This window comes from Taudactylus pleione, unplaced genomic scaffold (assembly GCF_031769625.1).
Source record: "Taudactylus pleione unplaced genomic scaffold, aTauple2 ptg000522l, whole genome shotgun sequence".
Lineage (NCBI taxonomy): Eukaryota > Metazoa > Chordata > Amphibia > Anura > Myobatrachidae > Taudactylus > Taudactylus pleione.
The window spans coordinates 762835-1051192 of record NW_028284924.1 but is presented as its reverse complement, the minus strand read 5'-3'; the positions used below and the strand labels follow the sequence as shown (position 1 = coordinate 1051192).

The following is a 288358-nucleotide window of genomic DNA, read 5'->3' as shown; positions in this document are numbered from 1 at the left end:
CCCCAGCGCTGCAAAACTTTTTTTTTTTCCTCTCGGCAAGGGGGCGTGGCCACGCCTACAGCTATTAGGCCACGCCCCCTATTACCGGGACCCATCATGGCTCTTGGCAGGCCTGGATGGAAGGGCCGGTTTCGTGCCCCTTGGGAGCCGTTGAGCCCTAGGCGGGTGCCTAAGTTGCCTTGTGGAAAATCCGGCCCTGCATGGAAGTGCCTCATCCCCATGACCCCAGAAGATCATAACTGAGGGACACAGACATAGGAATTCACCATTTACCTCATTGAAAGTCAAATAACAACATAGGAGATGGTAAAATGCTTCTTTTATTCTGAATTCAGATACTGTACAACTGATGAACATCAGCAATATAAATAAACGTCCAAGGCAATACATGGTGTAAAAACACTGAATATATTTACTCCTTTTAATGCATATACATACTGTGGACTCTCTTAATCATCATGGGCCATATAGCCCCCGATGATGAAGTATCCAACTCGCCGCAGGGGATACTTATCACTGGAGCAATTCACACATGCTCTATGCTGCTGGGTACACAGTGAGGAGGCGGGGCAACCCCGGACTGAGATGGCGTTTGTTCTCGTTAGCAAACTCCAAAAACATAAAGTGTTCGGAGTTTGCTGAATATTAGGGGGTCCTATCGGACCCCTAATAATGAATGAGCTGTTACATAAAAGATGAGAAAACAAGCGTTTCCGCATGTGTAATGGACCATTTAAGTGACGATAAATAGGCCCCTATGTCTGCCATCTTGTAATCTTTTCCTGAGAAATCTTTCATCCTATGAAGATCCAGTATCCTGGTCCCCTCATCTTTCCACCAGCTGAACCAATTTCCCCAAGCATGTCAAGAGGTCCGTTGAGGGGAGATATGTGGGAGTTCATAGCAGTTCCTATTTTTCAGCCTTGAAGGAGGCGGTCATTATTTTCCACAGAGTTTTGCCTTTAGAAAGTATGGGAGGCAATGAAGTAGCATCTGGAGAGGTTTAAATGGCATTTGGAGAAATGTCAAAATGTCATGTTGGGAAATGTGGGGGGTCTAAGGGGCATGTGAGGAGGTCTTAGTGATATGTGGGGAGGTCTGAGAGGCATTGGGGGAGTCTGAGTGGCATGGGGGAAGGTCTGAGTGGCATGGGGGAAGGTCTGAGTGGCATGTCAGGAGGTCTGAGTGGCATGAGGGAAGGTCTGAGTGGCATGGGGTAGGTCTGAGTGGCATGTGAGCAGACCTACCACAATGGGGGGAGGCATGAGTTGCAAGTGAGGAGTTCTGAGTGGCATGGGGGAGGACTGAGGGGTATGGGAGGAAAGATCTGAGGAACATCTAGGAATATTTGGCTTGCATGTGAGACCTGTGGGCTTTTGTCTGAAGGAACATTTAGGGGCTGTTATCCATCCTTATATTAAGGGTATTGTGTGGCACTTTTGAGGGTTGGAGGGACACATGTGCAACCTTTAAATGTTCAGTCTTCTAGGCAGGTAGAATGATCCATGGGTTTTAGTAGCAAAACGAGGATGAACCTTTGTGTATGGAATAAGGTGCCAGCCAGAGGTCCTGCTGTACCGCCACAGTCACTGGAGCCAATGTGGCCTCTGTACCATCAAAGGCACCAAGGCCAATGTGGTCTCTGTACCGTCACAGTCACCAGGGCCAATATGAACTCTGTACCGTCACAGTCACCGGGGCCAATGTGGTCTCTGTACCGTCACAGTCACCACGGGCCAATATGGCCTCTGTACCATCACAGTCACCAGGGCCAATATGAACTCTGTACCGCCACAGTCACCGGGGCCAATGTGGCCTCTGTACCGTCACAGTCACCGGGGCCAATGTGGCCTCTGTACCGTCACAGACACCGGGGCCAATGTGGCCTCTGTACCGTCACAGTCACCGGGACCAGTGTGGCCTCTGTACTGTCACTGTCACCAGGGCCAATGTGGCCTCAGTACCGTCACAGTCACCGGGGCCAATATGGCCTCTGTACTGTCACAGTCACCGGGGCCAATATGGCCTCTGTACCGTCACAGTCACCTGGGCCAATGTGGGTATTCGCCCGTATATAGAGCTCCAGGCATCTATGAGTCCCAGAACACCTCTATACAGAAACTTGGTTACATAGTCATGATTATTAGTGCACACTTGCTCCAGACCTTTCCCTTATGTAAGAGATCCGCCCGAATACAGGAATATTTTTCCGTATGCACAACTCCGTATTTCCAGCAATTCCTGATGCGTCGGATATGGAAATCTCCATTAATCCTATACTAGTCAGGTTCACAAAATACTCCAAGTGTGAAAGAAAGCTATTTACTAAATCATATCCAATTTTCATGGCATATGCATAAATAATAAGTCATTCTCATACAGAAATGCTCTTTTAAAAGGATATTTATCTTGCAGCATGAGAACAGCTCATGACAATCCAGTACTGACCCCTCAAATATATTGATTCACTGATTTTATTAATTTACAATCACTAGGCAGATTATCTGTACCAGCGAATTACATCACACAATATAAAGATACACATTTCGGATACGAGACAAGGGAATATGGCAGAAGCTCCTTAAAATGGAGTATGCATGTCTGTGGCCTTCTGACTCGGGCAGTACATGTTATCTTATCTATGCCCAGTACATCTTGGATAAAGCCATAACATAAGTACATACTTACCTACTCTCCTGATTCGGCTGGGAGCCTCCCAAAAATCGTAGTAGTAGGCAAGCCTCCCGGCTGGCTGCCCTACCCCCGCCAGCGATTTCCAGACAAACCCCCTCAGCAGATGACGCAATTTGTGCTAAGGGGTCTATTTACTAAGCAGTGTTAGGAGACAGAGTGAAAAGTGATAAGAAAGTGATAAGGTGCCAGCCAATCAGCTTCCAACTGTCATTTTTCAAACACAGCCTGTGAGATGGCAGTTGGGAGCTGATTGGCTGGCACCTTATCACTTTTCACTCTGTCTCCTAACACTGCTAATGCTGGGCATACACGGCCAGATAAAATGTCTGTCAGACCGACAGACATTTTATCTGGCAGCCTGCCAGCCGCAGATGTCGCCGGCATACACATCTCTCACAGTGTATCAGCCCGACATCCGCCCCCGGGGGAGGAGACATTTCCCTGTTCCTTCCGTCGGAAGGAACACAGGAAATGTCTCTGTCGGCCGCGGCTGGGCATACACTGCCCGATGCGGCCGACAGTTTACCGGTAAATATCGCATCGGAAGGGCATGCTCGACAATCCGGCATGCCCGACCGAGCAATATTTAACCCTCGGTTGCCCCCCCCCCACACGCTACAATTATTGGGGCGATCCGCCGATATCAGGCACATCGCCCCGATAATTGTAGCGTGTATGGCCAGCTTTAGTAAATAGACCCCTAAATCACATAATCATGAACCCGCCCCCTGCTTCACAATGCTGATAGCGTCAGCATTGTGTTGCAAGGGCGGGGCCAAAATGATGTAATACTGTGGCCACGCCCCTGCTCTGCCCCCATTATCGGGTAATATGCCCGGCTACGCCCCCCATACAGCGCGACACCCCCCTGCTTGGCCGATTCTGACTGAACTGAAGCCATTTTGTCATAGCTAGAACTAAACTTTACTTTCATTTGAACACCGCTTTACCACCTAGTTACTCCCCTTCAGCCGCAAGTGGAGATGCGTCCGAGTTGCATACGACCAGTGCCGCCCAGCCACGCCCCCTCCCCATAACAAATTGCTCCTGCAAAATACCGCAGTCAGCAGTGCAGCAGAGAGAGCTGGTGTGTGACACATCAGACAGGGCAGGGACAGAGCAGAGCCTACTACCTACCTCTGCTCAGTGCCAGCAGCCTCAATCGGACCCAGCCCAGCCGCTGAGCAGCAGTCTCTGCTCTCCCTGCCCTGATGTGTTGCGCAGCCACCGCGCTCTTTTGTGCTACTAAAGCAGACACAGCGGTAGTGGGCATAAGGGAAGTGCTACAAGGGGATTGACCTGGTTGACACCCCCCTTGACCCGCCACTGAGTATGACATGCTGGTGGCCATGGAGTTGCTGCTATTTCCTAGTTGGAGAAAGAACCTCTGTGATGTAGACACCACGTGACCGCTGAAGGAGGCTGGACCGCTCCTGCGTTACCATCCACTAGGGCATAGAGGGGGAATAAATATTTGTGGCGAGCGCAGCGAGCCACCGTGCCCGAAGCGTGGCGAGCGCAGCGAGCCCGCGAGGGGCCACTTTTGGTCCCCCGTTAGCATCCCTGCCCCTCCCCCTTTCAGGCCGGGTCACGTGGGTGTGACGTCACAGGTCCATCTGCGCTGTATAGTCTAGTCCTAACGATGGAGCAAAACCATTACAAATCAACCCGTAAAACTGACTAATGCATCAGTCCCATTGTATTTATTTGTAGCATGCATTACATAGGTAACCGCTTACATGACCTGCCCTCCGCATGGGGTCACACTTGCTTTAATGATACAACTCTTTCTGAAGACATCCTCCAAGAGTGATTTGCATTAATGGGTTCTTTAATGTGATTTAAAATTTTGAGGGTTTCTAGACGTTGTGAATAATATTGGAAACAATTAGGCTAGTTTGGATGACGCAGACCAGGCCATGCAGTAATATGCTCACGCCTAAGCCGCGTGTCCATTTGCCGATTAAACAGAGAGATTGAACGATTACAACATCGTAATCGCTCATTAATTGTGCAAGACAATGTCAAAAAGGACCAGCGATGCGCGCTCCCGCTAGTCATTTTTTACATCAATCATCGCCTGAACATGCCGGTGAATCTGCAGATAACGACAGATTGGGCGTGTTCGGGGATGAGGGAGGGTACCTACGCTGAATGACATATCGTTCAGTGTGGGCACCTACAGGATAAGGAACGACTGAATGTTTACGATGTCGTAATCGTACTGTTATTACCCCATCGCCTATTATTAACTGTTATTACCCCATTAGCGACCAAAATGTTGCAATGACAAAAATATTTCTTCTCCTGCGAATGAAGAGAAGCCACTTGGACAGCAATGATCTGAGCTGATAAACACTGAAAATACGGTTTCTATAAAATACTTTAAAAGTATTGTGTCATTTATTAAATCACTAATTTATTGTGGTCTCAAAGTCCTTTTTCTTCTTTTCTTTCAATGGTCCTCTGCTCCTCGGATAGCTTATTCTCCCACATATTATTTTCCTGGACGTCACATCGCTGGATTTTTGAATGGACGCTTGTAAGTCGCCATTTTGGTGACGTCACATCCATCAGTAGACATTCTTAAAAATGTATATGAATTTAATAAACCACCAACAAAACATCAAAAATGTTTAAATATGCAAAACATTTTACCCACCTTTCGGGCCCTATAGTAACAGAACATACAGTACATAGGGCTCTATTTACTACTATCCGCATATTGAATGCGGATTGTAGTGTGATATTACAGAGTGAATTCGCATTGCGAATTCAGGCAATATCACAGGGATTTACTATAAATCCCTTGCAGGGACAGAGCTTGCGATAAAGCTCTGTCCCTGCGGATCCCATCCGCACTCTAGTTGCGGTATTTTCGGAAAAAATACCGCGACTAAGAGCCCGCGCATGCGCCGACCGACCACCGCTACTACCCCCCCACCGACGCTAAGCCCCGCCCCCGGCGCTAAGCCCCGCCCCCGCGATCGCGGACCCCCCCTCGACCCCCCCCTCCCTTCATTACACTTACCTGCATCCTCCTGGCCTCCGGTGATCTTCTCCGGGCTTCCCGATCAGGTGATCTCCCATACTGCACTGGGACCCGATCACCTGATGACCGGGCCCCAGTGCACTGTGGGAGACCAGCTGACCAGAGAGGAGCCATCACCGGAGGCCCGATCACCGGTCCCTGGATTCAGGTAAGGAAAAAAAAAAATGTTTAATTTTTTTTCTTTTTTTTACAGTAATCAGCTTGCGGTCTGCTTAGACCACATAGCTGATTACTGGTACCAGCTCCCGCCTCTGCTCTCCCCGTTAGAGCAGAGTGGGAGCCCGGTAACCGGGGGAGACCCTGGATAACGCCACCTCCAGGTGGCGTTATTATCACAGGGCTTCCCCCGGTATTTTTTTACAATTTATTTTTAGTAACTTGCACACAGATCACATTTCCCATTACAATTATGGGAAATGCGATCTGCTATACTAAAAATAAGTGATACTGGGGGTTGGAGTAGAATTTTACTAATTCTACTCCAATTGCCCTGTAATAACTACAGGTGAAACTAAAATAATGTGAAAAGGGTGTGAAAACACCCTTTTTCACTTTATTTTAGTAAAAATAATGTTAATAAATAGAGCCCATAAACCTGGTATCCCTACATTTATATTACCTGGAGAAAATGTATTCATTTGCACTAATTTTAAATGGGCTGTACTAATTCATGTCAAAATAAAACTGTATCATAAAAAAAAAATAACATGAGTAAATTCTCAGGTAGAGTGAAATAAAGGGTCTATGTACTAAGCCTTGCAGAGAGATAAAGTGGACGGAGATAAAGTACCAACCAATCAGCTCGTAACTGTAATTTTTCAAACACACAGCCTGTAAAGTGACAGTTAGGAGCTGATTGGTTGGTACTTTATCTCTCTACCAATGCTTAGTACATAGATCTCTTACTAGGGGACACCACTGTAGAAGAAAAGGTCTTTTGAGACAGATTTGTTACTTTCTGCTGTGCCGAGATACCAAAACAGATTTTCTGAGTCAAATAATCATAAGAGCAGGTCATCGGAGATAAGCACCAAAGGCAAAGGGGGGCCTGTAGCCTGTAGGCTGGGAGGGGGGGGGGGCTTTCACCAGACTTTGCTCTCCTGAACTTTGGGCCTGATTCGGTAAGGATCACTATTATGATCGCAATAGCGATATGAACGCAGTCTCATTGCGAAGATATGCTAATGATTGCAATCGCAGTACCCGCTGTAGCCTAACATAAGGACGCCCCCTTTACCTTACACACATCCATAATACTAAGCAAGACTGCAAAACCATCGGTAACATCGAGTACCATCGCAGCCTCACGCACACTTGCACAAGGTCAGACCTTACTCAGAAACTGCTAACCTCATCGCACGCAGTGCAAGCCCAAGCTGCGTACGGCATCGCAGTGGGTAATTTATGCACGCCCCTGTAATGGCGTTCAAACGCACTGGTACGCCTGCGTTTCACCGACCTCCCCCCAGTCACCACCCCCAAACGGTACTTCCTGTCAATCACTCTGTGATGGGTCTGCGTAGTCACTGCGCTGTGGAGTGTTCACACACTGCGATGCATACGCAGAGTGCAACAATCAGCCAATCGACCAAATGCGTGCGTGATCGCAATAGCAATCAGGCCCTTTGTGTTTTGATTTAGTAGAGTGCAAGTAACATGAGAGAAAGAGCTTCAAAAACTGCAGTGACGCACAGGGCATTTACTTTCTGCATTTACACATATATATATATATATATATATATATATATTATATATATAATATATATACATATATACACACACACACACACACACACACACACACACAGTGCCTTGTAAAAGTATTCACCCCCTTGGTTTTTACCTTTTTTGTTACATAACAACCTGCAATTTTTTTTATTTTTTTAATCTGAATTTTATATGATGGATCTGCACAAAATAGTCTCATTTGGTGAAGTGAAATGAGAAAAATATATATAAAAAATAATCTTTATAAATAAAATTCTGAAAATTGGCATGTGCATATATAATCACCCCCTTTGCTATGAAGACCCTCAAAAGTTCTGGTGCAACCAATTACCTTCAGAAGTCACATAATTAGTGAAATGAAGCCCACCTGTGTGAAATCTAAGTGTCACATGATCTGTCAGTATAAACACAGCTTTTCTGAAAGGTCCCAGAGGCTGCAACACCACTAAGCAAGAGACATCACACCATGAAGACCAAGGAGCTCTCCAAACAAGTCAGGGACAAAGTTGTTGAGAAGTACAATTCTGGGTTATAAAAAAAATATCTAAATCTTTGATGATCCCCTGGAGCACCATCAAATCCATCATCATCAAATGGTAAGAACATGGTACCACACCAATCCTGCCAAGAGAGGGCCACCCACCAAAACTCACAGACCGGGCAAGGAGGTATATATATATATAATATATATGTACTTCACTTTTTTATTTTCATTCTTTATATGCAGCTGCTCCTATCTCTTTACACTGCACTTTTCTTACTATGGTGGTGCCCTGGGGCGGCTTAGCTGGGCCGGTTTTGGGGGGGTCCTGCTCTCTGGATTTGAACCTTAGTATGTTAGGGACCTACCCGAAAGAGGTTACCTAGATATGGTGGGTAGGCCCATAACCTTGGCCATGATTATGCTAAAATCCTCTATTGATTTCAAAATTTTATTGCATTTATATATATATATTAATAATTTGGAGTTGTGCACCTGAGATTTTGTCTGTTTCTGTGCCTGCAATTAGTCTCATCAGGTAGCACCTCCCATTATATATATATATAGTCAGGTTGTGCAGTCCAGAAATCTTTTCCATATACTCCATTTAATGTGCTTTTATTGTACATCTGAGGGAAAGGAGACGCCCTCAGTCTGGACTAGCGCCCTTCCTTATTGGTTTAAAAGCATGGAGTATGGTAATGTATATGCACACTGTATAAAGGCAGAATTCTAGGTAAGTCCTACAAGTTATATACTGTAGTGCAATTTTGGTTCATTTTTGGGGCGTGGGTCCCCCTGGATTGCGTTGGTTGGTCTGTCTCAGGGCACCGCATTATAACACATTTTAACGCTTCACTGTGTGTCTAATATATATGTACTTCACTTTTTTATTTTCATTCTTTATATGCAGCTGCTCCTAACTATCTCTTTACACTGCACTTTTCTTACTATGGTGGTGCCCTGGGGCGGCTTAGCTGGGCTGGTTTTGGGGGGGTCCTGCGCTCTGGATTTGAACCTTAGTATGTTAGGGACCTACCCGAAAGAGGTTACCTAGATATGGTGGGTAGGCCCTTAACCTTGGCCATGATTATGTTAAAATCCTCTATTGATTTCAAAATTTTATTGCATTTATATATATTATTAATAATTTGGAGTTGTGCACCTGAGATTTTGTCTGTTTCTGTGCCCAAAACCTGTTTCAGTCTGCCTGTGATTTGAGACTGGGACGGAGGTCCACCTTCCAGCAGGACAATGACCCGAAGCATACTGCTAAAGCAACACTCGAGTGGTTTAAGTGGAAATATTTAAATGTGTTGGAATGGCCTAGTCAAAGCCCAGATCTCAATCCGATTGAGACTCTGTGGCCAGACTTGAAGATTGCTGTTCACAAGCGGAAACCATCCAACATGAAGGAGCTGGAGCAGTTTTGCCTTGAGGAATGGACAAGATGTGGCAAGCTCATAGAGACTTATCCAAAGTGACTTGCAGCTGTAATTGCCGCAAAAGGTGGCTCGACAAAGTACTGACTTTAGGGGGGTGAATAGTTATGCACGCTGAAGTTTTCCGTTATGTTGATCTAAATGTTGATTCACAATATAAAAAAAAACACAACATCACAGTTGTAGACATGTTCTGTGAATGAAATGATGCACACCTACAAACAATCCATTTTAATTCCAGGTTGTAAGGCAACAAAGCATGAAAAACGCAAAGGGGGGTGAATACTTTTGCAAGGCACTGTGTGTGTGTGTATGTATATGTATATATGTGTATATGTGTGTGTGTATATGTGTGTGTGTATATATATATATATATATATATATATATATATATATAATTTTTATAGGATATGAAAGTGCGGCACTCAGGAACTGAAACGTTGATACAGACGCTACTTATCGTCTCTTCATTGTATTTATGCCCTATCATTCTATATTTGATGCTGGATAGAGGATGGTGAAATTCAACAAAATGGCGAGCCACTGGCTGATCGATAGTGCCACTCAATAGGGCACTGCGAATGGCCGAGCGATGTGCCGCCAATCGTTCCTTGAACTTTCTCTCGGTTTTACCGATATAAGAAAGTCCGTTTGCATTGTAATCCCTATGGATGTATTATTCATGTGCCGTTTGTTTTTATTTATATGGTGACGGTGACACGATTGAAAGGCGCTGAGTATATGCGCTCAGCGTCATGACGTCATCTTTGTGCCGCCAGGCGGGTTGAGCGGCCCCGGTTTCCGGCTTCACGTGTGGTGCTTCATGTGTATAAAGGTATGTAAGTTATTTGTACTTTTTGATCTTGATAAAAGTTCTGTAAGGAACTGAAATGTTGATACAAACGCTACTTGTCGTCTCTTCATTGTATGCATGCCCTGAGTGCCGCACCTTCATATCCTGTATCTTTGTGAGGGCACCGGCAGCAGATATCTATAGTGTGTTATTGGGAGTGCCAAGCCTTTTGAGATAGATATAGATAGATATAGATATATATATATATATTAGGGATGAGCGGGTTCGGTTCCCTGAGAACCGAACCCACCCGAACTTCGGGGATCCGGGGCGATCCGAGCCCAAGCTCGGATCTCCCTGTCTGCCCCGGATCCCTCTCCCGAGGCAAAACCTCGAGATCTGCTGTCGGATCTCGAGGTTTTGCCTCGAGCGGCCATTTAAAAAAAAATGCCTTTGCCTTTAATGGGCAAAGTGCTGATTGGCTGACAGAGCCGTCTGTCACGGCTCTCAGCCAATCAGCATTATGGTGCTCATTTGCATGTAGCACGGACTCGTGAGATCCGTGCTACATGCATCTGTGTGATTGACAGTGACACAGAGCACAGATGGGTCAGTGAGACCCGTCTGTGCTGCTGTGTATTTCAATGACACAGATGCACGCACGGACCAGGAGATCCGTGCTACTTGCATCTGTGTCATTGACACAGAGCACTAACGGGTCCGTGAGACCCGTCTGTGCTGCTGTGGTAAATAAAAAAAAAAAACCTGTGTAAAAAGAGAAAAAAATGGCGTCCTCCCCCCCAAAAAAAGAGCAACCAGCCCCGGGCATTAGTGACCCAGTGCTGGGTGTGCTTAAATACAGGGGACAAATGACATAGGGGTCCCCTGTACTTAAACACAACCAGCACCGGGCTAGTCAGAACCAGAGCTGGTTGCCAAAATACGGGGGACAAACGACGTAGGGGTCCCCCGTATTCTGCGCAACCAGCTCTGGGCTCTGATCCGGTCCTGGTTCTGGAAATACAGGGGAAAAAAATGAGTAGGGTTCCCCTGTATGTTCCAGAACCAGCACTGGACTTTTTCTAGCGGGGGGCTGATGCCACAGCCAGGGGAGCCCTTTCACCGGGCCCCCCAGCCGCAGCATCAGCCCTGACCGCTAGTCAGCCCAGGCCGGGGATCCCTGGAGAGCTGGGGACCCCCCCAATAAAGGGGTCACCCTCTCCAGGGCACCCCAGGCCCAGGCTGATAGCCCGGGGCTATCCCCGCCACCCCTGGTGGCGGTGGGTGGCGGGTTGATTGTGTGGTGTGGTGTAAATAAAGAATATCAAACATTGTCTTTACAAGTAGAACTGCAAGTCCCAGCAAGCTTGCCCCGCATGCTGGTACTTGGAGAACCACAAGTACCAGCATGCAGGGCATTAAGGGCCCACTAGTACCTGTAGTTCACCTGTAAAAAAATGTTTAAAAAAAACACAGGACACACACACCGTGACAGTATAAGTTTATTAAACATACATACACACACACACACATGTACACATACTCACCTATGTAACCCTGTAGCATCGGTCCACTTGTCCGGTAAAGTATCCCTAGGGGACCTGTGAAAAAAAACATACTCACCATCTCCTATGCGAGGTTCTGTCCTCTTCGTTCCAAAGTAGGCATCCCCGGACTTGGCAAAAAAAAAAAACGAAAACGCGATCCACGAACTTAGTACCGTTCTATAGAACGGTACTTCCCGAATGAGAGCTTAGCGGCGGGGTATCACCATGGAAACCCCGCTGCTAAGCGTTCATTGGCTGAGAGAGGCCATCTCCCGTCTCTCTCAGCCAATGAACGGCTCCCTCCATTGTAGTCAATGCTGGGAGCCGCAAGGTTATTAAAGTTTACCCTGCGGTTCCCACCATTGACTACAATGGAGGGAGCCGTTCATTGGCTGAGAGACGGGAGATGACCTCTCTCAGCCAATGAACGCTTAGCAGCGGGGTTTCCATGGTGATACCCCGCCGCTAAGCTCTCATTCGGGAAGTACCGTTCTATAGAACGGTACTAAGTTCGTGGATCGCGTTTTCGTTTTTTTTTTTTTGCCAAGTCCGGGGATGCCTACTTTGGAACGAAGAGGACAGAACCTCGCATAGGAGATGGTGAGTATGTTTTTTTTCACAGGTCCCCTAGGGATACTTTACCGGACAAGTGGACCGATGCTACAGGTTACATAGGTGAGTATGTGTACATGTGTGTGTGTGTATGTATGTTTAATAAACTTATACTGTCACGGTGTGTGTGTCCTGTGTTTTTTTAAACATTTTTTTTACAGGTGAACTACAGGTACTAGTGGGCCCTTAATGCCCTGCATGCTGGTACTTGTGGTTCTCCAAGTACCAGCATGCGGGGCAGGCTAGCTGGGACTTGCAGTTCTACTTGTAAAGACAATGTTTGATATTCTTTATTTACACCACACCACACAATCAACCCGCCACCAGGGGTGGCGGGGATAGCCCCGGGCTATCAGCCTGGGGTGCCCTGGAGAGGGTGACCCCTTTATTGGGGGGGTCCCCAGCTCTCCAGGGATCCCCGGCCTGGGCTGACTAGCGGTCAGGGTTGATGCTGCGGCTGGGGGGCCCGGTGAAAGGGCTCCCCTGGCTGTGGCATCAGCCCCCCGCTAGAAAAAGTCCAGTGCTGGTTCTGGAACATACAGGGGAACCCTACTCATTTTTTGTCCCCTATATTTCCAGAACCAGGACCGGATCAGAGCCCAGAGCTGGTTGCGCAGAATACAGGGGACCCCTACGTCGTTTGTCCCCCGTATTTTGGCAACCAGCGCTGGTTCTGACTAGCCCGGTGCTGGTTGTGCTTAAGTACAGGGGACCCCTACGTCGTTTGTCCCCTGTATTTAAGCACACCCAGCACTGGGTTACTAATGCCCGGGGCTGGTTGCTCTTTTTTGGGGGGGTGCACGCCATTTTTTTCTTTTTTTACACAGGTTTTTTTTTTTTTTTTTACCACAGCAGCACAGACGGGTCTCACGGACCTGTCATTGCTCTGTGCCAATCACACAGATGCATGTAGCACGGATCTCCCGGGTTCGTGCTACATGCAAATGGGCACCATAACGCTGATTGGCTTCCTGTCTGCCACTGCAGTGCCACTCCTAGATGGGCCACGTGTTTGTGCCGCCCCCTTGTGTCGCTTAGCATAGTCATCCAGCTTCCTCGGTACAACCTTTTGGCCTAAAAACAATATTGTGAGGTGTGAGGTGTTCAGAATAGAGTGGAAATGAGTGGAAATTAATGTTATTGGGGTTATTAATAGCGTAGGAACAAAAAAAGGCCCATTTATGTGATTTTAGCGGGTTTTTTTTATTTTTTAAGAAAAAATCCAGATCCAAAACACAAAACCCAGAACCCAAAACACGGAAGGGTGGTTTTGGCAAAACCAATCCAGATCCAAAACACGAAGAAAGATCCAGATCCAAAACCAAAACACAAAACACGAAAAGTGTCCGGTGCACACCCCTAATATATATATATACACACACCACTAGAGCCAAAACATTAAATTAAAAGATAAGCAGACACACAAACCATACATAAAGTGTAGATAATATGTTACAGTTTATTTAAATCAGGCTTTAATTAGGAGGTTCCTAGAAGCCAGTGGATCATGTATTTACACCAATGAAGGGTTAATCTGGGCAAATGGAGTGACCCCACCCAACCCAAGTCTGCACCTGCCAGGGGCACAGATTATCATCACAACAAATTATCATTTTGAATTATAGATATTTTTTTATTAATAAATTAGCTTCAAAGGTTTAATTTCCAAATGTCAGCACTAACAAAAAATAATTTTTTTTTTTTTTTTTTCAAGTAAAATATATTTTACCATTTTTTTATTTTGTGCAGCCAAATAGTCTAAAAATAAACAAAAAATAGCAAGGTGTGCACTTACACTATTTCCACTAGGTGGTGCTGTTGATCTACTTGTTGCAGTTACTTAGTGGGAGATTTATCAAACCTTGGAGATGAAGGGACTGATTTACTATGGATCACTATTCTGCTTATACGCACGCATTGCAGTTGCGAATATCAGCAGGGATATGTAAATGATTGTGATCGCAGCCTAACATTACTTCCCCTTACTCACATCCGTATACTTTGTCAACATAGCGAAACAATCGGCAACATCGGACCCATACGCACAGGTAAGGCAGATCAGACATCACTCAAGAATTGCTAGTTTCAGCGCACGCTATGAGGCCTCAGGCTACGTATGGTATTGCAATGGCTAACTTATGCACACCCCTGCAACCCCATTGAAATGCACTGGCATGCTTGTGTTTGCCTGACCACCCCCCAAACAACATTTCCGGTCAATCTCTGTGCCATCGGTCTGCGTATCCTCTGAGTTCCATTTCCTGTTCACAGCGGCTAGTTCGTGCACTGCGATGCACAGAGGCGGATTGGGTTGAAAAACCAGCCTGGGAAATTTACGGAAGCAGCCCTAATAGGGGCATGGCCTGTTGAGGGGTTGGGGTCTATCGAGGGGGGCGGGATCCCTCCTCATTGGACCTGATTCTGAGTTGGACAAAAAAAAAGTGTTTTTAAGACGCTTTTCACTTTACTTTTAACATAGAACCCAGTGTGGATCTTGTGTGTGTGCATTAAAATTTAGTGTGGATTCGGCTATTACTCTCTTCCCAAAATGCACATTATAACAAAGAAACATCCACACAAAAATTTACATTTAAAAACATAATCATATATACACACACACACACTCTAAAGGTAATGGTCAGCGTTGCCTGGCTTTCTTTTTATTTTTTAAGCTATTGCTGTCCACGATGCTGCCTGAATATATTTATTTTTGCTACTCTCTATTTTTCTCTTTCCCTGCCCCCTGCTTCTCCTCCCCTTTTCCCCCTTTTCATTCCATTTCTCACTTCCGGCTCCATCTTTTCTTCATCTCTTTTCCCCCTCCACACTCTCTCTCGCTCTGATATTCTCCTTCCCATTTTTCTCATCCCACTACTTTTCTCTCTCTTCCCTCCTGTCTTCAGCTTTTCCCCCTCTCGCTCTCCTGCCCTCTATGTCTGTTTCCTTCTGATATTCTTTCCTGCTCATTTTTTGTAATGGAGAACATTGATGGTGTTTGTGTGTTATTAAGTTTGAGTGCCAGGGTGAGTGTGGGATGGTAACATTGTGGGTGTTTGTGTGGTATGTAGCTTGAGTGATTGTGTGACTGGCAGGACTACTGTAATGATGAGTGTAGGGACATTGAGGGTCAGTGTGAGTGATACAAAGGTGAATGTGACAGTGAGTATGAGTGGCAGGAATATTGAGATTGAGTGACAGGCACACAGTGTGAGTTACAGGGAGGGTGAGGCAAGGGACACTGAGGTGGAGTTACAGGGAGGGTGAGGGTAGGGACATCGAGGGGGCTCCTGTATTTAGATATAGAGCATCTAGGTGGGCAGGTACCATTATTGTGGAGTGCAGTACTGGCTAGATATGTGTGTATTATATATATATATATATATATATATATATAATTATTATTATACAGCAGGGTCTGGCACTCCCAGAAACAATAAACAGCTTGACCGGGTGCCCACAAGTAAATGGGAACAATCTTACATGAAAGCAGCACTCCTGGTACTGTTCTGATGAAAAAGCTGGAAGAAAGAGCTTTGAAATGTTGATTTTTCCATACCGCCGTCTCAAGCCTTGTCTGTGCCAGGAGTAGATAGATACACACACACACTATATAACAATTCCACAGCAGACTACATACAAATTCATTAAAAATGAGTTTTCATGAAATTCATAAGCAAAAAATAGCATATATAACAATTGTCATTTCAGAGCCTCTCTAGCTGGTATGGCACTACAAGTCCCAGCACATTCAGTTGACAAAGGGTGCTGGGACTTGTAGTCTCATCACAGCTGGACAGGCAGTCAGTGAATCTAGTTGCACATACAGTAGGACACCTGGACCTCTTACCTAGAGCTCCAGGTCATGCTGTGATAGTAGTGCGGCGGCTGCAGGGTCAAAGATCGCTGTATGATGACTGTCAGACTGCGCTGGAGTACCGCTGAGGAGGAGGATTAGGAACCGCCCCGTCCCCTGCTAAATCTGGCATCATGACCAGCTTCTGAGTCCTGACCGGTGTTTCCCACTGCCCGCACAGCTGAAGGGTGGCCTTGTGCAAAAATAGACCACACCCTCTAACTCTGCCATACTCTGCCCCGGCCCCCCGCAGTGTCCTGGCTGGAGCACAAGCGCTCCGGACGCTGACTCTGCTGCACTGCTTCTGGCTAACGGCACTATGAAGTGCCTGCTAGCCAGAGCAGATGACAGCTTCCTGTTGGCGTTCCATAGCGGAACACTATTATAGGAAGCGCCGCGGCTGGCAGCCCAGCACATAGAAATTGGTATGGCCCGCCAGCCGATGACAGCCGGCCCGGCAGGAACTGTCCCGGCGGCCCAATCCGCCCCTGGCTATGCATGTGCATTACGCAACAAGCGGCCAATTGTGTGCATATAAGCAACTGCGTTCCTTGCTGAATCAGGCCCAAAGTACCAATCAACACCTTAATTTTTCAAACTCTTCCTAATGACATGACAGAGGATCCGATTGGGTGATACAAAGGAGAGAGAGAAAGTATCTTTCTCCAAGTTTGATACATCTTCTCATTAATGACCAAAGTGGAAATAATTTCTAATGCAATCTTTTAAGTATATGTACACATACTTACCTACTTTATTTTTTTCTGTCTCCGCCAAGAGTGTATCTAGAGCAGCACTATAATGGGGGATGGGAGAGGTCGAATCACAAATTAATGCCCCACTCCCCCCACGCAATATCGCAACTACCGGAACGGGCGTGCAATTCACCGGCAATCGTGTTATCACACCCCCTACACTATAATTTTACACGGCAGCAGGATGAGGGAGGATGACCCATTTTCCCGGGACTCTGGAGGGTATGCAGTCGGGAAGCCGGACCTAATCCCGACAGCTGGCTTCGCGACTGCTTAATCCTGGCAAGGGTTAAATGACAGGCGTCTAAATCTAGACACCTGTCATTTTACCGAAGCCCTGGAGACCGGTGCCCGGCGTCCCGATCGAAGGGACATCGGGCGCCGATAGCTGGGGGAGGGGGGTGTGTGGGTAGGTTTAGAGTTCCCGGGGGGGACTTAAGGTTAGACACCACCCTGGGAGGTTACGTTCAGACTAGGGGAAGGGGGTCTTAGCATTAGGCACCCCCAGGGGGGACTGAGGTTTAGGCGGCAGGGAAGGGGGGGGATTAGGGTTAAGCACTGGGGGGGAAGGTTAGGGTGTAAAATTAGGTTAGAGAATAACTTACCTTTGACGATCAGGATTTCCTCCTCTGCCGGGATGCCGCTGTTGGGATTCCCACCGCCAGGCATGGGTCCAGCGGTAAATCATACCGATTCCCTCTGGAGGACTCCCCTGAATTCAGGAGTCTCCCGGGATGTAGGCAAGTGTGCATGGAGAGGACATCATCTCCAAGCGCCAGGAAATCCGGATCTCCCCATGCTGTAAACGGGGCTTGGGTCATCCAACCCGAGTTACCCGTTAACACTGCCCCTTAAACCTTGTCCAACCCTGGTCGCTACCTGGATTGGATTCCTGGGTCACTGGACCTGCGTAGACCCGCCAATAACCCGGGTTATTGCAGTAGTGGAAAAGGGGTATAAATAGAAGACATAATGGACCTGCCATCTCTGCCATTGCGTTGACCTGGATACAGACCTGTGTGTTCTTTCTATCAGTTATGTCCGTTTACTGTGCAAACCTGCAAAAATAAGAGTTCTGGTAGACTTACCTTTCTAACCTCAGTTTGTAAACAAGCCCATTGGCAGGAGAAGGAAGTACACATTACACTAGAAACACTCATACAAAAAAAGAGGGAATCAGTGACAAGAAAGAGCAAATCCCACTGAAGCCAGCTGCATTAGGGAGGGTGCCCTGTGGACCCTATGGACCTTGAAGAAAAAGTGTTATCAAAGGTAAGTCTACCATAATTTTTATTTTCTTCTTCAGGATCCATAGGGTCCACAGGAACTACCTTGGGGATGTCCTAAAGCAGTTCCCTTAAGGATGGGCGGACGCTCCTGAGCTTAAAGGAGGATCCGCCACCCAAAGGAAGTATCCTGGTAGGCTAAAGTATCAAATGTATAGAATTTGATAAAAGGTATGTACGGAAGACCAAGTGGCTGCCTTGCACAGCTGTTCGCCGAGGCGCCATGTCATTAGCTGGCCAACCACATTTGAGAAAGCCATACAAAAGAAAAATTGCATCTGATTTCCTGATGGAGTTGGTATGAGCCAGGTCGATCCGAAGGGCTCGAACCACATCCAATGAAGCTTCACCAGCAGAAAGGCCTGAAGACTTGAAAGTCGGTGCAACAATTTCTTCATTTATATGAAAATGAGATTCCATTTTTGGAAGGTAGCCTGCCCGTGTACGAAGGACAGCTCTATCCTGGTGGAAGATCAAATATGGGGGGGGGGGGGGGGGGCGACACGAAAGTGCTGCTAAATCAGAGACACTGCAAGCTGAGATAGCGAGGAGAAAAAGTGTCTTCGCTGTCAACCACTTGAGGTCCACTGTATTCAAAGGGGGGAGCTTGTTGCACTCCGAGAGGCAAAGACAAATACTATGGTGCCACCGGAGGAATAAAAGCTGGTTGCAGATGAAGAACACCTTGCAAAAATGTTCTAACATACAGCAAGGGAGCGATTCTACACTGTCTAAACCGACAGTGCAGAAACCTGTACTCTCAATGTGGCCAGGCGGAGACCAAGGTCTAATCCAGCCTGGAGAAAACCAGAACTCGAGAGACCCTAAAAACCTTACAATCAACTTTTTTATGGGAACGCCATAGAAAAAAGGAATTACAAATTCTGTAATAGATGCAGGCAGAGGAAGGCTTTCTTGCCGCAAGTATCGTATGGATCACAGAGTTGGTAAACCCTTTGGCACTGAAGATGGAAGACTCAAGAGCCAAGCCGTCGAAGACAGACAAGGTACGTCCAGATGTAGGCAGGAACCCTGCACTAGTACATCCGGCCGTAGAGGAAGTGTGAGCGGAGTATCTATGGAGAGACACATCAGGTTGGTGAACCAATGGCGTCTGGGCCTAGCCAGACCTATTAGAATCACCCTGCCGTCCTCTTGCTTGAATTTTTTGAGAATTCTTGGTAGAAGAGAGAATGGAAGAAAAAGGTAAGCCAACTGGAAATCCCACCCCAATGCCAGCGCATCCACGAAGGCGACTGAGGGGTCTCTTGTCCTGGACTCGTACCTGGAGACCTTGTGGATCTCATGGCCTCATGACACAATTACATCTATTAGTCCCCACTTGTCCACTAGGAGCTGGAAGACCTCCGGGTGGAGAGCCCATTCTTTGGCATGCATGTCCTGACGACTCAGGAACTCTGCTTCCCCAGTTGTGAACACCTGGGATGAACATTGCTGAATGATGTCATTCTGCCCAAGTCAGAATGTTTGCCACTTCCTGCATGGCTGCCCGACTTTGCGTGCCTCCCTGATGGTTGAGGTAGGCTACTGCGGTTGCTCGGACTGGATCTGGACAGGCCTGCCCTGAAGGAGGCCTCGTGCTAGAACCAGCGCCCTGTATACTGCCCGGAAGTAAAATATATTTATGGGCAGCTGACTTTCCGGAGATGCCTGTGCGATAACTTGTCACCACGGCCAAACCTTGAAGACTGGCATCCATGGTGAGGAGTACCCACAAAGGGTGACCTTTGTTTAGATGAGCCGTCTGAAGCCACCAGGCCAAGGAGAGCCGGATCATCTGAGACTTTATCCACAGATAATGACCACTCCAACACGACAGAATGAATAGCTGCAAGGGCCTGGAGTGGAACTGGGCATATGCCACCATGTTGAAGGTGGAAACCATGGACCCCAGGACCTGCATTGCTGAGTGGACTGATACTCTTTGATTGTGGAGCAATTTGCGCACCCGCAAATGTGGAGCTGCATTCTTTTCTACTGGTAAAAAGATCTTCTGTGTCTGAGAATCCAGAAGCGCTCCCAGATTTATCATCCGCTGAGTTCGAAAAAGTGACGACTTTTTCCAAATGACAATCCAACCATGCTCCTTTAGGCAGGCCACTGTCAGCTGGAGATGATGATGTAAAATATCCTGAGATTGTGCCAATATTAGGAGGCAATATTCTGACCCCTTGTCGTCTGAGATGAGCAGTCATGACTGCCATTACCTTGGTAAACACCTGAGGAGCTGTGAATAGACCAAAGGGTAAAGCCTGAAATTGGTAATGTTGCTGACAAACAGCAAATCGTAGAAACCTTTGATGGGGTAGTGCTATAGGCACATGCAGGTATGCGTCATGTATGTCTAGAGAAACCATAAAATCCCCAGGTTCCATTGCCAGCACAATTGACTCTAGGGTTTCCATACACAATTTGGGTACATGAATAAATTTGTTGAGATGATTTAGATTCAGGATAGGGCGATGAGACCCATTCGGTTTCTGGATCAAGAACAGATTTGCATAATATCCACTTCCCTGTTGAGCCAAGGGAACCGGAATGATAATCCCCGAATCCAGCAGAAGTCTGAATGGCTTCCTGGAGGGGGAGGGCCTTGACATAGTTTGATGGGGGATTTGTGCAAAAAAAATTCTGGGGAAGATGTCGCCGGAAGGTGATTGCATATCCCTGAGTGACCCATTCTCTGACCCAGGTATCTGTTGTTGTCTGATGCCAGGTGTCGCAAAACTGAAGAAGTCTGTCCCCCCAGGGGGAGGCCAAACCCTATGGGGCTGAAGGTTTGTCATCCGGCTTGGCAGCTGGATGTCTGACTGACCATGACTTCTTCCCTTGTTGTGGCTTGGTATTCCTACTGGAATTTGAATGCCTGGAATAGGACTGTCCCTTTGTCCTTCCCTGAGGGCGAAAGGACCGAAAGGAAAACTGCCTCTTGTAAGTGATTGTTGATGGCAACCCAGCAGATTTTGAAGCTGTCACCGTAGCCACTTCTTATACAATTCTGGACCAAACAATCTTTTACCCGAAAAAGGCAGGGATTCCAGAGCTTTCTTGGAATCCACATCCGCCGTCCAGGATCTTAACCAGAGGACTCTGCATGCCACAATCGAGGCTGCTGATGCCCTAGAAGCCATAATTCCTGCGTCCATTGCCGCATCCCCTATGTAAGACGCTGCCTCCCACATAAGAGAGAAATAAAATAGTTGTTCTCTTGTAGCATCTGGCATAGTCTCTTCTAATGCCACTATCCACTCTTCCAAAGCCTTGGCAACCCAGGCTGTCACCGTGATTGCACCAGATATAAAGAAAACGGATTTCATACAGGTTTCCAATCATTTGTCAGTAGCATCCTTAAGAAAAGATGCGAACAGAATGGGCAACGTGGAACACTTAACTAAATGAGTCACGTGAGCATCCACTGTAGGAGATACCAGAAATGAATATAACGAGGATAACTTCTTTGTAGAATAAAAGTGTCTATCCAGAGTACTCCATGCCTCAGCCATGAATTCCGAGAGCTGTTCAGACTGAGGGAACTCATCCTCAATCACCTTCTGTCATCTAAAGAGCATAGCTTTAGACCGAGGAAACAACAACAGAGATAGAAATAGCTGACAGTAGAACACAGCAGCACTAGCACAAAGTCACATACAATGCAGATACAACCTTCAGTTGCAATGGGCTCTGAATAAACTACTCAAATCCCTAATAGAGTTGATTGATTGGATATAGAGCGTTATATACCTGGCCCCTGGGGGAGAGGTATACAGGGAGATCCCAACACCTCCTGAGACCAAACCGCTTTCACAGAGCACAGTAACGTGGTCAGCGAGCGTCTCATATAGAGCCCGATGTCTGCATTAGGGGAGGGGCTGCCGGGGTGAGAGCTTACCTTCCCCTATGCTGCACAACCAATCGGGAACGCTGGCCTCCCAGCAACAGAATGCGTTTGAAGCGCGTCCCCAGCACCAGGCGATATGGCCCCGGTGGTCTAGTTTAGGAGCGGACAGAACAGTTTCCTCCCAGCAGCAGCTACCAATGTATTTCCCACACTGGAAGCAAGGACTGCCTCGCTCTGACCTGAGTTCCCCGTGTCCTCCGGTTGCAGTCCAGCTCGCGGCATCACAGCTAGCAAGGTCCGCCGCGGACCCTGCCGAAATCACCACCCCACACAGGTCCAGCTTTGCGGCGCCGACAGGGGGCAGATGGGGTTGCAGCTGCTAAACTCATGGAGAAAAGAAAAAAGAAATTGGGACTGCTTCAGTCGCATCTGTTATAATGGTGCGTCTCCTGCCGCACCAAACGAAAAAACCGAGGACCTGTGGCTGGAGGCGGGGTGTATATATGGGGGGAGGACACAGTGCTTCCTGGGACTGGAAAACGTTGACTGTTTGGTGCCTGGTTTCCTTCAAACCACATATTCCCCAAGGTAGTTCCTGTGGAGCCTATGGATCCTGAAGAAGAAAATAACAATTTAAGAGTCCAGATTTTGGGTGGAGTTCCCAGGTACTGTGGAGCCACCAAGGGACCCTTCCCCTTCTCAATAGCATGAATTGTACAAAACGGCAACTTGGCCAGATCTAAGTCCTGGCTAAAAGCTCTGATATAAACCATATGCTAGCGAGATCTCAGCAGTCTGCAGAAAGTTACCAGCGTGTACAGAAGAGATTGTTCCTGTACACTGGGATATTTTACATGTGGCAGAGTGCCTGGATGAGAGTGTAAGCAGTGGGGTGATTGGATAGAGGGTCGGTTATTGGGGAGGGGTGGGGGTAGAATGTGCTGCAGATGGAGTTTTCGATGTTTGTTGAGATGAGGTGTGAACTTCCTATCCTGAGTCCTCTGCATTTCTGTCAGTGTACGGACATGCTGTGGAACTACTACACCCAGCAACTCAATGAATGTGCAATTCATTAACTGTTTGATCTCTATGCTTAAGACTGTACTGAAGGCATAATGTATTTTGTATTGGTGGAGTATGGAGTCTGGAATATAATGCAATTCACCATCTACTGAAAGTAATGTGCTGGAAGACATTGGCAACGCTGTACATCTAAGCAATATGCTTATTGTACTGGAGTATAGTAACTAAAGTTTGTTACGGTTTTCAATGGGATGGCCACACTTTATTTTATTTGCACTCCACAGGTAACACGTGCTAAGCATCCAAGTATTTCAGGGCCTTACTGACGCCATAACAGGGGCTGTGGAGAGTCATCACAAGGGGTGTGAGCCACATCCTGGTACCTCAAGTAAGTGTCTCACAGCAAGAAAGGAGTCATAATTTGGTCAAGATGGGGATGGTTAACAACCATCGATGGTCAATGGTTCCGGTTATTTTTCAGTCATCGATGGCAGACTGGGAGCCAATGTCCACCCCCTCCATTGGTGCCGGGGTCACTGAGCTTAGCCCCGCTTTCTGGCACCCCATACCTTCCAGTAGGGGTGACCATCGATGGATGCAAACCATGGATGGTTTAATGCTATTAGTGATTATATCTGATGGCACCATCGATAGTTAACCCACAGATGGCCATCACTAGATCAAGACTGGCAGTTGTTAGACTGGCGTATGCAGGGTCAACTAGGGAAACTATTGGCAGGAGAACATAATAGCATGCATGACATAGCACGGAAGATGGCATGGTCAGCCTGTGGTGGGGACAGGGCCAGATTAGCACTAAACAACGGTGCTTAGGTTTTTGTCCCTACATTAGAAAACTGATTGTAAATGAATGTTAGTGATATAAATACTATGGACCACCTTACAACTGACTGGCTAAAGTCTGCAGAGAGCTTGCTTGCTAAAATATTGACAGAGACAGCAGCACAAACACATGGCAGTTTAATACAAGATAGGACACCTATGGAACATACAGGTAGCGAGCTGGCTGATACTGGTCATTAGTCGTTCCCATCCAGAGAGGCGAGGATGAAAATAGAAGTTATCGAGCAGTTTGCATTAGGCACATTTACATATCCGGATGTCAGACTTGTCAGTGACATTGTATAAATAATGTTGTTACACCCGTAAATGGCGAAATGTGTGGTGTTGCTGTCAGAACATAAGCTAGTAGACTGTACAGTTTTTCCTATACACCTCAGAGACAAACCAGCCCAGCTAGAGGTATTTTCATACGCACAGAACTTCAGTGAGGATGCTGGTAATGACTGTGAGGATCAGTAACGCATAAGATTTCCTCTATATCTGTGAGACCTATTCAGTAAGAGTGAAGTACCTGCATGTGGTAATGAAAACACATCATTGGCTCTTAGGGCCGTATTCAATTAGGCTGTGAAAAGCAGTTCGCGGCTAAACTTTTTCTCTGATTTCATTTTCGCCGATTCCACTTCTCTCCGTATTCAATTTGTCCGACTTTTCCCCAGTCGCAAAGTCAATGCATCAGACACAGCGAAAAAGGTGGCAAGAAAAAATGCAGAATTGGCGTTTTGCGGTACAAACTTCTAAAAACCACCAGCGCCCCTTTTTTTTTTTTTAAAGTACCTTAGGACAACCCAAAAAAGTACTTTCGTTTTGGGGGCAAAAAACAAACAAACAAAAAACAAAGTTGGGGGACAAACTTCTAAACTAGCGAGATTAACTGGGGGGGGGGGGGGGGTCCCCAAGCATGCACCAGGTGTGTTTTGGATTGCAGGTGGATTTTTCACATTTTTTAAAATTCAAAACTAGCAACTTTAAACTATGCTTGCTCCCATTTTCAAGTACCCCAAATTTGATGGGACTACTTATTTTGCAAAAAAAACCCTTCTAAATGCTATTCTGCACCACCTTCTTAAAAACGCAAAACAGCAGCTATTGAGATCATTCAAAGACCCCAAATAGCTTTTGCAGGGCTGTTCGGGGGTACCCATAGTGAACCACATGTCAGAGCATCTTTTGGGGGTGTCAGGCTGATTTCCCCAAAAATTACAGCACTTTTTGCCGATTTTGTTTTCGCCCGGTCCAGTTTTCGCCGATTTGGAATTGAATATGGGGATAAGTGGGGGACACGCGCGATAACTTTTCGATGGCAAAACCTACGATGACGGCGAAAAGTCCGGTCACGGACTTTTCGCTCCTAATTGAATACGGGCCTTAGGGGTAAATTTACTAAAGTGAGAGTTTTCAGAAGTGGAGATGTTGCCCATAGCAATCAGATTCTAGCTATTATCTTCTAGAAGGTGCTAGTTAAATGTTCAGTAGAATCTGATTAGTTGCTATGAGCAACATCTCCACTTCTGAAAACCCCGCACTTTAGTAAATTAACCCCTTAGCATTAATGGCTTACTGTTATGGCAATAAGCTGGATCAGTCAGATTTCCAAATAATTTTATTTTCCTGAGAGATAAAATCCAAATTATGATACATGATGAAGAATGGGGTCAAGGGAATGGAAAAAAACAAAACAAATAAAAACAAAAAAAATGCAGAACACGAGCATCTACATGCCAGAAACAGCAGCACTTTTATTTGCCAAGAGCACCCTCTGGTGGGATTTGGGAGAATGACAGACATGTGAAGACTGATAGAACAGCATAAAGCACAAGAGATGGAAGAGTCGTTAATTTACAGATGAAGGTCATTATTGCAGTATGGTGGGGTCAATGAAACAACATTCACATCCCCTTCCACAGCATCTGCCAGTCCTAGAGGTACCATGTACTCCTATTATGCCTAAAAAGGACATGACTGAAGAAAGGACCATGCTCATTAATTCATATGGACACCTGCGCAACAGAGGAAATAAATGGTGCCTTCCTGTAGGAGTGAGGAGGAGCCATGGGAATTTGGCAGTCAAGGAGAAGGATCTAGTGCTCAGTGTAGAGTATTCATTTTGGTAACTGTAAATAAAGTGCTATTGACCCTAAAAGACCAAGTCGCCCGCCGCATTCTCCATGGCAAGTCGCCCGCCGCATTCTCCATGGCAAGTCGCCCGCCGCATTCTCCATGGCAAGTCGCCCGCAGCATGACCAATTTAGTTACAACTATACAGATGTCTGAACAGGGAACAAAAAATACTGGGGCCATGGAAATTTACACATCCGAGAGGCTGGATTGGTACATCTGCTTCTCTAGTGATTCTAGATTTTTTTTTTTGTTTAAATTAAAACCCAAAATCTGCCAATCTGGGAAATCGGAATAAAACGGCATGCGAAAGGTCTGAACTGGTACAGCAACTGTAGTGTTACTCTGGCGCATCGGCATGCACCTGTAGTGTTACCCTGGCACATGGGCATGCACCTGTACTGTTACTCTGGTGCACGGGTATGCGCCTGTAGTGTTAGCCTGGCACATGGTCATTACTGTGGCACATGGGCATGCACCTGTACTGTTACTCTGGTGCACGGGCATGCATTTGTACTGGTACTCTGGTGCACGGGCATGCGCCTATAGTGTTAGCCTGGCACATGGTCATTACTGTGGCACATGGGCATGTGCCTCTAGATTACTCTGGCACATGGGCATCGACTAGTAGAGACACTCTGGCACACGGGCATGATCTTGTAATGCTAATCTAGCACACAGGGCTGTGTAAGAATCCAAGCCCCCCCTGATCACAATGGACACACAGGGCATTAATGCATACAGTATAAAACACTACAGAGGCCGGGACCTCCATCCATTATGTTGCGAGATTATAATCCAATATTTTTTCATTCTAGTGATAGGATTTTTATTCTTACTCTAAAAAGTAGTTTAAAGATAAAATATGTAACTTCAGTAGGAGTTCAGGTCAGCGCCACCCTTGAATTGCTAGGATTAGGATGTGATCAGTTAGGAGAGAAGGTGATTCTCTAGGCAAAGCATTTGTAGCATCTCCCATTAGCCAGACAGGACTCATTAGCTATGAGATGACAGATCGATATTACTGGCACTCAAACCTCGAGATTCAGACAGAAGATTTTGAGAGACCTGAAAAGAGCAGAACATTTTATGTCATATAACAAAATCATGCAAGATTATAAAATAAAGGGCTCTGGCACAAAGGGGGGAGAGAGCATGAAAGGTTCCATCACAGAAGGGAAGAAAGTAGGATAGAAAAGCTCCATCACAGGCGGGGAGAAAGTAGGATAGAAAAGCTCCATCACAGGCGGGGAGAAAGTAGTATAGAAAGGCTCTTTGATAAAGGGGAAGAAAAAAGGAGAGATTATTTTGAGGAAGAATAAGTGGGAGATAAAAAGCTCTATGACAGAGAGGGGGGGAGAGAAAAAGCTCCAGGAGGGAGGGGAAAGGCCATTTCAGAGGGAAAGAAAGCAGGAGAGAGAGGCTTTATTGACAGACGAAGAGAGAAGCAGGAAAAAGGCTTTATGCTAGGAGGAAGAAAAAACAGGAGAAAAAGGCTCCATTGACAGAGGAAAGGAAATCAGGAGAAAAAGGCTCTATTGACAGAGGAAGAAAAAACAGGAGATGTTTTGCCAGAGGAAGAGAAAACAGGATAGTGTCTCTCTCTCCTGGTTTACTCTTCCTCTGTCATTACATCCTCTCTCCTGCTTTTTCTTCCTCTGGCACAAAAGCCTTCCCTGCTTTCTCTTCCTCGGTCAATAGAGCCTGAGGAAATAAAAGCAGGAGAAATGTCTCTAATAATAGAGGAAGAGAAAGTAGGAGAGAAAGCCTTTTGTGCAAGAGGAAGAGAAAGCAGGAGAGAAAGGCTCTATTAACAAAGGAAGAGAAAGCAGGAGAGAAAAGCTCTATTAAAAAAGGAAGAGAAAGCAGGAGAAAGAGGCTCTATTGACAGAAGAGGAAGCATGAGAGAAAGGCTCTATTAACAAAGGAAGAGAAAACAGGAGAGAAAGGCTCTAATTAACAAAGGAAGAGACAGCAGGAGAGAAAGGCTCTATTAACAAAGGAAGAGACAGCAGGAGAGAAAGGCTTTATGCCAGAGGAAGAGACAGCAGGAGAAAAAGGCTCTATGCCAGAGGAAGAAAGCATTTGTTTATGACAATAGGGGTAAAAGCAGGCGACAGATGGGGAGGGGGAGCAGGGCTCTGTGTGGGGGTTAGGGGAGGAGAAAGGTGTCTGAGACAGCACGTGGTGAAAAAAAAAATGTCCAGGAGCTTCTTCCCCTTTGTCCCAAAGATCAGAGCAGTCCTTACCTTGAAAGTTTCATCACTGGACTTGTTGAGATAGTTTAGAGATGCCGCTCGCTTCATACTGCAAGAGAGAGAGTGTGACCGGTTATGTGTGTGCAACAAAGTCTATACTGTGTACATGTTATTGAGCAAGTGCTACACAGGGACGTATGTGTACATATACTGTGTGTGTTTCTTAGGGCACGCTGTGTGTGTACTAATATATTCTGTAAGTGCTGCTCGGGCTAAACTCAATGTGCATCCGAAGAAGACTTGGTTTTGCCCTGCAGAGTATATATGGTCTGCTCAGTGCACGCTAACAAGCCGCCTATTCCCTGCAATCCGAAGACACCTGCGGAGGCTAAAAGTGTGTGAATAGGTGGCAAAGCCTGAAGAAGCAACTGCCCAAGTGTAAATGTGATGTGAGAGTTCTGCCATTGTATATTCATTGCATTTAATACATCATCAACTTTAAAAAAAAAATGTCACCTAAAACAATGCTTGGTTTGTCCTCATTTATACTTGAGCATCACTGCAGTAACGCACCCAGAAGGTGCAAAATGTGGCTTGTCAAAAGTAAACAATGAGGCGCAACCTTCGCCATAGGACTGATCTGTGGCAAAATGCAAGGAACACCCCTAAAATACCCTCTCAACAGGTTCAATACTTGTGAAATCTAATTTTTGCACTGCTCCACCTGCTCTGCATACCTCCTCCGGCCAGCCTGTACTAGCTGCTTCGCCTCTACAGCTCTTGCGCCAGCATTTCCTCGGTGGAAAACTAGGCGCACAGCAGACCCAAAGCTGGACTGCGCAATCCAAATTTTGCACCACATCACACTACATGTGGCAGATGGCACGTACCGTACAACAAGGACAGCAGTGGGCACAGTGTCACATGGGGATGGTTGCAGCACCTGCCGTGATGTCATGCTATTGTCAGTTTTGGAATTAATGTGTAGCTGTATCAGTCTGTTACGTCATGTGTCACAGTTTTGTTTTAGATTGTTACTTTGTGTTTCGTGGCTCTGGCGGTGTCGTCCCCTGCAGCTTCTTCACTAACATCTCGCTGCTTCTTCGTAGAACATCTCGGATCTTGCCCAGAGACCCTGAGCGCCTGAGTGTACCACTGCCATCCTGTAACACAACAATAAAACTCACACACCAAGTGCACCACTGCCACAAAACATACAACTCACACACTAAGTGCACCACTGCCACCCTGCAATACAACATATAACTCACATACTGAGCGCACCACTGTTGTCCTGCAACACAACAATAAAATTCACACACCAAGTGCACCACTGCCACCCTGCAACAAACAAGTGACAACTCACACACCAAGTGCACCACTACCACCCTGCAATACAACATATAAATCACATACCAAGTGCACCACTGCCACCCTGCAATACAACATATAAATCACATACCAAGTACACCACTGCACATCCTGTACACAGAAACAAAACACCATGTGCACAATACTACACAAATAATGAAAATACTTAAGACATGTGGCACAGCTATGGTGACTGGGTTTACACCAGCCTATGCTTATAAATTGGCTTGTTGGATCATCACCCTATCTACCAACGCATTTCAACTTTCCTTGATAAAGACTTCTTAGAAAGTTGAAACACGTTGGTTTATGGGACTTCAAGCTGCCGGAACTGAAGATTGGAATATTAGCTGAATACCCCTAGGCTGACAAGGGACTCCAGATTCCTGATCCCAGAGAGTGTATGTTCTATGCTGTTTTAGGTATAAACTGCTTACACCCGCACCTTCTGGTATGTTTGTTTTCCACTTATTGGTGGTTATATTTTTTCTGGAAATTAACATGTATTGGATTTTATGTTGCTTTAGGTTATACACCTTGATTAAAATTTACTGGATTACGCTATGTTGGCCCTCTCTCTGTTTACATTATATAGGGATAATTGATTTGAGAGAAGACCGAAGAGGTATCCGATTTTGCCCGACTAGAAGGATTCGTGGAGTGTTATGAAGTGATCCATTCAGAAACGGATATTTACCTTTTCTGGGATTTTTCATTAATCATTTCAGAGACTTTTATACTGCATATATTGGAACACTATTGACTCTTTATAGAATTGCCATTTTTATTGTATGTGGACTGACCATCTTACCTGCTTTGTTTTGCGCTCACTGTGTTTTTTGCCCTTTTGATATTAAGTGTGTCAGCAATGCAGTGCGGTAGGCTGCAGATATATCATGCGCATTCTTTCGGTGTGTACATGTGATCCACCGACCTGATTCAAAGATGGATGCTAACGCAAATCGCAACTGAGATCTCTAACGGATCGCAATTGCGAAAATATGCTAATGACCCACTCACCGTCCAGTGCTTAGAGACGGCCACTGACACCACCTCACATCCACTACTCACACACACACAACCTGTAACATCGAACGCACAGCAGGCGGCCCTCAGCCTTCTGAGTAAGTCTAAGGTGCCGCAGACACAGCGGGTCTCCAGCAATGAGGGGGATCTCCTGCTGCCCGCCAGGACACAGTGGCTAATTTATGGATGCCCTGAAAACAGTGTTTAAATGGTCAGACATGCCTGCGTTTTTCTAGCTGCCCCCCCCACCTGCTACCTACCCCAGACGCTGACGACCTGTCACTCACTTTGTGAGCAAATCCTTTTGTGCGTGCAAAAATCGCAATTCAATTGCCGTGCACCCGCAGTGCCGCTCACATGCATGCGCAATGGCTAACAATCGCTCAATCGGTGTAAATATCGGCACTACGTCCATCTCTGGATTAGGCCCCAAGACGGTATTTTCTAGTGTTCCCGCTAGGCTGTTTTAGCGGGGCACCATGCCCTGCCTGATTTTAAAAGGGCAAACTGCTTCCTGCCCATTAAACGGCACCCCGCTAAAGCAGCCTGCCCTGTACCTTCCCCACCTGCGGGTCCCAGTGTCCCCTGGGTGGGAAAAGTTGCGACGACCTATCTCCACGAGTAGCGCACGGCATCTTTTCACCATGAGGGGAGAGCTTGGAGGAAACAAAGCACCTCCATAAGCGCTGGGCACGCCAATAAGTGTGATGAATTAGGGCGTGGCATTAAAGACACGCCCCTCCCCGGCTACCTCCCCTTTTCGGGAATGCGCATACGCCTTCGCCACGCACAGAGGCTCCCTGCCCGCGCTCCAGTGGGAACACTTCTCTTGCTGAATTACAGGTATGAACAGAATATCAAGAGCCCTGTGAGCCCCATAACAAACAAGAACAACCTGTAGCACAACTATACAACTCACAGTGTGTGATTTGTGGTGTTATGTTACAGGACAGCAGCAATATACAGTGTATATTGCTGCCGTCCTGTACACAAATACCAAATGTACTACCGCTGTCTTGTGTAAACACTAATAACCTGTAATAGAACAACACAACGCACACACTAGTTTGACCAATAACGGTCTTTTAGACAGACAAAGAAACACACACTAGTTGCACTCTATGTGCAGAGCCGCTTACTATAACAAACCATTTACACTTTTTCTTTGAGCTTTTCGAAAACCAACATTCTCTAAATGTACCCAAACTACTCTGGGGTTACAGCGGACAAGTCTCTAACGCATGGTGGACAATAAAAACTGCTGTCTCAAGCCACGTATCCACTAGGCGATATAATGAACGACAACAATATCGTGATCGTTCATTATATCGTCCAGTGGATATGCGCGCTCCTGCTGGTCGCTGACGTAGCTCATCGCCCGAACCTGTTGTCCAACCTGCCGATATCGTCAGGTTGTGCAGATTCAGGGATGAGGGAGGGTGCCGACACTGAACGATATCGTTTAGTGTGTGCGCTCAGTGTCGTTAAGGACATCTATTATCTTCCAGAAGGGGTTAGTTAAATGTTAAGTAGAATCTGATTGGTTACTATGGGCTCCCCACTTCTAAAAAGAAAACTCTCTTTAGTAAATATACCCCCTTGAGTAATGAAGTAAACGTAGATTTCGGGAGAAAAAAAAATGCACACACATATTGGGCTCTCAAAGATGGATTAAAACGGATATCGGAAACAATATCTAAACACTACAAGAACAACAGGTAGCACACAAAGTAGTATAAAAGAGCAACCTATGAATCAAAGGATGGATATAATTGAGATTTTCAATGGATACTTTGATTTGTATCAAAATCAGATTGTTTAATTATAGAAATATATAAATGACAAGTGATCATTTACAATACAGGTTGAGTCTCCCATATCCAAAATACTTGGGACCAGGGGTATTTTGGATAACGGAATATTCCGTATTTTGGAATAATTGCATATCATAATGAAATATCTTGGGAATGGGACCCCAATATACACACAGAATGCATATATGTGTTATATGCACCTTATACACACAGCCTGCAGGTCATTTTATACAATATTTTCAATAATTTTGTGGCTCAAGCAAAGTTTGTGTACATACATGAAATAAATTTATGTTTCATTTACACCCTATACACACAGCCTGAAGGTAATTTTATACCATATTTTTAATAATTTGTGCCTTAGACAAAGTTTGTGTACATTGAACCATCAAAAATCAAAGGTTTTATTATCTCAGTCATGCCAAAATTATTCCGTAATTCGGAATATTCCGTATTTCGGAATATTTGGATATGGGAGACTCAACCTGTATATAAAAAAACATTATATATATATATATATATATATATATACACATACACACATACATACACACAGTGTATATATAACACATTTAATCATACTCCTCTCTCTAAATTGTTAAAGACCGGCACTATTTGTTTCCAATAGACAGCATTACTTGTTTCAGATTTATATGTGGTCTTAGGAAGTTCTGTAAAGGTAGATGTATACTTGCTACCAAACTGTGTAGACCTTTATGTCATTCATTTCTTTGGTGCTGAGGGTCTTCAAGGTTTATATTGTTAGACCTGTGGAGCCAACAATTTGCATATAGAGCCAGATGTACGGAGGTCACGATGCAATAGCTCTACCCACTTAACAGGGAGCTTGGATCTCCAGTCAACCACCACAGTAGTGGCAAAGTGACGGCTCTACCCATAGTGCAGGGAGCATCAATCTTCCCATTGCCTGACAGTCAGTGCCCGCTTCGTCAGGAGCTGTATCCAGATGGTATAGAGGAAAGTCTCTCTTGGTATAGACTGCGTGCTAGTGCAGCAAGTGGCATCCAGGCAGTGCAAGAAGTGTCCGGTCAGTGAGGAGTATTGGGAGGAGATTCACCTACGCGTTTCGACGCTTCCCAGCATCTTTGTCAGGGTGACACAAAGTAGTGTTCAGCCCTGTAACCTCTGGACCGTCTTATTTCATCCCAACCACAGTGCATACAAATATTAGAGTGAAAGTCAGATGGACATTGAAGCTGGACAATAGGACAAGTTGTGCCCATGTTCCACCTAGTGCTGGCGAGGGCTACCGAGACATATGGCGGGCCCGGGAGCTAGAGGGGAACGTGGCTAAGTCTGCACGTAAGATTAGTTACTAAAAGACTCTGCACTCTCTGGGGGCCCCTCCAGACAAGCCAAATAAATCAGTCCCCTCCCACCTTCTTAGCACTCCTGGCGCTCGCTCTAAATTATCTTCTGCACTTTTACCAGTAACTTTATAGGGTTTCTAGGTTTTAAACTGGGCTTCACTGACAGAGTATAGAGACAGACGATATCTACAACTAGCAGTGGGAATGTTCCAGTGTGTATAAGCCAGCACTGCTGTAGGCCATAGACAGGCACTTATACGCACTGCCTTTGTAGAGATCACACTTTAATTGTACTTGGGGTCCTTCAAAAACCTCGAGAGCAGACACTGGGATTATAAACCGCGTTTGATGTGCAGCACGTCCTTGATGACCTGGTCTTTCCTTATACCATCCCTTATGCATCCACCAATTTCATCCCTTTGCCAAAATTCAGTCGGTGTCAAAAAAATTAGCACATTTGCACTTTTTCCCCCCCAAAAAAACAATTTATATATTGGTAAAAGATGCTGGAATTCTCCGTTTCACATATCAGCACCTGTTTTGTTATTGTGAAGCCACATCCCTGAAGAAACGTGCTATATGGCTATACGTGGCTGAACTACAACAGGCGACGGGGACTTGCAGACACCATGTGTTGCTGTTGGCGTACAGTTACATGGCTGTAACAAGTAGATTTAATTTGAAAGTGCTTGAGCTGTTTTTAATGAATGCATTAAAATGGAATTAGACTACGCAATGCATGGCCAGGAGCCTCATTTCTTGGGTGCCTTTGGTGTGAGGGTATTCCTACAGGATTGATCACCAGATTGTGAGATCACTAGTAGTGGAAGCGTTGGGGTGCTCATCTTGATGTTTGTCAACTCCCTCATAAGGGCTTGGACGGAATGAACACAATGCGAACATTACCCAAATAAGCATCATAAGTTATTATAATGTACGCTTAATTTATGCAAATTTGATCTAGATAAGAATTACTAGACTATAAGCACACTCTTAGGTGTATATTTACTAAAGTGCAGGTTTTAAGAAGTGGAGCTGTTGCAACCAATGAGATTCTACTTATCTAGCCAGCACCTTCCAGAAGATAATAGAAGGAGATTGGTTGCTATGGGCAACATTCTCCACTTCTAAAAGCTGCACTTTAGTAAATATACCCCTTAGTGTCTGTATGGTTTGTTATACATGTTTTAACCTTATTCTCTTTCACTGGAAATGTTGTGATATGATGGTAGCTTGTTGTCCACTGCTCAGGTCACTTGATTATACAAATTTGACTATGCCTCCAATTAGTGCAAACCTTTATCTTTAACAGGGGTGGACAATAAGCGTCCCTCCAGCAGCTGTTGAACTAGAAATGCCAGCATGCCTTGCACCAGTTTTATCATGGCTCAGTAGCAAAACTGTGGCAGGGCATGCTGGGTTGTGTAGTTCTACAACAGCTGGAGGGCTGCTCACCTGTGTCGCACTGAAAACAGCCTTTAGCTTGTATGGGATTTACTATCATTAGTAGGGTGATTAGTGATGGTATCTGGCATTCCCAATATCACATTGTAACGTCAGTGGGAAATAAGTAATAAATCAAGTTCAAAACAACTAGACACATCAGGAGGAGACATTTTTAAATTATTCCCCTCTTTGAATCCAGGCTCCTGTGGTCCAATCCACCTGCCGACACAAAAAATTGTAAAAAATAATGGTGACTGGGATGATCAGCTCCACTACCCGGGTCACTGTTCCTTGAGGCTGGATGAGCTTCCTCCACTACCTGGGTCACTGTTCCTTGAGGCTGGATGAGCTTCCTCCACTACCCGGGTCACTGTTCCTTGAGGCTGGATGAGCTTCCTCCACTACCCGGGTCACTGTTCCTTGAGGCTGGATGAGCTTCCTCCACTACCTGGGTCACTGCTCCTTGAGGCTGGATGAGCTTCCTCCACTACCTGGGTCACTGCTCCTTGAGGCTGGATGAGCTTCCTCCACTACCTGGGTCACTGTTCCTTGAGGCTGGATGGGCTTCCTCCACTACCTGGGTCACTGTTCCTTGAGGCTGGATGGGCTTCCTCCACTACCTGGGTCACTGTTCCTTGAGGCTGGATTAGCTTCCCCACTACCTGGGTCACTGCTCCGTGAGGCTGGATTGGCTTCCTCCACTATCTGGGTCACTGTTCCTTGAGGTTGGATGGGCTTCCTCCACTACCTGGGTCACTGCTCTTTGTGACAGGGTGGGCTTACTCCATCACCTGGGTCACTGTTCCTGGCTACTGGTTGGCTTAATCCATTACCTGGGTCTCTGCGCCTTGCAGCCAGGTAGGGTTTATTTCACCATCTGGGTCACTGTTCCTTGCGTCTGGGCTTACTCCATCACCTGGGTCACTGTTCCTGGCTACTGGCTGGCTTACTCCTTTCCGTGTCACTTCTCCTTGCGGCCAGGTAGGCTTTATTTCACCACATGGGTCACTGTTACTTGCGTCTGGGTGGGCTTATTTCGCCACATAAGTCACTGTAGCTTGCGACTGAGCAGGCTTACTCAACCACAGGTAACTATTCCTTGTGACTCCTTAATTTTTTTTTCACCACCTGAGACACTGTTCCTTGCAACTGGGCAAGCTTACTCCACCACCTGGGGCACTGTTCCTTGTGACTGGGCTTACTCCACCACCTGGGAGCACTGTTCCTTGTGACTGGGCTTACTCCACCACTAGGGGCACTGTTCCTTGCGACTGGGTGGGCTAACTCCACCACCTGAGGCTCTGTTCCTTGCGACAGAGTGGGCTTACTCCACCACCTGAGGCTCTGTTCCTTGCGTCAGGGCGAGCTAACTCCACTACCTGAAGCTCTGTTCCTTGTGACTGCGCTTACTCCACCACCTGGAGCACTGCACCTTGTGACTGGGTGGGCTTAATCCACCACCTGGGGCACTGTTCCCTGCAACAGGGTGGGCTTACTCCTCCACCCTAAGACACTGTTCCTTGCGTCAGGGCGGGCTAACTTCACCATTTTGGGCACAGTTCCTTGCGACTGCGGGGCTTACTCCACCACGTTAGGCACTGTTCCTTGTGACAGGGTAGGCTTAATTCATCCCCAAGTGCCTATACCTTGTGACTGGATTGGCTTACTCTGCAACATGGGTCGTATTCCGGAGCAAATGGATGGGCTTACTTCGCCAGGTCATCTGCCGTGGGGTATAGGTGCTACTTCTTACAGGTCAGTAACCACCTGTTACTGACTCTTTCCAAAGGATGAGAGACCTACTGCAGTATATGGTTTTACACCACAAAATACGGCGCAGTAGGAAGTCACTGGACACCATATCACCTCACTGCTTTCAGCAGCAAAATCACCAGAATGCTGGGGAAATTAGACCCTTTCAGATATGCCTCTCATAAATAAGGGTAGACCACAGATGGGCACCACTGACGGCTATGTAGACCTAGGACACATTCCACGTACAGAGAGTAATGCATAAATCACCGGAAGACTTGAATAAATTCGCCCAGACACAAATAAGCTGTCTTACTTTAATTATGCAAATACATTCATAACATTATCAGAAAATTGAAAAACAAACTGTGTATAACTTAAAAATACTTATATTCTAATATAAATATTCGAAATACTTGTGATAGTGGAAGTACGCGCCAGGAGATTAGAACCATAAAAGGCTGTAGAAACCATCAAGGAAAGAGGCACTCAATGTACAAGATAAAAGGAGAAAGGAGGACACACACAGGGGAACAACCTGCTTAAAATGGAAGAGAGACAGACTGTTGACTGATTGTGGATGAGAGGAGCAAGACATTTAAGAGTGAAAGTGAGGCACCAGACACTGGATAGATTACTGAGGCACTGAGTTGATGGAACACGGAGGCAGTACATGTGTAAGAATGAATAGAGGTGGCTGATAGACAGTGACAGTATGACGGCTACAAGGATTAAGAAGTTCGGTGACAGAAGTTTCGGCAAGTCTGTTAGTTTTGGCAATGAGGACAGACAATTAGGCAGGAAAGGGAAGGCACCAAATCAAAGAGGAAGGAAGACGATCAAGTAATTCAAGATATAATAATGGATAATGGTTTTATTCACCTCCAAATAGTATGATTCCATTGTGGGATATGTTCAAATGACGCCCAGCTCTCACAAACTGCCATGTAATACATTCACATAACAGAGCGTGTGTGTAGTTTTGTGGACTAGTCATGCACAAGTATTATTTCTTTCAGCTATGTGACCCCCTTGCAGTGTCCTTCATTAGCTTTACATCCCTGTAGAAAGTTATAGGATAGGAGTACTTGTTATATATTAATGGGACCCTGTACAAAGCAAAACGTTTTAAGAGGCGAGCTAGAGAAATTGGCGTGAGCCTGAAAGCAAGCAGATTGTGACAACCAACTAAGACGGGCACATCCCGACCATCTGGTATACATTACATTACAATGGGAAAGACATCGATAGTATAGATAGTTGTGCAGAAAGCAGAGGAAGAAGAGGCAGTGAATGTAGCAGAGAACATGAAGGGAGTATAGATAGTTGTGCAGAAAGCAGAGGAAGAAGAAGCAGTGAATGTAGCAGAGAACATGAAGGGAGTATAGATAGTTGTGCAGAGGAAGAAGAAGCAGTGTATGTAGCAGAGAAAGTGAAGGGAGTATAGATAGTTGTGCAGAAAGCAGAGGAAGAAGAGGCAGTGAATGTAGCAGAGGACATGAAGGGAGTATAGATAGTTGTGCAGAAAGCAGAGGAAGAAGAAGCAGTGAATGTAGCAAAGGACATGAAGGGAGTATAGATAGTTGTGCAGAAAGCAGAGGAAGAAGCAGTGTATGTAGCAGAGAACATGAAGGGAGTATAGATAGTTGTGCAGAAAGCAGAGGAAGAAGAGGCAGTGAATGTAGCAGAGGACATGAAGGGAGTATAGATAGTTGTGCAGAAAGCAGAGGAAGAAGAAGCAGTGAATGTAGCAGAGAACATGAAGGGAGTATAGATAGTTGTGCAGAGGAAGAAGAAGCAGTGTATGTAGCAGAGAAAGTGAAGGGAGTATAGATAGTTGTGCAGAAAGCAGAGGAAGAAGAGGCAGTGAATGTAGCAGAGGACATGAAGGGAGTATAGATAGTTGTGCAGAAAGCAGAGGAAGAAGAAGCAGTGAATGTAGCAAAGGACATGAAGGGAGTATAGATAGTTGTGCAGAAAGCAGAGGAAGAAGAAGCAGTGAATGTAGCAAAGGACATGAAGGGAGTATAGATAGTTGTGCAGAAAGCAGAGGAAGAAGCAGTGTATGTAGCAGAGAACATGAAGGGAGTATAGATAGTTGTGCAGAAAGCAGAGGAAGAAGAGGCAGTGAATGTAGCAGAGGACATGAAGGGAGTATAGATAGTTGTGCAGAAAGCAGAGGAAGAAGAAGCAGTGAATGTAGCAGAGAACATGAAGGGAGTATAGATAGTTGTGCAGAAAGCAGAGGAAGAAGAGGCAGTGAATGTAGCAGAGAACATGAAGGGAGTATAGATAGTTGTGCAGAAAGCAGAGGAAGAAGAAGCAGTGAATGTAGCAAAGGACATGAAGGGAGTATAGATAGTTGTGCAGAAAGCAGAGGAAGAAGAGGCAGTGAATGTAGCAGAGAACATGAAGGGAGTATAGATAGTTGTGCAGAAAGCAGAGGAAGAAGAGGCAGTGAATGTAGCAGAGGACATGAAGGGAGTATAGATAGTTGTGCAGAAAGCAGAGGAAGAAGAAGCAGTGAATGTAGCAGAGAACATGAAGGGAGTATAGATAGTTGTGCAGAAAGCAGAGGAAGAAGAAGAGGCAGTGAATGTAGCAGAGAACATGAAGGGAGTATAGATAGTTGTGCAGAAAGCAGAGGAAGAAGAGGCAGTGAATGTAGCAAAGGACATGAAGGGAGTATAGATAGTTGTGCAGAAAGCAGAGGAAGAAGAAGCAGTGCATGTAGCAGAGAACATGAAGGGAGTATAGATAGTTGTGCAGAGGAAGAAGCAGTGTATGTAGCAGAGAACGTGAAGGGAGTATAGATAGTTGTGCAGAGGAAGAAGCAGCAGTGTATGTAGCAGAGAACATGGAGACAGTATAGAAGGTTCTACATAAAGTGGAGGTAGAAGAGGCGGTGAATGTAGCAAAGGACATGTATATAGTATAGATCAGGGGTTCCCAACCACAGTCCTAAAGGCACACCAACAGTCCAGGTTTTAAAAATAGCCACACTTGGGCACAGGTGACTTAATTAGTACCTCAGTTAATTTGATTTTACCACCTGTGCTCAAGCATGAATATCGCTAAAACCAGGACGGTTAGTGTGCCTTAAGGACTGAGGTTGGGAATCACTGGTATAGATGGTTCTACATAAAGCGGAGGACGAAGAGGCAGTGAATGTAGCAGAGGACAAAGAGACCGTTTAGAAGGTTCTACATAAAGTGGAGGAAGAAGAGATGGTGAATGTAGCAGAGGACATATAGACAGTCTAGATAGTTCTTCAGAAAGTGGAGGAAAAAGAGGTGATGAATGTAGCAAAGAACATGGAGGGAGTATAGCGAGAGGAAACAGAAATTAATAAAAGTTTTTCAGAAGGTAGAGAGAGAGGAGGAGATGAAAATAACAGGACATGGAAACAGTATAGAAGGTCCTGCAGAAAGCAGATAGTGGCAAGTAACTGAATGTCAGAGAGGACATGGAAACAGTACAGAAGGTTCTGCAGCAAGGGTAGACAAAAGAGAAGTTGACCGCCAGGGAGGACATGAAAACAGAAGAGTAGGCATTCCAGACTGGGGCAAATGAACATGTCAAGAGAGGGAGGCTGGTAGGGAACATCCTTAGGGGCCAAGGACAGGTTTGTCCAAGTCATCTTATAGCAGGATCATGATGATAACAGGACATTAATAATGGCTTGCAGCTGTAGTCATGGACATTACGTAAGAGAAAATTCATGTGTGGAATTGTATCTTGCAGTGACTCGGGAGGTGTTGGCGGGACAGGGCCCTGTTCTGTCCTTCCAGCCTGTGACTCCAGTCCCTCTCATGGGGATAGGACAAGGGTAGGTAAGTTCCAAAGCTGGAATAATTAAGCCTGAAAAGTGCAGAAATAAGAAAACAAAAAACATCTTACAATAGCTTTGCTGGAGGGCAGCTACATCTAACAAGCACAGGAGAGTAGGGAAACCGATGGACGTAATCTGGTGCTTGGGAGAAGGAAGAAGAGCCAGGAATGTTAAGGGCTCCCCAAAGTCATATTAGATTTATAATAAACTCCTGATACTGGAGTAGCCTCCATTAAATAGCCAACATCAGCCACATGGGCTACGTTCTAGAAGAAAGTGACCCTCAGCTCATACTACAGGGAGGATCAGAAGTATACAGTCCCCTGTAAGTTATCATATACAAGTCCCATCTCTATTCACATTTCTAAGCACTATATTAGGAATCCCAAGTTGGTTTCAATGAGGAGATTAAGTGATGGAGACAATTAATAGATGGAGAACTGATAATGGCTTAATTAGAAATGGAATAGTCTTCTGGTCAGAGGGTCTTATATTCACATTTGGGATGTTGAGACTTTACATCTTGGATGCTTGTCCTAATATAAGGTAATGTGAACTATATGATTCATCTGCTTAATACTACAGTCAGGTGCATAAATATTGGGACATTGACAGAATTTTCATATTTTGGCCTCTATTCACCACCACAATGGCTTCACTGATGAGGTGGTATGTTTTAGATCATGAGCACTTCCTTTCCTTCTCCATACTCTTCTCTTCCCATCACTCTGGTACAAGTTGATCTTTGTCTCATCTGTCCATAGGATGTTGTTCCAGAACTGTAATTACTTTTTTAACTGTTTGGCAAACTCTAATCTGGTCTTCCTGTTTTTGAGGCTCACCAATGGCTTACATCTTGTGGTGAACCCTCTATATTCACTCTTGTGAAGTCTTCTCTTGATTGTTGACTTTGACACATATACACCTACCTCCTGGAGAGTGTTCTTGATTTGGCCAACTGCTGTGAAGGGGTTTTTCTTCACCAGGGAAATAATTCTTCTGTCATCCACCACAGTTGTTTTCCGTGGTCTTCCAGGTCTTTTGGTATTGCTGAGCTCTACGGTGCCTTCTTTCTTTTTAAGAATGTTCCAAACAGTTGATTTGGCAACACCTAATGTTTTTGCTATCTCTCTGATGGATTTGTTTTGATTTTTCAGCCTAATGATGGCTTGACAGCTCTTTGGATCTCATATTGAGAGTCGACAGCAACTGATTCAAAATGCAAATGTCACACCTAGAATCAACTCCAGACCTTTTACCTGCTTAATTGATAAACTGAAATAACGAGGGAATAGCCCACACCTGTCCATGAAATAGCTTTTGAGTTGATAGTCCCATTACTTTTGGCCCCTTAAAAAGTGGGAGGCACATATAGAAACCGTTGTAATTCCTACACCGTTCACCTGATTTGGATGTAATTACCCTCAAATTAAATCTGAAAGTCTGCAGTTAAAGCACATCTTGTTTGTTTCATTTCAAAGCCATTGTGGTGGTGAATAGAGGCCAAAATATGAAAATTCTGTCAATGTCCCAATATTTATGCACCTGACTGTATATACTTTTAGTGCGGTTTAATGAGAGGTTTACCCAAAGGACAGACAGAAGGATAGAGGCAGGAAACGACAGACACCCAAACACATGGAGAGATTTGGAGCACAGTCCACCATCAAGATGCCAGGAGCGAGCTGGAGCGTTTCCGTCTATTTATGACCAGAGCCAGAGAGACAGAGGGAGAGAGAACCGATGAATCCCATAGGACAAGGATGACATGATTCCATGACAATGGCAGATAATGGTCAACGGGACACGTATAGTAGCAGGTGAAAGGGGTTGAAAAAGGGGAAACACAAACTTGTTATTCGGGATCCAGCAAGAAGGTGTTAAGAGAGTACAGGCGAAATGCAAGGTCACAAGAGGCCGACGAGAATACATGACAAGAGGCTGGAGACCTAGAATTGACACATTCAGGCATAGGAAGTGCAGTTACTAAGTTGGGGATGCAGGTATATGAGTGGGGGACATAACACAAAGCTGGAAGTTATAACGGGGAAAACTAATTGGGACAAGGTTATGCAGGATGGAAAAGGGAATTATACAGAACATATAAAGGGGAGTAAGCAATGTTAATTATTTCCAAACTTAAGATATGTAGATAAAACATCCATTTACCAACTACACAGAAACATCACCGACATCAACACATCCATTCAACCATGACCTGGCACAGGTAACTCATAGCCTTAGCCCATTTCAGTTCCTCCAGCTCACCCGGCCACTGCAACTAATGATCTCCACAAATGGGTTCTCACCACACCCCCATAACTAATGATCTCTTCCCGTGGGTGGTCACCACAACCAATGGTCTCCACTAATGGATGCTCCCCGTAACCCCACAACCAATGATCTCCACTAATGGGTGCCCTCCACAACCAATGATCTCCACTAATGGGTGCTCACCACAACCCCACCACTAATGATCTCCATCCGTGGGTGCTCACCTCACCCTCACAACCAATGATCTCCACTAATGGGTGCACACCACACCCACACAAGTAATGATCTCCACCCGTGGGTGCTTACCTCACCCCACCCACAACTAATGTTCTCCACTTATGAGTGCTCATCACAAATTAATAAATCAATCTGTGGATGCTTACATATCACTTACTGCGCCTCTGCTTCATCCCATCACCCTATGCTCTACACCTCTGTCTGTCCATGTCCTCCATCTGTGTGCTACAATAAACCTTAGCATGCCTAAAGCTCGCCATACAGGTAGAAAATAAAGAATCAGCTCTGATGTCATTAAGCATGATGTAACTCTTCAAGACATACATAAAACACAATGTAACAGATACCGATGTGTCCAGAAACATGTATTGTGATCCCTTCTTCCTGTCATGTGAATGATAATTCATCTCCAGATTCAGGATTTACCATAAACACTAACCCACATGATCGTTTCAGATGCATCACTAGAGGTTCATGGCTCTAATTAGGGGATACACATTTTAGCTTCTTAACACATCAGAATATGAGGGGAGAAGACTAAAGAGGTTACACTTGCTCAACAGCAAATTAACTTATGGCTGCCTATACAAGCTGGTGCCATCCAATCACAGACTAACCTGCTACAAAGACTGTGACTGCACTTTGCTCATTCTGTGATAGAACCATCCAATCACAGACTAAGCTGCTACATAGATCGTGTGACTGCCCTGCCCTCAACTCTGTGACAATCACCCAATGTGACAGCGCTTGCACTGCACAGGCCGTGTGTAGGCTGTTACAGGGGGAATGCAGAGATTCATATTGCTGTTATGTTGCTTAGCGTCATTCAACTTTCAAAGCATTTTATTAATATTGGCCTATGTACCAGTAAATGCTCGCCGCGCCACCAACACCCATGTATGTAAATATTGTCTAACGTTGCTCCACCTGATCTTAGTCCATTATAATAAGAATACTAGTCACACGAATACCAGTCAATGTTCTAAGTCTGCAGTCCACCTCTCTGCACACACCAACCGATCACCGGTCAATGTCCCAACCACATCTTATCTGCACTGATCAAGATTGCCATGGCGCCCTCCACAATACTGCCAATGTTACACTGTACTGCACAACGTGTAAGGGGCACTCTCTGCTCAGTCCTGCCAGGGGAGACCCATATCCACAGCACTGACCCACGGGACGGCAAAGCTGCAACTGACGGGCAGACTGCAACTAATGCACGGTAGCAATGTGGGATGAACTGGCACCTCCTACTTTGCATGAAGTTTTAGTTGTAGTCCTACATGATAAAAGTTAAAGCAAAGTAATTGCAGCTGCACCTCCCTCCTTGCAGCACAGCAATGGTGCTCAATGGGATAATAGCCGGCGCACGGTAGGCTGGATGAGGGCGGGGCACGTAGATGGGGATGGCATTGGCTGAAGAAATGACGGAAGCCCTGCACAAACAGGACAATTATGGGGGAAGTGTAGATATAATAATGTCAGCAACACAGAGATATGGGACAAAGATCAATGAAACAATAGTATCTGCTTATACTATAACACGTCACTTCACAGTAGATCTAGAACGTATGTCAGTTCATATGATCATACAGGAGATTCTTCTGTATCTAGGGTCTTACTCTCTACACTCATTCATTTTGCAAAATCTGGTTCATTGGAACATAAAAGCTGTAACTTCACAATAGGTCTCCAGCTCGGTCACTCACAAGCTCCAGCTAGGACCCTCCTTAGTGGCCCGTCTTTAAGCGTACAGACAGATGATCCTTCCTACCCGCTGGACCACCCAGTGTCTGAGCAACGCATCGATATGTTGCGAATGCAGATAAGTAATATATAAGCCTGCTAAAAATCTGCCAAGGTTTCTAGACACTTTATTGTCAGCCAAAATAATACAGGATTAACTTTGCTCAGGAATTTATTCGGGCTGCCTGCGTAATGCGAGTCTGATTGGCAAGCTATTGTTCTATGCCAATGGCATTCACACAGGACAGACCCCTGCCCTCATGCCTAAACTCCAACAGACACAGAGCGGCTTATTCAATTCTGCGTGATGCGCCCCGCCTGTGCTCTCATATCTGCCTATTACAGTAGGTGCTACATCGCAGGTTTTACTGCGCACGTTAATGGGATGGGCCCCATATGTTTAAAGTCCACGGCAGACCTGCAGAATTGAATAGGCCCCAGAGTAGAAGATGTCGCCACCACGTCACCGTCTCAGAGAGATATCCATCGCCAACTATTATCCTTCATTGTTATAAAAACAATTCATGAGTCAATCAACTCCTGACTAATTAGAACATACACACTTGTCTCTGAATTCCGGATTACACTTACACACACACACACACACACACACACACACACACGTCAGGTTCCAGTGTCTGCACTCCACAAACACCCTCGCTCCACACGCACATTACACAGGCGGGCACGCAGAGCGCAGACTGGAGGCAGCTGTGTTATGACAGGTAGGATCACATGCAGGAAAGTTATGGAGTTTGGGTTGGGCTCACGGGGAGTTAAGACACATGCAGTCATAAGGATGACCACCAGCTGCCATGACGCACTGAGAGAAGAAGGTAATCTGTACGATAAGTAGAGACAATACTGCCTCTGACTATAAGGCTCCCCCCCCCCCCCACCAAACAATACATAGGAAAACCCAACACAACGCTAGGAAGTGGGGACATTAATAAGCTGGACTCTGCGACCCCCGGCACATCTCTAATGTAGAGATAAAACTGCAACAGAGGGCTAAGAGATGGAGAGACACTTTCGTTGCTGCCCGGTGATCAGAATAAACAGCATAGCCCCTCCCATGGAGATAATAAAAATGTATGCAGAAAGTGTAAATACATATATCCGTGTGTATTAAACAGAAAAACCCAGCAAACACACCACATCATAGCAAATAGTGGGGCATCTAAAATCCAGCCAGTGTTAACAGTGCTCGGTCTACAGAGTTGTATGCAAATACTGGGATTCCCACTGGGGCCAGCTTATGGAGAAGGTTTCTCTGTCCCTCTTTTCGCTGCGCTCCTGGAGGTCATGATGTAGGATCTGTACTTACCCCGCTCCACTCCACGCCGCCCATACTCACTTCTTCTGCACCGTCAGTGCCACCTTCGTATTTCACGCTGCTTCGGGTGCTCTCGCGCCCTTTCTTCCGCTGCTCAGGGGTCTCTCCCTCCTTTAGAAGTTGAGCAACTTTTGTCTGGTTGACGGGATCCAGCCCCTGCAGTAGCAGAAAAATAAAACTTGTCTGGTCTCACTAGGATGATAGACATGATCTCCAATTTATCATTTCCAGCTCCCATATTAACCTCACCAACAACTTTGCAGGAAACAGTGAATGAAATGTAAATATTGTGTAATGGGGAAGGGTCGGTCGCTCAGTGTAGCAGCGCCATTCTCTGAGTTCTTATTAAATGATCTCAAACCAATGACCTTTTGGATTAGAAAACGGATGTAGCTCACTCGCTCACTCATGACAAAGAATATATGTGCATGTGTACCCATAGGTGGCGGTAAACTGTACCCTGACTGCAGAGAAGATTCCCCGTTTCCATCATGGAGCTGCAGCCCCCATACACGCCCCTGCTAAATAGCCACACGTGAGAGAGCAGAAATGAACGGACTTACGGAGGAGCTCTGTTCTTCTAAGTAGCAGGGAGAAGAGAGATACAGGCAGATTGCTATATACTGTACATCCCAGTACCAAAAGCCTCACTACACTTGTAGGGCAGATCAACAGTTTCCAAAACAGAATGATACCCCAGCCACCAACAGGAACCTCCTTATTCTAAGAGAACTAGTGAGGCTCCCTAGAACAGTGTTGGCTAACCTTGACATTTCAGCTGTTGTGGAACTATATATCCCAGCATGCCCTGCCACAGTTTTAGCATGCCCTAATAGCAAAACTGTAGCAGTGCATGCTGGGTCATGTAGTTCCATAACAGCTGGAGTGTCAAGGTTAACCAACACTGCCCTAGAACCTTTGCATCAAAAAACAACAGCCCTCATATAGAGTTACCACACCAGTGGCAGAACATTCCACCAGTCTGTGCCATACAGTCAGGCTTCTCCAAACTCCATTACTAGAACCAGCACCAATTCCCAATTACTACCCCAATGTCTTTCACAAAGTACACCTCCTCATTTTCCTTACAAGCAACACACATACCTATTAGGCCCCTTCCCAAACATACAAGACACCTCTCCATTACTCTCCCTTTCCCTTACATAAAAGGACCCCTCTTCCCCATTACTCCCTCTTCCTGTTACATACAGGACACCTCCCTATTACTTGCCCTTCCTCCCGATACATAAAGGACACCCCTCCCTTATGCTCTCGATTTGCAGGGAGTATAAGAAAAAAAAGATCACTCACCTGTCTGCGTGACCTTACAGCACACTCCTCCAACGTCTCAGCTGCCTCTAGCTTCCCCTGACGCCGATACAAAGCACCCAGGTTTCGAAGAGTGGTGTTCACTGTGGGACTATACAAAGTTCCGATAGAACATATAAATACTCAGGTAATATTTGTAGGAAGAGAAGGTGTTTGTTAAGCAGGTTGGAGAGTCATTTTGATCAAACAATAAGATAATGCAGGGAGCAGAGGAGGTCAGGGGCTTTCTACGGGTAAATATAAGGTGTGAATGGTCAAGAACTGAAAGCAAGTGATAATGGCAAGAAACAAACTGTATAAAGCTAAAATGAGTGAAGATATAATATTCACAATACTCAACAGGACAACAGTAGAACAGAGGCTATTCAGACTTGTAGTCCCCCAAAATATCCACAAGATGGCAATGTGGAGGAGACAACATCACATTCCCAGATGTCTTTTCCTTTTTGCAAATAAGAGCACTAAGGGCCGTATTCAATTAGGTGCAAAAAGCTGTTCTCGGGTAAAAAGTTTTGCCGGTGATGTCATTTCGCCCGGCGAAAACTTATCCCCGTATTCAATTCCAAAGACTTTTCGCCGATGCGGAAAGTCAATGCATTGGAATAGGCGAAAAAGATTCGCTTATGAAAGCTGTCGAAAAAAAAGTGTAGAACTGGGATTTTGGGGTGCAAACTTGCGGGAACCACCCTGCACCCTTGGGATAGGTCCCCAAAGGTAAACTGTATTAAAAATAAAAAAAAGTTTAAAATAAACTTAACACCCCAAAAAAGTACTTTGATTCCGGGGCCAAAAATAAAACAAAGTTGGGGGACAAACTTAAAAACTAGCGAAATAGACTCCAGGGGGGTCCCCAAGTATGCCCCAGGTGTTTTTAAAATTGCAGGTGCATTTTTAACGTTTTTTTTTTTTTAAACTTCACATTGGCAACTTCCAAATATGCTAGCACCCATTTTCAAGTTCCCCAAATTTGCTGGGGATAGTTATTTTGATGAAAAAAATATTGCTTAATGCCATTGTTCACCACTTATGCAAAGACGCTGATAACATGCTTTTTGAGGGGAAAAAAAACCCAGATTAGCTTTATTAGGGGTACTAGAACACCCCTATAGTGATCCCTTATGTTAGTGCAGCTTTTCGGGGGGTACAGTTTTCCCCATTCTTGACAGGACTTTTCGCTGGTTCCGAATTCGCCGGGTTCCGTTGTCGCTGTTTTCTAATTGAATAAGGGGATAAGCAGGGAGGCGCGCGATACTTTTTCGCATGGAAAACCAGCGATGACGGCGAAAAGTTTGGCATGCGAAACGTCCAGGACTTTTCGCAGCTAATTGAATACGGGCCTAAATGGTAACACAGCCGCATAGAGCAGGAGTACCATCATTAGTCGAGAGACTCCTTCTGCAAAATTTACTAAGCGGCAGGTTCTAAACCCCAGCGGTTTAGTCGCAGTTTGATGGTGAGTTCTAAACCCCGGGGGTTTGGCTGCAGTTTCTAAATGACAGCCCTGTTCTATTCTAAAATTTGTTTTGACAGCGATTTTGGCCTTAGCAAATGTGCAGATAGCAAAACCGCTGCCAAACCACCAGCAAACTACCGGGGTTTAGAACCCGTCGCTTAGTAAAGTTTGCCCCTTGTATTAGAGGACAGTCTTCCCTTTTAAGTTGACTGACAAAAATGTCTTCAATCCAATAACATAACTGTCCTAGTAGAGCAGACGCAAGACTCCCCGACACATCATTTATATCAATGGCTCCAATAACTTAAAATGGCTCTAACCAGGAGTACACAGACGATCAACCTGGAGTTCTCATACAGATTCACAGAGAACAGGCACCTTCTATGCCTGTGGGGGACATTTATCAAATATTGGAGAGCGATAAAGTACCAACCAATCAGCTTCTGTCATTTTACAGGTTGTGCTAGGAAAAAGTGACAGGAGCTGATTGGTTGGTACTTTATCGCTCTCCAAATCTTGATACATTTCCCCTCAAGTTCATATGGGCTGCAGCTCCCCAAGGGTAGCCGTAGTCTCCTTGTTCCACCACATCTACATTCGGTCTGCATGTGGCCATGGGTGGAATGGCCCAAAAGGAGGTCTGGATGCTGCTCCCATTGACTTGTAAGGTGTGGGACTGCACTTGAGGAGGAACACAAGGGCAGAATAGTGTGGGGAAGTGCTGGCGATGTGACGGGAGAACAGATAACCCTCTATGGGTGTCCGTCAGGAAGATACTTTATCACAAGGTTATAAGAAAAGATGGAACGTGGTCAGGTAACACTAACCTGTTTACCCTGCAGGCCTTGTACCAACCTCCGTACTCAGAGTATGGCGTACTGTCATTATTAGGGGTCTGAGAATGAAAGGTAAAAACAAAGTCATACAAGGTCACAGAATTAGCTAGATCACCCCCATTTATATCTCAACAGACCTCCCCATTACTACCCCCCTTACTAAAGGGTGAAATGTCAAGGCACCCCACCTCCCCTGCCATACATCCTCTGCACAGGGCTGTATCTACCCATTGGCCAGGATGGCACTTGCCAGGGGCGCCGACCAAAGGGGGGGGGCGCCGTCCGGCAGTGCCACCAGCAGCCACGGGGTGGACTACCTTCACTAGTCTCCCGGCCCCACAAGTGTAGGGCAGACCGCAGTGAGAGCAGTCTGCCCTACAGCGGTGGCTGTGTGTTTGTTATAGCAGCCAGCCAATGAGAGGCAGACAGACTCATTGGCTGCTGCATTGTCCACGGAGGGAGCCGGCTGGAGCTCACTCATGAGCTCCATCTTCCGGCTCCCCCCGCAGCGTGTGATGGGAGAGACGTCATGACGTCTCTCCCATAATGCAATAGAAGAGCCAGGATTCGGAGCGGACAGCGGCGGTCGCGTCAGGAACGGGGATCAGGTAAGTTGTATTTTTGTTTCTTCTGTGTGTGTGTGTGTGTAAGCCTGGCACAGCAGGGGGGCTCTGTATAGGTGGTGGCTGCTACTGGGGGCACTTTAGGGGGGTGGCTACTACGGGGGGCACTGTATAGGGGGACTAATACTGGGGGCAATGCAGGATAGGGGGGGCTAATACTGGGGGCACTGTACAGGGGGGACTACTACTGGGAGCAATGCAGCATAGGGGGGATTACTACTGAGGTCACTGCATAGGGGGGTGGGGACGCGCCAGTCCATTACATTGCCAGGGGCGCTTGAATCCCTAGATACACCCCTGCCTCTGCACTGCAGACCTTTTACAACCCATGCAAAAAAAACAGGGTGAGGCTAGGTGTGTGAGCTTGGGGTTGGTGCTCCTGGCTAACTAATTCAATTAGAGGGCTCTGTATTAGACCAACAGGAAATACATGGCAGTACAATCCAGCCCCTGATGCTCCGACTGGTTGGAGAGAAGGAGAGTACAGGGAGCAGCCCTACACTAGCACCTTGTGCTGGGTGTTAGATCAGCTGTAAAGTGGCTGTGATCGGCTGTAAAGTGGCTGTGATCGGCTTATCCAGGTATGAAAACAGTTGTTGACTGTAAACACCTGGCCCATAACAGAACACATCAACATGCAGGGTTCTGACCTTGCTCATCTCCTCTCTCTCCTCGGCGTGCATCCAGATAGGCTTGTGGTCATCTGTGGGACACAAGACAAGAGAGTTACATGGGGGAATGTAAGAAGTGCTAGCTCTTGTGACTCAAGTCAAGGACTTACCATCCACAGAGCCAAATTCTTTCACATGAGCTTGTGTGAGGATATCCTTATACAGCTGCTCAGCTGCCCTATATTTCCCTTGTTTCAGGTAACAAGAAGCCTGAGGAAGACACGCATCCTGGTTAGTTATTCCTGTCACCTGATAACCTGGTGTCTTCTGCCCTTATACTACAGTATAAGCCCTACACTGTCTGTGACCATCATCCACATACAGTCTATAGTACAGGGGACACAGGTCCTAATTCAGACCGTGTCGCAAGCGCTGAGCGCTTGCATACCGAGTTGATGTTTGTCCACTGGGCATGCGCACGACGGAGTCGGCTCTGTCGTGCGCATGCGCGAGACCCGGCTAGCGACGGGTGCTCCGTCGCTCCGGGTCTTGCACCAAAGGGGGCGAGCTGTCGATGGTGATTGACAGCTCGCCCCGTTTGGTAGGCGTGGCCGGGGGGTGGCTTCACAAACGGAGGTGTTCCCAAGCGAACGCCTGCCGTTTGTGGGCGGCCCCACTGACATCACCAGTGATGTCAGTGGGAGAGCTTCCGGCTGTTAGAGCTAGAAGCTTTCTGGGGCTTGCGGCCACGAGACCCTACCACAAGGGTCTCGTCACAAGCCCGATGGTCTTGACCATCGCGACCATCATCCTGGCTGCTCGCTATAGCTGCCAGGCCGCTCCAAAAAAAAACAAAACACCCTGATTCAGAGCGAGCGCTCTTTCAGAGCGTCCGGCTCTGAATCACAGTCTTTACCACTTCTGCAGCTCCTAACAACTTCTGTGCGCTACCCAACTGAAATCCCCTCTATATGGCAGACCCCCTTCACCATGTTGCAGATCTCTACTATACAATCAAATAGAGAATGCATATGACATACTGTTATACTGTTATAGATAGATAACTTATACTATTGTACACAAACAATCTATTTTGAATACTGCATCCACTTTAAAATAAATAAGTACACACACTATCCACTATGCAGCTTCCTCTTACCAGGTTGTTCTTGGTCTTGGCGACATTCGCATCATCAGGCCCTAGCCTGGCCTGGTAGATCTCCAGCGCGCGGCAGTAATAGTATTCAACTTCATCGTACTTCCCCTGGTTCTGACACAGCAGCGCCAGGTTGTTCAGTTGCTTTGCTACATCAGGATGATCTTTTCCTAGAACCTGCATAAAAATGACGAGCGGTCACATGGAGAGCAACCACATGACAAAGAGGAAGGAAGGAAGGAGGAGGAGAAGGATGGCACAATGGATAGATCAGAGGCGCAGATAGGAGGGGAGACCGGAAGAGTGGACGGCAGCGGGAAGAGGAGACTGGCGTATCGGACAGACTATGGACACAAGTACAAGAAAAGAGCAAAGGACTGGCACAGCAGATGGATCAGAGAGACAGGCAGGAGGAGAGTGAGGCACAGCAGATGGATCAGAGGGACTGGCACAGCAGACGGATCGGAGAGACAGGCAGGAGGCGAGAGAGGCACAGCAGACGGATCGGAGAGACAGGCAGGAGGAGAGCGAGGCACAGCAGATGGATCAGAGGGACTGGCACAGCAGACGGATCAGAGAGACAGGCAGGAGGAGAGCGAGGCACAGCAGATGGATCAGAGGGACTGGCACAGCAGACGGATCGGAGAGACAGGCAGGAGGAGAGAGAGGCACAGCAGACGGATCAGAGAGACAGGCAGGAAGTCATATGTAAGACATGAGTCTGCCTGTACTGAGCAAGAGAGATGATCAAGCAGACAAGTGCGAGTCTTATAGGACAGAAGTGCTGTTACCTTCTCCCGTATTTCCAGGGCCCTCTTGCACAGAGGTTCGGCCTCTCTGTATTTTCCTCTTTTCCCATACAGAACTGCCAAGTTATTGAGGGTGGCCGCCACCTGCAAACAATAGGAGACCCAGATCAGCTCTGGTCTCATTACCAGGATGGCATGCACCGCTGGTCACTCCGTGCAATGCCCCGGCAGCCGTCACATACTTACTGCTGGATGGTCCTTGCCCAAGGTCTTCTCTCTGATCGACAGTGCATCATTCAGCAGGTGTGCGGCTTCCTTGTATTTGTTCTGGTCTCTGTACACCAAGGCCAAGATGTTTAACATGGTTGCCACATCAGGGTGGTCATGGCCCGACGTTTTCTCAAGGTCTTCCAATGCTTGCTTGCAGAGCGGCACGGCCACCTCGTAGCGGCCCTGAGATGCATACTGGATGACCAGGTTGTGCAACGTGCGGAGTCGTGCTGGGATCTCATACCCCCCCTGCTGGGCAGCTGCAGCCGCTGAACTACCATGCTGATGAGACACTGAGGGGGGAGGAAGAGAATACTGAGATCATGATTTTGCTGCAGAGATCGGCAATATATACTTATGGGGAGGTTAATTAAACCTTCTAAAGGAGGTGTCGCCCATAGCAATCATTCAGCATCTAGCTATCATTTATCTAGTACAGGGATAGGCACCATGTGGCTCTCCTGCATGACCTAACAGCAAAACTGTGGGAGGGCATGCTGGGAAGTGTAGTTACACAAGTTTGTCTTCACCTGATTTAGTATACTTTATAAATAAATAGCTAGAATCCCATTGGCTGCTATGGGTGACAGCTCCGGTTGTCCTCTTTAGAAAGGGTAATAAATCTTCTGTTTAATGTATAACAAACACGCAGCTCAACCAACTCAACGTAACGATCTAAAGACATTTGTTAAGGAAAACTGTCTTCTTTTGTTAAGGTATCTGTCTTCTCTCAACTTATCTTACTTTATCATCCGCACTGCCCTGAACCCGTACCCCCTATACCCTGGCACCTGTCCTCCGCCCCGAGGATAGGCGGTGACAAGTACAAGCCTCCTGCATCCTACATGAAACCATGCAGAGGAGGGCTGTACTCATACTCACTGCCTGATGTGGAGTCTTCCTCCTCGTTGGGGAACAGCTCGTCCAGATTCTCTTTAGATGGATCCACCTCCTTTTCCTCCTGCGAATGACCCATGAGACAGATGAGGAACATTATACGGTATGGTCACCGAGCGGTCCTTTCTATGGGTTGGGTACTCAATCCTGGCGCTGTTAATGCCGGCGGTCAGAATACCAGCAGCATAGTCCCGAAGGTTGGAAATCCAGACACGTGCTGGTAAGTATTGCAACCTTCTCCTAACCCTACCTCACCTCTCCCGCAGCCTAACCCTCCCCCCTCCCTGCAGCCTAACCCTAACCCTCCCCCCCTGCAGCCTAACCCTAACCCTCCCGGCAACCTAACCCTCCCCTCAGCCTAACCCTAACCTACCCTCTTGCAGCCTAACCCTCCTCGCCCACCCCTGCAGCCTAACCCTCCCCTCCCTGCAGCCTAACCCTAACCCTCCCTGCAGCCCAACCCTAACCCTCCCTGCAGCCCAACCCTAACCCTCCCCTCCCTGCAGCCCAACCCTAACCCTCCCCTCCCTGCAGCCCAACCCTAACCCTCCCCTCCCTGCAGCCCAACCCTAACCCTCCCCTCCCTGCAGCCCAACCCTAACCCTCCCCTCCCTGCAGCCCAACCCTAACCCTCCCCTCCCTGCAGCCCAACCCTAACCCTCCACTCCCTGCAGCCTAACCCTAACTGCAGCTTAACCCACCCCTCCCTGCAGCCGAACCCTAAGCCTCCCCTCCCTGCAGCCTAACCCACCCCTCCCTACTGCCTAATCCTACCTTTCCCCCCCTGCAGCCTAACCCTGACCCTCCCCCTAATGCCTAACCCTAATACTCACCGTCGGGATCACAGCCGTCCAGATTCCTGAGCTGGGATCCTAACCGCCGGCATTGTGCGCATCGGGATGCCGACTACATCCCCTTTCTATAAAGTACATTCACAGCAGCAGCACAGAATGAGCTTTTTCCCCACGCTCAAGCAAATTTTAAGGCTTCTTCTTTTTTTTTTTTTTTAAATAGGGCGATCCGCAAATATATTTTTGAAATCGAAAGTACAATACAGAGAAGAAAAAAAAAAAAAAAAAGGGAAAACCTTAAAGAATTAATCACGATTCTTCCCATAGCTATAACCATAAACTACATCCATGCTATATAAAGCTTATTTATTCTGGGACTTTGAATGTTTTCAGGGGCATAATTAGAGATAACAAACATATGAAGTATGCATCAGTATATAGATTTACTTTACTACTATTTTCCTTAAGCACTTAGCTGGCATTGCCGCCTGAGATTCTACAGGGATCTACTAGATACCCCCTAGGTATATTTTACTAAAATAGTGTTTAAGAAGTTTCAAATATATATTAACTAAAAAATATTGTCATTTTCTAATAAAGTTTTGTAAAGAAAATAAAAAAAACTCCTCAGTTAAGTTGCCTCATGCTGGGTACACACTGGGCGACATATCGTATGTGCATTGGCCAGAGAGTACCAGTGATATGTTCGAGAACGACATCGTTCACAGACATCGCTTCGGCGGTGCTGCACAGCCAATGCCCAATATATCTGCAGATATATTGGGGCATCGCGCTGTGTGTACCAGCAATCAGGCGACCGCCCGTACACTTAATTCACGGGCCAGCGGTGATTGACAGCTCAACATATGTCCTGCACAGACTGCAGCTACATCTGCAGATCAGTTGATCTGCATATACTGTATATCGGTGAGGTGTGCACCCACCATTAGACACGATAGAGCATGTACATATGAATTACCACTAGGGGCACTGAGGGCCCACTCACTAGATGCGTACGCTCGCACCCAACGTATGCAAATTCGGCTAAGTGACGGCAAGGCAGGCAATCGCACGGCAAGGCATAAGCACGCCCGCTATGTCTTGGCGTGCGATCGCTTTGTGTATGTAGACGCCCACCAGCCTGTCTTAAGACACCCACTTGTGCACGTCATCTCCAGGAAGTGTATGCAACCACCGATACATCGGGTAGCATCAGAAGCGACCGCATCGCTTAAGATTGACTATGCCCTGCCGCAAGCACTTCAGTGTGAAATACAACCAGGTGACGTGTACTATGACGCTGCCTGTTAGTATTGCACGCCTCTGAAACGGCGTTGAGACACTCAGGCACTCCTGTCACTCACTATGCTGGGCAGTCTATGCGCAGCGAGCGAACGCTTCCCGATCTTTCGCACTGGTTCGCGCACTGCGATGCATATACGCAGAATGCAAACATCGGCTAGCTACGAGCGAACGCTTCTTAGTGTCCGGGTCTGAATCAGATCCAGAGTTCTACTAGGCCCAGAGGGTGTCTAGCACACCCCTATAGCATCTCGTGTGACCACGCCAGTTAATTGGTTATGGAAAATAGTAATAAAATAAATCTACAAATGAATTAGGTTTGGAGCAGGGAACATACCAGGACACTTGTTACATTCAGGAGAGAGAACTTGTTATCACCAGTCTATTATCTTCTAACCCAATATGTATGGGAAGGAGATAAACAAATAGTTCCTATATATATTATATCATCAGTCTCTTATAACACGGTATTTATCAGGGTCTCCTTGCTGATCAGGCTTATGTGGCGAAACTAAGATAACAGACATTACTGTGGCGCTCCGTAATATTCAGGATTACGACCCCGATCTGAGCGCGTTGCGGACTGAGCGTTTGGGCATGTACGATTATGAAGTAATTAGGGTACAGGGCATTTTGCGCCAAGGCTGTAAAATGAGGATGGTCCTTACAGTGGGCGACACGTCCTCGTCATATTTCTTCAGCTGGTTCATGAACTCCAGGTGTTTCTTCTCCTCCTCCAGCTGGGCCACGTTCTGCTCGCTGTGCTGTAGCTTCTGCTGGGTATTTGCCAGCTCATCTCGCAGCCACTGGTTCTCCTGGCACAGGCGCCTCACCTGCGCCCGCAATTTCTGCTTCTCCGACTCCACTGCCGTCAGGTGATTGGATAGCGACATCATCAGCTGTAGATACAATAGGTAAGGAGAGAGAGGGCCTGACGTCACCTTACTTTGCCCAGTCATACGTCGGTGCCAAGCCGCACATTTCCATCTTAAGTCGCCCAACTCATTGGTATAGAAAAAGGTATGGCTCCTTTACATGGAACTAGACCCAAGAAAATAAAAGGCTTATACTGTACATCTATAGAGAGTTAGGGGTCTATTTACTAAGCCTTGGATGGAAATAAAGTACCAGGCAACCAGCTCCTAACTGCCATGTCACAGGCTGTGTTTGAAAAATGACAGTTGGGAGCTGATTGATTGGTACTTTACCTCTATCCACTTTATAACTGTCATTTTTCAAACACAGCCTGTGACATGGCAGTTAGGAGCTGGTTGGCTGGTACTTTTACATAGACCCATGAGTTTACTAACTGGAAGCCGCCACATTGAGGCACAGAGTGTAAAGGCACACATCCACTAGACGACAGGCAGAAGACTGCACGATTACAACATTGTAATCTTGCAGTCGTATGTCTGCCTATGATGTGCCTACACTGAACGAGCAGTCGTTCAGTGTAGGTACATCAATCATCTGCAAACATGTTGAATCTATTTGTACGATGATAGATGCCTAAACGACCATCGATTTTCAAACAATTATTGAACGATAATGATATCGTCATCGTTCAATTTAATCGTCTAGTGGATGTGTGCCTTAAGTGTAATGGAAATGCTCAGTCCTGGCTGTCTTTATTTTATCTGCCGTATGATATAGTAGGAAATGGGATATGGAATATCGGATCTCCATCTCCCAAACCGGTCCATCTGCACAGCCAAATGGTCCCTCGTTTCTGCAGGTTTCAGGTTACCGTATATACTCGAGTATAAGCCGACTTTTTCGTGCTGAAAAAGTACCCCCTCAGCTTATACTCGAGTGAAGTGTAGCGCTGACCGGACGGAGTTCGGTCAGCGCTACACACTTCTAAACACACAGCCGCCAGAGCCGGCAGCTGCGTGTTTGGTGTAATCAGCAGCCGCTGAGAGTCTGTCAGACTCTCAGCGGCTGCTACTGCTCCCACTGCGGAAGCCATCTTCCGGCTCCCGCAGTGGGTAATGGGAGACACGTCGTCATGACGACGTCTCTCCCATAATGCAAAGCGGCCGGAGGAGCGGACAGTGCGGGACCAGGAGCGGGAGTTTCAGGTAAGTGATTTTTTTTTTTTAACTTCTTATCACGTCTCTTTCTACTGGGGGTGGGGACTACAGGGGGACCACCAGGGGGCGATTACTACAGGGGGCGATTACCACTGGGGGCACTACCAGGGGGGGATTACTACAGGGGGCACTAAAAGGGGGGGGATTACCACTGGGGGCACTACCAGGGGGGGGATTACTACAGGGGGCACTACCAGGGGGGGATTACCACTGGAGGCACTGAAAAGGGAGATTACTACTGGGTGCACTACCAGGAGGGATTACTACTGGGGGCACTGAAAGGGGGGATTACCACTGGGTGCACTACCAGGAGGGATTACTACTGGGGGCACTGAAAGGGGGGATTACCACTGGGTGCACTACCAGGAGGGATTACTACTGGGGGCACAACCAGGGGGAATTACAACTGGGGGCACTACCAGCTGCTGCCATTTCCCACACTAGGCTTATACTCGAGTCAATAAGTTTTCCCAGTTTTTTGGTGTAAAAGTAGGCACCTCGGCTTATATTCGGGTCGGCTTATACTCGAGTATATACGGTAGTTCAGAATCAGGAATCATTTCGTAATAAAGAGTAACAGAATGAGAATATAAATTACACCTCCAAACAGCTAATACCCCAGAAGCTGCAACTTTTGGGAAACATTAAATTTATATAGCCATTCATTTATTCTCTTTACATGGCGGATCATCCATAATAGGACCTGGAGCTACATAAAGATAGGAGGTATAAATAGCATACTTTTTCCAGCTTTGTTTAGTTTCCACTGTATAAATGTTCATTATCTGAGCATGTTCTACTGTTACTTAGGGGTCTATTTACTAAGCAGTGTTAGGAGACAAAGTGAAATGAGATAAGGTACCAGCCAATCAGCTCCCAACTGTCATTTTTCAGACACAGCATGTGACATGGCAGTTAGGAGCCGATTGGCTGGTACGATGTCATGGCCAGGTATCAGAACTATTTATTTCATATAGAAAATTACGGGAAAACAAATTTGTAAAGGACATTTAAAGACTAAGCTACCATACTACGCCTCTCACATATACAACCACACCTGAAGAAGTGCTGTATACCAAACGCTTATCTGTTATTATATAATGTTTGGTTTTCCACTACGATATTGATCCGACATATTGGTTTCACACCACCAGTCAGATTACATTAATACTGATTGAGGGAGAAGGAATAAAAGAGTAGGCGCTAATACAATGTGACAGAATATCAAACATAACATGCTTAACAACACAAAAAAAAGTATATTATTTTCAACAAGCCAACTATTATAAAAAGGTGTCAGCTTTCACTGCTAACATCGGGAAAATAAGTATTAAAAGTAGCAACCAATGGTGACGTAAGCCTTGAATTCAGAAGTGCAACAAATATTATATAATACTATAGAGGAGCGGGACTGCCTGATAGTATAGTAAGTAATGGCTCTCAGAATCTAATTGCCAGAACCGTGTTTAAAATGTGCTTAGCTGTTAAAATACACACAGGTACTCAATCCAGGGTATTATTTTGGTTTATGGATCCTAAAGGTTCCCTGCGGCACCGGAATTCAGAGTGTGCAGAGTTACAGGTTCACAAATATTGTTACTGGGCAGAAGGATTGTAACAAAAAAAGGGAAAAAACTTGTAAACAGCGTGATACTGTGCGAGCACTGACACAAGGAATGGGATCCCATCTATGGACCAGAATCCGTTTCAGTTGTTGCTTATCTGTGTATTACTATAGATTCGGCCACGATTTCGCAAGTGGGAATGGTTTTCTTTCAGACTCATGGGAAAACACAGGAAAATCCACATAGTGCAGTATGTTTACACAAGTACAGATTTTTATTACTTAAAACAAGACTTTGGGCCGTATTCAATTAGTTTCGCACCCGCGATAAAGTTCCGCCTGCCAGACTTTTCGCCTACATCGCGTTTTTTGGCTGCGGAAACTTATTGTGTGTGTCCCTGCTAGTCGCGTATTCAATTCTAAAAGACGCGAAAACATCGACACGGGATGTCAGAACAGGCAGAAAGTGGTGTCTGAATTGGGGAAATCAGTCTGAACCCCCCAAAATGATGCAGAAACATTGGGGATCAATGTAGTAGTGCCCGATTAGTCCTTATTAAACTGTTTGGGGTACTGAAGTTGGTACAATTGCCTCTAATTAGCGTCTTTGCACAAGTGGTGAAGAATGGCATAAAGCCGTATTTTTGGGAGAAAATACGTAGTCCTGTCAAATTTGGGGTACTTGAAAATGGGTGCTAGCATATTTTAAAGTCGCTAAAGTGAAGTTTAAAAAAAAAAAAAAACACCTGCAATCAAAAAAGTACCTTACCCATACTTCCAGACCCCAAAAAGTCTATTTCGCTACTTTTTATGCTTGTAACCCCACTTTGTACTTTTTTGCCCACAAATTCAAACTACTTTTTAGGGGCGCTCCTCACTCTTTTTTAGGGTTTTTTTTTACGCAGTTGTCCTTTGGGGGACTGTCCCAAAGGTTCTGAGTGGTTTCCCCTCCTTTGCACCCCAAAATAATAAAAATGCACTTCTTTTGTCCTGATATTCAGAGGCGAATCTTTATTGGTTATTACATTGCATTGACTTTCCGCATACGCGAAAAGTATTTGGAATTGATTACGGAGAGAAGTTCCCGACTGGCGAAAAGTCGTAATAGTCAATACTTTTTCGCGGATTTCGGCTTTTCGCTTCTAATTCAACACAGCCCTTTGTGGGTGAAACATATAGGAACTTTACGCTGTACTGGTGACATCCTACTCCCGAGTACTGATGGCTGCATTTACATTCTCTGAGCTGTGGACTCTTCATTAAAGGAATAAGAAAGAAAAAAAAGAGGATTTATGTACTTATGTTAAATAATTTTCTTCAAGTCCAATAGATAGAGATATATATATATATGAATAATAAAAAAAAGTATTTAACATAACTAGAGAAATTTTTTTTTTTTAGTCCTTCAATTGGGGGACACTGGGTCATTTCTGGGAACATCCCAAAGCTGCCAATAATGGTGGTATAACGTGCCTTGGGATTTTCAGGAACCAGCTGCCAAGCCAAACTGTAATCCTTAATAAGGGCCATATTCAATTTGAGGTGAAAAGAGGTCGGACTTTTTGCCATCATCGCCATTTGTGGAGGGGATAAAGTATCGGGCGCGTGCCCACTTATTCCCGTATTCAATTAGGAATCAGCGAAGTTGGGACTTCGCGGAAAAGTAAGTATCGAAAAGTCCTGTTACTTTTGGGGAAATCAGGCTGTCACCCCCTAGAAGATGGTCTGACATGGGGGATCACTACGGGTACCCCCGATTTGGCCTGCTGAAGGAAATTGGGGTTTCTAAACAACCGCGGCAGGTGCATAAATGTGGCTTTGAAGAAGTGGTGAAGAATAGCACTTAGCTTATTTTTTTGGGAAAAATAACTAGTCCCATCAAATTTGGGGTACATGAAAATGGGTGCAAGCATATTTTTAAGTCCCTAAAGTGATTTTTAAAAATTCTTCAAAAATCTACCTGCCGCAACCACCCGCATTCTAGAAAACACCTGCCGCATATTTAGGGACCCTCTCTGAGTCGATTTCACTAGTTTTTAAGATTGTCCCCCATTAATTTTTTTTTGCCCTGAAAAATGAAACCACTTTTTTGGGGATGATCTGTTTTTTTTTAACACAGATTTCTATAAGGGGACATTCGAAATGCTGCAGGCTATTTTTTTTTTTTCATTCTACACCCCAAAACCCCCAATTCTGCATTTTTTTTCGCCACCTATGCAGTGGTGAAAACTTATCCCCATTTTCGCACCTGTGAAAAATCTTTGTAATTGTAAAGTGAAACTGGTGAAAATTGCGTCATTGGCGATAAACTATTGCCGATAACGGTTTTCGCTCCAAATTGAATATGGTCCTAAGGGCGAAAATAAACCAACTCAGCTTTGGACTGCTTGGAATCCGGTCACCCCTTTTCTCAGCATCATAGAAGACCAAATGATCATCCATCTTGAAAATATCACTTGTTGACCGAACATAAAATGTCAAAGCCCCAACTAAATCCAAGGAACAAACTTATATCTCTCTTCTTCTGTCCAAAGATGGGATCTCAATAGGATGCAAAGAGGGAAGTCTTTCATACAAGAAGAGACACCATGACTCGCAATGAGGGCTCTCACAAATGTCGAATATATATATATGATTATTATAGTGTGATTTCAACGCTTATGTCACCAATGGGTGGTTTTTTTATTCCCTAGACAGGACTCTGGAGACAGATAGGCAGTGAATGCTCAGACATGTATCTATATTTCTACCCTTGCGTAGACCTCACCTGAGCCTCGCCAAGTCCCAGCTCAATCATTTCCACTGACTTGCGTAGCAGGCCGGACTTCTCGTGGACCAGATTGGCTTCCTCATCTTTCTTGAGGCATTTTATGGTCTCCAGGAGGCTGTGTAAGATGGAGTTGTGTTCGTTGCGCAGCGCCTCCAGGCCCTGCATTACAAGCTTGGTGTTGGTGATGATTTCCTCCTGGGACAACTTGTCCAGTTTCTCCTCCCGGGGATACATCATCACTGACATGCTCCTGCAATGACAGGAAGATTTCAGGGACAACACAGTCATGGAGCTCCGCATATACCCAGATATCAGCACAGTACGTCATGGAGCTCCGCATATACCCAGATATCAGCACAGTACATCATGGAGCTCCGCTTATACCCAGATATCAGCACAGTACATCATGGAGCTCCGCATATACCCAGATATCAACACAGTACATCATGGAGCTCCGCATATACCCAGATATCAGCACAGTACGTCATGGAGCTCCGCATATACGCAGATATCAGCACAGTACATCATGGAGCTCCGCATATACGCAGATATCAGCACAGTACATCATGGAGCTCCGCATATACGCAGATATCAGCACAGTACATCATGGAGCTCCGCATATACCCAGATATCAACACAGTACATCATGGAGCTCCGCTTATACCCAGATATCAGCACAGTACGTCATGGAGCTCCGCATATACCCAGATATCAGCACAGTACGTCATGGAGCTCCGCATATACCCAGATATCAACACAGTACACCATGGAGCTCCGCATATACCCAGATATCAGCACAGTACATCATGGAGCTCCGCATATACGCAGATATCAGCACAGTACATCATGGAGCTCCGCATATACGCAGATATCAGCACAGTACGTCATGGAGCTCCGCATATACCCAGATATCAGCACAGTACGTCATGGAGCTCCGCATATACCCAGATATCAACACAGTACGTCATGGAGCTCCGCATATACCCAGATATCAACACAGTACGTCATGGAGCTCCGCATATACCCAGATATCAACACAGTACGTCATGGAGCTCCGCATATACCCAGATATCAGCACAGTACATCATGGAGCTCCGCATATACCCAGATATCAGCACAGTACATCATGGAGCTCCGCATATACCCAGATATCAGCACAGTACATCATGGAGCTCCGCTTATACCCAGATATCAGCACAGTACATCATGGAGCTCCGCATATACCCAGATATCAGCACAGTACATCATGGAGCTCCGCATATACCCAGATATCAGCACAGTACATCATGGAGCTCCGCATATACCCAGATATCAGCACAGTACATCATGGAGCTCCGCTTATACCCAGATATCAGCACAGTACATCATGGAGCTCCGCATATACCCAGATATCAGCACAGTACATCATGGAGCTCCGCATATACCCAGATATCAACACAGTACATCATGGAGCTCCACATATACCCAGATATCAGCACAGTACATCATGGAGCTCCGCATATACCCAGATATCAGCACAGTACATCATGGAGCTCCGCATATACCCAGATATCAGCACAGTACATCATGGAGCTCCACATATACCCAGATATCAGCACAGTACATCATGGAGCTCCGCATATACCCAGATATCAACACAGTACGTCATGGAGCTCCGCATATACCCAGATATCAGCACAGTACGTCATGGAGCTCCGCTTATACCCAGATATCAGCACAGTACATCATGGAGCTCCGCATATACCCAGATATCAACACGGTACATCATGGAGCTCCGCATATACCCAGATATCAGCACAGTACATCATGGAGCTCCGCATATACCCAGATATCAACACAGTACGTCATGGAGCTCCACATATACCCAGATATCAGCACAGTACGTCATGGAGCTCCGCTTATACCCAGATATCAGCACAGTACATCATGGAGCTCCGCATATACCCAGATATCAGCACAGTACATCATGGAGCTCCGCATATACCCAGATATCAGCACAGTACATCATGGAGCTCCACATATACCCAGATATCAGCACAGTACATCATGGAGCTCCGCATATACCCAGATATCAACACAGTACGTCATGGAGCTCCGCATATACCCAGATATCAGCACAGTACGTCATGGAGCTCCGCTTATACCCAGATATCAGCACAGTACATCATGGAGCTCCGCATATACCCAGATATCAACACGGTACATCATGGAGCTCCGCATATACCCAGATATCAGCACAGTACATCATGGAGCTCCGCATATACCCAGATATCAACACAGTACGTCATGGAGCTCCACATATACCCAGATATCAGCACAGTACGTCATGGAGCTCCGCATATACCCAGATATCAGCGCAGTACATCATGGAGCTCCGCATAGAGAGACAACAGGGTCATTCCGTGTCAAATAAACACACTAATTTTACCTTACCAGCTCAGATTTTGTTAAAATTTGGTATATGGAGAGTATATATGTAGTCTAAGAAAAAATATTAAATATATCATGCCGTTTCCAAAATATGTAACGTTTTCAAAAATCTGTCAAAACCGCACAAGCAGCATATTTTCAAAATCGCCATAGCAGCTCTCCTCATTATGCTAGAGAGGTGTGAGTGGTGTCATTTTTCTGTGTTTTTTATGCCCTTTCCTATGATATACAACACGATAGGCTTTGTGAGGAAACACTTTTTCCAAATTCAAACTTAAATTTGAAGTGCATCGAATAAAAAAGTTCAAAACATATCTGGAAACAGTTTATACTAATGTTTGACAACATTTAAAAGTGGGAGGACAATGGGTTCATAGTTAAAAATAATTTTAAAGCAAGGTAGTTTATTCAAAAAAGCTGGGTGTATGAGAAGTAGTAATAGGTAATTATAGATTTGATGGCTTCATTAGTTTAATTATATAAATCAAGTTGAATAGACATACATGACATTGTATTAGTCAGTCAGTCAGCAATGTTAGCTGAAGATAGTGTGACAATGCCTCAGTGGTATTTAAAGTGTCATCAGGAGACATGACATAAACTCTTCCAGTCGGAGTTATAGGTTTGACTTTGCATAAGACATCTAGAAACATAGAATTTGACGGCAGATAAGAATCACTTGGCCCTTCTAGTCTGCCCCATCTTTAAACATATTGTTACCTCAGCCCTTACTGATCTTTACTTCTTCTGAAGGATATCCTTATATCTATCCCATGCATGTTTGAATTGCTCCAGACCCCCCAACTGTCCCGCATCCAACGGGACAGTCCCGTTTTCCCGCGGTGGGGGGGGGGGGAGTTGGAGAACAGATGGTGTGCCATGCGCACGGCATCGGTTCTCTCATGTATGGACTGCTTTTAGGCTGCGGGCACGCCCCCAAAGTGACGAAAAACGGGGGAGCCACGAGGCTCCTCCCCCATTTTCCTTGGACTCCTCCCCTTTCCCCACAAGCCACGCCCCCTTTCCAGCCGCACGTGCGACCTGTCCATCTTTGCTTTATTAATATGTTGGGAGGTAAGTTGCTATACTGTCCTAGGGGTCTATTTACTAAGCAGTGTTAGGAAAAACTGGAGGGTGGTAGGTTCAGTGGAAATTTGAGGAAAAATTACTTCACAGAAATGGTAGTGGACAAGTGGAATAGCCTCCCATCAGAGGTCTTAGAGGCCAAGGGGTCTATTTACTAAGCAGTGTTAGAAGACAAAGTGAAAAGTGATAAGAAAGTGATAAGGTGCCAGCCAATCAGCTCCCAACTGTCATATCACAGGCTGTGTTTGAAAATTGACAGGTGGGAGCTGATTGGCTGGCACCTTATCACTTTTCACTCTATCTCCTAACACTGCTTAGTAAATAGACCCCTTAGCCTCTACCACCTCTGATGGGAGGCTATTCCACTTGTCCACTACCCTTTCTGTGCAGTCATTTTTCCTAAAATTTTCCCTGAACCTAGCACCCTCCAGTTTCAGAACATGTCCTCTTGTTCTAATACTTCTCTTTCTTTGAAGAATGTCTCCTTCCTTTACCTTGTTAAAACCCTTTATATATTTGAACGTTTCTATCATGTACCCCCTTTCCCTTCTGTGCTCCAAACTATACATATTAAGATCTTTTAGTCTTTCCTGGTATGTTTTGTGGTGTAGACCTTGCACAGTCTCTAATGTATTAATATCCTTCTGGAGATATGGCCTCCAGAACTGAACACAGTATTTGAGATGAGGACGTACCAATAACCTATACAGTGGTATTATCACTTCTTTCTTTCTATTAATGATTCCTCTCCCTATGCAACCAAGCATCTGACTTGCCTTCCTCATTGCTTTGTTACAATGTTTGCTTGCCTTTAAGTCACCTGAAATAGTGACTCCTAGATCCCTTTCCTCTTCAGTAGTTTCCAGTATAGTGCCATTAATACTATATATAGTCTTTGGATTTTTGAGACCCAAGTGCATGATCTTGCATTTTTTGGCATTAAACTGTAGTTGCCACATTCTTGACCATTCCTCTAGTGTACATAGATCATCAATCATTTGTTTTACCCCTCCTGGTGTGTCTACCCTGTTGCATACCTTTGTGTCATCTGCAAAAAGGCATAGTTTCCCTTTAATACCATTTGCAATGTCACAAATAAAGATATTAAAAAGCACTGGCCCAAGTACAGATCCCTGAGGCACTCCACTGGTAACATTTCCCTCTTGAGACTGCAGTCCGTTTACTACAACTCTCTGTTTCCTATCCTGCAGCCATGATCTTATCCATTCAACTATCTTTGTATCTAATCCCATGCTTTCCAGTTTATTTAAAAGTCTGCGATGTGGAACAGTGTCAAATGCCTTACTAAAGTCTAGATAAGCTATATCTATGGCCCCCTACTATGGATACCTCTATTAAAGGTAACCATAGTACACCAGGCTACCTTGGATAGAAGAATGATGGTGAAGGTCCAGCTGGATGATGGAAGGTCACTTTAAATTCGTCTTCATTCTTGTTCATCACATAAGCAAGCCACCATTTCTTGTTATACGCGCTTTTTTAGATAATCGTGGTCAAAAAGGTCAGTTTGAATTAGGAAAAAGTGTTTCCTCACAAAGCCTATTGTGTTGTATATCATAGGAAAGGGCATAAAAAACACTGTACAATGACACCACTCACACCTCTCCAGCTTAATGAGGAGAGCTGCTATGGTGATTTGAAAATATGCTGGTTGTGCGTTTTTGACAGATTTTTGAAAACTTTGCATCAGCACAGTACGTCATTGCACCCCACACACACAGGGATAGCACTATGGCACAACATGGGTCCCTGCATATAATGTCATGGGGTTCCACAAACAAAGAGCCGTCAGCACAATATGTTGTGGGGCCCTGCACACGGATAACATGGTATAACATAGGGTTCCGCACACGGCTCTCAATGTGGTACGTCATGGGGGCTCCACAAACAGAGTTTTCAGGACAATAGATCAGGGAGCCCTGCACACAGATATCAGCACGGAACGTCATGGGGTTCCGCACACAGAGCGATCAGTACAGCACCCCATGAGGCCTCACACACACATATCAACACAGCACATCATGGCGATCTGCATACACTGGGAAATCAGAACCGTACGCCATCTATCGGCACCATACTTCAAAGGGTCCTGCACAAAGATATCAGTATGGTACGTCATGGGCCCCCACACACACAGAACTATTAGCACAGTATGACTTCAGGCACCACATACATAAAGATATCACCACGGTATGTCACTGCATACAGAGAGCTATAACAATAATACATCATGGAGATCAGCTACCAGCATGGGGCACACAGAGCTTTCAAAGAGGCGCATCAAGCAGCTCTGTATACACAGATATTTCAGCAGGTCATGGGACCCCCCCCCTCCCCAGACACGGCTCTCACCTCGGTGCATCATGGGACTCTCACACAGAGCTTTCAGCATCATACATCATGCCTATCCTTATACATAGAGCCATCAGCCATGGAGCCCTGCACACATCAGCATGGTACGTCATGGGGCCCTGCTCACAGAGCTTTCAGCATGCTTCGTCATGGGGCCCTACACACAGAGCTATCAAAAGGAGTACATCACGGGGCACCACGCGCAGAGCTATCGGAAGAGTACATCACGGGGCACCGCGCGCAGAGCTATCGGAAGAGTACGTCACGGGGCACCGCGCGCAGAGCTATCAGAATAGTACATCAAAGAAAACGCACACAAATATATCAGAACTGTTTGCTATGGGGCCCCCCATACAATCAGCACGATAGGTCACGTGGCGCTGCACACATAGATATCAGTAGTCACGGGGCCTGCACGGATCATGCATGTACAACTTTAGCCTACGTGCTGAGCACATGGAGGTAACATGAAGAAATAACAGGTAAAGTGATCTTTTTTCAGTAACACCAGCGCCCTCTACTGCCAAGAGCCGGGGCTGGCAGCTAGAGACACATCTGGTTGTGACACACTCCTGGCAATGCTCAGAATAAAAGGTGTGCTGGAGGGTGGGGCAGTGCTGCAGTACGTTTTATTGTCACTCAGGAAAACAGAGACCTATAATCTGTACCAAGCCAACATGATGCTTATTTCACCACCTATCCCTAAAATACTGCCCAGACAGAAATAGTGACACTTACCAGTAAACGGTTATACAATGTTGAGAAATGTGCCAAAATTAGTTCTACACGTGTCCCCAACATTGCAGTTAGCCCCCCTCGTCTTAGTGCTCCCAACTGTGCCACCACCCTCAGGGCCAGGTGTCCCTCTGCCATATACACCCCTTCAGCGCCAGGGGTACCTAACTGTGCCATCTCTACATCTCAGCTCTACGTATAACTAATCCCATTCTTAAATGCCAGGTGTCACAAAACACAGAAACATAGCACCAGGTGCCCCGAAGCGTGCCTTCTACCTACCTATTAGCACTGGGAGCCAAGTAACATTGCTATCTACCATCTGCCAGTTGTCCTTAAACAAGCCATTGACTAGATCCACTGTGTCAGGTATCCATAGCCTTGTAGTCAACCATCACCCTTAACCATGCCATCCATCACCCACACCCATCCCAGATGTATTAACTGCTGCCATCAGCCAGTGACAAACTGCTCAATAGACCACCTACCTTCTCAGCACAAAGCATCTCTTGTGCCATTCCCACGCCTACTCAATGCCATGTTACCCTAACACTGTCAGCTATCAGACACACACAGCACCTAACCATGCCATTGCCCACCTTCCCGTCCCAGAGCCAGTTGTCCATAACTGTGCCATCAGCCACCATGCCTCCTCAGTACCAGGTGTCTATAACCATTCCCAACCAGCCAGCTCCAAATTCCATTCATTGTCTCAACAGCAACACAGCAAAAGATTTCCCAAACCATGGCATCAACACCCTACTTCGTAATGCCAGGTGTCTCTGCAATGCCATGAACACCTCTTCTCAGCACCAGCTCTCATCACAGTGTCTGCAACTCAGCACCAGGAATCCACAGCACCCCTGGAAACTCACCCTCAGCCCTTACATTGAAAGCAAAATACTATTAGAATAAGTGTTTAAATGAATATGCATTGAATGTACGGATCTGTCACATTCCACAACCTGCAGAACCATTTCTGTAGCTCACTTATTATTTACCGCTGTAGAGCCCCAGGCCCTAACTTCAGCCATTAACCCCTGCAGAGCACTAGCCACAAACTTCAGCCATTAACCCCTGCTGAGCCCCAGGCCCTAACTCCAGCCATTAACCCCTGCAGAGCCCCAGGCCCCAACTCCAGCCATTTACCCCTGCAGAGCACTAGCTACAAACTTCAGCCATTAACCCCCCGAAGAACCCTAGCCACTAACTTCAGCCATTATTAACCACTGCACAGCCCCAGGCTAAGTTCAGCCATTAACCCCTACAAAACCCAGTCCAAACACAGCCATTAACCAGTGTGGCTTCCCAGGTCCTAATTGCTACCATTAACCATAATGCCACACGCACAAACTACAGGAATTAAAACCTGCAGTGTTGGTACTTGTCTGCCACAATAATAACCTATGCATTGTCATCTCTATCCTATTCTTTTCTGATGTAGCGCTTACATAGATAATACTACATGGCCTCTCCAAACACAAATAACCTAAATTGTACTGCTCCCACAGTATTACCCTATGCAGCAGCCCAGGTCCTACACCCTCAACATAATTATACCAGTGCACTAAGGTGACTAAATATAACCGTTTATCAGTTATACAGCATGCTAAGCAATGTGATAGAGCAGGTATTATCTACCCCAGGGAAAATCATAAAAGCAGGGTTAAAAAAAATTCAATGACTAAGTGATGCCATATTTTAGTAACCTATCCCCTGCAGTGCTTTGTTGGCCGTGTAGACCCCTCCCAGTGGGTATGACATGTCACTGACTCACCTTGGCTTGTACCGACAGCCGGGGTGAGGTGTAAGCTCTGCGGCACACTGCTGCTCCCTCTGGGGGCTCCCCCTATATGATCAGCAGCAGGGGAGTGCGGGCCTATGGGAAGGAGCAGCGGCCGGTCCCGGTGTCAGGGCTGTATCCCCTCTTCCTGTGCTGTGCAGTCAGACTGCCCCACCTCCTCCGCCAGCCTCCCTGCACCGAGCTCACTCCCAATGCAGCTACGGCCGGGCCCCTCCCTGCACTCACTGCGGGCTCATCCTCCTGCGCTCCCAGCGCGTCTCTCCCGGCTCAGTGTGCTCTCAGATCACACATCTCTCTCTGGAATCTGCCTACATGTGTGTGTGTCTCGCCTCGTTCTCTCTGGTGTCTCCCTTTCTCTTTGGTATCTGTTTGTGTGTCTCGCCCTCGATCTCTATCTCTCTGCCCCGAGTCCCTGGAGCCTGTGGGGTAAATTTATTAAGGTGAAGAGTTTTTAGAAGTGGAGATGTTGCCCATAGCAACCAATCAGATTCTAGCTATAATCTTCTAGAAAGTGCTAGTTAAATATCAAGTACATTCTGATTGGTTGCCATGGGCAACGTCTCCACTTCTAAAACCACTCACTTTAGTAAATTTACGCCAGTGGCCCGCTCTCGCGCCCTCCCTGGCGCCAGTGGCCCGCTCTCGCGCCCTCCCTGGCGCCAGTGGCCCGCTCTCGCGCCCTCCCTGGCGCCAGTGGCCCGCTCTCGCGCCCTCCCTGGCGCCAGTGGCCCGCTCTCGCGCCCTCCCTGGCGCCAGTGGCCCGCTCTCGCGCCCTCCCTGGCGCCAGTGGCCCGCTCTCGCGCCCTCCCTGGCGCTAGTTATAATGCCATTCAAAAGGAGTGAGTGATGACTGGAGTGAAGGGCTAGGCGGCTTTTAACTCTGCCATCAATGAAGAGAATGTGATTACCACTTGTAAATTCATTAAGTATCTATTTTTTAAACAACAAAGATACTTTTGCATCTCTCCTGTTATTTGTCTAATGCTGGGTACACACTAGCCGATCAATTGACTGTCCAATATATCTTGTGCCCATCGACCAGTGTGTACCAGCGACATATCTGCGAACGACGTCGTTCACAGACATATCGCGTCGGCTCTGCTGCACACTCGATGCCCAATGTATCTGCAGATATTTCGGGCCATTGTGCAGTGAGTACGGGCGGCCAGACGACCACCAGTACACAGGCAGAAGTGGCCGCGGGGGGGGGGGGGGGGCGTGACGTCTCGTGGCCAGAAGATGGTTGTTCAGTGTGTATGAACAACCATCATCTGCAGATCACTCGATATGCCCGAAGTGACAAGTATACGGCAGTGGTGCAGCACTCAGAGCTATAAATAATGCTAAATAGCCAACTAAGTTATCAACGTTTCAATCTTATTCAAAGATTGTCACAGGGCTGCTGTGATGTAAGAGGGGGGGGGGGGAGCGGTGCCGGGCCCCTCTAGCAGGCCCGGGTAATTAGTACCCGCTCCCCCCCCTCTCAGCACCCCTACCGTGATGCAGTGGTTAGTGTCACCAAAAGTGGTCCAAGGAAGGACAGCCAGTGAACCGGCGACAGGGTAATGGGCTCCCAAGGCTCACTGATGCGCCAGCCCGCCTGGTCCTATACCACAGAAGAGCTACTGTAACATAAAATTGCTGAAAAAGTTAATGCTGACTATGATAGAAAGGTGTGAGAACACACAGTGCATGGGGCTGCGAAGCTGCAGACCGGTCAGAGTGCCCATGCTAACCTCGGTCACAGCTGAAAGCGCCTACAATGGGCACCCGGGCGTTAGAACTGGACCATGGCGCAATGGAACTGGCCACGCTTTCTTTTACATCATGTGGGTGCATTGTTTATGTGGGGGAGAGCCGCAGGATGCACTATGGGGGGGCATGCATACCTGCGGAGGCAGTGTGATTCTCTGGGCAATGTTCTGCTGGGAAACCTTGGGTCCTGGCATTCATGTGGATGTTACTTTGACATGTACCAACTAGCTAAGGGTTAGGTACAGGTTGCCAGCGCTCAGGAACCCGGCGCTGAATATCCCGACTACGTGTGAATGCAGACACCGGGACACCCCTAAACCTAACCCCCACCCCCTAATACTTACCGTCGGGATGTCAGTGGTCAGGAAGCTGACTGGTGTCGGGATTCCGGCGCGGGCATCCCAACTACATCCCCTACCTAAACATTTTTGCAGACCAAGTACACCCCTTCATGTAGTGTTCATTCCAGCACCCTGCACGTAATCAGTGAGGAGGGCATATTTTAATTTTGACGGGCAACACTATAGCTACGGTAGCCATACATCACGTATTAAATATTGCCCTTCAAAATTAAAATAGCCCTCCGTACGGGATGCAGTCAGGAAGCCGACAGTCTAAATGCCGACCACCGGCTTCCCGACTGTCAAATCCCGGCAATGTACTAAAGATAGGCGTCAAAAACTCGACACCTGTAATTAGACCTACGCTGGAAGACCGACGCACGAAGGTAAGCCGGGCGCGGACAGCCGTGGGGGGGAGGGTTAGGTTTTAGGGCCCCCGGGGGGGAATTAGGGTTAGGCACCCCCCCACGGGATGGTTAGGTTTAGGCTAGGGGAAGGGGGGGTTAGGGTTAGGCACCCCCCCGGAGACTTAGGTTTAGGCTGCGGGGAAGGGGGGGTTAGGTTTAGGTTCTTAGAGGGGGGTTAGGGTAGGGAGTAGGGTTAGCAGTACTTACCTTATTTAGCGTTTGGGATCTTCACCTCTGCCGGGCTTCCGCTGTCGGGATTTGAACCGCCGGCCATGTAATACCTACTACACCCCTCCTTACTGATTATGTGCAAGGTGCTAGAATGAACACTATTCATGGCAAGGGCATTCCCTGATGGCAGTGGCCTCTTTCAGCAGGATAATGCGCCCTGCCACACTGCAAAAATTGTTTGGTTGACTTGGCCTCCAAATTCCCCAGATCTCAATCCGATCGAGCATCTATGGGATGTGCTGGAAAAACAAGTCTGAGCCATGGAGGCCCCACCTTTACAGGGCATAAAGGATCTGCTGCTAGCGCCTTGGTGCCAGATACCATAGAACACATCCGAGGCCTTGTGGAGTTCATGCCTCGATGGGTGAGAGCTGTTATGGTGGCACGAGAGGGACCTACACAATATTAGGCAGGTGGTATCAATGTTATGGCTGATGTTATATACAGTTTATAACTGAAAGTATCCTCTCTTGTCCCTCAAGTCCGCTGCCTGGGTGTCATCCTGAACTCCTCCCCCCTCCATATTAAAGCTGTCGCTCAATCCTGCCACAATCACCTCTGCAACATCTCCAAGATCAGATGCTGGAGGCTCACAAATATCTTATACATGCCCTAGTCATCTTCCGCCTGGGCCACTGCAACCACCTGCTCTCTGGTCTTCCTTTTTCCCCAGACTCTTCTCTCTTAAATCTATCCACAATGCTGCTGCTCTTCCTCTTCTAAAATCTCAGAGCTCAGCTCAGTCACCCTCCACCTACTGTACCTCCGAGTGCCGCCTTGTCTCCACAATGATTACCTCCTTCCACTTAGAACTGGGCCTTATCAGAATGTATGTCTACCAGTCTACAATGTAAAACTGCCCTGAAAATGCAGCTGTTCATTACAGCCCACCAGCCATTGTCACACTATTAACTCACACCGCCTGTCCTCCATCCTCATGTTTTCACAGTTCACCTCCCAGTTATGCCACCTACTCCCCTAGTCTGTAAACTCTAAGGGTGCCCACACACATACCGATATACTTACGATCCGACGATGTGTCCGATTTCCCTTGAAGTTCTCCCCGTAGGCTCAGCACACGATATGTTGTCCAATCTTCATCCGATCTCCAGCAGCCAGACTTTTTTATAGTGCATGGTGTCCTAGATTATCAGATCTGCCGTACTGCACGGCAGATCTGAAGATGTAATGTGCGCATCATGATCGTGAGTGGGGACTCACAATTTGGGCATTTTCTACACGATCTGTCGTTCCAATGTGTAGGAATCGGCCAGATCGGGGGGAAAAAAAAAAAAATCGCTATGTGTGTGGGCACCCTTACAAACAGGGTCCTCCACTATCCTTATCTCCAGTGCGCTCCCACTCACAGGCAGTGACTCAGCATACAGCTTACGTGTGTGTGTATAATATATATCACACACACGGCTCCATTAGGTGCATATATACAGTATACAGTGTGTATACGGACAGCATATGGCTCCCCCGGGTATATACAGTACCCCTGGGTGTATATATACAGTGTGTATACAGACAGTATATGGCTCCCCTGGGTATATACAGTCAACATACAGCACCCCTGGGTGTATATATACACAGCATACAGCTCCCCTGGCTATATATAAATAGTGTACAGCTCCCCTTGGTACAATAAAAAAACAGAATACCATCTCCCTGGGTGTATATATACAGTATACAGGCAGCATAGAGCTCCCCTGGCTGAATATATACAGCATGCAGACAACATGCAGCTCCCCTGGGTGTATATATACACAGCATACAGCTCCCCTGGGTGTATATATACACAGCATCCTGAGGCAGATATATACATTATACAGTCAGCATTCATCATATACAGTATACAGGCAGCATAGAGCTCCCCTGGCTGAATATATACAGCATGCAGACAACATACAGCTCCCCTGGCTGTATATGAACAGTATACAGCTCCCCTGGGTACAAAAAATACAGTATACCACTTCCCTTGGTGTGGAGATATATATATAAATATACACACATACACACACAAACAGCACAGTTCCCCTGGGGGTATATATACAAAGTATACAGACAGCATAGAGCTCCCCTGGCTAAATATATACAACACGCAGACAACATACGTCTCCCTGGCTGTATATATATACAGCTCCCCTGGGTGTATATATACAGCTCCCCTGGGTGTATATATACAGTGTACAGCTCCCATAGGTGTATACATACAGCGTACAGACAAGGTACAGCTTCCCTGGGTGTATATATACAGCACACGGCTGTCCTGGGTGTATAGGTACAGCACAGATAGTGTACAGCTTCCCAGGGGGGGGGGGGGTATGTATATATATATATATATATATATATAAATATATTATACAGACAGCATACGGCTTTCCTGGGTGTATGGGCACAACATACAGACAGCATAGAGCTCCCCTGGGTGTATAGAGATACAGCTCTCCTAGCTGTATATATACACAGTAAGCAGACATCGTATACAGCTCCCCTGTGTGCATATATACAGTGAATGTGTATATATATTTATATAAAGTATACAGACAGCGCACTAGGTCTATATACACAGCACATACACTATAATGCTCTCCTATGCGCATATTAGGAGTATATAGACAATATACAGACACCATATACCTCTCCTGCAGCTATAGGCGACGGAAGCGTCCTCTATACAGCAATTACTTCTTCCCACAATCCTCCCCTCTCTCCCCTTAGTGTTGTGATCCAGCACGGCCAGCGTCACGTGCTCGGAGGGGCGTGGTCTCACCACCGGCTCCTCCATGCTGGCGGAGCCCAGTGTCCCGCAATGCTCAGCCGGTGTATGACCAGGGCGGCTGTGTACACCGGAGAGCGGACTTTGTTTCCGGAGACACAATAAATAGCCACGAGTGGCTCTAATAGTCTCCTATAGAAAGCACTGCTAAGCGCCTCACAGCCGCCGTCTGCTAGTGACAGGTAAGTCTCACAGAGTAATGGCCTCATTACAGGATCCATTTTGTTGGAGTCTCATCTTCTATACTGACCAACAAGTCACAGACAGACACTAGAGGATTCCTAGGGTAGAAACATTTTTACCTCTAGAGTTCACATCACAGAACTGGCAACGGGTGGTGGCGTCAATGCCGTGCGACGTGACCTGCTGCTGACTGGTGAGGCTGTCTGTCAGTGGGCCCCCCTATACTCTAATAATATACTATAATAGCTACTGACTGGTGAGGATGTCTGTCCCCTTATACTCTAATAATATACTATAATATCTAGCTACTGACTGGTGAGGATGTCTGTAGGTCCCTCTATACTCTAATAATATACTATAATATCTAGCTACTGACTGGTGAGGATGTCTGTAGGACCCCCTATACTCTAATAATATACTATAATATCTAGCTACTGACTGGTGAGGATGTCTGTAGGACCCCCTATACTCTAATAATATACTATAATATCTAGCTACTGACTGGTGAGGATGTCTGTAGGACCCCCTATACTCTAATAATATACTATAATATCTAGCTACTGACTGGTGAGGATGTCTGTAGGTCCCTCTATAATCTAATAATATACTATAATATCTAGCTACTGACTAGTGAGGATGTATGTGGGTCCCTCTATACTCTAATAATAAACTCTAATATATAGCTACTTTCTTTGGGACCCCCTATACTTTAATATACTATAATATATAGCTGCTGACTGGTGAGGATGTCTGTAGGTCCCTCTATACTATATAGCAGGGGTGGGGAACCTTTTTTCTGTCGAGATCCATTTTGATATATATATAACATCATTTGCGGGCCCGGTGCAGGCCGCGGTCGCTCAGTGTGACGTCACACGGGGCAGGGCCACTATCGCCATTGATTATTTACAACAATACCCAGAGCATCCTGAGGATGCTCCGGGGAGGTGTAAGGGCAGCAGTGTACCGTCAAAAGGGTTCTAAGGACGCTCTTGGCGGCACTGCTGCATAGATTCTGGCTGCAGGGTGTCATTCTAGGCACCCTGCTAGCCAGATGAGGATAGCAGAAAACAGCTCTGAGGGCCAGACCAAATGATTCCCCGGGCCTTATACAGCCCCATGGCCTGAGTTTCCCCATCCCTGCTATACAGTAATATAATATACAGCTGCTGATTTGTGATCTATGTCCCCCTATACTATAATTTTATATACTGCAATATATTCAACAAAGCTGCTGACAGATGATGTCCTGCCCCCCCATCCCATACTATAAAATAATCAAATATATTGTAATATATCTCCCTATACTACACTGTTATTATATAATCTAATATACTTTAATATAATCTACCAGTGCTGAGTGGTGACAGTTGTGTCCCCCGCTGTAATACACAATATAGTTTACAGCTTCTGAGTGACTAGGATGTTTGTTTCCCTATAATATAATATATAACAATATAATTACAGCTTCTGAGTGCTGAGGATTTGTACCCCCCTTTAATATAATAATATACATCTGCTGAGTGGCAAAATTGTTTATGCCACTCTAATACAATTAAATGTTCTATAATCTATCACTACTGAATGGTAAATATCTGTTACCCCCTTTAATGTAATATACTTTACTAAAATCAACTAAAATTTACATCTGCTTATTGGAGAGAATCTCTAACCATCAGTATCTATAATACAGTACAGTCTACGGCTGCCCAGTAGTGATTTCTTTTTTCTATCCTTCCATAATATCTATTTACATCATTTTACCCACTACTGCTGAGTCTCCATTGTGTTGGTAATGTCATCCGATATTATATCCCTTTCACTTTTACTAGCAGTGAAATTCTGAGGAATGGGTTCTAGTGGGTCAGAAAGGAGCTAATGTGGGACATGAATGCTAGTGGGATATTGTGCATCTAATACCAGTGAATGGCTGGCAGTGGGATAATAGGGATCTTATTCCAGGGAATATGTGGAAGAGGAATAATGGTGTTCTAAGGTGAGGGAAACTGTGGCAGTGGGATGATAGGAGCCTACAGAAGGATAATATGGATCTAATCCTAGGGAATAGATGGCATTGAATTACAGGGTTCTGGTTAGGGATGGCCATTGGTGTGGTGTCCATCAATGATTACCATCGATGGCACAAAACCCATCGATGGTGAACAATCAATGGCTTGTACTCCTCCATGGCCACCTCTTCTGGGGACATGGCAGGCCACGGATTAATAAAAAATGGGACGGGGCTTAGTGGCCGCAGAGGGCGAGGCTAAGTTACCTCCCGTGGAAACGGAAAAAATTCAGTTTCTATTTGTTCATTGATGGCAGAGAGCCATTGTCTCTCTGCCATCAATGGCAAAACCATCGATAGTTAGCCATCGATGATTGCTAACTATCAGTGGTCGATGGCCATCCCTAGTTCTGGAGAGTATGTAGTATAGCAGTGGTTCTCAAACTCGGTCCTCAGGACCCCACACAGGTCACTTTTTCCAGGTCACCCAGCACGTGCACAGGTGTACTCATTACTCACTAACACATTTTGAAAGATCCACAGGTGAAGCTAATTAATACACTTGTGATTGTGTGGAGACCTGCAAAACATGCACTGTGTGTGTGTGTGTGGGGGGGGGGGGGGGGTCCTGAGGACCGGGTTTGAGAACCTGTGTAGTAGAGGAATCAATACAGTTGTGGGGTGGGGGGTTGCCATAATTATTATTTTGCATTGTGCACACGTCTCTTATTCCACTTCTGCCTCATTAGATGAAGGATAGACATTTTATGTGGTTGTTCTTAGAAGCGCTAATAGATATCCTGTAATCCATTGTAAACATGGTCATAAAAGCTGCCTATTGATGGGACTATCCAAACATATGTCCTAAGATCCTAGTAGTCAGTTCCCACCAGACAGTTCAGCGTTTTAGCAGTAGCCATCACTCAGGCCCTGTGTTATCACAGTGTGGGTCCAGGGGCTACTGTAGTTCTCAGATTACCCTGTAATTTTTAATTCTCTCTCTTTCAGACTGGTATTCACATACAAGTAATGGCAATCTGCAGTCTGTCCCGAGCATTCCAATGTTTAACTGTGGCCTGTGCAAGACCAGCTTCAACTTTCCTCCATCAGGTCAGAGACCCCACTGCTAACGTTCTATATAAAGATAATTACATGATTATATTGCTCTATACATATAATTCTGTCACATCATTACTATACTCCTGCCCTGTAGAAGATAATTCTGTCACATCATTACTATACTCCTGTCCTGTACAGATAATTCTGTCACATCATTACTATACTCCCGCCCTGTACAGATAATTCTGTCACATCATTACTATACTCCTGCCCTGTACAGATAATTCTGTCACATCATTACTATACTCCTACCCTGTAGAAGATAATTCTGTCACATCATTACTATACTCCCGCCCTGTACAGATATTTCTGTCACATCATTACTATACTCCCGCCCTGTACAGATAATTCTGTCACATCATTACTGTACTCCTGCCCTGTACAGATAATTCTGTCACATCATTACTATACTCCTGCCCTGTACAGATAATTCTGTCACATCATTACTATACTCCCGTCCTGTACATATAATTCTGTCACATCATTACTGTACTCCTGCCCTGTACAGATAATTCTGTCACATCATTACTGTACTCCTGCCCTGTACAGATAATTCTGTCACATCGTTACTATACTCCTGCCCTGTACATATAATTCTGTCACATCATTACTGTACTCCTGCCCTGTACAGATAATTCTGTCACATCATTACTATACTCCTACCCTGTACAGATAATTCTGTCACATCATTACTATACTCCTGTCCTGTACAGATAATTCTGTCACATCATTACTATACTCCTGTCCTGTACAGATAATTCTGTCACATCATTACTATGCTCCTGTCCTGTACAGATAATTCTGTCACATCATTACTGTACTCCTGTACTGTACAGATACTTCTGTCACATCATTACTGTACTCCTGTACTGTACAGATAATTATGTCACATCATTACTGTACTCCTGTACTGTACAGATAATTATGTCACATCATTACTGTACTCCTGCCCTGTACAGATAATTCTGTCACATCATTACTATGCTCCTGCCCTGTACGGATAATTCTGTCACATCATTACTATACTCCTGCCCTGTACAGATAATTCTGTCACATCATTACTATGCTCCTGCCCTGTACAGATAACTCTGTCACATCATTACTATGCTCCTGTCCTGTACAGATAATTCTGTCACATCATTATTATACTCCTACCCTGTACAGATAATTCTGTCACATCATTACTATACTCCTACCCTGTACAGATAATTCTGTCACATCATTACTATACTCCTACCCTGTACAGATAATTCTGTCACATCATTACTATGCTCCTACCCTGTACAGATAATTCTGTCACATCATTACTATACTCCTACCCTGTACAGATAATTCTGTCACATCATTACTATACTCCTACCCTGTACAGATAATTCTGTCACATCATTACTATACTCCTGCCCTGTACAGATAATTCTGTCACATCATTACTATACTCTACATAAATGTCATCCATGTGATTACTAGGTGTAATTCCGATAGATATGTAATTTTACTTCTGCAGAAGAAATATTACTGCAGATATGAAAATAAATGTGTCTTTGTGCTACACACACTGTCACTGACAGAACAGCTACATGGGTTCGTGTATTACATGATATGCCAACTACAGACATTTTTGTTGCTCTCCTGCAGGCAGGACCTCTCTCGCGGCTGCCCTCTAGAGGTTTCCTCACTACTACCTATCTCAGGGATGTTCAGATATCGAAACGACCCACCAAGTACACAATAAATCCCATTGGGAAGCGGAAGACTGGGGGGCGAGATCACACAGGTAAGATGTGACCTTTCTCTTTTCTATGGGGGCGATTGAATTCTTTTTTGGGCGCCCGGTGAAGCAATTCGATTGTTGCTCCGTTTGGACGTCCGTGCGCCTGCCCAAAAGCACTGGGTTTCTCCGCGTATAGCAGCTTACCCCATCTAAAGTCCTGCTTTGGGCGCCCAAACAGCCGACTTATCGCGCATTTCTACTTTCCAGCTCAGGAGGCTGCAAGGAGGAATGTCTAACCGCGGCACGGGCGTCCAAATGGAACAACAATTGAATTGCTCTGTCAGGCGCCCTATAGAACAGTTGAAATGCTCCATCAGGCGCCCTTTAAGCCGCGTATACACTTACAGACATACAAACGAGAGCACGATTCCGACATTGCAATTGTGCTGTCGTTTGTATGTCTAGTGATGTGCCTACATTGAACATTCAGTCCAGGCACATCCATCATCTCCGTACATGCTGAAACTGACGGGATCATCATTTTGACCACCATGTACGGGCGATGAGAAGATGGCAAAAACGACCAGCAGTCGTTTTTGTCATTTACATTCCCGATTTGCGTGCGATTGCATGATAACGTCGTTATCGTGCAATCGTCTGTCAAAATCTCCTAGTGGATACCCGCCTTTAGTTTAGGCGCCCTATAAAACAATTGAATTGCTCCATCAGGCGCCCTTTAGTTAAGCCACCCTATAAAACAATTGAAACGTCGCCTGTAAACAATAGGAGAACCTTCGCCCACATTATGGTATTATCACCCCTTACGTTTGTTGGCTATGTTGGCTTGGGGCCAATGTCGTTCAGGCTTCAAAATTTATCAAGGTGAGGCGAGGAGACCTTCTGCAGCATTTATCGGATCACAATGGAGTAAGATGGCGGCCTGATTCTCAGTTGTGACTACGGCAAAACAAATCATGTAATGAGCATGTACTTTGGTAAAACCATGCTGCACTGCAGGTGGGGCAGATGTAACCTGTACAGAGAGATTGGTTTGGGAGGGGGCGCGTCCAAAGTGACATCTAATTGCAGTATAAAAATAAAGCTGTCCAGTATCTGTGGGCTACATGCAAAATCAGCCAGTATTTACCCTACATGCACTAACAACAGTGCAAAATGGTTTGTCCAGGTGCAAAGTTACTTGCTCTTTTTTGCTTTACTCCCAACTTTGCTAGGTACACCTTGCTAATACTGGGTAGGGCCCCCCTTTGCCCCCAGAATAGCCTGAATTCTCTGTAGCATGGATTCCGCAGGGTGCTGGAACATCTGTTACATGATGGCCTCATGCAGTTGTTGCAGGTTTGTCTCCCGTTCAACCACATACCAAAGGTGCGCTGTTGTACTGAAGTCAGGTGACTCTGGGGGGCTATTTGAGTACATTTAAACTCATTGTCATGTCTGTGGAACCAGACTGAGATGACGTGTGCTATGTGTGACATGGCGTGTTTTCCTGCTGGAAGAACCCATTAGATGATGGCTAGTCTGTATCCATAAAGGGGATGCACATGGTCAGCAGTAATGTTCAGGTAGGCTGTGGTATCTAAACAAAGCTGAGTTGGGGCCTTAAGTGTTTCCAAGAAAACGTTCCTCACAACGTTACATAACCACGAGGTCCTAACCGCTAACACAAGCCAGGAATGGACTGTGGGTCTGTGTTGTTCACACCAAAGGCTGACCCTACCGTCTTCATGTTGCAGTTACCTGGCATGAGTTGGATAGGCAGGGAAGCTATAATAAGGGTTTGGTCACAAAACAGGAAAGGAGTAGAGTATTGCGCTCTACCACAAGTCATTAATGAATATATAGATGACAAATGAGAAGTGTGGCCACATTATATAAACACTATTCTTGTTACTCTGCTTTAAAAAGTTGGATTGTTAGTTCCACCTATTTGACTGGCTGTCCCATCACTTCCTGACCCATCTGATTGGCTGAGTCGGAGAGATAAATAACTTCCTTTTCTACGTCTTGTCAGTCATAAGGTATGAGTGTAGTCCTTAATTGGCTGACGGGAAAAAAATCGACACCCGTGGATGGTATATAATGTGACCCCTTATCCCCTTTTGTAGCCCCTGCGCTGGTACCGCTGCTCTCTGGGTTCAAAATGAACTTCAGCCCATGGTGCAGAGAGCCGAATACGGCAAAATCCACAGGGCTATTGGGGGCAGAACCCAGCTCGGGCAGGCCGGTCTAGGAGCAGGAGATTGTGGTGTGCCAGAAGGGAACTGGAGACCAGACAGAGGGACAGTTAGTGTGCGGAGCGGATCCTTGTGAGGAGAAAGAGAGATCGGGCAGATATCAGTGGCAGCACAGTGAGAGATGGAAACTAGCAGAAAGTAAGGAGAGCAGGGTGGAGGGAATACATTATCAGGAGAGAAACAGCTGGAAATGAAAAGAGCAGCAGATAGGGACAGGGTATAACATAGATGGGTTCCGTGAGCAGAACAGCCAAATATCCAGAGACTGTGCGGAAAACTGAGAAACAACCGGGCAGGAGAGACATCCAGGGATAAATCTAATTGCCTGTGACTTGCAGCCATCTGCGAGATCTCGGCGTGTCTGCCTGATGTCTTAAAGGGGCAATCATTTGAAAGTCAAAACGAGGTTGATTTTGTCTCTTAAATGACTGCCCCTTTAAAACATCAGGCAGACGCATTGGGATCTCTCCGATGCCTGCAAGTCACAGACGATCACATTTACCTCCCAGACGGCAATTTTAGTTTATCTCTACAGAATAAAGTGATTTAGGAAGACTGATCAAGTTGTAGACTTGCTCCATGAAAATATACTCGTGCGAGATGGATGATGACTGTCATGCAGGTTTATTAGGGGGACATGCGCCACGTGATGACGAATGTAATGATGTAACGGGCTGTGGCGACCCCCGGGCCATTCAAAGCTCGGCTTTCAGCTGGCGATTCATGCAAAGCAGCAGGGTGCTCGTCCCTTCATACCTGTACCAGACATTGTCACATGGATGTGACGTCTTCTGCCGATTCAAACTGTTATTCAATAAAAATTATTTCATTGCCGTTTGTTTTTTTTACATTTGCTGTTGATTGTACTTAACTAACCCTTTTTTTTTTTTTTTTTGACAAATTATTCCCATTATGTTAATGTCCTTGGCATACATCATGGCAGCCGGCCATTCCCGACCATGTTGCCTGTTTTATCATTTGTAGGACAGCTTGGGAAGGGTCTCTGAGACACCAGAGGGAAGGAGGAGTCACATGATCTACTGTCCCCGAGTGTTTCTTTCTCTACTCGGATGACTATGACGTTAACCCATGCATTATGGTTGCCATGGAGTATTTCAAGGAAGCGAGATTAACGGTAATGATTCTTCTATCCTCTGTGTGATGTGCAGGTCGCATCCGTGTGCGAGGGATTGGGGGTGGGCACAAACAGCTGCATCGGATGATTGACTACCAGAGACTGAACTATGAACCCGGCCGGGAAAACTTGCCGTTCCAGGAGTTGGTGGATCTGGTGCGCTATGACCCCTGCAGGTAATACTCCAGGCATTTACTATAAGTAAGTTCTTAAAATATAAGTGCACTCTCATTGGTCCTGCCATCTAATACCATCTTTATATAATGGTATTTATTTTTTAGTGTTTTTAGTGTTTCCACCTAGGTCTGTCTGTGTGTGTGTTTGTGATATTGGCTATAATGTGATAACAAGATTTTTATACTTAAGCGAAATCCTTTTCTCTGAATCCATTGGGGGATGCTGGATCCTTGGAGATATAGCGCCTCCTTCAGGACATCTTGACATTTTTGAAAAGTGTTAACTCCTCCCTTTTCCATACAACCGTCCTGCTGGACACTTGGCACCAGGTAATAAATGAAAAGAGAGAAAACCATCGCCATGAAATTAAATAACATTGGTAAACTAAAAACAGTAGAGCATAAAAAAAGGTGGATTCATAGAAAAGGATTTAAATGTTAACGTTTAAAAATCCTCCTTTCTATATTGATTTATGGGGGCAGAGGATTCCCACAACTGCTCCAATGGGAGTGTGCACAGTTGGGGGTAAATTTACTAAAGTGCAGGTTTTTAGAAGTGGAGATGTTGCCCATAGCAACCAATCAGATTCTAGCTATTATCTTCTTGAAGGTGCTAGATAAATAAGTAGAATCTGATTGGTTGCTGTGGGCAACATCTCCACTTCTGTAAACTTGCGCTTTAGTAAATATACCCCTTGACGTCATTAGCCGCAGAATGAAGACCTCGTGGCTGCCCGACACCATTGCTCAGTATAAGCACCGCGGACAGAAGAGCACATGGGAGGTGCTCACCGACCTGGTAGAAAGAGATTGAACATTTTTAAGGAACAGGCTACTTAGCGAAATATAAGCATATAAGCATGACTAATCCCAGCCATGATCCATCTAGGAGTTATCTGTGTGGATGAGGTTCCTCTTCCTCCGTAGGCAGATCCTGGTGTAGTGCTGGTATAACAAAATCTTCATTAAGATGGAATCTGGAAACCAATTTAGGGTGGAAAGAGGGTTTCATGTGTACAAATACTTTATCTTCATAAAAAGAAGCAAATAATGACGATTGCTGTGATGCCTTTAGCACTAAAAACTAGGGGTGAGCGGATTCGGTTCTACTCGGTTCCGTTCGGATTTAAAAAACGAATCTTATTGGCTATCCAAAACTCGTGACAGCTGATACCCAATAAGATTCGGCTTTTAAATCCGAACGGAACCGAGTAGAACCGAATCCGCTCACCCCTACTAAAAACCCGTCCCATGGTAGTAGGGTTGGGTATGGGATGCCGACAGTCAGAATCCTGACAGGGCTAGCATACCGACACTTGTTGTTCGGTATGATAACCATCCCTCCACGGTGCCTAACCCTACACCCCCCCCCCCCCCCCCACAGTGCCTGAACCTAACCTCTCCCTCCGCGCACCCTAAACTTATCCCTCCGCGCACCACCACCCCCACAGCTACCCTGGCAGTCAGGATGCCGGTGCCGGTATTGTGAGAGGCGGCGGTATTGAAGCGCCGGCAGTATCAGAACCAGCATTGCAGCCACTGGGATACTGACTGTGGGCCTGATTCAGAGCCGGACGCTCTGACAGAGTGCTCACTCTGAATCATGGCTGCCTTCTGTTTTTTTAGAGCGGCCTAGCGGCATAGCTGTGGGTGACCACCCACAGCTATAGCGAGCGGCCAGGAAGATGGTCGCGATGGTCAAGACCATTGGGTTTGCAACGAGACCCTTGTGGTAGGGTCTCGTTGCCGCAAGCCGCAGAGAACGCCTCCATCTGGGCAGCCACGCCCCCGGCCCGCCCACCAAAGGGGGCGTGCTGTCACTCGACAGCACGCCCCCTTTGGTACGAGACCCAGAACGACTGTTTGCCCGTCTCTATCCGGATTTCGCGCATGCGTACGACGGAGCCGACTCCGTCATGCGTACTGGGCTACCATCGACCCGCTTGCAAGCGCATAGCGCTCGCGAGCGGGTCTGAATCAGGCCCTGTATCCCCTAGTGGAGGACTGAAAGGCGGCCACAGTCTGACACGTTGCAGAATATCCTGAACCACTGAAATAAGTTGCTACCCTCTGATGGAAGAATGCAGGGCAGAAAGCTGATCCCTTTTAGAGCGCTCCATTTTAACCTCTGATCCTAAACCTATCCAGCACAAACAGGAGCAACCAAGTTCAGTAGTAGATGGAAACCTCTTCTCTCTCACCAACATAAGTCTTCTGGACCGTGTGATTAATTTCGCACAGAAACAAGTTTGCTTGTGAGAATTATTTCCACCTCACTGTCAGCGATCCCCTTTCATTGCAGTAACAGCCATACTGTAACAGGCCAGTGCACTTAGGAGCCGATTCAGAGCCGCTCGCACGATGTGTATGCAAATTGCGTAGGCAGTGCAATCGCACAGCAATGCATTAGCACGCCCAGTATTTCTTAGACAACGATCACATAGTGTATGCAGACACCCACCAGCCTGTTTTAAGATGCCCACTTGCGCACGTCATGTCCAGGAAGTGTATGCAACCATCGGTACACATCGGATGCGATCGCATCGTTTGAGGTTGACCATACCCTGCCGCAAGCACGGCGGGCACTTCAGTGTAAAAACAAGCTAGGTGACGTGTACTATGACGCTGTCTTTTAATTATGCACACCTCTAAAACGCCGCTGAGATGCTCAGGCACGCCTGCGTTTGCACCTCCACTCCCCTGTTTTTAATGGCCAGCCCGTTACCACCTACAGACGTCTTCCCCTATCACTCACTCTGCTGGGCTGTCTATGCGCAGCGAGCGAAAGCATTGAGAACTTTCGCTAAGGTATGCGCACTGCGATGCATGCGCACAATGCATACCATCGGCAGCAGCGAGCGTTTGCATCTTAGCGAGCAGGTCTGAATGAGCTCCTTAGTAATGGATATGACAATAACTGTCTTTTAGCAGGTCTAGATTGATCCTGCTGAGAGCCCCGCACCCCAGAATCAGACAAACCTGGGTCAGCCTGATTCAGGACCTGTTGCGGGGGGCACTGCATTACTATCGGTCCCGGAACTCCCAGGATAGGAGGCGGGACTACCGCCTGCTGTGCGAACCCCAATTGTGGAAACATAGGAGGGGCTGCAAGCCTATTTACAAGAACAGTCAGGGCTTGTGCAAAACAAGCCCAAGGTGGTTCCTGAGAGGTGCTGGGTACAGCAGAGGTACTAGGGATGGCCAAACATGTAGCACATAACCCATCCTGGAGTACCGCCCCCTCCCCCACACCTGCTTTACATCTGGAGCAGGAAATTAGGAGAGGTGCTCCTCTAACAGAGTCCTCACTGGACATAGTGGTATGTGACACTCCTCTCACAGAAATAAATCATAAACTGTGAGGTAAATTCCCACCCTGACAGTACTGGCACTGAGAGGGCTGGTCAGGAGAAAGAAATAGGGATAGCTAAAATGGCTGACAGGAGAAAGATCAGGCACACAGCGCTAGCATAAAGTCACATACAATGCAGAAATCCTGCACTAAGTGCACTATCACATACACAGACCTACAGCCTGGCAGTGATAGCGCTACATACGCTGACCTTTACTGGAGGAGAGGTATGTAAGGGGCACCCAGGCTCCGCACCCTGCACCACAGCGTCTGCACATAAGATGGCCGCCGGAGAATGAAGAGAGGCGGGCCTGGGGAGGATCACTGCCTCAGCCCGCCATAACCTTACTGTAAGGCGCCGACAGCAGTGATGGGGGAGGAGCCTCCTGTGCGCTACAGGGAAGGCGTCCTCCCCTGGCAGGCCATTAACCCCCCGGGATGCTGGAGCGTGTTCCGCAACGCTCCAGCCCCGTATCCCTGGTGGTCTAGTGGAGAGCGCAGGCATCCGCCTGGTTCCACTATACTGCCGTCCCCAGGGAGCCCCCAGCCCTGGAGACGCCGGACTGTGATTCAGCGGGCGCCTACCGCAGACGCCCGCTGCTTACCTTAAGTGGCCCCCCGTACATCTGGCCACAGTCCAAGGCCCCCGGGGGTTCCGCTAGCTGGAACCCCCAAGAGCCCGCCGAGCTCCCCGGATCGCTTCCGGTGGTCGGCGCCGGCGGGGGTGACGGAGCGGTAGCATGGACGTCCACTGGACAGTACTATGCTACCGCTCTTGAAGATCTTCAGGGGCTGTAACACAGCCCCCCTCTGCGATGACCCAGCTTCCCGGCCGGGCACCTACTGAAACTGAGGTGCCTTGGCCTGGGGGCGGGGTATAGGAGGGGGCCCGGTGCATCCTGGGAGAAATCTTTTAACTCTGTGGTGCCCATGGCTGGAGCCAAGCCCTATACCCAAGGTATCCCTGTGGATCCCTAAGGACCCTGAGGTAGAAATCTGTTTTAGCTTTGCAGCGCTTGCTATGTGATTTTAATAGATGACGGGCATTGGCGAAGCTACCTCTATAGCAGGTTTGCGGCAGCTACGGGCCTCCGATTGCGTCCAGATACCCATAGCTGCTGCGCCTCATGCAACGGACGTAGATTCGCCATCAGGTATTTTTTTTGAATACTTCTCTCTTGTGTTGTCTTCTTTCTTCAACAGTGCAGTGGGGACAGGGGGCCTGATTCAGACCTGCTCGCAAGCGCATAGCGCTCGCAACTGGTTCGATTGTGGCCCAGTGCGCACGCGCGAGTCCCGGAGCGAGCGCAAAAAGCACTCGCTCCGTGGCTCACTACAAAAGGGGCTTCTGTCGATGTTGATCGACAGCTCGCCCCGTTTTGTTGGCGTGGCCGTGGGGGTGGCTTCGCAAATGAAGGCGTTCCCAAGCCAACGCCTGCCGCTTGTGGGTGGCCCCACTGACATCACCAGTGATGTCAGTGGGAGAGCTTTCCGGCTCTATTAGAGCCAGAAACTCTCTGGGGCTTGTGGCCACGAGACCCTACCACATGGGTCTCGTCGCAAGCCCGATGGTTGCGATGGTCTTGACCATCGCGACCATCATCCTGGCCGCTCGCAATATCTGTGGGTGGTCACCCACAGCTATGCGAGCGGCCAGGAGGCCGCAACTAAAAAAACCTGATTCAGAGCGAGCGCCTCTGAATCAGGCCCAGGGTCCGGGCTCCTTGTGGCAGGATCCTGCATATGGGAGCCTGCTAGGGACAAAAATAGTTATTGTTGTGGCCTATTCTGCACCACATTATTCACTATAACAGCATTGGTCCTCTAAGTTTGATATAGGACTAATATTGCTGTGTTGAATGACACAGCCGCATAGGCCACGGACATTACTACCCACCTAAATGGTGAATGACGCACAGGCCAGCCGGCCATCCTGATGCCAGCACAAACTTTTCAAAAGGGGTTCTGCTAGGGGAGTACAACCCCCCCCCTCCCCCCAGCCCATCTTCCCTTGTCTAGATTTTTCTTATTATTTATTAGTTGTTCTTTTATAAAAAATATTGTTATATAAGCGAATTTGTTTTAAAACTTTTCGAGATTTGTTTGTTCATATTATTTGTTGTTCTATCTCTATTATGTGCATCCTTTATTCATACCTTTATCTCTGAGTTGTTTGATTTTGTTTTACTTTTTGATCTTTATACTGTGTAAAGATTCATGGGGAGATGTACTAAGCCGTGGAGAGGGATAAAGTACCAACCAATCGGCTCCTAACTGCCATTTTTCAAAGGCAGACATGTTTTTAAGCAGGGATCTACCATTTGACTGCACCAGGCAGCATACCTAATCTAAAGTAAGTCCAATTTATATTGTTAGTGTCAGTTTATTTGGGGTGAGCGTTTGGGCGTGGGGCCCCCCGAGGTGTTCTGGCTGGACCTCTTCAGGGCATCATCACTTAATACACATAGACACTTTGTATATCACCTTTATGTTGGTTTATTATTCATGAATTTCTACTTCAGGGTCCATAGGGTATCCACAGGATACCTTGGGGTATAGGTGTGACGTCAGTCGCCGGGCACCATAGAGTTAAGCTTTTCAGCCTCCCAGGATGCACTAGGGTCCCCCTCCTATACCCCGCCCCCGAGCCAAGGCACCTTAGTTTAGTTTGGTGCCCGGCCGGAGTCGGGTGCACCTGTCGGAGTGGGGGCTAGAAGAGCCCCTGAAGCTTTCTCCTATGCAGCTGTGGCTGCACATCTGGATGTACAGCATGGACAGTCAGTCCTGACGTCCATGCTGTCTTCCCTACACCCCCGCTGGTACCAGAACGCCGGTACCGATCCGGGGATGCTGGTGAGCATCTGGGGTCACAGCTAGCGGTGACCCCAGATGTTCCGGACCATGGCCGGATTTAAGGGGGACAAAGGTAAGCAGCAGGGACCCGCGGTGGGTCCCCGCTGATCACATGGTCCTGAGTCCCCAGGCAGAGGGCTCCCTGGGGACTGGCTGCAGCGTAGAGCCAGGCGACCAACCTGCGCTTCCACTACCCCCTGGGACAGCGGACCGCAGCAGAGCGGTAGCGCTGCGGCGTCCCAGGGGTTAAATGCATGCCAGGGGAGCGCGCCTTCCCTGTCCCACAGCCGGCGCCTCCCCCGCTGCACACAGCCCTCTCTGCACGCTGCCGACTGGTCCTGTGGCAGCGCTCCTCCCCCAGGCCAGCCTCCTCTCTGCTCCTCGGCGGCCATCTTCTTCTGGACGCATGGTGAACGCTGCTGGAAGCGCTGGACGGAAGCATCGTGGTCTGGGTCCCCCCGCATACCTCTCCTCCGCTGTGGTCAGGTCTGTGTATGCAGCGCTGTGTCCTACCAGGCCCTGTGTCTGTGTAGTTGAGTGATCAGCGCGGTTAGTGCAGGAATTGATTTTCTTTGCATTGTATGTGACTGTGCTAGCGCTGCTGCCTGTAACTTTTCTTCTAAACTGTGAGCTTTATTCTGTCCCTGTTCTTTCTGCTAAGCCCTTGCGGTGCGGTGCTGCAGGGTGGTCTCTCGCCTTTTAACTATTTAATTGGTGAGAGGGGTCACATACCTGGTGCCATCATGTCTGAAAGTGATTTTCCTCTCCGGCTACAGTGTACTACATGTAAAGTACCGTTAGCGGAGGGGGAGGGTAGCGCGGAGGGCCTTTGCCGGCAGTGTTTGTCCATGGCGCGACCGCTTACGGTTACAGCACCAGTACAGGAGCCGCCCTGGGCTTGTTTCGCTCAGGCGCTTACAGCCTTAGTGGGCCAGTTAGCTCCGCACCCCACGTTTACACCGAAGGGTTTGTCCCAGCAGTCAGTGGTGTCGTCACCCATGCAGGGTTTCCCACGACAATTGGTGGTACCCCACAGTCTCCCTATTTCCCCGTTCCCGGTTTCTCAGGAGCCAGCGTGGGTTAACTCCCTGACGAGTTCTGTACAGCACTTGCCGGATGTGATGCAAGGGGAGTCTGTGATGCGGCCGCATAAACGGCCGGTGGCGTCTCTGTCGGCTCCTTATGAGGATGACGAGGGGACGTCTGATGATGGGGAGATTCTGGATCCTTACGATCAGGAACCTCTCCACAGTAAGGACGCTGATGCAAAGTCCAAGGTATATATTCCTGGACTTATTCGGGCGGTCCGCACAGCCTTGGTGATTGAGGACGAAGTTCCCCCAGCGGCTAAATCTAAGTATGCCTTTTTCAAAGATGTGAAGGGCGATGCCACAGTCTTTCCTCTTTCGGGTCAGTTAGTGGACCATTTAGAGGAGGCGTGGAAACAGCCTGGCAAAAGATACCAGCCGCAGAGACGCCTGGCGGTGGCTTATCCGTTCGCGGATAATTATTTTGCAAAGTGGGAATCCCCTCCACAGGTCGATTCTCACGTAACCCGTCTTGTCCGTAGTGCCACATTGCCGATGCCATCCATGTCCTCCCTTAAGGATGCTACGGACCACAAGGTGGAGATCTGCCTGAAGTCCGCTTATTCCCTTGCGGGGGGGGCAGCACGGCCGGCTATGGCCATTTGCTGGGTTGCCAGAGCGATGGAGCGCTGGGCGGATTCATTAGAAGCTTCTTTTGATTCCGACTGTCCGGCCGAACAGGCGGAGTTGATTGGCAATCTCCGTGATTCGGCCACTTATATCAACGAGGCGGCCCTAGACATTAGTACTCTGGTGTCTAGAATTTCTTCAGCAGCGGTGGCTGCTCGTCGCACCTTGTGGCTGCGATCCTGGAAGGCAGACGCAGATTCCAAAAACGGTCTGGAGGCGTTGCCGTTTACCGGAGAAGTTCTCTTCGGTCCGGATCTGGATAAGATTGTGGCCACGCTGGCGGCAGCCAAATCGGCTTGTGTCCCGTCGGCCGCTGCTCCTTCTGGTTCTGGACCATCATCCTTTCGGTCATCTAGAGCCCAGGGCAGGCCCAAACCACAGTCGTTTCCTCGACAGGCTGGCCCTAAGAAATCGGCCAAGCCCCGGAAGCAGGCATGGAGTACCAGACGTCCGGCCCCCAAGCCAGATGACAAGCCTGCGGCCTGACGGTCCGGGCCTCCCTTTGGGGGATCCCAGGGTGGGAGGCCGCCTGCTGCAGTTCGCCCAGTGTTGGTCGGCCACTACGACAGACACTTGGGTTCTCGAGGTGGTCTCTCACGGGTACGTCCTCTCCTTCCGGCACAGACCCCGGCGCGATTCTTCACCACGGGTCTACCATCAGACCGGAACAAGGCTATGGAGCTGCGGAAGGTATTGCACACTATGCTCCAGGCTGGAGTTATAGTGCCTGTTCCATTCTCCCAGAGGGGCCAGGGTTTCTATTCAAATCTTTTTTTGGTACAGAAACCCAATGGGTCGTATCGTCCGATTCTCAACCTCAAAGCACTCAACAAGTCTTTGCGGGTTCCGAGGTTTCGGATGGAGACCCTACGGTCCATCATTCTGGCGCTGGAACCTGGGGACTACATGGTGTCATTGGACATACAGGACGCTTACCTGCATGTCCCTATTCTTTTGCGCCATCAACAGTTCCTCAGGTTTGCAATCCGCAGCGACCACTTCCAGTTTCGGGCGTTACCTTTTGGCCTGGCGACAGCACCACTGGTTTTCACCAAGGTGATGGCGGTCATGGCGGCTTCTCTGCGGCAGCAGGGAGTCCGCATGTTGCCGTACTTGGATGACCTGTTATTGGTGGCAGGATCTCCGGAGCTCCTGTTACGCCACTTGGACCTGACCATTGCACTGCTGCAACGGCACGGCTGGCTAATCAACTGGCAGATGTCCACTCTAATCCCGTCTCTGAGGATTCTGCATCTGGGAGCCTTATTGGACTCGGGACAGCAGAGGATCTTCGTGACGGAGGACAAGATCTCTGCTTTACAGTCAAGGGTGCGCAGTTGTCTGCACAGCCGCCGGGTGTCCCTACACTCTGCGATGAGGTTACTGGGCTCCATGGTGTCGGTGTTCGACATGGTGGAATTCGCCCAGTTTCACTCCAGACCTCTGCAGCACCTGATCCTGTCCAAGTGGAACGGGCTGCCTCAGTCTCTGAAGTCCCAGACGATTGTGCTCACCCCGGAGGTTCGCCTGTCCCTTGCTTGGTGGTTACAGACGACTCACCTCAACAAGGGACATCCGTTCTGGGTTCCAAATTGGGTCCTGTTGACAACGGACGCCAGTCTTCGGGGCTGGGGAGCAGTTTCGGGTCCACACTTGTTCCAGGGCAGGTGGACGCCGACAGAAGCGGAGCTTCCAATCAATATCTTGGAACTCCGTGCGGTCTTCAATGCTCTCCAGCAGGCACATCGGGTTCTCCAGGGTCGTCCGGTACAGGTCCAGTCGGACAACGCTACCACCGTGGCCTACATAAACATGCAAGGAGGAACCCGAAGTCGGGCGGCTCTCGTAGAGGTCTCTCGGATCCTGGTTTGGGCAGAGCGCAATCTTCCGGCCATTTCAGCGGTCTTTATCCCGGGAGTGCTAAATTGGGAGGCGGACTTTCTAAGTCGCCAGGACGTTCATCCGTCGGAATGGTCCCTGCACCCGGACGTGTTTCAACTGCTGGTGGACAGGTGGGGTCTTCCAGAGATCGACCTCATGGCGTCCCGGCACAACAACAAGTTGCCTGTGTACGGGTCTCGCACAAGAGACGAAGGGGCGTCTCTGGTGGATGCTCTGTCCGTCCGGTGGACGTTCCGGTTCCCATACATGTTCCCTCCGGTCTCCCTTCTTCCACGGGTAATCCGGAAATTCAAACAGGAAGGAGGGACGCTCCTGTTGATAGCTCCCGCGTGGCCCAGACGGTACTGGTTCTCAGACCTTCAGGGTCTGTCCGTGGACAGTCCTCCTGCGGTTGCCACTACGACCGGACCTTCTGTCTCAGGGTCCTTGTCTTCACCCGGACCTGACTCTGCTGTCTTTGACGGCGTGGCTGTTGAGACGGCCATGCTGAGGTCCCGGGGGTTTTCCAGCTCTGTGGTGCGTACCATGTTGCGAGCTCGGAAACCGTCTTCCGCGAGGATATACCATCGCGTGTGGCATATGTTCTTCCAGTGGTGTCGGCCGAGAGGTTATGCACCGCGGGAGTTTCGTCTGTCTCGGATTCTCGCCTTCATGCAAGTGGGACTAGATCATGGGCTTCGCCTTGCTTCTTTTGAAGGTACAGGTTTCGGCCCTATCTGTCTGGTTTCACCGTAGGATTGCTACAATCCCGGATGTGCGTACCTTTATGCAGGGTGTTCTCCGCATTCAGCCGCCCTTTGTTCCACCTGTGGCGCCTTGGGATTTGGCTGTGGTCCTGAGGGCTCTCCAAGGACCGCCGTTTGAACCACTGAGCTCAGTGGATCTTAAATGGCTAACCGCTAAGACTGTTTTCCTTCTGGCTATTGCTTCGGCCAGACGTGTTTCTGATTTAGGGGCTCTTTCTTGTAGGGGCTCTTTCTTGGTTTTTCATGGGAACAGGGCAGTGCTCCGCACTCGGCCCGAGTTTCTTCCCAAAGTTGTTTCCCAGTTTCATGTTAACGAGGAAATCGTTGTTCCGGCCTTTAACTCACCGGGTCTTTCCGTGGGTGAGGCCTCTTTGGATGTTGTGCGGGCCTTAAGGACTTATGTTGACCGCACTTCTTCGTTTAGGAAGTCGGACGCTTTGTTTGTCCTCTATGGCTTCCGTAAAAAGGGTTGGCCGGCTTCAAAGCAAACTTTGGCAGCCTGGATCCGTATGGCTATTTCTGAAGCTTATCTTCATGAAGGCCTGCCGGTTCCTCCTTCTGTGAAGGCTCATTCCACTAGGTCTGTTGGTCCTTCGTGGGCAGCTCGACGTGGTGCCTCTGCAGTCCAGATCTGCAAGGCTGCTACGTGGTCTTCTGTCCATACCTTCGTGAGGTATTACAGGTTTGACACCTTCGTCTCTCAGGATGCTTCCTTCGGGCGGCGGATTCTCCTTTCTGCACAGGAGCGTCCCCACCCTTAAAGGATACTGCTTTGGGACATCCCCAAGGTATCCTGTGGATACCCTATGGACCCTGAAGTAGAAAATATGAGATATGGTAAGAACTTACCCTTGTTATCTCTATTTCTACGAAGTCCATAGGGTTCCACAGGACTCCCGCCCTGTCGCACCTGTGCTGCAGATGGGCTTTGCTCTGGTCACCGGTTTTCCGTCTCCCTCTGGTGAGAATGTGATTCTTGTATGTGTCCAGATCTTTTTTCTCTCTCTTCCTTCTCCTCCTCCGGCCTATGGCTTGATAACTAACTGAGGTGCCTTGGCTCGGGGGCGGGGTATAGGAGGGGGACCCTAGTGCATCCTGGGAGGCTGAAAAGCTTAACTCTATGTTGCCCGGCGACTGACGTCACACCTATACCCCAAGGTATCCTGTGGAACCCTATGGACTTCGTAGAAATAGAGATAACAAGGGTAAGTTCTTACCATATCTCATATTTTTTTCACACATATATTTTACCTTTATTATTATTTTAACACTTATTAGCTACTTTTACACACCTGATACTTTAACACTTCACTATCACCCGTTTTTTCGTGTGATTCCCTGGGGAGGTCTTTGGCTGAGCTGTCTTTTGGGGTGCCCTGCGTCCCAGATGTGAACCCCAGAGTGTTAGGGACCTGCTCAATGAGGTGACCTTGACGCTGGTGGGCAGGCCCGTATCATTGGCCATTGATATGCTAACTACCTCTGAAATTATATTTAATAAATTTAAATGTGAACAATAATGATCGCATAGTGCGTTTGTTTTTTGTGTATGTTACTTTAAAATCTCAGCATGATAGCACCTTTCATTACTATTAGGGTGTGCAGTCTGTAACATGACAGTTAGGAGCTGATTGGTTGGTACTTTATCGCTCTCCAATTTATCACTCTCCAAGACTCGGTACATCTCCCCCTCAATCTTGTTTTCCTTTAGTTACTGGTATATTAGTGTATGAAGCATTTTCCTAGATATGTTTCCCAATCGGCCCAGCTTGTTTATCAGTGCATCGAGGTATTCTGCTCTAACTATAAGGGCTAGCCGCATAAATGGATTTTAACGTCTATTCTAACCACAGGTATATCCCCCACGTAATCTGAAAACACACATCTGTATAACTGAGTTAAACATTCATTTCTATTCATTTTTTTTTTTTTAAACAAGTTTCCACCTCTCTGCAACAACCTCTCTCCCCAATTTCTACACGATCATCTCCTTTATCTGGCAGCATTTTATCCAAACCGTAGATACAGCTGTCAGTCCTGTAGCTCCAGCTGCCCTTTACTGTCAGCGTCCGGCACCATCTCAGCAGTCACACACTGAAGACCTAGCTATAAAGAAGTATCAACATCTTCACTTATTTATGATGCTCCATACATTCCACAACACTGTCCAGTATGCAAAATACAGAAGAGGGCGATTTAGCATGAAGCATAGGAGTTACAACATACAGATACATATAGGAAGAAGAGAACAGACTATTGAATCAGTAAAAACCCAATATTAATAAATCCATTACATACATTGGTGTGCAGCCATGCCAACTGCTGGCGCTCGCAGTGCGTGTCCGTTATACCTGCCACATTCATAAGGTTCGACGTTCTATGAAGTTGGCTGTTGTATAAACACGGTGGAACTGACACAGGATTTATTTATATTTATTATTCTCTCTTCAGGTCGGCAGACATCGCGCTGGTAGCCGGCGGGAAGCGGAAACGCTGGATCATCGCCACTGAGAACATGAAGGCTGGTGATTTGATCACGTCGTCTGGGCACATCGGCCGCATGGCTGGTATGATGGGGGATAACGTTGGGTGTGCTGCTGCTGTCGCCATGTTGCTCAATTTTAAGGTTGTGCTTGCTGTTACTTTAGTGTATGCTCAGGAAGGAGACGCCCACCCTCTCGGAGCTCTGCCGGTGGGCACCCTCATCAATTGCCTGGAAGTGATTCCTGGGAAGGGAGCGCGGTACATCAGAGCTGCTGGTGAGTTAGAGGGACTCTGCGTGGGGCCACACCGGTGGGTGCGGACGCACACGCACCTGCGGCAATGTCGGGTGAGCTTATTGTGTTCTCTGTTCTCACAGGTACCTGTGGGGTGTTACTGAGGAAGGTGAATGGGACGGCAATTGTGCAGCTTCCATCCAAGAGACAAGTTCAGGTGACCGTAATGTAATCTGGGGGGAGATGTATCAAATCGACTAAAAGAGTGGACAAGTGGAGAAATTGTGTATAGCAACCAATCAGCTTCTATGTATCATTTTGTAGCATGCACTTGATAAATGCTAGCTAGAAGCTGATTGGTTGCTATGGGAAACTCCTCCGCTGGTCCACTTCTCCACTCTTTAAAAGGTTTGATACATCTCCCCCATAATTTATTCTAGATACTTTGTCACTCCCCTGTGGCACTAAGCACAGGTTTTGCCTATCTTATTTCTACAGGTGTTAGAAACCTGTGTGGCCACCGTGGGGCGCGTGTCCAATGTAGACCACAACAAGCGAGTGATTGGAAAAGCCGGGCGCAACCGCTGGCTGGGAATCCGTCCATGCAGTGGATTATGGAAGAGGAAGGGCGGCTGGGCTGGACGCAAGATCAAACCCTTGCCTGCCTTAAAGAGTTTTGTAACGTTACCGAGCGCCCGCCCGGCGCCGCGAGCTTAAACCGCTTCCTTCGCTGACATCTTCCGGGGTCTGGACTAAATGCAGAATTAACCAAACTCCTCTCCATGCTCAACACTGAGAGGTCCCAAGATGATGGGTCCTTCTATAGCACAGGATCGGTCATTAAATTGACCAGCAAGATCTGCATCTCTTATCGAGGATCAAAACAATAGAAATCTTTTATTTTGTATAATGAATGGATCCCAGAACCAACCAAATGGAAAAACACTGGGCTGCTGGGACACTCGTGGCGGAGAGACATACTACCTTGAAAAGTGATAAAGTGCATGGAGATAAAGTACCAACCGATCAGCTCCTAATAGTTACTTTACAGGCTGTGTTTGAAAAGTCAGTTAGGAGCTGATAGGTTGGTAGTTTATCACTTTACAACGCATAGTACATCTTCCCTGGTTGTATCTGGCTACATCCCTTCAGCAATGCAATAAAGAAAAATATTTATATGCTAATTGGAATATTGTTCATCTCTGTGCACGAACAGGAAATCACTATATGCCCTTATTAAAATGAATATATATACATATATATACATACATACATACACTGCACTATATAGTGGGGGTATACCTTTCTGTGATTGGATCATGTGGTCTGACATGGGATCTGTTGGGGTTTTATTTAAACTTATTATGAATTTTCAATATGAAACCAGCCCTGTATCACCACATATCCAGAACATAGAGCATCCATGGCACATTACAGGGGAGGTCACACTCTATCTGAAGCTGTAGATCTTGGGTTATCCATCTACATGAAACAAATGTTGGGAGGTGGGGGGGGGGGGGAGCGGTGGCAGCCCGGAGACCAACAGGGACATTGAAGTAACAGGATGCTACGAGAACAGCGGAAGTCCCTGGTGGTCAGGTGGGGAGGAACCTCTTCCTGTTCTCTCCTCCCCTGCTCTTTGTCGCATCCCCTTATAGCGGCAGGGAAAGGTTCCATCACTCTCTCCTCACAGACACCGGACGGCCATCTTCAACAAGACTCGGCAGCTTGTGAGAGTGCAGCTCCTCTATACCTCGCAGCCTCCTTTGGGATATTTCATGGGATTTTGTGGTCTAGGCCCACTGGTTTCTTCCAGTATGCATATTTGTGTGTGTGTGTGTGTGCTGGGGAGGAGAAGCCAGTGCTGTACAGCTCTATTCAGTGCCCAGACTCCTCCAGTACCACCAGTGTCCCTCATGAAGTTCAGAGAAAAGTATTTATCGGGTAAACAAAGTTACATTTTGTCAAACAGTCTATAAAAATGATAGAATCAATTTGGTTGCTATGGGAAACTTCTCCACTTTATCTCCCTCTTGAAGGTTTGATACATCTCCCCCTCAATGACTGCTTACCCCTTACTCCTCTTCCAGTTGTTGGGACAGCTGGCTGTATGATAAAATGAGCTTCAAAACCTAATGCTATGCGCTGTTCACCCCATGGTTTCCCAAACTCAGTCCTCAAGGTACCCCAACAGGCCAGGTTTTTAGGATATCCATGCTTGTGCACAGATGGTAAAATCAACTGAGATACTGTCACCTGTGCTTAAGCATGGGTATCCTTAAAACCTGGACTGTTAAGGTGCCTTTTGGAACAGGTTTGGTCCACACCACAGAGCCATGTATCGCTCTAAAGTGTTTATCTCACAAAGGAGATGTTTAATGTGTGCTAGAGCATTTCAGTGTACGTGTTGTTTGTTACCTGGCCTTAATAATTGCTAACATAGACAATGTCACGTCAACTCTGGGCCTAGTCCCATGAAACGCAAGGGGAGAAAGTACCTTAATAGACTCTGCCAAATGGCAGCCTCAACCACAGAGGCGTGATTGTCGAATCGGAGAGAGCCACCACCTGGTATGAACTATATATATGCTATAAGGTAATAATCTGATTGATGATGTAGCGTTTTAATAATTGTATTACATAGGGTGATCTATGGCGCTGACTTATCAAGGTTTTACCATACATGCATAACTTAAATGAGGATATAACATACACAGGGCAAGCCCCGGAGCGAGAGAGAAATTATCTCGCTCCGGGACTCACTATAAAAGGGGCGGCTGTCGATGTTGATCGACAGCTCGCCCAGTTTTGTAGGCGAGGGGTGGCTTCACGAACGGAGGCATTCCCGAAGGAACACCTGCCATTTGTGGGAGGCACCACTGACATCACCAGTGATGTCACTGGAGAGCTTCCTGCTCTGTTAGAGCAGGAAGCTCTCTGGGGCTTGCGACGGACGAGACCCTACCACAAGGGTCTCGTCATAAGCCGTGATGGTCGCGACCATCACCTGGCCGCCCACAAAAGCTGTGGGTGATCACCCACAGCTTAGCGAGCGGCCAGGAGGCCACAAAAAAAAAAAAAAAAATGCCCTGATTCAGAGCGAGCGCTCTTAAAGAGCATCCGGCTCTGAATCAGGCCAACAGGTCATTTAGAACTTTCTTATTTAGTAAACAATCTCCTTCTTGACGCCTTTAACATGAGCTGTGCACACAAGAAAAGGAGGATGTTGCTCACGACGACTATAGAAAATAAACACTTTATCGGTGGGTGTAGCAGTCACCAAACTAACAGAGTTCACCTCGTTCTTAGATCACCCAGCTTGTCCAGCATCACTTGCTCCCCCCACAGGAACCAGCACCTTAAGGTCCTTACATATATGGATATTATATATGCTGTCACAATTTATTTTATTTTCTATGCCCTTGTTTGTATATGATTGTTTATGGGGTAATTTTATTTAATATACTCCTTTTGCTTTGTTTCGGTATAACATTTCCATTTTGTGGAGACGTGGATTCCGGTCAGTCAGCGTCATAACAGTGCCCCATTTTTTCTCCCCCTTTTGGCGTCTTTGCTATAAAGGACAAAATATACTAAACCTTGGAGAGTGGAACGTGGACAATGATAAAGACCAGCCAATCAGCTCCTGTCATTTTTCAAACACCGCTTGTAAAGTGACAGGAGCTGTTTGGTTGGTAGTTTATTTATCTCCACTTTATCACTCTCCAAGGCTTAGTACAGTGTTGGCTAACCTTGACACTCCAACTGTTATGGAACTACATAACCCAGCATGCACTGCTACAGTTTTGCTATTAGGGCATGCTAAAACTGTGGCAGGGCATGCTGGGATATATAGTTCCACAACAGCTGGAGTGTCAAGGTTAGCCAACACTGGCTTAGTACAACTACCACAAAGTCTGATAAAAGTAGATATCATGTTTATATCCCTGTTGAAAGCTTATGTAAAACTGAAATATTGTATCAATACATTGTTTCTTTGTTTAAAGACCCAGGAAGTGGTGCATTCGACCATTGTCCCTGATGAAAGCACAAACAGTACTTAAACACTATTTCATTTTAAGTTGTGATTTATACTATAGATCAGGGGTGGGGAACCGAGAGCCCTCCGTGTGATATCACACGGGGCGGGGCCACAATCGCCAGTGATAACAGCAATTCCCGGAGCATCCTGAAGAACCTCAGGATGCTCCGGGGAACTGTAAGGGCAGCGATGTGACTGTCTGAAGTGTCCTAAGTACACTCCAGGTGGCACTGCTGCATAGATTCGGGCTGCAGGATGCCATTCTAGGCACCATGCTAACCAGATGAGGCTAGCAGAAAAATGCTCCGAGGGCCAGACCAAATCGTTCTACAGCCTTATACGGCCCCCTGGACCTTAGGTTCCTCATCCCTGCTATAGATGGTGTTAAGACTACTAAGAATATTGCCAATGAATGACTACACATAGGATTCTGAATTCATTTTTATTTGAAATAAACAAAACACATAAACAGAAAATAAATACTTTACAGTAATCATTTCACAGGTTCTCAATATGCAGCGGTTACAGCAGTACTGAAGCCTAAGGTCAGTTACCACTTGCCACAGCCTGGCAGTGCTGAGAGAGAGCAGGTATTTGGATACCTCATAGGGTTAATATGATAGTTCCCCGATACTGTAGCTTGTTGGCTAATTGCCGTAGTAAACCAGCATCTCAGTGCTTAGTGAATTTTGCAGGGTGGTCTTCCTAGGTATCGTATGTGTACTGTATGTTGTCTGCTTTCAATAACACGCGTGCCTAAACTTCCTAAGTAGATATGGTGACACCTTCTGGAGGCAACAGAGTGACCCGTAGTCTAAGTACAGTCTGATATATTAAGATTAGTGTCTCAGCTAGCCGACCTCTCATCGGGCCTCTGACACATCATTGGTGGAACAGTAGCACAGTGGTTAGTATGATTGTCTCACAGGGTGAGGCCACGTCAACTGTGTGTGTTCTATTGGTGTTCACGTGGGTTTCCTCAGTACAGAGACACACTGGTAGGCTATTGTTAGTGTTTACATATGGGGAGAGGCATAGACAGTTTATACTGTGAACATCACAGGGACTGATGTGACTGACTGAACACTATACATTAAGCGCTGAGTGAAATGTTGGCTCTATGTAAATAAAGTTTAATAATAAGAAGTGAGTCTTAGGGTCTCTTAGCTAATAATAATACTCAATAGTCTCACAGCGGCTTCAACACAAATAACCACCTCAGAAGTGCTGGCTCCAAACAAGAAGTAATATATATAAATGTGAGATTCGTGGGAGGAGCGGGTCACCGGGGTGTAGTGAGATTCTGTTTTTGGTGTCTTTACCCAACAAAGTGACCTCAGTAAACTCGGATATTAGTACGGCTATGGGTGAATATCAATCTATTGCCATCAACTCTTGTTTCTGATCAATCTACTGTATACATAATATAAAATAAAGTCGCTGGTAGGCGTCTGTCTGTTTGTTCGGGATAATCTCGAGAACCACTGGACGGATTAGGTTGCAGTTGTCACTATTCTTTAGAGCATTTGTGGAGGAAGGTTTAGGTGTATGACACAGTAATGTATGACAATAGGGAGCAGAGCAGTGATGATATTAGTGATGTAGCTGTCACTAGTGTATAGACCATATGTAGAGGAAGGTTTAGGTGTATGACACATTAATGTATGACAGAAGGGAGCTGAGCAGTGATGATATTAGTGATACAGCTGTCACTAGTGTATAGACCATATGTAGAGGAAGGTTTAGGTGTATGACACATTAATGTATGACAGAAGGGAGCTGAGCAGTGATGATATTAGTGATACAGCTGTCACTATTATATAGACCATATGTAGAGGAAGGTTTAGGTGTATGACACATTAATGTATGACAGAAGGGAGCTGAGCAGTGATGATATTAGTGATACAGCTGTCACTATTATATAGACCATATGTAGGGGAAGGTTTAGGTGTATGACACATTACCGTATGACAGAAGGGAGCTAAGCAGTGATGATATTAGTGATACAGCTGTCACTATTATATAGACCATATGTAGGGGAAGGATTAGGTGTATGACACATTAATGTATGACAGAAGGGAGCTGAGCAGTGATGATATTAGTGATACAGCTGTCACTATTATATAGACCATATGTAGGGGAAGGTTTAGGTGTATGACACAGTAATGTATGACAGAAGGGAGCTGAGCAGTGATGATATTAGTGATACAGCTGTCACTATTATATAGACCATATGTAGGGGAAGGTTTAGGTGTATGACACAGTAATGTATGACAGAAGGGAGCTGAGCAGTGATGATATTAGTGATACAGGTGTCACTATTATATAGACCATATGTAGGGGAAGGTTTAGGTGTATGACACAGTAATGTATGACAGAAGGGAGCTGAGCAGTGATGATATTAGTGATACAGCTGTCACTATTATATAGACCATATGTAGAGGAAGGTTTAGGTGTATGACACATTAATGTATGACAGAAGGGAGCTGAGCAGTGATGATATTAGTGATACAGGTGTCACTAGTGTATAGACCATATGTAGAGGAAGGTTTAAGTGTATGACACAGTAATGTATGACAGAAGGGAGCTGAGCAGTGATGATATTAGTGATACAGGTGTCACTATTATATAGACCATATGTAGGGGAAGGATTAGGTGTATGACACATTAATGTATGACAGAAGGGAGCTGAGCAGTGATGATATTAGTGATACAGGTGTCACTATTATATAGACCATATGTAGGGGAAGGTTTAGGTGTATGACACATTAATGTATGACAGAAGGGAGCTGAGCAGTGATGATATTAGTGATGTAGGTGTCACTATTATATAGACCATATGTAGAGGAAGGTTTAGGTGTATGACACAGTAATGTATGACAGAAGGGAGCTGAGCAGTGATGATATTAGTGATACAGGTGTCACTATTATATAGACCATATGTAGGGGAAGGATTAGGTGTATGACACAGTAATGTATGACAGAAGGGAGCTGAGCAGTGATGATATTAGTGATACAGCTGTCACTATTATATAGACCATATGTAGGGGAAGGTTTAGGTGTATGACACAGTAATGTATGACAGAAGGGAGCTGAGCAGTGATGATATTAGTGATACAGGTGTCACTATTATATAGACCATATGTAGAGGAAGGTTTAGGTGTATGACACATTACCGTATGACAGAAGGGAGCTGAGCAGTGATGATATTAGTGATGTAGGTGTCACTATTATATAGACCATATGTAGGGGAAGGTTTAGGTGTATGACACAGTAATGTATGACAGAAGGGAGCTGAGCAGTGATGATATTAGTGATACAGCTGTCACTATTATATAGACCATATGTAGAGGAAGGTTTAGGTTTATGACACATTAATGTATGACAGAAGGGAACTGAGCAGTGATGATATTAGTGATACAGCTGTCACTATTATATAGACCATATGTAGGGGATGGTTTAGGTGTATGACACAGTAATGTATGACAGAAGGGAGCTGAGCAGTGATGATATTAGTGATACAGGTGTCACTATTATATGGACCATATGTAGGGGAAGGTTTAGGTGTATGACACATTAATGTATGACAGAAGGGAGCTGAGCAGTGATGATATTAGTGATACAGCTGTCACTAGTGTATAGACCATATGTAGGGGAAGGTTTAGGTGTATGACACATTAATGTATGACAGAAGGGAGCTGAGCAGTGATGATATTAGTGATACAGCTGTCACTATTATATAGACCATATGTAGGGGAAGGTTTAGGTGTATGACACAGTAATGTATGACAGAAGGGAGCTGAGCAGTGATGATATTAGTGATACAGGTGTCACTATTATATAGACCATATGTAGGGGAAGGTTTAGGTGTATGACACATTAATGTATGACAGAAGGGAGCTGAGCAGTGATGATATTAGTGATACAGGTGTCACTATTATATAGACCATATGTAGGGGAAGGTTTAGGTGTATGACACAGTAATGTATGACAGAAGGGAGCTGAGCAGTGATGATATTAGTGATACAGCTGTCACTATTATATAGACCATATGTAGAGGAAGGTTTAGGTGTATGACACATTAATGTATGACAGAAGGGAGCTGAGCAATGATGATATTAGTGATACAGGTGTCACTAGTGTATAGACCATATGTAGAGGAAGGTTTTGGTGTATGACACAGTATTGTATGACAGAAGGGAGCTGAGCAGTGATGATATTAGTGATACAGGTGTCACTATTATATAGACCATATGTAGAGGAAGGTTTAGGTGTATGACACATTAATGTATGACAGAAGGGAGCTGAGCAGTGATGATATTAGTGATACAGGTGTCACTAGTGTATAGACCATATGTAGAGGAAGGTTTTGGTGTATGACACATTAATGTATGACAGAAGGGAGCTGAGCAGTGATGATATTAGTGATACAGCTGTCACTATTATATAGACCATATGTAGGGGAAGGTTTAGGTGTATGACACAGTAATGTATGACAGAAGGGAGCTGAGCAGTGATGATATTAGTGATACAGGTGTCACTATTATATAGACCATATGTAGGGGAAGGTTTAGGTGTATGACACATTAATGTATGACAGAAGGGAGCTGAGCAGTGATGATATTAGTGATACAGGTGTCACTATTATATAGACCATATGTAGGGGAAGGTTTAGGTGTATGACACATTAATGTATGACAGAAGGGAGCTGAGCAGTGATGATATTAGTGATACAGCTGGCACTATTATATAGACCATATGTAGGGGAAGGTTTAGGTGTATGACACATTAATGTATGACAGAAGGGAGCTGAGCAGTGATGATATTAGTGATACAGCTGTCACTAGTGTATAGACCATATGTAGGGGAAGGTTTAGGTGTATGACACATTAATGTATGACAGAAGGGAGCTGAGCAGTGATGATATTAGTGATACAGCTGTCACTATTATATAGACCATATGTAGGGGAAGGTTTAGGTGTATGACACAGTAATGTATGACAGAAGGGAGCTGAGCAGTGATGATATTAGTGATACAGGTGTCACTATTATATAGACCATATGTAGGGGAAGGTTTAGGTGTATGACACATTAATGTATGACAGAAGGGAGCTGAGCAGTGATGATATTAGTGATACAGGTGTCACTATTATATAGACCATATGTAGGGGAAGGTTTAGGTGTATGACACAGTAATGTATGACAGAAGGGAGCTGAGCAGTGATGATATTAGTGATACAGCTGTCACTATTATATAGACCATATGTAGAGGAAGGTTTAGGTGTATGACACAGTAATGTATGACAGAAGGGAGCTGAGCAGTGATGATATTAGTGATACAGGTGTCACTAGTGTATAGACCATATGTAGAGGAAGGTTTTGGTTTATGACACAGTAACGTATGACAGAAGGGAGCTGAGCAGTGATGATATTAGTGATACAGGTGTCACTATTATATAGACCATATGTAGGGGAAGGTTTAGGTGTATGACACATTAATGTATGACAGAAGGGAGCTGAGCAGTGATGATATTAGTGATGTAGGTGTCACTATTATATAGACCATATGTAGAGGAAGGTTTAGGTGTATGACACAGTAATGTATGACAGAAGGGAGCTGAGCAGTGATGATATTAGTGATACAGGTGTCACTATTATATAGACCATATGTAGGGGAAGGATTAGGTGTATGACACAGTAATGTATGACAGAAGGGAGCTGAGCAGTGATGATATTAGTGATACAGCTGTCACTATTATATAGACCATATGTAGGGGAAGGTTTAGGTGTATGACACAGTAATGTATGACAGAAGGGAGCTGAGCAGTGATGATATTAGTGATACAGGTGTCACTATTATATAGACCATATGTAGAGGAAGGTTTAGGTGTATGACACATTACCGTATGACAGAAGGGAGCTGAGCAGTGATGATATTAGTGATGTAGGTGTCACTATTATATAGACCATATGTAGGGGAAGGTTTAGGTGTATGACACAGTAATGTATGACAGAAGGGAGCTGAGCAGTGATGATATTAGTGATACAGCTGTCACTATTATATAGACCATATGTAGGGGAAGGTTTAGGTGTATGACACATTAATGTATGACAGAAGGGAGCTGAGCAGTGATGATATTAGTGATACAGGTGTCACTATTATATAGACCATATGTAGGGGAAGGTTTAGGTGTATGACACATTAATGTATGACAGAAGGGAGCTGAGCAGTGATGATATTAGTGATACAGGTGTCACTATTATATAGACCATATGTAGGGGAAGGTTTAGGTGTATGACACATTAATGTATGACAGAAGGGAGCTGAGCAGTGATGATATTAGTGATACAGGTGTCACTATTATATAGACCATATGTAGAGGAAGGTTTAGGTGTATGACACATTAATGTATGACAGAAGGGAGCTGAGCAGTGATGATATTAGTGATACAGGTGTCACTAGTGTATAGACCATATGTAGAGGAAGGTTTTGGTGTATGACACAGTAATGTATGACAGAAGGGAGCTGAGCAGTGATGATATTAGTGATACAGGTGTCACTATTATATAGACCATATGTAGGGGAAGGTTTAGGTGTATGACACATTAATGTATGACAGAAGGGAGCTGAGCAGTGATGATATTAGTGATGTAGGTGTCACTATTATATAGACCATATGTAGAGGAAGGTTTAGGTGTATGACACAGTAATGTATGACAGAAGGGAGCTGAGCAGTGATGATATTAGTGATACAGCTGTCACTATTATATAGACCATATGTAGGGGAAGGTTTAGGTGTATGACACAGTAATGTATGACAGAAGGGAGCTGAGCAGTGATGATATTACTGATACAGGTGTCACTATTATATAGACCATATGTAGAGGAAGGTTTAGGTGTATGACACATTACCGTATGACAGAAGGGAGCTGAGCAGTGATGATATTAGTGATGTAGGTGTCACTATTATATAGACCATATGTAGGGGAAGGTTTAGGTGTATGACACAGTAATGTATGACAGAAGGGAGCTGAGCAGTGATGATATTAGTGATACAGCTGTCACTATTATATAGACCATATGTAGAGGAAGGTTTAGGTGTATGACACATTAATGTATGACAGAAGGGAGCTGAGCAGTGATGATATTAGTGATACAGCTGTCACTATTATATAGACCATATGTAGGGGAAGGTTTAGGTGTATGACACAGTAATGTATGACAGAAGGGAGCTGAGCAGTGATGATATTAGTGATACAGGTGTCACTATTATATAGACCATATGTAGGGGAAGGTTTAGGTGTATGACACATTAATGTATGACAGAAGGGAGCTGATCAGTGATGATATTAGTGATACAGCTGTCACTATTATATAGACCATATGTAGGGGAAGGTTTAGGTGTATGACACAGTAATGTATGACAGAAGGGAGCTGAGCAGTGATGATATTAGTGATACAGCTGTCACTATTATATAGACCATATGTAGGGGAAGGTTTAGGTGTATGACACATTAATGTATGACAGAAGGGAGCTGAGCAGTGATGATATTAGTGATACAGCTGTCACTAGTGTATAGACCATATGTAGGGGAAGGTTTAGGTGTATGACACATTAATGTATGACAGAAGGGAGCTGAGCAGTGATGATATTAGTGATACAGGTGTCACTATTATATAGACCATATGTAGAGGAAGGTTTAAGTGTATGACACATTAATGTATGACAGAAGGGAGCTGAGCAGTGATGATATTAGTGATACAGCTGTCACTATTATATAGACCATATGTAGAGGAAGGTTTAGGTGTATGACACAGTAATGTATGACAGAAGGGAGCTGAGCAGTGATGATATTAGTGATACAGCTGTCACTAGTGTATAGACCATATGTAGGGGAAGGTTTAGGTGTATGACACATTAATGTATGACAGAAGGGAGCTGAGCAGTGATGATATTAGTGATACAGCTGTCACTATTATATAGACCATATGTAGGGGAAGGTTTAGGTGTATGACACATTACCATATGACAGAAGGGAGCTGAGCAGTGATGATATTAGTGATGTAGGTGTCACTATTATATAGACCATATGTAGGGGAAGGTTTAGGTGTATGACACAGTAATGTATGATAGAAGGGAGCTGAGCAGTGATGATATTAGTGATACAGCTGTCACTATTATATAGACCATATGTAGAGGAAGGTTTAGGTGTATGACACATTAATGTATGACAGAAGGGAGCTGAGCAGTGATGATATTAGTGATACAGCTGTCACTATTATATAGACCATATGTAGGGGATGGTTTAGGTGTATGACACAGTAATGTATGACAGAAGGGAGCTGAGCAGTGATGATATTAGTGATACAGGTGTCACTATTATATAGACCATATGTAGGGGAAGGATTAGGTGTATGACACATTAATGTATGACAGAAGGGAGCTGAGCAGTGATGATATTAGTGATACAGGTGTCACTATTATATAGACCATATGTAGGGGAAGGATTAGGTGTATGACACATTAATGTATGACAGAAGGGAGCTGAGCAGTGATGATATTAGTGATACAGGTGTCACTATTATATAGACCATATGTAGGGGAAGGTTTAGGTGTATGACACATTAATGTATGACAGAAGGGAGCTGAGCAGTGATGATATTAGTGATGTAGGTGTCACTATTATATAGACCATATGTAGAGGAAGGTTTAGGTGTATGACACAGTAATGTATGACAGAAGGGAGCTGAGCAGTGATGATATTAGTGATACAGCTGTCACTATTATATAGACCATATGTAGGGGATGGTTTAGGTGTATGACACAGTAATGTATGACAGAAGGGAGCTGAGCAGTGATGATATTAGTGATACAGGTGTCACTATTATATAGACCATATGTAGGGGAAGGATTAGGTGTATGACACATTAATGTATGACAGAAGGGAGCTGAGCAGTGATGATATTAGTGATACAGGTGTCACTATTATATAGACCATATGTAGGGGAAGGATTTGGTGTATGACACAGTAATGTATGACAGAAGGGAGCTGAGCAGTGATGATATTAGTGATACAGCTGTCACTATTATATAGACCATATGTAGGGGAAGGATTAGGTGTATGACACATTAATGTATGACAGAAGGGAGCTGAGCAGTGATGATATTAGTGATACAGGTGTCACTATTATATAGACCATATGTAGGGGAAGGTTTAGGTGTATGACACATTAATGTATGACAGAAGGGAGCTGAGCAGTGATGATATTAGTGATGTAGGTGTCACTATTATATAGACCATATGTAGAGGAAGGTTTAGGTGTATGACACAGTAATGTATGACAGAAGGGAGCTGAGCAGTGATGATATTAGTGATACAGGTGTCACTATTATATAGACCATATGTAGGGGAAGGATTAGGTGTATGACACAGTAATGTATGACAGAAGGGAGCTGAGCAGTGATGATATTAGTGATACAGCTGTCACTATTATATAGACCATATGTAGGGGAAGGTTTAGGTGTATGACACAGTAATGTATGACAGAAGGGAGCTGAGCAGTGATGATATTAGTGAAACAGGTGTCACTATTATATAGACCATATGTAGAGGAAGGTTTAGGTGTATGACACATTACCGTATGACAGAAGGGAGCTGAGCAGTGATGATATTAGTGATGTAGGTGTCACTATTATATAGACCATATGTAGGGGAAGGTTTAGGTGTATGACACAGTAATGTATGACAGAAGGGAGCTGAGCAGTGATGATATTAGTGATACAGCTGTCACTATTATATAGACCATATGTAGAGGAAGGTTTAGGTGTATGACACATTAATGTATGACAGAAGGGAGCTGATCAGTGATGATATTAGTGATACAGCTGTCACTATTATATAGACCATATGTAGGGGAAGGTTTAGGTGTATGACACAGTAATGTATGACAGAAGGGAGCTGAGCAGTGATGATATTAGTGATACAGGTGTCACTATTATATAGACCATATGTAGGGGAAGGTTTAGGTGTATGACACATTAATGTATGACAGAAGGGAGCTGAGCAGTGATGATATTAGTGATACAGGTGTCACTATTATATAGACCATATGTAGGGGAAGGTTTAGGTGTATGACACAGTAATGTATGACAGAAGGGAGCTGAGCAGTGATGATATTAGTGATACAGGTGTCACTATTATATAGACCATATGTAGAGGAAGGTTTAGGTGTATGACACATTACCGTATGACAGAAGGGAGCTGAGCAGTGATGATATTAGTGATGTAGGTGTCACTATTATATAGACCATATGTAGGGGAAGGTTTAGGTGTATGACACAGTAATGTATGACAGAAGGGAGCTGAGCAGTGATGATATTAGTGATACAGCTGTCACTATTATATAGACCATATGTAGGGGAAGGTTTAGGTGTATGACACATTAATGTATGACAGAAGGGAGCTGAGCAGTGATGATATTAGTGATACAGCTGTCACTATTATATAGACCATATGTAGAGGAAGGTTTAGGTGTATGACACAGTAATGTATGACAGAAGGGAGATAAGCAGTGATGATATTAGTGATACAGCTGTCACTATTATATAGACCATATGTAGGGGAAGGTTTAGGTGTATGACACATTAATGTATGACAGAAGGGAGCTGAGCAGTGATGATATTAGTGATACAGCTGTCACTAGTGTATAGATCATATGTAGGGGAAGGTTTAGGTGTATGACACATTAATGTATGACAGAAGGGAGCTGAGCAGTGATGATATTAGTGATACAGCTGTCACTATTATATAGACCATATGTAGGGGAAGGTTTAGGTGTATGACACAGTAATGTATGACAGAAGGGAGCTGAGCAGTGATGATATTAGTGATACAGGTGTCACTATTATATAGACCATATGTAGGGGAAGGTTTAGGTGTATGACACATTAATGTATGACAGAAGGGAGCTGAGCAGTGATGATATTAGTGATACAGGTGTCATTATTATATAGACCATATGTAGGGGAAGGTTTAGGTGTATGACACAGTAATGTATGACAGAAGGGAGCTGAGCAGTGATGATATTAGTGATACAGCTGTCACTATTATATAGACCATATGTAGAGGAAGGTTTAGGTGTATGACACATTAATGTATGACAGAAGGGAGCTGAGCAGTGATGATATTAGTGACACAGGTGTCACTAGTGTATAGACCATATGTAGAGGAAGGTTTTGGTGTATGACACAGTAATGTATGACAGAAGGGAGCTGAGCAGTGATGATATTAGTGATACAGGTGTCACTATTATATAGACCATATGTAGGGGAAGGATTAGGTGTATGACACATTAATGTATGACAGAAGGGAGCTGAGCAGTGATGATATTAGTGATACAGGTGTCACTATTATATAGACCATATGTAGGGGAAGGTTTAGGTGTATGACACATTAATGTATGACAGAAGGGAGCTGAGCAGTGATGATATTAGTGATGTAGGTGTCACTATTATATAGACCATATGTAGAGGAAGGTTTAGGTGTATGACACAGTAATGTATGACAGAAGGGAGCTGAGCAGTGATGATATTAGTGATACAGGTGTCACTATTATATAGACCATATGTAGGGGAAGGATTAGGTGTATGACACAGTAATGTATGACAGAAGGGAGCTGAGCAGTGATGATATTAGTGATACAGCTGTCACTATTATATAGACCATATGTAGGGGAAGGTTTAGGTGTATGACACAGTAATGTATGACAGAAGGGAGCTGAGCAGTGATGATATTAGTGATACAGGTGTCACTATTATATAGACCATATGTAGAGGAAGGTTTAGGTGTATGACACATTACCGTATGACAGAAGGGAGCTGAGCAGTGATGATATTAGTGATGTAGGTGTCACTATTATATAGACCATATGTAGGGGAAGGTTTAGGTGTATGACACAGTAATGTATGACAGAAGGGAGCTGAGCAGTGATGATATTAGTGATACAGCTGTCACTATTATATAGACCATATGTAGAGGAAGGTTTAGGTGTATGACACATTAATGTATGACAGAAGGGAGCTGAGCAGTGATGATATTAGTGATACAGCTGTCACTATTATATAGACCATATGTAGGGGAAGGTTTAGGTGTATGACACAGTAATGTATGACAGAAGGGAGCTGAGCAGTGATGATATTAGTGATACAGGTGTCACTATTATATAGACCATATGTAGGGGAAGGATTAGGTGTATGACACATTAATGTATGACAGAAGGGAGCTAAGCAGTGATGATATTAGTGATACAGCTGTCACTATTATATAGACCATATGTCGGGGAAGGTTTAGGTGTATGACACATTAATGTATGACAGAAGGGAGCTGAGCAGTGATGATATTAGTGATACAGCTGTCACTAGTGTATAGACCATATGTAGGGGAAGGTTTAGGTGTATGACACATTAATGTATGACAGAAGGGAGCTGAGCAGTGATGATATTAGTGATACAGCTGTCACTATTATATAGACCATATGTAGGGGAAGGTTTAGGTGTATGACACAGTAATGTATGACAGAAGGGAGCTGAGCAGTGATGATATTAGTGATACAGGTGTCACTATTATATAGACCATATGTAGGGGAAGGTTTAGGTGTATGACACATTAATGTATGACAGAAGGGAGCTGAGCAGTGATGATATTAGTGATACAGGTGTCACTATTATATAGACCATATGTAGGGGAAGGTTTAGGTGTATGACACAGTAATGTATGACAGAAGGGAGCTGAGCAGTGATGATATTAGTGATACAGCTGTCACTATTATATAGACCATATGTAGAGGAAGGTTTAGGTGTATGACACATTAATGTATGACAGAAGGGAGCTGAGCAATGATGATATTAGTGATACAGGTGTCACTAGTGTATAGACCATATGTAGAGGAAGGTTTTGGTGTATGACACAGTAATGTATGACAGAAGGGAGCTGAGCAGTGATGATATTAGTGATACAGGTGTCACTATTATATAGACCATATGTAGGGGAAGGATTAGGTGTATGACACATTAATGTATGACAGAAGGGAGCTGAGCAGTGATGATATTAGTGATACAGGTGTCACTATTATATAGACCATATGTAGGGGAAGGTTTAGGTGTATGACACATTAATGTATGACAGAAGGGAGCTGAGCAGTGATGATATTAGTGATGTAGGTGTCACTATTATATAGACCATATGTAGAGGAAGGTTTAGGTGTATGACACAGTAATGTATGACAGAAGGGAGCTGAGCAGTGATGATATTAGTGATACAGGTGTCACTATTATATAGACCATATGTAGGGGAAGGATTAGGTGTATGACACAGTAATGTATGACAGAAGGGAGCTGAGCAGTGATGATATTAGTGATACAGCTGTCACTATTATATAGACCATATGTAGGGGAAGGTTTAGGTGTATGACACAGTAATGTATGACAGAAGGGAGCTGAGCAGTGATGATATTAGTGATACAGGTGTCACTATTATATAGACCATATGTAGAGGAAGGTTTAGGTGTATGACACATTACCGTATGACAGAAGGGAGCTGAGCAGTGATGATATTAGTGATGTAGGTGTCACTATTATATAGACCATATGTAGGGGAAGGTTTAGGTGTATGACACAGTAATGTATGACAGAAGGGAGCTGAGCAGTGATGATATTAGTGATACAGCTGTCACTATTATATAGACCATATGTAGAGGAAGGTTTAGGTGTATGACACATTAATGTATGACAGAAGGGAGCTGAGCAGTGATGATATTAGTGATACAGCTGTCACTATTATATAGACCATATGTAGGGGAAGGTTTAGGTGTATGACACAGTAATGTATGACAGAAGGGAGCTGAGCAGTGATGATATTAGTGATACAGGTGTCACTATTATATAGACCATATGTAGGGGAAGGTTTAGGTGTATGACACATTAATGTATGACAGAAGGGAGCTGAGCAGTGATGATATTAGTGATACAGGTGTCACTATTATATAGACCATATGTAGGGGAAGGTTTAGGTGTATGACACATTAATGTATGACAGAAGGGAGCTGAGCAGTGATGATATTAGTGATACAGCTGTCACTATTATATAGACCATATGTAGGGGAAGGTTTAGGTGTATGACACATTAATGTATGACAGAAGGGAGCTGAGCAGTGATGATATTAGTGATACAGCTGTCACTAGTGTATAGACCATATGTAGGGGAAGGTTTAGGTGTATGACACATTAATGTATGACAGAAGGGAGCTGAGCAGTGATGATATTAGTGATACAGGTGTCACTAGTGTATAGACCATATGTAGAGGAAGGTTTAGGTGTATGACACATTAATGTATGACAGAAGGGAGCTGAGCAGTGATGATATTAGTGATACAGGTGTCACTAGTGTATAGACCATATGTAGGGGAAGGTTTAGGTGTATGACACATTAATGTATGACAGAAGGGAGCTGAGCAGTGATGATATTAGTGATACAGGTGTCACTATTATATAGACCATATGTAGGGGAAGGTTTAGGTGTATGACACATTAATGTATGACAGAAGGGAGCTGAGCAGTGATGATATTAGTGATACAGCTGTCACTATTATATAGACCATATGTAGAGGAAGGTTTAGGTGTATGACACAGTAATGTATGACAGAAGGGAGCTGAGCAGTGATGATATTAGTGATACAGCTGTCACTATTATATAGACCATATGTAGGGGAAGGTTTAGGTGTATGACACATTAATGTATGACAGAAGGGAGCTGAGCAGTGATGATATTAGTGATACAGGTGTCACTATTATATAGACCATATGTAGGGGAAGGATTAGGTGTATGACACATTAATGTATGACAGAAGGGAGCTGAGCAGTGATGATATTAGTGATACAGGTGTCACTATTATATAGACCATATGTAGAGGAAGGTTTAGGTGTATGACACAGTAATGTATGACAGAAGGGAGCTGAGCAGTGATGATATTAGTGATACAGCTGTCACTATTATATAGACCATATGTAGAGGAAGGTTTAGGTGTATGACACATTAATGTATGACAGAAGGGAGCTGAGCAGTGATGATATTAGTGATACAGCTGTCACTAGTGTATAGACCATATGTAGGGGAAGGTTTAGGTGTATGACACATTAATGTATGACAGAAGGGAGCAGAGCAGTGATGATATTAGTGATACAGGTGTCACTATTATATAGACCATATGTAGAGGAAGGTTTAGGTGTATGACACATTAATGTATGACAGAAGGGAGCTGAGCAGTGATGATATTAGTGATACAGCTGTCACTATTATATAGACCATATGTAGAGGAAGGTTTAGGTGTATGACACATTAATGTATGACAGAAGGGAGCTGAGCAGTGATGATATTAGTGATACAGCTGTCACTAGTGTATAGACCATATGTAGGGGAAGGTTTAGGTGTATGACACATTAATGTATGACAGAAGGGAGCTGAGCAGTGATGATATTAGTGATACAGCTGTCACTAGTGTATAGACCATATGTAGGGGAAGGTTTAGGTGTATGACACATTAATGTATGACAGAAGGGAGCTGAGCAGTGATGATATTAGTGATACAGCTGTCACTATTATATAGACCATATGTAGAGGAAGGTTTAGGTGTATGACACAGTAATGTATGACAGAAGGGAGCTGAGCAGTGATGATATTAGTGATACAGCTGTCACTATTATATAGACCATATGTAGAGGAAGGTTTAGGTGTATGACACATTAATGTATGACAGAAGGGAGCTGAGCAGTGATGATATTAGTGATACAGCTGTCACTAGTGTATAGACCATATGTAGGGGAAGGTTTAGGTGTATGACACATTAATGTATGACAGAAGGGAGCAGAGCAGTGATGATATTAGTGATACAGGTGTCACTATTATATAGACCATATGTAGAGGAAGGTTTAGGTGTATGACACATTAATGTATGACAGAAGGGAGCTGAGCAGTGATGATATTAGTGATACAGCTGTCACTATTATATAGACCATATGTAGAGGAAGGTTTAGGTGTATGACACATTAATGTATGACAGAAGGGAGCTGAGCAGTGATGATATTAGTGATACAGCTGTCACTAGTGTATAGACCATATGTAGGGGAAGGTTTAGGTGTATGACACATTAATGTATGACAGAAGGGAGCTGAGCAGTGATGATATTAGTGATACAGCTGTCACTAGTGTATAGACCATATGTAGGGGAAGGTTTAGGTGTATGACACATTAATGTATGACAGAAGGGAGCTGAGCAGTGATGATATTAGTGATACAGCTGTCACTATTATATAGACCATATGTAGAGGAAGGTTTAGGTGTATGACACATTAATGTATGACAGAAGGGAGCTGAGCAGTGATGATATTAGTGATACAGCTGTCACTATTATATAGACCATATGTAGAGGAAGGTTTAGGTGTATGACACATTAATGTATGACAGAAGGGAGCTGAGCAGTGATGATATTAGTGATACAGCTGTCACTATTATATAGACCATATGTAGAGGAAGGTTTAGGTGTATGACACATTAATGTATGACAGAAGGGAGCTGAGCAGTGATGATATTAGTGATACAGCTGTCACTATTATATAGACCATATGTAGAGGAAGGTTTAGGTGTATGACACATTAATGTATGACAGAAGGGAGCTGAGCAGTGATGATATTAGTGATACAGCTGTCACTATTATATAGACCATATGTAGAGGAAGGTTTAGGTGTATGACACAGTAATGTATGACAGAAGGGAGCTGAGCAGTGATGATATTAGTGATACAGCTGTCACTATTATATAGACCATATGTAGGGGAAGGTTTAGGTGTATGACACATTAATGTATGACAGAAGGGAGCTGAGCAGTGATGATATTAGTGATACAGGTGTCACTATTATATAGACCATATGAAGAGGAAGGTTTAGGTGTATGACACATTAATGTATGACAGAAGGGAGCTGAGCAGTGATGATATTAGTGATACAGCTGTCACTATTATATAGACCATATGTAGGGGAAGGTTTAGGTGTATGACACATTAATGTATGACAGAAGGGAGCTGAGCAGTGATGATATTAGTGATACAGCTGTCACTATTATATAGACCATATGTAGAGGAAGGTTTAGGTGTATGACACATTAATGTATGACAGAAGGGAGCTGAGCAGTGATGATATTAGTGATACAGGTGTCACTATTATATAGACCATATGTAGAGGAAGGTTTAGGTGTATGACACAGTAATGTATGACAGAAGGGAGCTGAGCAGTGATGATATTAGTGATACAGCTGTCACTATTATATAGACCATATGTAGGGGAAGGTTTAGGTGTATGACACATTAATGTATGACAGAAGGGAGCTGAGCAGTGATGATATTAGTGATACAGGTGTCACTATTATATAGACCATATGAAGAGGAAGGTTTAGGTGTATGACACATTAATGTATGACAGAAGGGAGCTGAGCAGTGATGATATTAGTGATACAGCTGTCACTATTATATAGACCATATGTAGGGGAAGGTTTAGGTGTATGACACATTAATGTATGACAGAAGGGAGCTGAGCAGTGATGATATTAGTGATACAGCTGTCACTATTATATAGACCATATGTAGAGGAAGGTTTAGGTGTATGACACATTAATGTATGACAGAAGGGAGCTGAGCAGTGATGATATTAGTGATACAGGTGTCACTAGTGTATAGACCATATGTAGGGGAAGGTTTAGGTGTATGACACAGTAATGTATGACAGAAGGGAGCTGAGCAGTGATGATATTAGTGATGTAGGTGTCACTATTATATAGACCATATGTAGGGGAAGGTTTAGGTGTATGACACATTAATGTATGACAGAAGGGAGCTGAGCAGTGATGATATTAGTGATACAGGTGTCACTATTATATAGACCATATGAAGAGGAAGGTTTAGGTGTAAGACACATTAATGTATGACAGAAGGGAGCTGAGCAGTGATGATATTAGTGATACAGGTGTCACTATTATATAGACCATATGTAGGGGAAGGTTTAGGTGTATGACACATTAATGTATGACAGAAGGGAGCTGAGCAGTGATGATATTAGTGATACAGCTGTCACTATTATATAGACCATATGTAGAGGAAGGTTTAGGTGTATGACACATTAATGTATGACAGAAGGGAGCTGAGCAGTGATGATATTAGTGATACAGGTGTCACTAGTGTATAGACCATATGTAGGGGAAGGTTTAGGTGTATGACACAGTAATGTATGACAGAAGGGAGCTGAGCAGTGATGATATTAGTGATGTAGGTGTCACTATTATATAGACCATATGTAGGGGAAGGTTTAGGTGTATGACACATTAATGTATGACAGAAGGGAGCTGAGCAGTGATGATATTAGTGATACAGGTGTCACTATTATATAGACCATATGTAGGGGAAGGTTTAGGTGTATGACACATTAATGTATGACAGAAGGGAGCTGAGCAGTGATGATATTAGTGATACAGCTGTCACTAGTGTATAGACCATATGTAGGGGAAGGTTTAGGTGTATGACACAGTAATGTATGACAGAAGGGAGCTGAGCAGTGATGATATTAGTGATACAGCTGTCACTATTATATAGACCATATGTAGGGGAAGGTTTAGGTGTATGACACATTAATGTATGACAGAAGGGAGCTGAGCAGTGATGATATTAGTGATACAGCTGTCACTAGTGTATAGACCATATGTAGAGGAAGGTTTAGGTGTATGACACATTAATGTATGACAGAAGGGAGCTGAGCAGTGATGATATTAGTGATACAGCTGTCACTATTATATAGACCATATGTAGGGGAAGGTTTAGGTGTATGACACATTAATGTATGACAGAAGGGAGCTGAGCAGTGATGATATTAGTGATACAGCTGTCACTAGTGTATAGACCATATGTAGGGGAAGGTTTAGGTGTATGACACATTAATGTATGACAGAAGGGAGCTGAGCAGTGATGATATTAGTGATACAGCTGTCACTAGTGTATAGACCATATGTAGGGGAAGGTTTAGGTGTATGACACAGTAATGTATGACAGAAGGGAGCTGAGCAGTGATGATATTAGTGATGTAGGTGTCACTATTATATAGACCATATGTAGGGGAAGGTTTAGGTGTATGACACATTAATGTATGACAGAAGGGAGCTGAGCAGTGATGATATTAGTGATACAGGTGTCACTATTATATAGACCATATGTAGGGGAAGGTTTAGGTGTATGACACATTAATGTATGACAGAAGGGAGCTGAGCAGTGATGATATTAGTGATACAGCTGTCACTAGTGTATAGACCATATGTAGGGGAAGGTTTAGGTGTATGACACAGTAATGTATGACAGAAGGGAGCTGAGCAGTGATGATATTAGTGATACAGCTGTCACTATTATATAGACCATATGTAGGGGAAGGTTTAGGTGTATGACACATTAATGTATGACAGAAGGGAGCTGAGCAGTGATGATATTAGTGATACAGCTGTCACTAGTGTATAGACCATATGTAGAGGAAGGTTTAGGTGTATGACACATTAATGTATGACAGAAGGGAGCTGAGCAGTGATGATATTAGTGATACAGCTGTCACTATTATATAGACCATATGTAGGGGAAGGTTTAGGTGTATGACACATTAATGTATGACAGAAGGGAGCTGAGCAGTGATGATATTAGTGATACAGCTGTCACTAGTGTATAGACCATATGTAGGGGAAGGTTTAGGTGTATGACACATTAATGTATGACAGAAGGGAGCTGAGCAGTGATGATATTAGTGATACAGCTGTCACTAGTGTATAGACCATATGTAGGGGAAGGTTTAGGTGTATGACACAGTAATGTATGACAGAAGGGAGCTGAGCAGTGATGACTTTAGTGAAGCAAGTCAATGAGAAAATGGACGTCCCAGCACTTTCTTGGCTTACGCTGCCTAAACCGTTAAAGATATATCACAGTGATGGGCTTTACTTTATACCATGTAGAGACTGATATGTATTCTCCGATTTCTCCAGAAAACTTAATGTAAGCCCTGTTTACTGATACAAAATGTCAGCTTGTCCCTTTTGTTTACCGTTCCTATTTCATCCATGTGAAAAACGATTATTTAATTTCAGACGAGTACAATTCCCGGTAAGATTCTGCTTTGGCACGGCAATAAATAAAACTCAGAGACAGACACTAACGTAGCTGGAGTTTACTTAAGTGGAGACCGTTTTGCTCATAGACGACTTTGCGTTGTCACGTCAAAACTAAATATGTTGACGTCAGGAGGAAAAACGACTGTAATCTACAAGGCGATCTTATAAGACCTCGGTTAAAAAAAAAAAAGACTGGGGCCATAAATTAAATATTGCTCCTGTGGAAAGCCGGGGTGGGACACTAGTTTTATATAAAATAAAGAAGGCGATTATTAGAAAAACACAATACTTCCCCTTCATAGTGCGATTTCATTGTATGTTTTTTTATATTCACCACTTTGGAGAAAATTTGCTCTTCTTTAGAATGTTCCGTAAATAAATGCTAATATTGCTTATGCTAAATTGGGAGAAATTAGTCTCAAATTCACTTTTCAATTAAATTTTTTTTAATATACAGAATGTCACTGTAAGCCCTGTGTGCTCTTTCCAAAAGAACACCAGCAATACACCTGCTGCGCGCCTTCATTTGTATCACCCTCTCTGTGTGAATATCAGCTCTCCACCTACTGTGCGCACTTTTCAGCAGCTCCAGTAGGTGTCAGCACTACTTCTGCAGTATATGACTCCTGCTACTCCTATCAGTTACTGTGCCAACCTGCAAAGCCATTCACCAGCTACTATTGCACACCAGCGCACCCTATTGCTGAGATCCCTAAAGGAACCACTGAATAAAGAGGAGAAGCATTATCAGACCACCTAACTTCCACCTACACTCCACCACCAGCCACGCCAGCCCAGTGGTTCCTGTTCAGTGTCCACAAAAAAGCCCAATCTCTGACATTTTTGGTGTGACAATACTGGGGTGGTGGAAGACCATTAGTAATCAGTCGGCATCACCAGACTATTGAGGTGGTTAGATACAACGTGCTTGTGCCATAACATGAGATACAAGGTGATACACATACAGAATGTGACAGCGTGTACCGCAGGAACAGTGTGTAGGCCTAACATGCCCTTCCTATCCTTAGAAGATACTTGAGCCAATGCGGAGGTCCTTGGTGCCAAAGACATGGAGAGCTTATAGCGCAGCCTGGAAAGGGTGGCATTGGTTGGCACAGTTACGAAGGGCAGATTGCAGAGACCCTTTGATGGTAGAAAGACTAAAAAAAAGCTAGTGCCCATAGGACGTTATTCAATTGTTATAGCGCACCCGATCTCCCGTCTAAAGTGACTGGGAAATCGCGAGGCACTATTCAATTATTGCTGATTTTCGCAGTGATCGCGCCGAAAGTGGTCGGGTTTAGCCGCACATTTCAGCTCGCACCACCCCTGGGGCTGCGAGCTGAAATGGTGCGCTGGCAGCTGATCGCGTCCGACAGGAGCAACAATTGAATAGCTCCTCTGTCTGCATTAGTGCGCCGGGAAGAGGACACCATTCAAGACGGCTTTTATCATGGCCTCCAGTTGGGCCTTTAGGGGTGGTGAGCTGGTAGCGGAATCCAGCAAATCAGGAAACACTGGGTTACTTCAAAGGAAGGTGGTATTGTCGGAAGCAATGGTACTTTTCAAGATACACAGGTCCGAGATAAATAAGGCTGATAAGGTAGGAAGCAAGTGAAATATTCATGGGCAATAGGGAATGGAGGGGGGGGGGTAATTTTCTAATTTTCTCCTCCATGGTGATGCATCTGTATTCACCAAGTTTCAGATCACAGCTATTTTTAAATGGTGCATAAAATCCTCGGGCTGAGCCATGGCAAAAGCTTCAGAAATGAGCAGCAACACCAACCGCGGGGGATCGGCGCTCAATTGCAGATATAAAGCAATTGGGGAGGTGGAAATCAAATATTTATGTCATATGTCAGGATGGCAGTAAGCTACGATGGCTGACTATTCTTTCTCCCTCCCACTGTGTACTTGCAGCTTCCAGGCATAATTTTTGTGAGATGCCCCTGTCACAATCCTTGTCACATGCACTGAGGTTTATCGTTATATAATAACAGGGGAGCCCCTGGTTGCTATCTACTGTATACTGCTGACTGGCTCTTTGAACAGTATACAGTATCTTCAACCTCCACCCCTAAATTCCTAATCTAATACCTACTCCAGTTGTCTCTTCCCTATTGAGCTGCAGCCAGTCCTCACTGTAGAGCCTGTAGCTGTGATTGACAGGCTCTCCAAACATTCCCCTACACCCTCCTTCCAATGCCAGCTTCTCAGCCCCTTGTTAATCTTTCATAAGCTCCCGCTGTCTCTCCAGTGTACCATGCAGAACGTGGTATTTCAAAACAAATGACCCATGATTTGAATTTACAGACTAATACTTTTGGACATTTTCTATTTCATGCTGCAGTTTCTGTGGACGAGGGTGAAGACATAAATGGGAGTTCTGGCTTTAAGACAGTTTTGTAGTTACCCTGGATGAAGAATTGTTTTCATTCATAAGCCGTGAGCGTCACTATGACTGACCAGCTAATATACAATCAGTCACCACAAAATATTCCTTGTTTCTCCCAATTTACAAATTCATTGTCAATTAACAAATACTTCAATTGCATTTATTTAAAGGTAACGCTTTTCTTAAGGATTCACTGCTTAATTGCTATTGCTGATAATGATGAGCTATACTCATCCCAGTTTATACATGCCCCCTTCCGGATTGCCTTAGAAGGAAGATGGACGATGGCAGGGGAACCGCACTGACATAAAGACTCCAGGATCTTGTAGGAAAAGTGAATGATCTACCTGACTTCACGGACTCGGAAAAGGGAAACACACAGTGATCCATTTTACAGGAAGTGTTTATCTAACGGTGACCTCACAGTGACATCACATCTTCACATGACCGAAGATGCCCACAGGGAACTGCTTGACGTGAGTCGGCCATTGTGCCGCTAGCTGGAAAAACTTGACGTCGTTCCACTCCACCCCGTCTATGGTGACTACAGGGAAGAGAAAGCGATTGCAGATATTACTGATATAACAAAACCATACAGCAATATCACTTTACAATACTGAGCAGCATTAACCAGTAAAACATAGGGGGCTACCCTGCCATCCAGGAACGCATCTGAAATCACAACTGCGACTCTGTACGAACAGAATCAGGATGCATGCACAGGGAAAAACATAAGAATGCTCAACTATGTCCAACTCATAAGCAGGCCCAAAAAGTGTTCTACCAGCCATACATACTGCAATAACTGAGCGGATATTAGCACCTGGCAAATACTGCAGCATGTGTGCCCTGAGAGCCACCACAGCATTGATGCAGTCTATATTATGTCTGATGATAAATGTGGACAGGAGATGACCTCCGATGACCACTGTTGGTCTGTGTAGTCATCTTCAAACATCTTCAAACAGCACTAAGGGACCCTAATCATGGCAGAAGTGTTCAGGAACCTCGGCCCTAATGTTCAATATGGCCACATGCTTGTACGAGTCAAAGTGGACACTGATCCTAGATGGGACAATGTGAGGCGATCTTTAGTGAGAAGGAAGTCATGTATAGAGCTGAGGTCCTGGAGGTTCAGTCTATTAATATCCCAGACACAGAGAACATATATAGCGCTAAGGAAGAGTGCCTGGTCCTCTCGGTACCCCTGCCGATGCTGGCAGACTCCTCTTACCTCTCAGCATGGTGTTTTGGTTCTTGGCGGTGCATATCAGACGACTGATCCCCTCGATCACCTGACTGCGAGACTCGGGTTCCTTCTCTTTGGGCTTCTTAGTGAGGAACATCACTGGGAAAGAACAGTGGTCATTAGTTATGGTGATGAGTCTATCAAAAATTGAGGCAGCTCGGTACAGCTTTAAGGTGGAACTCCCTATTTAAAAGATGAGATTTAGCCCACCTTCCCGTTTAGATATATACCCCAATGTATCTAATGCCTGCTATATATATATTTTACTTAAATTATACTTTATTTAAAGATACCAGAGGAATATATTTGAAACACATAGAAGGATAAACACAACCACTAATAACATTGGGAAATAGGGAAGAACAAGGGAAAGAGGCCAAAGAGGGAGTTTGAGAAGTCTGCTCACTACCATGGGTAGCATCAACTCCGACCACCTGCCTTACAGAACCCCAGAAGAAAGGTAATGTGGGAGGAACAGGGGTGGTAAGTAATACCCTACCACTAAGTGTACTTAGGGAATAGCAGTCAGGTTTGGGTGTGGTACAAAATGTTGACATGATCTGAATGTCGACATGGATGTTATGCTGACATGACAACATGTGGACATTGTTAACGTCAACAGTCGGCATGTCAGTACTCAAGACCTAACCCTAACCGCTGCCTAAGCTGAACACCAACATGTACGGTCGACATTGTGAACTTCGACAGTCACAATGTTGACATAATGACCAGGTTGACACTGAACGCCAATATTTTGACCATGTGGATGTTATGACTGGATACCCTGGGGTCCAGCATATTGAGGTGCAGATTTAAGATAAAAATATTTTTTCTGATGTTTTCCGATACCTAAATTAGTGGCACTATATAAATAAATAATAATAATAATGTAGCGCTAGAAGGATATCTGGGGTCTGAGAAATTCCAGAGGATCCCTTCAAAAACAAGAGATATGGTAAGAACTTACCTTTGTTATCTCTGGTTCTACGAAGTCCAAAGGGTCCACAGGGTTGACCTTGGGGATATAGCTGGATCAGGATCCATGGGCACCACACAGTTAAGCTTTTAGCTCCCAGGATGCACTTGGGTCCTCCTCTATACCCCGCCCCCGAGCCACAGGCACCTCAGTTGGTAAGCAGCCTAGGCCGAAGGAGAATATGGAACAGAGAGAAGGAAGACTGGAACACACAAGAAACCATACTCACAGAAATGGGAGACGGAAAACCGGTGACCAGCCACACAGCCCATTTGAAGCCAGGTGCGTCAGGGCGGGCGCCCTGTGGACCCTATGGACTTCGTAGAAACAGAGATAACAAAGGTAAGTTCTTACCATATCTCTTGTTTTCTACTTCAGGGTCCACAGGGTTGACCTTGGGGATGTTCCAAAGCAGTTCAACTAAGGGCGGGGACGCTCCTGTGCTGAAAGGAGCACCCGGCGCCCAAAGGATGCATCATGAGAGGCGAAGGTGTCAAACGCATAGAACCTCAAAAACGTTTGAATTGAAGACCAAGTGGCCGCCTTACACAGCTGAACAGCAGAAGCGCCACGTCTAGCAGCCCAAGAGGGACCCACAGAACGAGTGGAATGAGCCTTAACAGAGGCTGGCACAGGTAAACCCTCCTGTGCATAAGCCTCACAAATAACGGAACGAAGCCAACGGGCTAACGTTTGTTTGTTGGCAGGCCAACCCCTCTTGTGAAAACCAAAGAGGATAAACAAGGAATCAGACTTCCTAACCGAAGCCGTCCGGTCTACATAAATTCTAAGCGCCCGGACCACATCTAAGGAAGTCTCACCAGCTGAAAGATCAGGGGACTGAAAAGCTGGCACAACAAGTTCCTGATTAATGTGGAACTTCGAGACCACTTTGGGCAAAAACTCAGGACGAGTGCGGAGCACCGCTCTGTCCCGGTGAAAAATCAGGAAAGGAGGGCGACAGGAAAGCGCCCCCAATTCAGACACCCTCCTGGCTGAAGCAATTGCCAGGAGAAAAACCGTCTTAAATGTCAGCCACTTGAACTCCACCGACTCAAGAGGCTCAAACGGAGGACCCTGCAGGACCCGTAGCACCACTGCCAAGTCCCAAGGAGCCACAGGAGGCACAAAGGGAGGCTGGATCCTGAGAACACCTTGGAAAAAGGTGTGAACGTCTGGCAGTATTGCAATCCGCCGTTGAAACCACACGGACAAGGCGGACACATGAACCTTCAGAGATGCAAGGCGTAAGCCTGACTGAAGAAATTCCAAGATCCTAGAAACTCGGAACACCTGAGGATCATAATGTCTAGACTCACACCACTGAAAGTAAATGTGCCACACTCTGTGATAAATCCGTGCTGAAGCAGGCTTGCGTGCCCTGAGCATGGTCCCAATAACCGAACTGGAGAAGCCCCGAGACCTCAAGACGGCTGTCTCAAGAGCCACGCCGTCAAAGACAGCCGACCCAGATCCGGGTAAAGGCAGGGCCCCTGAGACAACAGGTCCCGACGCTGAGGAAGAAGGTACGGCAAGTCGATGGAGAGGCTCCTGAGATCGGAGTACCAAGGCCGTCTGGGCCACGCCGGAGCCACCAGCACGAGCGTGCCGCCGTCCTGCTTGAATTTCCGCAGAACCCGAGGAAGTAGGGATATCAGAGGAAACAGATACGCCAGGTGAAAAGACCATTTCACCGACAGCGCGTCCACCAGACTTGCGCCTGCGTCTCTTGTCCTTGACCCGTAAACGGGCAACTTGTGATTGTGACGGGAGGCCATCAAGTCCAGCTCCGGCAGTCCCCATCTGTCCACGAGTAGCTGAAACACCTCTGGGTGAAGCGACCATTCCCCGGGATGCACGTCGTGACGGCTGAGGAAGTCCGCTTCCCAATTGAGGACTCCGGGGATGAAGACCGCCGAGATCGCTGGAATGTGACCCTCCACCCACGTCAGGATGCGAGACACCTCCGACATCGCTGCCCGACTGCGAGTTCCGCCTTGGTGGTTGATATACGCCACCGTGGTGGCGTTGTCGGACTGCACCTGTACCGCCCTTCCGTGAAGAGCGGGGCCGGACGACTGCAGGGCCCTGTATACTGCCCGCAGTTCCAGGATGTTGATGGGAAGAAGTGCTTCTTCCGCAGACCAACGACCCTGGAGAGACAATGAGCCGGTCACTGCCCCCCAACCCCGGAGACTGGCATCCGTCGTGAGCAGGACCCAGTCCGGGATCCAAAAGGGGCGCCCCTCGACCAGATGAGCTGTCTGAAGCCACCAAGCCAAAGATTTCCGAACGTCCGGAGACAACACCAGCACCTGAGAGCGGATCCGGTGAGGTAACCCGTTCCATTCCGATAGAATCAACCCCTGCAGGGGCCGGGAATGGAACTGGGCAAATTCCACCATGTCGAATGTCGACACCATGGACCCCAGAACTCTCATAGCCGAATGGACCGACAGGCGGCAACTGCTCAGGCAACTGCGTATCCGCAGCTGTAGGGAGGCGACCTTCTCCGGAGTCAGGAAGATCCTTTGCTGACGCGAATCCAGCAGGGCTCCCAAATGAACCATCCGCTGTGATGGAATCAGGGAGGACTTTTTCCAATTTATCAACCACCCGTGTGCTTGCAGGCAAGCGATCGTCAGGTGGAGATGTTGAAGCAGTACCTCCGGGGAGCTCGCCAGCAACAGGAGGTCGTCCAGATACGGCAGCAGCCGTACATTCTGGCTCCGAAGATGACCGCCATAATCTTCGTGAACACCCTCGGTGCCGTGGAGAGACCAAAGGGTAGCGCCCGGAACTGATAGTGGTGTTGAAGGATAGCGAACCTCAGATACCGCTGGTGCGAAGATGCTATCGGAACATGGAGGTAGGCGTCCTGGATGTCCAGGGACACCATGTAATCCCCCGGTTCCATCGCCAGAATGATGGAACGTAACGTTTCCATCCTGAACTTGGGAACTCTGAGGAATTTGTTCAGAGACTTCAAGTTGAGGATAGGGCGATGAGAACCATTGGGTTTCTGCCCCAGAAACAGAGACGAATAATACCCCGTCCCTCGTTGTGATTGAGGAACGGGAACAATGACCCCTGCTTTCAGCAAGGACTCTATAGCCTCCTGAACCAGTAACGCCTTGGTCTTGTCCTGAGAAGGACTCGTGCAGAAAAACTGGTGGGGTGGTCTGTGCCAAAAAGACAGGGCGTACCCCTGGGAGACCACTTCTCGAACCCAGGCATCCGTGGTGGTATTGTGCCAGCACTGGGCAAATAGAAGAAGTCGGCCTCCCACTCTGAGGACCCCCAGAGGGAGGCCCGTCCCATCAGGCCGCAGGTTTATCTTCCTGCTTGGAAGAAGGGCGCCGAGCACTCCAGGCTTGCTTCTTGGGTTTAGAGGCAGTCTTACTCGCAGATTGTCTCGGGAAGGACTGACCTTTCGCCTTACCCTGAACCCGAAAGGAACGAAAAGTCGAACTCCGAACCTTAGCAGGCAGTGCCGCCGAAGGGAGGAAGGCCGACTTGGATTTAGCCAGGGTATCCACTATTTTGTCCAAGTCCGGACCAAATAGTAATTCCCCATTGAAAGGTAAGGCCTCCAGACCTTTCTTTGAATCAGAGTCCGCTCTCCAGGACCGCAACCATAAGGATCGGCGGGCAGACACCGCTGCAGCCGATACCCGCGAGGTCAGCAGACTAGCATCTAAAGAAGCTTCTCCAATGTAAGAAGCAGCGTCCCTCATTTGTCCCAACAACGCCCGCTGGACATCCGGAGCGTTGTCCGGGAAGGTATCTTCCAATGCATTGGCCCACCCCTCAATGGCCTTGGCCACCCAGGAGATGGCCATGGACGGTCGGGCCACCGCCCCGGAGAGGGAGTAAATAGACTTTAAGCAAGTCTCAACTTTCCTGTCCGTGGGATCCTTCAGCGAGGATATCGACGGTAATGGTAAAGTAGCGCCCCGAGTTAAACGGGTGACATGGGAATCCACCGCCGGTGGAGTTTCCCATTTTTTACAATGTGCCTCAGGGAAGGGATAATTAGAAGCCAACCGCTTCTGAGGAAGGAATCTCTTACTGGGCACCTGCCAAGCTACCGCCATATGATCCGTCAACTGATCCGACAGGGGAAACACCGCAGAAGCCACCTTAGTTTTTTTGAAACTAGGAAACTTCGACTTAGGAACCGGTGCCTCATCCTCTATAAGAAGAATAGCTTGCACCGCCCTAACTAGTGCTCGCACATTAATGGACGACTTGGTATCCATTTCCTGGACCGAGGCGTCCGAGTCAGTGTCATCAGGGACCTCCCCATCATCTGAGGAACCCTCTGAGTCCGATACCTGAGCAGCCCGTGTCATGAGTGGGCGTTTTGAAATCCTAGAAGGCATGTCAGTCTGCAACAATGACTGAAAAGCCGAGGAAGCGGCCGCCAAATTTTGCACGGAGTTGGAGAGCACATCCACCCAGGGTGGAGGAGTCGCCATAGGGGCCTGAAAAGGTACCACAGGCTGCTGCGGCACAGGGGAAGCCTGTATATACATAGGCAACCCCGCATAGGGACCCACTGACTGAGACCCAGGAGGACTCCGCAATAACTGCGGGACACCCGGGGAATGAGGCATGGTCGGCTGGGGTAACGCCCTAGTAGGGAGAGCAGTCGGGACCGACAGACGGTCCGCAATAGACACCAGCACTTGAGAAAACATCGCCCACGGTGGTTCCTGCGTCAGAGAAGGTCTGGATGGGCCAGGAGCCACCTGGCATCGACTACACAGGCCATCTTGGGACAAATCCTCCCTATCCACTCCTGCAGAACAGCGTCCGCAGGAGGCCAACACCGGAGCCACTGAGCGCTCAACCTCCTCGTCTGACATGACAGAATATATTATATAGTCAAAAAAATATATCTGGCAACAGGGCAGAAGTAAACGCACTCACCGGTGTGCTGAACAACAGCCCACAATATGGCACTGTGTAGCACACAACTGTATGTGACGGACCTCACAAATACGTGATCTATATAAGTGAGGTCAGTAGAAACGCCCCTCCCCCACACACCTGTAGGGCTTGTAGGAGAAGGAAAGGGACAGGTATAAGCTGACAGTAAGCGGAAAATAAGCACAGACAGGCAGCACTAGCAAAAGTCACCTACCATGCAGAGAAGATATACTCACTGCACCTTTTCACTACAATCAACCTACCCAGATTCAGTGTCTGGGAGGGCTATAGTGCTGTGTACACTGTCCTTAAATCGGTGGAGAGGTACACAGGGGGACCGGTCCGCGTGCTCCCTGAGATCTGCGCTGCCACATAGAAAATGGCCCCCAGAGACCTCAGAGGAGGAGTGGCCGTAGAGTCTGCAGCTCAGCGACGCCAGACTGCGTGCTGAAAGGCGCGCTGAGCTGAGGGGAGGAGCCGCTGATAGGGAAGGCTTCCTCCCCTGGCTGGCCATAACCCCAGGGATGCTGGCTTCCCGCATGCCTGTTAACCCTGGTGGTCTAGTGGTCCCACGGGTTATGGGGGGCCCGCCGCCACTGCCAGCAGCCTCCGGTCTGTCCCCAGGACCGGAGGCTAAAGGACTGCATTTTAAGGCATTCCGCGCGCCGCCGCTAGCCAGCGATGCGCGGCTTACCTGAATCCCCGGCGACTCCGGCAGCAGTCCTGGGAGGTAGACAGAGTCCGGCAGTGTCCTCCCGCCGTGATCCCCAGATCAGTACTGGCGTCGCGGCGCCAGTCGGGGATCAGAGCGGCAGCGTGGGCGTCTGAATAGACAGCCCTTCGCTGCCGTCTGTAGTAAAAAGAAAGATTAAATAAACAAAATCTATGTTAAACTAAAAAAAGCTTCTGGGGGCTGCTCCTGCAGCCTCCCCTGCGCGGTGACCGACTCTGGCCGGGCACCAACTTACACTGAGGTGCCTGTGGCTCGGGGGCGGGGTATAGAGGAGGACCCAAGTGCATCCTGGGAGCTAAAAGCTTAACTGTGTGGTGCCCATGGATCCTGATCCAGCTATATCCCCAAGGTCAACCCTGTGGACCCCCTATGGACCCTGAAGTAGAAACTCCAATGATGAACCTATATCTGATAAGTGATGCTGATACACCGACACATGGCGGTGTCATCTACACGTAGGAGAGACCTGAGGGGCAATAGTGCAGCACATGGCGGTGTCATCTACACGTAGGAGAGACCTGAGGGGCAATAGTGCAGCACATGGCGGTGTCATCTACACGTAGGAGAGACCTGAGGGGCTATAGTGCAGCACATGACGGTGTCAACTACATGTACGAGAGACCTGAGGGGCTATAGTGCAGCACATGACGGTGTCATCTACATGTAGGAGAGACCTGAGGGGCTATAGTGCAGCACATGATGGTGCCATCTACACGTAGGAGAAACCTGAGGGGCTATAGTGCAGCACATGGCTGTGACATCTACACATAGGAGAGACCTGAGGGGCTATAGTGCAGCACATGATGGTGCCATCTACACGTAGGAGATACCTGAGGGGCTATAGTGCAGCACATGATGGTGCCATCTACACGAAGAAGAGACCTGAGGGGCTATAGTGCAGCATATGACGGTGTCATCTACACGTAGGAGAGACCTGATGGGCTATAGTGTAGCACATAGCGGTGTCATCTACACGTAGGAGATACATGAGGGGCTATAGTGCAGCATATGGCGGTGTCATCTACACATAGGAGAGACCTGAGGGGCTATGGTGCAGCACATGGCGGTGTCATCTACACCTAGGAGAGACCTGAGGGGCTATAGTGCAGCACATGATGGTGCCATATACACGTAGGAGAGACCTGAGGGGCTATTGTGCAGCACATGACGTTGCTCCCTTCTAGCCCATCACTTGGATAGAGGACATAAGTCAGCACTTCTCACCTTTCTTGTTTTTCTCCTGAGTGACTATAGTCATAGTCATACACAGCGGCAAGTTGTTCTCTCCAGGTGGCGGCAGGCGGCTGACCTGCAGTGAGCGGAAGTTGCTCCTCATTGTGTTCTTAGTGGCGGTGTCTCTCCGATCCCCGTCCTTCCGGCGCTCCGGCCACTGCCAGTAATCTACCTGCAGCCCCATCACTTCAACACCTGCCGGCAAAGTCCTAGAGCCAGACAGAGTAAGGATAGAGAGAGAGAAAGAGAGAGAGAGAGAGAGAGAGAGAGAGAGAGAGAGAGAGAGAGTGAGAGATAACATAAAGAGATGGAGAGAGAAGAAACAAAGAGGCCATGTACTGTACCTAAAATGAGAGTAAGGAATATTTTGAGAATCACTGTGGCTATGGTTTGTGGTATGTTTATTGGGCATATGTTACTGCATGTTTTAGATGTGTGTATATTTGTTGTCATGTGTGTGTTGTTTATATGTGTTGTACTTTAGGTGTGTGTGTTGTATGCTTATTGTGTGTATATGTTGTCCTTTTGGTGTCTTTGTTGTATGTTTGTTATATGTATATATATATACTGTATATTGTGTATTTTTAGTTGGGTGTGTGCAGTGTGTATGTGTTGAGTTTCAGATGTGTGTATTAGTGGTGTGTGCTGTGAGTGTGTATGTGTATCCTGTCTCAGTCCTACATGTTTAATGGGATTCTGACTGCAGAACTTCTATTTAATATATAAACTACATCTTCTCTCCCAAATCAACCTCCTCATCTGAACTTGTCACCCTCCGCCCCGGTGACATGCCGGTGCATATACTGCAATACACATATCACCCCCTTCCTGCCACAGGGAGTTTTACTATGATGCAGCCGAGGGGAGTATTCTGTACCGAGAGTGACCCCAAATATGGAGCGCAGGCTCCTAATTACTGAGCAGAGAGTTTGGTGTCTGAAGATGCCTCTATATCACTGCAGAAAATCTTATATACGTTTTCTAAATACAGTTTAATATAAAATGTCCTTTAAGTTAGAAGACACCATAGCAATAACACCATGAGGAAGATGAATGAATAAAGAATGAACACTTGCCGTGGCAGACAATGTTGGGGAGAGATAAATAAATATGAAACTTTTATGACTGGAAGGAACGGACACGGCAGAATTCAGACCGTTCCTGCTGGACCTAAGTACTGTATTACATACCCAGGGCATGATTCAGAGACGGACGCAATGGTGATATTTACGCATATCGATCAATTGTTTGCCATTGTGCGCACACGTAGCGATTGTTTTGCGATTACGCCCGCACAGAGGATTCACTAGCAAAGTGAGTGACAGGTAGTCAGCGTTTGGGGGAAGGTAATGGGGGGGGGAGGTGTTTAGGCAAATGCAGGCGTGTCTGACCATTTATACTCTATTTCATGGGCATGCGTGAATAAGCTGTTGCGATCGCTTTAGCAGCATGAGAGCCCTCTGCGTGTCAGGAGAGCTGCGGTGATTGCGGCTGGTCAGACTTGCCTTACATGCTGCGTGACTGGCCGATGTGCATCAGTGTTACCGATGGTTATGCAGGACAGCAACACTGGACAGGTATGAGAAGGCAGCAGTGGGCGTCCCTAGCGTCCGTCTCTGAAGCAGGCCCTGATATCATAAAGCTTACAGACCTACTTATGTGACACTGGGGTACATGTATGAAGCAGTGATAAGAGTGGAGAAGTGTGCCAGTGACAACCAATCAGCTTTGAGGTTGCATTTATCAAGTCCATTCTATAATATAATAGGTAGGAGCTGATGGGTTGCTACAGGCAACTTCTGCACTTTTTTCAGTTTGGATGTTTCTCTGTTTGGGTGTTTTGTTTCGGTTCTGTATCCCCTGGGCCCTCATCTCCCTCTGTAAATCTGACATTCAGGTCCCTCCAGTAACCCCTCTGGCTCACACTAATGGCTGCTGCTGAGGCGCAGTATAACAGTAAGGGCCATGGTTAGAGTCAGGTGAGGTTAGGGCTCAGGTCCTGTTATAGTACCTGGGATTATCCACAAACCATCAGACCAGACATGAATACATCACTTCTATTGTATAACGATAGGAAGAGCGGCCTCTATTGCTAATGTTATTATACTATTGCTAATCATTATACTCCAGACAACACTCAGCTTTCTACAAAATGTTATCAATGATCCCTAACTGGAACTCTATGGCCCACGTTCTGATCTGTGACTCTTACCCAGCATTGGACAGACCGCTGCTGACTGAGGGGGATGGGGGAGGAGTGCAGGCGGGCTCCTTCGTCATGGAAGTGTTCACCCCGGGGGACGAGGAGGAGCTCAGGAGGGATGGACTACAGACAGAAGCTTCATCAGAGTCCACTGTGGAGAAAGAGAAGGAAAGCCCCACTCAGTAAGTGGCTACTCATTTACTGTAAGTTACACGGGGAGCATGAAATATAATAGGAATTATAGGAAACGTGAGCAAAATATGAGAGAGTTGTGGAGTAAAGAAGCAATAAAACCCCCTGTCCCTGCAGAGCAGACACTGTGTAGGGACCCAATGGGGATTGCATGATACTGTACCAGGGATTCCCATTGGCAATGGGGAACCCAGGTACAGTATAATGCAATCACCTCGGATCAGACACTGCAAAAGAAACTACTCTTCTATGTAGATGGAACAAGGAAGAGCCCCTCCTACATATTACATACCCAACATATACTTATTGGTATAATGTCATATTATATAGCCCTTCTATACTAATGACTACATTTCCATTATTTCCAGTATAATGTCATATTAGATAACCTCATATGCTAATGACCGCATCTGCAGTATAGTGTCATGTAATATAACATACTTATGAACCCATTTCCATTATATCAATATAACCCCCCATATACTATAGGGTTAGGGTTAGGCAGCGCTGTCGGTATTTGATCCAGTATCATGTCATATTTTATAACCCCATATACTAGTTAACTCCTCTTCCAGTATAATACCAACTAATTTTCCTCCATATACTAATTAATAACTCTTCCATCATAATATCAAATTAATACCCCAAACATAGTAACTAGCCACTTCACCAGTATAATGTCACAGTACACTGAAGTGTCAAAAGTCATGGGATATCGTGTAGGACCCCCTCTAGTCCAGCAAAGTGCAGCAACTGGACGTGGCATCAATTCCACAACTGGACAGAAGACCTCTCCACCACGTCCCATAAATTCTCGATTGGGTTCATGTCGGCAAACATTGTGTGGCACCATTTCTTGGAACTCTTTAGGATGCTCCTCAAATCAATTCTGGCCAACTTTGGACCGATGACACTGTGCATTATCCTGCTGGAATATTCCATTGTTGTGGAGATACATGAAGTCCAGGAAGGGATGCAAATGGTCATCAAGCAATGCAACGTGGCGACTACCGGTCAATGATGTGTCCAGGCAGAGCAGCGGACCCAACCCATACCACGTGAACACACCCCACACCATTATGTAACCACCAGCAGAATGCATAGTACCTTGTTGACAACTGGAGTCCATGGCCTCATGAGGTCTGTGCCACACTCGAACCCCCACCATCAGCCCGAAACAACTGTAACCGTGACTCATCAGACCACGTCACATAATGTCAGTCCTCCAGAGTTCAGTTAGCGATGTCATGAGCCCAAGTGAGGAGTTGTGACCGGTGTCATAGTGTTAACAGGGGCACTCTGGTGGGTCTTCTGCTCCTATATCACATGGAAGCTAAAGAACACTGCACTGACCTGCTGGATATGCATCTGGTACCTCCTGCGTTGAATGTGGATGTAATTTGAGCCAGTGTCAGGTTAGGCAAGGGAGGCAGAGCCTCCCCTGTCATACTCCCTGTCATGCTCCAGAGTTTTGATATAAAAACTGTGTTTTTATACATGTGTGCCTCCCCAGTCATTGACCTCACCGCACATTACTGACCTGTATAATGTCATATTCTATATTTTCCATATAGCAAATAGCCCCTTCCCCAGTGTAATGTCCTATTAGTCCCCATTTTAGTAATAATGAATCCCTGCTCCAGCCCATTTCCCATTAGTGAACTCACCGGAGGCTGCTAGCGGCTGCTCTACAATCCCGACCTTTACAACCTGAAACAACAGAAAGAACACATTAAGTGAATTTGTAGCTACATCATATACTGCATACAGTACATCCTATAATGACACAGAGAATGCAGAGGTTACAGTGGGTCAGATTACCTACCATGGGTAATTAGCGGTGCTGGAGTCATAGGATGCAGTAATTGTAACACACACAATGGGCTTCACAGAGTAGGAGCATGTAACCCCTCTGTAAAACCCATCCAAACAGTCACCTAGCAGGAACTCAATCAATATTGTGCCAGGCAGACAGCAGCTAGTGAAAGCAGACATGTATTCCTGTATAAGTGTTTTGTTATGAGTGCGCAGATATGAGTCTATACTAGGAAGACTTGTGAGAAGCTTCTGGTGAGAGAGACATATATCTGTATTTTATTTGTACATAAGTCTCAGGTAAGCTACAGGGTTCCTAGCACCATGGAGCGTGAAGCCATGGTTGTTACTCACAGGACTACAACAGCCAGGAAACCAGAGAAAGCTACTAAAAATGATAGCTGTCACCTCCTCCAAAGCAGAAGATGACACTTCTATTACTAAGGGGATTCTAGCCTCAGCACTGGACAAGCTGCTTAACCAACTGATCTGAAGGCGTCAGTGTAACATCATGGGACACATATGTTGGAAGAGTATCAGCATAGGTTGGGGTTATAGAATCAAAGGACAGTATCTAAGAGGGTTTGTAGGAAATTCATGCTCGATATAAAAGAGGAGAGACAGGTGGAGAAGTCAAATATGACTTAGCAAGGGATTCATTGACGACTAATCAAAGTTCAGTAGACAGTCCAGGGTGAAAACAGAATGGTTAGTCACAAAGGAACACCAGCCTAAACCAGCATGTTATTATTAGCTATCCATATGCCAGACCAGAGATGGTTACTCTGTGACTCTCTCAGTCTTCTCTAAGGACAAGGAAGGTACAATAACCTGACATGACGGAAGGACACAGATAAAGACAATTCCCAGACCTAATGACAACCAAAATATTCTCCAGCAGCCTCCAGTGTTTAGATAGTTGCATAGGTTTGGAGGCTGTGTTACACCTGTGCTTTATCGTAGAAAAGAAGCACTCAATGTACAGAAGTAAAGATTACATGCAATAAAGAAGAGAAGCAGAACACAGGATCTGCCCAGATATCCTACAGAGAAAAGCTCCAGCCTTGGAATTCAGAGGTCCTGCTATAATTCCACCCTTGCAAGATCGCAGCTGGGACCTTTCGGCCAGATCACACAATGCCCGGAAAAGAAACCTGTTATATTTGGTTACTGTAAGATGCAAAGAAGCAATTGCTGCTACTCCTTGCAGATGACAGAAGATCGTGCTGTAATAACCTGCACAAAACACAAACGTTCCTTAAAAAAACAAGGACTGGCAAATCTGTGAGCAGAATCTTTACAAAGCTACTGTCCGAAACAGACACAGTTATATTGCAGACTGACTACGCGTTTCACCACACACAGTTCCAGCAAAAATAGCAACGAACTCCACAGTTTTCCCTGAGCCTGTTCTGTTTCTTCCAATACAACCTCATCCCACCTACAGTACCTCCTTTATTCATTACGTAGCAGGACAGATAGGTAACTACAGGAATATGGAAATGTAATGCCACTTATCCAAACAGTAACGTGAGCTACTGTTTCTCATTGCAGCTAGAGACACAAATTAGTCACAACTAGTATGTGAAGCATGTTAACCTAATACAAAACTTGGTGCCACTTGTAAATGTTGACATAAACACACAACAATTATGAACATATACAGATATGTCCTCATACATCTAGCCTCCTTGCGTGCTAAACAGCCTTTCTAGTCGCGCCATGCCGCAGCGTGACTCGGTAGCGCTCAGTGGCTTTTCGTGTAACTTTTCCCTTCAAATGCGTCTTATTCACACATTCATGAGAAAAAACCCACAAGCAGCTTCTGCCGATTAAAATGATATGCGGCATGCCTATATGCTGTGTGCGGGTGCATACGAAATGCTACGTTACAGTGTCAGAATCTGCGACACTGTAACGTAGCGTTTCGCATGCAGATACATCCGCAGTCACACACAGAACATAGGCATGCCGCATATCATTGTAATTAGCAGAATCAGCCTGTGTGTCCTATTCACATCACTGTGCAAATAATACAAATTTGAAGGAAAGAGTCGCACAAAAAGAAGCTTTATACTACGGAATCACATGGCACTCACGCGTTATGTGTAATGCGACTTGTAGCACAAGGAGGATAGATGTATGTGGACAAATCTGTATTCAATATATTAAAACAAATTAATTACAAATTGAACATCACAGTAAAAAGAACTTCTCTCCTACATCGTTTTTTCAGAGATTTACTTAAATCAATGAAATCCATAGATATAGCAATTACCGGTAATACAAAAACAATTATACTGAACACAACACAACTGAAATCTACAGTATATACGGTATATATAAAATCAAATGTCCTGACTCACTGACTCATCAACGCTCAGCCCAAACCCCTGGACCTAGAAACATGAAAATCGGGGAGTATGTCCCTTCCATGAGATAGATGCCCATTAAGAAGGGATTTTTTGAAATTTGACTCCCAAGGGGGTGAAAAGGGATAAAATGTTTCCTCCCCCTGTGCAATGTCCTGTCTGACTGTCTCATCGTGGCTGTAGCACAGTTCATATTCAAACACCAACTTTCGTCCCAAGTGCTGCCACACATCACTGGCAGTTGGTGTGGTTCCCGTATTTGAATAGTGGGGGAAGGGAATGTGGATCTCATTCAGAGGTGGTCGTTAGATGCAAGCGGTCGCTCTGAATGAGGGCGGCCGCTTGCATCTTGTAGTGCCGCCTCTTGGTCGATCGCTAAGATGTGGGTTACCACCCATAGCTCTAGCGACCAACCAGGGTGATGGTCGCGATGTTCAAGACCATCGCGACCATCGGGGCTTGCGACGAGACCCTAAGGTTGGGTCTCGGCACTCGCAAGCCCCAGGGAGCTTCCTGTTCTGATCGAGCAGGAAGCTCCCCACTGACATCACTGCTGATGTCAGTAGGGCCGCCCCCAAACGGCAGGCGTTCCTTCGGGAACGCTTCCGTTTGGCTGGCCACGCCCCCTGCCCGCCTCCCAAACGGGGCGAACTGTCACTCACCATTGACAGCTCGCCCCCTTTGGTGCGAGACCCCTAGTGACGGAACACCCCTTCGCTAGCCAGGTCTCACACATGCGCACGTCGGAGCCGGCTCCGACGTGCGCATGCCCAGTGGGGGAACATCGACCCGGTTGCGAGCTATCAACGCTTGCGACCGGGTCTGAATGATCCCCTGTGTTACTACAGAGGTGAGAGAGGAAAATGTGCTACTACACAGGTGAGGGAAAGGAATGTCAGATGTGTTACTACGGGGTGAAGGGAATGTGTTACAACACGAGCAAGGGAGGGGAATGTGTTACTACAGGGGTAAGCGGGGTAATGTGTTACTACATATGTGAGGGAGGGGAGTGTGTTACTCCAGAGGTGAGGGAGGGGAATAAGATACTACAGGTATGAGGGAGGAATTGTTTTTCTACACAGGTGAGGGCAGGGAATGTCAAATGTGTTACAACACAGGCAAGGGAGGGAAAGGTGTTACTACAGAGGTGAGGGAGTGGAATGTGTTAGTACACAGGTGAGGGAAAGTAATGTCTTACAATAGCAGTGATGCATTACTATAAAGGTGAATGGTTAATGTGTTATTGGAGTGGTGAGATGGAAATGGAAACATTAAATATCTAAGGTCTACCCAGGTGAAACCAGGTACATCTGCTAGGGAGTCTATAAAAATATAAGAGAGATGCAAAAATATCCGCACAACAGGTCCCGGGCAACTAACTGCCCCCCTTTGTCTGCGCCACCTATATCTTATGACCAGATAGGCATAGTCTGCATTACAGGTTGTATTCTAGAATAACCCGGATAATGCTTACTCCACCGGTCACCTGCCATGGGGTATAGAGTCACCTGTCATGGGGTATAGAGTCTCTTCTGAGCCTGCACACTCCTTAGGCAGCCACAACCCAAATCTGCATTCACTGTACAAGGATGGGCAGACACCAATCACAGTCGTGTACCTGGTGGAAGGGCGGCACAGGCATTGACACTGCAGGTGCTCCAAACCATCGCTGCTACATCATCAGTCTGTCCCCAGGAAGAAGTGAGTTGGGGGGTTATGGAGCCTTGTGGTTATATGAGGCATAGTTATGTCACACCCACTTCTTAATTGTACCCTGCATACCACTATACCACAAAGTATATTTACTGTAGTATGACAGAAATGGTTTTGAACAACAATTTTATATATTTACAATGACAATTTTAGTTAGTATTTTGGGCAACGAGAACTCACCCCGATAAATGGAACAAACTTCTGGCAAGAATCTTCGTCAGCGCTGAGAGAAAGGAGAGCAGAGAAGAGTAGAAGGAAAGTGAGAAGCAGCAAAGCAGAGGTGGAAACAGAAATACTTGAAGAACGACAGAAAAACAAAAATGTGTGAAAACCTCCCCCTCCCCCTCACCAAAAATAAAAATCTGATTAGGAAATATATAGTGTAATTAGAATTTATTAGGTAGAGAGAGAGATACACAATCAGACATTATACAGGATAAAAAGAGAAGATAACTGAGGGAGTTTAGGAAACAACTGAAGAACTGTAAATAGAATAAAGCTTGAGGAGGCAAATGTGTAAAACATGGAAGAGGAGGAATCAGCTTCTGGGGCCATGTTACAGACCTGGAGCTGGGGACACATGCACAGTGATTGAAAGAGTAAGCAGAAAAGTACACAGATGGACACAAGAGAAACAGATGGAAGTATGGGTAGTGATATACTGTAGGAGACAGAGAACATGAGAAGTAGGTGAAAGTAGAGCTAGGAGGACAATACACTGAGAGACACATGAGATGTAGGTGGAAGTAAAGTTAGGAGATCATGATACTGAAGGGCATATGAGAAGCATGAAAAAGTACAACTAGGAGTACAGGAGATTGAGGGGCACATGAGAAGTAGGTGGAAGTAGAGTTAGGAGTACAGGAGACTAAAGAGCATATGAGAAGTAGGTGAAGTAGAGCCAGGAGGACAAGAGACTGAGAGACACATGAGATGTAGGTGGAAGTAAAGTTAGGCGAACAGTAGACTAAAGAGCATATGAGAAGTAGGTGAAGTAGAGCCAGGAGGACAAGAGACTGAGAGACACATGAGATGTAGGTGGAAGTAAAGTTAGGCGAACAGGAGACTGAAGGGCATATGAGAAGTAGGTGAAGTAGAGCTAGGAGGACAAGAGACTGAGAGACACATGAGATGTAGGTGGAAGTAAAGTTAGGATGTTATGTTCTGGGTTGTTTGTGGACCCGGGGTGGTAGCAGGAGCGATCACAGAAGCGGATTTGAATAAAAAACTAGGTTTTTTAATAAGTGCTTGAGTAGACATAAAATATGGCAGTAAATAAAAGTCCAGGAATATATAAATGTGCACAAGAGTTATGTGGTGGGAGTAATGGGTTAATGTCCAAGTAGAAACAATTAGAGCTGTCCAGGTGTGCAGGTAGTGAGACTGAAAATAATCAACCAGGTATGCAGGTAGTGATGCAGGAAAATAATAGCCAGTATGCAGGTAGTGAACTAAGGCAAATGAGCAGGATGTCGGCAGGCTCAGGCACTCAGGTATGGGCAAGGGTGATGGAGGAAGCGGGGTAGTCCAGCGGGAGCTAGGAGCTGACAGGCAGACTGACAGACAGCGAATTCACAGGAACAGGAAAGCACAGAGGACTTCCGGTGGGCGGGGCACCCAGAGTGGCCGCATTTTACTTGGGCTCCAGCCTTATATGCTATGAATGACCCAGGATTGGGTTTCTTCACCCGAATTAATCACCCAAAAGCTGCCTACTACAACGCCACTGCACTACAGAGTGATTTGTTTCAGCTATTGGGTCTGGAGCCAGAATCTATCCACCGGGATCCAAGCCTGAAGATATCAGGCGTTCATGACTGCCCCCCCGCCATTTTGGGCACGAAAAGCCTCTCCTTCTCCTCCTAAAGCGGCCATCTCTGCCTTCTCAGGAGTCGCACCGCAGAGATTGCTAGCCCCCTTGAAGACTACTCCCGCATGGGATAATTGTATGTGGCAGCAGAAGACTGGCAAGCGTTCGCGGAACACTCGTTTTACCCGCTGCTGACGTCCTGGCCTGAAGTGGTTAACACGCGGAGGCGCTGTACCTGTGACCGCTCCCTTGGATTGGCGGTGTGGGTGATCGGGTTGTGCGCTGCGGTCCGGAGCCTCTCCTCTGGTCATTGGCAGCGGTGATCATCGATCCCCTCAGGTACTGCAACATAGCCTCAGGATACGCTAGTGGTCGCGCGCCTGTTCTAATTAGAGGAGCTTACCTGACGGACGCTGGCTGAGGTTCCAGGGGACGATGTCCGGGTGATAGGGGTATGCCTGCTCGGTATATCTCCTGGACCCCACTGCATACTCAGCCGCTGACGGGACCGTCCTTCCGGGCACCTCTGCTGCAAGCTACGCGGCCTGATACCCCCTCCACTACTGTTCCTGACACGGTGTCTCCCCGAATGTGACTGTCAATATAGCTGGGGATCTATCTGGCTCCGGTCCTTTGCTGGATGTTGGCAGCTATTTGCTGAAGACCGCTGCACGCCTGGGGACTTGCTTGATGCCCTTGAGATTGCGCGGGCATTGACGGACCTGTCATAGATCCTGGGTCCCCTTTTGCTGCATTCGAAGGAGACGATCTGATCTTAAGTGCCTTGTACCCTGATGTGATAATCGGAGAATACTCACTTGGAAACTGTCGTTTATCTCTCCCTCCCCCCAGGGACCCTAACCTCTACACAGAAGTCTGATTTCCGGTGTATGCCAGCAATCCATTGTCTTTCTGGCTGAAGACTACTTGTAATAATTATCCGACCCCCTCTGCTTCTCCCCTGACCCCGATTACCTGCTTGGTTGTTAATCCTATCCCTATACCGCGGTCTCTGAGTGCTGGGGAGGCATCGCTGATTCGGACACTGGGCTGCTGATGTCCGGACTTTCTATTTTTGCTGTTCTGGGAGGGTGCGGAGGCCGAGGTGCTCATTTTGCTGCACTTGGCTAATACTCCGGTTGATCCTGGACTTTGTTGTGCCATGCTGAAAGTCTGATAAGTAACACAGCTAAATATCTATACTTGTTGTTTTTCTTTTTGTGAGCTTTTAGTATATTGTACTTTGAACAGTGAAGATATACCTTTGTCTATCATATGTATTATATCTGACCTAACACTAGTACATCGCTGCCATCTGCTGGTCAAAGTGACAAACAACAGTATCTAATTCTAGCCTCTATACTGATAGGCATTTCACAAATTATCTGTATATCATTGTTGCCACATACTGGCAGCAACAGAAGCAAATTTTGTTAGTTTCATGTTATAGGTACACGGTGTATCATGGAACCTTGGTAGGGCTTCATCATATAGAGGAATGTAGCTCAATTATTTTTGCTCAGATTATAAGACATGGGTATCAGACAGAATGATGTATATTTTTGAATCTTCATAACATGTCTGCAATTTAGGGGTGGTTCGTGCGCATATATGCCTGTACCTTGCTATATCTCTTGCTAATCTAGTGTCCTGCTGAGGAATTTAGATTTCCTCTGACCTTACTAACTGCTAAAGATCTACTTTGAGTAGAATTTACAAGGGTTCTCTCACTAGGTTATGGACAGATACGTCCGTAAATCTACTCCCGCTTCACAAGGGTCGACAGGTAAAATGGGCAAAGTGTCTAAGACTCCAGCTAAAGTTATTCCCCCTTCTCCATCACGTAGTGACGCTGCTGATATGGAACCTGAGGAAGCTACAAATTTCAGTCATCACTCTCAGGGTCCCTCGTCAGTTGCTGAAACGGCTCAGGAAATTTCTAAAATACTAATGCCTCTAATAGATAAAAAACTGGATTCCCTCCAGTCATCTTTTGACGCTGCACTTGCTAAAATAGATTCCAATACCTCCAGACTCGCTGCCTTAGAGCAGCGAGTTAGTGATGTGGAGGATCGCTCCCATGATATGCAACACACTGTAGATACGCAATTAAACAGCGTTCAATCGCTATTAGTCAAAATTGATGATATGGAAAATCGACTTCGAAGAAGTAATTTGAGGTTTATTGGGGTACCTGAGCAAATAACTGGCCAGGCTCTGGTTCAACTGGTAGCCCACAAAATCCCTGCAGCCCTAAATTTGTCGGAAAATTCCATCTTGCCCCACGTAGAGAGGGTCCATAGAATAGGTCCGGAAAGACCAGCGCCTAATTCACGATCTAGACCGGTGATTGCAAAGTATCTAGATTATCGAATGAAGGAAAGGATACTTGCTGAATATAGGAAGATACCCACGTTAATGATAGATGGTTATAAGGTGCTCATATTCCAGGATTTTTCAGCAACGGTAACACAGAAAAGACGGGAGTTTTCAGATGTGTGCAAATTATTGTATGAGCGCAACACTAGATTTGCTCTGCTATATCCTGCCAAGCTGAGGGTGGAGGATGGGGGTCAAACATTGTATTTTTCAGACCCTAAGATTGCTAAACATCATTTTGGTGTGGGTATTGACAGGGAGCGCCCGCCGCAACGGTCACCAAATAGATGATTGGATTACTGTTATAACACCTATTTAAGGTACGATTCTAATTTCTAAGTATCCACGATCATCCCTAAGAGTAGATTGTTCATTTACATTTGATGCTAATCTGTTAAACGAGAAACTAATATTGAATGCCATCACGTCTGATTGACATAAAGGAGCATTCCTCGTTCCAGTGAAGTTTTTCTAGTGTACTGATACACGTTTTGTTTGCTACTTTATAAATGATATTTAGTAGTTCAGGTGTGAATCACAGATTGCGAGTGATGAACACCACATTGAATTGTTGGAGAGAAAATAAAAGAAAAGGGTGTAAGAGACATTGCGCAGAATTGTATAATGCATTTATTTTTCTATGGTTTGTTTTTCATTTTTATTATTTTTATTTACATTTTTTATTTTGTTGGCTCTCTCTCGTTTTCTCTCTCCCCCCCTGGAGGAATTCGGTGCCGGGGGTTTCGCATTCTTTAAATAAGGTGGTCTCCGCTTGCTGGGACGGAGTGCCACGTTTTGACTTAATTTTGTTCTTAGACTGTTTTGTCCCACAGCAAGGTATTGGATAAGACATGTCTAACGATATGAATACTGGTAATACTGGGGCACCGGTTGGTAAGTTGAAATTTTTATCCTGGAATGTTGGGGGTTTGAACTCTACTATTAAACGCAAAAGAGTAGTAACTCATTTAAAAAAATTTAAGTCAGATGTAGTGTTTCTACAGGAAACGCATTGGGCAGAGGGAGATATTTCCACTTTGAGGGCCCCATGGATAGGGGAATGTATTAAGGCTAGCTGCGGTAGAAAGATCAGGGGGGTGGCCACAATATTTCAAAGGAATCTGCAATATTCTATTATAAATACCATAGCTGATCCTAATGGAAGATTTTTGATTATTGATGTAGAGATTCAGGGTACCTGTTACACTCTGGTAAATTTGTATGCACCAAATGTTTCACCTCAAGATTTTATGAGAAGTGTGATGGACATCTTGGCACAACGTACTAACTATGCATTGATAGTGGCGGGAGATTTCAATTCAGTAGAGAATCCCTCATTAGACAGACAACCGACTCCCCAATCATCTAATATGACAATATGGAGACAATTCCAATCTTTTAAAGCAAATCATCAACTTACAGATGTTTGGAGGCTATTGAACCCTACAGATAAATCATATACCTTTTACTCTGCCGTCCATAAATCTTGGTCGAGAATTGACTTGTTTCTGGTCTCAGATAGCCTGGTATCTAGAACACAGGAATCCAGATTGCATTCAATTCTAATATCTGACCACGCGCCTATTACAATTTCGTTGAGTGTAACGCAGTCTCCGAGGAACTTGAAACATTGGAGGTTTCCGTCTTATTTATACAAGTCCACTAAATTTAAAGATCACCTACTAGCACAGTGGATGAATTATCAAGACGATAATATAGAGGCATGGGATACACCAGCAATTTTTTGGGGTGCATCGAAGGCTGTAATGCGGGGACAGATCATAGCTTTTGTCTCATCCCAGCGAAAGACAGAGGCTGCTGTGTATAAATCAATGTCAGAGGCCCTAACTTTAGCGTTACAAAATTATATAGCAGACCCTACTGATGTATCTCGGGAAACGTATGTTCAGGCGAAACAACTCTTAGAATCGCACCTGTTATCCCAAGCTAAAAAGGATGTATTGTTTACTAAGCATAAATTTTACAGATGGGGGAACAAGGCTGGAAAGTTGCTTGCTAACATGTCTAAGCCCTGGCGTAGAAGAACATATATCACAGCCATTAAAGATCCGCATACCAATGCTTTACTCACAACGAATAATGAAATTATAAATAAGTTTGAAGAGTACTATAAGGACTTATATAGAGATCTTCCTTTTGATCAGTCTCGGTATGAAGCTTTGATCCCCAATGACTTGTTGCCTTTATTAACTATAGAACAGCAGGAGGCACTCTCTGGGAAAATAACTCTAGAAGAAATGCTGTCGGCTATTTCGCAGTTACAACTTGGGAAATCACCGGGCCCGGATGGTTATTCAAACGAATATTATAAATTATTGCAGCACCAGGTGGCCCCGATTCTAGTGGATTTGTTTAATGACATGATAGACAACAATTCTCCATTCCCATATTTTACAAATACAACTACAATATTGATCCCTAAACCTCAAAAAGATGTACAAAAATTAGAATCGTACCGACCTATTAGTTTGTTAAATACTGACGCGAAGTTATTAGCTAAAATTATGGCAAGTCGCTTACAAACTATTTTGCCAGAATTACTAACTCCTCATCAATTGGGTTTTGTAAAAGGACGTCACTCAGTTCGAGGAGTTAGAGCGGCTATTGCCGCAGTGGCAGTGTCAGCTGGGTCATCTTCGGTTTCTACTAACACTCTATTAAGTTTAGATACGACAAAGGCATTTGACACAGTGTTATGGCCCCACCTATTTAATGTGTTACAAATGCGTGGGTTCGGCTCTTCATTTATAGGACTGATCAAATATCTTTATTTATCCCCAATGACGTCCCTAATGATAAATGGTTGTACGAGTGCACCTATAGAGATGTTTAGAGGTACTAGACAAGGATGTCCTCTGTCACCCCTCCTATTCGATCTAGCTATAGATCCGCTGATTAGAATACTGGAAAAGGACGATCTTTTTAAGGGAATAAAGATTGGTTCTAAAACAATAAAATTAACAGCATTTGCTGATGATATAATGCTTTACATTGCAAATCCTCATGACTGTTTAACGCATATACTGGGGCTTTTGAAAAGTTTTGAAGAAATATCAGGGTTCGCGGTGAACATAGGTAAATCGGAGGCACTTTATTTGGGTTCGCGCAATTCATTGCCACGTCTACCTAGTGATGTTCCACTTAAATGGGCCAGGGACAGGATTACATACTTAGGTATTGTGCTTCCCAGCAATTTGGCAAATTTATATCTTTTTAATTATAGACCCATTATAAAAAAGATTTCAGACGAATTGGATGGCTGGAGGAATATCACTCTGTCATATATGGGTCGCGCGAGCTTAATCAAAATGACTTCATTTCCAAGATTAATGTACATGCTCCAAATCCTACCTTTGTTCGTTACAGTTAAGGATCTGAGTCTTTTAAATAAGATATTTAGATCCTTTATATGGAATGGTAAACGGCCTAAGATTAGTTTGTTAAAATTGCAACAAACCAAATTGAATGGAGGAATAAGCTTTCCAGACATTAGATTATACAATAAAGCAGCTATGTTCCGTTATTTGTCGGATTGGATAAATGGATCAGAGAATTATGCCAATACTTCACTTGAGCGAGAGTTCTTAGACCAGGGCGATTTGATTACATTTCTTCACTCCCCTGATCAGGAACTACCCACCACAATTAAAAATAACCCATTACTGTGGAATACAAAACGAGTTTGGCATTTAATAAGACAAGAGGCAGGCCTTAACTCGCACAAATCATTATTTCTTCCTCTCATAAGAAATCCGCATTTTCAGTCTGGGCAGGCGACATATCCATTCACAATATGGCGAGTGGGTGGCATTCAGAGAATAGGCTGTTTGGTAGATAAAGAAGCATGTCGGGTTTTATCCTTTAACGAAGCTGCAGAAAAGTATAATACTCTGTTGGGGTTCCCCATGGCCTTCCTGCAGGCACAGCATTATATCAACTCAGTAATCCAGGTGTTTGTGGCGAAAGATTGGAATAATCCAGTAGATGACCTTCTTTCCAAACCTCCAATACTTAAGAAAGCTATTTCTAATTATTATCAATATTTTAAAATATCTCTGGATCACGTGTCCAATGGTAGGGGACTTTCGCAGTGGGTTCAAAAATTTCCCTTGTATACAGTTGAAGAGTTATTGACTGCCCTAAATTATTCTTGTACATCTTTAACATCAACAATATATGTGGAGATGTTTCTTAACATTTTTCACAGAGCCTATTTGTCTCTGCATAGAAGTTATCTAATGGGACGTTCGGCTTCTCATTCCTGTTATAGGTGCGGAGAAGATAATGCGGATTTATATCATTGCTTTTGGTCGTGCCCTATAGTCCGAGGATTTTGGTTACGGATCAAGCAATATGCGGAGTCAGCTTTACTCAATTATGTCCCTTTCACTCCAGAGTGGGCTATTTTTGGCATTATACCTGCAGATACAAGGGCTAGCAAAGGAAGCAGAAGACTGTTATTGGCAATTAGCGCGGCTGCTCGTAAAACGTTATTGCAGGAGTGGATTTCGACTTCCTCCCCCTCTTTTGTGTTATTTAAGACAAAATTATACAATGTATTTCGAATGGATTGGGTAGAGGTAGTCTTGGAGAAAGAAAAGAAAGTGGAGAAATTTTTTGATATGTGGGAATCATATATATCTACATTATCCCTCGACATAAGGCGCCAAATATATCATAGTGTGAAGGATACATCTTGGTTTTTACTCCAGACTATTGGGAATAATCCACCAATAGACATCAACTCTACAGCGACATAATGTGTTTACATCAGATACGGGTGGCTGTGGTTCCTTTGGGGGGGTGGGGGGGGGGGATTGGGTGAGAGCTCTTTTTTTTTTTTTTTTTTTTTTATATTTGTTTTTGTTTGTATTTGTGAAATGCTGAAAGTTTCAAATAATATCTGATATACAATATGATCTGATAACTAAGATATATGCAGTGTTTACATGGTGGAATACTGCTATCATAAACTATATGTATGTATCTATGGTTTTTGATTTGTTTTTAGGTTTATCTTTTTCCTTAGGTAGACACACTGTTACTACATTATGTCCACAACAACTATGATCTTTATGTCTACTGTACTCTATGTATATCTATATCTTTCGTGACTGTTATTTTGATGTATTTGATTGTGTTTATGTGCGGTGTCTCAATAAAAGAAATTGTTTAAAAAAAGGAAAGCACAGAGAACTCCCTCTCAGCTAGGATGAGATACACGTTGCACTGGCAAAGAAGGAAGGCACTGACCCTTCCTAAATACCCCATGCCGTGCTGTTACTGGCCGGAGGGAACATGTGACTCACCAGGATTGGCCAGCCGCATCACATGGCCAGAAGGCAAGATGGCGGCGCCCATGCCAAACGGAACGGAGACGCCGCCAGGCCTTACCAGCGCAGAATGACAACAGGCCCGCACAACGAGCGCAGCCAAAGCCCCCCGCCAGACACCAGCTCCACCACCAGACAGTCCGCGCCCCAACGACCTCACAGGTAACACCCGCCTAGCGCCATGCTGAAATATCCTGGTCGTGACAGTACCCCCCCCTTTTGTGGTGGCCTCAGGACACTCACCAGACTTCTCCGAATGGGCAGAATGGAATCTCCTGATGAGCGTGGGAGCGTGGACATCACGAGTATCAGCCCAGCGACGTTCCTCTGGACCAAAACCTTTCCAGTCCAGCAAATACTGTAGATGACCTCTGCGCAGACGAGAGTCCAAGAACTGGGCGACTTCAAACTCAACTCCTCTCTCCGTCTGGACTCGAGGAGAAGCAGGTAGAGCATTACGGAACTTATTCAGGACCAGGGGCTTTAATAAGGAAACATGGAATGAATTAGGAATTTTTAGGTATCGGGGTAACTGTAAATGGTAAGCCACTGGATTAATGACTTCTGTTATGGTGAAGGGACCGATGAAGCGGGGTGCACATTCCATTGAAGGATCTCTTAGACGAAGGTTCCGGGTAGACAACCAGACCTGGTTTCCTACTTGCATGCGTGGAACTATTCTACGCTTCTTATCGGCCTGGGTCTTATAGCGAGAGGATGCCTTCAACAAATCAGACCGTACTTGAGTCCAGATGGCAGCAAAATTCCGCACCGTGTCCTCCACGGCCGGAACATCAAAAACAGGCAGGCTTTGGAATTCGGGAACACGAGGATTAAGGCCATAAACAACCTGAAATGGCGTTTGGTTAGTTGACGAGTGGTAGGAAGCATTGTGTGCAAACTTGGCCCACGGCAGCAAGACAGCCCAATTGTCCTGGGAAGATGACATAAACATTCTTAAGAAAGTCTCTAGATCTTGATTAACTCTCTCGGTGGAGCCATTGCTTTGCGGATGGTAGGCCGTGGAAAAGTTTAACTTCACTTGAAGAACAGAACACAAAGCCCTCCAGAATTTTGCAGTAAACTGCACACCATGGTCGGAGACAATTTCAGCAGGAAGGCCATGTAGACGAAATATGTGTTGGACAAACAACTGTGCCAGGTCAGGGGCAGAAGGTAACTTCTTCAACGGTATATAGTGGACCATCTTAGAGAATCGGTCTATTACAACCCAGATAGTGTTGAAGCCTTGAGAGACTGGCAGGTCTGTGACGAAATCCATGGAGAGATGCGTCCATGGACGTGATGGAGTAGGTAGTGGAAGCAATTCCCCAGCTGGAGCTTGTCGTGATGATTTATGCTGGGCACAGGAGGAACAGGAAGAGATGAACTCCATTATATCTGCCTTCATAGAAGGCCACCAATAGTGTCTTTTCAGGAACTCCAAGGTCTTCCGAGTGCCTGAGTGCCCTGCGAAGCGAGAGGAATGTGCCCAAGTGAGAAGCCGCTTCCTTAATTCCGGGGCCACAAATGATTTTCCCGTAGGAGGCTGAAGCTGTAATGCGGCAAAGACTCTTGATTCCAAGACAGGGGTATTGCTTTGATTTTCAGATTGATCATCACAGAAGAGAGATCTCGATAGGGCATCAGCCTTCTGATTAAGTGTTCCAAACCGGAAGGTCAGGGTGAACTGAAACCTGGCAAAGAATATTGCCCAGCGGGCTAAACGAGGACTCACACATTGAAGGTTTTTGAGAAATAGGAGATTTCTATGGTCCGTAAATACAGTAAATGGGAACATAGCACCTTCTAGTAAATATCTCCATTCCTTCATCGCCAACTTAACAGCTAGTAGCTCTTGCTCACATATGGCGTAGTTCCTTTCGGCAGGTGAGAATTTTTTAGAAAAGAACCCACAAGGATGGACTCGGTTGTCCTCATAACGTTGAGACAAGACTGCTCCCACAGCTTCAGATGATGCGTCTACTTCCAACAAAAAAGGCCTGTCCAGATCTGGTTGTCGAAGAACTGGTGCTGTGATAAAGGCCTGTTTTAGAAGATGAAAGGCAGACTCTGCCTCAGGTGACCATTGGGAAGGATTAGCACCTTTGCGGGTTAAGGCTGTAATGGGAGCCAGCAATGTAGAAAATCCCTTGATGAAGCGTCTATAATAATTGGGGAAGCCCAACAATCTCTGGATGGCTTTCAGTGTCTGAGGTCGGGTCCAATCCAGAATTGCTTGTACCTTCTTGGGGTCCATTTCCAAACTGGAGCCAGAAATAACGTAGCCGAGAAAAGGTACACTGGGCACACCAAAGACGCACTTCTCCAGTTTGCAGTAAAGGTGGTTTTCTCTCAAACGGGTCAAAACTTCTTTAACATGTTCTTGATGTTTAGCCACGGAGGGTGAAAAAATCAGTATGTCATCCAGATAAACAACAACCGAAACATATAACAGATCCCGAAAAATCTCATTAACAAAACTCTGAAAGACAGCAGGGGCATTGCACAATCCAAAAGGCATTACTAAATATTCGAAATGTCCATCTCTGGTATTAAAAGCGGTCTTCCATTCATCGTCAGCTCGCATACGAATGAGGTTGTAAGCCCCTCTCAGATCTAATTTAGAAAAAATGACAGAGCCCTTGACCCTATCAAACAACTCAGTAATCAGGGGAAGAGGGTATCAATTCTTTACAGTAATGTCATTAAGGCCTCGATAATCGATACATGGTCTTAGACCACCGTCCTTCTTGCCAACGAAGAAAAACCCAGCTCCGGCAGGTGAGGTAGAGGGGCGAATGAACCCCTTTGCCAGGTTGTCCCGGATGTACTCGGTCATGGCTTGAGTCTCAGGCAAGGACAGTGGATAGGTACGACCACGAGGTGGTGTCTTATCAGGTATCAATTCAATTGGACAGTCCCATTCCCTATGAGGAGGTATTTGCTTGCTGCTCAGAGAACACGTCGGCGAACATCTGATATTCCTTGGGAATGGCAGAAGAAACTAATGGAACTGCCTTTCTTACAGGTCGAATTTTTGGAAGACAGGATTTCTGACAGTCCATACCCCATGACAGAATCTGCATAGAACTCCAATCAATCCTGGGATTATGTTGACGCAACCAGGGTAGACCAAGAACAATTTCGTGAGAGGCCTCTGATAGCACCAGAAATTTTAAGGACTCAGAATGAAGTGCCCCAATTCGGACCAATACTGGTTGAGTCTCCTTGGTGACTATCCCGTTAGTTAGAGGGCGTCCGTCTATAGAGGTCAGAGAGATGGCATGGTTGATAGACGAACAGGGAATCTGAAATTTATCTATGAAACTAGACGTTATGAAATTTCCGGCTGCTCCCGAGTCAAGTAGAGCAGTAGCAAAGACAGGTTTGTGTTTAAGATCCAACACTAGGGTAATCGTGAAATCTTTAATTTTTGGAGACGGGCTCATAACTCCTAACTTGATGTCTCCAGGGTCAGTTAGGATTTGGCATTTCCCGGTTTACGGGGGCAGGAGATCAGCAGGTGACCGGACTCTCCGCAGAACAGACAGAGGTTTTTTTGCATTCTTCTCTTGACGTTCTTCTTTGGAGAGGTGTGTATGATTCACCTGCATAGGCTCCTCTTCAGTAGGAGAAGGAATGGGACGGGTAGAAATGGAGGGGGCAAATGACCTTTGCCGGTCAGTTCTGTGTTTTTCAGCCTGACGTTCCCTGAAGCGTAGGTCAACTTTGATACACAACGAAATCATGTCGTTCAGATTAGTAGGAAGCTCTCGAGTGACTAGATCATCCTTTAGTCGGTCTGACAACCCATGCCAGAAGGCCGAGGTGAGGGCTTCCTCATTCCATTTGAGCACTGATGCTAAAATTTGAAATTGCACGGCATATTGACTGACAGTGCTTGAGTAGACATAAAATATGGCAGTAAATAAAAGTCCAGGAATATATAAATGTGCACAAGAGTTCTGTGGTGGGAGTAATGGGTTAATGTCCAAGTAGAAACAATTAGAGCTGTCCAGGTGTGCAGCTAGTGAGACTGAAAATAATCAACCAGGTATGCAGGTAGTGATGCAGGAAAATAATAGCCAGGTATGCAGGTAGTGAACTAAGGCAAATGGGCAGGATGTCAGCAGGCTCAGGAACTCAGGTATGGGCAAGGGTGATGGAGGAAGTGGGGTAGTCCAGCGGGATCAAGGAGCTGACAGGCAGACTGGCAGGCAGCGAATTCACAGGAACAGGAAAGCTCAGAGAACTCCCTCTCAGCTAGGCTGAGATACACGTTGCACTGGCAAAAAAGGAAGGTACTGACCCTTCCTAAATACCCCATGCCGTGCTGTTACTGGCCGGAGGGAACATGTGACTCACCAGGATTGGCCAGCCGCATCACATGGCCAGAAGGCAAGATGGCGGCGCCCATGCCAAACGGAACGGAGACGCCGCCAGGCCTTACCAGCACAGAATGACAACAGGCCCGCACAACAACGTGCGCAGCCAAAGCCCCCCGCCAGACACCAGCTCCACCACCAGACAGCCCGCGCCACAACGACCTCACAGGTAACACCCGCCAAGTGCCATGCTGAAATACCCTGGTCGTGACATAGAAGACCAGGAGACTGAGGGGCACATGAGAAGTAGGTGAAAGTAGAGCTAGGAGGACAAGAGACTGAGAGACACATGAGATGTAGGTGGAAGTAAAGTTAGGAGAACAGGAGACTGGGGGGCATATGAGAAGTAGGTAGAAGTCGAATTAGGAGTACAGGAGACTGAAGGGCACATGAGAAGTCGGTGGAAGTAGAGTTAGGAGATTAGGAGACTGAGGGGCACATGAGAAGTAAGTGGAAGGGGTGTTATGAGTACAGGTAATTGAGGTGAATATGAGATGAAGATTGAAGGAGAAGAAGCAGAGAGAGTAGAGACAATATAGCCAGTGGCAGTTACTCTAATATGTACAAGATGCTGGAACTGGAAAAGTATAAGAGTAAAATGTTGAGAAAGGGGCTGGATAAACTGACAAAATATTCAATATGATTCATGGCATCAGGACACGGTTCAATGCAATAATGGATTCAAGCCCTTAGTCACCCAATCAGAGCCGTTTTAGCATTCTGGAGAAAAGTGTTTGTGTGCATAAATGAAATTGCAGTATTGCAGTACACGTATGCAGTAGTGCTGGAGACATGTATAACCCAACTCACAGAGGTCACACTAGCAAAAATAAGCCACCATTTACAATGATTTTTATGAATTTGTGATGAATAAAGGCTTAATGCAACCATATATGATGTAACCAAAACAAGTGTCTTATGGAGTGGTTATGGCAATGTTACTATAACTACAATGACAGTAATTGTGAATATATATTATTTAAGAAAATTTCATAATCTAATTTCAAAAGGTAAAAATATATGGGTGTAGTATGTCCAGCGGTTCAAATCCCGACAGCGGCAGCCCGGCAAGGGTGAAAATCCCGATCGTCCCTAAGGTAAGTATCGCTAACCCTCCCTTAGGGGTGCCTAACCCTAACCTCCCCCCCAAGTGCCTAACCTTAATCCCCCCTCTAAGTGCCTAAACCCTTCCCCGCCGCCTAAAGCTAAGTCCCCCGGGGGGTTGCTTAACCCTAACCTCCCCCCGGAGGTGCCTAACCCTCACCCCCCCTTCCCCTAGCCTAAACCTAACCTCCCGGGGGGGGGTGCCTAACCCTGAGTCCTAACCCGGGAGCCCTAAACGTAACCATCCCCCCCCCGTGGCTGTCCGCTCCCGGCATCACTTCGATCGGGATGCCAGGGGTCGGTCTTCCGGCGTCTGGTTAATTACAGGTGTCTAGATTTAGACACCTATCATTAGTACCACGCCGGGATTAGAACGTCTGGAAGCCGGCGGTCTGGATTTAAACCGTCGGCTTCCAAACTACATCCCAAATATATAACGCTAGGAGAAAACATGTAAAAGCTCTCTTACATGTAGAAAACCTGTAGAAGTCCCAGTATCCACAACATAATAAAACTATATTTCCCATCTGAAATATTACAATAAAATGGCAGCATACCCACATATTATAATCGCTGGTTGCTACTGATATGAATTGAGAGTCATTATCTAATACGTGTTAGCAACAAAAAATCAGAAAGAAACAATGTAATAATAAATTCCCTGCAAGGACACCCAGAAGCTGATGTATTGTGAAAAGATTTTTACACACGAATAATGGTACATTACACACGGAACGATCTGCACAACCAACGATATCGCTGAACGATTTCCCTTTAACTTTTCTGTAGTGCTGGACAAACGATATTGGGTATTCGTTGGTCGTTCATTGGCTGCATAAAAATGAACGATATGAACAATTTATCGTTGAACGATATCATTATCGTTCATAAAAATCATCATGTGTTCGCACCAGAAGACTGACAAGAAGGCTAAAGGGTAAGTTAAAACAGGACAAAAACAATGGCTCTTACACACGAATAAGACTGACAAGAAGGCTAAAGGGTGAGATAAAACGGTACAGAGACAAAAACAATGGCTCTCTGCACGGGAAGCTTAATTTCACTTTAGCTTATATCGCCTGTGTAGAATTTAGGTAAAGTAAAACAGCCAATATACGCCTGTTATGCTGACTGACTTCCCCCCCTTATGACCAGTGGGGCTGATTCGCAAGCGGGTCGATGTTTGCCCACTGCGCATGCGCCCCCCCCCGGCGTGCGCATGCGCAAGACCCAGCTAGCGACGGGCGCTCCGTCGCTACGGGTCTCGCACCAAAACGGGGCGGCTGTCGATTGTGATTGACAGCTCGCCCCATTTTGGAGGCGGGCAGGGGGGTGGCTACACAAACGAAGGCGTTCCCGAAGGAACGCCTGCCGTTTGTGGGAGGCACCACTGACATCACCAGTGATGTCAGTGGTGAGCTTCCTGCTCTATTTAGAGCTGGAAGCTCACTGGGGCTTGCGGGAATGAGACCCTACCACAAGGGTCTCGTCGCAAGCCCTGAAGGTCGCGACCATCACCTGGCCGCTCGCAAAGGCTGTGGGTGGTCTGAAGGCCTTAAAAAAAGGCCTTCAGGCATGCGAGCTGCCTCCGGCAGCGAGTGGGTCTGAATCAGGGCCAGTATCCAATCTCCTGCACAGCATAAGCACACCCCCTTAGACTAAAGTCAATTTGAACTCTTTGAGACCGAGTAGATACAAGGCACAGATGCACACAACCAGAGAGGGACCGAACATCTGGCTAAAGCAGCCACCAAGCATGGTGCAGCTTACCTGAAAATCAAGGTCACGGCTTCAGGCCGCCACCACATTTACATATTCAGGGTTGTGTGTCTGAGTTTTAAATATGCACCTACCTAGCACACCATAGGTTAGTGCATAGCAACTTTGCTGATACAGAATACCCGCTCCAAGGGGCAAAAGGAGATAGCCAAAGAGGATGCAATTCCATACTCTGGGCCTGATTCAGCAAGGATCGCAGTAGCAAAGACGCACGCAATCGGTCGATTAATTATGCGTATGCATCGCAGTGCGCAAACTACCAACTGTGATGGGAAATGCGATTGCAGAGGCTACGCAGACCCATAGGAGAGTAATTGACAGGAAGTGCCATTTGTGGGTGGTGACGGGGGGGTGGTCAGGCGAACGCAGGCGTGCCAGTGCGTTGCAGGGGCGTGCAAAAATTATCCACTGCAATACCATACGCAGCCTGAGGGCTCAAATTAGTAATTCCGGAGTGAGGTCTGACCTGCCTTAACTGTGCATATGGGTCCGATGTTACCGGATATTTTGCTATATTGCCCAAGTATACGGATGTGTTGTTACAGTGCGCCCGATCTCCCGTCTAAAGTGACGGAAGATCGCAGGGCGCTATTCAATTTCTGTTTTTTGCGCTGATCGCGCCCAAAGTGGTTGGGTTTAGCCGCATAAAATGGCTACTCCAAACCAACGTGCTGGGCGCGATCGAGAAAAGTGCTGTTTGGGCGCCAAAACAGGTCACTTTTCGCCCATTTCAGCTTGCACCCCCTTGGGGTTGCGAGCTGAAATGGTGCGCGGGCAGCTGATCGCGCCCGACAGAAGCAACAATTGAATAGCGCATGTCGGGCGCGTAAAGGGGCGAAACAATTGACTACCGCTCAGAGAGCTTCTTTTTACAGCGCGGCACTAGACAGGGCTGTCCGCTCTCTCCCCTTCTCTTCCATATAGCTTCAGCTCCCCTCATTCGTCACTTTGACCTAAACACAGTATGGTGCGGGGATGAAATTGGTCCTCATGTATTGAAAGTTTCAGCATATGCAGATGATTTATTACTATATTTCACTAATTCATATATTGCTTTTCCGGGTTTCCTGCAGCTCCTTCATGACTTAGGGCCTGATTCAGAGCCGCTCGTAAGGGGCCGCTCGTTCGCTCCAAGCGATGTTTGCCCAACTGCGCATGCGTACGGATCGTAATACGCATGCGCGAACCAGTCAGTGCGGCCGAAAATCGTTTGTTCGCTATATAGCGAATGCCTGCTATTTTGAGTGACAGGAGGAGGCGTATGTGGGTGGTAACAGGGGAAGGTGCTTGAAAACGGGGAGTGGAGATCCGAACGCAGGCGTGCTTAAAGGTCAAAACGGGCGTTTTAAGGGTGTGCATAATTAAAACAGCAGCGTCATTGACCACGTCACTGGGTTATTTTATAGCCAGAACTGCTCGCAAAATTGTGGTAGCAAAAACCAACCACAAGAATAGCGAGCAGTTCATACCCTGGTCGACGTACTCGATTAATCTAATAAATAGCGGACATGACGTAGGATGCGAGCGGCCAGGGGACGTATTTTTTTAAAAAACGACCGCAAGTTTTGTTCGCTCGTTCAGACATAGAGGCATGAACAGACCGCAAAGAGCGAACGGTTCATTTGAATAGCCGGCCCTATTTTCTGAACGAGCGAGCGCAAATAGCGTCCGGCTCTGAATCAGGCCCTTAGAACTCTTATCTGGGTTTGTGATCAATAAAACCAAGACTGAAGCCTTGGTGTTGCATGCGGGAGCTGCAGAGAATTGGAATGGCTCATTTCCATTTAGGTGGGCTGATTCAACATTGACCTATTTGGGACTTGAGGTACCTACTAATCCTTCCTGCGGCCATCGGCCGTATCTTAGCTGACTTTCAAGATTGGAAACATTTACCACTCTCCTGTATAGGTAGATGTCATTTGATGAAGATGGTCTCATTTCCAAGGTTATTGTACCTGATTCAAATGCTCCCATTACTACGAACAGACTCCGACTGGAAAATCTTAGCCAAAGCTATTAGCAGATTCACCTGGTCAGGGAAAAAACCTAGAATATCGTTATTTAAATTGAGCCAACCTCCAGACTTAGGAGGTGTAAACCTCCCTTGCATTAGACGTTATATCTTAGCCGCAAATTACCGTTACGCCGTGGATTGGTTACAGAACTCTGATGACTTTGCTAATACTGGCCTAGAACAAGCCTGTTGTCCTGACATTCCACTTCCCAGTCTCTTACACATGAGACCCACAACATTTCCCTCTTCTGTTGCTACCAATCTATTGCTCACCACTACCTGTGCGGCCTGGCGATTATCACGGTCTAGGATGGGTGTCTCATCTCACAACACCATTTCCCTTCCTTTACTTCACAATGCAGGATTTTGTAGATCTTCCATCTCTACATGGCACCTCCAGGGTCTCCGTCTAGTATTCCAGCTCCTGGACCAACAAATGCTTAAGATGATTCCCCATGAATGTTTGGATGAGGCATTTCCTCACCTCTCCATCCCTTTATTTGTATATTACCAAATTCGGAGCTACGCGGCTAAATTACTATCTAAGCGAGCGGACATTGATAGAATGCATGTGCTGGATGGTGTGCTGCGCCCCTGCCCTGGGAGGGGTTGTTCTACCTCCCTTTTGTATACACATATTAAATGCTCAATTATTATAGATAAGCTGCAGGCTGGTATTGCTAAATGGGCAATTGATTTTCCCACCACACCTCTCCAAACCATACTCACTGCCTTTACACGCCGCAATAAAACTAATTTCTGCCTCCTATGCGGAGATGCATTACAAGCTACTACATAGTGCTTATATTAACCCTAAATTGCATTGTTTGATGGGTGCATCGTCCGACTCTAATTGTTTTAAATTTCAGACACATGAGGCAGACCTTTATCATTGCATGTGGAGTTGCCCAGAAAAACATTCAAATTTCAAAAAGTGTCCGCAATTTTGGCCACCACTGTATGTGCTGTTATCATGCAGTAAATTAATGTGTAATTATATGACCCAGAGTGGCTGCTACTATTAGGTAGTATTTATTATTTTGGGGTGAGCGTTTGGTCGTGGGGCCCCTGGAGTTTCTCTGGCTGGGCCTTTTTCAGGGCATCAACACTTAATTCACTTAGATACATTTTCATCACCTTTCTATTTGTTTGTTTATTATTTATGTAGTTTTAATTCTTTCTTATTATATTAACGCTTTATTGATTACCTTTACAAATGTATACTTTACACTTCACTATCACCTTCTTTCCATTTTTTGTGTGATGCCCTAGGGATGGTCCTTGGCTGGACTCTTTTGGGGTGCCCTGCGCCTCAGACGTGAACCCCTGAATGTTAGGGACGCCGGTATAGAGGAGCCTTGACGCTGGCCCGGCGCTTAATCATATATTTGCAAATGTATGCAACTAATACCTCTGAATTTCTATTATCATGTAGGTTTCAAGTATTTTTTGCTGATATTTTTGCAGTGTGCTGGAGGGAATATCATTTTCTTCTGTGGTTCAGAGTAAATCCCGTCCTTTACAAGCACCTGTGCAATATCATTAAGCTGATGTGAGCGACCACTATATTTTTTATTTGCGATATCGTCAGGTAGCCCTGCAAGTACAGGCAATGAAAGACATTGTTAACGATCCACGGGAGCGCGCATCGTTAACGATGTCTTGCACACACACTGGATAATATTGAATGCGATGAACGATAACGATATTGTTATCGTTCATATCGTTCAACTTATCATCTAGTGTGGTGCGTACACACGGTACGATATCTATGAATGATATCGTTCATTTTTATGCAGCAAACGACCAATGAACGACCAACGATGTGCGTTCCTACATGGACGATAACAATATCTATGGTCGTCCATACATGCAGACCAACTTGGACGATTTCATCACGATTTGCATGTTCAGAGATGTGGCAGGATGACTTCACTGAAAGATATCTATCATAGAAATCTATCAGTGTGTACACCCAATATCGATCGTAGATATCTATCAGTGTGTACACCCAATATCTATCATAGATATCTATCAGTGTGTACAGCCAATATCTCTCATAGATATTTATCAGTGTACACCCAATATCTATCATAGACATCTATCAGTGTGTACACCCAATATCTATCATAGATATCTATCAGTGTGTACAGCCAATATCTCTCATAGATATCTATCAGTGTGTACACCCAATATCTATCATAGATATCTATCAGTGTGTACACCCAATATCTATCATAGATATCTATCAGTGTGTACACCCAATATCCATCATAGATATCTATCAGTGTGTACACCCAATATCGTTTGTCCTGCACTACAGAAAAGTTCAAGGGAAATCATTCAGCGATATTGTTGGTTGTGCAGATCGTACTTTATGTATGCACATGGGACGATGTGCTGTATGAACGATATTGGTGAAAGATTTCCCTTGAACTTTCTGTAGTGCAGGACAGACGATATTGGGTGTAAACACTGATAGATATCTATGATGGATATTGGGTGTAAACACTGATAGATATCTATGATGGATATTGGGTGTAAACACTGATAGATATCTATGATGGATATCGGGTGTACACGCTGATAGCTATCTATGATAGATATTGGGTGTACACACTGATAGATATCTATGATAGATATTGGGTGTACACACTGATAGATATCTATGATGGATATTGGGTGTACACACTGATAGATATCTTTCAGTGAAGTCATCCTGATACATCTCTGAACAGGCAATTCTTGACGATCTCGTCAGATTGGCCTGCATGTACATACAACAAAAGTCATCATTAACAATCCGCGGGAGTGCGCATTGTTGGTTGTTCACTGCATACACACTGAACAATATGAACATGATATTGTTGAACGATATCATTATCATCCATATCGTTCATAAAAATCGTTTAGTGTGTATGCGGCTTTAAGCAAACTGGAGTCAATTACTCTCAGTCTGACTTGGCTGACAACAGAGAATCATCACCGGGCACTGAGACAGGGGCCCAGTGATGGTGATTAGCTGAATACTAATGGGAATCTGACCACATCAGAGCTGGGTTATTGATAGGGGACAGTGACTCGGGTCACACACATGGCGCAGCCTGGGGATTGGGAATCCTCTCTGCGGGCATGACGATAGGCTGCAGGCATGGAAACGTTCAATGTTATGAAAGTACCTCATTTATGTAAGACAACTTGCAATTTATGCTCAGTCGTCTTTTAAGTGACAAAATGGACTCAATCATTTACTTTACTATATATCTTCAAGACTTCTTTAATTTATGTACCATATAGAATTAGAATGTAAGGGGCTATATAACATGTAATGATTTAAAACAGATCTCAATGCACAGAATCTGTCACATGTTAGGATCTATCATAGATCACATGGGACAGAGAGCCTGATTCAGACCCGGTCGCAAGCGCTGAGCGCTCGCAACCGGGTCGATGGTGGCCCAGAGACCGGCCCTGATTCAGGGCCTGATTCATAGCCGCTCGTAAGCGGCCGCTCGTTCGCTCCGAGCGATGTTCGCACATCTGCGCATGCGTATGGGTTGTAATGCGCATGTGCCAACCAGTCAGTGCGGTCGGAAATCGTGTGCTCGCAAAATAGCGAATGCCTGCTAATTTGAGTGACAGGATGAGGCGTTTGTGGGTGGTAACAGGGGAAGGTGCTTGAAAACGGGGAGTGGAAATCCGAACGTAGGCGTGCCAAACGGTCAAAACGGGCGATTAATGGGTGTGCATAATTAACAAACCAGCGTCATCGACCACGTCACTTGGTTGTCTTTTAGCCTGAACTGCTCGCATGATTGCGGTAGGAAAATGCTACCACAAGAATAGCGAGCCTACCACAAGAATAGCGAGCAGTTCATACGCCGTTTGATGTACTCGATTAATCAAATAAATAGCGGAGATGACGTATAATGCGAGCGGCCAAGGGGCGTTTTTTTCAAAATAGCGAGCGCATGTTTTTTTTGCTCGTTCAGACATAGAGGCGTCAACAGACCACAAAGAGCGAGCGCTTAATTTAAATATCCGGCCCCTTTTTCAGACCGACCGTCCGCAAATAGCGTCCGGCTCTGAATCAGGCCCTCAGAGCGTCCGGCTCTGAATCAGGACTCAGACAGAGCGTTCGCTCTGAATCAGGACCGGTCTTTTTTTTTTTTTTTAGAACGGCCTCCTGGCCGCTCGCATAGCTGTGGGTGACAACCCACAGTTATAGCGAGCAGGCAGGAAGATGGTCGCGATGGTCAAGACCATCGCGACCATCGGGCTTGCGACGAGACCCTTGTGGTAGGGTCTTGTGGCCGCAAGCCCCAGATGTCATGATGTCTCGTGATGTCAGTGGGGCCGCCCCCAAACGGAGGCGGTCACATGAGAACACCTCCGTTTGGGCAGCCACCCCCTCGGCCTGCCCACCAAAGGGGGCGAGCTGTCACTCAACATCGACAGCTCGCCCCCTTTGTTGAGAGACCCGGAGCGACAGAGTGCCCGTTGCTATCCGGGTCTCGCGCATGCGCACGACCGAGCCGGCTCCGTCGTGCGCATGCGCACTGGCCCACCATCGACCCGGTTGCGAGAGCACAGCGCTTGCGACCGGGTCTGAATAAGGCCCAGAGTAAGCTACACAGGACAGTTATGTGTAAGATATAGCACATATTACATAGGACAGAGGGCCTGATTCAGAGCCTGACGCTCTGACAGAGCGCTTGCTCTGAATCAGGGCCGGCCCTCTGGTTTTTCTGAACGGTCTCCTGGCCGCTCGCATAGCTGCGCTCGCTCTGAATCAGGGCCGGCCTTCTGTTTATTTAGAGCGGCCTCCTGGCTGATGCATCAATGGTTGGGAAATAATGGTGATGCAACAGTGGTTGGGAAGGAATGGTGATGCATCAATGGTTGGGAAGGAATGGTGATGCATCGGTGGTTGGAAAGGAATGGTGATGCATCGGTGGTTGGGAAGGAATGGTGATGCATCAATGGTTAGGAAAGAATGGTGATGCATCAGTGGTTGGGAAGGAATGGTGATGCATCAGTGGTTGGGAAGGAATGGTGATGCATCAATGGTTGGGAAATAATGGTGATGCAACAGTGGTTGGGAAGGAATGGTGATGCATCAGTGGTTGGGAAGGAATGGTGATGAATCAATGGTTGGGAAGGAATGGTGATGCATCTCGTGGTTGGGAAGGAATGGTGATGCACCAATGGTTGGGAAGGAATGGTGATGCATCAGTGGTTGGGAAGGAATGGTGATGAATCAGTGGTTGGAAGGAATGGAAATGCATCGATGGTTGGGAAGGAATGGAGATGCACCGATGGTTGGGAGGGAATGGAGAGTCACCATTTCCTGGAAAGAATAAGAGAGACACTACTTGTTGGAAAGGAATGGAGAGACATTCATGGTTTGTAAGGAATGGAGAGTCCTCACTGTCTGGGAAGGATAAGAGAGCCCCAAATCTTTGGAAAATAACAGAGACATTAATTGGATTGTAAAAAATGGAGAGTCCTCACTGCCTGGGAAGGAAAACAGATGCAACATTGATTAGAAAAGAATGAAGAGTCCTCACTGTCTAGTAAGGGTAAGAGAGACACTACTTGTTGGGAAGGAAAAGAGAGCTATTGATGATTGGTTGGAATGGAGAGCCTCCAATGTCTGTGAACTGTAAGAGAGACACCACTGGTTGGAAAGAAATGGAGAGACATTTATGATTTGATTGGAATGGAAAGACCCCAATGTCTGTGAAGGATAAGAGATGCATGATTCATTGATTGATAATAATTGAGAGACATTGAATATTTGGTTGGAATGGAGAGCCCCCATTGTCTGAGAAGGCTACGCAAGGCACCACTGGTTGTGAAGGAATGGAGAGATATTGATGATTTTGTTGAAATGGAGAGCCCCCATTGTCTATGAAGAGTAATGCTGCCCATCCACTACACGACATAGAAACGACAGCACGATTACGACATTGTAATCGTGCTGTCGTTTCTATGTCTGTGATTTGCCTATACTGAACGAGCAGTCGTTCAGTGCAGGCTCATCAATCATCTGGTAACATGCTGAACCTGACGTTATCGTCAGGTTGGCCAGCTTGTTTGCCCTATGATAGATGTCCAATACGACCGGCGTGCACGCGCATCGCTGGTCGTATTAGACATTAAACTGCACGATTTGCGGGCAATTACCAAGTGATTGAGCAATAACGATGGTCATTATCGCTCAATCGCTAGGTTTAATCGCCTAGTGGATGGGCAGTTTTAGAGAGAAAACACTTGTAGGGAAGTAATGGAGAGACTTTGATTATTTGGTTGGAATGGAGAGCCCCCATTGTCTGTGAAGGGTAAGAGAGGCACCACTGGTTGGAAAGTATTGGAAAGACATTGATGATTTGGTTGGAATGGAGCGTCCTCACTGTCTGGGAAGGATAAGAGAGACATCACTGGTTGGAAAATAATAGAGAGACATTAATGGTATGTAAAAAATGGAGAGTTCTCACTGCCTGGGAAGGAAAACAGATGCACCATTGGTTGGAAAGGAATGAAGAGTCCTCACTGTCTAATAAGGGGAAGAGAGACACCACTGGTTGTGAAGGAATGGAGAGACATTGATGATTTGGTTGAATAGAGAGCCCCCATTGTCTGGGATGGGTAAGAGAGGCACCACTGGTTGGGAAGGAATGGAGAGACATCAATAATTTGTTTGGAAGGAGAGCCCCCAATGTCTGGGTAGAGTAAGAGAGGCACCACTTGTTGGAAAGATACATTAATCCTTTTTGGTAAAAAAAAAAAAAAATGGAAGGGAGGAATTATGGTATTGACACTCGAGCAGAAATATAATTATGAAGTGGTAGAAATGAGAAAGGATTAATTATAAATATTTATATATGAATTTGAAGAAAGACTAAGATATAAAGGGGCTCCAACAGGAAGAGTAGAGGGCCATACCATAGAGGGGCTCTAACAGGAGGAATTACACAGACTGGTGGGATAGGACACAAGGGTTATTTAGAAATATTCAGAGACATAGAGAATAGAAGAGCTCAGGCAAATAGTTAGACAGAACGTTTGACAGGACGGTATAGGGAGGCACTGACTGGGGGGAATACAGAAGTACAACTCTGAGAGGATACAACTTTGGAAAGGGAAGAGAACAAGTTGTGGAAAAGGGTACCTGGTATAAAAATCAAAGTACAGACTTCTCTTCCTAGACAGCCAGAAATCAAATAAACGTAACATGAATATTATGCAGAGTAACAGTGTAGTATATTATGTACAATGCACAGTAATTCTGAATTACAGTATGTACACTGCAGAGTAATAAATCTACCTGGTAGAACAACGAAAGTGCCTGGTATTACATAAATAAATGGAAAGAGATAGGCACATATACAAACTTGCCATGTGTCTGAATAAACTGCCCCTTAATATAGAGAACTGATGGATACAGTAATACTATTCAATGGCTTTCATTTAATAATAATCATTTTAGTAATGCTCTCTTAGGGGTATATTTACTGCAGTGCGGGTTTTTAGAAGTGGAAATGTTGCCCATAGCAACCAATCAGATTCTACTTAACATTTATTTAGCACCTTGTAGAAGATAATAGCTAGAATCTGATTGGTTGCTATGGGCAACATCTTCACTTCTAAAAACCCACATTTTAGTAAATCTACCCCTTAACGTGGTCTTTATACAACGTACGCAATACCATTTCTAGCTCTAAATAGACCTGGGGAGACTGTTCGCCTCCGTTCAAGGCCACTATAGCGGCTTATCAAAGCTTAGCGAATCCTGAGCTTGAGGCCTATCGTGGATCACTGAGCACCACCTAATATCATACTGCCCTTAGAATTAGAAAGGAGAGCAGAAAACGCTAATCAGCAAGTTCTCAGAGGAGGACACAGGGGGGTGATTCAGTACTGGACGGAATTGGAAAGCTGCATGGAAGCAGCTTTGCAATTCCGTCCTTGCAAACATGCAAATGTACTGGAAGCAAAGAAGGAACAGAGAAACTCTTTCTGGTGCACGCTTGAGAAAAATGTATGTGTGTATTAAAACGTAACTTTTAGTAAATACAGTTAATAAGTATATAACATAAAAAAACTAAATCAGATGTGTAAAATTCTCATCTGAGAGCAGGAGGTGTTGCGATCCCAGCACTGCGACCGAGGTCACAGGCTGAGATAACCATGGCCACCATCGGTCGCGATGGTGGACGGCGCCGAGCCAGTTGAGTCAGCCCCTGGCCTTTCCACTCATGGAAAATGGGGCAGACATGCCCCCATTTCTGGGAACGCAGATCGTCCATGCCCCCACACCGCTCCCGTTAAATGCCTCTGCCTGTCGATCAGCAGAACAGGTCCTGTGCACGCGCAGATTCCCAATAATTGGGAATGCTAAATTAGACCTAAAGACCATTAATAATTGACCCAAAAACCTACTATACCCTGGCCCAGAGATAAGAGCCGACCCTGAATTGATAACTGGGGTCGAAATGCACTGTTTACACACCCCATGCAGCACCATCGGTTTGTTGCTCCTGTTGGGCGCGATCAGCTTCCGGCGCACTGTTTCAGCTTGCACCACCTGGGGAGGTGCGAGCTGAAATGGGAGAAAAGTGACCTGTTTGGGCGCCCAAACAGCACTTTTTGCAATCACGCCCAGCACTGTGGTAGGGGTGGAGCCGTTTTACGGGCTAAACCTGACCTCTATGGAAGCAATCAGCGTGAAAATGGGCATCAATTGAATAGCGCCCCGCGATCTCCTGTCACTTTAGACAGGAGATCGGGCGCGCTATAACAATAGAATGCCGCCCTGTGAATATCTGCACAAAGGGCCTGATTCAGAGATGGACGTAATGCTGATATTTTCGCAGAACGAGCGATTATTTGCTATTGCATATGTGCGAAGACGGCACTGGGCGCGCATGGCGATTGTATTGCGATTACTCTCATACACAGGAACCACTCGCAAAGTGAGTGAAAGGTAGTCAGTGTTTGGCGGTGGTAACAGGGGAGGGGGGTGTTTATAAAAACGCAGGCGTGTCTGACCATTTAAACGCGTACATAAATTAGCCACTGCGACTGGTTTTGGGGTATGAGAGTTCTCTACGTGTCATGAGAGCTGCAGTGTGTGGGGCTGATTAGACGTGACTTACATGCTGCGTGACTGGATGATGTGTAGAGATAGAACCGATGTTTACACTGTTGTACGTCGTCGGACGGATATGAGAAGGCAGCAGGCGGCGTCCCTATGCTGGGCTGTGCTTTGGAAGTCATCAGCATATTTTAGCAACTGCGATCCGTGAGAGTATGCAGCTGCGATTGCATTACCATCCGTCTCTGAATCAGGCCCAAAGTAAGTTAATTAGCTTTCGATAAAAATAAACCCTAATGTGTAGGCGTATGTGTACATGTGGTAAGGAATATAGGGCCTGATTCAGACCCGGTCGCAAGCGCAGAATGCTCGCAACAGGGTCGATGTTTGACCACTGGGCATGCGCACGACGGAGCCGGCTCCATCGTGCGCATGCGCAAGACCCGGCTAGCGACGGGTGCTCCGTCGCTCCGGGTCTCGCACCAAAGGGGGCGAGCTATCGATGGTGATTGACAGCTCGCCCCGTATGTTAGATGGGCAGGGGGGGTGTTATAAATCCTACACATTTCACCTGATTTGGATGAAATTACCCTCAAATTACATCTGAAAGTCTGCAGTTAAAGCACATCTTGTTTGTTTCATTTCAAAGAAATTGTGGTGGTGAATAGAGGCCAAAATATGAAAATTCTGTCAATGTCCCAATATTTATGCACCTGACTGTATGTGTGCGCTATATAAATAAAGGATGGACATTGGGAACACTGGAGCTCATTCAGATCCCCCCGCTAAGATGCATACTCTCGCTGCTGCCAATGGTATGCAGTGTGTAATCATTGTGCGTATACATCGCAGTGCGCGTGCGCATACCTTAGCGAAAGTTCACAATGCGTTAGCTCGCTGCACATAAAAAACGGGGGAGTGGAGGTGCAAACGCAGGCGTGCCTGAGCATCTCAACGGCGTTTTAGACGTCTGCATAATTATAAGACAGCATCATAGTACACGTCACCTGGCTTGTTTTTACACTGAAGTGCTCGCAGTGCTTGCGGCAGGGTATGGTCAACCTCAAGCGCTGCGATCGCATCCTATGTACCGATGGTTGCATACACTTCCTGGACATGACGTGCACAAGTGAGCGGCTTAAAACAGGCTGGTGGGTGTCTGCATACACTGTGTGATCGCTCTGAGCGTGCTAATGCATTGCTGTGCGGTAGCGCTGCCTCCGCTAATTTGCATACACATCGTGCGAGCGATCACATCCAGAGAGCGGCTCTGAATCAGCTCCCCTAATCATTGGAGACAATGGCCCTCATTCAGAGGCACTCGCAAAATGCGAGCGCTCGTTCTGAATGTGGGCGGCCGCTTGTATTTTGAAGTGCGGCCTCCTGGTCGCTAGCTAAACTGTGGGTTACCACCCACAGCTTTAACGACTGACCAGGTTGATGGTCGGGGCTTGTGACGAGACCCTAAGGTTGGTTCTCGGCAACGGCAAGCCCCAGGGAGCTTCCTGCTCTGATTGAGCAGGAAGCTCCCCACTGACATCACTGCTGATGTCAGTGCGGCCGCCCACAAAACGGCAGGCGTTCCTTAAGGAACGCTTCCGTTTGTGAAACCACCCCTCGCCACGCCTACAAAGCGGGGCAAGCATTTGATCTACATTGACAGCCGCCCCTTTTGTAGTGAGCTCCAGAGCGAGAGAATCTCTCTCTTGCTCCGGGGCTTGCGCACTCGCAGTGCGGTCACTGCGCGGGCGCCGGGTCTAAACATCGACAAACGCCTAAAAAAATCATTGCCTGGAGTGGAAATACGACTCAAACATCGCACCAGATGCAGACAGACTGGGGAGGCGTAACAAACCACTATCGCATCTCATTCTGAAATGCTATTCAGCTTAATTCCTAGATTACACCTTAATTGCAGTGATCATTTCCGCTGATATGGCAGCATGTGTGAGACCTGTCATGATCCCATCACAATGGATCAGTCGGCTATCGAGCGTGTTGATTAATGAAGATAGAAGATTACTGCATGAAGGCCTCAGTGACATGGACTGGACTGAGAGCCAATAGACTCTTGTCCAGTTGGCCAACCATCTGCCACCATACATGGATATTAGGGTACGATCATCTGGGAGCAGAATAATAATTGGTCATATATATCCTCTACAGCCCTGTTAAGCGTCATCATACATATAATCTCCGTTGTCTCTTACCTTCTCTGTCTATAGGTCAGCATTGCCTCTGAAATAAAAAGCTGATGTGAAACAGAGGCCCCTGCGATGTACTGAGCCACTCTCCCTGCCATATCAAGCCGATCTGTGGGTGATAGAGGAATAAAGCATATGCATCATGTAATACTCCATAAAGGCTTCCCTGTAATGCCTCGTACTTTTCCATATAACTCCTCTCTATAGCCCATTGTATTATTCCATATAACTCCTAACTATACCTCCTTCCATTACTGTACATAACCGATCCCTAAAACTTCTCTCTATAGCCCATTGTATTATTCCATAATACTCCTAACTATACCTCCTTCCATTACTGTATATAACCGATCCCTAAAACTCCTCTTTATAGCCCATTGTATTATTCCATATAACTCCTAACTATACCTCCTTCCATTACTGTATATAACCGATCCCTAAAACTCCTCTCTATAGCCCATTGTATTATTCCACAATACTCCTAACTATACCTCCTTACATTACTGTATATAACCGATCCCTATAACTCCTCCCATTACTTCATACAGTCCCTCCCTGTAACTCATTTAATATAACCCCTCCTTATAACTCCATATAAAGCATCCTATTACATTATAAAACTCCTTATAATTTATTCTATTACTCTATATCCCTGGCTATAGCTCCTCCTATTATTACATATAACCCCTCCCCATAACCCTATATAAAGCACCCTATTACATTATAAAACTCCTTATAATTTCTTCTATTACTCTATATCCCTGGCCATAGCTCCTCCTATTACTACATATAACCCCTCCCTATAACTCCATATAAAGCATCCTATTACATTATAAAACTCCTTATAATTTGTTCTATTACTCTATATCCATGGCTATAGCTCCTCCTATTACTACATATAACCCCTCCCTATAACTCCATATAAAGCACCCTATTACATTATAAAACTCCTTATAATTTCTTCTAGTACTCTATATAACTGGCTATAGCTCCTCCTATTACTACATATAACCCCTCCCTATAACTCCATATAAAGCATCCTATTACATTATAAAACTCCTTATAATTTCTTCTATTACACTATATCCCTGGCTATAGCTCCTCCTATTACTACATATAACCCCTCCCTATAACTCCATATAAAGCATCCTATTACATTATAAAACTCCTTATAATTTCTTCTAGTACTCTATATAACTGCCTATAGCTCCTCCTATTACTACATATAACCCCTCCCTATAACTCCATATAAAGCATCCTATTACATTATAAAACTCCTTATAATTTCTTCTAGTACTCTATATAACTGGCTATAGCTCCTCCTATTACTACATATAACCCCTCCCTATAACTCCATATAAAGCATCTTATTACATTATAAAACTCCTTCTAATTTCTTCTATTACTCTATATAACTGGCTATAGCTCCTCCTATTACTACATATAACCCCTCCCTATAACTCCATATAAAGCATCCTATTACATTATAAAACTCCTTAGAATTTCTTCTAGTACTCTATATAACTGGCTATAGCTCCTCCTACTATTACATATAAGCCCTCCCTATAACTCCATATAAAGCATCCTATTACATTATAAAACTCCTTATAATTTCTTCTAGTACTCTATATAACTGGCTATAGCTCCTCTTACTATTACATATAACCCCTCCCTATAACTCCATATAAAGCATCCTATTACATTATAAAACTCCTTATAATTTATTCTATTACTCTATGGGGGTCATTCAGACCCGGTCATTAGCGCCGATGCGCTCGGACCGGGTCGATGGCCCCCCACAGAGCATGCGCACGACGGCGCCGTCGTGCGCATGCGTGAGACCCGCTACGACCGACAGTGCTGGTCGTAGCGGGTCTCGATCCAAAGGGGGCGAGCTGTCGATGTTGATAGACAGCTCGCCCCGTTTGGAAGGTCGGGCCGGGGGGGGTGGCAGCCGTTTGGGGGAGGCCCCACTGACATCACTAGTGATGTCAGTGAAGAGCTTCCGGCTTAGACAGAGCCCGAAGCTCTCCGGGGCTTACGACAAGGGAGACCCTACCCTAGGGTCTCGTCGTAAGCCCCGATGGTCGCGATGGTCTCTGACCATCGCGACCATCACCTGAGCGGTCGTTAGAGCTGTGGGTGTTAACCCACAGCCTAACGACCGCAACAGAGGGGGGCGGTCAGGATGCAAGTCGCCGCCCAGTTTCTGAGCGACCGATTGCATCCTCCGACTGCCTCTGAATGAGGCCCAATATCCCTGGCTATAGCTCCTCCTATTACTACATATAACCCCTCCCTATAACTCCATATAAAGCACCCTATTACATTATAAAACTCCTTAGAATTTATTCTATTACTCTATATCCCTGGCAATAGCTCCTCCTACTATTACATATAACCCCTCCCTATAACTCCATATAAAGCACCCTATTACATTATAAAACTCCTTATAATTTGTTCTATTACTCTATATCCATGGCTATAGCTCCTCCTATTACTACATATAACCCCTCCCCATAACCTATATAAAGCATCCTATTACATTATAAAACTCCTTATAATTTATTCTATTACTCTATATCCCTGGCTATAGCTCCTCCTATTATTACATATAACCCCTCCCCATAACCTATATAAAGCATCCTATTACATTATAAAACTCCTTATAATTTGTTCTATTACTCTATATCCATGGCTATAGCTCCTCCTATTACTACATATAACCCCTCCCCATAACCTATATAAAGCATCCTATTACATTATAAAACTCCTTATAATTTATTCTATTACTCTATATCCCTGGCTATAGCTCCTCCTATTATTACATATAACCCCTCCCTATAACTCCATATAAAGCATCCTATGACATTATAAAACTCCTTATAATTTGTTCTATTACTCTATATCCATGGCTATAGCTCCTCCTATTACTACATATAACCCCTCCCCATAACCTATATAAAGCATCCTATTACATTATAAAACTCCTTAGAATTTATTCTATTACTCTATATCCCTGGCTATAGCTCCTCCTATTATTACATATAACCCCTCCCCATAACCTATATAAAGCACCCTATTACATTATAAAACTCCTTAGAATTTATTCTATTACTCTATATCCCTGGCTATAGCTCCTCCTATTATTACATATAACCCCTCCCTATAACTCCATATAAAGCATCCTATTACATTATAAAACTCCTTATAATTTGTTCTATTACTCTATATCCCTGGCTATAGCTCCTCCTATTATTACATATAACCCCTCCCTATAACTCCATATAAAGCATCCTATGACATTATAAAACTCCTTATAATTTGTTCTATTACTCTATATCCATGGCTATAGCTCCTCCTATTACTACATATAACCCCTCCCCATAACCTATATAAAGCATCCTATTACATTATAAAACTCCTTAGAATTTATTCTATTAGGGAGGGGTTATATGTAATAATAGGAGGAGCTATAGCCAGGGATATAGAGTAATAGAATAAATTATAAGGAGTTTTATAATGTAATAGGATGCATTATATAGGTTATGGGGAGGGGTTATATGTAATAATAGGAGGAGCTATAGCCAGGGATATAGATAATAGAATAAATTATAAGGAGTTTTATAATGTAATAGGATGCTTTATATGGAGTTATAGGGAGGGGTTATATGTAATAATAGGAGGAGCTATAGCCAGGGATATAGAGTAATAGAATAAATTCTAAGTTACTCTATATCCCTGGCTATAGCTCCTCCTATTATTACATATAACCCCTCCCCATAACCTATATAATGCATCCTATTACATTATAAAACTCCTTATAATTTATTCTATTACTCTATATCCCTGGCTATAGCTCCTCCTATTATTACATATAACCCCTCCCTATAACTCCATATAAAGCATCCTATTACATTATAAAACTCCTTATAATTTGTTCTATTACTCTATATCCATGGCTATAGCTCCTCCTATTACTACATATAACCCCTCCCCATAACCTATATAAAGCATCCTATTACATTATAAAACTCCTTAGAATTTATTCTATTACTCTATATCCCTGGCTATAGCTCCTCCTATTATTACATATAACCCCTCCCTATAACTCCATATAAAGCATCCTATTACATTATAAAACTCCTTATAATTTATTCTATTACTCTATATCCCTGGCTATAGCTCCTTCTATTATTACATATAACCCCTCCCTATAACTCCATATAAAGCACCCTATTACATTATAAAACTCCTTATAATTTATTCTATTACTCTATATCCCTGGCTATAGCTCCTCCTATTATTACATATAACCCCTCCCTATAACTCCATATAAAGCATCGTATTACATTATAAAACTCCTTATAATTTATTCTATTACTCTATATCCCTGGCCATAGCTCCTCCTATTATTACATATAACCCCTGCTTTGAAAAACTTCTACTACACCATATAAAACCCTCTCTATAATATTCTTATCTCTTCCTCTTATTGCTCCATATAAATCTTTCTTAAAACTCTTGAAATTACTCCATATAAACCACTTTCTATTACTCCTCCCACCACGTCTTATAACCAATAATTAGAACTAATTTAATTCCTCCTAATAGCCCCTGCATATCTTTCATGTAACACCCCCTATTATTTAACATAATTCCCCCTTTTCACTTCTATAATTACAGATAGCCGGTTTCTATAATTCTACAGTACATCATAGAACCCCTTCTAATTTCAACTATTACTACATATGTATATATCCCTGAATATAACGCCTTCTATTACTTCATATAACACTTCTCGCTGCATTGTGCCCCAGGCTTAAGTGCTGCTCCACCAGGAGAGGTCAGTCTGAGTAAATAGAGGTAGCATAGGGAAACACACCCGAATTAGGAGGCTCTCCGTGGCTGAACAAGTCTCTCCATGCTGCGTCCATAAATAAGGAGTTGTATTTACTATCTACCGATGCCAGGTACTTTGCCACAGGATGAGGACCTGAATGAAAGAAGACCAAGATAAAATAAGTACATGGCTGCTCAGAATGTTAGTCGGAATTGAGCCGTCGGAGCCTTTGTAACTGCCTACACAGACACAATCGCAGGCTGAGGCATGCCTCTGAAACAGGATGTGCCTGCGTTTGAAGCATCCCCCCATTACCTCCCACAAATGCTCACAGACTGTCAATCATTATGCGTCCAAATCCTCACTGCGACCACCATCGGTAATCCATCGGGAAGCATGCACAGTCCAAAAATCTGCTCTCGACCTGCAAACATGGGCACTGCGTTCACCTCTTAATCAGACCACCTATGAATATTTCCTCTACGAGACTACTGTATGTTCATTAAAAGTAACCCAACTGATGACAAGGTATGCTGATCCAGAAAATCTGAGTTACAGGTATTGGTGGTAACAGGTCCCACTGTATGGTAAGTCTGACTCTCTATCACATTGGAAGCTGGATATATGTGGCGAGTACAAAGTTAGAGGACACAAATAAATACAATAAAGACACTTACTCCAAAGCCATTCACCTGCCGAATTGGTGACAAGCCGTATACAGTGTGGATATATACACTCACCCAGTGGAAGTATGAGGAAGCGCAGATAGTTCAGCCAATCCGGAGTTTTCCCAGCCAGCTGTTCCACAAAGAACCAGAGGATCACACTAAAGTAACTCTGGTCTCCAGCAATGAGGACTTTAACTGGAGGAGGCATCAGCGAGTTACAGTTACAGCTGGGGAGAAAACACAGCAACCTCTCAGCTATCACTCAGCAACCACACGACAATAATTCAGCTATCAACTATCACTTAGCAATAATTCAGCAACCACTCAGCAGGGAGTTTACACAGAGAAGGACTTTGACTCAGGTCCATAACAAAGACAAATAGTAGCTTCCAGGGCTAAGGCAATAGTAAGGCTGGGGGCGGACACAATAAGGGATATTGGAGTAGACTGAGAAGGAGTAACACAAGGATGGGGCACGACCTGACACCCAAACTATTGCTGGCACACAGTATGTTGCTGGGGGCTATAGCAGCCTCCATTCCCATCAGGATTGCACTCATGGGCTCAGATGCATCCAGAATTGTATTAGTATGAGGGACTTCAGAAGTTCAGTGTGAAATGAGCATCACAGAGAAATGAGGCAAGGTAACAACAATACATGAACAAAGGAGAAACAGGGTACACAATGGGTCAGGATAAGATCATAAGTAAGTCAGTTACTCAGGATAAATGAAGCCACAGACTGACACAAGACAAGGAGACATAAGGCCAAAGACTGGAACTAAGACTGACACAAAAAACTAGAACAAGATTTAAAATATAACTTAAGCTGGGTAAACACTGGGTGATATATCAGGCGTTCAATCGAACAGCCGATATATCGTGAGTGTGTTGGCGTGCTTGTACCCCCGAAATGTCTGTGAACGACGTCATTCATAGACATATTGCATCTGCTCTTAATCACAGCAGATGGCCAATATATCTGCAGATCTATCAGCTCATCTGGCTGTGTGTACGGGCAGTACACTTACTGCAGGAACCGCCGGAGACTGGGCGACCAGTTGTGATGTCAGGGAACACACATCAAGCGGCCAATCGGTAAGTCTGTATAGCTTACCTGATCTGCCGCTTTGTCCGTGTGGATCCACCTGTCGGCACAGTGTGTACTTAACTTTTAGGTTAGTCACAGAAAAGGGTGAAAGGCTCCAGCAATTTCCAATCTACCATCAAGGATAGATGGCTACATAAGACAGTATGATTGGTACATACACCATCTCTGGATACAGTCACTATGTAACACACAGCATGACCGGTACATACACTATAGCTGGACACAGTCAGTACAGAACTTACAGTATGATTGGTACATACACTATATATGTATACAGTCACTATGTAACACACAGCATGACCGGTACATACACTATAGCTGGACACAGTCAGTACAGAACTTACAGTATGATTGGTACATACACTATATATGTATACAGTCACTATGTAACACACAGCATGACCGGTACATACACTATAGCTGTACACAGTCAGTACAGAACTTACAGTATGATTGGTACATACACTATATATGCATACAGTCACTATGTAACACACAGCATGACCGGTACATACACTATAGCTGGATACAGTTACTACAGAACACACAGTATGACTGGTACATACACTATAGCTGGATACAGTCACTACAGAACACACAGTATGACTGGTACATACACCATCTCTGGATACAGTCACTATGTAACACACAGCATAACCAGTACATACACTATAGCTGGACACAGTCACTACAGAACACACAGTATGACCGGTACATACACTATAGCTGGATACAGTCACTACAGAACACACAGTATGACTGGTACATACACCGTCTCTGGATACAGTCACTATGTAACACACAGCATATCCAGTACATACACTATAGCTGGAAAAAGTCACTACAGAACTCACAGTATGATTGGTACATACACTATATATGCATACAGTCACTATGTAACACACAGCATGACGGGTACATACACTATAGCTGGATATAGTCACCACAGAACTCACAGTATGATTGGTACATACACTATAGCTGGATACAGTTACTACAGAACACACAGTATGACTGATACATACACTATATCTGGATACAGTCACTACAGAACACACAGTATGACTGGTACATACACTATACCTGGATATAGTCACCACAGAACTCACAGTATGATTGGTACATACACTATAGCTGGATACAGTTACTACAGAACACACAGTATGACTGGTACATACACTATAGCTGGATACAGTCACTACAGAACACACAGTATGACTGGTACATACACCATCTCTGGATACAGTCAATATGTAACACACAGCATAACCAGTACATACACTATAGCTGGACACAGTCACTACAGAACTCACGGTATGATTGGTACATACATTATAGCTGGACACAGTACAGAACTCACAGTATGATTGGTACATACACTATATATGTATACAGTCACTATGTAACACACAGCATGACCGGTACATACACTATAGCTGGACACAGTCACTACAGAACTCACAGTATGATTGGTACATACACTATAGCTGGATATAGTCACTACAGAACTCACAGTATGATTGGTACATACACTATAGCTGGATACAGTCACTACAGAACACACAGTATGACTGGTACATACACCATCTCTAGATACAGTCACTATGTAACACACAGCATAACCGGGACATACACTATAGCTGGACACAGTCACTACAGAACTCACAGTATGATTGGTACATACACTATAGCTGGATACAGTCACTACAGAACTCACAGTATGATTGATACATACACTATAGCTGGATATAGTTACTACAGAACTCACAGTATGATTGGTACATACACTATAGCTGAATACAGTCACTACAGAACACACAGTATGACTGGTACATATATTATAGCTGGATATAGTCACTACAGAACTCACAGTATGATTGGTACATACACTATAGCTGGATACAGTCACTACAGAACACACAGTATGATTGGTACATACACCATCTCTGGATACAGTCACTATGTAACACACAGCATAACTGGGACATACACTATAGCTGGACACAGTCGCTACAGAACTCACAGTATGATTGGTAGATACACTATAGCTAGATATAGTCACTACAGAACTCACAGTTTTACCGGTACATACACTATATCTGGATACAGTTACTACAGAACACCCAGTATGATACACTTTACCTGGATACAGTCACTACAGAACACCCAGTATGACCGGTACATACACTATAGCTGGATACAGTCACTATAGAACACACAGTATGGTACACTTTACCTGGATACAATCACTACAGAACACCCAGTATGACCGGTACATACACTATACCTGGATACAGTCACTACAGAACACACATTAGACCGGTACATACACTATAGCTGGATAAAGTCACTACAGAACACATAGTATGACTGGTACATACACTCTACCTGGATACAATCACTACAGAACACCCAGTATGGCCGGTACATACACTATATCTGGATACAGTCACTACAGAACACACAGTATGATACTCTATACCTGTATCTGCCCCTACAGAACACACAGCATGACCTGGATACAGTCACTAAAGAACACACAGTATGATCGGTACATAAACTATAGCTGGATACAGTCACTATAAAATATGAGATATGGTAAGAACTTACCCTTGTTATCTCTATTTCAACGAAGTCCATAGGGTTCCACAGGATACCTTGGGGTATAGGTGTGACGTCAGTCGCAGGGCACCAAAGAGTTAAGCTTTCAGCCTCCCAGGATGCACTAGGTCCCCCTCCTATACCCCGCCCCCGGGCCAAGGCACCTCAGTTAGTTACCAAGCCATAGGCCGGAGGAGGAGAAGGAAGAGAGAGAACAAAGATCTGGACACATACAAGAATCACATTCTCACCAGAGGGAGACGGAAAACCGGTGACCAGAGCAAAGCCCATCTGCAGCACAGGTGCGACAGGGCGGGAGTCCTGTGGAACCCTATGGACTTCGTAGAAATAGAGATAACAAGGGTAAGTTCTTACCATATCTCATATTTTCTACTTCAGGGTCCATAGGGTATCCACAGGATACCTTGGGGATGTCCCAAAGCAGTATCCTTTAAGGGTGGGGACGCTCCTGTGCAGAAAGGAGAATCCGCCGCCCGAAGGAAGCATCCTGAGAGGCGAAGGTGTCAAACCAGTAATACCTCACGAAGGTATGGACAGAAGACCACGTAGCAGCCTTGCAGATCTGAACTGCCGAGGCACCACGTCGAGCTGCCCACGAAGGACCCACAGACCTAGTGGAATGAGCCTTCAGAGAAGGAGGGACCGGTAGGCCTTCATGAAGATAAGCTTCAGAAATAGCCATACGGATCCAGGCTGCCAAAGTTTGCTTTGAAGCAGGCCAACCCTTTTTACAGAAGCCATAGAGGACAACAAAGCGTCCGACTTCCTAAACAAAGAAGTGCGGTCAACATAAGTCCTTAAGGCCCGCACAACATCCAAAGAGGCCTCACCCACGGAAAGACCCGGTGAGTTAAAGGCCGGAACAACTATTTCCTCGTTAACATGAAACTGGGAAACAACTTTGGGAAGAAACTTGGGCCGAGTGCGGAGCACTGCCCTGTTCCCATGAAAAACCAAGAAAGGGGGTCTACAAGAAAGAGCCCCTAACTCAGAAACACGTCTGGCTGAAGCAACGGCCAGAAGGAAAACAGTCTTAGCTGTTAGCCATTTAATATCCACTGAGCCCAGTGGTTCAAACGGCGGTCCTTGGAGAGCCCTCAGGACCACAGCCAAATCCCAAGGCGCCACAGGTGGAACAAAGGGCGGCTGAATACGGAGAACACCTTGCATAAAGGTGCGCACATCCGGGATTGTAGCAATCCTACGGTGAAACCAGACAGATAGGGCCGAAACCTGTACCTTCAAAGAAGCAAGGCGAAGCCCATGATCTAGTCCCGCTTGCAGGAAGGCGAGAATCCGAGACAGACGAAACTCCCGCGGTGCATAACCTCTCGGTCGACACCACTGGAAGAACATATGCCACACGCGATGGTATATCCTCGCGGAAGACGGTTTCCGAGCTCGTAACATGGTACGCACCACAGAGCTGGAAAACCCCCAGGACCTCAGCATGGCCGTCTCAACAGCCACGCCGCCAAAGACAGCCGAGTCAGGTCCGGGTGAAGACAAGGACCCTGAGACAGAAGGTCCGGTCGTAGCGGCAACCGCAGAGGACTGTCCACGGACAGACCCTGAAGGTCTGAGAACCAGTGCCGTCTGGGCCACGCGGGAGCTATCAACAGGAGCGTCCCTCCTTCCTGTTTGAATTTCCGGATTACCCGTGGAAGAAGGGAGACCGGAGGGAACAGGTATGCGAACCTGAACGTCCACCGGACGGACAGAGCATCCACCAGAGACGCCCCTTCGTCTCTTGTGCGAGACCCGTACACCGGCAACTTGTTGTTGTGCCGGGACGCCATGAGGTCGATTTCTGGAAGACCCCACCTGTCCACCAGTAGTTGAAAAACGTCCGGGTGCAGGGACCATTCCCCTGGATGAACGTCCTGGCGACTTAGAAAGTCTGCCTCCCAATTTAGCACTCCCGGGATGAAGACCGCTGATATGGCCGGAAGATTGCGCTCCGCCCAAACCAGGATCCGAGAGACCTCTACGAGAGCCGCCCGACTGCGAGTTCCTCCTTGCCTGTTTATGTAGGCCACGGTGGTAGCATTGTCCGACTGGACCTGCACCGGGTGACCCTGGAGAAACCGCTGTGCCTGCAGGAGAGCATTGAAGACCGCACGGAGTTCCAAGATATTTATTGGAAGCTCCGCTTCTGTCGGTGTCCACCTGCCCTGGAACAAGTGTGGACCCGAAACTGCTCCCCAGCCCCGAAGACTGGCGTCCGTTGTCAACAGGACCCAATTTGGAACCCAGAACGGACGTCCCTTGTTGAGGTGGGTCGTCTTTAACCACCACGCAAGGGACAGGCGAACCTCCGGGGTGAGCAAAATCGTCTGGAACTTCAGAGACTGAGGCAGCCCGTTCCACTTGGACAGGATCAGGTGCTGCAGAGGTCTGGAGTGAAACTGGGCGTATTCCACCATGTCGAACACCGACACCATGGAGCCCAGTAACCTCATCGCCGAGTGTAAGGACACCCGGCGGCTGTGCAGACAACTGCGCACCCTTGACTGTAAAGCAGAGATCTTGTCCTCCGTCACGAAGATCCTTTGCTGTCCCGAGTCCAATAAGGCTCCAAGATGCAGAATCCTCCGAGACGGGATTAGAGTGGACTTCTGCCAGTTGATTAGCCAGCCGTGCCATTGCAGCAGTGCAATGGTCAGGTCCAAGTGGTGTAACAGGAGCTCTGGAGATCCTGCCACCAATAACAGGTCGTCCAAGTACGGCAACATGCGGACTCCTTGCAGCCGCAGAGAAGCCGCCATGACCGCCATAGCGTCCTGTAAGTTCAATGACACCATGTAGTCCCCAGGTTCCAGCGCCAGAATGATGGACCGTAGGGTCTCCATCCGAAACTTCGGGACCCACAAAGACTTGTTGAGTGCTTTGAGGTTGAGAATCGGACGATATGACCCATTGGGTTTCTGTACCAAAAAAAGATTTGAATAGAAACCCTGGCCCCTCTGGGAGAATGGAACAGGCACTATAACTCCAGCCTGGAGCATAGTGTGCAATACCTTCCGCAGCTCCGTAGCCTTGTTCCGGTCTGATGGTAGACCCGTGGTGAAGAATCGAGCCGGGGGTCTGTGCCGGAAGGAGAGGGCGTACCCGTGAGAGACCACCTCCAGAACCCAAGTGTCTGTCGTAGTGAACGACCAACACCGGGAGAACTGCAGCAGGCGGCCTCCCACCCTGGGATCCCCCAAGGGGAGACCCGGACCGTCAGGCCGCAGGCTTGTCATCTGGCTTGGGGGCCGGACGTCTGGTACTCCATGCCTGTTTCCGGGGCTTGACCGATTTCTTAGGGCCAGCCTGTCGAGGAAACGACTGTGGTTTGGGCCTGCCCTGGGCCCTAGATGACCGAAAGGACGATGGTCCAGAACCAGAAGGAGCAGCGGCCGACGGGAGACAAGCAGATTTGGCTGCCGCCAGCGTGGCCACAATCTTATCCAGATCCGGACCGAAGAGAACTTCTCCGGTAAACGGCAACGCTTCCAGACCTTTCTTGGATCTGCGTCCGCCTTCCAGGATCGCAGCCACAAGGTGCGACGAGCAGCTACCGCTGCTGAAGAAATTCTAGACACCAGAGTACTAATGTCTAGAGCCGCCTCGTTGATGTAGGTGGCCGAATCACGGAGATTGCCAATCAACTCCGCCTGTTCGGCCGGACAGTCGGATTCAAAAGAAGCCTCTAATGAATCCGCCCAGCGCTCCATCGCTCTGGCAACCCAGCAAATGGCCATAGCCGGCCGTGCTGCCCCCCCTGCAAGGGAATAAGCAGACTTCAGGCAGATTTCTACCTTGCGGTCCGTAGCATCCTTAAGGGAGGACATGGATGGCATCGGCAATGTGGCACTACGGACAAGACGGGTCACGTGAGAATCCACCTGTGGAGGGGATTCACACTTAGCAAAATAATTATCCGCGAACGGATAAGCCACCGCCAGGCGTCTCTGCGGCTGGTATCTTTTGCCAGGTTGTTTCCACGCCTCCTCTAAATGGTCCACCAACTGACCCGAAAGAGGAAAGACTGTGGCATCGCCCTTCACATCTTTGAAAAAGGCATACTTAGATTTAGCCGCTGGGGGAACTTCGTCCTCAATCACCATGGCTGTGCGGACCGCCCGAATAAGTCCAGGAATATATACTTTGGACTTAGCATCAGCGTCCTTAGTATGGAAAGGTTCCTGATCGTAAGGATCCAGAATCTCCCCATCATCAGACGTCCCTTCGTCATCCTCATAAGGAGCGGACAGAGACGCCACCGGCCTTTTATGAGGCCGCATCACAGACTCCCCTTGCAACACATCCGACAAGTGCTGTACAGAACTCGTCAGGGAGTTAACCCACGCTGGCTCCTGAGAACCCGGGAGCGGGGAAATAGGGAGACTGTGGGGTACCACCAATTGTCGTGGGAACCCCTGCATGGGTGACGACACCACAGACTGCTGGGACAAACCCATCGGAGTAAACGCGGGCTGCGGAGCTAACTGGCCCACTAAAGCTGTTAACGCCTGAGCGAAACAAGCCCAGGGCGGCTCCTGTACCGGTGCTGTAACCGTAATAGGCCGCGCCATGGACAAACACTGCCGGCAAAGGCCCTCCGCGCTACCCTCCCCCTCCGCTAACGGTACTTTGCACGTGGTACACTGTAGCCGGAGGGGAAAATCACTTTCAGACATGATGGCACCACGTATGTGACCTCTCTCACCAATTAAGTATTAAATAGGCGAGAGACCACCCTGCAGCACCGCACCGCAAGGGCTTTAGCAGAAAGAACAGGGACAGTAATAAAGCTGACAGTTTAGAGAAGAAAAGTTACAGGCAGCGCTAGCACAGTCACATACAATGCAGAGAAATAACAATTCCTGCACTAACAGCGCTGATCACTCAACTACACAGACACAGGGCCTGGTAGGACACAGCGCTGCATACACAGACCTGAGCCACAGCGGAGGAGAGGTATGCGGGGGGACCCAGACCACGATGCTTCCTTCCAGACTTCCAGCAGCGTTCACCATGCGTTGCAGAGAAGATGGCCGCCGAGGAGCAGAGAGAAGCTGGCCTGGGGGAGGAGCGCTGACACAGGACCAGTCAGCACAGTGCAGAGAGGGCTGTGTGCAGCGGGGGAGGCGCCGGCTGTGAGACAGGGAAGGCGCGCTCCCCTGGCATGCATTTAACCCCTGGGACGCCGCAGCGCTACCGCTCTGCTGCGGTCCGCTGTCCCAGGGGGTAGTGGAAGCGCAGGTTGGTCGCCTGGCTCCACGCTGCAGCCAGTCCCCAGGGAGCCCCCTGCCTGGGGACTTAGGACCATGTGATCAGCGGGGACCCACCGCGGAACCCCGCTGCTTACCTCTGTCCCCCTTGAATCCGGCCATGGTCCGGAACATCTGGGGTCACCGCTAGCTGTGACCCCAGACGCCCACCAGCATCCCCGGATCAGTACCGGCGTTCTGGTACCGGCGGGGTGTAGGGAAGACAGCATGGACGTCAGGACTGACTGTCCATGCTGTTCATCCAGATGTGCAGCCACAGCTGCATGAAGAAAAAGCTTCAGGGGCTCTTCTAGCCCCCACTCCAACAGGTGCACCCGACTCCGGCCGGGCACCAAACTAAACTGAGGTGCCTTGGCCCGGGGGCGGGGTATAGGAGGGGGACCTAGTGCATCCTGGGAGGCTGAAAGCTTAACTCTTTGGTGCCCTGCGACTGACGTCACACCTATACCCCAAGGTATCCTGTGGATACCCTATGGACCCTGAAGTAGAAAACACACAGTATGATACACTTTACCTGGATACAATCACAACAGAACACACAGTATGACTGGTACATACACTATATCTGGATACAGTCACTACAGAGCACACAGTAGACCGGTACATACACTCTACCTGGATTCAGTCACAACAGAACACACAGTATGACGGGTACATACACTATATCTGGATACAGTCACTACAGAACACACAGTATGATACACTTTACCTGGATACAATCACTACAGAACACCCAGTATGACCGGTACATACACTATATCTGGATACAGTCACTACAGAACACACAGTATGACTGGTACATACACTATATCTGGATACAGTCACTACAGAACACACAGTATGACTGGTACATACACTATACCTGGATACAGTCACTACAGAACACACAGTATGACCGGTACATACACCATACCTGGATACAGTCACTATAGAACACACAGTATGACCGGTATATACACTATACCTGGATACAGTCACTACAGAACACACAGTATGATTGGTACATACACTATACCTGGATACAGTCACTACAGAACACACAGTATGATTGGTACATATACTATAGCTGGATATAGTCACTACAGAACTCACAGTATGACCGGTACATACACTACAGAACTCACAGTATGACTGGTACATACACTATACCTGGATACAGTCACTACAGAACACCCAGTATGACCGGTACATACACCATACCTGGATACAGTCACTACAGAACACACAGCATGACTGGTACATACACTATAGCTGGATACATTTATGATCGGTACTCACTATCTCTGTATGCGGGTGATGATACCGCTGAATGCTGCCTGCACATCGGCTGGGGAAGATGTGGCGATGGTCGGCAGTTTCCCTGATAGCTGTTCTCTGAGATACTGTAAAATTATAATGACGTATATATTACATTATTGTTTCATACAGGAACCCTGAACCCTTTATCTTAAATACTGTAATCTTCAAAGTCTCCAACTGACCTCTCTAAGGGGTCTAATTACTACCATGGATGGAGATAAAGTAAACGGAGATAAGGTACCAGCCAATCAGCTCCTGACTGCCATTCACAGACTGTGTTTGAATAATGACAGTTAGGAGCTGGTTGGCTGGTAATTTATATCCGTTGACTTTTTCTCCATCCAAGTAAATAGACCTACAAGTCATTTCTGACTGACTAGCGACTGTCTAGTGGAGCTTGTGGCAGAGGCAGATTATCTAAAAATATTATCCAGGAGAGCCAGTGGGGGAGATTTATCAAACCTACTAAAGTGAAGAAGCTGAACTGTTATCCACAGCAACCAATCAGATTGTAGCTACCATTTTATAGAATAAATAATCGCTTGAATCTGATTGGTTGCTATGGGAAACATCTCTAGTTGTCCTCTTTAGAATATTTGATAAATCTCCGCCCAGAGCTCAAACTCCATTGAATCCTTACCCTGTCCTGTCCTTTGCCCTCCAAAACGGACACTGGTACAATTACGTACTGTACCAACACCAAGCTTGGCTATGAAGAGACGGTTTGATAAACATTTGTAAGAGATAATAATTGGAGGCTCTTTTTATTGAGGCTCAGAGGACTTTACAAACTGCTAAAGTCAGAACATTGAATTGGGAGGAAAACGAAGGAATGTTTTATTTCTTTCTCACAAATAACATTTGCAGCTTTGTTAAAATAAATAAGAGTTTGGGACATTTTTTTTTAGAGAAGTGCTGCAATGATAGCAGCTTGTGTATTTGTTGTTTAATAGGCTCGTAATCACCTACCGGTCTACATCATTTCCTACATGCCCTTACGGTTCCGCTAGTCCTTACCTGTCCATGCCAGTCCGATGTGTTAACCAGGATCACACTTTCGGGAAGTTGCTGCTCTGGTCCCAGAATCTCATTTAGTTCATCAAATACGGATTTTCGGGGGACCTGAGGAGCGAGATAGGTTGTACATAAGCAACTTCATACTGTATGACCTTCGTTCACACACAACACAAACATTTGTAGCAATACCATGAAGTGATAAAATCTTTATTTTGACCTTTGCTGATGTCGGTGTTTGAACAGAATATATTAACGAGGATGAAGCAACAATAGGCCCCATGTTTAGTAGCCTGCAAGACGCATGCAGCAGCGAGATATCGACCATGTAGCCACTAGATTTAAAGCGGCAACTTTTTTAAGGCAAAATCGGGGTCACTCCTAGATCGACAAGTCTACGATGATATTTAATCACTCATAAAATTTACATTATTCATTCAGCCCTTGTCAGTATCCTCATTGAGGACGGGATGTACTAAATGGGGAAATGATTTAAAACAGCCGAAAATGCAATTTTCTCGGGTTTTACCGCATACCCCATATGTACAAAGCACCGGAATGCTTTGTCCCGGTGGGTAACGCCATCTTCCCAATAGAAGCCTATGGGCTTTTTTCTGGGAGGCTCCCATTGAGAGCGATCCGATCGGAACCCTCCCATCATCCCCCGCGGCCGGCATGCGCCGAAGGACGCCAGAGGGACTTCTGGGTGTTAAACCTGGAAGCCCCTCTAGTTGGGGATTGCAAAGGACAGTTCTTATCAGGAGACCTGTCCTTTACAGTATTCTAGGTACATACCGCGGTAATCAACCGTACCCGAAGAGAGGCGGAATGTACCGCGTCGCGGATGCGATGCTTAGTACATCCCGTCCTGATTCAGAGATAGGGAACCCGACAATCCGATACGTCAACTATATATTCAACACTCCCTGTTACTATGGGCCTGATTCATTACCGATTGTAACTGAGATTACGCACGCAATCGGCCGATTGTTGCGCTCTGCGCATTTGTATGCATCGCAGTGTGCGAACCAGCCGCTGCGATCGGGACTGTGACTACGCAGACCCATCGCAGAGCGATTGACTGGAAGTGCAGTTTGTGGGAGGTGATGGGGGGTGGTCGACGAAACGCAGGCGTGCCAGTGAGTATGACCGCCGTTGCATGGGCGTGCATAAATTATCCACTGCGATTGCTTACGCAGCCTGAGGCCGGAAAGCATGCGACGAGGTTAGCAATTCCTGAGTAATGTCAGAGCTTGTGCAAGTGTGCGTGAGGCTGCAATAGTACTCGATGTTACCGATGGTTTCGCAGTCTTGCTAAGGATTACGGATGTGTGTATGGTAAAGTGGGCGTCCTTATGCTGTGCTGCGATGGCATAGTGATTGCAGTGGATTAGCACACTATCGCAGTGAGACTGCGTGCGTAATCGCTATTGCAATCGTAGTTGCGATCCATAATGAACCAGGCCCTATGGTCGTAGAAGTACTTTACATTGGATTTGGTAAAATACAGGCAACCAATGTAGGATGGACAGAGCTTGTTTTGACTGGTGGAGAGGCTGCATTTCAGGAGATGCCAGGGCTTGCAAGATGAAGTGATCATAAAGACATACGGGCAACACAGGCGAGAGATCAGAAGAGGACAGATTATTATGTATCAGTGGGTGTAAAGTCACAGCCAATGCACAGTAACATTCATGGTGTGTGTGTGTGTGTGTGTGTGTGTGTGTGTGTGTGTGTGTGTGTGTGTGTGTGTGTGTGTGTGTGTGTGTGTGTGTGTGTGTGTGTGTGTGTGTGTGTGTGTGTGTTGTCACAAAGTGTGACTAAAATGGGCAGATGACAATTCATAAATGTAACCTCCTGGAGGGGTCTGAGATGTGACCCTGGTGTAAGTGTACTGTTGATAATGATGACGATTGGTTGCACACGGCACACGCCCATTTATGCAAAACCCTTAAAACTGCTGCAGCTCTTTTAAAATTGACATCACCTGGCAGAGTACACTCGTTTCACACAAATAAAGACTGCATCATGCTCAGCTGGGGAAGCTGCATCAAACCCAGGTACGCCAAAGGGAGGAAGCCGCAGCTTAAAGGTGCCTACACACTGGGCGATAAAGTGGACGACTGAACGATAACGCGGGTCGTTCGTCATCATCGTTCATCGGGCTGACATGCAGGCCAACCTGACGATCTCGTCAGGTTGCTGCATGTCAGGGAATGGGGGAGAGAGCCCGTTGCTGAACAATATCGTTAATGATATCGTTCAGCGGCTGTGCTCAATGTCATGAATGACACTGAGCACAGCCTGCCGGGGACAACACTACACGATATCGCTCAGGGAGCATATCGTGTAGTGTGTACCCACCATAAGGCTTGTGCATGCGACTGTGTCTAAATAAGTTGCAAAAAAGCACTCAAAGAAGTAGCGAGTCTGTATGCAACTGACTCTGAATAAGGACCTGTGTTAGGAGAGACAGCAAGGCGTAAACGTAATAGCCTGCGACTTGCAGGCATCAGCGAGGTTCCAGCGAGTCCGGCCAATGTATTAAAGTGGCAATCATTTAAAAGGCAAAAACCAGGAACATCGGGTCGACTTGCTGGGATCTTGCTGATACATGCAAGTGGCAGGCTATTAAATTGACCCCTTGCTGTCACTCAAGAAGCTTGGAGAGGCATGGGAGATGGGACATGGAAGATGGGACAGTAATCTGAGAGAGGGGTTGGGTCAAGATTACAGATATTGTTTAAGAATAGGGTGAGCACAAGAGAAATGATCACCTGATTCTTTGGGGGATGGGGTAAAGAGACCCGGTAATATAGTGTGAGGAGAATAAGAAAGTATATACTTTCTCTTCATTATTGGAGGGATGGGTTCCAGACTATAGATAGACAGTAAAAAGGTTGACAATGTCTAGATAGACACAAGGGGTAAATTTACTAAAGTGAGAGTTTTTAGAAGAGAGTTTTAAAAGTGAAGTTGCCCATAGCAAACAATCAGATTCTAGCTATTATCTTCTAGAAGGTGCTAGTTAAATGTTAAGTAGAATCTAATTGTTTGCTATGGGCAACATCACTTTTAAAACTCACTTCTAAAAACTCTCACTTTAGTACATTTACCCCCAGATGTTAGACAGTCAGTTGGTCGACTTGGACAAAAGGTCGACTGGGACAAAAGGTGGACACACTAAAGGTCGACATGTAGGAAGGCCATGGTATAACATACCTTCGTTAACTCTTTTTCTTCGAGGTCCATGGGGTCCACAGCCAATACGTTGGGGTATAAGATCCCGGTCACCAAACAGTTAAACAAACGAGCTCTCTGCTCCCAGGATAGACCGGGTCCCTCCATCATATACCCCGCCTCCGGCCCCAGGCAGCCAGTTCGTTACCAAGCTCAAGCAGGTGAAGACAAAAAAGATAAGTAAGAAGAACCCATACTCACTAGTCCAGTCTATCATAGAGAAAGGAAAATTTACGGAGACCCCCGGAACTACACGTGCGTTAGGGTGGATGTCCTATGGACCCCATGGACCTCGATTTTCTTCGTTGGGGTCCATGGGGTCCACAGCCAATACGTTGGGGATAGCCCAAAGCACTAATCCCTACGGGCGAGAACGCTCCTGGTCTCGGAAGAGAGGAGAATCCTACGCCCGAAGGAGGCATCCTGAGAGGCAAAGGTGTAAAATGCATAAAATTTGCTAAAAGTATGGATGGAAGACCATGTGGCTGCCCTGCACAACTGGTCAGCAGAGGCGACCCGACGGGCCACCCACGAAGGCCCTACTGATCAAGTAGAATGTGCCGTCACGGAGTCAGGCACCCGCAGACCAGCCTGTGTATAAGCTTGTGAAATTGCCAGTGTCTGCTTATTGGCTGGCCAGCCACGCTTATGACAACCATAAAGCACAAAATGGGAATCAGACTTCCTCAACTTGCTGGTGCGCTTCACATAAATTTGTAGCGCACGGACAACATCTAGGGAAGCCTCTCCTATGGAGAGACCTGCATCCTGAAAAGCTGGGACCACAATCTCTTCATTTAAATGGAACCTAGATACCACTTTTGGAAGGTAACTCTCCGTAGTATGCAAAAAAGGGAGCGCGGAAGGAAAGCCCAGCTAGATCCGATACTCTGCGTGCAGATGCAAGAGCAAGAAGAAAAACTGTCTTTGCTGTTAACCACTTGAAGTCTATTGAATTCAAAGGTTCAAACGGGGAAGCCTGTAAGACCCAGAGAACTAGTGTCAAATCCCACAGAACCACCGGGGGAACAAAGGGAGGCTGAATCCTCAGCACCCCCTGAAAAAACGTCCTTACATCTGGCATCAGGGCGATTTTCTGTTGGAACCAGACAGAAAGGGCAGAAACCTGTACCCTCGAGGTGGCTAGGCGGAGCCCTTTTTCCAGACTGCTTTGAAGAAAATCAAGCACTCTAGAAACCTGAAAACTTTCCGGGTCATATTTCCTCAGTTTACACCACTGAAAAAAAGAATGCCAAATTCTATAGTAAATACGGGCTGAGGATGGTTTACGTGCCTTCAGCATCGTCTGTATCACGGACTCAGAAAACTTTTTCTTCCTCAAGACAGAGGCCTCAAGAGTCATGCCGTCAAAGATAGCAGATGTAGATCCGGGTACCAGCAGGGACCCTGTACTAACAGATCCGGTCTCAACGGAAGGGGCCATGGAGTGTCCATGGAGAGACTGTACCCGTAGATCGGTGAAACAATGAAGTCTCGGCCATGCCGGAGCTATTAATATCACCGTGCTGCCCTCTTGCTTGATCTTCCTGATAATTCTGGGAAGAAGAGCAAACCGCGGGAAGAGATATGCTAGCCTGTAACACCATTTTACCGCCAATGCATCTACAAACTCGGCCATCGGATCCCTGGTCCAGGATCCGTACCTGGGAACCTTGTTGTTTCTTCTTGATGCCATGAGGTCTATTTCTGGTAGACCCCATCTGTCCACTAGGTTTTGAAATACCTGTGGATGCAGGGCCCACTCTCCTGCATTTATCTCCTCCCGACTGAGAAAGTCTGCCTCCCAATTCAGGACTCCCGGAATGAATACGGCAGATATTGTGGGGAGATGATGCTCTGCCCACACTAGAATCCTTGACACTTCTGCCAAGGTAGCAGACTCCTTGTGCCTCCCTGATGATTTAGGTAGGCTACCGCGGTGCAATTTTCGGGCTGTTTCTGCACAGGCTTGGCTTTTAAAATTTCCCGAGCCTGAACTAAAGCTTTGAATATTGCTCTTAGTTCCAGGATATTTATGGATAGATGGCTTTCCGCCTCTGTCCACTTCCCCTGAAAAGTGTGTGATCCTGTCATCGCTCCCCAGCCCTGAAGACTGGCATCAGTCTTGAGCAATGTGAAAATCCGATACCCAAAAGGGGCAATGCTGTCTGAGATGCCTTGTCTGCAACCACCACGACAGGGATAATCGCACTTCCGGAGAGAGATGCAGTATCTGGGACTTGATCGTGCTGTAATCCTAGTTCCAGTGCGACAGAATCAACTGCTGCAATGGTCTGGAGTGAAATTGAGTGTATTCCACCATACTGAAAGTGGACACCATTGACCCCAGCACCTGCATAGCTGACTGGACAGATATTTGTCTGTTGAGAAGCAGTCTGCGTATTCGCAATTGTAGGGCAAGAATCTTCTCCTTTGGCAGACATATTCTCTGTGCCACGGAGTCCAATCTTGCCCCTAAGTGACACCTGCTGTACTGGAAGGGGTGATGACTTCTTCCAGTTTATAATCCAGCCGGGACTGTACAGACAGGACACCGTCAGTCCCAAATGATTCTGTAACTGCTGCAGAGACCGACCTAGCAACAGGAGATCGTCCAAGTAAGGCAAAATCCTGACACCCTGGCGTCTGAGACATGCCATCATTACTGCAATCACCTTGGTGAACACCCGGGGAGCTGTGGAGAGGCCAAATGGCAGGGCCTGAAACTGAAAATGTTCTCCCCCTACCGCAAACCGTAGAAATTGTTGATGGGGCCGGGTGATTGGTATGTGGAGGTATGCATCCTGTATATCCAAGGACACCATATAACCCCCCCGTTCCATTGCCAACATGATCGACAGCGACGTTTCCATACGGAACCCGAGGGCTCGAATAAACTTGTTGAGCTCTTTCAAATTCAGAATGGGGCGGTATGATCCATTCGGTTTCTGAACAAAAAACAGATTGGAATAAAACCCCTTCCGTAATTGGTTTCCTAGCAACTTAATAAAAACTTCTCACGCTAGTAGGGATTGGATTGCTTGTTGAAGGGCCAAAGCCCTTACAGAACCCTCCTTCGGATTTACGCCGAAAAATCTCTGAGGAGGACTTCTCCAAAAGGTCAGGGCGTACCCCTGAGAGACCACTCCCCGAACCCAGGCATCCTCTGTTGTGAGGTACCAGGTTTCTGAAAACCGAAGAAGTCAGCCCCCTACCCTGGGATCCCCCATCAGGCCACTGGTTTATCCTGGATTCTGGAAACTGGACGCTTGTTTTGCCAGGGTTTCCTAGGTCCTGTTTTCTTAGCCGAAAATCTTGCTGAGGGCGGACCTCTGGTCTTGCCCTGTGGTCGGAAACCTCGAAAAGGACAACCGTCTGGGTTTAGCCAAAGCTGCTGAAGGTAGAACCACAGCTTTTGAGGCTGCCATTGTGGCCACAATTTTGTCCAATTCTGGACCAAAAAGAATTCCTCCTGTGACTGGAAGGGATTCCAGGGCCTTACCCCGACGGTTAGGGTTAGGCACTTACCGGAGGGTTAGAGTTAGGCACTTACTCCGACAGTTAGGGTTTGGCAATTACCCTAACGGTTAGGGTTAGGCACCAGCAGGGAGGGTTAGGCACTTACCAGAGGGTAAGGGTTAGGCACTAGAAGGGACAGTTAGGGTCAGGCACCTACCCGATGGTTAGGGTTAGGCACGAAGAGGAAGGTTAGGGTGAAGAAAAAAAAAAAAAAATCATGTGTCGATCATTTCTGTGTTGACATTCTGACCATGTCGACAATTTGCACCCGTCGACATTCTTGCATGTCAACATTTAGTATGTCAACCTTTTGTCCCTGTCGATCTTTTGTCCCAGTCCACATATTGACTGTCTAACATCTGGGGATAAATTTACTAAGATGGGAGTTCTATTAAGAAGTGATGTTGCCCATAGCAACCAATTACATTCCAGGTATTAACTTCTAGAAGGTGCTAGATAAATGAGAAGTAGACTCTGACTGGTTGCTATGGACAACATCACTTCTTAAATAGAACTCCCATCTTAGTAAATTTACCCTTGGTGTTTATCTAGACACGGTCTACCTTTTTACTGTTTATCTCTTAATCCATTAAGAGAAGGTGCCAGAGGATGATTAGATTAGATCTTCTCAATCCTGAAGTAGAAAGACCCCATTGGGCGGTGGCCAGAAGGGGTCATTTGTAATAGTGCAGAAGAGATTTGGTAGTACTGTAATACAAATAGACCTGACCTGACTGCAGAGCCTTGAGTCCGGGGAGAATTCGCCTTCCAGGCTACTTCCTCGGTCACTTGGCAATCGGGAAGTCTGACGATCTTTCATAGAGACGCTGCGAGGACCACGAGTCAGTCTATTATCCTGCCTTAAAGTGATAGAGAAGAAAGAGTTATGAGTGGGGTATTAGCCTTTGTATCAGTCTATGGTGTAATAACTACCCTGCCAATACTGTATGCGACAAGCCTATAGCATTGACACTACCAATACTATATACAACTAGCCTATAATACAGACCTTACTAATAAAATATCCACCTACCCCATTATACTGTCACCATTATTATTTACCCCACTACCCTGTAATAAGAACCCTACCAATACTGTATCCGACCTGCCTATAGCATTGACACTACCAATACAATATACATCTAGCCTATAATACAGATCTTACTAATAATATATCCAACTGCCCCATTATACTGTCACCATTATTACTGTACCCCACTGTCCTATAATACCAACACTACCAATACTGTATCCATCTATCCTATAATACCAACACTGCCAATACTGTATCCATCTATCCTGTAACACCAACACTACCAATACTGTATCCATCTATCCTGTAACACCAACATTACCAATACTGTATCCATCTATCCTGTAACACCAACACTACCAATACTGTATCCATATATCCTATAATACCAACACTACCAATACTGTGTCCATCGAGCCTGTAACACCAACACTACCAATACTGTATCCATCTATCCTGTAACACCAACACTACCAATACTGTATCCATCTATCCTGTAACACCAACACTACCAATACTGTGTCCATTTATCCTGTAATACCAACATTACCAATACTGTATCCATCTATTCTGTAACACCAACATTACCAATACTGTATCCATCTATCCTGTAACACCAACACTACCAATACTGTATCCATTTATCCTGTAACACCAACACTACCAATACTGTATCCATCTATTCTGTAACACCAACATTACCAATACTGTATCCATCTATCCTGTAACACCAACATTACCAATACTGTATCCATCTATCCAGTAACACCAACACTACCAATACTGTATCCATTTATCCTGTAACACCAACATTACCAATACTGTATCCATCTATTCTGTAACACCAACATTACCAATACTGTATCCATCTATCCTGTAATACCAACATTACCAATACTGTATCCATCTAGCCTGTAACACCAACATTACCAATACTGTATCTATCTATCCTGTAACACCAACACAACCAATACTGTATCCATCTATCCTATAATACCAACACTACCAATAGTGTATCCATCTATCCTGTAATACCAACACTACCAATACTATGTCCATCTATCCTGTAATACCAACACTACCAATACTGTATCCATCTATCCTGTAACACCAACACTACCAATACTGTATCCATCTATCCTATAATACCAACACTACCAATACTGTATCCATCTATCCAGTAATACCAACACTACCAATACTGTGTCCATCTATCCTGTAATACCAACACAACCAATACTGTATCCATCTATCCTATAATACCAACACTACCAATACTGTATCCATATATCTTGTAACACCAACACTACCAATACTGTGTCCATCTAGCCTGTAACACCAACACTACCAATACTGTATCCATCTATCCTGTAACACCAACACTACCAATACTGCATCCATCTATCCTGTAACACCAACACTACCAATACAGTGTCCATCTATCATGTAACACCAACACTACCAATACTGTGTCCATCTATCCTGTATCACCAACACTACCAATACTGTGTCCATCTATCCTGTAACACCAACACTACCAATACTACATCCATCAATCCTGTAACACCAACACTACCAATACTGTGTCCATCTAGCCTGTAACACCAACACTACCAATACTGTATCCATCTATCCTGTAAACACCAACACTACCAATACTGCAACCATCTATCCTGTAACACCAACACTACCAATACTCAATACTGTGTCCATCTATCCTGTAACACCAACACTACCAATACTGTATCCATCTATCCTGTATCACCAACACTACCAATACTGTGTCCATCTATCCTGTAACACCAACACTACCAATACTGTGTCCAGTGATCCTGTAATACCAACACTACAAATACTGTGTTCATCTATCCTGTAACACCACCACTACCAATACTGTATCCATCTATCCTGTAACACCAACACTACCAATACTGTGTCCAGTGATCCTGTAATACCAACACTACCAATACTGTATCCATCTATCCTGTAACACCAACACTACCAATACTGTGTCCATCTAGCCTGTAACACCAATACTACCAATACTGTATCCATCTATCCTATAATACCAACACAACCAATACTGTATCCATCTATCCTATAATACCAACACTACCAATAGTGTATCCATCTATCCTGTAATACCAACACTACCAATACTATGTCCATCTATCCTGTAATACCAACACTACCAATACTGTATCCATCTATCCTGTAACACCAACACTACCAATACTGTATCCATCTATCCTATAATACCAACACTACCAATACTGTATCCATCTATCCAGTAATACCAACACTACCAATACTGTGTCCATCTATCCTGTAATACCAACACAACCAATACTGTATCCATCTATCCTATAATACCAACACTACCAATACTGTATCCATATATCTTGTAACACCAACACTACCAATACTGTGTCCATCTAGCCTGTAACACCAACACTACCAATACTGTATCCATCTATCCTGTAACACCAACACTACCAATACTGCATCCATCTATCCTGTAACACCAACACTACCAATACAGTGTCCATCTATCATGTAACACCAACACTACCAATACTGTGTCCATCTATCCTGTATCACCAACACTACCAATACTGTGTCCATCTATCCTGTAACACCAACACTACCAATACTACATCCATCAATCCTGTAACACCAACACTACCAATACTGTGTCCATCTAGCCTGTAACACCAACACTACCAATACTGTATCCATCTATCCTGTAAACACCAACACTACCAATACTGCAACCATCTATCCTGTAACACCAACACTACCAATACTCAATACTGTGTCCATCTATCCTGTAACACCAACACTACCAATACTGTATCCATCTATCCTGTATCACCAACACTACCAATACTGTGTCCATCTATCCTGTAACACCAACACTACCAATACTGTGTCCAGTGATCCTGTAATACCAACACTACAAATACTGTGTTCATCTATCCTGTAACACCACCACTACCAATACTGTATCCATCTATCCTGTAACACCAACACTACCAATACTGTGTCCAGTGATCCTGTAATACCAACACTACCAATACTGTATCCATCTATCCTGTAACACCAACACTACCAATACTGTGTCCATCTAGCCTGTAACACCAATACTACCAATACTGTATCCATCTATCCTATAATACCAACACTACCAATACTGTATCCATCTATTCTGTAACACCAACACTACCAATACTGTATCCATCTATTCTGTAACACCAACACTACCAATACTGTATCCATCTATTCTGTAACACCAACACTACCAATACTGTATCCATCTATCCTGTAACACCAACACTACCAATACTGTGTCCATCTATTCTGTAACACCAACACTACCAATACTGCATCCATCTATCCTGTAACACCAACACTACCAATACTGTATCCATCTATCCTGTAACACCAACACTACCAATACTGTGTCCATCTAACCTGTAACTCCAACACTACCAATACTGTATCCATCTATCCTGTAACACCAACACTACCAACACTGTATCCATCTATCCTGTAACACCAACACTACCAATACTGTATCCATCTATCCTGTAACACCAACACTACCAATACTGTGTCCATCTATCCTGTAACACCAACACTACCAATACTGTGTCCATCTAGCCTGTAACACCAACACTACCAATACTGTGTCCATCTATTCTGTAACACCAACACTACCAATACTGCATCAATCTATCCTGTAACACCAACACTACCAATACTGCATCCATCTATCCTGTAACACCAACACTACCAATACTGTGTCCATCTATCCTGTAATACCAACACTACCAATACTGTATCTATCTATCCTGTAACACCAACACTACCAATACTGTATCCATCTATCCTGTAACACCAACACTACCAATACTGTGTCCATCTATCATGTAACACCAACACTACCAATACTGTGTCCATCTATCCTGTAACACCAACGCTACCAATACTGTATCCATTTATCCTGTAACACCAATACTACCAATACTGTGTCCATCTATCCTGTAACACCAACACTACCAATACTGTATCCATCTATCCTGTAACACCAACACTACCAATACTGTGTCCAGTGATCCTGTAATACCAACACTACCAATACTGTGTTCATCTATCCTGTAACACCAACACTATCAATACTGTATCCATCTATCCTGTAACACCAACACTACCAATACTGTGTCCATTTATTCTGTAACACCAACACTACCAATACTGTATCCATCTATCCTATAATACCAACACTACCAATACTGTATCCATCTATTCTGTAACACCAACACTACCAATACTGTATCCATCTATTCTGTAACACCAACACTACCAATACTGTATCCATCTATCCTGTAACACCAACATTACCAATACTGTATCCATCTATCCTGTAATACCAACACTACCAATACTGTATCCATCTATCCTGTAACACCAACACTACCAATACTGTGTCCATCTAGCCTATAACACCAACACTACCAATACTGTATCCATCTATCCTATAATACCAACACTACCAATACTGTATCCATCTATTCTGTAACACCAACACTACCAATACTGTATCCATCTATTCTGTAACACCAACACTACCAATACTGTGTCCATCTATCCTGTAACACCAACACTACCAATACTGTATCCATCTATCCTGTAACACCAACACTACCAATACTGTGTCAATCTATCCTGTAACACCAACACTACCAATACTGTGTCCATCTATCCTATAATACCAACACTACCAATACTGTGTCCATCTATCCTATAATACCAACACTACCAATACTGTATCCATCTATTCTGTAACACCAACACTACCAATACTGTATCCATCTATCCTGTAACACCAACACTACCAATACTGTGTCCATCTATCCTGTAATACCAACACTACCAATACTGTATCCATCTATCCTGTAACACCAACATTACCAATACTGTATCCATCTATCCTGTAACACCAACACTACCAATACTGTATCCATTTATCCTGTAACACCAACACTACCAATACTGTATCCATCTATCCTGTAATACCAACACTACCAATACTGTATCCATCTATCCTGTAACACCAACATTAGCAATACTGTATCCATCTATCCTGTAACACCAACACTACCAATACTGTGTCCATCTATCCTGTAATACCAACACTACCAATACTGTATCCATCTATCCTGTAATACCAACACTACCAATACTGTGTCCATCTATCCTGTATCACCAACACTACCAATACTGTGTCCATCTATCCTGTAACACCAACACTACCAATACTACATCCATCAATCCGGTAACACCAACACTACCAATACTGTGTCCATCTAGCCTGTAACACCAACACTACCAATACTGTATCCATCTATCCTGTAAACACCAACACTACCAATACTGCAACCATCTATCCTGTAACACCAACACTAGCAATACTCAATACTGTGTCCATCTATCCTGTAACACCAACACTACCAATACTGTATCCATCTATCCTGTATCACCAACACTACCAATACTGTGTCCATCTATCCTGTAACACCAACACTACCAATACTGTGTCCAGTGATCCTGTAATACCAACACTACAAATACTGTGTTCATCTATCCTGTAACACCACCACTACCAATACTGTATCCATCTATCCTGTAACACCAACACTACCAATACTGTGTCCAGTGATCCTGTAATACCAACACTACCAATACTGTATCCATCTATCCTGTAACACCAACACTACCAATACTGTGTCCATCTAGCCTGTAACACCAATACTACCAATACTGTATCCATCTATCCTATAATACCAACACTACCAATACTGTATCCATCTATTCTGTAACACCAACACTACCAATACTGTATCCATCTATTCTGTAACACCAACACTACCAATACTGTATCCATCTATTCTGTAACACCAACACTACCAATACTGTATCCATCTATCCTGTAACACCAACACTACCAATACTGTGTCCATCTATTCTGTAACACCAACACTACCAATACTGCATCCATCTATCCTGTAACACCAACACTACCAATACTGTATCCATCTATCCTGTAACACCAACACTACCAATACTGTGTCCATCTAACCTGTAACTCCAACACTACCAATACTGTATCCATCTATCCTGTAACACCAACACTACCAACACTGTATCCATCTATCCTGTAACACCAACACTACCAATACTGTATCCATCTATCCTGTAACACCAACACTACCAATACTGTGTCCATCTATCCTGTAACACCAACACTACCAATACTGTGTCCATCTAGCCTGTAACACCAACACTACCAATACTGTGTCCATCTATTCTGTAACACCAACACTACCAATACTGCATCAATCTATCCTGTAACACCAACACTACCAATACTGCATCCATCTATCCTGTAACACCAACACTACCAATACTGTGTCCATCTATCCTGTAATACCAACACTACCAATACTGTATCTATCTATCCTGTAACACCAACACTACCAATACTGTATCCATCTATCCTGTAACACCAACACTACCAATACTGTGTCCATCTATCATGTAACACCAACACTACCAATACTGTGTCCATCTATCCTGTAACACCAACGCTACCAATACTGTATCCATTTATCCTGTAACACCAATACTACCAATACTGTGTCCATCTATCCTGTAACACCAACACTACCAATACTGTATCCATCTATCCTGTAACACCAACACTACCAATACTGTGTCCAGTGATCCTGTAATACCAACACTACCAATACTGTGTTCATCTATCCTGTAACACCAACACTATCAATACTGTATCCATCTATCCTGTAACACCAACACTACCAATACTGTGTCCATTTATTCTGTAACACCAACACTACCAATACTGTATCCATCTATCCTATAATACCAACACTACCAATACTGTATCCATCTATTCTGTAACACCAACACTACCAATACTGTATCCATCTATTCTGTAACACCAACACTACCAATACTGTATCCATCTATCCTGTAACACCAACATTACCAATACTGTATCCATCTATCCTGTAATACCAACACTACCAATACTGTATCCATCTATCCTGTAACACCAACACTACCAATACTGTGTCCATCTAGCCTATAACACCAACACTACCAATACTGTATCCATCTATCCTATAATACCAACACTACCAATACTGTATCCATCTATTCTGTAACACCAACACTACCAATACTGTGTCCATCTATCCTGTAACACCAACACTACCAATACTGTATCCATCTATCCTGTAACACCAACACTACCAATACTGTGTCAATCTATCCTGTAACACCAACACTACCAATACTGTGTCCATCTATCCTATAATACCAACACTACCAATACTGTGTCCATCTAACCTGTAACTCCAACACTACCAATACTGTATCCATCTATCCTGTAACACCAACACTACCAATACTGTGTCCATCTAACCTGTAACTCCAACACTACCAATACTGTATCCATCTATCCTGTAACACCAACACTACCAATACTGTGTCCATCTAACCTGTAACTCCAACACTACCAATACTGTATCCATCTATCCTGTAACACCAACACTACCAACACTGTATCCATCTATCCTGTAACACCAACACTACCAATACTGTATCCATCTATCCTGTAACACCAACACTACCAATACTGTGTCCATCTATCCTGTAACACCAACACTACCAATACTGTGTCCATCTAGCCTGTAACACCAACACTACCAATACTGTGTCCATCTATTCTGTAACACCAACACTACCAATACTGCATCAATCTATCCTGTAACACCAACACTACCAATACTGCATCCATCTATCCTGTAACACCAACACTACCAATACTGTGTCCATCTATCCTGTAATACCAACACTACCAATACTGTATCTATCTATCCTGTAACACCAACACTACCAATACTGTATCCATCTATCCTGTAACACCAACACTACCAATACTGTGTCCATCTATCATGTAACACCAACACTACCAATACTGTGTCCATCTATCCTGTAACACCAACGCTACCAATACTGTATCCATTTATCCTGTAACACCAATACTACCAATACTGTGTCCATCTATCCTGTAACACCAACACTACCAATACTGTATCCATCTATCCTGTAACACCAACACTACCAATACTGTGTCCAGTGATCCTGTAATACCAACACTACCAATACTGTGTTCATCTATCCTGTAACACCAACACTATCAATACTGTATCCATCTATCCTGTAACACCAACACTACCAATACTGTGTCCATTTATTCTGTAACACCAACACTACCAATACTGTATCCATCTATCCTATAATACCAACACTACCAATACTGTATCCATCTATTCTGTAACACCAACACTACCAATACTGTATCCATCTATTCTGTAACACCAACACTACCAATACTGTATCCATCTATCCTGTAACACCAACATTACCAATACTGTATCCATCTATCCTGTAATACCAACACTACCAATACTGTATCCATCTATCCTGTAACACCAACACTACCAATACTGTGTCCATCTAGCCTATAACACCAACACTACCAATACTGTATCCATCTATCCTATAATACCAACACTACCAATACTGTATCCATCTATTCTGTAACACCAACACTACCAATACTGTATCCATCTATTCTGTAACACCAACACTACCAATACTGTGTCCATCTATCCTGTAACACCAACACTACCAATACTGTATCCATCTATCCTGTAACACCAACACTACCAATACTGTGTCAATCTATCCTGTAACACCAACACTACCAATACTGTGTCCATCTATCCTATAATACCAACACTACCAATACTGTGTCCATCTATCCTATAATACCAACACTACCAATACTGTATCCATCTATTCTGTAACACCAACACTACCAATACTGTATCCATCTATCCTGTAACACCAACACTACCAATACTGTGTCCATCTATCCTGTAATACCAACACTACCAATACTGTATCCATCTATCCTGTAACACCAACATTACCAATACTGTATCCATCTATCCTGTAACACCAACACTACCAATACTGTATCCATTTATCCTGTAACACCAACACTACCAATACTGTATCCATCTATCCTGTAATACCAACACTACCAATACTGTATCCATCTATCCTGTAACACCAACATTAGCAATACTGTATCCATCTATCCTGTAACACCAACACTACCAATACTGTGTCCATCTATCCTGTAATACCAACACTACCAATACTGTATCATCAACACTACCAATACTGTGTCCATCTATCCTGTAATACCAACACTACCAATACTGTGTCCATCTATCCTGTAATACCAACACTACCAATACTGTGTCCATCTATTCTGTAACACCAACACTACCAATACTGTGTCCATCTATTCTGTAACACCAACACTACCAATACTGTGTCCATCTATTCTGTAACACCAACACTACCAATACTGTGTCCATCTATCCTGTAACACCAACACTACCAATACTGTGTCCATCTATCCTGTAATACCAACACTACCAATAATGTATCCATCTATCCTGTAACACCAACATTACCAATATTGTATCCATCTATCCTGTAATACCAACACTACCAATACTGTGTCCATCTATCCTGTAATACCAACACTACCAATACTGTGTCCATCTATTCTGTAACACCAACACTACCAATACTGTGTCCATCTATTCTGTAACACCAACACTACCAATACTGTGTCCATCTATCCTGTAATACCAACACTACCAATACTGTGACCATCTATTCTGTAACACCAACACTACCAATACTGTGTCCATCTATCCTGTAACACCAACACTACCAATACTGTGTCCATCTATCCTGTAACACCAACACTACCAATACTGTGTCCATCTATCCTGTAATACCAACACTACCAATACTGTGTCCATCTATTCTGTAACACCAACACTACCAATACTGGGTCCATCTATTCTGTAACACCAACACTACCAATACTGTGTCCATCTATCCTGTAACACCAACACTACCAATACTGTGTCCAGCGATCCTGTAATACCAACACTACCAATACTGTGTTCATCTATCCTGTAACACCAACGCTACCAATACTGTATCCATTTATCCTGTAACACCAACACTACCAATACTGTATCCATCTATCCTGTAACACCAACACTACCAATACTGTATCCATCTATCCTGTAACACCAACACTACCAATACTGTGTCCAGTGATCCTGTAATACCAACACTACCAATACTGTGTTCATCTATCCTGTAACACCAACACTACCAATACTGTATCCATCTATCCTGTAACACCAACACTACCAATACTGTATCCATCTATCCTGTAATACCAACACTACCAATACTGTGTCCATCTAGCCTGTAATACCAACACTACCAATACTGTATCCATCTATCCTATAATACCAACACTACCAATACTGTGTCCATCTATTCTGTAACACCAACACTACCAATACTGTATCCATCTATCCTGTAACACCAACACTACCAATACTGTATCCATCTATCCTGTAACACCAACACTACCAATACTGTGTCCATCTAGCCTGTAACATCAACACTACCAATACTGTATCCATCTATCCTGTAACACCAACACTACCAATACTGTGTCCATCTATCCTGTAACACCAACACTACCAATACTGTGTCCATCTAGCCTGTAACACCAACACTACCAATACTGTGTCCATCTATTCTGTAACACCAACACTACCAATACTGCGTCCATCTATCCTGTAACACCTACACTACCAATACTGTGTCCATCTATTCTGTAACACCAACACTACCAATACTGTGTCCATCTATCCTGTAACACCAACACTACCAATACTGTGTCCATCTAGCCTGTAACACCAACACTACCAATACTGTGTCCATCTATCCTGTAATACCAACACTACCAATACTGTGTCCATCTATCCTGTAATACCAACACTACCAATACTGTGTCCATCTATCCTGTAACACCAATACTTCCAGGTACGGGATGTCGGCGCTCGTGATCCCGGCGGTCAGAATCCCAACACCGGAATCCCGACAGGGTTAGAATACCAAAACTTGTCGGTTACCCCTCTCCCTACCCTAACCCTCCTTCCTTGGTGCCAGACCCTAACCTCCCCCCCTAGTGCCTAAACCTAACCTCCCCCTCCCCGCACCCTAAACCTAACCCTCCCCCTTTAGTGCCTAACCCTAACTCTCCCCCTAGTGCCTAACCCTAACCCCTAGCCCTCTCCCTAACCCCACTACTTACCTTCAGGATCCCGGCAATGGTATTCTGACTAGTGTTGGGATTTTAGCGTCGGCATTCTGACCGTTGGAATCCCCGCAGTCGGGATATTGACCACATCCCGAACAGACATAATCACTTCCTCCCTTCTAATGCCACACAGCTTTCCCTCAACCTCAGCATTACCGCTGTATATATGTATCCTATATATGAAAAACACTGTACGTGTAATAGAATCCTACACTCCTTTTATAACACAAAGTTGTTTAGTCTGATAACCCCTTACAGAACATTACCTGGGAGACATGATGATTTGCGACTCAGCTCTGGCGATCATGCCTAGGCGTGGTACTCGCTCTGTGGCTTCCCAGGAACCAAGATCGGTAGCCACAGCTACCACAGGGGCAGGATCACTGCACTCCTGTAATACATGTACAATCAATGTGTACAACAGATGATGTAAAAGTCTCAACCCCATCACCAGCCCCCAATCTCTCACTCACACTCTCATAGGAGAGCTAAGTCACAACTTATTTGAGTAGAGATTTATTAAAACTTCTAAAGAGTACAAGTGGTGGTGTAACCCATAGTAACCGATCAGATCTTAGCTGTAATTTATAAATGAAAAGCTACAATATGATTGGCTGATATGGGCAGCACCTCTAATTGTCCTCTTTTGATAAATCACACCTCTCATTTTTAGAGATTGTACTCACACATTCCGGTGTCTTCGGTGAAGAAAGTAGAATAGATGAATCAACACTATAAACATTGCATCCTATCAGCTGCAGAGCATAAAAACCTTTTCTAAAAGGGTATTAGCAGAATCTTCCTCAATTTTAATTATATTTCAGCATGATAGGGCGGTAACATGGTGGCTGTCTTTCTGATGGGATCTGAGCTAGTCTAAAGGTGCATACACACGGTCAGATTTGTCAGATGAACGATTTGAACAATTGAACAATCTGAACGATTTGACCAACGATTTGAATGCCAAATTATTTTTGACTGCATTAAAATGAATGGAATCTTCCAAATCTGACTGCAAACACATGAGATGTCAGATATCGTTATCTGACAAGCGGGAACGCACATCGTTCATCTGACAAACATGTCAGATATGTCAGATTTTCCTTCAGATATGAACGACTGAATGATTTTTAAAATCAGATCTGAAGAAAAATCTGACCGTGTGTATGCACCATAACAAGTCAACTCTTTGGTGGTCATCAGATGTCCAGGAAAGATGACGTTTTGTCATTCAAATATGACGTTGTGATTCATTCTGAAATTCGAACTTGGTGAGAAGATCCGAGCCTAAACCACACCGTTCATCTCTAGTTTTAATTAACACCATAAAGGAAATTGTGCCCTTATTTTGTGGTCTAGACATAGACACAAGTAGAATATGTCTCAACCAAGGCACAAATCATGTCACAGATCACTCACAAAGATCTCAGTTATGACGCCCATCAAATGTGAGTGGGAGAATGCGCAAGGTCTTATAATATCTAACAGGAGCATAATCTGGAAGCTGCTGTAACTATAAATGGAAAACACTCTCAACTTACATCAGCAAGGCGATTGTCATTATCCTCAGTCCGATCGCCATGGATAAGCTTCTGATCGTCATTGCCCAGCTATAACAAATAAATTACATATTTATAACAGACAGCTCAGGTATTGTTTATCTTCTGGAGGTTTGATGCATTTTAATATCATATTTGCAGATCCACAATCAGCACAACACTAGCAAAGCTGTAATATTTCAAGAAAAAATTATATTATCAAAAAATAAAGGACTATTGCCTAATGGGAAAAATATCCCATTTTCCAAGTAAGCTTTGGGGAAAACAATTTACATTTTCTAAAAAGCTTTCTAGCCCTACACTTAGGTACACAGAACTAAACATTGATAGTAAAGGAAAATATCAAAAACCAAAGAAGTTCCGCAAAGTGCACCACCAGTCATTATGACTGAAGACTGAAAAGAATCAAACGAATATTTTTTCGACCGATTACAAAAAACCAGAGGGCCCTTTTTTGAAAATCAATAGCTACTGTTCTAGAGATAAATCTAGGCCAAAGTAATGAATCATTAATTCTTGCGTTCACGTGACTGGGAATACCTCCTAATACGGATTAATATTACTCAGTGCTTGAAGGACAACATTCATCGCAGGTCAGCAAGAGACCTTTGGAAGAGAAGAGACCTATGGAAGACAGTCATTAGAACCGTAACAGAATTCTCAGCAATTTTGATTTTCCAAACAAATCTTGGGGTAAAGAAGGAAAGTAAAGTAATTAAACATGACTATAAAAAATTGCGGAATTCAGGGCCAGATTCAGACCCGCTCGCGAGCGAAGGACGCTCGCAAGCGGGTCGATGTTGGCCGAATGCGCATGCGCACGACGGAGGGAGCTCCGTCGTGCGGATGCGCGAGACCCGGCGAGCGACGAGGAATACGTCGCTCGGGGTCTCGCACCAAAGGGAGCGTGCTGTCGATGTTGAGTGACAGCACGCCCCCTTTGGTGGGCGTACCGGGGGCGTGGCTGCCAGACGGAGGAGTTCCCATGGGAACCCATCGTAATCGTGCAGTCGCTCAGTAATCGTGCACAAATCGTGCACCTTTATGTCGGAAACGACCAGCGATGCGCACTCCCGCTGGTCGTGTCCGACATTGTCCATCGCCTGAACATGCAGCACAATCTGACGACCTCGTCAGGTTGCTGCATGTTGGGGAATGGGGGAGAGAGCCCGGCGCTGAACGATATCGTTAATGATATCGTTCAGCGGCTGTGCTCAATGTCATGAACGACATTGAGCACAGCCTGCCGGGGACACACTACACGATATCGCTCAGGGAGCATATCGTATAGTGTGTACCCACCATCAGAATGAGTGACTTACTGTACTGTACTGTATGTATCCAGTGTATTAATTATAGCTGAAAGTGAAGTAAGCCCCCACTCATGTAATAAACACCATGCCATATTAATTACTTGTTTTGTTTTTTAAAAGCTGCAATAGTATAACACCAGCCACCTGATCCCTTGCAGCTGCGACAGAGGCTGGAGGGACATGTGACCCCGGGTGCTTGAGGCCCCTACCTGTAACTCCATATGGGCACACCTATGTATAGTAGCCTAGGGAACGCTGAACACAGCAGGCACCCTAATACCCCTTTTACACCAAAATCCCGGGTCCGACCCTGGAATTTGAACACTGGTCAATCCCGAGTTGAACTCGGCTTCAGACCCCGTTTACACTGCAACTCGACCTGGGTTATTCCCGGGTTTGCCCCGTTTACACTGAACCCGGGTAATCCCTGCTTTTCCCTATAGATGTCATTAAAAATGGTCTTGTTTAAGGGCTGACAAAGATGAGGTCACAAAAGGGAACAAAAGAGAGGGGTGGGGACTGCTTACAGCATTGCAGCAATGATGGCAGACGGAGCACATGTGTGGTTGTGGTGTGGCTGCAGTTCTGACTGTGGCAGGCTGTGTATCAGCCTGTGTTTTGTGGGAGTTGGTCAGGCTGTGTGCAGGAGGTTAGGCAGGCAAGTGATGGCTGCGTGTGTGCGTCTCTCTGCAGGGCACTGACAAATTACATCATCTGCCAGCGCCCCAGAAGCTCCAATCAACAAATAGCGGAATGTAGCCGGGTCAAATAATCCGGTTACAACCCGTTTTCAACCCAGCTCTCAACCCGAGTAAGATTGCCGGGTAAATCGTCCCGAGTTATTTTTCTGGGAGTCGTTCGCACAGAGCCTCGATACCTTCCTTTTCTGTGGACAGAACTCACTGAACAAATCACTGTCATTTTACTTATTAAAATGATTTCAAATTGTGTTACCATATGTTATTAATAATAATTAGTCATCACCATATGCAACATTTTGTCAACACTTACAGTGAGAGCGTTTTTGTCTGTTCCCTTCTGGCTGTTAATGCTGCCGATCTCAGTCTGAGACCCAGAATTGGAAACTCCCTCAAAGTATCTCCTACAGGAAACAAGAAAAATTTCAACTGCGCAGTGCGAGAATCAAAGACGAAACATAATGTGTTGTATCACATGATGCATATTCGGAGGTGATCGTAGGCCAGACGTCTTCCAAATGAGAGAAAAGTACTGTGAAATGTACACAAGTCACCGGCACAATACTTCTAGCAATGCTAACATTCATTTCAATCCCATTTTTTAGATTTTGAACCGTTGAACCAATAAGGTTTGAGCTAATATCTTCCACTTTCCGACCTTGTAGGGGAGAATCCACAAACTCTAGGTATAACTAGTATGGGTGCACTATTTTTACCAGGGTTGGGTTTGTTTTGTCCACGTTCGTGTCGACATGAGAATGTCGACGTGGGACCTGATTCAGAGATGTACACAAACCCCATGGTTTACGTACTTCTCCAATGGTGTGAGATCTGTGCAGGCACATGGGCCGCACTACGCATTTGCAGATATCGTTCTGCAAGATTGCATGCAGTTTCCCCAAGCCGCAGCATGCCAGCCGCTTGGGGGCAAGGACGGGGCAGCGACAGCCAGCGTCTGTGACTTCCGGAACAGCTTCACTGGCCCCGGCAGCGTGTTACTCAGAAGACCAATGTTCATGCAGAAGCCGGCAGTAAGGCGTCTCCTGCGGCATTAGCACGTTATTGCACAGCCGCTGTGGATAAAGTCTCAGCAGCTAGGCAATAGTGTCCATCACCGAATCAGGACCATGGTCGTAACGTTGACATGCTTAGCATGTCAACATTGATAATGTCGCATGACATGTCGACAAAACAGTCCCGGTGGTGCAGCGGTGTCTTGTGTTTCAGCTGACGAGGAGAACCCGCAGTAAGTACGCTACCCCTATCCTTAACCCTAAATCTCCCCCTAACCCTAATGACGGCATTGTGCAAAATGTCAACATTTCATGTCGACGTTTCAGATGGCGACAATATGAACATGCCGACGTTCCGCAGAATTCGTTGTCCCATTATTCCGAGTTTTCTTTGGTCAGAGAGCAGCGAGAATGGAGAAAGCTCCTGACAAATGTGGTACTCCCATTAGTAGTTGTAGCATCTGAGAAAACTAGTAGTGTCCTGTCACTTATTAGAGGGGATCGTCTCCTCACCTCAGTGTGGGCTTCGGGGTGCTCATGACGCTGTCATCGTCCTCTATGTCAAATCCACTCTCACTGTTATTGCACTCATCCAAGCTGTCGTACAGGAGTCCAAGCTCCTCATCTTCCTCCTGTTCCCGACATGCGCGCTCTGCATCTAATGGCTGAAGGACAAGAGAGGAGAATGAGTCTCACACTGAGATATGCACAGAGTGCGGATGGGAGATATAATGTATATAGTGGTGCAGACCACAGCTGGTGACACGATGGGAATAATACATGGTGAGCACTAAGGGCCTGATTCAGAGTTGGGAGTAGAGTGATGTATCTCTCTCAAGTGACCATCTTGGTGACATCATGCTGCACTGCAGGGGGGGGGGGGGGCAGATTTAAAATGTGCAGAGAGATTTAGATTTGGGAGGAGTGTTTCCAAACTGACATCTAAATTGTATAGTAATAATAAAGCTGTGCAGTATTTGTGGGCTACATGTAAAAGCAGCCAGTATTTACCCCACATGTAAAAAAAAATTATGTATTTACACCCCTTGCATTGCAATATGGTTTGTCCAGGTACACAGTTAAGTGCTATCTCTCTCTCTATTCCCAACTCTGAATCAGGCCCTAAGTCAGAGTTGGCGTGGCTTAGATTGTGTAAAATCGCTTTGCACATGCCCAGAATAGTGTGTGAAAGCATATGCCCCCATGCAGATTTCCATCATTATACCTGTCTCCAGGAGTCGCGCCTAGGTGGGCAGGATGAGAGCGTGATCTAGCATAGGTCACGTGCGGGAAAGGCATGTACATGCAAATGTTAGCACATGCAGATGTGGTCAAGGGCAGGTGTATACACCAGCTGATGTAGCCAGCTAGTGATTGGCTGTTTGTGAAGGCTCCACTAATACTGATTGGTGCTCGGCTTATCGCTCAGGCATAGAATATACTTTTAAGAGCATTTTTATTTCTAGTTCGTTTTAGTGTGGAGTAGACGGGGGGTTTACTTCTGCTGCATTAGAGAGGTTATAGCAGTTTATATACTGTCAACAACAAATTTATTTGTTGCATGTAAAAGAAATGGTGTAAAGCACGAGCGCAAGTGGATCATAAGGATCTGTGACGTGTGCCTAGCGCAAAGAGGGCGCACATGCTGCTGTTGCCAACTGGAATACATCTGTATCGCAGCCTGAAATCTGTATATGGGTGACAGTATGACCTTATTGCATGCAGGCTTTTTTTAGGCGTCCCTGACACTATATTTTGCTACCTACTCTACACAGCTCCCAATATGAGTAGTGTTTCATATATATTAGGGTGTGGGTGATATATAGTGGAATATCCAGCAGCTGGATATATCTACATGTAAACCAGATGGCGAGAACATGAGGAGTGTATCATATATAAATACAAGAGCTAGGTGGCATATAGTGGCATGGGCCAGTACAATGCAGTGATATACTGTGATGCATGCGTAAGAATGATATATTTTGCGCTTATTACAGAAAAACTCACGTCATCATTTACTTTAAACCTCTTCAATAATGATACAAACTTCTGTTTAAAATTTGGCTGTAATGGAAAGAGGAGATAATTACAGGTTTGCTAAATACACACATACAGTAATGTACCAGTCTGACCGATATAGGTGGCAGTAGGGTAGGTGTGAGGGTGTACCAGTCTGAGCGATATAGGTGGCAGTAGGGTAGGTGTGAGGGTGTATCAATGTGGGTAGTATAGGTGGGAGTAGGGTAGGTGTGAGGGATACCAGTGTGGGTAGTACAGGTGGCAGTAGTGTAGGTGTGAGGGTGTACCTGTGTGAGTAGTGTAGGTAGGAGTACGCTAGGTGTGGTGTGAGGGTGTATCAGTGTGAGTAGTATAGGTAGGAGTACGGTAAGTGTGAGGGTGTATCAGTGTGAGTAGTATAGGTAGGAGTACGCTAGGTGTGAGGGTGTATCAGTGTGAGTAGTATAGGTAGGAGTACGGTAAGTGTGAGGGTGTATCAGTGTGACTAGTATAGGTGGTAGTAGGGTAGGTGTGAGGGTGTATCAGTGTGAGTAGTATAGGTGGGAGTAGGGTAGGTGTGAGGGTGTATCAGTGTGAGTAGTATAGGTAGGAGTACGGTAAGTGTGAGGGTGTATCAGTGTGACTAGTATAGGTGGCAGTAGGGTAGGTGTGAGGGTGTATCAGTGTGAGTAGTATAGGTGGGAGTACGCTAAGTGTGAGGGTGTATCAGTGTGAGTAGTATAGGTGGGAGTACGGTAAGTGTGAGGGTGTACCTGTGTGAGTAGTGTAGGTGGCAGTAGGGTAGGTGTGAGGGTGTATCAGTGTGAGTAGTATAGGTAGGAGTACGCTAGGTGTGAGGGTGTATCAGTGTGAGTAGTATAGGTAGGAGTACGCTAGGTGTGAGGGTGTATCAGTGTGAGTAGTATAGGTAGGAGTACGCTAGGTGTGAGGGTGTATCAGTGTGAGTAGTATAGGTAGGAGTACGCTAGGTGTGAGGGTGTATCAGTGTGAGTAGTATAGGTAGGAGTACGCTAGGTGTGAGGGTGTATCAGTGTGAGTAGTATAGGTAGGAGTACGGTAAGTGTGAGGGTGTATCAGTGTGACTAGTATAGGTGGCAGTAGGGTAGGTGTGAGGGTGTATCAGTGTGAGTAGTATAGGTGGGAGTAGGGTAGGTGTGAGGGTGTATCAGTGTGAGTAGTATAGGTAGGAGTACGGTAAGTGTGAGGGTGTATCAGTGTGAGTAGTGTAGGTGGGAGTAGAGTAGGTGCGAGGGTGTTCCAGTGTGAGTAGTATAGGTGGGAGTACGGTAAGTGTGAGGGTGTATCAGTTTGAGTAGTGTAGGTGGGAGTAGGGTAGGTGTGAGGGTGTATCAGTGTGAGTAGTGTAGGTGGGAGTAGAGTAGGTGTGAGGGTGTATCAGTGTGAGTAGTATAGGTGGGAGTACGGTAAGTGTGAGGGTGTATCAGTGTGAGTAGTGTAGGTGGGAGTAGGGTAGTTGTGAGGGTGTATCAGTGTGAGTAGTGTAGGTGGGAGTAGAGTAAGTGTGAGGGTGTATCAGTGTGAGTAGTATAGGTAGGAGTACGGTAAGTGTGAGGGTGTATCAGTGTGAGTAGTGCAGGTGGGAGTAGAGTAAGTGTGAGGGTGTATCAGTGTGACTAATATAGGTAGGAGTACGGTAAGTGTGAGGGTGTATCAGTGTGAGTAGTATAGGTGGGAGTACGGTAAGTGTGAGGGTGTATCAGTGTGAGTAGTGTAGGTGGGAGTAGAGTAAGTGTGAGGGTGTATCAGTTGGACTAGTATAGGTAGGAGTACGGTAAGTGTGAGGGTGTATCAGTGTGAGTAGTATAGGTGGGAGTACGGTAAGTGTGAGGGTGTATCAGTGTGAGTAGTGTAGGTGGGAGTAGCGTAGGTGTGAGGGTGTATCAGTGTGAGTAGTATAGGAGGGAGTAGGGTAGGTGTGAGGGTGTACCAGTGTGGGTAGTACAGGTGGGAATAGGGTAGGTGTGAGGGTGTACTAGTGTGGATAATATAGGTGGGAATAGGGAAGGCATGAGGGTGTACCAGTGTGGGTAGTACAGGTGAGAATAGGGTAGGTGTGAGGGTGTACCGGTGTGAGTAGTATAGGTGAGAGTAGGGTAGGTGTGAGGGTGTATCAGTGTGACTAGTATAGGTAGGAGTACGGTAGGTGTGAGGGTGTATCAGTGTGAGTAGTGTAGGTGGGAGTAGAGTAGGTGTGAGGGTGTATCAGTGTGAGTAGTATAGGAGGGAGTAGGGTAGGTGTGAGGGTGTATCAGTGTGACTAGTATAGGAGGGAGTAGGGTAGGTGTGAGGGTGTATCAGTGTGACTAGTATAGGAGGGAGTAGGGTAGGTGTGAGGGTGTATCAGTGTGAGTATTGTAGGTGGGAGTAGGGTAGGTGTGAGGGTGTATCAGTGTGAGTAGTATAGGTGGGAATAGGGTAGGTATGAGGGTGTACCAGTGTGGGTAGTACAGGTGGGAATAGGGTAGGTGTGAGGGTGTACTAGTGTGGATAATACAGGAGGGAGTAGGGTAGGTGTGAGTTTATATTAGTGTTAGTAGTATAGGTGGCAGTAGGGTAGGTGTGAGGATGTATCAGTGTGGGTAGTATAGGTGGGAGTAGGGTAGGTGTAGTAGTAAAAGTAATATATATGGAAGTAGGGTAGGTATAGGGTGTACCAGTGTGGGTAGTACAAGTGGGAATAGGGTAGGTGTGAGGGTGTACTAGTGTGCATAATATAGGAGGGAATAGGGTAGGTGTGAGGTTATATTAGTGTTAGTAGTATAGGTGGGAGTAGGGTAGGTGTGAGGGTGTATTAGTGTGGGTAGTATAGGTGGGAGTAGGGTAGGTGTGAGGTTATGTTAGTGTTAGTAGTATAGGTGGCAGTAGGGTAGGTGTGAGGGCGTATCAGTGTGGGTAGTATAGGTGGCAGTAGGATAGGTGTGAGGGTGTACCAGTGTGAGTAGTATAGGTGGGTGTAGGGAAGGTGTGAGGGTGTATCAGTGTGGGTAGTATAGGTGGGAGTAGGGTAGGTGTGAGGGTGTACCAGTGTGGGTAGTACAGGTGGCAGTAGTGTAGGTGTGAGGGTGTACCAGTGTGGGTAGTGTAGGTGGGAGTAGGGTAGGTGTGAAGGTGTACCAGTGTGGGTAGTACAGGTGGCAGTAGGGTAGATGTGAGGGTGTATCAGTGTGGGTAATATAGGAGGGAGTAGGGTAGGTGTGAGGGTGTACCAGTGTGGGTAGTACAGGTGGCAGTAGGGTAGGTGTGAGGGTGTACCAGTGTGGGTAGTGTAGGTGGGAGTAGGGTAGGTGTGAGGGTGTACCAGTGTGGGTAGTGTATGTGGGAGTAGGGTAGGTGTGAGGGTGTATCAGTGTGGGTAGTGTAGGTGGGAGTAGGGTAGGTGTGAGGGTGTACCAGTGTGGGTAGTACAGGTGGCAGTAGGGTAGGTGTGAGGGTGTATCAGTGTGGGTAGTGTAGGTGGCAGTAGGGTAGGTGTGAGGGTGTATCAGTGTGGGTAGTACTGGTAGCAGTAGGGTAGGTGTGAGAGTGTATCAATGTGGGTAGTATAGGTGGGAGTAGGGTAGGTGTGAGGGTATAGTAGTAAAAGTAATATATATGGGAGTAGGGTAGGTATGGGGATGTACTAGTGTGAGTTGTACATGGATATAATACATTTGTCATACAATTACACAAGCTACTCCTCTCCCCATTCATCTCCAACCTCACTTCTACCTAAACTCCCATCCCCTCCTCTCAGCCATCGACTGCCACCTCACTGCCACACTCAGGGGTGGATTGAGCAACTGGGAGCACAGGACTATTCCTACTGGTCCAGGCCCCGTGCTCCCCTCAATGGCTTGCCACAGCCCTTGGCTCTCTCCCTCACCTGGCCAATTCATATCTGGCTGCCGCAATCAAAATTCAGAAACAATCGGGCAGCGTTCGGAGCATCTGAGCACGTGCGGAAGCTCATTGTGTAGTATGAGTAAAATGGCTGCGACGGAGCTGCAGCGCATACTCAGTTGCAGAAGCTCTTCTATTGGCCGTTGTGGAGCTCCTTGAGTCACTCCTACGGCTCCGCCTCCAGAAGCAACACAAGAGGTAAGGCCCTAATGGGCGGCTGGCACTGCTGTACTCTGTCATACAGTTAGTAGTGACACACTCAGTAAAAGTAACAGAACTTGTATAGTGTGATAGAAGCACTGGAGAAGTCTGGAATGGCATATATGTGTGTCCCAGATTCCTGTCATATGTGTTATAAAAACCCCAGGAAAAGTCTGTTATACCAAACAGACCAGAAGTGTCGGCTTTTGGTAAAAGCTGGATAATGGGTCCTAGGGGTTGTGGATGTGAGAAGAGAAGGGAGGGCTCCATCCACAGGCCATTCCAGGTGTTGGGCCTTTCAGTCTGAGAGCAGGCTGATTAGTAGTTGCACCTGGAAGTGGCTCAGATAAGCTGTGTTAGGTTTTGCTTCAGTGTCTCACATACCCTGGGGAGAAACAGACACTGAGGTTTGTTCAGAGACACTGTGATATTTGAAAGTGCTGTGTTTGTGGTAAGGCAGTAGGCCCTGCCACTTGTAGAGAGGGAATAACCTGTCTAGTTAGTGCCCAGACGGGCTAGGATTTAGTTTTATGTTTTGTTTATTTTGTTGTGTATATTGCACAATAAAACTGGTTCCGACCAGCTTGCATGAAAACCCTGGACTGGTGTGCTGTTTCCTGGCTGCTGTGTATAAGGAGGTGTCCATCTACCCCAGGAGAGGGACCCCCTACCCCGACTATATCACAATAGATATAGATGTATACAATGATATATTAAAATAATAACTATGCGTCTGTCAGACACATACTGTACATACATGAGCTGTCATCTCCTAGTTTCACAGCAGAGACGCTTTATAGTTACCTGCCGGCTGAGCGATGTGCTGCGAATCAACTTCCTGGCAAGCTTCTTCGGTCTTCTCATCTCATCTTCTTCATCGTCTACATCCTGGTCAGGAGAAATTCATTGCCGTTATACCACCACACAAACCTCCAGAACTAGAAGGTTACTAGTAATCAGTATCTACCAAGAATTCCGAAGGTTAATGGTGATTTCCATAATATAATAATGGGAAAGTGTAAACAAAAATTCATATTAATCATTTTGTTAACAAGTTCGTTAATGGGATGTCCTAGAGATATCGCTTGTTATGCGATCAGCATTATGGGAACTCTATAGAAATACTGTTGTGATTCTATATAGTAATTAGCGTTACTAATAGCTTTATATCGTGTGCATGTCAGGGGTGATAGCAAAGGTTTGGAGCTTGTTGTAGGGCTGGGCCGGGGGTTTCCAGACCCTAAGCATCACCCCTGACCACCTGTCCTTGATCTTCTGTTATTATGATGAACAGTGATGGATGAACGATAAATCAGTTACACTTGGGAAGAGTATTGGATCTCAGTGTAAATCGGGCTATCCTGACCACAGAGTCATATCACATAAATATGTTTCCTTTTGCCTGCTAAAAGAGATGAGGGGTATTAAACAGTTAACGCAGTGCAGCGCAGCGATGGCATTCAGATGACCGTTAAACGCACTCCTTCTAGAGGCATCTTATACTGAGTGTATTTTATGTATATGTACTGTATATAGATGTGTCCTTCATTATTGCTGTGGTTGCGCCAAACATCCCTTCTCGGGGAGCCAGGTCCCGGGCGATTCGGCTTTTTTGCTGTAATGTGCGCCTTATTTGCAATCGGATGCGATTAAACCGCTTCACGAGGCGCTGGTACAGGGACAAACACCATACTTACTTTCTTGATCCGCCTGGGATCCGTAGGAGCGGCTGGTTGCAAGGGAGCTGTTGGAATATGGAACCCACCGGGACAGGTGAGGTACTGGCCTGCTGATTTGGTCTGGAGACCCTCCGCCATCATATTCACCTTATCAAGTTTTTTACTTCAAACGGGGAGCTGCTGCACTTTATATATCAGGCTCTTCTAGAGTGACTATATCTAACTAGATCGTTATCACTCTAGTTGCTATTGGTAACGTATGCTGAGCACCATCAAGGCTCTATAGAGAGGACACAATATCTAATCTTTTTGCCTACGTTTTATTGGAGACAGCATGTGTTTAGATTTATAGTACAAGCACCTACTTACTCCCCCAATGTGCAATGTTTTTTATATATGTTTTTAGAGTTGAACTTCAGTTCATTTATTCATGTGTTTAATAAAACAATATATATTTTATATTTCACAGCCTATTGGTGCAATACACACGGTCAGATTTTTCTTCAGATATGAACGATAACGATTTAAAAAATCGTTCATATATGAAGGAAAATCTGACATATCTGACATGTCTGAACGATGAACGATGCGCGTTCCCGATGGTCAGATAACGATATCTGACATCTGATGTGTTTGCAGTCAGATTTGGACGATTCCATTCATTTTAATGCAGTCAAAAATCGTTCATAGTTCAAATCGTTTAAATCGTTGGTCAAATCGTTCATCAAATCGTTCATCTGACACATCTGACAAATCTGACCATGTGTATGCTCCATAAGTTTTATATATATAGGGATTAGGGCAGACACCTAATTTGTATCTCAGTCGCACACAGATATACGAGTGTCGCGTATCAAAAGAATCAGTGCAAGCGCTTATGTTGCATCCAATTGCACATTTGAGCAAAGATTAGGAAAAGACGCTGCACCGCTCGGCGCGGCTCACATTCATGCCAGGCATCTCGTGTCGCATGGCGTATTGAGGATAGGTGTATGAGTACACATCTGTATGTATATGTACAATGATATTGTAGCCTGCCAGATATAAATTTGGCACCTACATAAACTGGGAGCATGTTTCCTAGTTAATGATGATGACTGATGCCTTGTTGCTTTGGAGGCATCTATACACTAGCTATAAGGTTACTGGTATCTTCAGATGCCAGCAACTCAAAATACAGACGCAACTCTGCAGGCGTAACAGCGCTTCTGTCCGTTCCGTTCAATTATGCATTAGAACAACACATTACTTTCATTATCCCTCCCCTACGCCTATCGCCCTGCTGCACTCACATATGCTGGGAGTAAACACAATGTGTGTGAGTAAACGGGACTCTTACCTGCCCCTGCCCTTCGTCACTGCCTTCAGGTTCTGAGGAATAGCTATAGTCATCATCTTCTTCCTCCCAGTAGTGGTCGGCATCTGTAAAACATTGAGTCACATAATCAGTACAGGGCTATGCATGAAATTAGAATTACTGTACATGGTCCAGGTAACCAGGAGGTCTGAGGGCACAGAGCACTAACTAATAGTCCATCTCACCGGAGTCATCACCTTACAATGAAGGCAGTACTGACACCCTGGCAGGTGAGAAGGTAGATGGGGCCTTACTGTGGCTTAATGTAAAAGAGGCATTACTGTGGCATAATGTAAAGGGGGCCTTACTGTGGCATAATGTATATTGGGCATTACTGTGGGGCTAAAATGTATAAGGGGCATTACTGTCCCCCTTATACATTTAATGTATATGGGGCATTACTGTGGCATAATGTGTTGTAGGGGGCATTACTGTGGCAGAATGTATTATAAGAGGCATTACTGTGTTGCATAATGTTTTGTAAAGGACATTACTGGGGCATAATGTGTTACAAGGGACATTACTGTGTCACAAAACCACACCCTTTTCGTCCTCTATGTTTTTTTTTTTTTATTTATTTATTTTATTACTATTTTTTTTTATTTTTTATTTTTTTTTGGGGGGGGGGGCGCGCCAAATTATGGCCTTGCCCCGGGTGACAAAAATTCTACCTTCGGCCCTGTCCTATGCTTCCTCAGAGGGAGGTGTTATACTATACTGTCTGACATGCTTGGTGTAGCCCCCCTAACATATAGGTAACATTATCATCTTTCTCCTCAGAGGGAAGTGGGCCTTTCTTAAAGTGTTGCAAGGTATGCTGGGAATTGTAGTTCAACAACAGCTGGGGGGCTGCTTATTGCCCACCCATGGTCTAAGCGCTACACCGCTCCCCGCTCTAATATGGCAAGTTTCTCCACTTAGAATATTATGTCATATAAGTCACATTATCCTTTCTCCTCAAAGGGTAGTATAACAGTGCTGCTTTGTTCCCTTCGCTGATACGACGCGTTTCTCCAAACCAACCCTAATATTATGTCACATTATCCTATGCTTCCTCAGAAGCAGGAGTCACAGTACTATCTTATACTCTCTGACATGCTTGTTGTAGCCCCCCTAACATTTAGTCATATAAGTAACATTATCATCTTACTCCTCAGAGGGACGTGTCCAAGTGATACTATGCTCCTAGCTGTAATATGACACGTTTCTACCCCTATAATATTGAGTTATATAAGTAATATTATCCATTCTCCTCAGATGGAAGTGTCACAGTCCTACTTTTTTCCTCTCTCTGACATGACGCATTTCTCCCCCTTCAATATTGTGTCATACAAGTAACATTATCCTCTATCACCTCAGATAATGGGTGATAGTATGGGGAATTTCTCACCCAGACCTTTGATCTTCGGCCGTGTCACTGCATGGACCTCCTCGTGATCAATGGGCTGGCTGGAAAGGGAGAGGATGCTGATTTCAGCCACTCGTATAGCAGGATCTTTCCTATTACTGTGTAGATCCAGGACCTTCATGCCCTCAGTGGGGCGCTGCATCACCTGTATGACAGGAAAACAAAATATTTGTTAATACAAAAACGGGCCAGGTTCACTGGCAGGAAAGTGGTGACCACTTCTGGATATGCAGTATATAGAAGTATATGGGACAAACAGTGACAACTATTAGATTACTTCCAAATATATACCATGGGGCTTAAAACAAACAACACAGACATCTCTATGTTATTACCATTATTTTTTGGGGCACTCTGTTCCTGTTTGCGTTAACTCCTGTGCCCCTAGTTGCAGCATTATAGGTTCATGCACCCAAATAGGCGCTAGGCTTATGGTTTCTTCTCATCAGGGTTTGTAATGTCCATTTTTAGAGATCCTATTTAGTCTATCTGGTTCGCTGTCTACCAACCATGCTTCTAACTTCATTTGTTTGCTGTAAGCCTGAAGTTGGTTTGCTACCCATTTATGTACATATACAGGCAACCCAGACTTAAGACTTATATACTGGCATGAACCAGAACAACCTGCCCATTCTTCATCCTGTACATGATCACACTTCAGTTTAGGCAGCAGCTGTCAAGCAAGACTCGCCTATGAGATCCCTGCGGTCATGCTCATCATTCTCTTCAGTCATCCTTCGTGTAAGCAGGGTTTCCCACTAGACTTTGAGCTCCAGTAGAGTCAGATGGCAACATATACAGATGTAAGCTTACAGGGAGGACACACTTATCTCTTTGCCTGTCTGTATATTATTATTATATACTAGCTGAAGTACCCAGCATTACCCGGGTTTAAATCTTCAAGTTTAAGTTTTATTATGTGATGTGCATCCAGTGGAAGGTCCAGAACAGGCTCCCTGGGTCAAGTTCTACCCAGCACACTCTGCCATGAGGTCCGACTGGGACTCCAACCATTCCATTAGCATCCCAGGCCAATTGCCACCCCTCTGTGAAGTTTTCATCCAAATCCATCCAGTGGAAAGCCCAGAACAGGCTCCCCGGGTCAAAGTTTTGCCCAGCGTACACCAACGGGAGGTCCGACCAGGACCTCAACCCCCTAGTATGTCTTCTGGGATTCAATGTTACCACTCTGTGAAGTTTTGATCCAAATTATGTGATATTGTCCAAATCCATCCAGTGGAAGGCCCAAAAAAGGATCCCTGGGTCAAAGTTCTTCCCAGCACACTCCACCGCGAGGTCCGACAGGGACCCCAACCACTCCATTACGCATCCCAGACCAATTGTCATCCCTCTGAGAAGTTTTCATCCAAATCCATCCAGTGGAAGGCCCAGAACAGGCTCCCTGGGTCAAAGTTCTGCCCAGTGTCCCCATGTCAAAGTTTATCCAGCGTCCCCGGGTCAAAGTTCTGCTCAGTGTACACCAACGGGAGGTCCAACCAGGACCTCAACCCCCTAGTTTGTCTTCTGGAAACCAATGTTACCACTCTGTGAAGTTTTCGTCCAAATCCATCCAGCGGAAGGCTCAGAACAGGCTCCCAGGTCAAAGTTCTGCCTAGAGTACACCAATGGGAGGTCTGACCGGGACCCTAATCCCCATAAAACCTGGCCAGGATTCAACTGTGTTGGTTTCATCCCAATCGGTGCAAAAGTGTCCGAATGCATAACTGGACAGGCAAACAAACAAATAGACTAATGAATATTATATATAAGATTACTGCTTTGTTCCCAATTGTAAAGCGCAGTGAAATATGCTGCGCTTTATAATTTATTTTGTGGCAAATTGCAGGTGATGCTCACCATGAGTCAATGCAATGGAATTGGAACAGTGGCAACTGCGTCCTAAATTGCCCCGAATTAGTTCCTAAATTGCATATTTTAGTGTGAGTATTAAGATACACTATATGAACAAAAGTATTTGGCCATACCTGTTAATTATTGAATTCAGGTGTTTTATTCAGACCCGTTCCCACAGGTGTATAAAATCAAGCACCTAGCCCTGCAGTCTCCATTTGCAAACATTTGTGATACAAAATGGGTCATTCTGAAGCTCTCAGTGACTTCAAGTGTGGTACTGTGATAGCATGCGTGGTACTGTGATAGGATGCATGGTACTGTGATAGGATGCGTGGTACTGTGTTAGGATGCCACCTATCCAATAAGATGGTTCGTGAAATTTCATCCCTGCTGGATATTCCATGGTCAACTGTAAGTGATATTATTAGAAAATGGAAGCGTTTAGGAACAACAGCAAATCAGCCACAAAGTGGAAGACCGCGTAAAATCACAGAGCAGGGTCAACGACTGCTAAGGCGCATGGTGCATAAAAGTTGCCAAGGCTCTGCTGATTCCATAGCTGAAGAGTTCCAAACTTCCACTGGCATTAATGTAAGCACAAAAACTGTGCCCCGGGAGCTTAATGAAATGGGTTTCCATGGCCAAGTAGCTGCATGCAAGCCTCACATCACCAAGTCCAATTCCAAGCGTTGGATGGAGGCACACCAACACTGGACTGTGGAGCAGTGGAAACGTGTTCTGTGGAGTGACGAATCACGCTACTCTGTTTGGCAGTCATATGGGCGAGTCTGGGTTTGGCAGATACCTGGAGAACGTTACCTGCCTGACTGCACTGTGCCAGGGTGTTTTTCAGGGTTTGGGCTAGGCCCCTTATCTCCAGCGAAGGGCAATCTTAATGCTTCAGCATACCAAAGCATTTTGAACAATGCAAGGCTTCCAACTTTGTGGCAACAGTTTGGAGAGGGCCATTTTCTAGTCCAACATGACTGTGTCCCAGTGCACAAAGCAAGGACTATAAAGACATGGTTTGCAGAGTTCGGTGTGGAAGAACTTGACTGGCCCGCACAGAGGCCTGACCTCAAAACCATCGAGCACCTTTGGGATGAACTGGAACAGAGATAGTGAGCCAGGCCTTCTCGTCCAACATCAGTGCCTGATGTATTTGAATACAATGTCATTACAGTCCCTGTTTGTGTAATGGTCAGAAGCCCAAATACTTTTGTTCATATAGTGTACGTGTATTAGTAGCATAGGAGCACACTAAATCACCGGCATTGCCCCTAAGTGTGTAATATTCAGAAGTGTAACTATGTGTAACGTACAAATGTCATTCATTTATAAGCAGTCCCTTCATTTAAAATTAAGCCTCAATAATCGGAGTCTAAACATTGTATTTTCCTGAAAGAGATACCAATATACACGGATATCTGGAATATCCTAGAAAGAAAACATTACCTCCGCCATGTTAATGACTCCGATGGCCAAGGATTTATAGCCCAAGATGGTTCGGTTCTTGTAACGTTTCCGTCTCTGTAACATGATTTGCAGGTTGTTTGCGTCTCTCTTTAGGAAGTGAGGATACTGGAGAAAGCAGAAGACAGAGCTGACACTTAGTATAAAGATGTCACGTCAGATCACATAATTGTACTGTTACATGAAGAAGAGGCACCTGGCTCTCCGACACGAGAGGCCAGACATGAGACCTTCCGCAGGGGAGACACAAGGTGGTCATCTTATTATGAGGAAATAAAGGTGCTTACACACTAACGATATTTTGCACGATTAGGCCGATCCTGAAGCATCGGAACTACAAATCGCGCATATCGTGTAGTGTCCACGAACGATGCCGATACGCGGTCCCTCAGGTCGTTTGTCGTATATATCCTCAGATCTTCCTTACATACGATCAGATCTGGCAATCTCGTTAACGATTTTGTGCAGATCGTTCGTGTTTTGGCACTAACGATCTATCAAACGTAATATATTGTCCAATCGGCGTCACTTGACTGACATATCGCTGGACACTCCCCATCTCCATTTTGTGCAGCATCGCGCGAGTGAAGGAGCAGGATGCGGAGCAGCTGGCACACCCGATCGCCTCTTTAGTGAAGTTGGTAAGTATATACAGCTGGCCACCAATGTGTGCATCCACTGCCCACCAATGTGTGCCCACCCCTATGTATATACCCCTGACCACCACTGTGTACCAAAACATGTGTATGATCCACTGACCCCCACTATGTGCCCACCCCTATGTATAAACCCCTGACCACCACTGTGTGCCCACCCATATGTATAAACCCAGAACACCACTGTGTGCCCACCCATATGTATAAACCCAGACCACCACTGTGTGCCCACCCATATGTATAAACCCAGACCACCACTGTGTGCCCACCCATATGTATAAACCCCTGACCACCGTGTGCCCACCCATATGTATATCCCCCTGATCACCACTGTGTGCCCACCCATATGTATAAACCCCTGACCACCACTGTGTGCCCACCCATATGTATAAACCCAGACCACCACTGTGTGCCCACCCATATGTATAAACCCGTGACCACCACTGTGTGCCCACCCATATGTATACACCTAGACCACCACTGTGTGCCCACCCATATGTATAAACCCAGACCACCACTGTGTGCCCACCCATATGTATAAACCCCTGACCACCATGGGCCCACCCATATGTATATCCCCCTGACCACCACTTTGTGCCCACCCATATGTATAAACCCGACCACCAATGTGTGCCCATCCATATGTATACCCTCCTATCATTCAGTAACATACACTGCACTATTATCAATCAGTACCATACACTGCACTATTATCATTCAGTACCATACACCGCACGATTATCATTCAGTACCATACACTGCACAATCATCATTCAGTACCATACACTGCACTATTATCATTCAGTACCATACACTGCACGACTATCATTCAGTACCATACACTGCACGATCATCATTCAGTACCATACACTGCCCGATTATCATTCAGTACCATACACTGCACGACTATCATTCAGTACCATACACTGCACGATCATCATTCAGTACCATACACTGCCCGATTATCATTCAGTACCATACACTGCACGACTATCATTCAGTAACATACACTGCACTATTATCATTCAGTACCATACACTGCACTATTATCATTCAGTACTATACACTGCACTATTATCATTCAGTACCATACACCGCACTATTATCATTCAGTACCATACACTGCACGACTATCATTCAGTACCATACACTGCACGACTATCATTCAGTACCATACACCGCACTATTATCATTCAGTACTATACACTGCACGACTATCATTCAGTACTATACACTGCACGACTATCATTCAGTAACATACACTGCACTATTATCATTCAGTACCATACACTGCACTATTATCATTCAGTACTATACACTGCACTATTATCATTCAGTACCATACACCGCACTATTATCATTCAGTACCATACACCGCACTATTATTGTTCCAACTTGCACTTCAATCAGATTCCCATTATTATAATGAAAAAGACCAATTACCTGGAGAGAAAAGGTCAACTCCAGCTCTGTCTCCATCACTCCACTCGGAGGCAAGTGATACTCATTGGACCGGAGAACTCTCTTGGATCCCTGTAAGGAGGAGATTAGGTATCACATCCCGAGCAATGTATTATACTCCTCATGTCATTAGACTGCTATATAGAAAATGGCAGAATTGGTGAAGAGCTGTAAAACAGTTCATGTCAGCATTATCCAGCAATTTACACGTCTCAGGATTCCTGCAAGGCCGCAAAAAATACAAATCTCAATTACACTGCGGGTTCATCATCTAATACTTCCTACTGCCCCAAAATTGCTGAAAACTTCCTCGGAATCACTAGGAAAATGATAATGGCTGACACTGTCCAAGACTGGCTGGGAATTGTTATAAAATAAACACAGATGGAGATTTACAGCTGGCGCACAGGCAGGCAGACATGGAGACACCACCGCCGGTCGCGAGGCAATCAGAGCTCGCGGACCGGCAGCCAATCAGCAGTGGTGGCTCCTGATTGGCTGCCAGTCCAAAAGCGCTGATTGGCTCGAGACCAGCGCCAGATTCAAATTGCGCTGGCGCTGTCTGTACATGTCTGCCGCTGCCTGCCGATGAGCCAGCTGTCATTAGCTGGCGGTCCCTCACCAAATCCACACCTGCTGGCTGCTGATGGCACACAGGGGGAGGCAAGAGGATGCTAGAGGGACACGGGAAGATGAGTTGCTGGGGGTGGGGCATAATGTGTAAGCGACATTATTGTGTGGCATAATATGTAAGGGCTCTACTATTGTGTGGAATAATGTGTTATATGGAGCACTACCACTATATGGCATAATCTGTAAAGGGCATTACTGTGTGGTATAAGGTGTAAGGGGCATCACTGTGTAGTGTAAGGGCCATTAATGTGTGGCATAATGTATAAGGGGCACTACTACTGCGTGGTATAATGTGTATAAGAGGTACTACTGTGTGGCATAACATGAATGGGCTTGGTGTGGCGGCAAATGTATGTGTTTCGCACCCTTTGCAGCCCGACTTGACTCTGAATTCGACAAAACGAGCAAAATTTGGCGAATCCGGGCTGCCGTAAAGTGCAGCCACTGCCGCGATGACTGGCACTGGCGAGATCATCACACGGAAGAGGATTGACCCCATGAAGTTTGACACTTGCTCAGACTGTGATGTTAAAAGGATACTTTTGTAGCTTTCAAAAAATTATATATGTACGCTAGAGACGCTACTCTTGGGATATTGACGCTCCCCATACTACACGCTAGGAATTAATCTACCTTTCGCCCATTGCTCTCATTATTGATTGGAGACGCCGGAGAGCGATTTGACCACACCGAAAGTCTCATTCAGACCCGCTCGCGAGCGCTGTACGCTCGCAAGCGTGTCGATGTTACCCAAATGCGCATTGCGCACGACGGAGGCGCCTCCGTCGTGCGCATGCGCGAGACACGGCGAGCAACGGGGGAAGCCGTCGCTCGGGGTCTCGCACCAAAGGGGGCGTGCTGTCGATGGTGAGTGACAGCACGCCCCCTTTGGTGGGCGTGCCGGGGGCCTGGCTGCCCAGACGGAGGCGTTCCCATGGGAACGCCTACCGTCTGGGTCCAGCCCCACTGACATCACTAGTAGAGCCACAAGTACTCCAGGCTTGCGGCAGACGAGACCCTACCACAAGGGTCTCGTCGCAAGCCCGATGGTCGCGATGGTCTTGACCATCGCAACCATCTTTTTGGCTGCTCGCATAAGCTGTGGGTGGTCACCCACAGCTATGCGAGCGGCCAGGAGGCCGCTCCATTTTAAGCTAGGCCGGCCCTGATTCAGAGCGAGCGCTCTGGTCAGAGCGTCCGGCTCTGAATCAGGCCCCGAGTCTGCTGACAGAGAGCAGCACAGCGTGGTTGTAATACATAGAAAGTGCCTTGGACACTTTTGCTCACTAGTTCTACGTTTATGCCTATGAGGGAGTTCAATTACATCTGAATGTTGTTTTAGGACTGTGAGTATATGGATCTCCGATAAACTCTGAACTATCACTGTTTACTTGGAAAAGCCTTAAAACACCATCAAAGATATTTGCTGCTACATACAGTATATAGCATACTACAGTATTGCCAGAGTAATGTTCTAAATCCATTGAATTGTAGCAAATTTAATTCTGCATCATCATTTGGATTTTTGTGGAACACCTTTTCCAAAATTAAATAGTTCACTCCCACGGTCCTTAAGTTTTTTTCATTTTTTACTTGTATTATTATTTGCATGTATTTTGTCTACATAGAAATGCTTTAATATGATTGTCATATGGTCATTTCAAAGGGATATTGGATCTCTATATTTTCATTGTGTGTCTATAGCGCCAACTTATACATATATATTTTTTTCTCGATTTTGGTTGTGAGAGGATTGGCAAATTTCTCTCGTATAGGTGTGCTGCATTTAACACTTAGGTTTTATACACCACTGCTGGCGCCAGGTCATTATTACTTTGTTTTTGTAGCTTTCACACAAGTTTTTGTCAGACTGACAATTTGCACTTAAACCAGCCCCGGAACCTGTGTAATTTAAGAGTGTCCCCATTTTTAGGGATTGTATGACAGTGTGTGGCCCTGACAAAGTTCACACATAGGCAAAAACCTAATCCTGTTTAAACTACACCACCCTGCCAAATTTGGTGGAGCTAGGTCCAAAACTTTGGCCGTGTATAAAAGATAAACAGACAGACAGACACACTTTCTCGCTCATTACATAGATATTATTATTTTTATATATTATTATTTTTATCTAAAATGAGGAACAAAGGATCGAGAGCGCTAATGGTGCCCCATATCATTCAGGCATATGGATAAATAGCTGAATAAATACACAGAACATAATTCCAACGTGCTTCATCCGTCTGGTTATTATCGCTTGTCAGCCCTAATTCTGCGTACCTGTGGTCCTATTGATTGTGGACTGGCAGTGATCCTGTGGCTTGATCCTATTGTGAGCACAGTTTTGGGCACCTTGGAGCAGTGAAACTGTCCATTGTCTATGACGGTGATGCTCAACATAATCAGATAAACCAGTGGTCTCCGACCTTAATTGGGGTGGGAGCTACTTGAGAAAAATGAGACGCCTTGAAGAGCCACATTTTATTTCTGAAAGCTAAAATCTGGCCAAATTTGTCATAGATAAAAAGATAAAGGAGATAAAGGGGTCTATTTATCAAGCAGTGAAAAGTGTGGAGAAGTGAACCAGTGGAGAAGTTGCCCATAGCAACCAATCAGCTCTCACGTACAGTCTATAAAATAATAGATAGCAGCTGATTGGTTGCTATATCAACCTCTCCACTGGTCCACTTCTCCACACTTTTCACTGCTTGATAAACAGACTACAAAGTGTCAGCAAATCAGCTCCTAACTGTGATTTTTTTTTTTCACAGCCTGTGACACTGCATTTGGGAGCTGCTTGGCTGAGACTTTATCTCCATTCACTTTAAGGTTAACACGGTCAGCGGTGAGCCTGCTGTCAGTGTCTGTCATGCACTGCCGCCGCGCCGTGTATGACATCCTACGCGCTTGAGCTGAGTGCCGTAAGGCGTGCTGCCGCCGTCACTGTAAGGCCTGCTACCCCGATTGCGGCCGTGAGCCACCGGTACCTCTCGGGCGACGGGTTGGCGACCGCTGACTTAAGCTATTAGAAGCAAGTTGGAATAAGTTCTGTGTATTTATTCGGTTTATTATCCATATATCAGAATGGTATGGGGCACCATATGTTCTCCCTTGTTTCTTATTTTAGGTTTCAGTGTACTAACTCTGGCTGGTGTGGGTGTCTAACAAGCAGTGTTGTACTGGAGCATGAAGGTCCCACCAGGAAATGCAGTGTCTGGGGCCCAAGCATAAGGGGTGTGGCCAGCCACCAGAGGGGGTGTGGCCAGCCCCCACAGAATGACTTGATCGAACTCTTTAGAGAGGACATGCAAAGAACAGGTCTCCTTTATAAAGGAGGGGACAGGGGTGTGGCAGAACCACCCACTTTGATAGGGGCGTAGTTTTCCAAAAAACGACCGCATGTTTGGTTCGCTTGTTCAGACCTAGAGGCGTGAACAGACCGCAAAGAGCGAACAGTTCATTTGAATAGCCACCCCTTTTTTCTGAAAGAGCGAGCGCAAATAGCGTCCGGCTCTGAATCAGGCCCTAAGACTCCATGTCTACACAATACTACCTAATATACATTAATACCCCATATCTACACAATACTACCTAATCTACATTAATACTCCATATCTACACAATACTACCTAATCTACATTAATACTCCATATCTACACAATACTACCTAATCTAACTAATACTCCATGTCTACACAATACTACCTAATCTACATTAATACTCCATGTCTACACAATACTACCTAATCTACATTAATATTCCATATCTACACAATACTACCTAATCTACATTAATACTCCATATCTACACAATATGACCTAATCTACATTAATACTCCATATCTACACAATATGACCTAATCTACACTAATACCCCATATCTACACAATACTACCTAATCTACACTAATACCCCATATCTACTAGGGGTGAGCGGGTTCGGATTTCTGAAATCCGAACCCCCCCCGAGCCCCCCCGATCCGAGGCCGGTCCGAGTCAGGCTCGACTTTTCCCGCCTGACTCGGATCTGAAATCGAGGCAAAACGTCATCATCCCGCCTTCCGGGTCTCGCGGGTTTTGGATCCTATATAAGGTACACGCGTCGGCGCCATTTTCTCACTCGGCTGTGGACAGTGAAGAGGGAGGGTGGGAGTTAGGGCTGGCTGGGCTGTGTAGTGTAGTGCAGAGTAGTGTTGTGCTGTGCTGTGCTGTGCTGCTGTTGTCCATAGGGGCTGTGTCCACTACTTCAAAGTCCATAGGGGCTGGCTGTGTTGTGCTGTGCTGCTGTTGTCCATAGGGGCTGTGTCCACTACTTCAAAGTCCATAGGGGCTGGCTGGACTGTGTTCTGCAGTCAGTTGTCCATAGGGGCTGTGTCCACTCCAAAGTCCTGTGCAGTGTCCCAGTCCTAAAGGGGTGCTGTAGTGTTGTCCAGGGGGTGCTCTGTCCGTCAGGGGTGCTCCCCCCAAGTGCTAAAAAAATATATATTTTTTCTGTGTTTGTGAATTGTGTGCGCAGTAGCCGCACGTGCATCAACAAAGTAGTGCCAAGCGTGCGCCTGTGTCATAAGTAAAGGGCCGGCTGGCTTGACTGTTAAAGGGTGCTGTAACCACCAAAGTACACTCCAAACCAAATAAAAAAATATTTTCTGTGTTTGTGAATTGTGTGCGCAGTAGCCGCACGTGCATCAACAAAGTAGTGCCAAGCGTGCGCCTGTGTCATAAGTAAAGGGCCGGCTGGCTTGACCGTTAAAGGGTGCTGTAACCCCCAAAGTACACTCCAAACCAAATAAAAAATATGAGATATGGTAAGAACTTACCCTTGTTATCTCTATTTCTACGAAGTCCATAGGGTTCCACAGGATACCTTGGGGTATAGGTGTGACGTCAGTCGCAGGGCACCAAAGAGTTAAGCTTTCAGCCTCCCAGGATGCACTAGGTCCCCCTCCTATACCCCGCCCCCGGGCCAAGGCACCTCAGTTAGTTACCAAGCCATAGGCCGGAGGAGGAGAAGGAAGAGAGAGAACAAAGATCTGGACACATACAAGAATCACATTCTCACCAGAGGGAGACGGAAAACCGGTGACCAGAGCAAAGCCCATCTGCAGCACAGGTGCGACAGGGCGGGAGTCCTGTGGAACCCTATGGACTTCGTAGAAATAGAGATAACAAGGGTAAGTTCTTACCATATCTCATATTTTCTACTTCAGGGTCCATAGGGTATCCACAGGATACCTTGGGGATGTCCCAAAGCAGTATCCTTTAAGGGTGGGGACGCTCCTGTGCAGAAAGGAGAATCTGCCGCCCGAAGGAAGCATCCTGAGAGGCGAAGGTGTCAAACCTGTAATACCTCACGAAGGTATGGACAGAAGACCACGTAGCAGCCTTGCAGATCTGAACTGCCGAGGCACCACGTCGAGCTGCCCACGAAGGACCCACAGACCTAGTGGAATGAGCCTTCAGAGAAGGAGGGACCGGTAGGCCTTCATGAAGATAAGCTTCAGAAATAGCCATACGGATCCAGGCTGCCAAAGTTTGCTTTGAAGCAGGCCAACCCTTTTTACAGAAGCCATAGAGGACAACAAAGCATCCGACTTCCTAAACAAAGAAGTGCAGTCAACATAAGTCCTTAAGGCCCGCACAACATCCAAAGAGGCCTCACCCACGGAAAGACCCGGTGAGTTAAAGGCCGGAACAACTATTTCCTCGTTAACATGAAACTGGGAAACAACTTTGGGAAGAAACTCGGGCCGAGTGCGGAGCACTGCCCTGTTCCCATGAAAAACCAAGAAAGGGGGTCTACAAGAAAGAGCCCCTAACTCAGAAACACGTCTGGCTGAAGCAACGGCCAGAAGGAAAACAGTCTTAGCTGTTAGCCATTTAATATCCACTGAGCCCAGTGGTTCAAACGGCGGTCCTTGGAGAGCCCTCAGGACCACAGCCAAATCCCAAGGCGCCACAGGTGGAACAAAGGGCGGCTGAATACGGAGAACACCTTGCATAAAGGTGCGCACATCCGGGATTGTAGCAATCCTACGGTGAAACCAGACAGATAGGGCCGAAACCTGTACCTTCAAAGAAGCAAGGCGAAGCCCATGATCTAGTCCCGCTTGCAGGAAGGCGAGAATCCGAGACAGACGAAACTCCCGCGGTGCATAACCTCTCGGTCGACACCACTGGAAGAACGTATGCCACACGCGATGGTATATCCTCGCGGAAGACGGTTTCCGAGCTCGTAACATGGTACGCACCACAGAGCTGGAAAACCCCCAGGACCTCAGCATGGCCGTCTCAACAGCCACGCCGCCAAAGACAGCCGAGTCAGGTCCGGGTGAAGACAAGGACCCTGAGACAGAAGGTCCGGTCGTAGCGGCAACCGCAGAGGACTGTCCACGGACAGACCCTGAAGGTCTGAGAACCAGTGCCGTCTGGGCCACGCGGGAGCTATCAACAGGAGCGTCCCTCCTTCCTGTTTGAATTTCCGGATTACCCGTGGAAGAAGGGAGACCGGAGGGAACAGGTATGCGAACCTGAACGTCCACCGGACGGACAGAGCATCCACCAGAGACGCCCCTTCGTCTCTTGTGCGAGACCCGTACACCGGCAACTTGTTGTTGTGCCGGGACGCCATGAGGTCGATTTCTGGAAGACCCCACCTGTCCACCAGTAGTTGAAAAACGTCCGGGTGCAGGGACCATTCCCCTGGATGAACGTCCTGGCGACTTAGAAAGTCCGCCTCCCAATTTAGCACTCCCGGGATGAAGACCGCTGATATGGCCGGAAGATTGCGCTCCGCCCAAACCAGGATCCGAGAGACCTCTACGAGAGCCGCCCGACTGCGAGTTCCTCCTTGCCTGTTTATGTAGGCCACGGTGGTAGCATTGTCCGACTGGACCTGCACCGGGTGACCCTGGAGAAACCGCTGTGCCTGCAGGAGAGCATTGAAGACCGCACGGAGTTCCAAGATATTTATTGGAAGCTCCGCTTCTGTCGGTGTCCACCTGCCCTGGAACAAGTGTGGACCCGAAACTGCTCCCCAGCCCCGAAGACTGGCGTCCGTTGTCAACAGGACCCAATTTGGAACCCAGAACGGACGTCCCTTGTTGAGGTGGGTCGTCTTTAACCACCACGCAAGGGACAGGCGAACCTCCGGGGTGAGCACAATCGTCTGGAACTTCAGAGACTGAGGCAGCCCGTTCCACTTGGACAGGATCAGGTGCTGCAGAGGTCTGGAGTGAAACTGGGCGTATTCCACCATGTCGAACACCGACACCATGGAGCCCAGTAACCTCATCGCCGAGTGTAAGGACACCCGGCGGCTGTGCAGACAACTGCGCACCCTTGACTGTAAAGCAGAGATCTTGTCCTCCGTCACGAAGATCCTTTGCTGTCCCGAGTCCAATAAGGCTCCAAGATGCAGAATCCTCCGAGACGGGATTAGAGTGGACTTCTGCCAGTTGATTAGCCAGCCGTGCCGTTGCAGCAGTGCAATGGTCAGGTCCAAGTGGTGTAACAGGAGCTCTGGAGATCCTGCCACCAATAACAGGTCGTCCAAGTACGGCAACATGCGGACTCCTTGCAGCCGCAGAGAAGCCGCCATGACCGCCATAGCGTCCTGTATGTCCAATGACACCATGTAGTCCCCAGGTTCCAGCGCCAGAATGATGGACCGTAGGGTCTCCATCCGAAACTTCGGGACCCGCAAAGACTTGTTGAGTGCTTTGAGGTTGAGAATCGGACGATATGACCCATTGGGTTTCTGTACCAAAAATAGATTTGAATAGAAACCCTGGCCCCTCTGGGAGAATGGAACAGGCACTATAACTCCAGCCTGGAGCATAGTGTGCAATACCTTCCGCAGCTCCGTAGCCTTGTTCCGGTCTGATGGTAGACCCGTGGTGAAGAATCGAGCCGGGGGTCTGTGCCGGAAGGAGAGGGCGTACCCGTGAGAGACCACCTCCAGAACCCAAGTGTCTGTCGTAGTGAACGACCAACACCGGGAGAACTGCAGCAGGCGGCCTCCCACCCTGGGATCCCCCAAGGGGAGACCCGGACCGTCAGGCCGCAGGCTTGTCATCTGGCTTGGGGGCCGGACGTCTGGTACTCCATGCCTGTTTCCGGGGCTTGACCGATTTCTTAGGGCCAGCCTGTCGAGGAAACGACTGTGGTTTGGGCCTGCCCTGGGCCCTAGATGACCGAAAGGACGATGGTCCAGAACCAGAAGGAGCAGCGGCCGACGGGAGACAAGCAGATTTGGCTGCCGCCAGCGTGGCCACAATCTTATCCAGATCCGGACCGAAGAGAACTTCTCCGGTAAACGGCAACGCTTCCAGACCTTTCTTGGATCTGCGTCCGCCTTCCAGGATCGCAGCCACAAGGTGCGACGAGCAGCTACCGCTGCTGAAGAAATTCTAGACACCAGAGTACTAATGTCTAGAGCCGCCTCGTTGATGTAGGTGGCCGAATCACGGAGATTGCCAATCAACTCCGCCTGTTCGGCCGGACAGTCGGATTCAAAAGAAGCCTCTAATGAATCCGCCCAGCGCTCCATCGCTCTGGCAACCCAGCAAATGGCCATAGCCGGCCGTGCTGCCCCCCCTGCAAGGGAATAAGCGGACTTCAGGCAGATTTCTACCTTGCGGTCCGTAGCATCCTTAAGGGAGGACATGGATGGCATCGGCAATGTGGCACTACGGACAAGACGGGTCACGTGAGAATCCACCTGTGGAGGGGATTCACACTTAGCAAAATAATTATCCGCGAACGGATAAGCCACCGCCAGGCGTCTCTGCGGCTGGTATCTTTTGCCAGGTTGTTTCCACGCCTCCTCTAAATGGTCCACCAACTGACCCGAAAGAGGAAAGACTGTGGCATCGCCCTTCACATCTTTGAAAAAGGCATACTTAGATTTAGCCGCTGGGGGAACTTCGTCCTCAATCACCAAGGCTGTGCGGACCGCCCGAATAAGTCCAGGAATATATACTTTGGACTTAGCATCAGCGTCCTTAGTATGGAAAGGTTCCTGATCGTAAGGATCCAGAATCTCCCCATCATCAGACGTCCCTTCGTCATCCTCATAAGGAGCGGACAGAGACGCCACCGGCCTTTTATGAGGCCGCATCACAGACTCCCCTTGCAACACATCTGACAAGTGCTGTACAGAACTCGTCAGGGAGTTAACCCACGCTGGCTCCTGAGAACCCGGGAGCGGGGAAATAGGGAGACTGTGGGGTACCACCAATTGTCGTGGGAACCCCTGCATGGGTGACGACACCACAGACTGCTGGGACAAACCCATCGGAGTAAACGCGGGCTGCGGAGCTAACTGGCCCACTAAAGCTGTTAACGCCTGAGCGAAACAAGCCCAGGGCGGCTCCTGTACCGGTGCTGTAACCGTAATAGGCCGCGCCATGGACAAACACTGCCGGCAAAGGCCCTCCGCGCTACCCTCCCCCTCCGCTAACGGTACTTTGCACGTGGTACACTGTAGCCGGAGGGGAAAATCACTTTCAGACATTATGGCACCACGTATGTGACCTCTCTCACCAATTAAGTATTAAATAGGCGAGAGACCACCCTGCAGCACCGCACCGCAAGGGCTTTAGCAGAAAGAACAGGGACAGTAATAAAGCTGACAGTTTAGAGAAGAAAAGTTACAGGCAGCGCTAGCACAGTCACATACAATGCAGAGAAATAACAATTCCTGCACTAACAGCGCTGATCACTCAACTACACAGACACAGGGCCTGGTAGGACACAGCGCTGCATACACAGACCTGAGCCACAGCGGAGGAGAGGTATGCGGGGGGACCCAGACCACGATGCTTCCTTCCAGACTTCCAGCAGCGTTCACCATGCGTTGCAGAGAAGATGGCCGCCGAGGAGCAGAGAGAAGCTGGCCTGGGGGAGGAGCGCTGACACAGGACCAGTCAGCACAGTGCAGAGAGGGCTGTGTGCAGCGGGGGAGGCGCCGGCTGTGAGACAGGGAAGGCGCGCTCCCCTGGCATGCATTTAACCCCTGGGACGCCGCAGCGCTACCGCTCTGCTGCGGTCCGCTGTCCCAGGGGGTAGTGGAAGCACAGGTTGGTCGCCTGGCTCCACGCTGCAGCCAGTCCCCAGGGAGCCCCCTGCCTGGGGACTTAGGACCATGTGATCAGCGGGGACCCACCGCGGGACCCCGCTGCTTACCTCTGTCCCCCTTGAATCCGGCCATGGTCCGGAGCATCTGGGGTCACCGCTAGCTGTGACCCCAGACGCCCACCAGCATCCCCGGATCAGTACCGGCGTTCTGGTACCGGCGGGGTGTAGGGAAGACAGCATGGACGTCAGGACTGACTGTCCATGCTGTTCATCCAGATGTGCAGCCACAGCTGCATGAAGAAAAAGCTTCAGGGGCTCTTCTAGCCCCCACTCCAACAGGTGCACCCGACTCCGGCCGGGCACCAAACTAAACTGAGGTGCCTTGGCCCGGGGGCGGGGTATAGGAGGGGGACCTAGTGCATCCTGGGAGGCTGAAAGCTTAACTCTTTGGTGCCCTGCGACTGACGTCACACCTATACCCCAAGGTATCCTGTGGATACCCTATGGACCCTGAAGTAGAAAAAATATTTTCTGTGTTTGTGAATTGTGTGCGCAGTAGCCGCACGTGCATCAACAAAGTAGTGCCAAGCGTGCGCCTGTGTCCCATAAATAAAGGGCCGGCTGGATTGACCGCTAAAGGGTGCTGTAACCCCCAAAGGGCACTCCAAACAAAATAAAAAAAAAATGTCTGTGTTTGTGAATTGTGTGCTCTGTGGCTGCACGTGCATCAACAAAGGAGCAGCGCCAAGCGTGCGCCTGTGTCCCATAATTAAAGAGCCGGCTGGCTCATTTCTTAAAGGGTGGTGTAACCCACAAAGTGCACTACTCTCCAGCAAAAATAAAAAAATATTTTCTGTGTTTGTGTGCGCCTTAGCCGCACGTATATATCAATATGACATAAATGGAGGACCAAACTTTCTCCGATAAAAATAAAATAGGGAAAGATCAAGAACCACTTCCTCCTAGTGCTGTTGCTGCTGCTGGGAGTTGTTCATCATCCCAGAGAGGAAGTAGGAACACCACTACTTTTACTAAACAATTGACCCTCCAACAGTCCCTAGCGATGAGGATGAAGTACGACAGCAGTCATCCTGAAGCAAAACGTATAACTGAGGCCTTGACTGCTATGTTGGTGTTAGACGTGCGTCCGGTATCCGCCATTAGTGCAGTGGGATTTAGACAATTGATGGAGGTAGTGTGTCCCCGGTTCCAAATCCCGTCTAGATTCCACCTGCATACTCAAAGCAGCAGCGACAAGCGTGCATCTGTCTGTTAAAGGGTGGTGTAACCCTCAAAGTGCGCTCCACAAACAATAAAAAAATTCTTCTTTTTTTTTCTCTTTGTAAAATGTGTGGGCTGTAGCCGCTCCTGCATCCTTAAAGCAGCAGCGACAAGCGTGCGTCTGTCTGTTAAAGGGTGGTGTAACCCTCAAAGTGCTCCAAAAAATAAAAAACAATTTTTTTTATGTGTTTGTGACTTGTGTGCGATGTAGCCGCACGTGCATCAACACAGTAGCAGCGCCAAGCGTGCGCCTGTGTCATAAGTCAAGGGCCGGTTTGGACATCTGGTCCGGACTGAAGGACGTGCCAACAATTTCTGACAAGTCTACTGTCACTGCATATGATACTGTCCTCAAAGCAGCAGCGACAAGCGTGCGTCTGTCTGTTAAAGGGTGGTGTAACCCTCAAAGTGCGCTCCACAAACAATAAAAATATTCTTATTTTTTTACTGTTTTTGTGAAATGTGTGGGCTGTAGCCACACCTGCATCCTTAAAGCAGCAGCGACAAGCGTGCGTCTGTCTGTTAAAGGGTGGTATAACCCTCAAAGTGCGCTCCACAAACAATAAAAAAATTCTTCTTTTTTTTTCTGTCTTTGTGAAATGTGTGGGCTGTAGCCGCACCTGCATCCTTAAAGCAGCAGCGACAAGCGTGCGTCTGTCTGTTAAAGGATTACATCGGTGACAGCATCCAAGTAGGCATGTCAGACAGTCCGTAGTTGTATTGGCAGGAAAAAGAAGCAATTTGGAGGTCCCTGTACAAACTGGCTCTATTTTACCTGAGTTGCCCCCCCTCCAGTGTGTACTCCGAAAGAGTGTTTAGTGCAGCCGGGAACCTTGTCAGCGAAAGGCGTAGGAGGTTGCTTCCACAAAATGTGGAGAAGATGATGTTCATAAAATGAATTATCAACTCTTCCAGGGAGACCAGCCTCCAGAACGTACAGTGGGACCTGTGGTTGTGGATTCCAGCGGGGACGAATTAATACTCTGAGGATGAGGATGTACACAACACTGAAGAGGGTGAGGAATCGGTGGATGAGGAGGATGAGGACGACATCTTGCCTCCGTAGAGCCAGTTTGTGCAGGGACAGATTAATTGCCAGCTTGTTTTGTGGGGGCCCAAACGAACCAATCATTTCAGCCACAGTCGTGTGGCAGACCCTGGTGCTGAAATGTTTGGTTTGTTAAAGTGTGCATGTCCTGTTTATACAACATAAGGGTGGGTGGGAGGACCCAAGGACAATTCCATCTTGCACCTCTTTTTTTCCTTTGAATTATGTACTGTTTGGGGCCTAGTTTTTCAAACTGCCATCCTGTCTGGCACTGCAGTGTCACTCCTAGATGGGCCACGTGTTTGTGCCGCCCACTCGTATCTCTTAGCATAGTCATCCAGCTACCTCGGTGCAACCTTTTGGATATAAAAACACTATTGTGAGGTGTGAGGTGTTCAGAATAGACTGGAAATGAGTGGAAATTAAGGTTATTGAGGTTAATAATAGCATAGGAGCAGAAAAACCTACAAATTCTGTGATTTTAGCTGTTTTTATGTTGTTGTTTTTTTAAAATACAGATCCAAAACACAAAACCCAGAACCCAAAAGATGGAAGGGTGGTTTTGGCAAAACCAAACCAGATCCAAAACACGAAGAAAGATCCAGATCCAAAACCAAAACACGAAAAGTGGCCGATGCACACCCCTAATATCTACACAATATGACCTAATCTACACTAATACCCCATATCTACACAATATGACCTAATCTACACTAATACTCCATATCTACACAATACTACCTAATCTACACTAATACTCCATATCTACACAATACTACCTAATCTACACTAATACTCCATATCTACACAATACTACCTAATCTACACTAATACTCCATATCTACACAATACTACCTAATCTACATTAATACCCCATATCTACACAATACTACCTAATCTACACTAATGCTCCATATCTACACAATACTACCTAATCTACACTAATACTCCATATCTACACAATACTACCTAATCTACATTAATACCCCATATCTACACAATACTACCTAATCTACATTAATACCCCATATCTACACAATACTACCTAATCTACATTAATACCCCATATCTACACAATACTACCTAATCTACGCTAATACTCCATATCTACACAATACTACCTAATCTACACTAATACTCCATATCTACACAATACTACCTAATCTACATTAATACCCCATATCTACACAATACTACCTAATCTACACTAATACCCCATATCTACACAATACTACCTAATCTACATTAATACCCCATATCTACACAATACTACCTAATCTACACTAATACTCCATATCTACACAGTACTACCTAATCTACACTAATACTCCATATCTACACAATACTACCTAATCTACACTAATACTCCATATCTACACAATACTACCTAATCTACACTAATACTCCATATCTACACAATACTACCTAATCTACACTAATACTCCATATCTACACAATACTACCTAATCTACGCTAATACTCCATATCTACACAATACTACCTAATCTACGCTAATACTCCATATCTAAACAATACTACCTATTCTACACTTATGCCCCATATCTACACAATACTACCTAATCTACACTAATACTCCATATCTACACAATACTACCTAATCTACACTAAAACTCCATATCTAAACAATACTACCTAATCTACACTTATAACCCATATCTACACAATACTACCTATTCTATACTCCATATCTACATAATACAACCTAATCTAAACTAATATCCCATATTTACACAATACTGTCTAATCTACACTAATACTCCATATCTACATAATACAACCTAATCTACACTAATACCCCATATTTACACAATACTCTCTAATCTACACAAATATTTCCTTATCTACATAATACTACCTAATCTACACTAATACCCCATATCTGCACAATACTATCTAATCTACACTAAGACCCCATATGTACACAATACTACTACACTTACCTGCAGCTTCACCGCAATAACCACAGAGCTCAGATCTCTGTCTAATTCTCTCAGTACCAGAAGTCTCTTGAGGGTCAGACTGCAGAGCCTGAGGAGATAACACATAATGCGCCACTGAAAGGACACTACTTTGGTATGCGGACAGTAACAGGATTGTCCAATCACAGCATTATACTATAAAGAGACTAACTGTAATATGCAATTCAAAGAGATACAGGACACTATTGCAAGGATATAATGACATTATATAAATGTGGAAGGAGAGTAACTGAGCACTTCAAAGAGGACTTTATACCATGGAGAAGGGGGAGTAACAAAAGACAACAGAATGAGAGTAACAGGACACTAGAGTGTACATTATATAATCGAGAAATGAGAGTAACAGGGCACTACAGCATGAGGATTATATAGTAGAAAAATTAGAGTAACAGGGCACTACAGCATGGAGATTATATAATAGAAAAATGAGAGTAACAGGGCACTACAGCATGGAGATTATATAATAGAGAAATGAGAGTAACAGGGTACTACAGTATGGAGATTATATAACAGAGAAATGAGAGTAACAGGGAACTACAGCATGGAGATTATATAATAGAGAAATGAGAGTAACATGACACTACAGTATGGAGATTATATAATAGAGAAATGAGAGTAACAGGGCACTACAGCATGGAGATTATTTAATAGAGAAATGAGAGTAACGGCACTACAGCATGGAGATTATATAATACAGAAATTAGAGTAACAGGGCATTACAGCATGGAGATTATTTAATAGAGAAATTAGAGTAACAGGGCACTACAGCATGGAGATTATATAATAGAGAAATTAGAGTAACATGACACTACAGCATGGAGATTATATAACAGAGAAATGAGAGTAACAGGGAACTACAGCATGGAGATTATATAATAGAGAAATGAGAGTAACAGGGCACTACAGCATGGAGATTATATAATAGAGAAATGAGAGTAACAGGGCACTACAGCATGGAGATAATATAATAGAGAAATGAGAGTAACAGCACTACAGCATGAATATTATATAATAGAGAAATTAGAATAATGGTGCGTACACACGGTACGATTAAAATGGACGATATGAAGGATATCGATCATATCGTTATCATTCATATCGTGCAATTTTTGGTGACCAACGACCTGCGATGCGCGGGCACCTATGGACGATATCGTCTATCGACCGTGCATGCAGGCCTATAGGGACCCGTGATCGTTGAACGCAGGTCGTTATAGTCGTTGGTGAGTTGGTGGTGTGCTGGATGATTGATATCGATCATCCAGCACACCCGGGAGATCGTACAACGATATCGTTATCGTTGTCGATCATTCCGTGTGTATGCACCATAACAAGACACTACAGCATGGACATTATGTAACAGAGAAATAAAAGTAACAGGCCACTACAGCACAGTGCTCAAATTGGTCCTAGAGACAGGGTGGATCTCTTTTTCAATAAAGGGGCGTGGTCTCAAAAGAAAGGGACATAGGGAGTCATTCAGACCCGCTCGCGAGCGCAGGACTCTCGCAAGCGGGTCGATGTTCCCCCACTGCGCATGCGCACGACGGAGGGAGCTCCGTCGTGCGCATGCGCGAGACCTGGCGAGCGACGGGCTCTCCATCGCTCCGGGTCTCGCACCAAAGGGGGCGTGCTGTCGATGTTGATTGACAGCTCGCCCCCTTTGGTGGGCGTGCCTGCCAGACGGAGGCGTTCCCATGGAGGAGGGCCCTGATTCAGAGCGAGCGCTCTGGTCAGAGCGTTCGGCTCTGAATCAGGCCCATAGTCACACAATAGTATCCCCAATTCAAATATACGCCACACTGTAGCAAAAACGTATTCACATTACACCGCACATGGGACCTGATTCAGACCTGCTCGCTAGCAAGCAATCGCTAGTTGCTGGCGATGTTTGCAAATGTGCGCATGCGTATAGTTCGCAGTGCGCGTGCGCAAACCAGTATGAGCGATCGGGATACGCTCGCTCGTCCTGCAAAGTCAGCCCAGTGGAATGAGTGACAGGAGAGGCCGTTTGTGGGTAGTAACAGGGGCAGGGCAGTAGTAACGGGTGAGTGGAGTTGCGGACGCAGGCGTGCCTAAGTTTTTAAACGCCATTTCAGAGGCGTGCATAATTAACAGCCCGCATCATAGGTGACGTCACTTGCTTGAAATATACACTGAAGTGCTCGCAGTGCTTGCGACAGGGTATAGCCAACCTCAAGCGCTGCGATTGATATCTCTCTCACAGTGCCTGTGGCGGGAGCCAGAAGCTGGAGCTCAGGAGTGAACTCCAGCCTCCGGCTGCTGCTGTAGGAAAGGAGCCAGGCGCCCACTGGTAACCATGGGGCAGATGTATTAAGCTCTGGGAAGTGATAAAGTGGAGAGTGATAAACCACCAGCCACTTAGCTCCTAACTGTCATGTTACAGGCTGTGTTTAAAAATGACAGTTAGGAGCTGATTGGTTGGTCATTTATCACTCTCCACTTTATAATTTTCCAGAGCTTAATACATCTGCCCCAAAATCTCGGCGTGCGCCCAGCAGCGGCGGCGCCTCTCCAGCCCGCGCCACTCTGAAGCGCAGGCCTGGCTGAGCGTCTGGCCGGAGTAAGGTGGACTGTAGGAAATAGAACTGACGGAACACAGTTCCGCCCCGTTACGGCCCACCTTAACCCCTGCTACAGTATGTACATTATATAATAGAGAAATGCGAGTAACAGGAAACTACAGCATGAATATTATATAATAGAGAAGTTATAGTAACAGGACACTACAGTATGGACAATATATAACAGAAGTGAGAGTAACATAACACTACAGCATGAACATTATATAACAGAACTGAGAGTAACATAACACTACAGCATGAACATTATATAACAGAACTGAGAGTAACATAACACTACAGCATGGACATTATATAACAGAACTGAGAGTAACATAACACTACAGCATGGACATTATATAACAGAACTGAGAGTAACATAACACTACAGCATGGACATTACATAACAGAACTGAGAGTAACATAACACTACAGCATGGACATTATATAACAGAACTGAGAGTAACATAACACTACAGCATGGACATTATATAACAGAACTGAGAGTAACATAACACTACAGCATGGACATTATATAACAGAACTGAGAGTAACATAACACTACAGCATGAACATTATATAACAGAACTGAGAGTAACATAACACTACAGCATGGACATTATATAACAGAACTGAGAGTAACATAACACTACAGCATGGACATTATATAACAGAACTGAGAGTAACATAACACTACAGCATGGACATTATATAACAGAAATGACAGTAAGACACCAAAGAATTGAAATTATACTAGGGATGAAAAGACTATCAGGACACTACAGCGTGGACATTATACTTTGGAGGAAGGATAGTAACAGAGGAGACCTAATGATATCATACTATTGAGGAAGGAGAGTAACAGGATACTACAGCATGGACATTATATAATTGAGGAAGGATAATAACACTACACTACAGCACAGACATTAGACTATCGAGCAATGAGTATAAATGGAAAACAACATCCTGACCTGTTACCAGCAGTAACAATTAATTATTATTAATATATAGATTAGGACAGCATTAATGATTATTATAAAGGGTAATATAATACTACTGGAATGGGGATTATACATAATAATACTGCAAAGAAGACAGATAAATGAGAAGCTCAGTAATAACAATACTCAGTCACTGTCCAGCAGGGGCTGGACACGTCCCTTATTATGTTCTCTGTTATTAAAGGAAATAATACTCTGAGCTGATCTCATTCCCAGTAAGTGGAAATACTACGTCTCCATTCATTCACTATTTTGTACAAAGTAAATAAAAGTGACATGATCCATTTTATTATCGTGAGTTGTCTACACATACACAGAATACATCGGTCTCTCGCAGATCACCCCTAGGTCCCATAGTGGTTAAATGGGAGGGGGGGGGTAGATTTAAACCCCCACCCCCACCGCTAATCTCTGTCCAATCATTAATCTGACAAAGCCTCTAAATGTCAAACAGGCAGCTAATCCTTATTAACAGCGCAAACCCGAAAGGTTTATTTATCTCTCATGTACATTTCAGGTCCTCACAGCAAGGACACTAATTGTGTAACTGGTAATTTCTATGTCGTGCTCCCAGCAGCAGAGGGGGAATATAATATATAATATAAATGTGGGTTACATTAATGCACTCATATATAGGCATTCGCCTGCGGGGAGTCACGGTGCAGCCTCTGACTGATGCGAGGTGACAGCTTATCCCGGCACAGGGAAACATTTCATCTCAAGACGCCGTTATCGCATCAGCGGTCTCAACTAATGACACAAATAAAGACACCGAGATTAAGCCAGCAGTGGCCACTATCCTGTATACCAAAGCTAAGACCCAGCAATTATCCACAGAAGTAATGACAGTAACAACAATGACAGTTACTGCAACTAGATGTCCAGATCTCTGGGGCCTTCATGAGTCTCCTCCTCAGCCTCAACTAGAGATTGGGTCCGAGGAAACACTTTATCTGTAGAAATCTGTAGAATGGTAAATGCTCAGAGATGACTCTGGTTTACCTAAGTGACCACCAGTGATGCACTATAAAGGGGGCTCCTTCCATTAACAATCCCCAGTGGCAACGAGCATCAAAATGCTGGAACCAGAACGACAAACAGCGAAGGAAGTTACATGCAAAATATCCAACTTTATTCAACACAGTAGCCACAGAAGAGTAATATAGTTATCCACAAAACAACACTAAACACCTGTCGGAGCCCTCAAAGTAGGTATCCACCTCTGTCAGAATGTGGCACACAGTGTAGGAGCTGGAAATGTTCTGAATGTGTATGAAAATGACAAACTCTAGGCCTGATTCAGATTAGTACTTAAACCCGATGGTTTACGCACTAATCCGATTGTTTCTAGTCTGCGCATGTGCTGAATGGGTCCTGCAATCTCGCTCGTAGATCCCCCAAGCTGCAGTGCGCTTGGGGGGTGGAGCGGGGGCGTACTGGTCTGCGTTCCCGGAACAGGAGGTGTGTCGGCCCCTTTTTCCAGAGGGTGCCGAGCCCAGGGTCTGCATCAGTGGACGCTGAAGCTTACTCAGACTGGCCGGTGCTGCCGCCTGACCGAGCATTTCCGGAGGATGCGCTCGGAACGCAATTGCTCTCAGGAGGCGTCTGCTTCCTACAGACGCCTCCTGCAGCATTTAAATATTTGCTGGATGGGATTGCAAAGCCGTTTCCTTATGGCTGTGCAATATCATCCACATGTGAATCAGGCCCTCTGTGCATGTACTTGTAAATGGTCCTTACAGCAGGAAAGCAATCTGTCTAAGCCGATGTTGTCGCAGTAGCGCACGCATAAAGGTACATTACCGTAGACGCTCGCTGCAGACAATTTATTTGCAGTGTGATTGATAGTCAGGAAGCATTTGTGGGAGGTAGCGGGAAGTGGCGGCAAAGAACGCAACCGTTTTAAGGGGTGTGTCACATCCTGCAACTGCGATCCCGTACGCAAGTTATATGGCTCTGGTCATCTCCCTTCCCACGGCCATTCTGCTGGGCCTTAGACTCACTCAGAACTGCGTCCATCCAATGATCTGTGACTCATGCTGCGTCTGTGTACATAGATGCTGCAGGTTTTTACGCAGATGCATGGATTTGCAAAGCCGTAAGTGGGCGTGTCAATGGCTGTCTGTCTGCGCGCGAGATCTCACGCATGCGCATTGGAGCCAGCCAGGAGGCAAGACGCAACGCATCTAGCGCACTAGGCTGATGCGCGCTGCGGGACTTGCGGGTATCACCGGAGGAGGGGGTTTTCTCTCCCCCTCTCCAGGGGCTAAGATGTTATTTCTTCCTGCTTCGTCACGAAGTGAAAACTTATCTCTGTTAGAGCACCATGAATCAATATCCCATGGAGAGCCTGATAGGATCAATATCAAATGGAGAGTCTGATAGGATCAATATGACATGGAGAGCCTGATAGGGGTCTGGAATAAATTCCCTAATATGAGGTTTACTTTGTCTACAGCAGAGTAAAAAAATATTCTTAACAGTTATTGGAAACTCCAGGGCCAGCCCATTGATTGGCTAAGAGTCACTCACAGCCAATAAGCTGCCTGTTCCCATGGTATTGGCGGCAGGACTCCAAGTGCAGGAACACACATGGGTCTATGTACATATAGAGCTGCTATGTCCGTCTGGATCGAGATTCGGTTTGTTATTTTCTTAAATTTGGATACTAATGGAGAAGAAGACAGATCGTCACCTGGGATGCTACTGGACAAGGGGACTGGCCGATGCCATAGACAAGGTAAGTATGTAGTGTGAGTACGAGTGAGTGAATGAGTGAGTGCATATATAAAATATTTAAACATTAAGTGTGTGTGTCTTTATTTTAATATCTATTTTACAGGGGGACTATAGGCACCAGCAGGCACTTAATGCCCCACATGCTGGTACCTGTGGTTCTTCAAGTACAGACATGTGGGTGAGAACCTGTAGTCCTGATGTAAAAGACAATATTACTTCCAATCTATTTATTATCACTGTCAACCCTACACCCACCGCCCAGGGGTGCGGAGGATAGCCCCGACTTTGGGTACACTGGATTATTATTGGGGGAGTCCCCACCTCCCAAGATATTACCGGCCTGGGCTGACTAGTTGGGGCGGGTGAATGCTTTGGCCAGAGGACATCATCAAGTGTGTCCCCTGGCTGTAGCATTAACCCCACACTTGCTAGTAGAGCCCGGTGCTGGTTCTAAAAATACAGGGGACACCTATTTTTAGAACCAGAGCTGGATCCAAGAGCCCAGTGCTGGTTCATTAAATACGGGGGACCCCTACACATTTTTTTCCCCGTATTATTTTCAACCAGGGCCGGCTCAAATAGCCTGGGCCTGGTTATGCTTTGGAGGGGGTACCCTACGTAATTTTTTTATTTTTATTTTATCCATTTAATGGCTTTATTACACTCAGAAGCATCCACAGATCACACTGATCTGTGCATGGCTCTGCAACGCTGCTCAGGAGGTGGTTTATTTCAAACTTCTATTTTAGCCCGAGTTTGCTTAATTTACACCTGTGTTTGCAATCATGATTCTTGGCCAATAAACTAAAGGTTGTCCGCACAGACCTATATATTATTGCAATGTCCTTCCCCTATATAGTATTAGTACAGAATTATTATTATTATTGCTTAAAGGGGGGTGCACCCAGGAACAATCATACATATATTTCAAAAAGAAAAAAAAAATTTTCAAAAAAAATTCAAACACTCCTAGAACACATTGGTTCCATATATCATGGTTACTTAATCCAAGTGTTACATAATGTGTCACATTGCTGTGAGACTGGATATATATCATGCAAAGATGGTTAATGTATCGTCAACTGGTTAATAAATAAATCTAATAAGTGTGTCTCAAAAGTGGGTTTATTGGTTCATTCTCAGAGCATATGGATTGGACTCATTGGCCCTCATTCAGACCCACTCGCAAGCGGGCGCACGTACGTTAGGCGTACGTACAAAAATATTTAAATTCAATGGGTCGCTCGTATTTTCGTTCGCATCTAAAATTCCTCCCTAAACTCTGACGACCCCTCCTCTAACTAACGAGCGTACGAAATAGCGAGCGTACATCCCCGAAATGGCTTGAAAGGAACGCACGCACAAGTATAAACAGGAAGTGGCCTTGTCAGATGTCGATTACCTGCTCCTTTATTCTGCCTACCTCCATCAATCGTATCATGCCAATCAATGTATCAATTAGCTTAATTGTTTGTTTTTTTTCAACACAATGCAAGAAACTTTACTCTTGTCCGTGTTTGTGTTTACCCGCAGAATACGTACGGATGAAACATTCGCTTTTATTGTTCAAAAAACATGTGAACCACAATTAAACAATTGTTCTATTGCTGTGGATCCCCGCATATTTCTCTGGGTTCATTTCTTTATTTAAATTTGCTTACGCATGTCACTGCATCAAGCCTATCATAACTCTCCAGAGATTTCTGGCCCTGTCGAACACATGACTCATACACTAACCAATAAAATTGCTCCTGTTAATTTCCAAAATACATTAGCCAATCAGTAAATTTTTACACACTTTATCAAAAATGATTTTTAAGAAAAACACCATTGCCATCATGAGAGCCTCCGCATTCACCAGGCGCGAGCTGCTGGTGCTTACGGAGGTCATGGATCGACGGATCACCAGCCAACCTCAACCCATCACCAACCGGCAGAAGCGCTCCGCGTATGCGGAGGCACGGTCCCGCCTGCGGTCCTTCGGCTCACGCCGCAACATCGGGCAGCTGGAGCGCAGGTGGTCCGACCTGCAACGGCGAACGCCCCGCTTGCTGGCATGCTTTCGCATGCAGATCGAGGAAAGTAAGTGTTATGTATTGTGGTTTTAATGTTTGTGTTTGTGGGGCAAACTGCGTGTGCATGTTTTCCTGTCTGTCCTATTTATTATTTGTACTCATATCTGCGTGTGCATGTTTTCCTGTCTGTCCTATTTATTATTTGTACTCATATCTGCGTGTGCATGTTTTCCTGTCTGTCCTATTTATTATTTGTACTCATATCTGCATGTGCATGTTTTCCCTCTATTTCTGATTTATTCATTCTACTCCTATTTGGCTTATTTTTTGGGTTGTTTTTTTTTTTTAGTTTTGGTCCCCGGATTTGTCCATAAACTAACTGCAATTTCTTTGACATATTTTAGGGGGACAGCCAAGACTCCGCCGTCACCGTCCGTCCAGACGGTGTTCCCGGCCACTATCCCCAACCCCCAGCCAACACTCCACCCCAAATCTTTCCCCTATTCCCCACTCCTCCCCATCCTTCCCAGACCCTCTCCCGGAAATGTCGGGCCTCCTTCCCCTCCGTCCCACTTCCCCCTCTCCTCCACCCACCCCTCTTCCAATTACCCCCTCCCCGGAGTCCATCATAACTCCTCCCCATTCTTTGGGGAATGACGGATCCTCCGAGGAGGATCATGGAGGCATTTCCGGAGCTCCCGTTTTGGCTCCCGGTATGTTTTTTTTTTGTTTTTTTTAAAAGCACAAACTGTTTGTATGTAATCATGTGTCGTGCCTTTCTTCGTGTTTTTGTGGCTTGACTTTTGGTGATTTTGCAGTTTGCCTTTACCTCTTCCTGGTGATTTCAACATACACATATCACACCTGTGGGAATTTGTACCTAGGCCTTGTATTTTTGGCAGCACCCCCTTTTTTTTTTTTTTTTTAGGTTTAGGAGTGATTTCGTTGTGTTTTTGTTTTTTTAATGTGGATTCCCTATTGTTGTATTAACCCACACACTTTTCTCACCCACAGAGGAACAGAGGCGTCGGCAAGAGGTGGCGGATTGTGTTGGCCAGATGCGCCAACATGTAATTGGCATTCTTGTGGCCCTCGACCGGCTGTCTGGCCTCCTTCCCCAGTAGTTTTTTTATTTTTGTTCACTTTTCAAAATAAATTTTTTCTGACAAATATACGTTCTGGCTCATTTTTTAAATCCAAAACCAAGATAGTTTAGCATGACATAAGTAGACTGTTCCTGCAAGGATTTCCCTTTTTTAAAAGTTAGATTGTGTTTTGTCTTTGTATGTCAAACAGACACAAGAAACACATAACAGTAACAATGTCATTTCCCTTTTTGGGTGTAGTGTCAATTACATATTTCTACATTTTACAGGTTCCTAGTTGGTGCGCAAGCTGCTTAGGCCAATCTTACAAATCCCAAGGTTGGGCCAGGCTTCCTTTTGGTGTGGGTTGGGAAGCTGAAAACATATTTCAGTTTAGCTCAACTGGCGTCAGTACTGGATTACCCCTTAGTCAAATGTAACTTGTGTTAACCTGGTTACACTTGCTGTTAACGTCCCAAAAAAGGAAGACCATTTCACTCTCCAAACATTTATTCACAACATAACAGAGAAAACAAAGTGGTCACTCCCAAAAAAAGAACACAGTGATAAATTCAAATACAACACATACCAAGAAATAATTAAATAAAAACAAAAAATCAAGAACTGGTTGACGAAGGACCATGCCAACATGATTCCACAAACATGGCGTTGCGATATCGGTTCCAGAATATATGCCCAAAAGGACCAGATCCAGGTTTGGTAAGGGTAGCAGGAAGTAGTGAGCGTTGGAGTGCCAAAGATTATGTGAACAAACAGAAGATGGTGAGAAAAAAAACACAAAATTAGATGTTCGCAAACAAACACAAACACATTAGGTATAAACACTGTAGTTTTGTTACAACTTACCTAAAAAATCTGGCCACCACATCATCGCGTATGGCCCACATACTGACCTCCGACCAACCTCGGGGGGGCCATCCTCAGGTAAGGCATCCTCTGGCTGCATTGGGACACCACTCCTTATGGCAATGTTGTGAAATATCCCACACAGGACCACAATTTTAGACACCATATCCGGCACATACATGAGCTCGCCACCAGAGCGGTGGAGGCATCTGAATCGGCCTTTTAAAAGGCCGATACAGCGCTCCACCACTTGCCTGGTGGCTGTAAGTGCGGAATTATACGCACTTTGTGGCCCTGGTGTGGGAGCCAAATAAGGAGTGAGCAGCCAGGACATGCAAGGGTATCCACTGTCTCCTGTGAAAAAAAATAGACAACATCAGGAACACTGTGTATCAAGCTTAACATTGTTATGTACTAAAGGTCTCCACTTACCCAGAAGCCACGCATCACCAGCTTGTAGGTTGGTTAATTTCTGCCATATCCCTGATTGCCGGATGACGAAGGAGTCATGAGCACTTCCTGGTAATTTAGCATTCAGGGACAGGATCTGGAGGGAGGCATCACATACCACCATTACATTCAGGGAGTGATAGTGTTTACGGTTTCTAAATATTGCCTCCAGCCGTGCTGGAGGCTGAAGTGGTATGTGAGTACCATCCACAACCCCTATGATGTGTGGGAAGCCAGCTATTTGGTAAAAATTGGCCTTGGCCACACTAAGGGCACCCATATCCAAAGGCATTTTAATAAAATGATGGAGGTGCTTGAAAAGTGCCTCCATCACTGCCCTCAGGATCCGGGAAAAGGAGGATTGGGAGATGCCCGCCACTATTCCCACCGTTGTTTGAAACGATCCTGAGGCACAGAAATGTAACACCGCCATAAATTGCGTCAGTGGTGGTATTGCTGTTGGACTGTCAATTTGCCGCTCAAGATCACTTTCTATTAATGAGAGAGTGTCTATGATGATTTTGGGAGGTAGACGGTAGCGTCTTAAAACCTCATCATCGGGCATTCCAAAAAGGGTGACACGTGTTCGAAATATCTGGGGCCTTGCATGCCTACGATGCCTACGCCTGGGACGAGTTTGAGGTTGGTCGTCTTCCGGGAGCAGGGCCAGAACAATTCGCCCCAGATCTACCTGAAATTCAAAGTTTACAATGTAAGGCTTTTGAGCCACCCCAAAAGTAACATAAAACAACTTAGCTTTATGATACCATCCATAGCTGCTTACATGCCGGGGTATTGTCATGATACATATAAACTGTAAAAAAGCCAAAAATGAGACATCAAAAATTTAGAGGGTGATTTTATGTTTGTCAAATTGGTGCAAGCCAACACATAAAATAGGCGAAACACACATTTGGCCATCGATGAAAACGACATTGCACACCGTACGTCAAATAGGGGTCAAATGGACCCCAAAAATGGAAAAGGGAAAAGCAAAACTGGTTTACATGATGAATAAGCCTCGAAAAATGCGTTAATTAGTTCGCAAATGCAAGTCACTACACCAACAGTCAAAAATGCGTTAATTAGTTCGCAAATGCAAGTCACTACACCAACAGTCAAAAATGCGTTAATTAGTTCGCAAATGCAAGAAAAATAATGGACTTACCAAAATCGAATATATAAGATTTCCAACAAAAAGGTCTTTGGGTCCGAAAGCCAAAACAAACTAAAATAGATGAAATTAGTGTAAAAAAAAAAATATAAAACCAAAAACCAGAAGTAGACACCAATTGGCCACAAATTAGACTGCACAAAACTTACCAAATCAGGAAACGATGGCAAAAAATAAACCAAAAAAATGCGAACGGAAAACCAAAACAACTGTAGCAAAACAAAAAAAAAACAAACACCGCCAAATCCTCCAACCGCAAACAACCAAATCCAACCAACTTAACCGCCAACAATCCAACAACGCAACCTCGACTCCACACACACCAAGCCATAAATAGTGTTTATTTTCCCGCACAAATTAAGGATGAATCATAGGGACGCACAATCAATGATGCGGCCGCAAACTAAGGACGCATGTATAAATACGTCACGAAATCACATTTAATTTCTGGTTGATTTCATTCTGGAAGCAGAGACATGGCTTCAGACCAGGGAAACAATGGCCAAAATTCCGGCGGTAAGGCCTTCATGCATTTTGTCTCAATGATTCTTTTAAAACATAATATTGTGCAAGTTGTGAAGTGGCTAAATCTGCATATTTACCCAAATAGGTGAGGAGGATGACATGGAAGAGACTGCTGGCCCCAGTCAACCCGCCAAAGCTGCCAAAAAAAAAAGGCAGCCACATTTCACAAGCAAGGAGATGGAGGTTTTGATCCAGAAGTGCGTTGACATCCTGCCCCAGGCAGCCAGGAATATGAGCCAAAGCCAGAAGTGGAGAATGTGGGAGGAGGTCGCCGTTGCTGTCAATAGGGTGGGTGATTATGTCCGTCTAGCCCGGGATGTCAAACGGCGGTAAGTAAACACTTTCCCATCCTATAAACAAACCCCATTGTAAAAAAAAGGATAATGGTTCCAATTTCATTCCACAGATGGGCAGACTTCAAATATCGTCTCAAGCAAAAACTTGCCGACAGGGCTAGGCATGCAAGGGGGACAGGTGGGGGTCCCACCCCTGTGTCATTGGAGTTGACAGACTTAGAAGAGCTGGCACAGGGGTGTGTGCAGGCTGTGGAGGTGTTTGGCGTGTCCAACATGGATACGGACATGCCAGACTTTGCGGCTCCTCATGTTGGCCAAGGTAAGTCTTGTGATGTCACCAACTCTGAAATGCTATTGTGCCAATATGTAGATTCTAATGTGAGTTTTTTCGCATTTTTCCTAACAGAGACAGAGGCGGATGAGTCTGCTCCAGAGGGGAGCCTTGGCCGCAGAATTTCTGCTGGCTCTGCAGGGGAGGAACCAGTACATCCGGCTGAGGACCCTGCAGAAGCCAGTCCAGGGCGTGCCCCCTCGCAGGCAGTGGGCCTCCTCACAGAACTCAATTTTAAATCGGATTTCCATACGGAGATTCTGCAGAGGATGGACGCCAGTCTGATACGGGTGGCTGAGGCCCTGGAGCAAAATGCTGCGGCCAACGTGACCATTGCTCAGGCCCTGGCGGAAAATACCAGGGCCAACATCCGCATCGCCGATGCCCTGGAGCAGCTCGTTCGCCAGCACATGGTGGAGCCGACCTCCCTTCCTGCCGGAACATCCGGATCCTCCACCTCTGGCACAACATCAGCCAATCCTCCAAATGTGCCTAGCCCTGTGCCTAGTCCAGAGGCCACAACATCTGCCTCTGGACAGGCCAGCCCGATGGCATCCCGGACCCGGTCTGGCGCCCACCCTCACCCAGCCAAACGGGCGAGAAAACGGTGACAGCAATGGCGACTTTTCCCACACTCCTTCTGTGCTTGGCTCATATTCCTTTCTGGTCAAAACTTCCCTCTCCTTTCTTGTGAAATGTTTTTAATTTTGGTATTTACGTTTATGTTACCAGTTATGGCTTTTTTTTTTTTTTTAACAAATATCTTTGCCACAAAAAAAAGGCAACAAAATATTAGGCCAATTTGTTTGTGTTTAAACAATAAATTTAAAACAAAAAACTGACATTGTATTGTGACATTATTGTACAAATGGGTTACATTTAATCCTGGCCCTAAAGGCAAAAACTGACCCTCTTAAAAAAAAAAAAAGGCCTCTTTAAGGAACGTTTAAAAAATCACATAGCGATGCAAATTCCACAGTAAACCAAAAAAAAGGGGAGCTAATTAAAACATGATGACATTATTGTTACAATAGGCCATAACCAACAAATTGTGGCCAAAAGAAAACACCAAAAATGTACGCTAATTGATTGTGTAATCATGACATTAGCAGCTCTGATTTCCACCTGCGTACGCTTTTGTGCTATCCCAATAAACTGCTTTCCAAACACATACCAAGCCGGTTTTCAATCCAACACTAATTACTTTACTGACCAGCCGCGATTAATCGCAGCACCATCCTTGAGTCCCGGGACGGAGGAGAAGGCCATCGCCAATGTGGTCGAGTAATCCTGACCCTAAGCTGTGCGAGCATTTTGAAGGGAAAGCGGATGTTCCAGTGACGTATGAGACGGTCCGAACACATTTGACGTTCGCATCTGCAAATGCATGTACGCCCCAAAAACGCCTCGCCACGCCTGCGTTTCTTCATCTCCACCCCCGTCAACACCCAAAAACGCCCTGTTCTGTCAATCACATTTGACATGTCACTTCCTGTACGCTATTTTAGGAACGAGAGAAAAAAATCTCGCAATCTGCCGTACGCACATGCGCAGTGTAACACCGACGCATGCGCGGTTAGTCAACATCGGAACGCAACGAGCGTACTGTTGTTAACGTGCGGCTCTGAATGAGGGCCATTATCAAGCATACATATTATATTCAACACTCCTAAAATAATAATTAATCCGGTAATCCGGTAAGGAGTCTGATGTGTCTGAACATTATGGAACACTTGGATTAAGTAACCATGATATATGGAACCAATGTGTTCTAGGAGTGTTTGAATTACACATATATAAGGAATGATTGGATAGCATTTATTTAGATTGAGAGTGGACATAACATTTTATTTTCATGTTAGTTTTGTCTTTACACCAACAGCACTTTAACACAATTTTGCACCAAAAATATTTTGCTAATATTTTAATAGATTAATTAAAAGTTAATTTTTAAAATGTATAGTTTTCCTTTTTTCTTGGGCTACCAGTAATGACACTTCCATAGCAGGATGCTTCTATATTAAATAGTCCATAAGTGCCCCTTTTTGGAACACTTTTTCTTTTTGAAGTATAATCATGATTCTTGGTAAATCCCTGTGTTCTATTTCTATCTATGGAAAGTACTTGCGAGTTTAGACGATGGTGCATTTATATCTATTTGTCTTTTCACCTGAGTTTAGCAGAAAGAGAATCAAGATTTTACACCCGTGTTTGACTTTAGTAATCAGTGATCCGAGAAAACAGGCAAAACACGCAGACAGACGCGATTATTAGTAAATGTACCCCTAAGTGTGAGGTGTGTGATATGTAAGTGTAATGTGTGTAAAAGTAATGTGTGGATGTGTAAGTGTAATGTGTCTGTAAGTGCAATATGGTGGTGCTGGTGGCCCCGTGATATAGTGTTGGCGGTCAACCACACAGCAGGATGGAGCTATAGGCTCGATTCAGACCCGCTTGCTAGATGCGTTTGCACGCAGCCAAAGTATGCAAATCCCGCGATCACACGGCAAGGCATTAGCATGCCCACTATGTCTTGGCGTGCGATCGCAGTGTGTATCTAGACACCCACTAGCCTGTCTTAAGACGCCCGTTTCCTTTTACCATCCCCTGTCACCACCCACAAACGGCTTGCCCTGACACTCATTCTAGCGAGCTAGCTATGCGAAGCGAGGGAATGTTTCCCGATCGCATGGACTAGTTCGCGCACTGCGACTTATACGCATGCGAACATTGCAAAACATCGGCAGCTATGTGCGATCCCAGCCTAGCGAGCGGGTCTGAATCGGGCCCTACATCGCTTATAATGTGTGAGAGCAGGAAGGTGGGTCACGTGCTGAGTGTGCAAGCAGAGACAGGAAGGGTGGGGGGGGGGGAGATAAGAAGGGGCTGCCATTATGGCATCTCAGCAGAGACGTCTAACAGGTAAATGAGAGAAAAGAGTGAAAGCAAAAGGCAAAATTAACACTTGAGAAGAAACTCAAAAGAGGTAAAAGGAGAACGTTAACATAATCAGGGGAATTCAATTTTGAGCGAAAATTTCGGAAACGGCGATAAATTATCGCTGATGACGTCATTTTCGCCGATTTCAATTATCCCCGAAATTCAATTTCAAAGACTTTTCGCAGGTTCGAAGTCTTTGAAAAAAAACGGGGATAACTTTTCACCACTGAATAGGTGGCGAAAAAAAGTGCAGAATTGGGGTTAGGGGTGCAGGCTTAAAAAAAAAGCCTGCACCCCTGGGAATGACATTTTAAAAATAACTGTGTCAAAAAAAGTTACAAAAAAAAATAGGGACACCCCAAAAAATGAATTTCAAAATTGGGGTAAAAAAAAAAATGGAAAAAAGTGTTTAAAAATAGGGAAATAGGTTCAGGGCTATTCTGCAAATATGCGGCAGGTGTATTCTAGAATAGGCTATTAGCAGCAGGTGCATTTTTTCAGAATGTTTTATAAATTACTTTAGGGACATAAATATATGCTAGTACCCATTTTCATGTACCCCAAATTTGATAGGACCACTTAAAAAAAACAAAAAAATAACCTAAGTGCTCTTCTGCATCACTTCTTCAATGTCGGGAAAAAAACACCTGCTGTGGCTATTTAAAACCCTGACTTTCTTTTGCAGGCAAAAACGGGGGTACCCATAGTGTTCCCCCATGTCTGGACAGCTTTAGGAGGCTCCTACAATTAATTCCCGAAAATTCCCTGGTTTTTTTGGCAATCCTAATTCGCCGGGTCCCGTTTTCGTTCATTTTAAATTGAATACAGGGATAAAGCGGGCGCGCGCCTGATACTTTATCCCAGGAAAAGCTCCGATGTGGAGCGAAAAGTCCAGCACGGACTTTTCGCTCCAATATTGACTACCCCTCATTGAGTTAATATTTGGTCTAGGAGGTATAAAGGAAAACTACACGGTGCTCTGAGGTAAATATTGAGATGCCAAGAACAGTTCATGAACCAAGTCAAAAACATGACCTGTTGTGGGTACTTGAGGACTGGAGTTGGGAACCACCACATCCAGCCTCGCTCGCACATCCTCCTGTCTGGCATTTCTCTCTATCCTAAATGCTGCAGCAAGTCAGATTTTCCTGTCTTCCTGAACTCATTAATGTCCACTTCATTTTGGATAGTCTACGACTCTCCTCCTTAGTGACAAACACCAACCAATAACACCTCTACGCCTTCTCATCAATGCTTTCTTCCATGCTTAATCAGACTCTCCGCATATCTAAAGTTCCTAACGCTCTGTGAAAACGTTTCACCAAAACCGACCCCATCTCCTCCATACAATATTCTCAGTGGCCCCACAACTCCTGCCCTTCCCTCAGTCCTCTCCCTCCTTCCCCTTGTACCTCATTCCCCTTTCCACTAGGCTGTAAGATGTCACAAGCAGGACCCTCTTTGTCCATGTCACCTCATCCGTCGTCCTCCACGTCTGCCACTCGCAATCATTAATCGTAATAATAACAAAAAGTTAAATTACAATGCTGTCTGTTGTTGTCACTATTCAACTATTTTGAAACTAAGGGCCAGCTTCAGAGAGGCACGCTGCTACTCCGATATTTACGTGGTTGAGTGAACATCGGTCGGCTGCACACGCATCATGGTCGCACTGCGCACGTGCCAAGGTACCTTAGCGATGCCACTCGCAGACTTCTACAAAGTGATTGACAGTCAGCGACTGTTTGTGGGAGGTCACGGGTGGCAAACAACGCAGACGTGTTACGCCCATTTTCCGAGCGTGTTGTAGTCTGCGTCTGCAATCTTATATGCAGATAAAGTGGTTCGAGGCTCAGTTCCATATATTTCCATACATTTCAAGCTGGCAACAGCATTAGCGCACAGCAGGTGCATGATGGATTGCATATGCGAGTGCATTAGCGTACATATCTGAATTAGACCCTAAGCTTAAAGTATTTAACTGGGGAGTACTAAGATTATGCCGATGTCTGTAAATGAAGGAAAAATAAAGAATAAGAATACAGCTGTAATAATACAAAGTCTTCTTGTCAATGTTACAGCAATACAGATGCTCCCTAGTCTTTTCCTTAGTACTGCTCTATCTACATCTTGTGTTGTATACATTGAGTATTTAGTTCCATACCTTGGAACACAACTGGGAGAACATCTGTCCACTTCCCATGTAGCGAATAGGTTCATGGGCACAGGAGGAGAGCCAGGCCCCTCAGATGTCACCAAGACTCCTGCCCCGGACAGATTGGAAGCAGGGTCCATACTCCGACTGATGCACAATGATGTATTCACTCCATTCCCGGACAGACCAATTGCCCCGCTGAGGAGAACCCCTCCTCCTCTGTCCGCCATGATCTGCTCCGAGGACACAGCAGACCTGTAACAAGGAGAGACTCTTACATTGAGCAGGAGGGTGATGGACACTGACCTTGTAATACAAGTAACATACAGAGAGAGGAGGATGGACACTGACCTGGTTACACAGGTAACATACTGTATATACAGAGGAGGATGGACACCGACCTGGTTACACAGGTAACATACTGTATATACAGAGGAGGATGGACACTGACCTGGTTACACAGGTAACATACTATATATAGAGATGAGGATGGACACTGACCTGGTTACACAGGTAACATACTGTATATAGAGAGGAGGATGGACACTGACCTGGTTACACAGGTAACATACTGTATATAGAGATGAGGATGGACACTGACCTGGTTACACAGGTAACATACTGTATATAGAGAGGAGGATGAACACTGACCTGGTTACACAGGTAACATACTGTATATACAGAGGAGGATGGACACTGACCTGGTTACACAGGTAACATACTGTATATACAGAGGAGGATGGACACTGACCTGGTTACACAGGTAACATACTGTATATAGAGATGAGGATGGACACCAAACCGATAACATATATACAGAGGAGGAAGGACACTGACCTGGTTACACAGGTAACATATATACAGAGGAGGATGGACACTGACCTGGTTACACAGGTAACATACTGTATATACAGAGGAGGATGGACACTGACCTGGTTACACAGGTAACATACTGTATATACAGAGGAGGATGGACACTGACCTGGTTACACAGGTAACATACTGTATATAGAGATGAGGATGGACACCAAACCGATAACATATATACAGAGGAGGAAGGACACTGACCTGGTTACACAGGTAACATATATACAGAGGAGGATGAACACTGACCTGGTTACACAGGTAACATACTGTATATACAGAGGAGAATGGACACTGACCTGGTTACACAGGTAACATACTGTATATACAGAGGAGGATGGACACTGACCTGGTTACACAGGTAACATACTGTATATAGAGATGAGGATGGACACCAAACCGATAACATATATACAGAGGAGGAAGGACACTGACCTGGTTACACAGGTAACATATATACAGAGGAGGATGGACACTGACCTGGTTACACAGGTAACATACTGTATATACAGAGGAGGATGGACACTGACCTGGTTACACAGGTAACATACTGTATATAGAGATGAGGATGGACACCAAACCGATAACATATATACAGAGGAGGAAGGACACTGACCTGGTTACACAGGTAACATATATACAGAGGAGGATGGACACTGACCTGGTTACACAGGTAACATACTGTATATACAGAGGAGGATGGACACTGACCTGGTTACACAGGTAACATACTGTATATACAGAGGAGGATGGACACTGACCTGGTTACACAGGTAACATACTGTATATACAGAGGAGGATGGACACTGACCTGGTTACACAGGTAACATACTGTATATACAGAGGAGGATGGACACTGACCTGGTTACACAGGTAACATACTGTATATACAGAGGAGGATGGACACTGACCTGGTTACACAGGTAACATACTGTATATAGAGAGGAGGATGGACACTGACCTGGTTACACAGTTAACATACTGTATATAGAGATGAGGATGGACACTGACCTGGTTACACAGGTAACATACTGTATATACAGAGGAGGATGGACACTGACCTGGTTACACAGTTAACATACTGTATATACAGAGGAGGATGGACACTGACCTGGTTACACAGGTAACATATATACAGAGGAGGATGGACACTGACCTGGTTACACAGGTAACATACTGTATATACAGAGGAGGATGGACACTGACCTGGTTACACAGGTAACATACTGTATATACAGAGGAGGATGGACACTGACCTGGTTACACAGGTAACATACTGTATATAGAGATGAGGATGGACACCAAACCGATAACATATATACAGAGGAGAAAGGACACTGACCTGGTTACACAGGTAACATATATACAGAGGAGGATGGACACTGACCTGGTTACACAGGTAACATACTGTATATACAGAGGAGGATGGACACTGACCTGGTTACACAGGTAACATACTGTATATACAGAGGAGGATGGACACTGACCTGGTTACACAGGTAACATACTGTATATACAGAGGAGGATGGACACTGACCTGGTTACACAGGTAACATACTGTATATACAGAGGAGGATGGACACTGACCTGGTTACACAGGTAACATACTGTATATACAGAGGAGGATGGACACTGACCTGGTTACACAGTTAACATACTGTATATAGAGATGAGGATGGACACTGACCTGGTTACACAGGTAACATACTGTATATACAGAGGAGGATGGACACTGACCTGGTTACACAGTTAACATACTGTATATACAGAGGAGGATGGACACTGACCTGGTTACACAGGTAACATATATACAGAGGAGGATGGACACTGACCTGGTTACACAGGTAACATACTGTATATACAGAGGAGGATGGACACTGACCTGGTTACACAGGTAACATACTGTATATACAGAGGAGGATGGACACTGACCTGATTACACAGGTAACATACTGTATATACAGAGGAGGAAGGACACTGACCAGGTTACACAGGTAACATATATACAGAGGAGGATGGACACTGACCTGGTTACACAGGTAACATACTGTATATACAGAGGAGGATGGACACTGACCTGGTTACACAGGTAACATACTGTATATACAGAGGAGGATGGACACTGACCTGGTTACACAGGTAACATACTGTATATACAAAGGAGGATGGACACTGACCTGATTACACAGGTAACATACTGTATATACAGAGGAGGATGGACACTGAACAGGTTACACAGGTAACATACTGTATATACAGAGGAGGATGGACACTGACCTGGTTACACAGGTAACATACTGTATATACAGAGGAGGATGGACACTGACCTGGTTACACAGGTAACATACTGTATATACAGAGGAGGATGGACACTGACCTGGTTACACAGGTAACATACTGTATATACAGAGGAGGATGGACACTGAACAGGTTACACAGGTAACATACTGTATATACAGAGGAGGATGGACACTGACCTGGTTACACAGGTAACATACTGTATATACAGAGGAGGATGGACACTGACCTGGTTACACAGGTAACATACTGTATATACAGAGGAGGATGGACACTGACCTGGTTACACAGGTAACATACTGTATATACAGTGGAGGATGGACACTGACCTGGTTACACAGGTAACATACTGTATATACAGAGGAGGATGGACACTGACCTGGTTACACAGTTAACATACTGTATATACAGAGGAGGATGGACACTGACCTGGTTACACAGGTAACATACTGTATATACAGAGGAGGATGGACACTGACCTGGTTACACAGGTAACATACTGTATATACAGAGGAGGAAGGACACTGACCTGGTTACACAGGTAACATACTGTATATACAGAGGAGGATGGACACTGACCTGGTTACACAGTTAACATACTGTATATACAGAGGAGGATGGACACTGACCTGGTTACACAGGTAACATACTGTATATACAGAGGAGGATGGACACTGACTTGGTTACACAGGTAACATACTGTATATACAGAGGAGGATGGACACTGACCTGGTTACACAGGTAACATACTGTATATACAGAGGAGGATGGACACTGACCTGGTTACACAGGTAACATACTGTATATACAGAGGAGGATAGACACTGACCTGGTTACACAGGTAACATACTGTATATACAGAGGAGGAAGGACACTGACCAGGTTACACAGGTAACATACTGTATATACAGAGGAGGATGGAAACTGACCTGGTTACACAGGTAACATATATACAGAGGAGGATGGACACTGACCTGGTTACACAGGTAACAGGATCAGTGTCTCTGACATATATGCTGCACATAGGTGATGGGATCAGTATCTCTGACATATATGCTGCACATAGGTGACGGGATCAGTGTCTCTGACATATATGCTGCACATAGGTGATGGGATCAGTATCTCTGACATATATGCTGCACATAGGTGACTTGATCAGTGTCTCTGACATATATGCTCCACATAGGTGACAGGATCAGTGTCTCTGACATATATGCTGCACATAGCTGGTGAGGATCAGTGTCTCTGACTTATATGCTGCACATAGGTGACGGGATCAGTGTTTCTGACATATATGCTGCACATAGGGGACGGGATCAGTGTCTCTGACATATATGCTGCACATAGGTGATGGGATCAGTATCTCTGACATATATGCTGCACATAGGTGACGGGATCAGTGTCTCTGACATATATGCTGCACATAGGTGACGGGATCAGAGTCTCTGACATATATGCTGCACATAGGTGACGGGATCAGTGTCTCTGACATATATGCTGCACATAGGTGATGGGATCAGAGTCTCTGACATATATGCTGCACATAGGTGACGGGATCAGTGTCTCTGACTTATATGCTGCACATAGGTGACGGGATCAGAGTCTCTGACATATATGCTGCACATAGGTGACGGGATCAGTGTCTCTGACATATATGCTGCACATAGGGGACGGGATCAGTGTCTCTGACATATATGCTGCACATAGGTAATGGGATCAGTGTCTCTGACATATATGCTGCACATACGTGACGGGATCAGTGTCTCTGACATATATGCTACACATAGGTGACGGGATCAGTGTTTCTGACATATATGCTGCACATAGGTAATGGGATCAGTGTCTCTGACATATATGCTGCACATACGTGACGGGATCAGTGTCTCTGACATATATGCTGCACATAGGGGACGGGATCAGTGTCTCTGACATTTATGCTGCACATAGGTGACGGGATCAGTGTCTCTGACAAATATGCTGCACATAGGTGACAGGATCAGTGTCTCTGACATATATGCTGCACATAGGTGGTGAGGATCAGTGTCTCTGACATATATGCTGCACATAGGGGACGGGATCAGTGTCTCTAACATATATGCTGCACATAGGTGGCGAGGATCAGTGTCTCTGACATATATGCTGCACATAGGTGACGGGATCAGTATCTCTGACATATATGCTGCACATAGGTGACGGGATCAGTGTCTCTGACATATATGCTGCAAATAAGTGGAGAGAATCAGTGTCTCTGACATATATGCTGCACATAGGTGACGGGATCAGAGTCTCTTCACATATATGCTGCACATAGGGGACTGGATTAGTGTCTCTGACATATATGCTGCACATAGGTGACGGGATCAGCGTCTCTGACATATATGCTGCACATAGGGGACGGGATCAGTGTCTCTGACATATATGCTGCACATAGGTGACGGGATCAGTGTCTCTGACATATATGCTGCACATAGGTGGCGAGGATCACTATCTCTTACATATGCTGCACATAGGTGACGAGGATCAGTGTCTCTGACATATATGCTGCACATAGGTATCGGGATCAGTGTCTCTGACATATATGCTGCACATAGGTGACGGGATCAGCGTCTCTGACATATATGCTGCACATAGGGGACGGGATCAGTGTCTCTGACATATATGCTGCACATAGGTGACGGGATCAGTGTCTCTGACATATATGCTGCACATAGGTGGCGAGGTTCAGTGTTTCTGACATATATGCTGCACATAGGTGACGGGATCAGTATCTCTGACATATATGCAGCACATAGGTGACGGGATCAGTGTCTCTGACATATATGCTGCACATTAGTGACAGGATCAGAGTCTCTTGACATATATGCTGCACATAGGTGACGAGGATCAGTGTCTCTGACATATATGCTGCACATAGGTATCGGGATCAGTGTCTCTGACATATATGCTGTACATAGTTGACGGGATCAGCGTCTCTGACATATATGCTGCACATAGGTGGCGAGGATCAGTGTCTCTGACATATATGCTGCACATAGGTGACGGGATCAGTGTCTCTGACATATATGCTCCACATAGGTGACGGGATCAGTGTCTCTGACATATATGCTGCACATAGGTGGCGAGGATCAGTGTCTCTGACATATATGCTGCACATAGGTTACGGGATCAGCGTCTCTGACATATATGCTGCACATAGGTGACGGGATCAGCGTCTCTGACATATATGCTGCACATACGTGGTGAGGATCAGTGTCTCTGACTTATATGCTGCTCATAGGTGACGGGATCAGTGTCTCTGACATATATGCTGCACATTGGTGACGGGACATATATGCTGCACATAGGTGACGCGATCAGTGTCTCTGACATATATGCTGCACATAGGTTACGGGATCAGCGTCTCTGACATATATGCTGCACATAGGTGACGGGATCAGCGTCTCTGACATATATGCTGCACATACGTGGTGAGGATCAGTGTCTCTGACTTATATGCTGCTCATAGGTGACGGGATCAGTGTCTCTGACATATATGCTGCACATTGGTGACGGGACATATATGCTTCACATAGGTGACGCGATCAGTGTCTCTGACATATATGCTGCACATAGGGGACGGGATCAGTGTCTCTTGACATATATGCTGCACATAGGTGGCGAGGATCACTATCTCTGACATATATGCTGCACATAGGTGATGGGATCAGTATCTCTGACATATATGCTGCACATAGGTGACTGGATCAGTGTCTCTGACATATATGCTGCACACAGGGGACGGGATCAGTGTCTCATGACATATATGCTGCACATAGGTGACGAGGATCAGTGTCTCTAGACATATATGCTGCACATAGGTAAGGGGATCAGTGTCTCTGACATATATGCTGCACATAGGGGACGGGATCAGTGTCTCTTGACATATATGCTGCACATAGGTGGCGAGGATCACTATCTCTGACATATATGCTGCACATAGGTGACTGGATCAGTGTCTCTGACATATAATATGAGATATGGTAAGAACTTACCCTTGTTATCTCTATTTCTACGAAGTCCATAGGGTTCCCCAGGATACCTTGGGGGTATAGGTGATGACGTCAGTCTTCAGGCACCACAGAGTTAAAGTTTTCAGCCTCCCAGGATGCATCTGGGTCCCTCTCCTATACCCCGCCCCCGGGCCAAGGGATCTCAGTTACGTCACAAGCCATAGGCCGGAGGAGGAGAAGAATGAGAGAGAAGAAAAAAATCTGTACACTCACAAGAATCACATTCTCACCATAGGGAGACGGAAAAACCGGTGACCAGAATAAAGCCCATCTGCAGTACAGGTGCGACAGGGCGGGAGTCCTGTGGAACCCTATGGACTTCGTAGAAATAGAGATAACAAGGGTAAGTTCTTGCCATATCTCATATTTTCTACTTCAGGGTCCATAGGGTATCCACAGGATACCTTGGGGATGTCCCAAAGCAGTATCCTTTAAGGGTGGGGACTCTCCTGTGCTGAGAGGAGAATCCGCCGCCCAAAGGAAGCATCCTGAGAGGCAAAGGTGTCAAAAGCGTAATACCTCACAAAGGTATGGACAGAAGACTACATAGCTGCCTTGCAGATCTGAACTGCAGAGGCACCACGTCTAGCTGCCCACAAAGGACCCACAGACCTAGTGGAATGAGCCCTCACCAAGGAGGGAACTGGAAGACCTTCATGAAGATAAGCTTCTGAAATTGCCATACGAATCCAGCCTGCCAAAGTCTACTTTGAAGCAGGCCAACCCTTTTTACGGAAGCCATAGAGGACAAACAAGGCGTCCGACTTCCTAAAAGAAGAAGTGCGGTCAACATAAATTCTCAATGCCCGCACAACATCCCAAGTGGCGTCACCCACTGAAAGTCCAGGTGAATTGAAAGCCGGCACAACAATTTCTTCATTGATGTGAAAACTGGATACCACTTCAGGAAGGAATCCCGGACGAGTGCGAAACACCGCCCTATTCCTATGAAAAATCAGAAAAGGGGGTCTACAAGAGAGAACCCCTAAATCCGAAACCCTTCTGGCCGAGGCAATGGCCAGAAGGAATATGGTTTTAGCTGTAAGCCATTTAAAGTCCACTGAGTCCAGTGGTTCAAACGGCGGTCCCTGGAGAACTCTCAGGACCACAGCCCAATTCCAAGGCGCCAACGGTGGAACAAAAGGTGGCTGAATGCGAAGAACACCTCGCATAAAGGTGTGCACATCAGAGAGCGCAGCAATCTTACGATGAAACCAGACTGATAGGGCAGACACCTACACTTTCAGAGAAGCCAGGCGAAGACCATGATCCAGTCCAGCCTGTAGGAAAGCCAACACCCTAGACAGGCGGAACTCCCTAAGGGAATACCCTCTAGGTCTACACCACCGGAAGAAAGTATGCCACACACGATGGTAGATTCTTGCCGAGGAAGGTTTACGAGCTCTTAGTATGGTTTGCACCACGGAGCTAGAAAAACCCTCTGGACCTTAGCATGACCGTTTCAACAGCCACACCGAGTCAGGTCCGGGTGAAGACAAGGACCCTGTGACAGCAGATTCGGTCGTAATGGTAACCTCAGAGGAACGTCTACTGACAGACTCTGGAGGTCGGAGAACCAGTGCCGTCTGGGCCACTCGGGAGCTATCAACAGTAGCGCACCTCCTTCTTGATTTGAATTTCCGTATTACCCGCGGAAGAAGAGAAAACGGAGGGAAAAGGTAGGCAAACTGGAACGTCTACTGGACGGACAGGGCATACACCAGAGACGCCTTTTCGTCTCTGAGAAAATCCGCTTCCCAGTTGAGGACTCCCGGGATGAACATTGCCGATAATGCTGGGAGATTGCGCTCCGCCCAGACCAGAATACGGAACATTTCTGCGAGTGCTGCTCGACTTTGGGTTCCTCCTTGCTGGTTTAAATAGGCCACCGTGGTGGCGTTGTCCGACAGGACCTGCACAGGGTGACCCTGGAGAACCGGCTGTGCCAGCTGGAGAGCTCTTGACACCGCATGGAGCTCCAAAATGTTTATTGGAAGCTCCGCTTCCGCCCGAGTCCACCTGCCCTGAAACAAGTGTGGACCCGTGACAGCTCCCCAGCCCCGGAGACTGGCGTCTGTTGTTAACAGGACCCAGTTCACCACCCAGAACGGCGACCCTTGTTGAGGTGGGTCGTCTGCAAACACCAGGTTAGAGACAGGCGAACGTCCGGAGTGAGCCCCGTCGTCTGGGACTTGAGACACTTAGGCAATCCATTCCATCTGGACCGGATCAATAGCAGCAGAGGTCTGGAGTGAAATTGGGCGTACTCCACCATGTCGAATACCGACACCATTGAGCCCAATAACCTCATTGCCGAGTGTATCGACACTCGACGACACTGCAGACAACTGCGCACCCTCAACTACAAAGCAAGGATCTTTTCCTCCGTCACAAAGATCCACTGCTGCCTGGAGTCCAATAAGGCCCCGAGGTGCAGGATCCTCTGAGACGGGGTGAGAGTGGACCTCTGCCAGTTTGTCAACCAGCCGTGACGTTGCAGTACCGCAATCGTCAGATCCAGATGGTGTAAAAGAAGCTCTGGAGACCCCACTATCAACAGGAGTTAGTCCAGATATGGCAACAGTCGGACTCCCTGCGTCCGCAGGAGAGCCGCCATGACCGCCATGACCTTGGTGAATACCCGTGGAGCAGTCACCAGGCCAAAAGGCAGTGCCCGGAACTGGAAATGTTCGTTGCAGATTGCCAATCTGAGGAACTGCTGATGGCGCAAAAGAATAGGGACATGCAGGTAAGCGTCCTGGATGTCCAATGACACCATGTAGTCCCCAGGTTCCAGTGCCAGAATAGTGGACCGCAGGGTCTCCATCCGAAACAGAGGCACCCTCAAGGACTTGTTGAGGGCCTAACATGCACTGAAACTCCAGCCTGGAGCATAGTGTGCAAAACCTTCCGCAGTTCCGAGGCTTTGCTCCGGGCTAGCGGAAGGCCTGTGGTAAAGAACCGGGATGGAGGCCTGTGCCGAAAGGAGAGGGCATACCCGTGAGAGACCACCTCCTAAACCCAAGTGTCTGTCGTAGTCCTCGACCAGCACTGGGCGAACTGAAGCAGGCGCCCCGCACTTTGGGGTCCCCCAAAGGGAGGCCTGGACCGTCAGGCCGCAGGTTTGTTATCTGACCTAGGAACCGGACGTCTGGTACTCCAGACCTGTTTCTTGGGTTTGGACAATTTCTTGGTCCCAGCCTGCCGTGGAAAGGACTGTACTTTAGGCCTCCCTTGGGCCCTGTGAGGCCGAAAGGAAGACCTACCAGCACTAGAATGAATCGTAGCAGATGTAAGACATGCAGATTTTGCTGCTGCCAACGTAGCTACTATTTTGTCCAGATCTGCACCAAATAGTACCTGTCCAGACCTGCTAATCCCTTTTTGGAATCCGCGTCCGCTTTCCAAGAACGCAACCATAAGGTGCGACGAGCAGCCACGGCTGCAGAGGAGATCCTAGAGGTGAGCATACAAATATCTAAGGCCGCTTCATTAATGTAAGTGGCCGAGTCTCGGAGATTGCCCACCAACTCGGTCTGTTCAGCCGAACAGTCAGAGTCCAAAGATGCCTCCAAATTATCCGCCCAGCGCTCCATAGCTCTGGCTACCCAACACACGGCCAGAGCCGGTCTGGATGCTTCCCTGCAAGGGAATAAACGGATTTGAGGCAGATCTCCACCTTGCGGTCAGTGACATCCTTCAAGGATGACATCGAAGGCATAGGCAACGTGGCACTTTTGACTAGGCGTGTGACATGTGAATCCACTTGCGTAGGGGATTCCCACTTATAAAAATAATTGACCGCAAACGGATAAGCCACGGCTAAGCGCCTCTGGGGCTGAAACCGTTTACCTGGATTTTTCCACGCCTCCTCTAAATGATCCACTAATTGATCAGAAAGAGGGAACACCGTAGCCGCACCCTTAATATCCTTAAAAAGGCATATATGAATGTGGCCACCAAACGATCAATATCCTCAATAACTAAAGCCGAGCGGACCGCTTGAATAAGACCAGGGATATACACCTTGGACTTAGCGTCCGGCTCTTTGGTACGGAGAGGTTCTTGGTCAAATAGATCCAGAATCTCCCCATCATCTGACGTCTCATCGTCATCCCCATAAGGAGCAGATAAAGACGCCACCGGCCGTTTATGAGGCCGCAACACAGACTCCCCCTGTAAAACATCGGACAAATGCTGAACCGATGTAGTTAGAGTATTAACCCACGTAGGCTCCGGAGAAACCTGGGAAGGGACAGGGAGACTGTGGGGTACCATCAATTGTCTCGGGAACTCCCGCATGGGTGACGACACCACTGACTGCTGGGACAAACCCGTCTGGGTAAACGCTGGTGGCGGAGCTAGCTGGCCCACAAGGGTTGTAAGCGCCTTAGCGAAACAAGCCCAGGGAGGTTCCTGTACCGGGACAATAATCGGCCGTGACAGTGCCAGGCACTGGAGACATAACCCCTCCGCGTTACCCTCCCCCTCCGCTATTGGTACCTTACATTTAGTACACATGAGCTGGAGAGGAAAGTCAGTCTAAGACATGATGGTAAGTATGTGACACTCACACCTATACGTATTGGTATAGTGTGAATAACGCCTTGCACACCGCGCACCGCAAGGGCTTTGAGCAGAGCAAGATCAGGGACAGTAATAAGGCTGACAGTAGAAAGTGAAAGTACAGACAGCAGGCTAGCAGATTAGTCACATACAATGCAGAAAAAACAAATCCCTGCACTATTAGCGCTGGTTCTTCTCAACTACTCAGACCCTCAGGCTGGTAGGACTCAGCGCTGCATACACTGACCTGTGACAAACAGAGGAGAGGTATGCTGGGGGACCCAGACCGCAATGCCACCGCTCACAGGCTTCCAGCAGCGTTCACCATGCTTCAAAGATGGCCACCGAGGAGCAGAGGATGAAGGAGGCCGGCCTGGGGGAGGAGCACTGACACACTATGGCCAATCAGACAGAGCAGAGAGGCTGTGTGCAGCGGGGGAGGCGCCGGCTGTGAGACAGGGAAAGCGCGCTCCCCTGGCATGCATTTAACCCCTGGGACGCCGCAGCGCATGCCGCTCAGCAGCGGCCCGCTGTCCCAGGGGGTAGTGGAAGCGCAGGTTGGTCGCCTGGCTCCACGCTGCAGCCAGTCCCCAGGGAGCCCCCTGCCTGGGGATTCAGGACCATGTGATCAGCGGGGACCCTCCGCGGGACCCCGCTGCTTACCTGCTATCCCCTGGGATTCGGCCATGATCCAAGACATCTGGGGGCACCGCTAGCCGTGACCCCAGATGTCTATCAGCATCCCCGGATCAGTACCGGCGTTCTGGTACCGGCGGGGTGTAGGGGAGACGGCATGGACGTCAGTACTGACTGTCCATGCTGTACTCCCAGATGTGCAGCCAGCACTGCCTTTAAAAGAAACTTCAGGGGCTCTTCATAGCCCCCCTCTGCACAGTGCCTCCGACTCCGGCCAGGCACCGACGAAACTGGGATGCCTTGGCCCGGGGGCGGGGTATAGGAGAGGGACCCAGATGCATCCTGGGAGGCTGAAAACTTTAACTCTGTGGTGCCTGAAGACTGACGTCATCACATATACCCCCAAGGTATCCTGTGGATACCCTATGGACCCTGAAGTAGAAATGCTGCACATAGGTGACAGGATCAGAGTCTCTGACATATATGCTGCACACAGGGGACGGGATCAGTGTCTTTTGACATATATGCTGCACATAGGAGACGGGATCAGAGTCTCTGACATATATGCTGCACATAGGTGATGGGATCAGTGTCTGACATATATGCTGCACATAGGGGACGGGATCAGTGTCTCTGACATATATGCTGCACACAGGTGGCGAGAATCAGTCTCTCTGACATATATGCTGCACATAGGTGACGAGGATCAGTGTCTCTGACATATATGCTGCACATAGGTGACGGGATCAGCGTCTCTGACATATATGCAGCACATAGGTGACGGGATCAGTGTCTGACATATATGCTGCACATAGGGGACGGGATCAGTGTCTCTGACATATATGCTGCACATAGGTGGCGAGAATCAGTGTCTCTGACATATATTCTGCACATAGGTGACGGGATCAGTATCTCTGACATATGTGCTGCACATAGGGGACGGGATCAGAGTCTCTTGACATATATGCTGCACATAGGGGACGGGATCAGTGTCTCTGACATATAAACTGCACATCTGTGGCGAGGATCAGTGTCTCTGACATATATGCTGCACATAGGTGACGGGATCAGCGTCTCTGACATATATGCTGCACATAGGTTGCGGGATCAGCGTCTCTGACATATATGCTGCACATAGGGGACGGGATCAGTGTCTCTGACATATATGCTGCACGTAGGTGGCGAGAATCAGTGTCTCTGACATATATGCTGTACATAGGTGATGGAATCAGTGTCTCTGACATATATGCTGCACATAGGGGACGGGATCAGTGTCTCTGACATATATGCTGCACATAGGTGACGGGAACAGTGTCTCTGACATATATGCTGCACACAGGGGACGGGATCAGTGTCTCTGACATATATGCTGCACGTAGGTGGCGAGAACCAGTGTCTCTGACATATATGCTGCACATAGGTGATGGAATCAGTGTCTCTGACATATATGCTGCACATAGGGGACGGGATCAGTGTCTCTGACATATATGCTGCACATAGGTGACGGGAACAGTGTCTCTGACATATATGCTGCACACAGGGGACGGGATCAATGTCTCTTGACATATATGCTCCACATAGGTGACAGGATCAGAGTCTGACATATATGCTGCACACAGGGGACGGGATCAGTGTCTCTGACATATATGCTGCACATAGGGCAGGGGATCAGTGTCTCTGACATATATGCTGCACATCTGTGGCGAGGATCAGTGTCTCTGACATATATGCTGCACATAGGTGACGGGATCAGCGTCTCTGACATATATGCTGCACATAGGTGACGGGATCAGCGTCTCTGACATATATGCTGCACATAGGGGACGGGATCAGTGTCTCTGACATATATGCTGCACATAGGTGGCGAGAATCAGTGTCTCTGACATATATGCTGCACATAGGTGATGGAATCAGTGTCTCTGACATATATGCTGCACATAGGTGACGGGATCAGTGTCTCTGACATATATGCTGCACATTGGGGACGGGATCAGTGTCTCTGACATATATGCTGCACGTAGGTGGCGAGAATCAGTGTCTCTGACATATATGCTGCACATAGGTGATGGAATCAGTGTCTCTGACATATATGCTGCACATAGGGGACGGGATCAGTGTCTCTGACATATATGCTGCACATAGGTGACGGGAACAGTGTCTCTGACATATATGCTGCACACAGGGGACGGGATCAGTGTCTCTGACATATATGCTGCACATCTGTGGCGAGGATCAGTGTCTCTGACATATATGCTGCACATAGGTGACGGGATCAGCGTCTCTGACATATATGCTGCACATAGGTGACGGGATCAGCGTCTCTGACATATATGCTGCACATAGGGGACGGGATCAGTGTCTCTGACATATATGCTGCACATAGGTGGCGAGAATCAGTGTCTCTGACATATATGCTGCACATAGGTGATGGAATCAGTGTCTCTGACATATATGCTGCACATAGGTGATGGGATCAGCGTCTCTGACATATATGCTGCACATAGGGGACGGGATCAGTGTCTCTGACATATATGCTGCACGTAGGTGGCGAGAATCAGTGTCTCTGACATATATGCTGCACATAGGTGATGGAATCAGTGTCTCTGACATATATGCTGCACATAGGGGACGGGATCAGTGTCTCTGACATATATGCTGCACATAGGTGACGGGAACAGTGTCTCTGACATATATGCTGCACATAGGGGATGGGATCAGTGTCTCTGACATATATGCTGCACATCTGTGGCGAGGATCAGTGTCTCTGACATATATGCTGCACATAGGTGACGGGATCAGCGTCTCTGACATATATGCTGCACATAGGTGACGGGATCAGCGTCTCTGACATATATGCTGCACATAGGGGACGGGATCAGTGACTCTGACATATATGCTGCACATAGGTGACGGGAACAGTGTCTCTGACATATATGCTGCACATAGGGGACGGGATCAGTGTCTCTGACATATATGCTGCACATAGGTGATGGAATCAGTGTCTCTGACATATATGCTGCACATAGGTGACGGGATCAGCGTCTCTGACATATATGCTGCACATAGGTGACGGGATCAGCGTCTCTGACATATATGCTGCACATAGGGGACGGGATCAGTGTCTCTGACATATATGCTGCACATAGGTGGCGAGAATCAGTGTCTCTGACATATATGCTGCACATAGGTGATGGAATCAGTGTCTCTGACATATATGCTGCACATAGGTGACGGGATCAGCGTCTCTGACATATATGCTGCACATAGGGGACGGGATCAGTGTCTCTGACATATATGCTGCACGTAGGTGGCGAGAATCAGTGTCTCTGACATATATGCTGCACATAGGTGATGGAATCAGTGTCTCTGACATATATGCTGCACATAGGGGACGGGATCAGTGTCTCTGACATATATGCTGCACATAGGTGACGGGAACAGTGTCTCTGACATATATGCTGCACATAGGGGATGGGATCAGTGTCTCTGACATATATGCTGCACATCTGTGGCGAGGATCAGTGTCTCTGACATATATGCTGCACATAGGTGACGGGATCAGCGTCTCTGACATATATGCTGCACATAGGTGACGGGATCAGCGTCTCTGACATATATGCTGCACATAGGGGACGGAATCAGTGTCTCTGACATATATGCTGCACATAGGTGACGGGAACAGTGTCTCTGACATATATGCTGCACACAGGGGACGGGATCAGTGTCTCTGACATATATGCTGCACATCTGTGGCGAGGATCAGTGTCTCTGACATATATGCTGCACATAGGTGACGGGATCAGCGTCTCTGACATATATGCTGCACATAGGTGACGGGATCAGCGTCTCTGACATATATGCTGCACATAGGGGACGGGATCAGTGTCTCTGACATATATGCTGCACATAGGTGGCGAGAATCAGTGTCTCTGACATATATGCTGCACATAGGTGATGGAATCAGTGTCTCTGACATATATGCTGCACATAGGTGACGGGATCAGCGTCTCTGACATATATGCTGCACATAGGGGACGGGATCAGTGTCTCTGACATATATGCTGCACATAGGGCAGGGGATCAGTGTCTCTGACATATATGCTGCACATAGGGGACGGGATCAGATCTCTGACATATAAACTGCACACAGGTGACGGGATCAGAGTCTCTGACATATATGCTGCACATAGGGGATGGGATCAGTGTCTCTGACATATATGCTGCACATCTGTGGCGAGGATCAGTGTCTCTGACATATATGCTGCACATAGGTGACGGGATCAGCGTCTCTGACATATATGCTGCACATAGGTGACGGGATCAGCGTCTCTGACATATATGCTGCACATAGGGGACGGGATCAGTGTCTCTGACATATATGCTGCACATAGGGGACGGGATCAGTGTCTCTGACATATATGCTGCACATAGGTGATGGAATCAGTGTCTCTGACATATATGCTGCACATAGGTGACGGGATCAGCGTCTCTGACATATATGCTGCACATAGGTGACGGGATCAGCGTCTCTGACATATATGCTGCACATAGGGGACGGGATCAGTGTCTCTGACATATATGCTGCACATAGGTGGCGAGAATCAGTGTCTCTGACATATATGCTGCACATAGGTGATGGAATCAGTGTCTCTGACATATATGCTGCACATAGGTGACGGGATCAGCGTCTCTGACATATATGCTGCACATAGGGGACGGGATCAGTGTCTCTGACATATATGCTGCACATAGGGCAGGGGATCAGTGTCTCTGACATATATGCTGCACATAGGGGACGGGATCAGTGTCTCTGACATATAAACTGCACACAGGTGACGGGATCAGAGTCTCTGACATATATGCTGCACATAGGGGATGGGATCAGTGTCTCTGACATATATGCTGCACATCTGTGGCGAGGATCAGTGTCTCTGACATATATGCTGCACATAGGGGATGGGATCAGTGTCTCTGACATATATGCTGCACATAGGGGATGGGATCAGTGTCTCTGACATATATGCTGCACATCTGTGGCGAGGATCAGTGTCTCTGACATATATGCTGCACATAGGTGACGGGATCAGCGTCTCTGACATATATGCTGCACATAGGTGACGGGATCAGCGTCTCTGACATATATGCTGCACATAGGGGACGGGATCAGTGTCTCTGACATATATGCTGCACATAGGCGACGGGAACAGTGTCTCTGACATATATGCTGCACACAGGGGACGGGATCAGTGTCTCTGACATATATGCTGCACATAGGTGGCGAGAATCAGTGTCTCTGACATATATGCTGCACATAGGTGATGGAATCAGTGTCTCTGACATATATGCTGCACATAGGTGACGGGATCAGCGTCTCTGACATATATGCTGCACATAGGGGACGGGATCAGTGTCTCTGACATATATGCTGCACATAGGGCAGGGGATCAGTGTCTCTGACATATATGCTGCACATAGGGGACGGGATCAGTGTCTCTGACATATAAACTGCACACAGGTGACGGGATCAGAGTCTCTGACATATATGCTGCACATAGGGGATGGGATCAGTGTCTCTGACATATATGCTGCACATCTGTGGCGAGGATCAGTGTCTCTGACATATATGCTGCACATAGGGGATGGGATCAGTGTCTCTGACATATATGCTGCACATAGGGGATGGGATCAGTGTCTCTGACATATATGCTGCACATCTGTGGCGAGGATCAGTGTCTCTGACATATATGCTGCACATAGGTGACGGGATCAGCGTCTCTGACATATATGCTGCACATAGGTGACGGGATCAGCGTCTCTGACATATATGCTGCACTTAGGGGACGGGATCAGTGTCTCTGACATATATGCTGCACATAGGTGACGGGAACAGTGTCTCTGACATATATGCTGCACACAGGGGACGGGATCAGTGTCTCTGACATATATGCTGCACATCTGTGGCGAGGATCAGCGTCTCTGACATATATGCTGCACATAGGTGACGGGATCAGCGTCTCTGACATATATGCTGCACATAGGTGACGGGATCAGCGTCTCTGACATATATGCTGCACATAGGGGACGGGATCAGTGTCTCTGACATATATGCTGCACATAGGTGGCGAGAATCAGTGTCTCTGACATATATGCTGCACATAGGTGATGGAATCAGTGTCTCTGACATATATGCTGCACATAGGTGACGGGATCAGCGTCTCTGACATATATGCTGCACATAGGGGACGGGATCAGAGTGTCTGACATATATGCTGCACATAGGGGATGGGATCAGTGTCTCTGACATATATGCTGCACATCTGTGGCGAGGATCAGTGTCTCTGACATATATGCTGCACATAGGTGACGGGATCAGCGTCTCTGACATATATGCTGCACATAGGTGACGGGATCAGCGTCTCTGACATATATGCTGCACATAGGGGACGGGATCAGTGTCTCTGACATATATGCTGCACATAGGGGACGGGATCAGTGTCTCTGACATATATGCTGGACATAGGTGACGGGATCAGTGTCTCTGACATATATGCTACACATAGGTGACGGGATCAGTGTCTCTGACATATATGCTGCACATAGGTGACGGGATCAGTGTCTCTGACATATATGCTGCACATAGGTGGCGAGGATCAGGTTCTCTGACACAAATACTGTATACAAGGAATATGACATGGGGTCTCTGACACATACTGTATATAGGGGACGTGATTTGGTGCTTAGACAAATATTCTGTATACAAGGGACAGGGATTGGGGTCTCTAACACATATACTGTATATAGGGGACAGAGATCAGGGTCTGTGACACATGTACTGTATATAGAGGATGGGACCGGGTGCTCTGGGACAAATGCTGTATACAAGGGATAAGGATCGGGGTTTCTGACACATATACTGTATATAGGGGACGGGATCAAGATCTGAGGCATGTATACTGTATACAGGGGCTCGGGAATCAGGATATCTGACACATATTCTGTATATAGGAGATAGGAATATCTGCCACATATACTGTATATGGGGGACAGGTTTGGGTTCTCTGACAAATCGGAATTTGTAAAACATATACTGTATATAGGGGTTTAGGGTCTTTGACAGATATAACTGTATATAGGGGACGGAACCTGGGACTGACAAATACAGTGTACTGTATATAGGGGAAGGGATCGGGATCTGTGACAAATATACTATATATAAGGGACATGATTGGGTGCTCTGAAACAAATACTGTATACAAGGGACAGGGTCTCTGACACATATATGACGCATACCCTTCACCTGGAATAGGATTTACCCCATATATTGTATACAGGGGACAAGACCAGGGTCTCTAACAAATATATACTGTATAAAGGGGAAGGGATCGGGATCTGACACACATAAATTGTATACAGGGGTTTGGGATCTGGTGCTCTGACTCACATATACTGTAAATAGGGGACGGGGATCGGGATCTCTGACACATACTGTATATAGGAGATGGGGATCTCTGACACATACTGTATATAGGGGATGGGATAGGGGTTTCTGATACATATAGTGTATATAGGGGACGGAATCCAGTGCTCTAAGACAAATACTGTATACAAGGGACAGGGATGCGGGTCTCTGACACATATACTGTATACAGGGGATGGGATCGGTGTCTCTGACAGATATACTGTTTATAGGGATAGGGGTTTCTGATACATATAGTGTATATAGGGGACGGAATCCAGTGCTCTAAGACAAATACTGTATACAAGGGACAGGGATGCGGGTCTCTGACACATATACTGTATACAGGGGATGGGATCGGTGTCTCTGACAGATATACTGTTTATAGGAGAAGGGATCATTAATGTGACATATATTTTATATAGGGGAAGGGATCATTATCTGCGAAACATATTTTATATAGAGGACTGGATCTGGGTCTCTGGCAGAAATATTGCATATAGGGAGAGGGGATTGGGATCTCGTAACACATACACTGTATATAGGGGATGGAGATCAGGGACTCTGACACAAAAACTGTATATGGGGAAGGGATTTGGGGTCTATGACATATATACTGTATATAGGTGAATGGATCAGGATCTATGACTCATATTGTATATAGGAGACAGTTTGGGGTCTCTGACAGGTAAACTATATATAGGGGACGGAATTGGTGTCTCTGACATATTCTGTATATAGGGGAAGGAATCGTTATCTGTGACACATGCTGTACACAGAGGATGGGATCTGGATCTCTGACAGATATACTGTACGTAGGAGATGGAGATTTAGATATTTGAACATATACTGTATATAGGGGACAGGGATAGGTGTATCTGACATATATTCTGTATACAGGGGAAGGGACTTGGATTTCTGACAGATATGCTGTATATAGGGAAGGGATCAGGAACTGTGACACATATAATGTATATAGGGAATGAGGATTGGGGTCTCTGGCACATATACAGTATATAGAGGTTCGGGGGTCTATGACAGCTTAGCAGCTACATTGTATATAAGGGAAGGGATCGGCATCTGTGACACATATACGGTATATAGGGGGAAGTGATCGGGACATGTGACACACATATACTGTATATAGGGGACGGGAACGGGGTCTCTGACACATATGCTGTATATAGGGGACAGGGATCGGGGTCTCTGACACATATACTGTATATAGGGGACAGGGATCGGGGTCTCTGACACATATACTGTATATAGGGGGCAGGGATCGGGGTCTATGACACATATGCTGTATATAGGGGACAGGGATCGGGGTCTGTGACACATATGCTGTATATAGGGGACAGGGATCTGGGTCTGTGACACATATACTGTATATAGGGGACGGGAACGGGGTCTGACACATATATTGTATATAGGGGGAAGTGATCGGGACATGTGACACACATATACTGTATATAGGGGACGGGAACGGGGTCTCTGACACATATACTGTATATAGGGGGAAGTGATCGGGACATGTGACACACATATACTGTATATAGGGGACGGGAACGGGGTCTCTGACACATATACTGTATATAGGGGACAGGGATCGGGGTCTCTGACACATATACTGTATATAGGGGGCAGGGATCGGGGTCTATGACACATATGCTGTATATAGGGGACAGGGATCGGGGTCTCTGACACATATATTGTATATAGGGGACAGGGATCGGGGGATCGGGTGCTCTGTGGGTGTCAGGATTTCTCACCAATCGATGCTGGAATTCAGAAGCTCTGATCGAGGCGACGTCAGAGTCATGTGACAGAGCCATGTGTGAGGGGGCGGAGCCTGTATTGGGCTGCTGTGTACCTTGGTAACCAGAGCAACAAGACCACGCCACGAACATATGTAAATCCCCCCCAAAAAATAAAAATATATATAATTATATACTGTATAATGTGTTCATTACTGTCATCTGTCTGCTTATATATACCCCATGTATACACTCTGTATATGTTATATTCCTCCACATTATATATACTGTGTATACTATGTCCATTATTGTCATTAGTCTTTCCCATGCATGTTATTTTGCCTTTCCTCATTATACTGTATAATGTGTCTCTTTGCATTGCTATTATCTATTTGTGGCTGGAAAAAAATCAGCTTGCGTCTGCGATCCTGTACACAATAAAAAACGGCCCTGGCATCTCAGTACACACCACGGCCGTTCTGCGAGAACATGGGGTTACTCAGGAGGGCGATCATTAAAGGATCTGCAACCGATGCTGCGTCTGTACACACTTGGGTTTGCGATGCCACCAGTGGGTGTCTCAATACCAATCGCGTTGGCTGCGACATTTGCTTATTTTCGCACAGCCACTGAGTACGCAGACACAGCAGCAGCGGTCTGAGGACCTCATTCAGACCCGCTCGCAAGCGGGTCGATGGTGAGGCCCTGCGCACGCGCAGCGGCCGTAGTGCGCGTGCGCTAGCCCTGGAGCAAGTGACAAAGTCACTCGCTCCGGGGCTCGCTGCAAAGGAGCAGCTGTCGATGTCGACAGCACGCCCAGGTTTGTAGGCAGGGGGGGGGGGGGGTGGCCGGACAAACGGAGGCATTCCTGAAGGAATGCCTACCGTTTGTAGGTGGCCCTACTGACATCAGTCTGTTAGAGCAGGAAGCTACCTGGGGCTTGCGGGAGACAAGACCCAACCCCAAGGGTCTCGTCGCGATGGTCTCGTCCATCGCGACTATCACCTGGCCACTCGCTAAAGCTGTGGGTGGTCACCCACAGCTTAGCGAGCGGCCAGGAGGCCGGATTTTAAAGAAGAAGCGGCCGCACTCATTCAGGGCGAGGCGCTCGCATTTTGCGAGCGGCTCTGAATGAGGTCCTTAGCATACATCTCTGAATCAGGACCATAGGCAATATTACTGGGAATGTGCAGTTACACAGTTCTGAAATAGAAGCAATCTCCCTCATTGCTCCTTACCCCAAATAAATAAATAGATAGATAGATAGATAGATAGATAGATAGATAGATAGATAGATAGATAGATAGATAGAGATATTATATACAGTACATTCAAATGGGATCATTTTCATAATTTCCCTGCATTGGTAATAAGGCACAATGATCCCTATGGTTACATGCATATTCTTTTAAGTATCAGTGTGTTTTCATCAACAAATAGATCTTACTTACTGCTTTGGGGCTTAAAGGCTCCGATTGGCCGGCTCAGTGTCACTTGGAGATAACATCATCTCCAAGTGTCCGCTGCTGCCTGATGGAAGGCCCACATACGGTGTAAAGGGGAATGGCCCGGGTCGTCACCCATGTTGAACGGGGGTAAATACAAAAACTGCTGGCTTCAAACCGGGCTCAGTGTCCTGGGCCCAAACCAGGTTAAAGTCAGGGGTTTTGCGTAAAAGGGGTATAAGTAATGTAACAAGAGCTCTCATTGCATAATGTTATTCAACTTGTACATATACGTATAATCAATAGTATGGCCTTAGAACAGATTATTTTTCCACATATTCCCCATACTTGTCTAAGCATTTGTTCCAACGGTACACCAAATCATCTATCCCACACAGAAGTCAAGTGCCTGAAGCCAGAACATAATGGCTGCTGAACTTCACTGTCGGTCACGAATAGCTTTCCAACCAGGTGCTTCTTCAATGGTCTAAAGAGATTGAAACCACTCGGTGCCAGGTCAGGGCTGTAGGGAGGATGGTCCAGTACCTCCCAATGGTAGCGCCGTAACAACTCACGTGTGCGGTTGGCCTGCCATTATCAAAGGCAGTGCACCAAACCTGTTTCCGTGACATGACGTTATCACCGTACACCTCGACATGTTGGCAATGAATTTCAGCTGCTAATGTGCCCTTTAGGTGCAGAAATCGAATCACACTACGCACCTCAATGTTTGACCATGTTGCCGCCAGCCACGCCATCTTACACCTGATGTTGGTACAGGATGCTGATTTGAGGCTAATGGCCGGGAGGGGACGCAGTGGTCTACCTGCTCTGGCCTGGCGGATAATTAAAATGAAATAGAGAACATTACACATGCGAGAGGTCTTGTTACCTTACTTATTGGACCACTCGTGTACTTTGTCAGACACTCCATTGCAGCTTACAGGCACGTATATAGCCCGCAAAAGATCTTAAGGATGAAGAATATGAAAGTTATATGGCATCAACAGAGCTTCTGCTGGTCAGGAATTGTGCCAGACACCCACATGAAAGATAAATATAGCCAAATACAGGGATAGGCAACGTGTGGCAATCCAGTTGCTGTGCAACTACATATCCCAGCATGCCTTACAAGTTTGCATATGGCCTAACTGCAAAACTTTGGCAGGGTGTGCTGGGATGTGTAGTTCCACAGCAGCTATAGGCCCGTATTCAATTTGAGGCGAAAAGGCCAGATCCGCGATACTTTCTTGCCGATGACGTAATTTTCGCCTGATTTGAGTTTCCTCCGTATTCCATTTGGAAGACTTTTCGCTTAGGCGGAAAGTCAATGCAATGTTATAGGCGAAAAAGTTGCGCCTATGAATAGCAGGCAAAAAAAGTGCAGAATTGCGGTTTTGGGGTGCAACATTGCGGGAACCCTCGTGCAGCCTTAATACAGTCCCCTTAAGGTAAACTGCGTCAAAAAAAGTTTAAAAATATTCGGGACACCGCAAAAAAAACGTCAAAATTTTGGGGTGAAAAAATAAATAAATAGGGAAACAAAATGCCAAACTAACTAAATGAATTCTGGTGGGGTCCCCAAGTATGTGGCAGGTGTTTTTTTCATTACGCAGAATAGCGGCAGCTGTATTTTTGAAGAATTTAAAAATTACCTTTAGGGACTTAAAAATATGCTTACCTACAGTTTCATGTACCCCAAATTTGAAGGTACCACTTTTAAAAACGAAAAAAAAACAACTAAGTGCTCTTCTGTATCACTTCTTCAATGTCGGGAAAAATAACCACCTGCCGCATCTATTTAAAAAGCAGACTTTCTTCTGCAGGCAAAAACGGGGGTACCCATAGTGATCCCCAAGGTCTGGACATCTTTAGGGGGTCCTACAATTATTTCCTGAAAATTCCTGTATTTTTTCGCCGATCCAAGTTTCGCCTGTTCCCCATTTCGCCTACTTTGGAATTGAATACGGGGAATAGCGGGCACGCGCAAGATACTTTTCCGCCTGGAAAACAGGAAAAAAAATCCAGCAGGTGAAAAGTCTGGACTTTTCACCTCAAATTGAATACTGGCCATAGTGCCAAACTTTGCCAACCCCATGGCCTAAACTATACCATTTTTCAAGTCCATTAGTAATGCATTGCTTGCCTGCAGGCAATTCCAGGTGTGACAAATTCAATACATTCATTATGCTGCTATGGCTGGGTTAACTGAATTATTTGCACTGGACCAAGGTGGGTTTAGAAGGCCAGCAATAGTACACATTTATCACCAGTGTTGGCGTCCATGAGCTGGCTTGTTTGCCATTTCCCATTATCCCACATGTAACTGACCCTACTCATTTTGGACTATCCTTCGCGCCATTCACCTTGATGTTTGCTAGCTATTGTTTTTTTTCTTGTCTGTCATCTTCGAAGACATTTGGACTGTTTAGGTTTTATGCAGCCTACACTGACCACAGCAATGTGACCTAATTATTCTACTGTCAACTGTCTCGAAATCAGTGTTGTACATGACTATTCTGCATTGTATTAGCAG

General features: G+C 45.8%; 3 protein-coding genes across 11 annotated transcripts; 1 reads left to right on the top strand and 2 right to left on the bottom strand.

The window, feature by feature from the left end:
- Positions 1-25574: 25574 nt before the first annotated feature.
- On the bottom strand, positions 25575-76840 carry KLC4 (kinesin light chain 4). Of its 4 annotated transcripts, none has more exons than XM_088450712.1 (15): positions 76723-76840; positions 62915-63167; positions 57159-57389; positions 54383-54461; positions 53477-53793; positions 53273-53374; positions 52485-52658; positions 51496-51595; positions 51365-51417; positions 50083-50150; positions 47785-47893; positions 46495-46629; positions 29344-29468; positions 28357-28414; positions 25575-27175 (listed from the first exon to the last, which is right to left on the bottom strand). In XM_088450712.1, the coding sequence occupies exons 2-15, from the start codon at positions 63161-63163 to the stop codon at positions 27104-27106; spliced, it is 1872 nt and encodes a 623-aa protein (XP_088306838.1). In that variant the 5' UTR covers positions 63164-63167; positions 76723-76840; the 3' UTR covers positions 25575-27103. The 4 variants fall into 4 exon arrangements, with proteins under 4 accessions (XP_088306838.1, XP_088306836.1, XP_088306837.1 ...); XM_088450710.1 differs by having other exon boundaries at positions 46465-46629; positions 76723-76839; XM_088450711.1 differs by lacking the exon at positions 76723-76840 and adding an exon at positions 71319-71506 and having other exon boundaries at positions 46465-46629.
- A 57-nt stretch (positions 76841-76897) lies between these two features.
- Positions 76898-99920, top strand: MRPL2 (mitochondrial ribosomal protein L2). Of its 3 annotated transcripts, none has more exons than XM_088450715.1 (8): positions 76898-77043; positions 80061-80162; positions 81807-81945; positions 85307-85448; positions 98471-98586; positions 98668-98778; positions 98880-98953; positions 99235-99920. In XM_088450715.1, the coding sequence occupies exons 2-8, from the start codon at positions 80082-80084 to the stop codon at positions 99451-99453; spliced, it is 882 nt and encodes a 293-aa protein (XP_088306841.1). In that variant the 5' UTR covers positions 76898-77043; positions 80061-80081; the 3' UTR covers positions 99454-99920. The 3 variants fall into 3 exon arrangements, with proteins under 3 accessions (XP_088306841.1, XP_088306840.1, XP_088306842.1); XM_088450714.1 differs by lacking the exon at positions 76898-77043 and adding an exon at positions 77148-77237; XM_088450716.1 differs by lacking the exon at positions 76898-77043 and adding an exon at positions 77255-77300.
- Positions 99921-125308: 25388 nt separating this feature from the next.
- LOC148501272 (phosphofurin acidic cluster sorting protein 2-like) lies at positions 125309-262999 on the bottom strand. Of its 4 annotated transcripts, none has more exons than XM_088450675.1 (25): positions 262764-262999; positions 244553-244640; positions 229537-229626; positions 227420-227545; positions 224093-224255; positions 222685-222767; positions 220471-220554; positions 215554-215610; positions 214060-214211; positions 212847-212937; positions 210505-210573; positions 209230-209354; positions 197296-197425; positions 189810-189914; positions 188772-188875; positions 178554-178708; positions 177856-177966; positions 172977-173079; positions 168841-168873; positions 143019-143061; positions 138606-138648; positions 136756-136897; positions 134535-134752; positions 126652-126765; positions 125309-125961 (listed from the first exon to the last, which is right to left on the bottom strand). In XM_088450675.1, the coding sequence occupies exons 1-25, from the start codon at positions 262982-262984 to the stop codon at positions 125849-125851; spliced, it is 2763 nt and encodes a 920-aa protein (XP_088306801.1). In that variant the 5' UTR covers positions 262985-262999; the 3' UTR covers positions 125309-125848. The 4 variants fall into 4 exon arrangements, with proteins under 4 accessions (XP_088306801.1, XP_088306802.1, XP_088306803.1 ...); XM_088450676.1 differs by having other exon boundaries at positions 224099-224255; XM_088450677.1 differs by lacking the exon at positions 168841-168873.
- Between the last annotated feature and the right edge of the window lie 25359 nt (positions 263000-288358).

Bases quoted from the DNA above. Each gene is read 5' to 3' on its own strand.
- KLC4 (XM_088450710.1), bottom strand. From the start codon at position 63,163: ATGTCAGTGATGATGTATCCCCGGGAGGAGAAACTGGACAAGTTGTCC. The intron at 51,418-51,495 runs GTAAGTCCTTGA...TGTGTCCCACAG, and splicing joins AGAATTTGGCTCTGTGGATG to ATGACCACAAGCCTATCTGG. The intron at 29,469-46,464 runs GTAAGTACAGAT...GTTGTGTTACAG, and splicing joins GCGGCGTGGAGTGGAGCGGG to GATGGCAGTGGTACACTCAG.
- MRPL2 (XM_088450715.1), top strand. From the start codon at position 80,082: ATGGCAATCTGCAGTCTGTCCCGAGCATTCCAATGTTTAACTGTGGCC. The intron at 80,163-81,806 runs GTCAGAGACCCC...GCTCTCCTGCAG, and splicing joins CTTCAACTTTCCTCCATCAG to GCAGGACCTCTCTCGCGGCT. The intron at 81,946-85,306 runs GTAAGATGTGAC...TGTGATGTGCAG, and splicing joins TGGGGGGCGAGATCACACAG to GTCGCATCCGTGTGCGAGGG.
- LOC148501272 (XM_088450675.1), bottom strand. From the start codon at position 262,984: ATGGCGGACAGAGGAGGAGGGGTTCTCCTCAGCGGGGCAATTGGTCTG. The intron at 188,876-189,809 runs GTAAGGACTAGC...ATAATTTTACAG, and splicing joins CATCGGACTGGCATGGACAG to TATCTCAGAGAACAGCTATC. The intron at 125,962-126,651 runs GTAAGAGGAGTC...TCTTCCCTGTAG, and splicing joins CCAAAACACCATGCTGAGAG to TCACCATAGACGGGGTGGAG.